The sequence below is a fragment of the Chiloscyllium plagiosum genome, unplaced genomic scaffold (assembly GCF_037043375.1).
Source record: "Chiloscyllium plagiosum isolate Xiang-an unplaced genomic scaffold, Cpla_swu_hap1 HiC_scaffold_45, whole genome shotgun sequence".
Lineage (NCBI taxonomy): Eukaryota > Metazoa > Chordata > Chondrichthyes > Orectolobiformes > Hemiscylliidae > Chiloscyllium > Chiloscyllium plagiosum.
In genome coordinates, this window is record NW_028270183.1 from 3,206,477 (window position 1) to 3,438,976 (window position 232,500).

At 49.8% G+C, this 232,500-nt stretch overlaps 2 protein-coding genes across 4 annotated transcripts in view; both read right to left on the reverse strand.

Annotated features, from left to right (window-relative positions):
• Positions 1-45,162: 45,162 nt before the first annotated feature.
• LOC122552298 (non-receptor tyrosine-protein kinase TYK2-like) lies at positions 45,163-193,196 on the reverse strand. Of its 3 annotated transcripts, none has more exons than XM_087983315.1 (24): positions 193,096-193,196; positions 138,709-138,907; positions 137,737-137,860; positions 135,781-135,922; positions 134,560-134,723; positions 133,565-133,943; positions 132,627-132,809; positions 129,413-129,570; positions 127,604-127,727; positions 124,739-124,943; positions 124,082-124,200; positions 116,893-117,069; positions 114,965-115,052; positions 64,747-64,874; positions 63,087-63,222; positions 58,607-58,758; positions 57,225-57,375; positions 56,438-56,532; positions 55,493-55,685; positions 53,225-53,343; positions 52,651-52,823; positions 51,273-51,390; positions 50,804-50,914; positions 45,163-49,823 (listed from the first exon to the last, which is right to left on the reverse strand). In XM_087983315.1, the coding sequence occupies exons 2-24, from the start codon at positions 138,884-138,886 to the stop codon at positions 49,686-49,688; spliced, it is 3,555 nt and encodes a 1,184-aa protein (XP_087839441.1). In that variant the 5' UTR covers positions 138,887-138,907; positions 193,096-193,196; the 3' UTR covers positions 45,163-49,685. The 3 variants fall into 3 exon arrangements, with proteins under 3 accessions (XP_087839441.1, XP_087839442.1, XP_087839443.1); XM_087983316.1 differs by lacking the exon at positions 193,096-193,196 and adding an exon at positions 166,768-166,966; XM_087983317.1 differs by lacking the exon at positions 193,096-193,196 and adding an exon at positions 149,448-149,468.
• A 22,662-nt stretch (positions 193,197-215,858) lies between these two features.
• The window catches only part of cdc37 (cell division cycle 37 homolog (S. cerevisiae)), a 20,594-nt gene continuing 3,952 nt past the window's right edge, over positions 215,859-232,500 (reverse strand). Inside the window, exons 2-8 of the mRNA XM_087983463.1 lie at positions 229,241-229,522; positions 226,560-226,668; positions 225,695-225,810; positions 221,783-221,905; positions 220,078-220,260; positions 219,116-219,187; positions 215,859-217,142 (exon numbers count right to left, since the gene is read on the reverse strand). Of these exons, the coding sequence (XP_087839589.1) occupies positions 216,996-217,142; positions 219,116-219,187; positions 220,078-220,260; positions 221,783-221,905; positions 225,695-225,810; positions 226,560-226,668; positions 229,241-229,522 (1,032 nt within the window). The 3' untranslated portion in view covers positions 215,859-216,995. The remainder of the gene's footprint in view (positions 217,143-219,115; positions 219,188-220,077; positions 220,261-221,782; positions 221,906-225,694; positions 225,811-226,559; positions 226,669-229,240; positions 229,523-232,500) is intronic.

Genomic DNA, 232,500 nt, shown 5'->3' on the forward strand with positions numbered 1-232,500 from the left:
GAAATGATGGAGGGGAGGGGGGAAATGATGAAGGGGGAATGATGGAGGGGGGAGGGGGTGAATGATGGAGGGGGGGAATGATGGACGGGGGAGGGGGGAAATGATGGAGTGAGGGAAAATGATGGAGTGGGAGGGGGGGAATGATGGGGGGGGGGAGAGGGGGAAATGATGGAGGGGGAGGGGGGAAATGATGGAGTGGGCGGAAATGAGTGAGGGGGAGGGGGGAAATGATGGAGGGGGAGGGGGGAAATGATGGAGGGGGGGAAATGATGGAGGGGGAGGGGGGGAAATGATGGAGGGGGAGGGGGAAATGATGGAGGGGGGAGGGGGGAAATGATGGAGGGGGAGGGGGGGAAATGATGGAGGGGGAGGGGGGAAATGATGGAGGGGGAAATGATGGAGGGGGGAGGGGGGAAATGATGGAGGGGGGAATAATGGGGGGGGATGATGGAGGGGGGGAATAATGGGGGGGGAATGATGGAGGAGGGGAATAATGGGTGGGGAATGATGGAGGGGGGATTGATGGAGGGGGGAAATGATGGAGGGGGAGGGGGAAATGATGGAGGTGGAGGGGGAAATGATGGAGGGGGGAAATGATGGAGGGGGGGGGGGAAAATGATGGGGAGGGAGAAGGGGAGAAATGATGGGGAGGGAGAAGGGGAGAAATGATGGGGAGGGAGGGGGGAGAAATGATGGGGAGGGAGGGGGGGAAATGATGGGGAGGGAGGGGGGGGGAATGATGGGGAGGGGGGAAATGAGGGGGAGGGGGGAAATGATGGGGAGGGAGGGGAGGGGAAATGATGAAGGGGGAATGATGGGGAGGGGAGGGGAAATGATGAAGGGGGGGAAATGATGGAGGGGGAGGGGAGGGGAAATGATGAAGGGGGGAATGATGGAGGGGGAAATGGGGAGGGGGGAATGATGGAGGGGGAGGGGGAAATGATGGAGGTGGAGGGGGGATCGGGGGAGAATGACGGAGGGGGAGGGGGGGAAATGATGGAGGGGGGAAATGATGGAGGGGGTGGGGTGAAATGATGGAGGGGGAGGGGGGAAATGATGGAGGGGAGGGGGGGAAATGATGGAGGGGAGGGGGGGAAATGATGGAGGGGGGAATGATGGAGGGGGGGAATGATGGAGGGGGAATGATGGAGGGGGTGGGGGGAAATGATGGAGGGGGAGGGGTGAAATGATGGAGGGGAGGGGGGAAATGATGGAGGGGGAAATGATAGAGGGGGAAATGATAGAGGGGGAAATGATGGAGGGGGGAAATGATGGAGGGGGGAGGGGGGAATGATGGAGGGGGAGGGGGGTAATGATGGAGGGGAGGGGGGGAAATGATGGAGGGGGGAATGATGGAGGGAGGGGGGAATGATGGAGGGGGAGGGGGTGAATGATGGAGGGGGGGAATGATGGACGGGGAGGGGGGAAATGATGGAGGGAGGGAAAATGATGGAGGGGGAGGGGGGAATGATGGGGGGGAGAGGGGGAAATGATGGAGGGAGAGGGGGGAAATGATGGAGGGGGAGGGGGGGAAATGATGGAGGGGGAGGGGGAAATGATGAAGGGGGGGAAATGATGGAGGGGGGGGGAAATGATGAAGGGGGAAATGATGAAGGGGGAAATGATGGGGAGGGGAGGGGAAATGATGAAGGGGGGGAAATGATGGAGGGGGAGGGGAGGGGAAATGATGAAGGGGGGGAAATGATGAAGGGGGGAAATGATGGAGAGGGAGGGGAGGGGAAATGATGAAGGGGGGAAATGATGAAGGGGGGGAAATGATGGAGGGGGGAAATGATGGAGGGGGAAAATGGGGGAGGGGGGAAATGGGGGAGGGAGAGGGGGAGAAATGATGGGGAGGGAGAAGGGGAGAAATGATGGGGAGGGAGGGGGGGGAATGATGGGGAGGGGGGAAATGAGGGGGAGGGGGGAAATGATGGGGAGGAAATGATGGGGGGGGGGAATGATGGGGAGGGAGAGGAGGGAATGATGGAAGGGGGAAATGATGGAGGGGGGAAATTATGGAGGGGGGAAATGATGGAGGGGGGGAAATGATGGAGGGGGGGGAAATGATGGAGGGGGAAATGGGGAGGGGGGAAATGATGGAGAGGGGAAATGGGGGAGGGGGGAAATGATGGAGGGGGGAAATGATGGAGGGGGAAATGATGGAGGGGGGAAAGATGGAGGGGGGAAAGATGGAGGGGGAGGGGGGAAAGATGGAGGTGGAGGGGGAGGGGGGGAAATGATGGAGGGGTGAGGGGGGAATGATGGAGGGGTGGAAATGATGGAGGGGGGAGGGGTGGAAATGATGGAGGGGGAGGAGGGGAAATGATGGAGGGGGAGGGGGAATGATGGAGGGGGGAATGATGGAGAGGGGAGGGGGGAATGATGGAGGGGGGAGGCAGAAAATGGAGGGGGGAGGTGGGAAATGATGTAGGGGGAGGGGGGAAATGATGGAGGGGGGTGGGGGGAAATGATGGAGGGGGGAGGGGGGAATGATGGTGGGGGAAGGGGGGGAAATGATGGAGGGGGAGGGGGGAAATGATGGAGGGGGGAAATGATGGAGGGGGGAGGGGGGAAATGTTGGAGGAGGGAGGGGGGGAAATGATGGAGGTGGAGGGGGGAAAAGATGGAGGGGGGAGGGGGGAATGATGGAGGGGGAGGGGGAAATGATGGAGGGAGGAATGATGGAGGGGGGAGGGGGGAAATGATGGAGGGGGAGGGGTGAAATGATGGAGGGGGGGAAATGATGGAGGGGGGATTGATGGAGGGGGGAAATGATGGAGGGGTGAAATGATGGAGGGGGGAGGGAGGAAATGATGGAGGGGGAGGGGTGAAATGATGGAGGGGGGGAAATGATGGAGGTGGAGGGGGGAGCAGGGGAGAATGACGGAGGGGGGAGGGGCGGGGGATTGATGGAGGGGGTGGGGTGAAATGATGGAGGGGGGAAATGATGGAGGGGGGAAATGATGGAGGGGAGGGGGGAAATGATGGAGGGGGGGAATGATGGAGTGGGAGGGGTGAAATGATGGAGGGGGAAATGATGGAGGGAGGGGGGAAATGATGGAGGGGGAAGGGGGGGAATGATGGAGGGTGGGGGGGGGAATGATGGAGGGAGACGGGGGAAATGATGGAGGGAGGGGTGAATGATGGAGGGGGGAGGGGGTGAATGATGGAGGTGGGGAATGATGGATGGGGGGAGGGGGGAAATGATGGAGGGAGGGAAAATGATGGAGGGGGAGGGGGGGAAATGATGGGGGGAGAGGGGGAAATGATGGAGGGGGGAAATGATGGAGGGGGGGGGGAAATGATGGGGGGAGAGGGGGAAATGATGGAGGGGGGGAAATGATGGAGGGAAAGGGGGGAAATGATGGAGGGGGAGGGGGGAAATGATGGATGGGTAGGGGAAATGATGGATAGGGAGGGGGAAATGATGGAGGGGGGAATGATGGGGGGAATGATGGAGGGGGGGAATGATGGAGGGGGGATTGATGGAGGGGGGAGGGGGAAATGATGGAGGGGTGAAATGATGGAGGGGGAGGGGCGAAATGATGGAGGGGTGGGGGGGGAAATGATGGAGGGGTGGGGGGGGAAATGATGGAGGGGTGAGGGGGGGAAATGATGGAGGAGGGAGGGGTGGAAATGATGGAGGGAGGAATGGGGGAGGGGGGAATGATGGAGGGGGGAGACAGAAAATGATGGAGGGGGAGGAGGGGGAAATGATGTAGGGTGGAGGGGGGAAATGATGGAGGGGGAGGGGGGAAATGATGGAGGGGGGTGGGGGGAAATGATGGAGGGGGGTGGGGGGGAAATGATGGGTGGGGGGAAATGATGGAGGGGGGTGGGGGGAAATGATGGAGAGAGGTGGGGAAATGATGGAGGGGGGTGGGGGAAATGATGGAGGGGGGAGGGGGGAATGATGGAGGGGGAGGGGGGGAAATGTTGGAGGGGGGAAATGATGGAGGGGGAGGGGGGAAATGATGGAGGGGGGAGGGGGGGAATGATGGAGGGGGGAGGGGGGAATGATGGAGGGGTGAGGGGGGAATGATGGAGGGGGAGGGGGGAAATGATGGAGGGAGGAATGATGGAGGGGGGGAGGGGGGGAAATGATGGAGGGGGAGGGGGGAAATGATGGATGGGGAGGGGGAAATGATGGATTGGGAGGGGGAAATGATGGAGGGGGGAATAATGGGGGGAATGATGGAGGGGGGGAATAATGGGGGGGGAATGATGGACGGGGGGAATAATGGGGGGGGGAATGATGGAGGGGGGAATAATGGGGGGGGGAATGATGGAGGGGGGATTGATGGAGGGAGGAAATGATGGAGGGGGGAGGGGGGAAATGATGGAGGGGGGAGGGGGGAAATGATGGAGGTGGAGGGGGGAAATGATGGAAGGGGGAGGGGGAAATGATGGAGGGGGGAAATGATGGAGGGGGGTGGGGGGAAATGATGGAGTGGGGAAATGATGGAGGGGGAGGGGGGAATGATGGATGGGGAGGGGGAAATGATGGATAGGGAGGGGGAAATGATGGATAGGGGAGGGGGGAAATGATGGAGGGGGAATAATGGGGGGGAATGATGGAGGGGGGAATAATGGGGGGGGGAATGATGGAGGGGGGATTGATGGAGGGAGGAAATGATGGAGGGGGGAGGGGGGAAATGATGGAGGGGGGAGGGGGGAAATGATAGAGGTGGAGGGGGGAAATGATGGAGGGGGGAAATGATGGAAGGGGGAGGGGGAATTGATGGAGGGGGGAAATGATGGAGGGGGGTGGGGGGAAATGATGGAGTGGGGAAATGATGGAGGGGGAGGGGGAAATGATGGAGGTGGAGGGGGGATCGGGGGAGAATGACGGAGGGGGAGGGGGGGAAATGATGGAGGGGGGAAATGATGGAGGGGTGGGGTGAAATGATGGAGGGGGAGGGGGGGAAATGATGGAGGGGAGGGGGGAATGATGGAGGGGGAGGGGGAAATGATGGAGGGGAGGGGGGAAATGATGGAGGGGAGGGGGGGAAATGATGGAGGGGAGGGGGGGAAATGATGGAGGGGGGAATGATGGAGAGGGGGGAATGATGGAGGGGGGGAATGATGGAGGGGGAGGGGTGAAATGATGGAGGGGAGGGGGGAAATGATGGAGGGGGAAATGATAGAGGGGGAAATGATGGAGGGGGGAAATGATGGAGGGGAGGGGGAATGATGGAGAGGGAGGGGGGAAATGATGGAGGGGAGGGGGGAAATGATGGAGGGGGGAATGATGGAGGGAGGGAAATGATGGGGGAGGAGGGGGTTAAATGATGGAGGGGGGGAATGATGGACGGGGAGGGGGGAAATGATGGAGGGAGGGAAAATGATGGAGGGGGAGGGGGGAATGATGGAGGGGGAGGGGGGAAATGATGGAGGGGGCGGAAATGATGGAAGGGGGAAATGATGGAGGGAGAGTGGGTAAATGATGGAGGGGGAGGGGGGTAAATGATGGAGGGGGAGGGGGGTAAATGATGGAGGGGGAGGAGGGGAAATGATGGGGGGGAGGGGGAAATGATGGAGGGGGAGGGGGAATGATGGAGGGGGAGGGGGGGAATGATGGAGGGGGGAATGATGGAGGGGAGAGGGGGGAATGATGGAGGGGGGAGGCAGAAAATGGAGGGGGGAGGAGGGGGAAATGATGTAGGGAGGAGGGGGAAATGATGTAGGGGGGAGGTGGGAAATGATGTAGGGGGAGGGGGGAAATGATGGAGGGGGGTGGGAGGAAATGATGGAGGGGGGGGGGGGAATGATGGTGGGGGAAGGGGGGGAAATGATGGAGGGTGAGGGGGGGAAATGATGGAGGGGGAGGGGGGGAAATGATGGAGGGGGGAAATGATGGAGGGGGAGGGGGGAAATGATGGAGGTGGAGGGGGGGAAATGATGGAGGTGGAGGGGGGAAATGATGGAGGGGGGAGGGGGGGAATGATGGAGGGGGAGGGGGGGAAATGATGGAGGGAGGAATGATGGAGGGGGAAGGGGGGGAATGATGGAGGGGGGAGGGGGTGAATGATGGAGGGGGGAATGATGGACGGGGGAGGGGGGAAATGATGGAGGGAGGGAAAATGATGGAGGGGAGGGGGGAAATGATGGGGGGGAGAGGGGGAAATGATGGAGGGGGAGGGGGGAAATGATGGAGGGGGCGGAAATGATGGAGGGGGGAAATGATGGAGGGGAAGGGGGGAAATGATGGATGGGTAGGGGGAAATGATGGATAGGGAGGGGGGAAATGATGGAGGGGGGGAATGATGGGGGGGAATGATGGAGGGGGGGAATGATGGAGGGGGGATTGATGGAGGGGGGAAATGATGGGGGGGGAGGGGGGAAATGATGGAGGGGGAGGGAGGAAATGATGGAGGGGAGGGGCAAAATGATGGAGGGGTGGGGGGGGGAAATGATGGAGGGGTGGGGGGGGAAATGATGGAGGGGTGAGGGGGGAAATGATGGAGGAGGGAGGGGTGGAAATGATGGAGGGAGGAATGGGGGAGGGGGGAATGATGGAGGGGTGAGACAGAAAATGATGGAGGGGGAGGAGGGGGAAATGATGTAGGGGGGAGGGGGGAAATGATGTAGGGGGAGGGGGGAAATGTTGGAGGGGGAGGGGGAAATGATGGAGGGGTGTGGGGGGAAATGATGGAGGGGGGTGGGGGGAAATGATGGGTGGGGGGAAATGATGGAGGGGGGTGGGGGGAAATGATGGAGGGGGAGGGGGGAATGATGGAGGGGGAGGGGGGGAAATGTTGGAGGGGGGAAATGATGGAGGGGGAGGGGGGAAATGATGGAGGGGGGAGGGGGGGAATGATGGAGGGGGGAGGGGGGCAATGATGGAGGGGGAGGGGGGAAATGATGGAGGGAGGAACGATGGAGGGGGGAGGGGGGGAAATGATGGAGGGGGAGGGGGGAAATGATGGATGGGGAGGGGGAAATGATGGATAGGGAGGGGGGAAATGATGGAGGGGGAATAATGGGGGGGGGAATGATGGAGGGGGGGAATAATGGGGGGGGGGAATGATGGAGGGGGGGAATAATGGGGGGGGAATGATGGAGGGGGGATTGATGGAGGGAGGAAATGATGGAGGGGGAGGGGGGAAATGATGGAGGGGGGAGGGGGAAATGATGGAGGGGGGAGGGGGAAATGATGGAGGTGGAGGGGGGAAATGATGGAGGGGGGAAATGATGGAAGGGGGAGGGGGAAATGATGGAGGGGGTGGGGGGAAATGATGGAGTGGGGAAATGATGGAGGGGGAGGGGGGAAATGATGGAGGTGGAGGGGGGATCGGGGGAGAATGACGGAGGGGGAGGGCGGGAAATGATGGAGGGGGGAAATGATGGAGGGGGTGGGGTGAAATGATGGAGGGGGAGGGGGGAAATGATGGAGGGGAGGGGGGGAAATGATGGAGGGGAGGGGGGGAAATGATGGAGGGGGGAATGATGGAGGGGGGGAATGATGGAGGGGGGAATGATGGAGGGGGGGAATGATGGAGGGGGGGAATGATGGAGGGGGAGGGGGAAATGATGGAGGGGGAGGGGTGAAATGATGGAGGGGAGGGGGGAAATGATGGAGGGGGAAATGATAGAGGGGGAAATGATGGAGGGGGGAAATGATGGAGGGGGGAGGGGGGAATGATGGAGGGGGAGGGGGGAAATGATGGAGGGGAGGGGGGAAATGATGGAGGGGGAATGATGGAGGGAGGGGGGAATGATGGAGGGGGGAGGGGGTGAATGATGGAGGGGGGGAATGATGGACGGGGAGGGGGGAAATGATGGAGGGAGGGAAAATGATGGAGGGGGAGGGGGGGAATGATGGGGGGGAGAGGGGGAAATGATGGAGGGGGAAGGGGGAAATGATGGAGGGGGCGGAAATGATGGAAGGGGGAAATGATTGAGGGAGAGGGGGGAAATGATGGAGGGGAGGGGGGGGAAATGATGGAGGGGGAGGGGGGAAATGATGGAGGGGGGAAATGATGGAGGGGGGAAATGATGGAGGGGGGAAATGATGGAGGGGGAGGGGGGGAAATGGGGGAGGGGGAAATGATGGAGGGGGGAGGGGAGGAAATGATGGAGGGGGGAGGGGGGAAATGATGGAGGGGGGAAATGATGGAGTGGGGAGGGGGGAAATGATGGAGGGGGAGGGGGGAAAATGATGGGGAGGGAGAGGGGGAAATGATGGGGAGGGGGAAATGATGGGGAGGGGGGAAATGAGGGGGAGGGGGGAAATGAGGGGGAGGGGGGGAAATGATGGGGAGGGAGGGGAGGGGAAATGATGAAGGGGGGAAATGATGGGGAGGGGAGGGGAAATGATGAAGGGGGGGAAATGATGGAGGGGGAGGGGAGGGGAAATGATGAAGGGGGGGAAATGATGGAGGGGGGAAATGGGGGAGGGGGAGGGGGGAAACGATGGGGAGGGAGAGGGGGGGAAAATGATGGGGAGGGAGAGGGGGAGAAATGATGGGGAGTGAGAAGGGGAGAAATGATGGGGAGGGAGAGGGGGGGGGAAATGATGGGGAGGGGGGAAATGAGGGGGAGGGGGGAAATGATGGGGAGGAAATGATGGGGGGGGAAATGATGGGGAGGGAGAGGAGGGAATGATGGAGGGGGGAAATGATGGAGGGGGGAAATTATGGGGGGGGAAATGATGGGGAGGGAGAGGAGGGAATGATGGAGGGGGGAAATGATGGAGGGGGGAAATTATGGATGGGGGAAATGATGGAGGGGGGAAATGATGGAGGGGAGAAATGATGGAGGGGGGGAAATGATGGAGGGGAGAAATGATGGAGGGGTGAAATGATGGAGGGGGGAAATGATGGAGGGGGGGAAATGATGGAGGGGGAAATGATGGAGGGGGAAATGATGGAGGGGGGAAATGGGGAGGGGGGGAAATGATGGAGGGGGGAAATGATGGAGAGGGGAAATGGGGGAGGGGGGAAATGATGGAGGGAGGGAGAAATGATGGGAGGGAGGGAGAAAGGATGGGGGGAGGGAAAAATGATGGGGGAGAGGGAAATGGGAGGGAGGGGGGAGGGGGGGAAATTATGGGGGGAGTGGGAGAAATGATGGGGGTGGGGAGAAATGATGGGGGGTGGGGAGAAATGATGAGCAGGGGGGGGGAAATGATGGGGAGGGACAAATGATGGGGGGGAGGGGGAAATGATGGGGGCAGAGGGGAAAATGATGGGGAGGGAGAAATGATGGGGGGGATGGGGGGAAATTATGGGGGTGTGGAGGGGGAAATTATGGGGGTGTGGAGGGGGAAATGATGGGGGTGGGAGGGGGAAATGATGGAAGGGGGAATGATGGGGGGAAATGATGGAGGGGGAGGGGGGAAATGAATGGGGGAGGGGGGAAATGATAGAGGGGGAGGGGTGGGCAATGATGGAGGGGGAGGGGGGAAAATGATGGAGGGGGGAAAGGGGGGAGATGGGAAATGATGGAGGGGGAGGGGGGAAATAATGGGGGGGGGAAAGGATGGAGGGGGGAATGATGGAGGGGGGAATGATGGAGGGGGAAGGGGGTGAATGATGGAGGGGGGAGGGGGAATGATGGAGGGGGGAGGGGGGAATGATGGAGGGGGAGGGGGGGAAATGATGGAGGGGGGGCGAAATGATGGGCAGAGGGGGAAATGATGGGGCGGAGGGGGGAAATGATGGAGGTGGGAGGGGGGAAATGATGGAGGGGGGAAATGATGGAGGGGGAGGGGGGGAATGATGGAGGGGGGAGGGGGGAAATGATGGAGGGGGAGGGGGGAAATGATAGGGGGGGAATGATGGAGGGGGAGGGGGGAAATGATGGAGGGGGGAGGGGGGGAAATGATGGAGGGGGGAAATGATGGAGGAGGGAAATGATGGAGGGGGGAAATGATGGAGTGGGGAGGGGGGAAATGATGGAGTGGGGAAATGATGGGGGGGGAAATGATGGAGGGGGAGGGGGGAAATGATGGAGGGGGGAGGGGGGAAATGATGGAGGGGGGATGGGGAAATGATGGAGGGGGAGGGGGAAATGATGGAGTGGGGAGGGGTGGAAATGATGGAGGTGAGGGGGGAAATGATGGAGGGGTACGGGGGAAATGATGGAGGGGGAGGGGGAAATGATGGAGGGGGAAATGATGAAGGGGGAAATGATGGAGGGGGAAATGATGGAGGGGGAAATGATGGAAGGGGGGGAAATGATGGAGGGGGGAATGATGAAGGGGGGGAATGATGGAGGGGGGAGGGGGGAAATGATGGAGGGGGTGGGGGGAATGATGTAGGGGGAGTGGGGGGAAATGATGGAGGGGGAGGGGGAAATGATGGAGGGGGGCAAATGATGGAGTGGGTAGGGGGGAAATGATGGAGGGTGGAGGGGGAGAAATGATGGATGGGGAGGGGGGAAATGATGGAGGGGGAGGGGGAAATGATGGAGGGGGAGGGGGGAAAATGATGGAGGAGAGGGGGGAAATGATGGAGGAGAGGGGGGAAATGATGGAGGGGGGAAATGATGGAGGGGAGGGGGGAAAATGATGGAGGGGGGAATGATGGAGGGGGAGGGGGTGGAAATGATGGAGGGGGGAATGATGGAGGTGGAGGGGGGAAATGATGGAGGGGGGAATGATGGAGGGGAGGGGGAAATGATGGAGGGGGGAAATGATGGAGGGGGCGAATGATGGAGGGGGAGGGGGGAATGATGGAGAGAGGAGGGGGAAATGGGGGGAGGGAGGAGGGTGAAATGATGGGGGGGAATGATGGGGTGAGGGGGGTAAATGATGGGGGTGGAGGAGGGGGAAATGATAGGTGGGAGGGGGAAATGATGGGGGGGAGGAGGGGAAAATGATGCGGGGAGGAGTGGGAACTGATGGGGGGGAGGAGGGGGAAATGATGGGGGGAGGAGGGGGAAATGATAGGGGTTGGGGAGAAATGATGGGGGGAGGGGAAAATGATGGGGGGGAGAGGGAAATGGGAGGGAGGGGGGGGGAAATGGGGGGAGGAGGAGGGGGGCGAGGAGGGGGGGAAAGGGAAATGATGTGGGGGAGGGAGGGAAAAAGGGCGAGGGAGATAAATGATGGGGGGAGCGGGAGAAATGATGGGGGTGGGGAGAAATGACGGGGGGTGGGGGGAAATGATGGGGGTGGGGAGAATTGATGGGGGGTGGGGAGAAATGATGGGGGGTGGGGAGAAATGATGGGGGGTGGGGAGAATTGATGGGGGGTGGGGAGAAATGATGGGGGGTGGGGAGAAATGATGGGGGGTGGGGAGAAATGATGGGGAGGGGAAAATGATGGGGAGGGAGAAATGATGGGGGGGAGGGGGAAATGATGGGGGAGGGGAAATGATGGGGAGGGATGGGAAAATGATGGGGGGAAGAGGGGGAAATGATGGGGGGAGGGGGAAATTATGGGGGTGTGGAGTGGGAAATGGGGGGAGGGAGGAGGGTGAAATGATGGGGGGAGGAGGGGGAAATGATGGGGGGGTGGAGGGGGAAATGGGGGGCGGAGGGGGAAATGAAGGGGGGGAGGTGGAGGGGGAAATGATGGGAGGAAGGGAGAAATGATGGGGGTGGGGAGAAATGATGGGGGTGGGGAGAAATGATGGGGTGTGGGGAGAAATGATGGGGGGTGGGGAGAAATGATGGGGAGAGGAAAATGATGGGGAGGGAGAAATGATGGTGGTGGAGGGGGAAATGATGGGGGTGGGGAGAAATGATGGGAGGTGGGGAGAAATGATGGGGAGGGGAAAATGATGGGGAGGGTGAAATGATGGGGGGGGGGAGGGGGAAATGATGGGGGGGAGGGGGAAATGATGGGGGGGAGGGGGAAATGATGGGGAGGGAGGGGAAAATGATGGGGGGAAGAGGGGGAAATGAATGGGGGGGAGGAGGGGGAAATTATGGGGGTGTGGAGTGGGAAATGGGGGGAGGGTGAAATGATGGGGGTGAGGAGGGGGAAATGATGGGGGGGTGGGAGGGGGAAATGATGGGGGGAAGGGAGAAATGATGGGGGGGAATGATGGGGGTGGAGGGGGGGGGAAATGATGGCGGGGAGGGGGAAATGATGGCGGGGAGGGGGAAATGGTGGGGGGGAGGAGGGGGAAATGATGGGGGGGGGGACGAGTGGGAAATGATGGGTGGGAGGAGGGGGAAATGATGGGGGGGCGAGGAGGGGGGAAATGATGGGGGGGTGAGGAGGGGGAAATGATGGGGGGGTGAGGAGGGGGAAATGAGGGGGGGGGAGGGGGAAATGGAGGGGAGGAGGAAATGATGGGGAGGGGGAAATTATGGGGGGGAGTGAATGTTGGGGGTGAGAGAATGATGGAGGTGAGAAAATGATGGGGGAGAGAATGATGGGGGGAGGGAGAAATGGGGGGAGGAGAGAATGATGGGGGGGAGGGAGAAATGGGGGGAGGGGTAAATGATGGGGGGAGAGAATGATGGGGGGAAGAGAGAAATGGGGGCGAGGGAAGGGGGAAATGATGGGAGGGTGGGGGAAATGATGGGGGAGGGGGAAATGATGGGGGGGAGGAAATGATGGGGGGGAGGGAATGATGGGGGGGAGGGAATGATGGGGGGGAGGGAATGATGGGGGGAGGGAATGATGGGGAGGAGGGAATGATGGGGAGGAGGGAATGATGGGGAGGGAATGATGGGGGGGGGGATGATGGGGGGAGGGAATGATGGGGAGGAGGGAATGATGGGGGGGGAATGATGGGGGGAGGGAAATGATGGGGGGGAGGGGAATGATGGGGGGAGGGAATGATGGGGGGGGAATGATGGGGGGAGGGAATGATGGGGGGAGGGAATGATGGGGGAGGGAATGATGGGGAGGAGGGAATGATGGGGAGGAGGGAATGATGGGGAGGGAATGATGGGGGGGGATGATGGGGGGAGGGAATGATGGGGAGGAGGGAATGATGGGGAGGGAATGATGGGGGGGGAATGATGGGGGGGGAATGATGGGGGGGGGAATGATGGGGGGGAATGGTGGGGGGGGAATGATGGGGGGGAGGGGAATGATGGGGGGAGGGGAATGATGGGGGGAAGGAGAACGATGGGGGGAGGGGAATGATGGGGGGAATGATGTGGGGGCGGAATGATGGGGGGAAATGATGTGGGGGAGGAATGATGTGTGGGAGGAATGATGGGGGGAATGATGGGGAGGAATGATGTGTGGGAGGAATGATGGGGGGAATGATGGGGAGGAATGATGGGGAGGAATGATGGGGAGGAATGATGGGGGAATGATGGGGGGAATGATGGGGGGTGAATGATGGGGTGGATGATGGGGGATGGATGGGGGGAATGGGGGGGGATAGGGGATGATGGGGGGATAGGGGATGATGGGGGGGATAGGGGATGATGGGGGGGATAGGGGATGATGGGGGGGATAGGGGATGATGGGGGATGGGGATGGTGGGGGGTGTGATGGGGTGGGGATGATGAGGTGGGAGATGGGGGGTGGGGGGGTGATGGGGAGGGGGATGGGGGATGATGGGGTGGGAGATGGGGGATGATTGGGGGAGATGGGGAAATGGGGGAGATAGGGGATAATGGGGGGGATAGGGGATAATGGGGGGGATAGAGGATAATGGGGGGATAGGGGATGATGGGGAGATGGGGGATAATGGGTGGGGGATGATGGGTGGGGGATGGTGGGGGATGATGGGTGGGGGATGATGGGGGGATGATGGGTGGGGGATGATGGGGGTGGGGATGATGGGGGGATGATGGGTGGGGGGTGATGGGTGGGGGGTGATGGGAGGGGGATGATGGGTGGGGGGTGATGGGTGGGGGGTGATGGGAGGGGGACGATGGGGGGGATGATGGGAGGGGGATGATGGGGGTGGGGATGATGGGGGTGGGGATGATGGGGGTGGGGATGATGGGGGTGGAGATGATGGGGGTGGGGATGATGGGGGATGATGGGTGGGGGATGATGGGGGGTGGATGAGGAGGGGGGTGGATGAGGGGGATGATGAGGGGGGATGATGGGGGGATGATGAGGGGGATGATGGGGGGATGATGAGGGGGGGTGATTGAGGTGGATGGGGGATGATGGGGTGGGGATGGGGGGGATAGGGGATGATGGGTGGGGGATGATTGGGGGATGATGGGTGAGGGGGGGTGTGGGATGATGGGGAGGTGGGGGATGATGGGGGGATGATGGGAGGGGGATGATGGGGGTGGGGATGATGGGGATGATGGGTGGGAGATGATGGGGGTGGATGATAGGCATGATGGGGGGTGGATGAGGGGGATGATGAGGGGTGAATGATGGGGGGATGATGAGGGGGATGATGGGGTGGGAGATGGAGGATGATTGGGGGGAGATGGAGGGGATGGTCATGATGGGGGGAATGGGGATGATGGGGGGGGGATGGGGGAGATAGTGGATGATGGGGGGGATAGGTGATAATGGAGGGGATGGGGATGATGGGAGGGATAGGGGATAATGGGGGGATGGGGATGATGGGGGGATGGGGATGATGGGGGGGATGGGGGATGATGGGGGGTTGGGGGTTGATTGGGGGGTGGGAGTTGATGGGGGGAGATGGGGAATGATGGGTGGGGAGATGGGGGATGATGGGGTGGGAGATGGGGGATGATGGGGTGGGAGATGGGGAATGATGGGGTGGGAGATGGGGGGTGATGGGGTGGGAGATGGGGGGTGATGGGGTGGGAGATGGGGGGTGATGGGGTGGGAGATGGGGGGTGATGGGGTGGGAGATGGGGGGTGATGGGGTGGGAGATGGGGGGTGATGGGGGGAGATGGGTGGGAGATGGGGGATGATGGGGGGAGATGGGGAGGGAGATGGGGGATGATTGGGGGGAGATGTGGGATGATGGGGGTGGGGGATGATGGGGGGATGGCGGATCTTGGGGGGATGGGGGATGATGTGGGATGATGGGGGGGTGGGGGATGATGGGTGGAGGATGATGGGGGGTGGATGATGGGGGGGTGGATGACGGGGGATGGATGATGGGGGGCATGATGAGGGGGGATGATGGGGGGAGATGGGGAAATGGGGGAGATAGGGGATAATGGGGGGGATAGGGGATAATGGGGGGGATAGAGGATAATGGGGGGATAGGGGATGATGGGGAGATGGGGGATAATGGGTGGGGGGTGATGGGTGGGGGATGGTGGGGGATGATGGGTGGGGGATGATGGGGGGATGATGGGTGGGGGATGATGGGGGTGGGGATGATGGGGGGATGATGGGTGGGGGGTGATGGGTGGGGGGTGATGGGAGGGGGATGATGGGTGGGGGGTGATGGGTGGGGGGTGATGGGAGGGGGACGATGGGGGGGATGATGGGAGGGGGATGATGGGGGTGGGGATGATGGGGGTGGGGATGATGGGGGTGGGGATGATGGGGGTGGAGATGATGGGGGTGGGGATGATGGGGGATGATGGGTGGGGGATGATGGGGGGTGGATGAGGAGGGGGGTGGATGAGGGGGATGATGAGGGGGGATGATGGGGGGATGATGAGGGGGATGATGGGGGGATGATGAGGGGGGGTGATTGAGGTGGATGGGGGATGATGGGGTGGGGATGGGGGGGATAGGGGATGATGGGTGGGGGATGATTGGGGGATGATGGGTGAGGGGGGGTGTGGGATGATGGGGAGGTGGGGGATGATGGGGGGATGATGGGAGGGGGATGATGGGGGTGGGGATGATGGGGATGATGGGTGGGAGATGATGGGGGTGGATGATAGGCATGATGGGGGGTGGATGAGGGGGATGATGAGGGGTGAATGATGGGGGGATGATGAGGGGGATGATGGGGTGGGAGATGGAGGATGATTGGGGGGAGATGGAGGGGATGGTCATGATGGGGGGAATGGGGATGATGGGGGGGGGATGGGGGAGATAGTGGATGATGGGGGGGATAGGTGATAATGGAGGGGATGGGGATGATGGGAGGGATAGGGGATAATGGGGGGATGGGGATGATGGGGGGATGGGGATGATGGGGGGGATGGGGGATGATGGGGGGTTGGGGGTTGATTGGGGGGTGGGAGTTGATGGGGGGAGATGGGGAATGATGGGTGGGGAGATGGGGGATGATGGGGTGGGAGATGGGGGATGATGGGGTGGGAGATGGGGAATGATGGGGTGGGAGATGGGGGGTGATGGGGTGGGAGATGGGGGGTGATGGGGTGGGAGATGGGGGGTGATGGGGTGGGAGATGGGGGGTGATGGGGTGGGAGATGGGGGGTGATGGGGTGGGAGATGGGGGGTGATGGGGGGAGATGGGTGGGAGATGGGGGATGATGGGGGGAGATGGGGAGGGAGATGGGGGATGATTGGGGGGAGATGTGGGATGATGGGGGTGGGGGATGATGGGGGGATGGCGGATCTTGGGGGGATGGGGGATGATGTGGGATGATGGGGGGGTGGGGGATGATGGGTGGAGGATGATGGGGGGTGGATGATGGGGGGGTGGATGACGGGGGATGGATGATGGGGGGCATGATGAGGGGGGATGATGGGGGGAGATGGGGAAATGGGGGAGATAGGGGATAATGGGGGGGATAGGGGATAATGGGGGGGATAGAGGATAATGGGGGGATAGGGGATGATGGGGAGATGGGGGATAATGGGTGGGGGGTGATGGGTGGGGGATGGTGGGGGATGATGGGTGGGGGATGATGGGGGGATGATGGGTGGGGGATGATGGGGGTGGGGATGATGGGGGGATGATGGGTGGGGGGTGATGGGTGGGGGGTGATGGGAGGGGGATGATGGGTGGGGGGTGATGGGTGGGGGGTGATGGGAGGGGGACGATGGGGGGGATGATGGGAGGGGGATGATGGGGGTGGGGATGATGGGGGTGGGGATGATGGGGGTGGGGATGATGGGGGTGGAGATGATGGGGGTGGGGATGATGGGGGATGATGGGTGGGGGATGATGGGGGGTGGATGAGGAGGGGGGTGGATGAGGGGGATGATGAGGGGGGATGATGGGGGGATGATGAGGGGGATGATGGGGGGATGATGAGGGGGGGTGATTGAGGTGGATGGGGGATGATGGGGTGGGGATGGGGGGGATAGGGGATGATGGGTGGGGGATGATTGGGGGATGATGGGTGAGGGGGGGTGTGGGATGATGGGGAGGTGGGGGATGATGGGGGGATGATGGGAGGGGGATGATGGGGGTGGGGATGATGGGGATGATGGGTGGGAGATGATGGGGGTGGATGATAGGCATGATGGGGGGTGGATGAGGGGGATGATGAGGGGTGAATGATGGGGGGATGATGAGGGGGATGATGGGGTGGGAGATGGAGGATGATTGGGGGGAGATGGAGGGGATGGTCATGATGGGGGGAATGGGGATGATGGGGGGGGGATGGGGGAGATAGTGGATGATGGGGGGGATAGGTGATAATGGAGGGGATGGGGATGATGGGAGGGATAGGGGATAATGGGGGGATGGGGATGATGGGGGGATGGGGATGATGGGGGGGATGGGGGATGATGGGGGGTTGGGGGTTGATTGGGGGGTGGGAGTTGATGGGGGGAGATGGGGAATGATGGGTGGGGAGATGGGGGATGATGGGGTGGGAGATGGGGGATGATGGGGTGGGAGATGGGGAATGATGGGGTGGGAGATGGGGGGTGATGGGGTGGGAGATGGGGGGTGATGGGGTGGGAGATGGGGGGTGATGGGGTGGGAGATGGGGGGTGATGGGGTGGGAGATGGGGGGTGATGGGGTGGGAGATGGGGGGTGATGGGGGGAGATGGGTGGGAGATGGGGGATGATGGGGGGAGATGGGGAGGGAGATGGGGGATGATTGGGGGGAGATGTGGGATGATGGGGGTGGGGGATGATGGGGGGATGGCGGATCTTGGGGGGATGGGGGATGATGTGGGATGATGGGGGGGTGGGGGATGATGGGTGGAGGATGATGGGGGGTGGATGATGGGGGGGTGGATGACGGGGGATGGATGATGGGGGGCATGATGAGGGGGGATGATGGGGGTGGATGATGAGGGGGGATGATGGGGGATGATGAGGGGGGATGATTGGGGGGGATGAAGGGGATGGGAATGATGGGGAGGGGATGAGGGGGATGGGGGATGATGGGGAGGTGATGAGGGGGATGGGGGATGATGTGGGGATGGGGGATGATGAGGGGGATGGGGGATGATGTGGGGATGGGGATGATGGGGGATAGGGGATGATGGGTGGGGATGACGGGGGGATGCGGATGATGGTGGGGGATGATAGGGGATGATGGTGGGGGGAGATGAAGGATGATGGGGGGGAGATGGAGGATGATGGAGTGGGAGATCGGGGATGATGGGGTGGGAGATGGGGGATGATGGGGTGGGAGATGGGGGATGATGGGGTGGGAGATGGGGGATGATGGGGTGGGAGATGGGGATGATGGGGTGGGAGATGGGGGATGATGGGGTGGGAGATGGGGGATGATGGGGTGGCAGATGGGGGATGATTGGGGGATGATGGGGGGGTGGGGGATCTTGGGGGTGATGGGGGGGATGTGGGATGATGGGGGCTGATGGGGGATAATGGGTGGGGGGTGATGGGTGGGGGATAATGGGTGGGGGATGATGGGTGGGGGATGATGGGTGGGGGTTGATGGGGGGGATGATGGGTGGTGGATGATGGGTGGTGGATGATGAGGGTGGGGATGATGGGTGGGGGATGATGGGGGTGGGGATGATGGGTGGGGGATGATGGGGGGTGGATGATGAGGGGGGATGATGAGGGGGGATGATGAGGGTGGATGATGGGGGGTGGATGTTGAGGGGGATGATTGGGGGGATGAAGGGGATGGGGGAATGAGGGATGATGGGGGGGAGATGGAGGATGATGGGGTGGGAGATCGGGGATGATGGGGTGGGAGATGGGGGATGATGGGGTGGGAGATGGGGGATGATGGTGTCGGAGATGGGGGATGATGGGTGGGAGATGGGGGATGATGGGGTGGGAGATGGGGGATGATGGGGTGGGAGATGGGGGATGATGGGGGGGGTGGGGGAGGATGGGGGGATGGCGGATTTTGGGGGTTTGGCGGATCTTGGGGGTGATGGGGGGATGTGGGATGATGGGGGATAATGGGTGGGGGATGATGGGTGGGGGATAATGGCTGGGGGATAATGGCTGGGGGATGATGGGTGGAGGATAATGGGTGGGGGATGATGGGTGGGGGATGATGGGTGGGGGATGATGGGTGGGGGATGATGGGTGGTGGATGATGGGGGTGGGGATGATGGGTGGGGGATGATGGGGGTGGGGGATGATGGGGGTGGGGGATGATGGGGGTGGGGATGATGGGTGGAGGATGATGGGGGGTGGATGAGGAGGGGGGTGGATGAGGGTGGATGATGGGGGGTGGATGTTGAGGGGTGATGATTGGGGGGGATGAAGGGGATGGGGGAATGAGGGATGGTGGGGGATAGGGGATGATGGGTGGGGGATGATGGCGGGGTGGGGGATGATGGGGTGGTGGGGGATGATGGGGTGGTGGGGGATGATGGGGGGGATGGGGATGATGGTGGGGGGATGGGGGATGATGGTGGGGGGATGGGGGATGATGGGGGGGGAATGGGGGATGATGGGGGGGTGGGGAAGATGGGGGGGTGGGGGATGATGGGGGGGTGGGGGATGATGGGGGGGAAGATGGCGGATGATGGGGGGGATGATGGGGTGAGAGATGGGGGATGATGGGGTGGGGGATGGGGGGTGATGGGGTGGGAGATGGGGGGGGATGGGGTGGGAGATGGGGGGAGATGGGGGATGATGGGTGGGAGATGGGGGATGATGGGTGGGAGATGGGGGATGATGGGGTGGGAGATGGGGGGTGATGGGGTGGGAGATGGGGGGAGATGGGGGATGATGGGTGGGAGATGGGGGATGATGGGTGGGAGATGGGGGATGATGGGGGGAGATGGGGGATGATGGGGTGGGAGATGGGGGATGATGGGGTGGGAGATGGGGGATGATGGGTGGGAGATGGGGGATGATGGGGAAAAGCACACACACACAAAAAGAGGGGGGACACACACACACACAATCATGGGGGATGATTGGGGGGGTGGGGGATGATGGGGGGATGGGGGATGATGGGGGGATGGCGGATCTTGGGGGGGATGGGGGATGATGGGTGGGGGGTGATGGGGGGTGGATGATGGGGGAGATGATGGGAGTGGGGATGATGGGGGGATGATGGGTGGGGGATGATGGGGGGATGATGGGTGGGTGGATGATGGGGGATGATGGGTGGGGGATGATGAGGGGATGATGGGGTGGGAGATGGGGGAGATGGGGGATGATGGGGTGGGAGATGGGGGATGATGGGGTGGGAGATGGGATTTGATAGGGGGGAAATGGGGGGGAGATGGGGGATGATGGGGTCGGAGATGGGGGATGATGGGGTGGGAGATGCGGGATGATTGGGGAGAGATGGGGGATGATTGGGGGTGATGGGGGATGATGGTGGGGATGGGGATGATGGTGGGGATGGTCATGATGGGGGGATGGGGATGATGGGGGGATGGGGATGATGGGGAGGGGATGGGGATGATGGGGGGGTGGGGGAGATAGAGGATGATGGGGGGTGTGGGTGGGGGGATGATGGGTGGAGGATGATGGGCGGATGATGGGTGGGGGATGATTGGGGTGGGGATGATGGGTGGGGGATGATGGGGGGGTGATTGAGGATGATGGGGAGGGGATGGGAGGATGAGGGGGATGGGGGGATGGGGGATGATGGGGGGAATAGGGGATGATTGGGGGATGATGGGAGGTGATTGGGGGATGATGGGTGAGGGGGGATGGGGGATCATGGAGTAGGGGATGATGGGGGTGTGGTGGATGATGGGGGGAATGGGGATGATGTGGGGAAAGGGGATTAATGGGGGATGGGGATGATGGGGGGGTGGGGGATGATGGGGAGGTTGGGGTTGATGGGGGGTAGATGGGGAATGATGGGTGGGGAGATGTGGAATGATGGGTGGGGAGATGTGGAATGATGGGTTGGGTGATGGGGGGAGATGGGGGATGATGGGGGTGGAGATGGCGGATGATGGGGGGAGATGGCGGATGATGGGGGGGAGATGGGGTGGGAGATGGGGGATGATGGGGTGGGAGATGGGGGATGATGGGGTGGGAGATGGGGGATGATGGGGGGGGAGATGGGGGATGATGGGTGAGAGATGGGGGATGATGGGGGAGATGGGGTAAGTTGGGGGGGAGATGGGGGATGATGGGTTGGGAGATGGGGGATGATGGGGTGGGAGATGGGGGTTGATGGGGTGGGAGATGGGGGATGATTGGGGGGGAGATGGGGGATGATTGGGGGGGAGATGGGGGATGATTGGGGGGGAGATGGGGGATGATTGGGGGGGAGATGGGGGATGATTGGGGGGGAGATGGGGGATGATTGGGGGGGAGATGGGGGATGATGGGGGGGATGGTCATGATGGGGGGGAGATGGGGGGGATGGGGATGATGGTGGGGGATGGGGATGATGGTGGGGATGGGGGAGATAGAGGGTAATGGGGTGTGTAGGGGATGATGGGGGATAATGGGTGGGAGGTGATGGGGGGATGATGGGTGGAGGATGATGGGGGGGATGATGGATGGGGGATGATGAGTGGGGATGATGGGGGGTGGATGATGAGGGGGGATGATGAGGGGGGGTGATTGTGGATGATGAGTGGGGATGATGGGGGGGTGATTGAGGATGATGGGGAGGGGATGGGGGGGATGAGGGGGATGGGGGATGATGGGGGTAGGGGATGATGGGGTGGTGGATGATGGGGGGGATGGTGGATGATGGGGGGAATGGGGATGATGGGGGTGGAGATGGCAGATGATGGGGGGGAGATGGGGGATGATGGGGGGGGGGGTATGGCGGATGATGGGGTGGAGATGGGGGATGATGGGGGGGAGATGGGGGATGATGGGGGGGAGATGGGGGATGATGGGGTGGGAGATGGGGGATGATGGGGTGGGAGATGGGTGATGATGGGGTGGGACCTGGGGATGATGGAGGGGAGATGGGGGATGATGGGGGATGATTGTGGGGGATGGGGATGATAGGGGGGATGGGGGAGATAGAGGATAATGGGGGGTGTAGGGGATGATTGGGGGATAATGGGTGGGGGGTGATGGGATGATGGGTGGAGGATGATGGGTGGGGGATGATGGAGGTGGGGATGATGGGTGGGGGATGATGGGGGTGGATGATGAGTGGGGATGATGGGGGGAGATGGGGGATGATGGGGTGGGACCTGGGGATGATGGGGGGGAGATTGGGGGATGATGGGGGGGGGGGGGAGATGGGGGATGATGGGTGGGAGATGGGGGATGATGGGGGGGGAGATGGGGGATGATGGGGGGGAGATTGGGGATGATGGGGGGGAGATGGGGATGATGGGGTGGGAGATGGGGGATGATCGGGTGGGAGATGGGGGTTGATTGGGGGCGTGATGGGGGGGTGGGGGATGATGGGGGGTTGGGTGATGATGGGGGAATGATGGGGGGGATGGGGGATGATTGGGGGGGATGGCGGATCTTGGGGGGGATAGCGGATCTTGGGGGGGGATGGGGGTTGATGGGGCAGATGTGGGATGATGGGGGATAATGGGTGGGGGATGATGGGGGTGTTGGGGGGTGGATGATGGGGGAGATGATGGGGTGGGGATAATTGGTGGGGGATGATGGAGGGATGATGGGGGGGATGATGAGGGGGAATGATGGGGGCTGGATGATGAGGGGGGATGATGAGGGGGTATGATTGGGGGGGATGGGGGGATGAGGGATGTTGTGGGGGATGAGGGGGATGGGGGTGATGGGGGAGATAGGGGATGATGGGGGGATAGGGGATGATGGGGGGGATAGGGGATGATGAGTGGGGGATGATGGCGGGGTGGGGGATGATGGGGTGGTGGGGGATGGTGGATGATGGGGGGATGGGGGATGATGGTGGAGGGATGATGGTGGGGGGATGGGGGATGATGGTGGGGTGGGGGATTATGGGGGGGTGGGGGATGATGGGGAATGATGAGTGGGGAGATGGGGAATGATGGGTGGGGAGATGGGGAATGATGGGTGGGGAGATGGGGGATGATGGGGGGGAGATGGGGAATGATGGTGGGGAGATGGGGAATGATGGTGGGGAGATGGGGGATGATGGGGGGAGATGGAGATGGCGGATGATGGGGGGGAGATGGGGGATGATGGGGTGGGAGATGGGGGATGATGGGGTGGGAGATGGGGGATGATGGGGTGGGAGATGGGGGGGTGATGGGGGGGAGAATGTGGATGATGGAGGGAGATGGGGGATGATGGCGGGAGATGGATGATGGGGGATGATGGGGTGGGAGATGGGGGATGATTGGGGGGAGATATGGGATGATGAAGGGGAGATGGGGGATGATGAGAGGGAAATGGGGATGATGGGGGGTGGGGGGGGGATGGGGGTTGGGGGATGATGGGGGGATGGGGGATGATGGGGGGTGTATGGGATGATGGGGGTGATGGGTATAATGGGTGGGGGATGATGGGGGGGATGATGGGGGGATGAGGGGATGGGTGATGGGGGGTATGAGGGGGAGGGGTGATGGGGGGATGGGGAATGATGGGGGAATGGGTGATGATAGGGGGATGGGGGATGATTGGGGGATGATGGGATGGGGGATGATGGTGGGGATGGGGGATGATGGGTAGGGGATGATATGTGGGGGATGATGGGGGTGGGGGATGATGGGGATGATTGGGGGATGATGGGGGGGATGGGTGATGTTGGGGGGGTGGGGGATGATGGGGGGGTGGGGGATGATGGGTGGGGGAGGATGGGGGATGATGGGGGAATGGGGATGATGGGGGGAACGGGGATGATGGGGGGGATGGGGAATGATGGGGGGGTGGGGGATGATGGGGGGGTGGGGGATGATTGGGGGCTGGGGGATGATGGGGGGAGAGATGGGGAATGATGGGTGGGGAAATGTGGAATGATGGGTGGGGAGATGGGGGAAGATGGGGGATGATGGTGGGGGGATGATGGTGGGGGGATGATGGGGGATGATGGTGGGGGGATGGGGATGATGGGGGGGGTGGGGGATGGGGGATGATGTGGGATGGGGGATGATGGGGGGGAAGGGGAATGATGGGTGGGGAGATTGGGATGATGGGGGGAGGGGGAATGATGGTGGGGAGATGGGGAATGATGGGGGGGCGATGGAGGGAGATGGCGGATGATGGGGGATGATGGGGGGGAGATGGGGGATGATGGGGGGGAGATGGGGGATGATGGGGGGAGATGGGGGATGATGGGGTGGGAGATGGGGATGATGGGGGGGAGATGGGAGATGATTGGGGGTGAGATGGAGGATGATTGGGGAGGGATGGGGGATGATTGGGGGAGATGGGGGATGATGGGGGGGGATAGGGGATGATGAGTGGGGGATGATGGGGGTGTGGGGGATGATGGGGGGATGGTGGATGATGGGGGGATGGGGGATGATGGTGGAGGGATGATGGTGGGGGATGATGGGGGGATGGTGGATGATGGGGGGATGGGGGATGATGGTGGAGGGATGATGGTGGGGGGATGGGGGATGGTGGGGGGATGGGGGATGGTGCGGGGATGGGGGATGATGGTGTGGTGGGGGATTATGGGGGGGTGGAGGATGATGGGGGGAGATGGGGAATGATGGGTGGGGAGATGGGGAATGATGGGTGGGGAGATGGGGGATGATGGGGGGGAGATGGGGAATGATGGGGGGGGGAGATGGGGAATGATGGTGGGGAGATGGGGGATGATGGGGGGAGATGGAGATGGCGGATGATGGGGGGGAGATGGGGGATGATGGGGTGGGAGATGGGGGATGATGGGGTGGGAGATGGGGGATGATGGGGTGGGAGATGGGGGGGTGATGGGGGGGAGAATGTGGATGATGGAGGGAGATGGGGGATGATGGGGGGAGATGGATGAAGGGGGGGGAGATGGGGGATGATGGGGTGGGAGATGGGGGATGATTGGGGGCGAGATATGGGATGATGGGGGGGAGATGGGGGATGATGAGAGGGAGATGGGGATGACGGGGGATTGGGGGTTGGGGGATGATGGGGGGATGGGGGATGATGGGGGGGTATGGGATGATGGGGGTGATGGGTATAATGGGTGGGGGATGATGGAGATGATGATGGGGGGATGATGGGGGGATGATGGGGTGATGATGGGGGGGATGATGGGGGAATGATGGGGGGATGGGGGGATGAGGGGATGGGTGATGGGGGGTATGAGGGGGAGGGGTGATGGGGGGATGGGGAATGATGGGGGAATGGGGGATGATAGGGGGATGGGGGATGATGGGATGGGGGTTGATGGTGGGGATGGGGGATGATGGGTAGGGGATGATATGTGGGGTATGATGGGGGTGGGGGATGATGGGGATGATTGGGGGATGATGGGGAATGGAGGAGGTGGGGGATGATGGGGGAGGTGGGGGATGTTGGGGGGGCGGGGGATGATGGGGGGGTGGGGGATGATGGGCGGGTGGGGGATGATGGGGGGAATGGGGATGATGGGGGGAACGGGGATGATGGGGGGGATGGGGAATGATGGGGGGGTGGGGGATGATGGGGGGGTGGGGGATGATGGGGGGGTGGGGGATGATGGGGGGAGAGATGGGGAATGATGGGTGGGGAGATGTGGAATGATGGGTGGGGAGATGGGGGAAGATGGGGGATGATGGTGGGGGGATGAGGGGGATGATGGTGGGGGGATGGGGATGATGGGGGATGATGGGGGGGTGGGGGATGATGGGGGTGAAGGGGAATGATGGGTGGGGAGATTGGGATGATGGGGGGGAAGGGGAATGATGGGTGGGGAGATTGGGATGATGGGGGGAGATGGGGAATGATGGTGGGGAGATGGGGAATGATGGGGGGGGGGCGATGGAGGGAGATGGCGGATGATGGGGGAAGATGGGGTGGGAGATGGGGGATGATGGGGGGGAGATGGGGGATGATGGGCGGGAGATGGGGGATGATGGGGGGGGAGATGGGGGATGATGGGCGGGAGATGGGGGATGATGGGGTGGGAGATGGGGATGATGGGGGGGAGATGGGAGATGATTGGGGGTGAGATGGAGGATGATTGGGGGGAGATGGGGGATGATTGGGGGAGATGGGGGATGATTGGGGGGAGATGGGGGATGATGGGGGGGATGGGGATGAAGGGGGGGATGGGGATGAAGGGGGGGATGGGGATGATGGTGGGGATGGGGGATGATGGGGGAATGGGGGAGATAGAGGATGATGGGGGGTGTAGGGGATGATGAAGGGGGTGATGGGGATGATGGTGGGGATGGGGGATGATGGTGGGGATGGGGGATAATGGGTGGGGGGTGATGGGGGGATGATGGGTGGGATGGGGGATGATGGTGGGGATGGGGGGTGATGGGTAGGGGATGATGGGGGGTGGGGGATGATGGGGGATGATTGGGGGATGGGGGATGATGCGGGAAGTGGGGGATGATGGGGGGTGGATGATGAGGGGGTGGGGGATGATGGGGGGTTGGGGGATAATGGGGGGGTGGGGGATGATTGGGGGATGGGGATGATGGGGGGATGGGGATGATGGGGGGATGGGGGATGATGGGGGGAATGGGGATGATGGGGGAGATGGGGGGGTGGGGGATGATGGGGGGAGATGGGGAATGATGGGTGGGGAGATGTGGAATGATGGGTGGGGAGATGGGGGATGATGGAGGGAGATGGGGGATGATGGTGGGGGGATGATGGGGGATGATGGTGGGGGGAAGGGGGATGATGGGGGGGTGGGGGATGATGGGGGGAGATGGGGGATGATGGGGGGGGAGATGGGGGATGATGGGGTGGGAGATGGGGGATGATGGAGGGGGAGATGGGGGATGATGGGTGGGAGATGGGGGATGATGGGTGGGGAGATGTGGAATGATGGGTGGGGAGATGGGGGATGATGGAGGGAGATGGGGGATGATGGTGGGGGGATGATGGGGGATGATGGTGGGGGGAAGGGGGATGATGGGGGAATGGGGGATGATGGGGGGGTGGGGGATGATGGGGGGAGATGGGGGATGATGGGGGGGGATAGGGGATGATGAGTGGGGGATGATGGGGGTGTGGGGGATGATGGGGGGATGGTGGATGATGGGGGGATGGGGGATGATGGTGGAGGGATGATGGTGGGGGATGATGGGGGGATGGTGGATGATGGGGGGATGGGGGATGATGGTGGAGGGATGATGGTGGGGGGATGGGGGATGGTGGGGGGATGGGGGATGGTGGGGGGATGGGGGATGGTGGGGGGATGGGGATGATGGTGTGGTGGGGGATTATGGGGGGGTGGGGGATGATGGGGGGAGATGGGGAATGATGGGTGGGGAGATGGGGAATGATGGGTGGGGAGATGGGGGTTGATGGGGGGGAGATGGGGAATGATGGGGGGGGGGAGATGGGGAATGATGGTGGGGAGATGGGGGATGATGGGGGGAGATGGAGATGGCGGATGATGGGGGGGAGATGGGGGATGATGGGGTGGGAGATGGGGGATGATGGGGTGGGAGATGGGGGATGATGGGGTGGGAGATGGGGGGGTGATGGGGGGGAGAATGTGGATGATGGAGGGAGATGGGGGATGATGGGGGGAGATGGATGATGGGGGGGAGATGGGGGATGATGGGGTGGGAGATGGGGGATGATTGGGGGGGAGATATGGGATGATGGGGGGGAGATGGGGGATGATGAGAGGGAGATGGGGATGATGGGGGATTGGGGGTTGGGGGATGATGGGGGGATGGGGGATGATGGGGGGGTATGGGATGATGGGGGTGATGGGTATAATGGGTGGGGGATGATGGGGATGATGATGAGGGGATGATGGGGTGATGATGGGGGGATGATGGGGGGATGGGGGGATGAGGGGATGGGTGATGGGGGGTATGAGGGGGAGGGGTGATGGGGGGATGGGGAATGATGGGGGAATGGGGGATGATGGGGGATGGGGGATGATGGGATGGGGGTTGATGGTGGGGATGGGGGATGATGGGTAGGGGATGATATGTGGGGTATGATGGGGGTGGGGGATGATGGGGATGATTGGGGGATGATGGGGGAATGGAGGAGGTGGGGGATGATGGGGGAGGTGGGGGATGTTGGGGGGGCGGGGGATGATGGGGGGGTGGGGGATGATGGGCGGAATGGGGATGATGGGGGGAACGGGGATGATGGGGGGGATGGGGAATGATGGGGGGTTGGGGGATGATGGGGGGGGTGGGGGATGATGGGGGGCTGGGGGATGATGGGGGGAGAGATGGGGAATGATGGGTGGGGAGATGTGGAATGATGGGTGGGGAGATGGGGGAAGATGGGGGATGATGGTGGGGGGATGAGGGGGATGATGGTGGGGGGATGGGGATGATGGGGGATGATGGGGGGGTGGGGGATGATGGGGGTGAAGGGGAATGATGGGTGGGGAGATTGGGATGATGGGGGGGAAGGGGAATGATGGGTGGGGAGATTGGGATGATGGGGGGAGATGGGGAATGATGGTGGGGAGATGGGGAATGATGGGGGGGGGCGATGGAGGGAGATGGCGGATGATGGGGGAAGATGGGGTGGGAGATGGGGGATGATGGGGGTGAAGGGGAATGATGGGTGGGGAGATTGGGATGATGGGGGGGAAGGGGAATGATGGGTGGGGAGATTGGGATGATGGGGGGAGATGGGGAATGATGGTGGGGAGATGGGGAATGATGGGGGGGGGCGATGGAGGGAGATGGCGGATGATGGGGGAAGATGGGGTGGGAGATGGGGGATGATGGGGGGGAGATGGGGGATGATGGGCGGGAGATGGGGGATGATGGGCGGGAGATGGGGGATGATGGGGGGGAGATGGGGGATGATGGGGTGGGAGATGGGGATGATGGGGGGGAGATGGGAGATGATTGGGGGTGAGATGGAGGATGATTGGGGGGAGATGGGGGATGATTGGGGGAGATGGGGGATGATTGGGGGGAGATGGGGGATGATGGGGGGGATGGGGATGAAGGGGGGGATGGGGATGAAGGGGGGGATGGGGATGATGGTGGGGATGGGGATGATGGTGGGGATGGGGGATGATGGGGGAATGGGGGATAATGGGTGGGGGGTGATGGGGGGATGATGGGTGGGATGGGGGATGATGGTGGGGATGGGGGGTGATGGGGGGATGGGGGATAATGGGTGGGGGGTGATGGGGGGATGATGGGTGGGATGGGGGATGATTGTGGGGATGGGGGGTGATGGGGGGATGGGGGATAATGGGTGGGGGGTGATGGGGGGATGATGGGTGGGATGGGGGATGATGGTGGGGATGGGGGGTGATGGGTAGGGGATGATGGGGGGTGGGGGATGATGGGGGATGATTGGGGGATGGGGGATGATGCGGGAAGTGGGGGATGATGGGGGGTGGATGATGAGGGGGTGGGGGATGATGGGGGGTTGGGGGATGATGGGGGGGTGGGGGATGATTGGGGGATGGGGATGATGGGGGGATGGGGATGATGGGGGGATGGGGATGATGGGGGGATGGGGATGATGGGGGGATGGGGGATGATGGGGGGAATGGGGATGATGGGGGAGATGGGGGGGTGGGGGATGATGGGGGGAGATGGGGAATGATGGGTGGGGAGATGTGGAATGATGGGTGGGGAGATGGGGGATGATGGAGGGAGATGGGGGATGATGGTGGGGGGATGATGGGGGATGATGGTGGGGGGAAGGGGGATGATGGGGGAATGGGGGATGATGGGGGGGTGGGGGATGATGGGGGGAGATGGGGAATGATGGGTGGGGAGATGGGGGATGATGGGGGGGGAGATGGGGAATGATGGTGGGGAGATGGGGATGATGGGGGATGATGGGGAGATGGGGGATGATGGCGGGAGATGGCGGATGATGGGGGGGGAGATGGGGGATGATGGGGTGGGAGATGGGGGATGATGGGGTGGGAGATGGGGGATGATGGGGTGGGAGATGGGGGATGATGGGGTGGGAGATGGGGGATGATGGAGGGGGAGATGGGGGATGATGGAGGGGGAGATGGGGGATGATGGGTGGGAGATGGGGGATGATGGAGGGGGAGATGGGGGATGATGGAGGGGGAGATGGGGGATGATGGAGGGGGAGATGGGGGATGATGGGTGGGAGATGGGGGATGATGGGTGGGAGATGGGGGATGATGGGGTGGGAGATGGGGGATGATGGGGTGGGAGATGGGGGATGATGTGGTGGGAGATGGGGGATGATGGGGTGGGAGATGGGGGATGATGGGGTGGGAGATGGGGGATGATGGGGTGGGAGATGGGGGATGATGGGGGGGAGATGGGGGATGATGGGGGAGATGGGGTTGATTGGGGGGAGATGGGGGATGATTGGGGGGAGATGGGTGATGATGGGGGGGATGGGGATGAAGGGGGTGATGGGGATGATGGTGGGGATGGGGGATGATGGTGGGGATGGGGGATGATGGGGGAATGGGGTAGATAGAGGATGATGGGGGGTGTAGGGGATGATGAAGGGGGTGATGGGGATGATGGTGGGGATGATGGTGGGGATGGGGGATGATGGGGGGATGGGGGATAATGGGTGGGGGGTGATGGGGGGCTGATGGGTGGAGGATGATGGGGGGATGATGGGTGGGATGGGGGATGATGGTGGGGATGGGGGGTGATGGGTAGGGGATGATGGGGGGTAGGGGATGATGGGGGTGGGGGATGATTGGGGGATGATGGGGGAGGTGGGGGATGATGGGGGGTGGATGATGGGGGAGGTGGGGGATGATGGGGGGTGGATGATGAGGGGGTGGGGGATGATGGGGGGATGGGGGATGATGGGGGGAGATGGGGGATGATTGGGGAGATGGGGAATGATGGGTGGGGAGATGTGGAATGATGGGTGGGGAGATGTGGAATGATGGGTGGGGAGATGGGGGATGATGGAGGGAGATGGGGGATGATGGTGGGGGGGTGGGGGATGATGGGGGAATGGGGGATGATGGGGGAATGGGGGATGATGGGGGGTGGGGGATGATGGGGGGGAGATGGGGAATGATGGGTGGGGAGATGGGGGATGATGGGTGGGAGATGGGGAATGATGGTGGGGAGATGGGGATGATGGGGGAGATGGGGGATGAGGGGGTGATGGGGGATGATGGGGGGAGATGGCGGATGATGGGTGGGAGATGGGGGATGATGGGTGGGAGATGGGGGATGATGGGTGGGAGATGAGGGATGATGGGGGGGAGATGGGGGATGATGGAGGGAGATGGGGGATGATGGTGGGGGGATGATGGGGGATGATGGTGGAGGGAAGGGGGATGATGGGGGAATGGGGGATGATGGGGGGGAGATGGGGAATGATGGGTGGGGAGATGGGGGATGATGGGTGGGAGATGAGGGATGATGGGGGGGGAGATGGATGATGGGGGGGAGATGGGGGATGATAGGGGGGAGATGGGGGATGATGGGGGGAGATGGGTGACGATGGGGTGGGAGATGGGGGACGATGGGGTGGGAGATGGGGGATGATGGGGTGGGAGATGGGGGATGATTGGGGGGGGAGATGGGGGATGATTGGGGGGGGAGATGGGGGATGATTGGGGGGGGAGATGGGGGATAATTGGGGGAGATGGGGAATGATGGGGTGGGAGATGGGTGATGATGGGGTGGGAGATTGGGGATGATGGGGGGGAGATGGGGGATGATGGGGGGGATGGTCATGATGGGGGGGAGATGGGGGATGATGGTGGGGATGGGGGATGATGGGGGAGATAGAGGATGATGGGGGGTGTAGGGGATGATGGGGATGGGGGATAATGGGTGGGGGGTGATGGGGGGATGATGGGTGGAGGATGATGGGGGATGATGAGTGGGGGATGATGGGGTTGGGGATGATGGGTGGGGGATGATGGGGGTGGATGATGGGGGGGGATGATGAGTGGGGATGATGGGGGGTGGATGATGAGGGGGGGTGATTGAGGATGATGGGGAGGGGATGAGGGGGATGGGGGATGATGGGGGAATAGGGGATGATGGGGGGGATGTGGGATGATGGGGGGAATGGGGATGATGGGGGGGAATGGGGATGATGGGGGGGAATGGGGATGATGGGGGGAATGGGAATGATGGGGGGAATGGGAATGATGGGGGGAATGGGAATGATGGGGGGATGGGGGATGGTGGGGGGATGATGGGTGAGGGGTGGGTGGGGGCTGATGGGGGAGGGGATGATGGGGGGAATGGGGATGATGGGGGGGAATGGGGATGATGGGGGGAATGGGAATGATGGGGGATGGGGATGATGGGGGGGATGGGGGATGGTGGGGGGAGATGGGGGATGATGGGGTGGGAGATGGGGGAATGATGGGGTGGGAGATGGGGGATGATGGGGTGGGAGATGGGGGATGATGGGGTGGGAGATGGGGGATGATGGGGTGGGAGATGGGGGATGATGGGGGGAGATGGGGGATGATGGTGGGGGGGTGGGGGATGATGGGGGAATGGGGGATGATGGGGGGTGGGGGATGATGGGGGGGAGATGGGGAATGATGGGTGGGGAGATGGGGGATGATGGGTGGGAGATGGGGAATGATGGTGGGGAGATGGGGATGATGGGGGAGATGGGGGATGAGGGGGTGATGGGGGATGATGGGGGGAGATGGCGGATGATGGGTGGGAGATGGGGGATGATGGGTGGGAGATGGGGGATGATGGGTGGGAGATGAGGGATGATGGGGGGGAGATGGGGGATGATGGAGGGAGATGGGGGATGATGGTGGGGGGATGATGGGGGATGATGGTGGAGGGAAGGGGGATGATGGGGGAATGGGGGATGATGGGGGGGAGATGGGGAATGATGGGTGGGGAGATGGGGGATGATGGGTGGGAGATGAGGGATGATGGGGGGGGGAGATGGATGATGGGGGGGAGATGGGGGATGATAGGGGGGAGATGGGGGATGATGGGGGGAGATGGGTGACGATGGGGTGGGAGATGGGGGACGATGGGGTGGGAGATGGGGGATGATGGGGTGGGAGATGGGGGATGATTGGGGGGGGAGATGGGGGATGATTGGGGGGGGAGATGGGGGATGATTGGGGGGGGAGATGGGGGATAATTGGGGGAGATGGGGAATGATGGGGTGGGAGATGGGTGATGATGGGGTGGGAGATTGGGGATGATGGGGGGGAGATGGGGGATGATGGGGGGGATGGTCATGATGGGGGGGAGATGGGGGATGATGGTGGGGATGGGGGATGATGGGGGAGATAGAGGATGATGGGGGGTGTAGGGGATGATGGGGATGGGGGATAATGGGTGGGGGGTGATGGGGGGATGATGGGTGGAGGATGATGGGGGATGATGAGTGGGGGATGATGGGGTTGGGGATGATGGGTGGGGGATGATGGGGGTGGATGATGGGGGGGGATGATGAGTGGGGATGATGGGGGGTGGATGATGAGGGGGGGTGATTGAGGATGATGGGGAGGGGATGAGGGGGATGGGGGATGATGGGGGAATAGGGGATGATGGGGGGGATGTGGGATGATGGGGGGAATGGGGATGATGGGGGGGAATGGGGATGATGGGGGGAATGGGAATGATGGGGGAATGGGAATGATGGGGGGAATGGGAATGATGGGGGATGGGGGATGGTGGGGGGATGATGGGTGAGGGGTGGGTGGGGGCTGATGGGGGAGGGGATGATGGGGGGAATGGGGATGATGGGGGGGAATGGGGATGATGGGGGGAATGGGAATGATGGGGGATGGGGATGATGGGGGGGATGGGGGATGGTGGGGGGAGATGGGGGATGATGGGGTGGGAGATGGGGGAATGATGGGGTGGGAGATGGGGGATGATGGGGTGGGAGATGGGGGATGATGGGGTGGGAGATGGGGGATGATGGGGTGGGAGATGGGGGATGATGGGGGGAGATGGGGGATGATGGGGGGAGATGGGGGATGATGGGTAGGAGATGCGGGATGATGGGGGGGGAGATGGGGGATGATGGGGTGGGAGATGGGGGATGATGGGGTGGGGAATGGGGGATGATTGGGGGGGGGAGATCGGGGATGATGGGGGGGAGATGGGGATGATGGGGGGATGATGGGGGGGATGGGGATGTTGGTGGGGATGGGGGATGATGGGGGGGAGATGGGGAATGATGGGTGGGGAGATGGGGGATAATGGGGGTGAGATGGGGAATGTTCGTGGGGAGATGGGGATGATGGGCGAGATGGGGGATGATGGGGAGATGGGGGATGATGGGGTGGGAGATGGGGGATGATGGGGTGGGAGATGGGGGATGATGGGGTGGGGAATGGGGGATGATTGGGGGGGGAGATCGGGGATGATGGGGGGGAGATGGGGGATGATGGGGGGGATGTGGATGATGGTGGGGATGGGGGATGATGGGGGGGAGATGGGGAATGATGGGTGGGGAGATGGGGGATAATGGGGGTGAGATGGGGAATGTTCGTGGGGAGATGGGGATGATGGGCGAGATGGGGGATGATGGGGAGATGGGGGATGATGGGGTGGGAGATGGGGGATGATGGGGTGGGAGATGGGGGATGATGGGGTGGGAGATGGGGGATGATGGGGTGGGAGATGGGGGATGATGGGGGGAGATGGGGGATGATGGGTGGGAGATGCGGGATGATGGGTGGGAGATGGGGGATGATGGGGGGGGAGATGGGGAATGATGGGGGGGGAGATGGGGGATGATGGGGGGAGATTGGGGATGATGGGGGGAGATGGGGGATGATGGGTGGGAGATGGGGGATGATGGGTAGGAGATGCGGGATGATGGGGTGGGAGATGGGGGATGATCGGAGGGAGATGGGGGATGATGGGGTGGGAGATGGGGGATGATGGGGTGGGGAATGGGGGATGATGGGGTGGGGAATGGGGGATGATTGGGGGGGAGATGGGGGATGATGGGGGGAGATGGGGGATGATGGGGGGATGATGGGGAGGATGGGAATGATGGTGGGGATGGGGGATGATGGGGGGATGGGGAGATAGAGGATGATGGGGGGTGTAGGGATGATGGGGGGATGGGGGATAATGGGTGGGGGGTGATGGGGGGGATGATGGGTGAAGGATGATGGGGGGATGATGAGTGGGGGATGATGGGGGTGGGGATGATGGGTGGGGGATGATGGGGTGGATGATGGGGGGGATGATGAGTGGGGATGATGGGGGGTTGGATGATGAGGGGGGATGATGAGGGGGGTGATTGAGGATGATGGGGAGGTGATGGGGGGGATGATGGGGGATGATGGTGGGGGGGATGGGGGATGATGGTGGGGGATGGGGAATGATGGGGGGGATGGGGGATGGCGGGGGGATGATGGGGGGATGGGGGATGGTGGGGGGGATGGGGGATGATGGGGGAATGGTGTGGGGGGGATGGGGATGATGGGGGTTGGTGGGGGGGGGAATGGGGGATGATGGGGGAAGGGGGATGATGGGGGATGATGGGGGAGATGGGGGATGATGGGGGATGATGGGGTGGGAGATGGGGGATGATGGAGGGGAGATGGGGGGGATGATGGGGTGGGAGATGGGGGATGATGGAGTGGGAGATGGGGAATGATGGGGTGGGAGATGGGGGATGATGGAGTGGGAGATGGGGAATGATGGGGTGGGAGATGGGGGATGATTGGGGGGAGATGGGGGATGATGGGGGGGTGGGGGATGATGGGGGAGATGGGGGATGGGGGATGATGGGGAGGATGGGGGGTTTGGGGGATGATGGGGGGATGGGGGATCTTGGGGGGGATGGGGGATGATGGGGGGGATGGGGGATGATGGGGGATAATGGGTGGGGGATGATGGTGTGGATGATGGGGTGGATGATGGGGGTGGGTATGATGGGTTGGAGATGATGGGGGGATGATGGGGGGTGGATGATGGGGGGGATGATGAGGGGGGATGATGGGGGATGGGGGGATGATGAGGGGGGGGATGATTGGGGTGGAATGAAGGGGATGCTGGATGATAGGGAGGGGATGGGGGGGATGAGGGATGATGGGGGGATAGGGGAGGATGGGGGGATAGGGGATGATGGTGAGGTGGGGGATGATGGGGGGTGGGGAATGATGGGGGGTGGGGGATGATGGGGAGGATGGGGATGATGGGGATGATGGTGGGGGGATGGGGGGATGTGGGAGATGGGAGATGATGGGGGAATGAGGGGCATGGGTGATGGGGGGGATGAACGGGATGGGGGGGAAGGGGGATGATGGGGGGATGGGGATGATGGGGGATAGGGGATGATGGGGGATGGGGGATGATGGTGGGGATGGGGGATGATGGTGGGGATGGGGGATGATTGGGGGATGGGGGATGATGGGGAATGGGGGATGATTGGGGGATGGGGATGAAGGGGGGATGGGGGATGATGGGGGGATGGGGATGAAGCGGGGGTGATGGTGGGGGGGATGGGGGATGATGGGGTGGGGATGATGGGGTGGGGATGGGGGGGATGGGGGGTAATGGTGGATGATGTGGGGGGAGATGGGGAATGATGGGGGAGAGATGGGGGATGATGGGGGGGAGATGGGGAATGATGGGGTGGGAGATGGGGGATGATGGGGGGAGATGGGGGATGATGGGGGGATGGGGATGATGGGGGGGATGGGGGATGATGGTGGGGGTGGGGGATGATGGTGGGGGTGGGGGATGATGGTGGGGATGGGGGATGATGGTGGGGATGGGGGATGATGGGTGGGGGATGATGGGGGGGATGGGGGATGATGGTGGGGGTGGGGGATGATGGGGGATAATGGGTGGAGGATAATGAGGGATATTGGTGGGGATGGCGGATGATGGGGGGGTGGGGGTGATGGTAGGGGGGATGATGGTGGGGGTGTGATGGTGGGGGGGATGGGGGATGATGGGGGGGATGGGGGATGGTGGGGATGATGGGGGTGAGATGGGGGGTGATGGGGGGAGATGGGGGATGATGTGGGGGGAGATGGGGAATGATGGGGGGGCGATGGGGAATGATGGGGGGCGAGATGGGGGATGATGGGGGGAGATGGTAGTTGATGGGGTGAGATGGGGGATGATGGGGTGAGATGGGGGGGAGATGGGGGATGATGTGGGGGGAGATGGGGGGGAGATGGGGAATGATGGGGGGAAGATGGGGAATGATGGGGGGGAGATGGGGGTTGATGGGGGGGAGATGGGGAATGATGGGGGAGATGGGGAATGATGGGGGGGAGATGGGGGATAATGGGGGGAGATGGGGGGTGATGGGGGGGATAGAGGATGATGTGGGGAACGATGCGGGGAGAGATGGGGGGATAGGGGATGATGGGGGGATGGGGAATGATGGATGGGGGATGATGGGTGGGGGATGATGGGGGGATGGGGGATGATGGGGGGATGGGGATGATGGGGGGATGGGGGATGATGGGGGGATGGGGGATGATGGGGGGATGGAGATGATGGGGGGATGGGGGATGATGGGGGGATGGGGGATGATGGGGGGATGGGGGATGATGGGGGGATGGGGGTTGATGTGGGGGATAGGGGATGATAGGGGATGATTTGGGGGGATGGTGGGATGGGGGGATTATGGGGGGGATGGGGATGATGTGGGGATGTGGGATGATGGGGGTTGGGGGATGATTGGGGGGGGGGGGGATGATGGGGCCAATGGGATGGGGGATGATGGGGGTGGGATGGGGGATGTGGGGGCCTGGGCGTGATCGGGGGGAGGGGGAGACTGGGGGGAAAGAAGACTGTGGGGGGGGGGGGGGTGGGGAGAAGAAGACTGTGGGGGAGGGGGGAGACTGTGGGGGAGGGGGGAGGACTGTGGGGGAGGGGGGAGACTGTGGGGGAGGGGGGAAGACTGGGTGGAATGGGGGAAGACTGTGGGGGGGGGAGTGGAGGTGAGAAGGAGGGGGGAAAGGGGGAGAGGGAGGGGGAGGGGAGGGGAGGGAAGGGAGAGGGAAGGGGAAGAGGGAAGGGGGAGGGGGAGATGGGACTGTGGGAGTGGGAGGGGGAGCGGGAGACTGCGGGAGGGGGAGGGGGAGACTGTGGGGAACAGGGGAGACTGTGGGGGAGGGGGGAGACTGTGTGGGGGGGGAGGGGAAGACTGTGTGTGGGGGGTGAGGGTTAGGGTTGGGGGGGGAGGGGGGAAGGGGGAGGGGAGACGGAGAGGGGGAGACGAGGGAGGGGGAGACGAGGGAGGGGGAGACGGAGAGGGGGAGGCTGTGGGAGAGGGAGGGGGAGGGAGGGGGAGGGAGAGGGGGAGGGGGAGGGAGGGGTAGGGAGAGGAGGAGGGGAGACTGGGCGAGGGGGAGACTGGGCGAGGGGGAGACGGGGGAGGGGGAGACTGTGGGAGAGGGAGGGGGAGGGAGGAGGAGGGAGAGGGGGAGGGGGAGGGAGGGGTAGGGAGAGGAGGAGGGGAGACTGGGGGAGGGGGAAGGGGAGGGAGAGGAGGAGGAGGGGGAGGGAGGGAGAGACAGGGGGGAGACGGGGGGAGGGAGGGGGAGACGGGGGAGGAGGAGGGAGAGGGAGTGTGAGGGGGAGAGTGGGGGTGGGAGGTGGAGACTGGGGGAGTGGGGGTGGGAGGGGGAGACTGGGAGACTGTGGGAGGGGGAGACTGGGGGAGGGGGAGACTGGGGGACGGGGAGACTGTGGGAGGGGGAGACTGGGGGGGGAGGGGAGACTGGGGGAGGGGGAGACTGGGGGACGGGGAGACTGTGGGAGGGGGAGACTGGGGGGGGAGGGGAGGGTGAGGCTGTGCGAGGGGGAGGGGGAGACTGTGGGGGGGAAGGGGAGGCTGTGGGGGGGGGAAGGGTGAGACTGTGGGGAAGGGGGGACTGTGGGGGGGGAGGGGTGACTGGGGGGAAGAGGGAGGGGAGCAGTGAAGGTTGAGAGGGGATCTGATAGAGGTGTGAAAAATCTTCACTAGTAGAAGGGGCATAGAGTTAAGGTAGAAAGGGAAGGCTAAGAGGGGAATTTGTTTCACCTCGGTGTAGTGCGAATCGAGAACACTTTGTCTGAAAGGTTGGCTGGGTGAAAAACATCCATAACATTTAAACAGCAGTTTAATTGTGTTGCCATCGCCTCCAGCTCTTTGAGCCAAGAATTGGAAAATGAAAATAGTGTAGTGAGATCATCAACATTTGAGCTACTATATTTGGCAAGATATGTGGAACCCCTCCTTTAGCTTTGAAACTTAAAGTTAGATTTTAAAAACTAAACTGTGTTTTGACTGTAGCTGGCTGGCCATGCAATCTCCATTGTGCCCTCTTGTAATAAAACAGCCAGTTTAAATTCCTTCCCTTAATTATGATGTGGACGTGCCGGTGTTGGACTGGAGTGGATAAAGTTAAAAATCACACACCAGGTCACAGTCCAACAGATTTATTTGGAAGCACTAGCTTTTAGAGCACTATTCCTTCATCAGGGAGGTTGGAGCAGGATCATAAGACAGAATGTATAGCAAAAGATTACAGTGTCAAGCAACTGAAATGATTGCTGTTCAGCCTTTCCTCTTTTAGAATGGATTGCAGGTTTCGGTTCATTAATACAAAAATCTGATAACTTCTTTTAAGTCACATTCTCGAGATAACAAGGTTTTATATTTAAAAAGTGACATCTCAGTTCAGACCATGCATTAAAGGTGAGAGGTTAGAGTTTATAAGATCCCAATCTTGAGATAGACTTGTTCTATTTCCAACGTAAGAATTTATAAAATGTTAAATGGACTGACTGGCTGCAGATTGTGCTCTTTGAGCAAAGTAGAATGTGTCTGCAAATACAAAATTCATCCCAGACTTCAATGTGTGTGCAACATTAGAGTACGCATGTGAGAGTATAAGCCTGTGAGAGGGGGTGTGTGTACAGGTAGGGGGTGGTGATGTATACATGTATGAGAGGGTCTGCATGTTTCCGTGTGCATGCTTGGTAGTGTGTGTGTGTTATGGAGTATGAGCCTGTGAAAGGGTGTGTGCATGGCTTCAATTATCTTGTTTGTTAAATGTTGAAAAGTTTTTCGTGAAAATTTTGAAAAGTTTTGGAATGAAAAAGCTTTTAGACTGAAATTAATTTGTGCAAATTGGCAAGAAAAACAGTTTTACTTATGTTGTGATAAAGTTTGTTTTATTCCCAAAGCATTCATTATTTCTTTGAAGATTTGTAACATAAATCTTGAACCTGAATATGATTTTTTGTTGTTTAGAAAATGTGGGCATCATTGAAAGGGCCAGCATTGCACTGATGATGTCGCCTAGCCAGGGGACGAAACGTTTGTAACAAAAACTTCCAGCTCGGCGAACAGAACCACAGCAACGAGCACCCGAGCTACAAATCTTCGCACAAACTTTGAATCCCTAACTGTCCTTGAGAAGATGGTGGGGTGTCTGGAATTGCTGTAGTCCTGAGCATGTAGCATTTCCCACAATGCTGTTGGGCAGGGAGTTCCAGAATTTTGACCCAGTGACAGTGGAGGCACAGCGATATATTTCCAAGTCAGGATGGTGGGTGACTTGGAGGGGTGGTGTTCCCATGTACTGTATCGGCTGCCCTTGTGCTTTTGAGTTGGTTGAGCTCACAGATTTGGAAGGTGCTATTGAAGGAGCCTGGGTGAGTTGCTGCAGTGCAGCTGGTAAATGGTACACATGGAGGGCACATATATTTCTGGATATGGTGCTAAACAGGTTGGCTGCTTTGTCCTGAATAGTGACAAGCTGCTTGAGTGTTGTTGGAGCTGCACCCACCAGGCAAGTAGGGAGTATTCCATCACACTCCTGCCTTATGGCTGTAGATGAGGGATAGGCTTCAGGGAGTTATTCACTGCTCTCATCATCACAATGTTTATGATTTTATTCGTACTTGGGCTATTCCAGTTCATGAAGAGAAAATGAGGTCTGCAGATGCTGGAGATCAGAGATGGAAATGTGTTGCTGGAGAAGCGCAGCAGGTCAGGCAGCATCTAGGGAACAGGAGAATCGACGTTCCTGAAGAAGGGCTAATGCCCGAAACGTCGATTCTCCTGTTCCCTAGATGCTGCCTGACCTGCTGCGCTTCTCCAGCAACACATTTCCATCTCTATTCCAGTTCATGTCATTTTCAATTTGCAAAAGTAAACTTTCTGTAAAAACACGATGTATGTGCAAAAGATACTAAAAGTATTCTGGACAGTCTTTGAAGAGGAAAATGTACAACCACATTGGAATGTGGCATTCCTCGGCTTTCCTGCAGTTGCAAACACTAGTCATGGAGGACATTAGTTACATTCATTTTGAGGCAATAGGAGCATATAACAACTGAATAGAACTTTGTTATACTTTGGTCAAAAGACCTCAGACAGAGGTCTTTTCCCATCGTGGCTGGGCAGCAGCTACCCCAAGCTTTGGTACATCCCTCAGCACGTAGTCCTGCAACCTTGAACTGTACCAGTCTACAACACTCCTGTTGGGGTCAACTCCTTGTTCTGGAAGGCAGTAATTTTAGGGCAGATCAAAGAGTGTCTTTTACAGAGCTGATGGTCCTCCAAGCACAGTCGATGTTTATCTCTGTGTGCATCTCAGAGAACAGACCATAAAGCACAGAGACCCATGTTGCAGACCTGCTCGGGACAAATCTCAACAAAAGACACTGCATCTCTCTCCAGACTTCCTTTCTGCAACCAATTTCACCCTGCCCTCCCACCAACTGCTTCGAGCACAGCATGTGGTGGTGTAGAGCATCTGGGGATACATGAAGCATCATGCATTTCTCACTAATGGCCAAGAGATGTCTTACTGGGAAAGTCCTGGTGATGAGATATTCTGCCATATGACAGTCTACTCAGCGAACATGACAGGATCCACTCTCTTTTTTCCCTCAGTGTTTTGAGGATGCTAGCCGACTTGGTACATTCTTCTCTCCCTTATCCAGAGTTCTGTACACTGAGATCCTGCAAGCATAGTCCATCTCAGACCTCCAGGCTTGGGGAATGGTCAGTTTTGCACCACACGCAGCAACGCCTAGAGTATCTCAGACACACTGACTAAGTTCTACTCTCCATGGAGAGAGCAGTGCTCCCATAAGCACCGTGTTGCCCTGGCAAACTTGCTGCACTCTTCATTGAACCAGGTTTGATGCCCTGACTACTTAGTAATAGGAGACTGAGGGATATGCCAGCATTGCAGATTGTGTTGGAGAACAATTCTGCTACTGCTGATGGCCCACAGTATCTCACGATTGAGGTAACCGTCACTGCTTTTCTAGGCATTTAGGGATGGGTAATAAATGCTGGCCTGCTCAGCAACACTCTAATAAGGAACAAAAAAGTACTGACATCTTCCTGTCCCAAACATGGATAATAAGGAAATACCATTCCCTTAGAAATAAAATGTTCAGACTATCTAGTAATTTATCAGTATTTAAGGAAGAACTGTTGACAGTCCTGAGCCATCTCTCCTTTCAGAAAGTTGAACAATCACATACTTACATAATTCCTGTTTGAATATCTATTTCCTTATCTGATGCACCCTTTCCTTAGAATTTTAGAGGCACTCCTCTTCCTGAAATTGGGCTGTTTAACTTCCAGCAATTAGCTTTTAGTATGTCTAGTCTTATTAAAATGGAAGCATGCTATTTTGTATACACCACTTTCAGGTTCTAGCCTTTCTCCTTATTGCTTTCCAGGATGTGGAGGTGACAGTATTGGACTGGGGTAGATAAAGTCTAAAGTCACAACACCAGGTTATAGTCCAACAGGTTTTATTTGGAAGCACTAGCTTTTGAAATGCTGCTTAATCAGGTGATTGTTGAGCTGAATCATAAGACATAGAATTTATAGCAACAGGATTGCAGTATCATGGAATGTAACATTAAACACATTTAGGTCAAGTCTTTTATCTTTTAGAATGATTGTGTTAGTTTTGGTTCCTTCATATGTAAATCCCAGAACTTTTTTAAAAAAGTTACATTCTCAAGATAGCTTTTAACACTAGCAGGTGGTACGGTGGTTCAATGGCTAGCACTGCTGCCTCACAGCACCAGGGTCCCAGGTTCAATTCTGGCTTTGGGTGACTGTCATGTGGAGTTTGTACATTCTCCCCAACTCTGCGTGGGTTTCCTCTGGGTGCTCTGGTTTCCTCCCGCAGTCCAAAGATGTGCCGGTCAGCTGAGTTCGCTATGCAAAATTGCCCGTAGCGTTATGTGCATTAATCAGAGGGAAATGGATCTGGGTGGGTTACTTCTGAGGGTCAGTGTGGACTTTCGACATTATGGGAAATCTAATCTAATCAATAGATGTCATCTCAGAGCAGATGATGCATTGAAGGTGTGAGGTTAAAGTCTGTCTGTTTCCCAATGTTAGGTCAAGACTGATTCTATTTCTAAAGTGGGATTTACAGAATCTTAGATGGATTTATGAGCAAAATAAAATGTAATTCTGCAAGTACAAATTCACCCCACAAACTTGTGCACACACACCAGGAACCCATAGGGATGGCCTCAACGTGGACCTTGGGTTCATGTCACACTACAGGTGACCCCACTACACACACACTCATTCTCTCTCACATAAGCACGTGCCTCACGCACACATCTCTCATATACACAAGCTCTCTCTCAAGACTTACACACTTTCCCCCCACACACACTCTCTATGTCCCCTGCACCCACACACAAGTTTGTGGGGTGAATTTGTACTTACAAAATTACATGTGAAATGTATTACACCTTCAATGCATTATCTGAGCTGAGATGACACCTATTAAAAGCTATCTTGAGAATGAAACTCTAAAAAACTGATTTATAGCTGTACCTATCAGAACATGAAGATGCAAATATGTTCAGCATCTTTCCAGCTACCTTTTCAAATGGGATGCAATACCTTTCAACCCCATCCTATAAATTTCAATACTAAACAAATGTCTTATTGAATCTGATCCCTCATTGGGATCAGAATCATCCTGAGCCCCTACTCATTCCTTCTTTCTTTATCCATGGTCACGTTGATCAAAATCCCCATCTTGTTGCAGTTCAAACTTTTTAAATCCCTCCTACTGCTCTTGTTTCGCTTTTCATTTCTCTAGCTTCCTAGTCAGGTGCTTTCATTTCCTCTTCCTAAGTTTTTTTTCCCAGTTTTAATTGAATTTTAGCACATTCAAGCAATGACACATCAGTTTCAGTTTTCTCTCCTTTCAAGTCTAATCTAAACCTTAGAAGATGTTTTTATTTGCCCAACTAGTCCGCTAACTTAATGTAGCCTTAGACAAAAATTTACAATAATCCACTGTTACACCTTAACCACACAGAAAAGCCTGAGCAACAGTTCAAGTAATTTTATAATTCCAACCCATATACTTCAAAACCTTCTTCTGTTTATGTCCAGTGCCTCCATGTAACTCATTTTATTCAATGTCACAGACTGCTCTTAAATTAACAGATTTCTATCACCCAAAGAGCTCCCACTTGGTTTTGGTTCCAGTTGAAGGTAATACTAGAGAAGGCATTTACATGATGGCCTTTATTGCTCAGTCTTCTGCATATAGGATTTGGGATGTTATGTTGAGGTTGTACAGATATTGATGAGGCCTATTTTGGAGGGCTATGTCCATTCCTGGTCACCCTGTTATGGGAAGGGTATTATTAAACTGGAGACGGTTCAGAACAGCTTGAGCAGGATATTGCCAGGAATGCAGTATTTGTATTATATGAGGGGCTGGGACTTCATTCACTGGAACATAGGAGGTTAAAGGGTGACCTTATGGAGAATTATAAAATAACGCAGGGTGCAGATAAGGTGAATGGCAGGTGTCTTTTCCCTCGGGTGGGGGGATTTCAAGGCAAGGGGGCATAGGTTGGAAGGGGAGAGGAGAAAGATTTAAAAATGACACGAGGAGCAGTTTTTTTTGTATACACAGTGGTTCGTGTGTAGAATGAGGAAGTGCTGGATGTAGGTACAGTTAGTGTTTAAAAGACATTTAGATAAGCACATGACCAAGACATATTTGGAGAGAAATGGGCCAAGCACAGGCAGGTGGAACTAGTTTGATTTAGAATTATGTTCAGCAGAGATTGGATGGACTGAAGGATCTGTTTCCATGCTCTATGACTAAGTCAGATTCCAGAGACACCTGGCTTGATAGACTAAGTTTTATTTTTGCAGCTTGGTTTCCGTGCTGGTCAGTCACTGAACATATTCATGAGGCTGTCAATGTACTTTTTAACAAAAGAAGATAAATTTATTACATCAAACAAAAAAAGTTATATATACACAACAGAATTCCAATTGGAAAGATCTTAAGTCAAAAATTTCCTTCTTTGTCCCTTAATACCCTTTCCAGATATTCAACCCAAGTGAAGTATCACTCAGCTGAAGTCTTGTAATTTCTTACACAACTGATGGAGTTGAACTCATTGAAGTATATTGATGGGTTTACTTCTCTCCCTCCTGCTAAAGGGGATTCTCTTCATTACAGTTTCTCCTCAACATTCACAGACATCACCTATTCCTATAGACTTCCTTAGCTGAAGCTGAAGAAAAGTCCTGTCTATTTGAATGGTTAGAACAGTTTGAGACTGCCTTCCAGCTCCAACAGAAGGGAGCCGGCCAAAGGCTCCAATGGCCTCGCGTGACAATCTTCTCAATGAAACCCAATTGTGGCTCGTGGCCAGGTGTTTTTCTGTTCACAAAATATTCAACATTGTGAACATTGCTTCAGTGAACTTCTCTGGTAGCTTGCTTTCTTGAAAAGACTGTTTTGAAATCTGTGCTCAAAAATTACTTTTTCCCTTTTATATAAAAAAATCCCTGATGCAGAACTAAAACTGAAAACCATTTACTTCTACTTCAGCACTCAATCCCAAATGATGAGAACATAGGTTAAAGTAATCAACAATAAAATTCATTTGTTCTTCAGAAGTATAAAGTCCACCCATGCGCTTGTGCAGATTGGGGGGAGAATAGCAACATGCTAATTTGAGGATGGATACGAACACATTCATCACTAAAAAGCTTTTCTATCGTGTTCTGACCTGACACATCATAATGTAGATATGAAGCTGACAAGAGTAATGCTCATGAACAGACACTCCTACAGCAGGACGAGAGATTTCTAAAGTTTGTCCCAACATGGCCAGAGGTGCTGATCCAGTCGATGTAACACCATGGGAAGAGAGTTTACAATTACACTTTCAGCTGCATTAAGATATGAATATTCTGATACAAAAGCAAAAATGGTGCTACTTTAATGTAATCCACTGTTAAATGAAGTTCGCTGTAATTCAGTTATAATAAATAAGTGGTCCAGGAAAATAGAGCTAAAACTTGAGTGTAAAACAGAAAGAATGAGGTTAATAGAGGACTCTGGACACCAGCAAAACATGCTAATTGGCATAATCACATAACATTTCAATCACATTCCTGGGAGAACAAATGGTCATCGATACTTTAAGATAAATGCTTTCAAGAGAGAAAGGTAAGGTAAGACCCTGGCAATCTTGCCTGATCTTTCCTAAAAAGTGCAAGTCTATTTGAGAAAATCTAGAGAGAGAGACACAGACAGACATACATATGTATTCCAAAGGCGGGTAATCTCCGTCCATCACTGAACATAAGAATGACACTGTTTCAACAATAAATTGGCCGTGTATTTAAGTGCAAATAATGTAATATGGGATACATGATGTCCATCATTCACAATCAGGTCAGGTAAATGAAAAGTAATTTTAAAAAGTCCCATAAGCGATTTGTGGTAATTTGTTTTGGTGTTTAAGATACATCTTGAGTCCAGTTCTAACCACTTATATACATTGCGATCCTTTTTAATTCAGGCGCTTCGCAGGAGGCTCCCAAGCACGATGATGTCGCCTAGCCAGGGGACGAAATGTTTGCAACAAAAACTTCCAGCTCGGCGAACAGAACCACAATAACGAGCACCCGAGCTACAAATCTTCGCACAAACTTTGATCAGGCCGCTGTGCCTGAATTGACCTGTTCAGCAACACAGTAATGCAAAGAATTTTCTGGAGACCTAAAACTCTCTCAATCTGAACAACGTCTTTCTGAAGAGATAAGTCACAGTTATTCACTCCTCCTCAACTCAGCAAACTCACCATGATGATGATGACGAGTGAGTCCTTGAGGGACCTCGCCCACACTTTGCTCCTTGAGGGTGGGAAGTTACTGTCTGCTCGACTAACTCAACTCCAAAGAGCAGTCACATAGCATTTGCTTCTTAGCATCTCAAAGCAGAAAACACAGTTTGGATAATACAGGTAAATATAAGCAGTTGAATGAATTGTTTAGAGATGCCTTCTTATGTCAGTTAATATTGTAAAACAATGAGCTATGAGGATCATACTCCAGTCCGTTAATTACACCCTCTTCTCATTGGTCTTTAGAATGAACACTGAATCAAACGAGAGACTGAGTGTCCGGGGAAGCAGGAACATATCACTCCTAGAGTGTGCTGTGCTGGAAAGTGATATACTTACCCCTGAGGCTGGCAGAGTCAGTGTTCATTCAAATTGTACGAAAAACCTAGCAACACACCCAAAATCAGAGCGATACGATTGGGACCTGCACCCCTCCATCAGCAGGGGCCACTTACTAAACAACTGAACCATCCAATGGGAAAACTGTCAGGTCAAGAGTCAGCGAGTCTGAAAGCCATTGTAATGGTGAGCAGAAGTACTTGGCACGCATCTCCCATTCCACCTGAAGATCATTTCAATTGTATTTCCATAATATTCCTGAGCTTAGTTCCACCTTGTGAGCAGTTTTCCTGGTGAGTTGGTCTTGGAGTGTTAAAGAGTGTTACATCATGCTAATTCCACAATTTGACATGTCTGACTGTCACTTCAGGACTGGCATCACCATTTTCATTGTCACATGGCATAAAAAGTCTGAATACCAACACAAAAAGATGCTGTGGGTCAGTATATACATGACCACATCTGTAAATAGTACAAATTACCGTGAAATTTAGGAAACGAGGGCTGATGTATCACTGCCTGGTGAAATCAGACTCAAGAACTTCTCCCCTCAACTCAGCCACTTTAGAGATATGGAAGCTCACATACAATTGGTCCTGTGCTTTTGATAATACTGGCAGCTATGGTTTGATACGATAACAAGATGCCTCCTGTGTGGTACCAGTTCAGGGAGAATGTATTAGTCCATCTCCCTGGCTTCAGTCAGCAATCCAACTCCAAACGTCCCATCAAGGACCAAGGTTACTGAGCTAATGTCTGAGTTGCTCTCATTTAAGTTAAAGCGGGACAAAAACTGACTTGGCAGTAAAGCACACTGACTGAAATCAATAAATCAGAAACATGCAAAATGTATAGGTCTACTGGCACTTAGTAACACGACCCAAAATACTGCAAAGCAAAAATAATTCAACAGCAAGCCAGCCGAGCATTACTGGATAGGATTCTCGCTGGATTCTCAGTGATCCCAGACGAGCCCTCATTTCTTGTCTTCACTTTTCAATGGTTATTGGATAGGCATATGGATGAGAATGGAATTGTGTAGGTTAGATGGGCTTCAGATTGGTTCCACGGGTCAGCGCAAGATCGAAGGCTGAAAGGCCTATACTGTGCTGTAACGTTCTATATTATTCTGAAGATAATGTGATTGTAACTTGAGCCATCATTGTACCAAACTAAATTTCAACAGTGTAAAACATCTGAGTTTCAACAAGAAATCAGAATCTCATCAGTACTGAGGCACCCATTACAGGGAAGAGTTGAAATATATTTCCATTCAGTGGCTTTAACAGCTGCTGCCATTCTGTGTAACTACATTACGGTAGATATGAAAAGCAAAGCGTTAGATGAATACCGATATCTGTATCTCTTAATTTCCATCTCAGATCTAATTCAAACTGGAGAGGTTCTGAGAGGGGGGGGGGGGGGGGGAAGGGATTAAAAACATGAACCTTCACCAACAATCCTTTTCACAGTTGGATCCTTCAGCTTCTTCCACTCCAACTCCTGACAGCACATTAACAATGCCGACGAGAGACCAAAGCTTTCAGCTGACATTAAACCAAAGTCACATTGATCATTTAGGCTGTAAAGTTCTGCAAGCCCAATAATCATTCCCTTGCCAAGAAATCTAAATGGTTCTCTTGGATTTGAGACAGCTTGCTGTGTACGAATCCACACAGCGACATCTCTTCACAACCGCTAATTAGCTGTGACGCTCTCCAACACATCCACAGGTTCAGGAAAGAGATGGAGGGGGAGGGGTTGGAACGAGACAGGAGTACAGCAAGAGGTGAAGACAGTACAGAAACAGAGAAGTTGGGGGGAATGGTCAGTGAGAAAGAGAGAGAGTGGAGAGCACAGAGAGAGGACAGCACAGAGAGTGAGTGAGGGAGAAGACAGCACAGGGAGAGAGAACAGTACAGAGACACAAGGGGAGCAGCACAGGGAGAGAGAGAGAACACAGCAGAGACATAGTGGGGGGAACAACAGCATTGTGAGAGAGGACAGCACAGCAACAGAGGGACACAAACAGAAAAGGAGGGAGGACAGCACAGAAAGACGGAGAGGGGTTCAAATTAAATATTCAGTTATCAGCTGCTGCCAATTAATTCTACAAAGTCAGACAAGGAATAGGATAGAAAGAGGTTGATCAGGGCAGTTGCTGTTTATAACTTCTGGAGAATGTTTGAAGTTTCAATCCTTTTGTATCTTTCATACAATTTCTGAAAGACTGGAATCAGCTCCTGAAATGGGGGACGTCGAACTGGATCAGATTCCCAACACTTGTTCATCAGCTGGTAAACCTGGGGGAGGGAAGAGAGGGGATTAAAAAAGGTGTGAATTTTACTCAGCGCGAAACAACTCCGGTCTGATGAGGAGCAACCTCTCACAAGACAAGTTTATGATTTGGATAAGGCCAAATGCAGCCCACTTTACAGCCTGTTCCCATCTCTCCTCATTACTCCCATGAGATTTGTTATAATCCATTATCATGGTGGCATTTCTCAGTACAAGCTGGCTTCAAGAAATCATCCTGATCCATCCCTGACCTCAGTCACTGTATGGCACAGAGAACCCTCCAATATGAACCTAACTACCATGACATCACAGCTGGCTGAGGAACTGAGGGTCACCCTTCATGGGACCTGCAGTTTAGCACTAGTTATTACCCACTGACATGGAGCAGAGGAATTGCCATGTGAAACATTCGAGTCACCTCGCTCTGAACTCTCCCACATGTACAGCAGCTACCTGCTGCACAGACACACTGCAGTTAACAGAACCCTGGGTTCGGGGAGATGGGTTCCTCGTGCAGTGAATTGTCTGCACCATTTAAAAAAACACAAACAGCAGTACCTGCTGCATCACCTGTGTTTTGGAATTTGCTGAAGCATTAGGTCCAGTTGCACACCTAAGGAAGGACTGACAGGCTGGACAATATTTACACAAGCCATTGAACTGGTTGTGATAGTCAGATAACAGGTTCCAGTCCTGTCACAAACACAAACCTCCTCCAACTGCCTGCAACCAACAAAAGCAGCTATCAGCTCCACAGAACGGTCTGTGGACTCAAAAGGTCAATTCTGTCACTTTCTCCACAGATGCTGGCAGAGCTGCTGAGCCTCCTGAGTATTTGCAGCACATCAATGACTCGAACTGGGAAGCTGAAAGGCTCTGGTCATTGACAGTTCAGACACTGAGTCGGCTCAGTGGGAACAGCCACCTCTTGCCAATATCAAAGGTATTGTTAAAACTAGTCACTTGCCCCATTTTCTGTTCTTACCTCCAAGGGACAAGACTTTGGACAAGGCAAACGCTGCCCCCTCTCCAGCAGTTCAATTAGTCGTACCACCGTCATCTGTCCGTGCGTCACTCCAATCATCTCGATGAATTTCTAGGAACAAGGTTTGAAAGTCAGTGACTGACATTATCTCTTACACACTCAAAATTAAAAAAGCCCTTTTGAAGGAATTTTGAACAGGAAAGAATCTCAGTGAAGGTGACAGTGGAACAGTGTGACAGAGAGTAGAGATACCATCCTCCATGGGTGATGGAGTCTGTGTTGTGCCGTGGTTAATGTGGGAAAAGTACAATGAGGATCAATGACAGCTCTGAGGAGAGAGATGGCTGTTCCATCATCTTTCAGAGTTTTCCCGGGCACAGCAATGGTCAGTGAATTGGGTTCAGACTGGGCTCAATCCAATTACACAGCACAAATGGGACCTGACCATATCTTGCAGGGTAAGACTTACTGCTGGTGGGCTCTGGCGGGTTTCACAGTACGTTAGAAGTTCATATAATGTGACTCCAAACGACCAAACGTCAGAAGCAAAGTTGAATTTTCCTTCCTTAAGACAATCAACTGCATACCTGGGATAAGACACAAGAGCAAAACATATATCTGAATAACTGCTGTACACAGGCCATATTTCATTTCCTCACATTGGCTTAAACACCAGCAAGGACCAAGGTTGCAGAAGTACTCTTAGCCAACAGGGTGACAGGTCCTGCTGACCAGTCTCAGCGTCTCTCGGAACAGCAATGAGGAAAAACTCCTGTCATTAAATAAACTGTCCCTCTCACTGAAACTCAGCAGCAGCCCCACCCCATAGGACTGACACCAGTCAAAGCAGCGAGAAGCTGAGGAAAGGATCATGAGGGCAAGGTTTGCAATGGAGTTTCACAGTATGCTGACATTTGTCTTTCTTTGTGAGGCTGCTCCTGGTCTCGCATCAGAAACAGCTGAATAGACTGAACATTCCCCAGTGGGACAGACAGGATAAATATCACTGGCTTCAATGCACATCACACTCAGTCGCCCTTGCTTCGACATCACAACCAAAGCAAAAGGCTGCAGACACTGGAAACCTGCCATTAAAAGGAGGTGATGCGAGAAACACTCAGCATGTCAACAGCATCCATCTGGCTGCCCACTAGCACCTCAGTGGCATCAGGGGATAGGCAAGTAACATCAGCCCAGTCTGTGACACGTGCATCCCCTGGATGAACAAACAAGAGAGAACACCAGAGGTTTAGGGGGGGGGGGGGGGGGGGGGAGGGGAAAGATATAAAGCATGTATGGAATGAGCTGCCAGAGGAAACGGTGAGGCTGGTATAATTACAACATTTAAAAGGCATTTGGAGGGATATATGAATAGGAAGGGTTTAGTGGGATATGGACCAACTGCTGGCAAATGAGGCTAGATTAATTTAGGATATCTGGTCGGCACGACAAGTGGACCGAAGGGTCTGTTTCCATGCTGTTCATCTGTGACTCTATAATCAGAATGAACATTTCACCAAAACTGGAGGGAAGTTGGTGATCTAATAGGTTTTAAACTTGACCCTCAAAAATGAGTTATTCAACCCCATCTGTTCCCAGTAGTAACCAGTTCCACATTCTCACCACTCACCGAGGAAAGGATTTTGCAGATTTTTCTAGATCAATATTGTATTTCTGGTCCTGAATTCAGGATTTGCACACATGCACAAAGCTGCAATCACTGAGGTGAACTGCCCTCCAGCTGCTGGCTGTGGAGAATGAGGAACCTGGATATCCGGCCGACAGACAGTGACACCGAATCCCCCTCCAGCTCCAAAAGCTGCCAATGTAACAAAGTAGGAACTCACCAGAACACAGGGCTGTCTCCATCGTCCTTTACTCGGTAATAGTCCTGGTGTTCAGGGATTGCTTTGGCCAACCCAAAGTCCCCAATCTTCACAACATTCTCATTTTCCACTAGGACATTCCTGGCAGCCAGATCACGGTGCACATACCGCTGCGACTGGAGATAGGACATGCCCTGAATCGAAGACACAAAGACCATGAGTCAGCGCCCTGAGCACTTCACATCAGAAGGGGAGGCTTAATGGAGGGGACTCCATTCCCTCACACCTATCTGTTGGGAGAGCTCTTCACAGTTCCTGCTGCTGCTACACTAGCAATGCTACCTGTGAAGGCTGACAGGCCAAGATTGAATGTTTGTAATGCAGGTTTTAATTATATATCATGGCATTTATACTGAGTCATCTATGGCAGGAAATGCCCTGGTATGGTCTCCAGGTGCCTGGATCAATGGAGGAGCAGGTTCAACTGGTTGACAGGGAAACAAAAGTATGACACATGAGCACTGCGACAGCACAAGTTAAGAGGAGATTTAATTACTTGCCTGAAAAAAGAAAACAAAGCTTGGTGTGTTTTTACCTGACAAATCTGTTTTGCGAATAAGAGAAGCTGTCCAAGTCCGACAGCGTGTTTTGGAAGGTAATCTCGCAGACTGCCAAGAGGCAGATACTCCATGATCAACTGTACAATCTGACCTCCTAAAGTGAAGGGAGACGACGAGTTTAAAGACAGCACTTGTCTGAATTAATGCATGGTCAGTGAACAATAGATTCCATCAAGACAGAGAAGTTTATGAAGCAAAGTATGTAAGGTCTTTCACAAATAGTTCAGCTAAAGGAACAGACAGTGCTCAGGAAAATCACAAACAGTTTCTCATCTTGTGATGACTGACTATTGTGCATCATCCTGTTTCAGGTAACTCCTCTAACCATCATCTCTTGGTCCGACCACTTTCTGACCAGCTCCACGTCAGCTATTTTTCAGATACTTGTCTCCCGGTATCCATTAACAGCTTTTTCAAACTTTCAGCAAACGCTGGGTCCAAGGCTCACTAGAGCCTGTGCACCAGGGAATCCACGAGATGCAGACACACCCACACTCACTCTGACACACGCACACACACACTCACTCTTGTGCGCTCTGTTCAATCTAAAGTCACAACTCTTTCCTTCTGATCTTTGGCCAGAGAGTTGCGGGGGCTCTTCACTCCTCAGTTCGGTCGCAAATCTTACACACACACACACACACACACACACACACACACACACACACAGTTGGAGGTAGTGCTGTCAGTCACTGGCCCTCCGTATGAAACCGATTTACCTTCAGTGCTTTTAATAGACTTCCCCTCACTTTGTTTTAGGTGCTGTTTAGCCTGTCACTTTTAGATATTGATGTATCTTTGTCCTGTCAAGCATGGACTACTTTCTGAACGGTGAGAAAATTCATAAAGCCGAAGTACAAAGGGATCTGGGAGTGCTAGTTGAGGATTCTCTAAAGGTAAACATGCAGATTGAGTCCGTGATTAAGAAAGCGAATGCAATGTTGTCAATTATCTCAAAACGGTTGGAATATAAAAGCACTGTTGTGCTACTGAGACTTTATAAAGCTCTGGTTCGGCCCCATTTGGAGTACTGTGTCCAGTTTTGGTCCCCACACCTCAGAAAGGACATACTGACACTGGAGCGTGTCCAGCGGAGATTCACACGGATGATCTGTGGAATGGTAGGTCTAACATATGAGGAACGGCTGAGGATCCTGGGATTGTATTCATTGGAGGTTAGAAGATTAAGGAGAGATCTAATAAAAACTTACAAGATGATAAATGGCTTGGAGAGGGTGGACTCTAGGAAATTGTTTCCGTTAGGCGAGGAGACTAGGACCCGTGGACACAGCCTTAGAATTAGAGGGGGTAAATTCAGAACAGAAATGCAGAGACATTTCTTCAGCCAGAGAGTGGTGGGCCTGTGGAATTCATTGCTACAGAGCGCAGTGGAGGCTGGGACGCTAAATGTCTTCAAGGCAGAAATTGATTAAATTCTTGATGTCACAAGGAATTAAGGGCTACGGGGAGAATGCGGGTAAGTGGAGTTGAAATGCCCATCAGCCATGATTGAATGGCGGAGTGGACTCGATGGGCCGAATGGCCTTACTTCCACTCCTATGTCTTATGGTCTTTTCCATCTCTCCCCTCCACCTGCTCTCTCTCCCAGGATCTGGATGGCATTCTTTTCTCACATCACCAAAACAAAAACTAACTCTTTATTCCACCCACTGTATCCGGGAGCTTGCTGGGTGGAACTAGCTGACTTTCCTGACTGAAGTAAGTTGAATTTAAACATCAGTGAAGCACCTTGGTGTGTTTTGAGTAATACTCTATGAGAGCAAGTTTGGTTATTTGAAGGAGTTGAGATGGTACAGCCGGAAGCCGGCACTGGCAACTCCAGCCCTTTTCTATACTGGCGGCTTTTCCTGGATCGATGGGCAATGTGGGATATAGGTAAAGCAGTGTTACTTCTGCAATCATAACTGCATATGCAAGGTAACTGAACTCTCACCAGTGTATAATTGTTTCAACCAAGAGCTGAGTTAACAAGAATGAAAACTATATGAAGGAAATATATAATTGCTTTTGTATTCGCTAAAATATGCCTTTGTAAACAGTAGACACCACATTTATTACCCTCTTGCAAGAGCGTAATAAATGATACTACTTCTTCAGATCTTGTCTCGGACTGAAATTATTGAAGTGAGTGAGCTTAGTTTCTCACAGCAGGGAGATGACTTGCTGACCAAGGCTCAATGGGATACAGGTTAATCCGCAGTGGGAACGCCTCCGACAGTTACCTTGCTCGCTACTGCTGCCTTTGTATTTGACAATGTTGTCGTGGTACAATGTTTTCAGAATCTCGATCTCCCGTGTCCAACTCGTGTGCAACTCCTCCCCACACTCGGACTTCAGCGATTTCACTGCCACAACTTCCCCCGTGCCATCATTAAATGGGTCATAAATGTACAGACCCACCTTACCAAAGTGACCCTACAGCAAAGCAAATTATCCAGGGTTAAAACATTGCTTCCACAATCCCAACTTCCCTCCTACTCCCGAGACATTTGTTAATTCCATACAGTCCAAATAAACGACATAAACTGGGCCTCCAAGGCAGGTGAGCTATGTCAGGCAAGGCCTGGGCTGGGTGTCCTATCTACATTCAACAGAGACAAGATACGGGAGAGTGAGAGGGAATTGAAACCTGTTCCTGTTTAGCCAGGAGCTCCCTGCAGTCTCAGGCCCCAAACAACAACATTGCTGAACACAGCAAGAGTGGTCATGTCCTGCAGACAGCTCTCGGAATGGCTGCTGTCAGAAACAGAACAGCTGATGCTGCTAAAGCTGGGGCACACAGAGGGAAAGAGACAAGGGAGATAAAAAGTGACTGAAACCACTCAATGCTGCAAGTTGACACTGCGAAGCCAAACTGGACAGTCATCCACTGTCCTCATTAACAACCTGTACTTCAGAAAGCATGAGATCACCAGAGTTCACTCAGTGCTGGTTTCTGATTTAAACAGAGTTGCAACTGTCTTCAGACCCATTCTGCTCTTTTACTGGACCCAGTGGGGAATAAATTTAACATTCAGATAGGCAGCACACCCATTTGGTCAGAACAAACTGCAAACATCTGCAGTCAGTTCCAGCAAGAATCATAACACCAGAGTTAGGATCCCCTCACAGCTGTTTGCAGGACATTTACCAAAAACTAGGAGGGTGCAAGGTGCAAAAAGGCTCACCTCTCCAAGATCTCGGACCTTCTTCAGGTAGCGTTTCAGGAAGACAGTGGGGTCGGAAACAGTAGGCACTGAATTTTCACAGGAAATGTCCGGATCTAGGAAGCAGGTCATCAAACATTAGAATTCAGAAACTGGATAAGGAAGACGGCTGAATACACACCAACAAATAAAATGTACCAGAACAACCAGTGCATTTAAAACAAAATCACTGCAACAAAAGGTCATGAACAGAAGTGGTAAAGCCAATGGTTTGACCAGCATTCACAAGTACCTTTTCCCGTTCTGAGCAAACCTCTCTCAATTCAGTCTCATTGTGATGACTCTGTTTTAGATTAACAAGTGCCGGTCACAGGTCACAACCTCGCACAGGCTGCTTTACAGCACAGTAACATTAAAATTAATTCCTAATGCTTCGTGTTCTTCTTTTAAAACACATCTTCAATGCACCCAGGAGAGAGCAACCCCCCCCTTTCCCCACCCCACCCCGGCAGTAGGTCACTGTTTTGTTAACAGTTTATCAGCATATCACCTGCACCACATCCCTCTTCAGTGGCCCTGATCAATGTCCCAATTTCAGCCATAAATTTTCCCAACTCTGGTCGGACAGAGTCCTGAGCAGGAGCTTGGCAGACAGCAGCTCGGTGCTGACCCTATATCGCTCAGAAAAGGAGATAGGGTGGTCCTGACTGATCCAGAGCAGGCCAGTGACAGAGAGAAAGAGCTAATTGAACTGCTTGCCCCCAACCCAGCCATATCAAAAGACACAGGCATGGGACCAGGGCCTTACTTTGCTGTTGCAGCATTGTGAGTTCACGCAGAATTGTCCGGAAAGATGGCCGTTGGTTTGCCTCGTAGCTGTGACATTGGCTATTCAGGTCAGCAAGCTCTTTACAGGATGGTTCTGGAAGCTTCCCTTTCATCTCATAGAATCTCTCTTTCTGTTTAAAATTAAAATCAGAAAAAGGCATTGCAGGTTGGAATTCTAATAGTAAGTTACATTGAGCTCTCAGGATGATGGCAGAGTGACCAGGTAAACAAGCTCAAACAGAGAGAGCGCGAGAGAGCCCTCCCCCCCCTCCCCCTCCCACACCCCCCAGTCCCAGGATATGGGGAGAGAGTGTGGTATCTAACAGCACAGCCTCCCTCCCCCTCCCTCTCATTCCCAGGATAGGGACTGTGTGTGTGTGTGTGTGTGTGTGTGTGTATCTAACAACACAGCCTCCCTGTCCCCTTCTCATCCCCAGGAGCTGAGCAGAAAGTTGACAGCGACACAGAGGGAGGTGTACAAACAAATGCCCCAGAACTAGATTGACATTGATGTGTGGAAAGGAGGGGGACTGAGAGGGTGCACAGAAATGCAGAAAAAAGCAAATGTGTTTTGAGTGCAAAGACACTAATGTGTTTGAATTCGGCTGGGTGATCTTTAATTTGCAGTTGGCAGCTGCTCAGCTTCTCAAAGGTTTTCACGCACAAACACATCAAGCTCAGTTTGCACTAACCACAGTCAGCCACGCCCAAATGTGAGGCCAAGGACTTGGGTTTGGAACTCCTGCCATCACTAAAAGCTGCTCAGGGTGCAGGGGCAGGCAAACTGAATATTTCACAACTGAAATTCACAGATTTGTCTTGCAGCTGCCTCTTCTCAAGATCCAGAACTTTCCTGGTCAACTCACTTCCTCAGCTTCTTCTTGCTCCTCTCATCTTTCTTTCCTTACCCAAACGTTTCCCACCAGTATTTCTGACATTTGAGCCACTTCAGCAGTTTCCTGGCCTGAGCTATCCTGCTTTCTTCATAAACCATGCACCCCCGCAGGCCCCCCGCCACCCTGCGGCAGCTGTGCGGGGAAACTGCTGCACCCAAACAGCAACTGGGGGACACTGACTGTCCCACAGGACAGGAAACACTGACCTGGGTGTACTGGAAGTAAACATGGGTTAAATCCTCAGGCTCACTCTCCTTTATAGCTGCCCAGCTCAGATCACTGAGCTGTCACCAGTGGATCAAGGTATGGGAAGAGACCATAGCTGTAACCCCTGGGCCCTCCTACCCCTGTGTCCCAGTCTGCCACTGTCCTGCATCCCAATGACTATGCCCTGCGATCAGCGGGAGTGCACTGTGGTCCTCTTGTTCAGATTGCCCAGCCCAGCATGGCTCAGAGTAGATGTTACCTCAGACAGTGTTCGCTCCTTCAGTGGGACCTCTCCATGACAGCAGATTTCCAGAACAGTTGTCCCAAAGCTCCATTTGTCAGCACCCAGGCTTAACTTGTTCACATTCTGGACACACTCTGGAGCGATCCAGGGAATCCGCTCCACACGTTCTGGGAGGACAACGATTTTCACAAGTCAGGGCTTCCACAAACTGCCCAAATCAAAATTTCACTTTCAACGCTCAGCCAAACAGTAAGTCTGAAGCAGGACAGAGAGGGTTGATATCACGCTTGGATTCTCAGTTACTGTATTTCATGTTTGCATTGTGCTGTGTTTCTGTCCCAAATTCAGGGCTCCCTCAACGCCTCGGACTCACAGCACTTGGATCGTCAGATATTGCCTCCAGCAATCCACAGACTCTCGACCGGGGACAGTTACTGGGACAGCTGACCACACACTTGGGCAAAGAGGCAGGTTCAAAGGAGCATCCTCAAGGAAGCAGCAAGGAGGAAGGGAAGTTTGCTGTTTAATGCCCCAGCAGCAAACAGCACACATCAAGGGGAGAGCGATTACAAACTGGGATTGCACAAGAGTTCAAACACATACAGTACTGTCGAGGGGACGTGGGGAGGGAGGGAGGAGACGGAGCTGTCGAGGGGACATGGGAGGGAGGGAGGAGACGGAGCTGTCGAGGGGACGTGGGGAGGGAGGGAGGAGACGGAGCTGTCGAGGGGACGTGGGGAGGGAGGGAGGGAGGAGACATGGAGAGGTGGAGGGGGAAGGGGGTAAAGAATATTGGGAGGAGTGTGGAGTAGGTTCACATTGGTAGGGTTCAGGAAAGGGGGGAATTGGTGTGGGGTGGGGGGGGGGGGGGGGGGAAAGAGGTGGTGACGTGGTTTTGGTGTGGGGGTGCCTGAGGAGAGCAGATCCCAATCCATCTGAGAACAAAACCAGCAAGACCAGCCATGTGGTTACATTCCTGCTTTGGGTACGGGGTGACTGGAGAGAATTAAAGACAAATTTCTTGGTTTTAGAAGGTGCATTACCTGGGGCTGTTCTCTCAAACCTCTAAGGGGCCGAATGGCCTACTCCAGTTCCATGGTATGTTTGTTGGGCTGGATTTCAGGAGGTTCAGGCCAACACGGAAGCTGGCGCCAATATTGAATCGGCCTCACCCATTGCTACCTAACTCTTGCCAGCTGGCGTAGGGCCAGAGCAAACAGCGCAATATCCAAATACTCCGCAACCTTCTTCTCCCCAACATCAATGGCTCTGGGCAGCTCAAACACTCAGTAAGCACTCCAGGTTTGGCCAGGATACTATAACTATCTGTGCTAATCCATTCAGCAGGTGGCTGAGCTGGTTTTACATATTCCCCAGCAAGTTTTAACCTGGCACATTGTCATTTCTGCTGCCGAACCCCTCAGCCCTGGCAGGTACATGCTGTAGTGAACTCCTGTGCAAAAATGTGAAGCATTTGACCATGAAGTTCTTCCTGGTTGAAGAAGTCAATCTGCCAGTGCTGAGCCATGGCCAATCAGGCACTGCTTTTCATCAGCACAAACATAACAGTCATTCTACTGTCCGTGCATGGGTTACATCCCATCTCATGTGCAGCAAAGAGGATCTGCATTTCTACTGGGCTTTGCTCTTTCTCAGAAGATGCTCCAGTACTCTATGAAATTAAGGCATTGTTGCACTATGGGAGTTCTGGCCACCTCCTAACGGGAGAAACCAGACCGAGCTGGGGAACAGCAGAGGTGGGCAATGAGGGTTGATCCAGCAATCAGTTATCAGGGAAATCAATGGGCAACAGGGGAGCTTGGGTTTTTTTCACTGAAGTAGATTTTGAAACAGTTTTGTATTGAAGTAGCTTTTCTCATGATCACCCCTTTTACAGCAAATGAAGCATTTTGGAAATGTCGTTCCAAGTGGAACGTAAGAATCAGCAGCTTATGGAGGCACTTCAAGTCCCCACTAGCAGCAGGATAACAATCAGTTCATTTGCTCCAGTGCACGTTAACTGAAGGGTAAATATTGATCAGAGAGGAAGAGGACCTCCAATATTTTGTCAAAATAGTCATGGGATCTTTCTTATCCACCAGAGAACATAGACGGAGCCTTGGTTTCACTGCCTCTGATAGTGCACTATTCCGTCAGTCCCACACTGGACTCTCAACATGGAGGTTTGTTCTCAAGATGTAGCATGGGAACGGAATCCAAACGTCTGACCCAGAGAGCACAGTGATACCAAATGGGTCACAGCTAACACAGATTCCAACCTGACAGAGCCAATGTGGACAAGCTGCTCATTCCAGGTCAAACACCCACCACGGCAGGAGGGCAGGCAGAGCTGACGACTGGACTAAGTTAACAGCCAGGATACCCTCCACACGTGATTACCTGATGGAGAAGTTAGTTGTAGAATATTTGGATATTGAGCTATCTGTAGGCCCAGGCTTTGTTAAGAGAAAGAGCATTTTGGGGAGGCATTATAGGCCTACATTCATGAAACTGGATCCCATATGGACGCAGGTGTTAAGGAGGAGAAAGTCAATTGGGAATGGAAGGGAGGACTGCCCCTGTCTTAATATAATAATTAAAAAGGTCGAAACAGTTCACTGCGCAGAGGAGGTCAAATAGCTCTCTCTCAATCACAACTCCTTGTCTTAATTTAAAATTTTTTCTGATCTTTGCCTTCTTTTATTAATAGAGGTATCTGGTATAGTGAGTTAAACCCTTATCACTATATTTTACTTTATAAAAGACACTATTCTATTCTTTTCCATATCAGCCATCTCCTTTGCAGAATCATTGCCAGAGCTTGCTTCCATTGGCACTGAGTACCGTTACACACCATACACACCACAAACTGAAGACAATGGAACTATTTGACTGCGTCAGTGGTGGGAGGGAAGCTGACCAAGTTGAGAAGAATCACACCTAGACATTTATGCAATCTTCCCAGCTGAGGTGACCAGGAGCAGAAATCCTGCTTGTGGGTTCCTCGTGTGCCATGTGATCATGAGCCCACCGAACCCAGCACAGCCTGACTCTGGATCTTGCTCTTCTCTGATTCGCATTGCTGGAGTTTCCATTGGTTAAAGATCCTCGAACCAGGGACTCAGCCTAAGAATTAGGCCACTCAGAACAGATGACAGAAAGCACACTCACATGCAAGGGGTCATGGAGGTAGAGAACTCTCTTCCACAAATGGCAGTTGACGCTAGTACAACTGTTAATTTTAAATCTGAGATAGACAAATTTTTATTTGGATATCAAAGGATATATTCCCTGGCTGTTCTCTGTCTGGCTTGCCCTATGATAGTAGAGTTGTCCCAGTCGAATTCATGTTGCTTGTTGTCTGCGTGTGTGGCTAATAAGGATAGCTGGTTGTGTCGTTTCGTGGCTAGTTGATGTTCATGTTTGCGGATTGTTAGCTGTCTTCCTGTTTGTCCTATATAGTGTTTTGTGCAGTCCTTGCATGGGATTTTGTACACTACATTAGTTTTGCTGATGTTGGGTATCGGGTCCTTCGTTCTGGTGAGTTGTTGTCTGAGCGTGGCTGTTGGTTTGTGTGGCGTTATGAGTCCTATCATAGGGCAAGCCAGACAGAACAGCCAGGGAATTCCTAGAGTCATGGCATTCATCCACAAACTCCATCAACAAACACATCGACCTGGACCCAATATACCAACCACTACAGCGGACAGCTGAAACTGACAACCGGAAGCGGCAGGGACAGACCACTATAAACACCGGAGGAAACATCAAAGAAGCGCTTCGCAGGAGGCTCCCAAGCACTGATGATGGCGCCTAGCCAGGGGACGAAACGTTTGCAACAAAAACTTCCAGCTCGGCGAACAGAACCACAACAAGCAGAGATCTTGAGCTGGTATGAACCTTCACTCTTCTCTCAGCTTCTGGATGACATTGTAGCATCACCACTGGTGAGTGGGTGCTATTAGTGTGACATATTTACATATAGATATTGATTTAATTTAGAATACAGAGAAACCTTGATTATCCAGCATTCAATTATCTGAATTTCAGATTATCTGAACAAGATTCCAATGCTTGGCTAAACTGTGTTCTCCAGCTTTTGATTATCCAAACAAAATACAGCCCGCCCATGTCGTTTGGACAATCGAGGTTCCTCTGTACACCTCCAGCAGCCACATCTTGAGTAGATGAGGTATGGTAAAGTGCTGCAGAGTGTAACCTTATCCACTTGCAGCTGAATGTGCAGAACACCCTTTCAATGTCCACAAAGATTGGAACAGCGACAATCAGAGAGCTGCCACCAGGAATGTGGAAATCACAGCGATTAACAACCTGGGAATCTGAGAGGAAGACATGGCAAGACTAACTTGGTGTGGAAGGACCCCAGAGATTTCACCAGGGTCTAACTGTGGGCTAGGTTTGCAATGTGGAGCAGTATTTTTCAAAGTGGAATACCCAGTGTCCTCAGTCCCCAACAGTAAAGGCACAAACTGACCTTCTCGAGTGAGCACAGTAAAACTGATGCCAGGATCACTGACTTTGATGAAAGGGCTGCTTCCCTCCTCCAGCCCCTTCCTCGCGACAAGCACGTTCTTGCAGCAAATGTTCCCATGCACCATATTTTTATCCTCCTGAGAGAAAAGAAAATTGCCAAATGTTCATTCTGGTCAGAGAGAGAAACAACAGGAACTAAATGCTGCTTCAGTGAGATTCCTGCTCAAAGGTCACTGACCAATCTCTTGATTGAGAAGCATTACCCAATGCACCATCCCTACCCTGAAGACACGGACTGTCTGGGGTTTGAATATCTTATTCATTCACCATTCTATATACATCAACCCAAAAAATGAGAGTTAATTTGACATGAATCCAGGATGACTTGTTGTTTAGACGCCAGCTCCCCTCACCTGGAGTACAAAGACGAAAAAAAAAAGTGGCCCACCCGCACCAGATGAACAGGTGGGCTAACTCAACCCAGTCAGAGCTTCTGCAATGGGGTATCCCAGGACCAGCCGGCGTACTTCCACACCGAGACACTGGGGGGAGCATTTGCACACCAACTTACCATCACCACACCTCCCCGCCCCACCTCAAATACCTCAAAGCTTTACCTTGCAGTCATTGTGTTGAAATACAGCAATTATATTTATGTAGACAAACATGCAACCGCGCAAATACATTCAATTATTTCAATTATATTTACAGAGACAAAAACTGATGTGTGCCCTGTCGAATACTCCATTCAATTCTGGGCTCCCTGCTCTAAGAAGGATGTTGCTGAACCTGCAAGGGTGCAGAAAAGATTTACAAGGATGTTGCCAGGGTTGGAAGGTTTGAGCTATAGGGAGAGGCTGAACAGGCTGGGGCTGTTTTCCCTGGAGCGTTCTAGGCTGAGGGGGTGACCTTATAGAGGTTTATAAAATCTTGAGGGGCATGGATAGGGTAAGTGGACAAGGTCTTTTCCCTGGGGTCAGAGTTCAGAATTACAGAGCATAGCTTTAGAGTGAGGGGGGAAAAATTTAAAAGGGGCAACTTTTTCATGCAGAAGCTGGTGCACAGATGGAATGAGCTGCCAGAGGAAGTGCTGGAGGGTTGTACAATTACAACATTCAAAAGATATTTGAATGGGTATATGAATAGGAAGGATTTAGAGGGAAATGGGCTGAGTGCTGGCAAATGGGACTAGATTAATGTAGGATATTCCAGTAGGCATTGACAAGTTGGACCAAAGGATCTGTTTCTGTGCTGTGTAATTCTGACTATTTCAAAAGGAATTATGGCAGCTGTGGCTCAGTGGTTAGTACTGCTGCCTCACAGCATCAGGAACCCAGGTTCGATTCCACCCTCAGGCGACTGTCTGTCTGTGTGAAGTTTGCACATTCTCTCCATGGCTGTGTGGGTTTCCTCCCACAGTCCTCAGATGTGCAGGTTAGGGTGCATGGGCCATGGGAAATTGCCCCATAGTATTTAAGCACATGCAGGCCAGGTGGGTTAGCCTTGGGAAATGGAGGGTAACAGGGATATGATAGCAGGCCTGGGTCTGAGTGGAAGCTATTTGGAGGTTCTGTGCAGACTCAAATGGGTTGAATGGCTTCTTTCCACATTGTAGGGATCCTGTGATTCTATGAAATGGCCCAAGACGTAGTGATGCGTACCAAATAGCTCAGAGCACTAGCAAGTTGCTTAATGACAGTCAGACTCCACTCTGGGCTCAGCTTTCCTTTCTCTTTTCGCAACAAGACATCCAGTGGTCCAAACTCGACATATTCTTCCACGATTATATCTGTAAAATGAGGACAGTGATTATTTTTCTGTAATACGGAAGAGAACACAAAGAGGGCAAAACAAAATCTATCAACATGCCTACAAGTTTTGTGATTAAGCTCCTCCTAAAAATCCTTTGGCAGGAAAGTTTCATTAGAACAGGAATTTAGATTAGATTACTTAGTGTGGAAACAGGCCCTTCGGCCCAACAAGTCCACACCGACCCGCCGAAGAGCAATCCACCCAGACCCATTCCCTTACATTTACTCTTTCACCGAACTCTACGGGCAATTTAACATGGTCAATTCACCTGACCTGCACATCTTTGGACTGTGGGAAGAAACCGGAGCACCCGGAGGAAACCCACGCAGACACAGGGACGATGTGCAAACTCCACACAGTCAGTCAGTCACCTGAGATGGGAATTGAACCCGGGTCCCTGGTGCGTGAGGCAGCAGTGCTAACCACTGTGCCACCGTGCCGCCTATGAGTTGCTTGCGAATCTGTGGTTTCGGTCTACCTTCACGGATGCGTCTGATTCTGCTGCATCTCAAAGGAACCGCACAAGGAATTACTCAAGAGTACAGTGAATGTTTTTCAAAATGAGGATACTTTATGAAGTGTCACCCAAATGGCAGCATCTTGTCTTCTAAATGGAGTCATGGGTTCAGCCTTTGGCTGGTTGTTCTGATAGCTCTACTTTGTTGTTGTATAAACAGAAGGAGAACACTATGGTCAGAATTGCAGCAATATGAACATAACAGTGGGCACTGCGGGACATGGGGCACCGTAACGGGCACTGCGGGACACGGGGCATTCAGCATGTTAAACATTGCAATGTATACTGTTATCCAGGTGACACAAAAAGATGAGGCAGAGGTGCATGAATGCATACAATTCTCAGGGATTTTCACTGGGGGAAGACCATGTGCTGGAACTTTGAAAGAATTCCTTGCTCTGAATCTTTAACTTGCACCTGAACAAGTAGACAAGGTCCAGGTTTACATCTCGTTCAGAGGATAAAACAGCTAACAGTGGTGTTTTTATGATATGACTGGAATAGCTACAGAGCATAAACAATGGAAGGATTAACCAAACAGGCAACTGAGCTGCCAAGAGAGGCAATCACTGCTCAACTTGAAAGTGATGATTCCAAAGGGAAAAACATTTCCCACCTCTTTGGAACATGACAACAACAGCTGGGTTAATCTTTGCTTTGTGGTTAAAGTAAATCGGAGCTGACCTGTGCCTTGACCTGGCTATGTCTCATATCCTTCAATCCCCTTAACCGCATAATACCCATTAATCCCAGTCTCAAAATATCCATCTGACCTTCTGCAGACACATGTATACATTCTTGACGGGAGAACAGCAGATGCCAATTTTTTGTCTCTCAATTTCACCACTGAAAGACTGAGGCTGAATTTCAAAACCCTTTTCTTGATTGCCTGATCAGGGGTAATAGTTATCTGTATCTACACTATCAAACAGTTTTAACACATGGATCAATCACCTCTCAAACTTCTAGAAGCAAGAGAAAACCTGGGTTGAGGCAAGTTGTCCTCATAACGCTAAGTCGCAGTATCATGATGGACAGTCTGCACAGTACTGCTTCCAAGGCCAGTCCACCCTTCCTGAGGTGTAGTGCCCGGATCTGAACAGAATGCTCCAGACGGAGTCTGTCTGATGTCCGAGACAATGAAAGGATTGCTTGCTTGCCACTGTAGTCTAGCCCCACTTGAAAGGAAGGCCAGCAATCTGACAGCTTTATGGATAGATTTTAAGACTATCATCTCAGGCAGTCTTATGTTCTAGCTTCTCTGAACAAACACTGCAGCTCATGTGGGTAACACGGGTTAACCAGGAAAACCGGGTTATATGTAACGATTTGGCTTTGGGTCAGAAAGGTTTGATGAACATGAACTGTCAGCCAAGCAGCTGACAATGTGCTGTGTACTCAATGGTCAGAGAGAAAAATAAATCTGTAAACAAGCTTCAAAACTAGCTAGCAAATCAGAGCAACAGAACTGGATCAGGAAGGCGATAGCCTCAGGACTGATTGTACTTTGTAGGCAGCTACACAGTGAGGTCAGGAGAGACTGGGCAAATTTTAAATGCTGTCTTGTCCAGGACAAATATGTTGTTTATAATAGGGTGGCCATTTCAACAACATGCCAGCCCCTTTTAACAATAAATATTTGAAATCTTCTCCCTCAGGCAAAAGGCCCGAGTTCATTTTGATTCTCTGATAAGTGCCGTGGACTAACAGAAGTCAAAGAGGAAGCCCCCTATTGCATCAGCAGTGAGGCAGACCGTCAACAATGGAAATTCGATAGGGCTCTGGGAGAGTATCAAGGAGTAAGATTGGTTCAGCTCCAAATTAACACTCACCACAGACACAGAGCGTAAAAGCCTCCTGCTTGGACTGGGTGTCAAACCAAATAAATCTGCTGCAATAGAATAATAAATTACCAAGGCAAGTGGCTGCAATTCTTGCCTGGCCAGGATATTACTGATCTGTAGCTCAGGATCAGGAATACGCTTCTGAAAACAATTTACGACAATAACTAGTGAAAAGAAATAAACATGCATCAGGGTTATTTCCTCGATTGCACCCAACCCACCAAAGCCTTGGAATGGCTCCTGGAAAGGCCCTGTATTGTCAACCACTGCTCCTTCCAACAGCACACCACAGACTGGGGAACTGAGCATTTACTGCTCCTTCCAACAGCACACCACAGACTGGGGAACTGAGCATTTACTGCTCCTTCCGACAGCACACCACAGACTGGGGAACTGAGCATTTACTGCTCCTTCCAACAGCACACCACAGACTGGGGAACTGAGCATTTACTGCTCCTTCCAACAGCACACCACAGACTGGGAACTGAGCATTTACTCCTCCAACAGCACACCATAGACTGGGGAACTGAGCATTTACTGCTCCTTCCGACAGCACACCACAGACTGGGGAACTGAGCATTTACTGCTCCTTCCAACAGCACACCACAGACTGGGGAACTGAGCATTTACTGCTCCTTCCGACAGCACACCACAGACTGGGGAACTGAGCATTTACTGCTCCTTCCAACAGCACACCACAGACTGGGAACTGAGCATTTACTCCTCCAACAGCACACCATAGACTGGGGAACTGAGCATTTACTGCTCCTTCCGACAGCACACCACAGACTGGGGAACTGAGCATTTACTGCTCCTTCCGACAGCACACCACAGACTGGGGAACTGAGCATTTACTGCTCCTTCCGACAGCACACCACAGACTGGGGAACTGAGCATTTACTGCTCCAACAGCACACCACAGACTGGGGAACTGAGCATTTACTGCTCCTTCCGACAGCACACCACAGACTGGGGAACTGAGCATTTACTGCTCCTTCCGACAGCACACCACAGACTGGGGAACTGAGCATTTACTGCTCCAACAGCACACCACAGACTGGGGAACTGAGCATTTACTGCTCCTTCCAACAGCACACCACAGACTGGGGAACTGAGCATTTACTGCTCCTTCCGACAGCACACCACAGACTGGGAACTGAGCATTTACTGCTCCTTCCAACAGCACACCACAGACTGGGGAACTGAGCATTTACTGCTCCTTCCGACAGCACACCACAGACTGGGGAACTGAGCATTTACTGCTCCTTCCAACAGCACACCACAGACTGGGGAACTGAGCATTTACTGCTCCTTCCGACAGCACACCACAGACTGGGAACTGAGCATTTACTGCTCCTTCGAACACCACACCACAGACTGGGAACTGAGCATTTACTGCTCCTTCGAACACCACACCACAGACTGGGAACTGAGCATTTACTGCTCCTTCCAACACCACACCACAGACTGGGAACTGAGCATTTACTGCTCCTTCCGACAGCACACCACAGACTGGGAACTGAGCATTTACTGCTCCTTCCAACACCACACCACAGACTGGGAACTGAGCATTTACTGCTCCTTCCGACAGTACACCTCAGACTGGGAACTGAGCATTTACTGCTCCTTCCAACAGCACACCACAGACTGGGGAACTGAGCATTTACTGCTCCTTCCGACAGCACACCACAGACTGGGGAACTGAGCATTTACTACTCCTTCCAACAGCACACCACAGACTGAGAACTGAGCATTTACTGCTCCAACAGCACACCACAGACTGGGAACTGAGCATTTCTTGCTCCAAAAGCACACCACAGACTGGGGAACTGAGCATTTACTGCTCCGTCCGAGAGCACACCACCGACTGGGGAACTGAGCATTTACTGCTCCGTCCGAGAGCACACCACAGACTGGGGAACTGAGCATTTACTGCTCCTTCCGACAGCACACCACAGACTGGGAACTGAGCATTTACTCCTCCAACAGCACACCATAGACTGGGAACTGAGCATTTACTGCTCCTTCCGACAGCACACCACAGACTGGGGAACTGAGCATTTACTGCTCCTTCCGACAGCACACCACAGACTGGGGAACTGAGCATTTACTGCTCCTTCCAACAGCACACCACAGACTGGGGAACTGAGCATTTACTGCTCCTTCCAACAGCACACCACAGTCTGGGGAACTGAGCATTTACTCCTCCAACAGCACACCACAGTCTGGGGAACTGAGCATTTACTCCTCCAACAGCACACCACAGACTGGGGAACTGAGCATTTACTGCTCCTTCCGACAGCACACCACAGACTGGGAACTGAGCATTTATTGCTCCTTCCAACAGCACACCACAGACTGGGGAACTGAGCATTTACTGCTCCAAACGCACACCACAGACTGGGGAACTGAGCATTTACTGCTCCAAAAGCACACCACAGACTGGGGAACTTAGCATTTACTGCTCCAAAAGCACACCACAGACTGGGGAACTGAGCATTTACTGCTCCAAAAGCACACCACAGACTGGGGAACTGAGCATTTACTACTCCTTCCAACAGCACACCACAGACTGAGAACTGAGCATTAACTGCTCCTTCCAACACCACACCACAGACTGAGAACTGAGCATTTACTGCTCCTTCCGACAGCACACCACATACTGGGGAACTGAGCATTTACTGGTCCGTCCAACACCACACCACAGACTGGGGAACTGAGCATTTACTGCTCCTTCCGACAGCACACCACAGACTGGGAACTGAGCATTTACTGCTCCAACACCACACCACAGACTGGGGAACTGAGCATTTACTGCTCCAAAAGCACACCACAGACTGGGGAACTGAGCATTTACTGCTCCTTCCAACACCACACCACAGACTGGGGAACTGAGCATTAACTGCTCCTTCCAACACCACACCACAGACTGAGAACTGAGCATTTACTGCTCCTTCCGACTGCACACCACAGACTGGGGAACTGAGCATTTACTGCTCCGTCCAACACCACACCACAGACTGGGGAACTGAGCATTTACTGCTCCTTCCGACAGCACACCACATACTGGGGAACTGAGCATTTACTGGTCCGTCCAACACCACACCACAGACTGGGGAACTGAGCATTTACTGCTCCTTCCGACACCACACCACAGACTGGGAACTGAGCATTTACTGCTCCTTCCGACAGCACACCACAGACTGGGGAACTGAGCATTTACTGCTCCTTCCGACAGCACACCACAGGCTAGGGATCTGAGCAGTTACTGGTCATTCCGACAGCACACCACAGACTGGGGAACTGAGCATTTACTTCTCCAACAGCACACCACAGACTGGGGAACTGAGCATTTACTGCTCCTTCCAACAGCACACCACAGACTGGGGAACTGAGCATTTACTGCTCCTTCCGACAGCACACCAAAGACTGGGAACTGAGCATTTACTGCTCCTTCCGACACCACACCACAGACTGGGAACTGAGCATTTACTGCTCCTTCCGACACCACACCACAGACTGGGGAACTGAGCATTTACTGCTCCTTCCGACAGCACACCACATACTGGGGAACTGAGCATTTACTGCTCCGTCCAACACCACACCACAGACTGGGGAACTGAGCATTGACTGCTCCTTTCAACAGCACACCACAGACTGGGAACTGAGCATTTACTGCTCCAACAGCACACCACAGACTGGGGAACTGAGCATTTACTGCTCCTTCCGACAGCACACCACAGACTGGGAACTGAGCATTTACTGCTCCTTCCGACAGCACACCACATGCTGGGGAACTGAGCATTTACTGCTCCTTCCAACAGCACACCACCGACTGGGGAACTGAGCATTTACTGCTCCTTCCAACAGCACACCACAGACTGGGGAACTGAGCATTTACTGCTCCTTCCAACACCACACCACCGACTGGGGAACTGAGCATTTACTGCTCCTTCCAACAGCACACCACCGACTGGGGAACTGAGCATTTACTGCTCCTTCCAACAGCACACCACCGACTGGGAACTGAGCATTTACTGCTCCTTCCAACAGCACACCACAGACTGGGGAACTGAGCATTTACTGCTCCAAAAGCACACCACCGACTGGGGAACAGCATTTACTGCTCCTTCCGACACCACACCACAGACTGGGGAACAGCATTTACTGCTCCTTCCAACAGCACACCACAGACTGGGGAACTGAGCATTTACTGCTCCTTCCGACAGCACACCACAGACTGGGGAACTGAGCATTTACTGCTCCTTCCAACAGCACACCACAGGCTGGGAACTGAGCATTTACTGCTCCAAAAGCATACCACAGACTGGGGAACTGAGCATTTACTGCTCCTTCCAACACCACACCACAGACTGGGAACTGAGCATTTATTGCTCCGTCCGAGAGCACACCACAGACTGGGGAACTGAGCATTTACTGCTCCTTCCAACAGCACACCACAGACTGGGGAACTGAGCATTTACTGCTCCTTCCGACAGCACACCACAGACTGGGGAACTGAGCATTTACTGCTCCAACAGCACACCACAGACTGGGGAACTGAGCATTTACTGCTCCTTCCAACAGCACAACACAGACTGGGGAACTGAGCATTTACTGCTCCTTCCAACACCACACCACAGACTGGGGAACTGAGCATTTACTGCTCCTTCCAACAGCACACCACAGACTGGGAACTGAGCATTTACTGCTCCTTCCAACAGCACACCACAGACTGGGGAACTGAGCATTTACTGCTCCAACAGCACACCACAGACTGGGGAACTGAGCATTTACTGCTCCTTCCAACAGCACACCACAGACTGGGGAAATGAGCATTTACTGCTCCTTCCGACAGCACACCACACACTGGGGAACTGAGCATTTACTGCTCCTTCCAACAGCACACCACAGACTGGGAACTGAGCATTTACTCCTCCAACAGCACACCACAGACTGGGGAACTGAGCATTTACTGCTCCTTCCGACAGCACACCACAGACTGGGAACTGAGCATTTACTCCTCCAACAGCACACCACATACTGGGGAACTGAGCATTTACTGCTCCTTCCGACAGCACACCACAGACTGGGGAACTGAGCATTTACTGCTCCTTCCAACAGCACACCACAGTCTGGGGAACTGAGCATTTACTCCTCCAACAGCACACCACAGACTGGGGAACTGAGCATTTACTGCTCCTTCCGACAGCACACCACAGACTGGGAACTGAGCATTTACTGCTCCTTCCAACAGCACACCACAGACTGGGGAACTGAGCATTTACTGCTCCAAAAGCACACCACAGACTGGGGAACTGAGCATTTACTGCTCCAAAAGCACACCACAGACTGGGGAACTGAGCATTTACTGCTCCTAAAGCACACCACAGACTGGGGAACTGAGCATTTACTGCTCCAAAAGCACACCACAGACTGGGGAACTGAGCATTTACTGCTCCTTCCAACAGCACACCACAGACTGGGGAACTGAGCATTAACTGCTCCTTCCAACACCACACCACAGACTGAGAACTGAGCATTTACTGCTCATTCCGACTGCACAACACAGACTGGGGAACTGAGCATTTACTGCTCCGTCCAACACCACACCACAGACTGGGAACTGAGCATTTACTGCTCCTTCCGACAGCACACCACATACTGGGGAACTGAGCATTTACTGGTCCGTCCAACACCACACCACAGACTGGGGAACTGAGCATTTACTGCTCCTTCCGACAGCACACCACAGACTGGGAACTGAGCATTTACTGCTCCTTCCGACAGCACACCACAGGCTAGGGATCTGAGCAGTTACTGGTCATTCCGACAGCACACCACAGACTGGGGAACTGAGCATTTACTTCTCCAACAGCACACCACAGACTGGGGAACTGAGCATTTACTGCTCCTTCCAACAGCACACCACAGACTGGGGAACTGAGCATTGACTGCTCCTTTCAACAGCACACCACAGACTGGGAACTGAGCATTTACTGCTCCTTCCAACAGCACACCACAGACTGGGGAACTGAGCATTTATTGCTCCTTCCAACAGCACACCACAGACTGGGAACTGAGCATTTACTGCTCCTTCCAACAGCACACCACAGACTGGGAACTGAGCATTTACTGCTCCTTCCAACAGCACACCACAGACTGGGGAACTGAGCATTTACTACTCCAACAGCACACCACAGACTGGGGAACTGAGCATTTACTGCTCCTTCCAACAGCACACCACAGACTGGGAACTGAGCATTTACTGCTCCTTCCAACAGCACACCACAGACTGGGAACTGAGAATTTACTGCTCCTTCCAACAGCACACCACCGACTGGGGAACTGAGCATTTACTGCTCCAACAGCAAACCACAGACTGGGGAACTGAGCATTTACTGATCCAAAATCACACCACAGACTGGGGAAATGAGCATTTACTGTTCCAAAAGCACACCACAGACTGGGGAACAGCATTTACTGCTCCATCCAACAGCACACCACAGACTGGGAACTGAGCATTTACTGCTCCTTCCGACAGCACACCACAGACTGGGGAACTGAGCATTTACTGCTCCTTCCAACAGCACACCACAGACTGGGGAACTGAGCATTTACTGCTCCTTCCGACAGCACACCACAGACTGGGGAACTGAGCATTTACTGCTCCAACAGCACACCACAGACTGGGGAACTGAGCATTTACTGCTCCAACAGCACACCACAGACTGGGGAACTGAGCATTTACTGCTCCTTCCAACAGCACACCACAGACTGGGGAACTGAGCATTTACTGCTCCTTCCAACAGCACACCACAGACTGGGGAACTGAGCATTTACTGCTCCAACAGCACACCACAGACTGGGGAACTGAGCATTTACTGCTCCTTCCAACAGCACACCACAGACTGGGGAACTGAGCATTTACTGCTCCTTCCGACAGCACACCACAGACTGGGGAACTGAGCATTTACTGCTCCTTCCAACAGCACACCACAGACTGGGAACTGAGCATTTACTCCTCCAACAGCACACCATAGACTGGGGAACTGAGCATTTACTGCTCCTTCCGACAGCACACCACAGACTGGGGAACTGAGCATTTACTGCTCCTTCCAACAGCACACCACAGACTGGGGAACTGAGCATTTACTGCTCCTTCCGACAGCACACCACAGACTGGGGAACTGAGCATTTACTGCTCCTTCCGACAGCACACCACAGACTGGGGAACTGAGCATTTACTGCTCCTTCCAACACCACACCACAGACTGGGGAACTGAGCATTTACTGCTCCTTCCAACAGCACACCACAGACTGGGGAACTGAGCATTTACTGCTCCTTCCGACAGCACACCACAGACTGGGGAACTGAGCATTTACTGCTCCAACAGCACACCACAGACTGGGGATCTGAGCATTTACTGCTCCTTCCGACAGCACACCACAGACTGGGGAACTGAGCATTTACTGCTCCTTCCAACAGCACACCACAGACTGGGGAACTGAGCATTTACTGCTCCTTCCGACAGCACACCACAGACTGGGAACTGAGCATTTACTGCTCCTTCCAACAGCACACCACAGACTGGGGAACTGAGCATTTACTGATCCTTCCGACAGCACACCACAGACTGGGGAACTGAGCATTTACTGCTCCTTCCAAAAGCACACCACACACTAGGGAACTGAGCATTTACTGCTCCTTCCAACAGCACACCACAGACTGGGAACTGAGCATTTACTGCTCCTTCGAACACCACACCACAGACTGGGAACTGAGCATTTACTGCTCCTTCCAACAGCACACCACCGACTGGGGAACTGAGCATTTACAGCTCCTTCCAACACCACACCACAGACTGGGAACTGAGCATTTACTGCTCCTTCCGACAGCACACCACACACTGGGAACTGAGTATTTACTGCTCCTTCCAACACCACACCACAGACTGGGAACTGAGCATTTACTGCTCCTTCCGACAGTACACCTCAGACTGGGAACTGAGCATTTACTGCTCCTTCCAACAGCACACCACAGACTGGGGAACTGAGCATTTACTGCTCCTTCCGACAGCACACCACAGACTGGGGAACTGAGCATTTACTGCTCCTTCCAACAGCACACCACAGACTGAGAACTGAGCATTTACTGCTCCAACAGCACACCACAGACTGGGAACTGAGCATTTCTTGCTCCAAAAGCACACCACAGACTGGGGAACTGAGCATTTACTGCTCCTTCCGACAGTACACCTCAGACTGGGAACTGAGCATTTACTGCTCCTTCCAACAGCACACCACAGACTGGGGAACTGAGCATTTACTGCTCCGTCCGAGAGCACACCACAGACTGGGGAACTGAGCATTTACTGCTCCTTCCAACAGCACACCACAGACTGGGGAACTGAGCATTTACTGCTCCTTCCAACACCACACCACAGACTGGGAACTGAGCATTTACTGCTCCGTCCGAGAGCACACCACAGACTGGGGAACTGAGCATTTACTGCTCCTTCCGACAGCACACCATAGACTGGGAACTGAGCATTTACTCCTCCAACAGCACACCATAGACTGGGGAACTGAGCATTTACTGCTCCTTCCGACAGCACACCACAGACTGGGGAACTGAGCATTTACTGCTCCTTCCGACAGCACACCACAGACTGGGGAACTGAGCATTTACTGCTCCTTCCAACAGCACACCACAGTCTGGGGAACTGAGCATTTACTCCTCCAACAGCACACCACAGACTGGGGAACTGAGCATTTACTGCTCCTTCCGACAGCACACCACAGACTGGGAACTGAGCATTTACTGCTCCTTCCAACAGCACACCACAGACTGGGGAACTGAGCATTTACTGCTCCAAAAGCACACCACAGACTGGGGAACTGAGCATTTACTGCTCCTTCCAACAGCACACCACAGACTGGGAACTGAGCATTTACTGCTCCTTCCAACAGCACACCACCGACTGGGGAACTGAGCATTTACTGCTCCAACAGCAAACCACAGACTGGGGAACTGAGCATTTACTGATCCAAAATCACACCACAGACTGGGGAAATGAGCATTTACTGTTCCAAAAGCACACCACAGACTGGGGAACAGCATTTACTGCTCCATCCAACAGCACACCACAGACTGGGAACTGAGCATTTACTGCTCCTTCCGACAGCACACCACAGACTGGGGAACTGAGCATTTACTGCTCCTTCCAACAGCACACCACAGACTGGGGAACTGAGCATTTACTGCTCCTTCCGACAGCACACCACAGACTGGGGAACTGAGCATTTACTGCTCCAACAGCACACCACAGACTGGGGAACTGAGCATTTACTGCTCCAACAGCACACCACAGACTGGGGAACTGAGCATTTACTGCTCCTTCCAACAGCACACCACAGACTGGGGAACTGAGCATTTACTGCTCCTTCCAACAGCACACCACAGACTGGGGAACTGAGCATTTACTGCTCCAACAGCACACCACAGACTGGGGAACTGAGCATTTACTGCTCCTTCCAACAGCACACCACAGACTGGGGAACTGAGCATTTACTGCTCCTTCCGACAGCACACCACAGACTGGGGAACTGAGCATTTACTGCTCCTTCCAACAGCACACCACAGACTGGGAACTGAGCATTTACTCCTCCAACAGCACACCATAGACTGGGGAACTGAGCATTTACTGCTCCTTCCGACAGCACACCACAGACTGGGGAACTGAGCATTTACTGCTCCTTCCAACAGCACACCACAGACTGGGGAACTGAGCATTTACTGCTCCTTCCGACAGCACACCACAGACTGGGGAACTGAGCATTTACTGCTCCTTCCGACAGCACACCACAGACTGGGGAACTGAGCATTTACTGCTCCTTCCAACACCACACCACAGACTGGGGAACTGAGCATTTACTGCTCCTTCCAACAGCACACCACAGACTGGGGAACTGAGCATTTACTGCTCCTTCCGACAGCACACCACAGACTGGGGAACTGAGCATTTACTGCTCCAACAGCACACCACAGACTGGGGATCTGAGCATTTACTGCTCCTTCCGACAGCACACCACAGACTGGGGAACTGAGCATTTACTGCTCCTTCCAACAGCACACCACAGACTGGGGAACTGAGCATTTACTGCTCCTTCCGACAGCACACCACAGACTGGGAACTGAGCATTTACTGCTCCTTCCAACAGCACACCACAGACTGGGGAACTGAGCATTTACTGATCCTTCCGACAGCACACCACAGACTGGGGAACTGAGCATTTACTGCTCCTTCCAAAAGCACACCACACACTAGGGAACTGAGCATTTACTGCTCCTTCCAACAGCACACCACAGACTGGGAACTGAGCATTTACTGCTCCTTCGAACACCACACCACAGACTGGGAACTGAGCATTTACTGCTCCTTCCAACAGCACACCACCGACTGGGGAACTGAGCATTTACAGCTCCTTCCAACACCACACCACAGACTGGGAACTGAGCATTTACTGCTCCTTCCGACAGCACACCACACACTGGGAACTGAGTATTTACTGCTCCTTCCAACACCACACCACAGACTGGGAACTGAGCATTTACTGCTCCTTCCGACAGTACACCTCAGACTGGGAACTGAGCATTTACTGCTCCTTCCAACAGCACACCACAGACTGGGGAACTGAGCATTTACTGCTCCTTCCGACAGCACACCACAGACTGGGGAACTGAGCATTTACTGCTCCTTCCAACAGCACACCACAGACTGAGAACTGAGCATTTACTGCTCCAACAGCACACCACAGACTGGGAACTGAGCATTTCTTGCTCCAAAAGCACACCACAGACTGGGGAACTGAGCATTTACTGCTCCTTCCGACAGTACACCTCAGACTGGGAACTGAGCATTTACTGCTCCTTCCAACAGCACACCACAGACTGGGGAACTGAGCATTTACTGCTCCGTCCGAGAGCACACCACAGACTGGGGAACTGAGCATTTACTGCTCCTTCCAACAGCACACCACAGACTGGGGAACTGAGCATTTACTGCTCCTTCCAACACCACACCACAGACTGGGAACTGAGCATTTACTGCTCCGTCCGAGAGCACACCACAGACTGGGGAACTGAGCATTTACTGCTCCTTCCGACAGCACACCATAGACTGGGAACTGAGCATTTACTCCTCCAACAGCACACCATAGACTGGGGAACTGAGCATTTACTGCTCCTTCCGACAGCACACCACAGACTGGGGAACTGAGCATTTACTGCTCCTTCCGACAGCACACCACAGACTGGGGAACTGAGCATTTACTGCTCCTTCCAACAGCACACCACAGTCTGGGGAACTGAGCATTTACTCCTCCAACAGCACACCACAGACTGGGGAACTGAGCATTTACTGCTCCTTCCGACAGCACACCACAGACTGGGAACTGAGCATTTACTGCTCCTTCCAACAGCACACCACAGACTGGGGAACTGAGCATTTACTGCTCCAAAAGCACACCACAGACTGGGGAACTGAGCATTTACTGCTCCTTCCAACAGCACACCACAGACTGGGAACTGAGCATTTACTGCTCCTTCCAACAGCACACCACCGACTGGGGAACTGAGCATTTACTGCTCCAACAGCAAACCACAGACTGGGGAACTGAGCATTTACTGATCCAAAATCACACCACAGACTGGGGAAATGAGCATTTACTGTTCCAAAAGCACACCACAGACTGGGGAACAGCATTTACTGCTCCATCCAACAGCACACCACAGACTGGGAACTGAGCATTTACTGCTCCTTCCGACAGCACACCACAGACTGGGGAACTGAGCATTTACTGCTCCTTCCAACAGCACACCACAGACTGGGGAACTGAGCATTTACTGCTCCTTCCGACAGCACACCACAGACTGGGGAACTGAGCATTTACTGCTCCAACAGCACACCACAGACTGGGGAACTGAGCATTTACTGCTCCAACAGCACACCACAGACTGGGGAACTGAGCATTTACTGCTCCTTCCAACAGCACACCACAGACTGGGGAACTGAGCATTTACTGCTCCTTCCAACAGCACACCACAGACTGGGGAACTGAGCATTTACTGCTCCAACAGCACACCACAGACTGGGGAACTGAGCATTTACTGCTCCTTCCAACAGCACACCACAGACTGGGGAACTGAGCATTTACTGCTCCTTCCGACAGCACACCACAGACTGGGGAACTGAGCATTTACTGCTCCTTCCAACAGCACACCACAGACTGGGAACTGAGCATTTACTCCTCCAACAGCACACCATAGACTGGGGAACTGAGCATTTACTGCTCCTTCCGACAGCACACCACAGACTGGGGAACTGAGCATTTACTGCTCCTTCCAACAGCACACCACAGACTGGGGAACTGAGCATTTACTGCTCCTTCCGACAGCACACCACAGACTGGGGAACTGAGCATTTACTGCTCCTTCCGACAGCACACCACAGACTGGGGAACTGAGCATTTACTGCTCCTTCCAACACCACACCACAGACTGGGGAACTGAGCATTTACTGCTCCTTCCAACAGCACACCACAGACTGGGGAACTGAGCATTTACTGCTCCTTCCGACAGCACACCACAGACTGGGGAACTGAGCATTTACTGCTCCAACAGCACACCACAGACTGGGGATCTGAGCATTTACTGCTCCTTCCGACAGCACACCACAGACTGGGGAACTGAGCATTTACTGCTCCTTCCAACAGCACACCACAGACTGGGGAACTGAGCATTTACTGCTCCTTCCGACAGCACACCACAGACTGGGAACTGAGCATTTACTGCTCCTTCCAACAGCACACCACAGACTGGGAACTGAGCATTTACTGCTCCTTCCAACAGCACACCACAGACTGGGGAACTGAGCATTTACTGCTCCTTCCAAAAGCACACCACACACTAGGGAACTGAGCATTTACTGCTCCTTCCAACAGCACACCACACACTAGGGAACTGAGCATTTACTGCTCCTTCGAACACCACACCACAGACTGGGAACTGAGCATTTACTGCTCCTTCCAACAGCACACCACCGACTGGGGAACTGAGCATTTACAGCTCCTTCCAACACCACACCACAGACTGGGAACTGAGCATTTACTGCTCCTTCCGACAGCACACCACACACTGGGAACTGAGTATTTACTGCTCCTTCCAACACCACACCACAGACTGGGAACTGAGCATTTACTGCTCCTTCCGACAGTACACCTCAGACTGGGAACTGAGCATTTACTGCTCCTTCCAACAGCACACCACAGACTGGGGAACTGAGCATTTACTGCTCCTTCCGACAGCACACCACAGACTGGGGAACTGAGCATTTACTGCTCCTTCCAACAGCACACCACAGACTGAGAACTGAGCATTTACTGCTCCAACAGCACACCACAGACTGGGAACTGAGCATTTCTTGCTCCAAAAGCACACCACAGACTGGGGAACTGAGCATTTACTGCTCCTTCCGACAGTACACCTCAGACTGGGAACTGAGCATTTACTGCTCCTTCCAACAGCACACCACAGACTGGGGAACTGAGCATTTACTGCTCCGTCCGAGAGCACACCACAGACTGGGGAACTGAGCATTTACTGCTCCTTCCAACAGCACACCACAGACTGGGGAACTGAGCATTTACTGCTCCTTCCAACACCACACCACAGACTGGGAACTGAGCATTTACTGCTCCGTCCGAGAGCACACCACAGACTGGGGAACTGAGCATTTACTGCTCCTTCCGACAGCACACCACAGACTGGGAACTGAGCATTTACTCCTCCAACAGCACACCATAGACTGGGGAACTGAGCATTTACTGCTCCTTCCGACAGCACACCACAGACTGGGGAACTGAGCATTTACTGCTCCTTCCGACAGCACACCACAGACTGGGGAACTGAGCATTTACTGCTCCTTCCAACAGCACACCACAGTCTGGGGAACTGAGCATTTACTCCTCCAACAGCACACCACAGACTGGGGAACTGAGCATTTACTGCTCCTTCCGACAGCACACCACAGACTGGGAACTGAGCATTTACTGCTCCTTCCAACAGCACACCACAGACTGGGGAACTGAGCATTTACTGCTCCAAAAGCACACCACAGACTGGGGAACTGAGCATTTACTGCTCCAAAAGCACACCACAGACTGGGGAACTGAGCATTTACTGCTCCAAAAGCACACCACAGACTGGGGAACTGAGCATTTACTGCTCCAAAAGCACACCACAGACTGGGGAACTGAGCATTTACTGCTCCTTCCAACAGCACACCACAGACTGGGGAACTGAGCATTAACTGCTCCTTCCAACATCACACCACAGACTGAGAACTGAGCATTTACTGCTCCTTCCGACTGCACACCACAGACTGGGGAACTGAGCATTTACTGCTCCGTCCAACACCACACCACAGACTGGGAACTGAGCATTTACTGCTCCTTCCGACACCACACCACATACTGGGGAACTGAGCATTTACTGCTCCTTCCGACAGCACACCACATACTGGGGAACTGAGCATTTACTGGTCCGTCCAACACCACACCACAGACTGGGGAACTGAGCATTTACTGCTCCTTCCGACAGCACACCACAGACTGGGAACTGAGCATTTACTGCTCCTTCCGACAGCACACCACAGGCTAGGGATCTGAGCAGTTACTGGTCATTCCGACAGCACACCACAGACTGGGGAACTGAGCATTTACTGCTCCGTCCAACACCACACCACAGACTGGGGAACTGAGCATTGACTGCTCCTTTCAACAGCACACCACAGACTGGGAACTGAGCATTTACTGCTCCAACAGCACACCACAGACTGGGGAACTGAGCATTTACTGCTCCTTCCGACAGCACACCACAGACTGGGAACTGAGCATTTACTGCTCCTTCCGACAGCACACCACATGCTGGGGAACTGAGCATTTACTGCTCCTTCCAACAGCACAGACTGGGGAACTGAGCATTTACTGCTCCTTCCAACAGCACACCACAGACTGGGAACTGAGCATTTACTGCTCCTTCCAACAGCACACCACTGACTGGGAACTGAGCATTTACGGCTCCTTCCAACAGCACACCACAGGCTGGGGATCTGAGCATTTACTGCTCCAAAATCACACCACAGACTGGGGAACTGAGCATTTACTGTTCCAAAAGCACACCACAGACTGGGGAACAGCATTTACTGCTCCATCCAACAGCACACCACAGACTGGGGAACTGAGCATTTACTGCTCCAAAAGCACACCACAGACTGGGGAACTGAGCATTTACTGTTCCAAAAGCACACCACAGACTGGGGAACAGCATTTACTGCTCCTTCCAACAGCACACCACAGACTGGGGAACTGAGCATTTACTGCTCCTTTCAACAGCACACCACAGACTGGGAACTGAGCATTTACTGCTCCTTCCAACAGCACACCACAGACTGGGGAACTGAGCATTTATTGCTCCTTCCAACAGCACACCACAGACTGGGGAACTGAGCATTTACTGCTCCTTCCGACAGCACACCACATGCTGGGGAACTGAGCATTTACTGCTCCTTCCAACAGCACACCACAGACTGGGGAACTGAGCATTTACTGCTCCTTCCAACAGCACACCACAGACTGGGAACTGAGCATTTAATGCTCCTTCCAACAGCACACCACAGACTGGGAACTGAGCATTTACTGCTCCTTCCAACAGCACACCACCGACTGGGGAACTGAGCATTTACTGCTCCAACAGCAAACCACAGACTGGGGAACAGCATTTACTGCTCCATCCAACAGCACACCACAGACTGGGGAACTGAGCATTTACTGCTCCGTCCGAGAGCACACCACAGACTGGGGAACTGAGCATTTACTGCTCCTTCCAACAGCACACCACAGACTGGGGAACTGAGCATTTACTGCTCCGTCCGAGAGCACACCACAGACTGGGGAACTGAGCATTTACTGCTCCTTCCGACAGCACACCACAGACTGGGGAACTGAGCATTTACTGCTCCAACAGCACACCACAGACTGGGGAACTGAGCATTTACTGCTCCTTCCAACAGCACACCAAAGACTGGGGAACTGAGCATTTACTGCTCCATCCAACAGCACACCACAGACTGGGGAACTGAGCATTTACTGCTCCAACAGCACACCACAGACTGGGAACTGAGCATTTACTGCTCCTTCCAACAGCACACCACAGACTGGGGAACTGAGCATTTACTGCACCTTCCAACACCACACCACAGACTGGGGAACTGAGCATTTACTGCTCCTTCCGACAGCACACCACAGACTGGGGAACTGAGCATTTACTGCTCCTTCCGACAGCACACCACAGACTGGGGAACTGAGCATTTACTGCTCCTTCCAACACCACACCACAGACTGGGGAACTGAGCATTTACTGCTCCTTCCAACAGCACACCACAGACTGGGGAACTGAGCATTTACTGCTCCTTCCGACAGCACACCACAGACTGGGGAACTGAGCATTTACTGCTCCAACAGCACACCACAGACTGGGGAACTGAGCATTTACTGCTCCAAAAGCATACCACAGACTGGGGAACTGAGCATTTACTGCTCCTTCCAACACCACACCACAGACTGGGAACTGAGCATTTATTGCTCCTTCCGACAGCACACCACATACTGGGGAACTGAGCATTTACTGCTCCTTCCGACAGCACACCACATACTGGGGAACTGAGCATTTACTGGTCCGTCCAACACCACACCACAGACTGGGGAACTGAGCATTTACTGCTCCTTCCGACAGCACACCACAGACTGGGAACTGAGCATTTACTGCTCCTTCCGACAGCACACCACAGGCTAGGGATCTGAGCAGTTACTGGTCATTCCGACAGCACACCACAGACTGGGGAACTGAGCATTTACTTCTCCAACAGCACACCACAGACTGGGGAACTGAGCATTTACTGCTCCTTCCAACAGCACACCACAGACTGGGGAACTGAGCATTGACTGCTCCTTTCAACAGCACACCACAGACTGGGAACTGAGCATTTACTGCTCCTTCCAACAGCACACCACAGACTGGGGAACTGAGCATTTATTGCTCCTTCCAACAGCACACCACAGACTGGGAACTGAGCATTTACTGCTCCTTCCAACAGCACACCACAGACTGGGGAACTGAGCATTTACTGCTCCGTCCGAGAGCACACCACAGACTGGGGAACTGAGCATTTACTGCTCCTTCCAACAGCACACCACAGGCTGGGGAACTGAGCATTTACTGCTCCTTCCAACAGCACACCACCGACTGGGGAACTGAGCATTTACTGCTCCGTCCGAGAGCACACCACAGACTGGGGAACTGAGCATTTACTGCTCCTTCCAACAGCACACCACAGACTGGGGAACTGAGCATTTACTGCTCCTTCCGACAGCACACCACAGACTGGGGAACTGAGCATTTACTGCTCCAACAGCACACCACAGACTGGGGAACTGAGCATTTACTGCTCCAACAGCACACCACAGACTGGGGAACTGAGCATTTACTGCTCCTTCCAACAGCACACCACAGACTGGGGAACTGAGCATTTACTGCTCCATCCAACAGCACACCACAGACTGGGGAACTGAGCATTTACTGCTCCAACAGCACACCACAGACTGGGGAACTGAGCATTTACTGCTCCTTCCAACAGCACACCACAGACTGGGGAACTGAGCATTTACTGCTCCTTCCGACAGCACACCACAGACTGGGGAACTGAGCATTTACTGCTCCTTCCGACAGCACACCACAGACTGGGGAACTGAGCATTTACTGCTCCTTCCAACACCACACCACAGACTGGGGAACTGAGCATTTACTGCTCCTTCCAACAGCACACCACAGACTGGGGAACTGAGCATTTACTGCTCCTTCCGACAGCACACCACAGACTGGGGAACTGAGCATTTACTGCTCCAACAGCACACCACAGACTGGGGAACTGAGCATTTACTGCTCCTTCGACAGCACACCACAGACTGGGGAACTGAGCATTTACTGCTCCTTCCAACAGCACACCACAGACTGAGGAACTGAGCATTTACTGCTCCTTCCGACAGCACACCACAGACTGGGAACTGAGCATTTACTGCTCCTTCCAACAGCACACCACAGACTGGGGAACTGAGCATTTACTGCTCCTTCCGACAGCACACCACAGACTGGGGAACTGAGCATTTACTGCTCCTTCCAACAGCACACCACAGACTGGGGAACTGAGCATTTACTGCTCCAAAAGCACACCACCGACTGGGGAACTGAGCATTTACTGCTCCTTCCAACACCACACCACAGACTGGGGAACTGAGCATTTACTGCTCCGTCCGAGAGCACACCACAGACTGGGGAACTGAGCATTTACTGCTCCAACAGCAAACCACAGACTGGGGAACAGCATTTACTGCTCCATCCAACAGCACACCACAGACTGGGGAACTGAGCATTTACTGCTCCGTCCGAGAGCACACCACAGACTGGGGAACTGAGCATTTACTGCTCCTTCCAACAGCACACCACAGACTGGGGAACTGAGCATTTACTGCTCCTTCCGACAGCACACCACAGACTGGGGAACTGAGCATTTACTGCTCCAACAGCACACCACAGACTGGGGAACTGAGCATTTACTGCTCCAACAGCACACCACAGACTGGGGAACTGAGCATTTACTGATCCTTCCAACACCACACCACAGACTGGGAACTGAGCATTTATTGCTCCTTCCGACAGCACACCACAGACTGGGGAACTGAGCATTTACAGCTCCAAAAGCACACCACAGACTGGGGAACTGAGCATTTATTGCTCCTTCCGACAGCACACCACCGACTGGGGAACTGAGCACTTACTGCTACGTCCGAGAGCACACCACAGACTGGGGAACTGAGCATTTACTGCTCCTTCCAACAGCACACCACAGACTGGGGAACTGAGCATTTACTGCTCCTTCCGACAGCACACCACAGACTGGGGAACTGAGCATTTACTGCTCCAACAGCACACCACAGACTGGGGAACTGAGCATTTACTGCTCCAACAGCACACCACAGACTGGGGAACTGAGCATTTACTGCTCCTTCCAACAGCACAACACAGACTGGGGAACTGAGCATTTACTGCTCCTTCCAACAGCACACCACAGACTGGGGATCTGAGCATTTACTGCTCCAAAAGCACACCACAGACTGGGGAACTGAGCATTTACTGCTCCTTCCAACAGCACACCACAGACTGGGAACTGAGCATTTACTGCTCCTTCCAACAGCACACCACAGACTGGGGAACTGAGCATTTACTGCTCCAACAGCACACCACAGACTGGGGAACTGAGCATTTACTGCTCCTTCCAACAGCACACCACAGACTGGGGAAATGAGCATTTACTGCTCCTTCCGACAGCACACCACAGACTGGGGAACTGAGCATTTACTGCTCCTTCCGACAGCACACCACAGACTGGGAACTGAGCATTTACTCCTCCAACAGCACACCACAGACTGGGGAACTGAGCATTTACTGCTCCTTCCGACAGCACACCACAGACTGGGGAACTGAGCATTTACTGCTCCTTCCAACAGCACACCACAGTCTGGGGAACTGAGCATTTACTCCTCCAACAGCACACCACAGACTGGGGAACTGAGCATTTACTGCTCCTTCCGACAGCACACCACAGACTGGGAACTGAGCATTTACTGCTCCTTCCAACAGCACACCACAGACTGGGGAACTGAGCATTTACTGCTCCAAAAGCACACCACAGACTGGGGAACTGAGCATTTACTGCTCCAAAAGCACACCACAGACTGGGGAACTGAGCATTTACTGCTCCTAAAGCACACCACAGACTGGGGAACTGAGCATTTACTGCTCCAAAAGCACACCACAGACTGGGGAACTGAGCATTTACTGCTCCTTCCAACAGCACACCACAGACTGGGGAACTGAGCATTAACTGCACCTTCCAACACCACACCACAGACTGAGAACTGAGCATTTACTGCTCCTTCCGACTGCACAACACAGACTGGGGAACTGAGCATTTACTGCTCCGTCCAACACCACACCACAGACTGGGAACTGAGCATTTACTGCTCCGTCCAACACCACACCACAGACTGGGGAACTGAGCATTTACTGCTCCGTCCAACACCACACCACAGACTGGGAACTGAGCATTTACTGCTCCTTCCGACACCACACCACATACTGGGGAACTGAGCATTTACTGCTCCTTCCGACAGCACACCACATACTGGGGAACTGAGCATTTACTGGTCCGTCCAACACCACACCACAGACTGGGGAACTGAGCATTTACTGCTCCTTCCGACAGCACACCACAGACTGGGAACTGAGCATTTACTGCTCCTTCCGACAGCACACCACAGGCTAGGGATCTGAGCAGTTACTGGTCATTCCGACAGCACACCACAGACTGGGGAACTGAGCATTTACTTCTCCAACAGCACACCACAGACTGGGGAACTGAGCATTTACTGCTCCTTCCAACAGCACACCACAGACTGGGGAACTGAGCATTGACTGCTCCTTTCAACAGCACACCACAGACTGGGAACTGAGCATTTACTGCTCCTTCCAACAGCACACCACAGACTGGGGAACTGAGCATTTACTGCTCCTTCCGACAGCACACCACAGACTGGGAACTGAGCATTTACTGCTCCTTCCAACAGCACACCACAGACTGGGGAACTGAGCATTTACTGCTCCTTCCAACAGCACACCACAGACTGGGAACTGAGCATTTACTGCTCCTTCCAACAGCACACCACAGACTGGGAACTGAGCATTTACTGCTCCAAAATCACACCACAGACTGGGGAACTGAGCATTTACTGTTCCAAAAGCACACCACAGACTGGGGAACAGCATTTACTGCTCCATCCAACAGCACACCACAGACTGGGGAACTGAGCATTTACTGCTCCGTCCGAGAGCACACCACAGACTGGGGAACTGAGCATTTACTGCTCCTTCCGACAGCACACCACACACTGGGGAACTGAGCATTTACTGCTCCAACAGCACACCACAGACTGGGGAACTGAGCATTTACTGCTCCAACAGCACACCACAGACTGGGGAACTGAGCATTTACTGCTCCTTCCAACAGCACACCACAGACTGGGGAACTGAGCATTTACTGCTCCTTCCGACAGCACACCACAGACTGGGGAACTGAGCATTTACTGCTCCTTCCAACAGCACACCACAGACTGGGAACTGAGCATTTACTCCTCCAACAGCACACCATAGACTGGGGAACTGAGCATTTACTGCTCCTTCCGACAGCACACCACAGACTGGGGAACTGAGCATTTACTGCTCCTTCCAACAGCACACCACAGACTGGGGAACAGAGCATTTACTGCTCCTTCCGACAGCACACCACAGACTGGGGAACTGAGCATTTACTGCTCCAACAGCACACCACAGACTGGGGAACTGAGCATTTACTGCTCCAACAGCACACCACAGACTAGGGAACTGAGCATTTACTGGTCATTCCGACAGCACACCACAGACTGGGGAACTGAGCATTTACTGCTCCAACAGCACACCACAGACTGGGGAACTGAGCATTTACTGCTCCTTCCAACAGCACACCACAGACTGGGAACTGAGCATTTATTGCTCCTTACAACAGCACACCGCAGACTGGGGAACTGAGCATTTACTGCTCCAAAAGCACACCACAGACTGGGGAACTGAGCATTTATTGCTCCTTCCGACAGCACACCACAGACTGGAGAACTGAGCATTTACTGCTCCAAAAGCACACCACAGACTGGGAACTGAGCATTTATTGCTCCTTCCAACAGCACACCACAGACTGGGGAACTGAGCATTTACTGGTCCTTCCAACACCACACCACAGACTGGGAACTGAGCATTTACTGCTCCAAAAGCACACCACAGACTGGGGAACTGAGCATTTACTGCTCCTTCCAACACCACACCACAGACTGGGAACTGAGCATTTACTGCTCCAAAAGCACACCACAGACTGGGGAACTGAGCATTTACTGCTCCTTCCAAGAGCACACCACAGGCTGGGGATCTGAGCAGTTACTGGTCATTCCGACAGCACACCACAGACTGGGGAACTGAGCATTTACTGCTCCAACAGCACACCACAGACTGGGGAACTGAGCATTTACTGCTCCAACAGCACACCACAGACTGGGGAACTGAGCATTTACTGCTCCTTCCAACAGCACACCACAGACTGGGAACGGAGCATTTACTGGTCCGTCCAACACCACACCACAGACTGGGGAACTGAGCATTTACTGCTCCTTCCGACAGCACACCACAGACTGGGAACTGAGCATTTACTGCTCCTTCCGACAGCACACCACAGGCTAGGGATCTGAGCAGTTACTGGTCATTCCGACAGCACACCACAGACTGGGGAACTGAGCATTTACTTTTCCAACAGCACACCACAGACTGGGGAACTGAGCATTTACTGCTCCTTCCAACAGCACACCACAGACTGGGAACTGAGAATTTACTGCTCCTTCCGACACCACACCACAGACTGGGGAACTGAGCATTTACTGCTCCTTCCAACACCACACCACAGACTGGGAACTGAGCATTCACTGCTCCTTCCGACACCACACCACAGACTGGGGAACTGAGCATTTACTGCTCCTTCCAACAGCACACCACAGACTGGGGAACTGAGCATTTACTGCTCCGTCCAACACCACACCACAGACTGGGGAACTGAGCATTGACTGCTCCTTCCAACTGCACACCACAGACTGGGAACTGAGCATTTACTGCTCCAACAGCACACCACTGACTGGGGAACTGAGCATTTACTGCTCCTTCCGACAGCACACCACAGACTGGGGAACTGAGCATTTACTGCTCCAACAGCACACCACAGACTGGGGAACTGAGCATTTACTGCTCCTTCCGACAGCACACCACAGACTGGGGAACTGAGCATTTACTGCTCCTTCCAACAGCACACCACAGACTAGGGAACTGAGCATTTACTGCTCCAACAGCACACCACAGACTGGGGAACTGAGCATTTACTGCTCCTTCCAACAGCACACCACAGGCTGGGGAACTGAGCATTTACTGCTCCTTCCAACAGCACAGACTGGGGAACTGAGCATTTACTGCTCCTTCCAACAGCACACCACCGACTGGGGAACTGAGCATTTACTGCTCCTTCCAACAGCACACCACAGACTGGGCACTGAGCATTTACTGCTCCTTCCAACAGCACACCACAGACTGGGGAACTGAGCATTTACTGCTCCTTCCAACAGCACACCACCGACTGGGGAACTGAGCATTTACTGCTCCAACAGCAAACCCCAGACTGGGGAACTGAGCATTTACTGCTCCAAAATCACACCACAGACTGGGGAACTGAGCATTTACTGTTCCAAAAGCACACCACAGACTGGGGAACAGCATTTACTGCTCCATCCAACAGCACACCACAGACTGGGGAACTCAGCATTTACTGCACCGTCCGAGAGCACACCACAGACTGAGGAACTGAGCATTTACTGCTCCAAAAGCACACCACAGACTGGGGAACTGAGCATTTACTGCTCCTTCCGACAGCACACCACAGACTGGGGAACTGAGCATTTACTGCTCGAACAGCACACCACAGACTGGGGAACTGAGCATGTACTGCTCCTTCCGAGAGCACACCACAGACTGGGAACTGAGCATTTACTGCTCCTTCCGAGAGCACATCACAGACTGGGAACTGAGCATTTACTGCTCCAACAGCACACCACAGACTGGGAACTGAGCATTTACTGCTCCTTCCGAGAGCACACCAGAGACTGGGGAACTGATCATTTACTGCTCCAACAGCACACCACAGACTGGGGAACTGAGCATTTACTGCTCCTTCCGAGAGCACACCACAGACTGGGAACTGAGCATTTACTGCTCCTTCCAACAGCACACCACCGACTGGGGAACTGAGCATTTACTGCTCCTTCCAACAGCACACCACAGACTGGGGAACTGAGCATTTACTGCTCCAACAGCACACCACAGACTGGGGAACTGAGCATTTACTGCTCCTTCCAACAGCACACCACAGACTGGGGAACTGAGCATTTACTGTTCCAAAAGCACACCACAGACTGGGGAACTGAGCATTTACTGCTCCATCCAACAGCACACCACAGACTGGGGAACTGAGCATTTACTGTTCCAAAAGCACACCACAGACTGGGGAACTGAGCATTTACTGCTCCTTCCGACAGCACACCACAGACTGGGGAACTGAGCATTTACTGCTCCTTCCGACAGCACACCACAGACTGGGAACTGAGCATTTACTGCTCCAAAAGCACACCACAGACTGGGGAACTGAGCATTTACTGCTCCTTCCAACACCACACCACAGACTGGGAACTGAGCATTTATTTCTCCTTCCGACAGCACACCACAGACTGGGAACTGAGCATTTACTGCTAAATCCGACAGCACACCACAGACTGGGGAACTGAGCATTTACTGCTCCAAAAGCACACCACAGACTGGGGAACTGAGCATTTACTGCTCCAAAAGCACACCACAGACTGGGGAACTGAGCATTTACTGCTAAATCCGACAGCACACCACAGACTGGGGAACTGAGCATTTACTGCTCCAAAAGCACACCACAGACTGGGAACTGAGCATTTATTGCTCCTTCCAACAGCACACCACAGACTGGGGAACTGAGCATTTACTGGTCCTTCCAACACCACACCACAGACTGGGAACTGAGCATTTACTGCTCCAAAAGCACACCACAGACTGGGGAACTGAGCATTTACTGCTCCTTCCAACACCACACCACAGACTGGGAACTGAGCATTTACTGCTCCTTCCGACACCACACCACATACTGGGGAACTGAGCATTTACTGCTCCTTCCGACAGCACACCACATACTGGGGAACTGAGCATTTACTGGTCCGTCCAACACCACACCACAGACTGGGGAACTGAGCATTTACTGCTCCTTCCGACAGCACACCACAGACTGGGAACTGAGCATTTACTGCTCCTTCCGACAGCACACCACAGGCTGGGGATCTGAGCAGTTACTGCTCCTTCCGACAGCACACCACATACTGGGGAACTGAGCATTTACTGCTCCTTCCAACAGCACACCACCGACTGGGGAACTGAGCATTTACTGCTCCTTCCAACAGCACACCACAGACTGGGCACTGAGCATTTACTGCTCCTTCCAACAGCACACCACAGACTGGGGAACTGAGCATTTACTGCTCCTTCCAACAGCACACCACCGACTGGGGAACTGAGCATTTACTGCTCCAACAGCAAACCCCAGACTGGGGAACTGAGCATTTACTGCTCCAAAATCACACCACAGACTGGGGAACTGAGCATTTACTGTTCCAAAAGCACACCACAGACTGGGGAACAGCATTTACTGCTCCATCCAACAGCACACCACAGACTGGGGAACTCAGCATTTACTGCACCGTCCGAGAGCACACCACAGACTGAGGAACTGAGCATTTACTGCTCCAAAAGCACACCACAGACTGGGGAACTGAGCATTTACTGCTCCTTCCGACAGCACACCACAGACTGGGGAACTGAGCATGTACTGCTCCTTCCGAGAGCACACCACAGACTGGGAACTGAGCATTTACTGCTCCTTCCGAGAGCACATCACAGACTGGGAACTGAGCATTTACTGCTCCAACAGCACACCACAGACTGGGAACTGAGCATTTACTGCTCCTTCCGAGAGCACACCAGAGACTGGGGAACTGATCATTTACTGCTCCAACAGCACACCACAGACTGGGGAACTGAGCATTTACTGCTCCTTCCGAGAGCACACCACAGACTGGGAACTGAGCATTTACTGCTCCTTCCAACAGCACACCACCGACTGGGGAACTGAGCATTTACTGTTCCAAAAGCACACCACAGACTGGGGAACTGAGCATTTACTGCTCCTTCCGACAGCACACCACAGACTGGGGAACTGAGCATTTACTGCTCCTTCCGACAGCACACCACAGACTGGGAACTGAGCATTTACTGCTCCAAAAGCACACCACAGACTGGGGAACTGAGCATTTACTGCTCCTTCCAACACCACACCACAGACTGGGAACTGAGCATTTATTTCTCCTTCCGACAGCACACCACAGACTGGGAACTGAGCATTTACTGCTCCAAAAGCACACCACAGACTGGGGAACTGAGCATTTACTGCTAAATCCGACAGCACACCACAGACTGGGGAACTGAGCATTTACTGCTCCAAAAGCACACCACAGACTGGGAACTGAGCATTTATTGCTCCTTCCAACAGCACACCACAGACTGGGGAACTGAGCATTTACTGCTCCTTCCGACAGCACACCACATACTGGGGAACTGAGCATTTACTGCTCCTTCCGACAGCACACCACATACTGGGGAACTGAGCATTTACTGGTCCGTCCAACACCACACCACAGACTGGGGAACTGAGCATTTACTGCTCCTTCCGACAGCACACCACAGACTGGGAACTGAGCATTTACTGCTCCTTCCGACAGCACACCACAGGCTGGGGATCTGAGCAGTTACTGCTCCTTCCGACAGCACACCACATACTGGGGAACTGAGCATTTACTGCTCCGTCCAACACCACACCACAGACTGGGGAACTGAGCATTGACTGCTCCTTTCAACAGCACACCACAGACTGGGAACTGAGCATTTACTGCTCCTTCCGACAGCACACCACAGGCTGGGGATCTGAGCAGATACTGGTCATTCCGACAGCACACCACAGACTGGGGAACTGAGCATTTACTGCTCCAACAGCACACCACAGACTGGGGAACTGAGCATTTACTGCTCCTTCCAACAGCACACCACAGACTGGGGAACTGAGCATTTACTGCTCCAACAGCACACCACAGACTGGGGAACTGAGCATTTACTGCTCCTTCCAACAGCACACCACAGACTGGGAACTGAGCATTTACTGCTCCTTCCGACAGCACACCACAGACTGGGGAACTGAGCATTTACTGCTCCTTCCAACAGCACACCACAGACTGGGGAACTGAGCATTTACTGCTCCGTCCAACACCACACCACAGACTGGGGAACTGAGCATTTACTGCTCCAACAGCACACCACAGACTGGGGAACTGAGCATTTACTGCTCCTTCCAACAGCACACCACAGACTGGGGAACTGAGCATTTACTGCTCCATCCAACAGCACACCACAGACTGGGGAACTGAGCATTTACTGCTCCAACAGCACACCACAGACTGGGGAACTGAGCATTTACTGCTCCTTCCGACAGCACACCACAGACTGGGAACTGAGCATATACTGCTCCTTCCGACAGCACACCACATGCTGGGGAACTGAGCATTTACTGCTCCTTCCAACAGCACAGACTGGGGAACTGAGCATTTACTGCTCCTTCCAACAGCACACCACAGACTGGGAACTGAGCATTTACTGCTCCTTCCAACAGCACACCACAGACTGGGAACTGAGCATTTACTGCTCCAACAGCACACCACAGACTGGGGAACTGAGCATTTACTGCTCCTTCCGACAGCACACCACAGACTGGGGAACTGAGCATTTACTGCTCCAACAGCACACCACAGACTGGGGAACTGAGCATTTACTGCTCCTTCCAACAGCACACCACAGACTGGGGAACTGAGCATTTACTGCTCCAACACCACACCACCGACTGGGGAACTGAGCATTTACTGCTCCTTCCAACAGCACACCACAGACTGGGGAACTGAGCATTTACTGCTCCTTCCAACAGCACACCACAGACTGGGAACTGAGCATTTACTGCTCCTTCCAACAGCACACCACAGACTGGGGAACTGAGCATTTACTGCTCCTTCCAACAGCACACCACAGACTGGGGAACTGAGCATTTACTGCTCCTTCCAACAGCACACCACAGACTGGGAACTGAGCATTTACTGCTCCTTCCAACAGCACACCACCGACTGGGGAACTGAGCATTTACTGCTCCAAAAGCACACCACCGACTGGGGAACAGCATTTACTGCTCCATCCAACAGCACACCACAGACTGGGGAACTGAGCATTTACTGCTCCGTCTGAGAGCACACCACAGACTGGGGAACAGCATTTACTGCTCCATCCAACAGCACACCACCGACTGGGGAACTGAGCATTTACTGCTCCATCCAACAGCACACCACAGACTGGGGAACTGAGCATTTACTGCTCCGTCCGAGAGCACACCACAGACTGAGGAACTGAGCATTTACTGCTCCTTCCAACAGCACACCACAGACTGGGAACTGAGCATTTACTGCTCCGTCCGAGAGCACACCACAGACTGGGGAACTGAGCATTTACTGCTCCTTCCAACAGCACACCACAGACTGGGGAACTGAGCATTTACTGCTCCAACAGCACACCACAGACTGGGGAATTGAGCATTTACTGCTCCAACAGCACACCACAGACTGGGGTACTGAGCATTTACTGCTCCTTCCGACAGCACACCACAGACTGGGAACTGAGCATTTATTGCTCCTTCCAACAGCACACCACAGACTGGGAACTGAGCATTTACTGCTCCAAAAGCACACCACAGACTGGGGAATTGAGCATTTACTGCTCCAACAGCACACCACAGACTGGGGTACTGAGCATTTACTGCTCCTTCCGACAGCACACCACAGACTGGGAACTGAGCATTTATTGCTCCTTCCGACAGCACACCACAGACTGGGGAACTGAGCATTTACTGCTCCAAAAGCACACCACAGACTGGGAACTGAGCATTTATTGCTCCTTCCAACAGCACACCACAGACTGGGGAACTGAGCATTTACTGGTCCTTTCAACACCACACCACAGACTGGGAACTGAGCATTTACTGCTCCAACAGCACACCACAGACTGGGGAACTGAGCATTTACTGCTCCAACAGCACACCACAGACTGGGGAACTGAGCATTTACTGCTCCTTCCGACACCACACCACAGACTGGGAACTGAGCATTTACTGCTCCTTCCGACAGCACACCACATACTGGGGAACTGAGCATTTACTGGTCCGTCCAACACCACACCACAGACTGGGAACTGATCATTTACTGCTCCTTCCGACAGCACACCACAGACTGGGGAACTGAGTATTTACTGCTCCTTCCAACACCACACCACAGACTGGGGAACTGAGCATTTACTGCTCCTTCCAACACCACACCACAGACTGGGGAACTGAGTACTTACTGCTCCTTCCAACAGCACACCACATACTGGGGAACTGAGTATTTACTGCTCCTTCCAACACCACACCACAGACTGGGGAACTGAGCATTTACTGCTCCTTCCAACACCACACCACAGACTGGGGAACTGAGCATTTACTGCTCCAACAGCACACCACAGACTGGGGAACTGAGCATTTACTGCTCCTTCCAACAGCACACCACAGACTGGGGAACTGAGCATTTACTGCTCCTTCCGAGAGCACACCACAGACTGGGAACTGAGCATTTACTGCTCCAACAGCACACCACAGACTGGGGAACTGAGCATTTACTGCTCCTTCCGAGAGCACACCACAGACTGGGAACTGAGCATTTACTGCTCCTTCCGAGAGCACACCACAGACTGGAAACTGAGCATTTACTGCTCCAACAGCAAACCACAGACTGGGAACTGAGCATTTACTGCTCCTTCCGAGAGCACACCACAGACTGGGGAACTGATCATTTACTGCTCCAACAGCACACCACACAGTCTGGGAACTGAGCATTTACTGCTCCTTCCGAGAGCACACCACAGACTGGGAACTGAGCATTTACTGCTCCAACAGCACACCACAGACTGGGGAACTGAGCATTTACTGCTCCTTCCGAGAGCACACCACAGACTGGGAACTGAGCATTTACTGCTCCTTCCGAGAGCACACCACAGACTGGGAAATGAGCATTTACTGCTCCAACAGCACACCACAGACTGGGAACTGAGCATTTACTGCTCCTTCCGAGAGCACACCACAGACTGGGGAACTGAGCATTTACTGCTCCAACAGCACACCACAGACTGGGGAACTGAGCATTTCCTGCTCCAACAGCACACCACAGACTGGGGAACTGAGCATTTACTGCTCCAACATCACACCACAGACTGGGAACTGAGAATTTACTGCTCCTTCCGACAGCACACCACAGACTGGGAACTGAGCATTTACTGCTCGAACAGCACACCACAGACTGGGGAACTGAGCATGTACTGCTCCTTCCGAGAGCACACCACAGACTGGGAACTGAGCATTTACTGCTCCTTCCGAGAGCACACCACAGACTGGGAACTGAGCATTTACTGCTCCAACAGCACACCACAGACTGGGAACTGAGCATTTACTGCTCCTTCCGAGAGCACACCAGAGACTGGGGAACTGATCATTTACTGCTCCAACAGCACACCACAGACTGGGAACTGAGCATTTACTGCTCCTTCCGAGAGCACACCACAGACTGGGAACTGAGCATTTACTGCTCCAACAGCACACCACAGACTGGGGAACTGAGCATTTACTGCTCCTTCCGAGAGCACACCACAGACTGGGGAACTGAGCATTTACTGCTCCTTCCAACAGCACACCACCGACTGGGGAACTGAGCATTTACTGTTCCAAAAGCACACCACAGACTGGGGAACTGAGCATTTACTGCTCCTTCCGACAGCACACCACAGACTGGGGATCTGAGCATTTACTGCTCCAACACCACACCACAGACTGGGGAACAGCATTTACTGCTCCATCCAACAGCACACCACAGACTGGGGAACTGAGCATTTACTGCTCCTTCCAACAGCACACCACAGACTGGGGAACAGCATTTACTGCTCCATCCAACAGCACACCACAGACTGGGGAACTGAGCATTTACTGCTCCGTCCGAGAGCACACCACAGACTGAGGAACTGAGCATTTACTGCTCCTTCCAACAGCACACCACAGACTGGGGAACTGAGCATTTACTGCTCCTTCCGACAGCACACCACAGACTGGGGAACTGAGCATTTACTGCTCCAACAGCACACCACAGACTGGGGAACTGAGCATTTACTGCTCCAACAGCACACCACAGACTGGGGAACTGAGCATTTACTGCTCCAACAGCACACCATAGACTGGGGAACTGAGCATTTACTGCTCCTTCCGACAGCACACCACAGACTAGGAACTGAGCATTTATTGCTCCTTCCAACAGCACACCACAGACTGGGAACTGAGCATTTACTGCTCCAAAAGCACACCACAGACTGGGGAACTGAGCATTTACTGCTCCTTCCAACACCACACCACAGACTGGGAACTGAGCATTTATTGCTCCTTCCGACAGCACACCACAGACTGGGGAACTGAGCATTTACTGTTCCAAAAGCACACCACAGACTGGGGAACTGAGCATTTATTGCTCCTTCCGACAGCACACCACAGACTGGGAACTGAGCATTTATTGCTCCTTCCAACAGCACACCACAGACTGGGGAACTGAGCATTTACTGGTCCTTCCAACACCAAACCACAGACTGGGAACTGAGCATTTACTGCTCCAACAGCACACCACAGACTGGGGAACTGAGCATTTACTGCTCCAACAGCACACCACAGACTGGGGAACTGAGCATTTACTGCTCCTTCCGACACCACACCACATACTGGGGAACTGAGCATTTACTGCTCCTTCCGACAGCACACCACATACTGGGGAACTGAGCATTTACTGGTCCGTCCAACACCACACCACAGACTGGGAACTGATCATTTACTGCTCCTTCCGACAGCACACCACAGACTGGGGAACTGAGCATTTACTGCTCCTTCCAACACCACACCACAGACTGGGGAACTGAGTACTTACTGCTCCTTCCAACAGCACACCACATACTGGGGAACTGAGTATTTACTGCTCCTTCCAACACCACACCACAGACTGGGGAACTGAGCATTTACTGCTCCTTCCAACACCACACCACAGACTGGGGAACTGAGCATTTACTGCTCCTTCCAACACCACACCACAGACTGGGGAACTGAGTACTTACTGCTCCTTCCAACAGCACACCACATACTGGGGAACTGAGTATTTACTGCTCCTTCCAACACCACACCACAGACTGGGGAACTGAGCATTTACTGCTCCTTCCAACACCACACCACAGACTGGGGAACTGAGCATTTACTGTTCCAACAGCACACCACAGACTGGGGAACTGAGCATTTACTGCTCCAACAGCACACCACAGACTGGGGAACTGAGCATTTACTGCTCCTTCCAACAGCACACCACAGACTGGGGAACTGAGCATTTACTGCTCCTTCCGAGAGCACACCACAGACTGGGAACTGAGCATTTACTGCTCCAACAGCACACCACAGACTGGGGAACTGAGCATTTACTGCTCCTTCCGAGAGCACACCACAGACTGGGAACTGAGCATTTACTGCTCCTTCCGAGAGCACACCACAGACTGGAAACTGAGCATTTACTGCTCCAACAGCAAACCACAGACTGGGAACTGAGCATTTACTGCTCCTTCCAACAGCACACCACAGACTGGGGAACTGAGCATTTACTGCTCCTTCCGAGAGCACACCACAGACTGGGGAACTGATCATTTACTGCTCCAACAGCACACCACACAGTCTGGGAACTGAGCATTTACTGCTCCTTCCGAGAGCACACCACAGACTGGGAACTGAGCATTTACTGCTCCAACAGCACACCACAGACTGGGGAACTGAGCATTTACTGCTCCTTCCGAGAGCACACCACAGACTGGGAACTGAGCATTTACTGCTCCTTCCGAGAGCACACCACAGACTGGGAAATGAGCATTTACTGCTCCAACAGCACACCACAGACTGGGAACTGAGCATTTACTGCTCCTTCCGAGAGCACACCACAGACTGGGGAACTGAGCATTTACTGCTCCAACAGCACACCACAGACTGGGGAACTGAGCATTTCCTGCTCCAACAGCACACCACAGACTGGGGAACTGAGCATTTACTGCTCCAACATCACACCACAGACTGGGAACTGAGAATTTACTGCTCCTTCCGACTGCACACCACAGACTGGGAACTGAGCATTTACTGCTCGAACAGCACACCACAGACTGGGGAACTGAGCATGTACTGCTCCTTCCGAGAGCACACCACAGACTGGGAACTGAGCATTTACTGCTCCTTCCGAGAGCACACCACAGACTGGGAACTGAGCATTTACTGCTCCAACAGCACACCACAGACTGGGAACTGAGCATTTACTGCTCCTTCCGAGAGCACACCAGAGACTGGGGAACTGATCATTTACTGCTCCAACAGCACACCACAGACTGGGAACTGAGCATTTACTGCTCCTTCCGAGAGCACACCACAGACTGGGAACTGAGCATTTACTGCTCCAACAGCACACCACAGACTGGGGAACTGAGCATTTACTGCTCCTTCCGAGAGCACACCACAGACTGGGAACTGAGCATTTACTGCTCCTTCCGAGAGCACACCACAGACTGGGAACTGAGCATTTACTGCTCCAACAGCACACCACAGACTGGGGAACTGAGCATTTACTGCTCCTTCCGAGAGCACACCACAGACTGGGAACTGAGCATTTACTGCTCCTTCCAACAGCACACCACAGACTGGGGAACTGAGCATTTACTGTTCCAAAAGCACACCACAGACTGGGGAACTGAGCATTTACTGCTCCATCCAACAGCACACCACAGACTGGGGAACTGAGCATTTACTGCTCCTTCCAACAGCACACCACAGACTGGGGAACTGAGCATTTACTGCTCCAACAGCACACCACAGACTGGGGAACTGAGCATTTACTGCTCCTTCCGACAGCACACCACAGACTGGGAACTGAGCATTTACTGCTCCAAAAGCACACCACAGACTGGGGAACTGAGCATTTACTGCTCCTTCCAACACCACACCACAGACTGGGAACTGAGCATTTATTTCTCCTTCCGACAGCACACCACAGACTGGGAACTGAGCATTTACTGCTCCAAAAGCACACCACAGACTGGGGAACTGAGCATTTACTGCTAAATCCGACAGCACACCACAGACTGGGGAACTGAGCATTTACTGCTCCAAAAGCACACCACAGACTGGGAACTGAGCATTTATTGCTCCTTCCAACAGCACACCACAGACTGGGGAACTGAGCATTTACTGGTCCTTCCAACACCACACCACAGACTGGGAACAGAGCATTTACTGCTCCAAAAGCACACCACAGACTGGGGAACTGAGCATTTACTGCTCCTTCCAACACCACACCACAGACTGGGGAACTGAGCATTTACTGCTCCTTCCGACAGCACACCACAGGCTGGGGATCTGAGCAGTTACTGCTCCTTCCGACAGCACACCACATACTGGGGAACTGAGCATTTACTGCTCCGTCCAACACCACACCACAGACTGGGGAACTGAGCATTGACTGCTCCTTTCAACAGCACACCACAGACTGGGAACTGAGCATTTACTGCTCCTTCCGACAGCACACCACAGGCTGGGGATCTGAGCAAATACTGGTCATTCCGACAGCACACCACAGACTGGGGAACTGAGCATTTACTGCTCCTTCCAACAGCACACCACAGACTGGGGAACTGAGCATTTACTGCTCCAACAGCACACCACAGACTGGGGAACTGAGCATTTACTGCTCCTTCCAACAGCACACCACAGACTGGGAACTGAGCATTTACTGCTCCTTCCGACAGCACACCACAGACTGGGGAACTGAGCATTTACTGCTCCTTCCAACAGCACACCACAGACTGGGAACTGAGCATTTACTGCTCCTTCCGACAGCACATCACAGACTGGGGAACTGAGCATTTACTGCTCCTTCCGACAGCACACCACAGACTGGGGAACTGAGCATTTACTGCTCCTTCCAACACCACACCACAGACTGGGGAACTGAGTATTTACTGCTCCTTCCAACACCACACCACAGACTGGGGAACTGAGTATTTACTGCTCCTTCCAACACCACACCACAGACTGGGGAACTGAGCATTTACTGCTCCTTCCAACACCACACCACAGACTGGGAACTGAGCATTTACTGCTCCAAAAGCACACCACAGACTGGGGAACTGAGCATTTACTGCTCCAACAGCACACCACAGACTGGAGAACTGAGCATTTACTGCTCCTTCCAACAGCACACCACAGACTGGGGAACTGAGCATTTACTGCTCCAACAGCACACCACAGACTGGGGAACTGACCATTTACTGCTCCTTCCAACACCACACCACAGACTGGGGAACTGAGCATTTACTGCTCCAACAGCACACCACAGACTGGGGAACTGAGCATTTACTGCTCCTTCCAACAGCACACCACAGACTGGGGAACTGAGCATTTACTGCTCCAAAATCACACCACAGACTGGGGAACAGAGCATTTACTGTTCCAAAAGCACACCACAGACTGGGGAACTGAGCATTTACTGCTCCATCCAACAGCACACCACAGACTGGGAACTGAGCATTAACTGCTCCAACAGCACACCACAGACTGGGAACTGAGCATTTACTGCTCCAACAGCACACCACAGACTGGGAACTGAGCATTTACTGCTCCTTCCAACAGCACACCACCGACTGGGGAACTGAGCATTTACTGCTCCTTCCAACAGCACACCACCGACTGGGGAAGTGAGCATTTACTGCTCCAACACCACACCACAGACAGGGAACTGAGCATTTATTGCTCCTTCCAACAGCACACCACAGACTGGGGAACTGAGCATTTACTGCTCCAAAACCACACCACAGACTGGGAACTGAGCATTTATTGCTCCTTCCAACAGCACACCACAGACTGGGGAACTGAGCATTTACTGGTCCTTCCAACACCACACCACAGACTGGGAACTGAGCATTTACTGCTCCAAAAGCACACCACAGACTGGGGAACTGAGCATTTACTGCTCCTTCCCAGAGCACACCACAGACTGGGAACTGAGCATTTATTGCTCCTTCCAACGGCACACCACAGACTGGGAACTGAGCATTTACTGCTCCTTCCGACAGCACACCACAGACTGGGAACTGAGCATTTACTGCTCCTTCCGACAGCACACCACAGGCTGGGGATCTGAGCAGTTACTGGTCATTCCGACAGCACACCACAGACTGGGGAACTGAGCATTTACTGCTCCAACAGCACACCACAGACTGGGGAACTGAGCATTTACTGCTCCTTCCAACAGCACACCACAGACTGGGAACTGAGCATTTACTGCTCCTTCCGACAGCACACCACAGGCTGGGGATCTGAGCATTTACTGCTCCTTCCAACACCACACCACATACTGGGGAACTCAGCATTTACTGCTCCAACAGCACACCACAGACTGGGGAACTGAGCATTTACTGCTCCAACAGCACACCACAGACTGGGGAACTGAGCATTTACTGCTCCTTCCGACAGCACACCACAGACTGGGGAACTGAGCATTTACTGCTCCTTCCGACAGCACACCAAAGACTGGGAACTGAGCATTCACTGCTCCTTCCGACAGCACACCACAGACTGGGAACTGAGCATTTACTGCTCCTTCCAACACCACACCACAGACTGGGGAACTGAGCATTTACTGCTCCTTCCGACAGCACACCACAGACTGGGAACTGAGCATTTCCTGCTCCAACAGCACACCACAGACTGGGGAACTGAGCATTTACTGCTCCTTCCAACAGCACACCACAGACTGGGGAACTGAGCATTTACTGCTCCAAAAGCACACCACAGACTGGGGAACTGAGCATTTACTGCTCCTTCCAACAGCACACCACAGGCTGGGGATCTGAGCAGTTACTGGTCATTCCGACAGCACACCACAGACTGGGGAACTGAGCATTTACTGCTCCAACAGCACACCACAGACTGGGGAACTGAGCATTTACTGCTCCAACAGCACACCACAGACTGGGGAACTGAGCATTTACTGCTCCATCCAACAGCACACCACAGACTGGGGAACTGAGCATTTACTGCTCCTTCCAACAGCACACCACAGACTGGGAACTGAGCATTTACTGCTCCTTCCGACACCACACCACATACTGGGGAACTGAGCATTTACTGCTCCAAAAGCACACCACAGACTGGGGAACTGAGCATTTACTGCTCCTTCCAACACCACACCACAGACTGGGATCTGAGCAGCTACTGGTCATTCCGACAGCACACCACAGACTGGGGAACTGAGCATTTACTGCTCCTTCCGACAGCACACCACAGGCTGGGGAACTGAGCATTTATTGCTCCTTCCAACAGCACACCACAGACTGGGGAACTGAGCATTTACTGCTCCTTCCGACAGCACACCACAGACTGGGAACTGAGCATTTCCTGCTCCTTCCGACAGCACATCACAGACTGGGGAACTGAGCATTTACTGCTCCTTCCAACAGCACACCACAGACTGGGGAACTGAGCATTTACTGCTCCAACAGCACACCACAGACTGGGGAACTGAGCATTTACTGCTCCTTCCGACAGCACACCACAGACTGGGAACTGAGCATTTCCTGCTCCTTCCGACAGCACACCACAGGCTGGGGAACTGAGCATTTATTGCTCCTTCCAACAGCACACCACAGACTGGGGAACTGAGCATTTACTGCTCCTTCCGACAGCACACCACAGACTGGGAACTGAGCATTTCCTGCTCCTTCCGACAGCACATCACAGACTGGGGAACTGAGCATTTACTGCTCCTTCCAACAGCACACCACAGACTGGGGAACTGAGCATTTACTGCTCCAACAGCACACCACAGACTGGGGAACTGAGCATTTACTGCTCCAAAATCACACCACAGACTGGGGAACTGAGCATTTACTGTTCCAAAAGCACACCACAGACTGGGGAACTGAGCATTTACTGCTCCTTCCGACAGCACACCACAGACTGGGAACTGAGCATTTCCTGCTCCTTCCGACAGCACATCACAGACTGGGGAACTGAGCATTTACTGCTCCTTCCAACAGCACACCACAGACTGGGGAACTGAGCATTTACTGCTCCAACAGCACACCACAGACTGGGGAACTGAGCATTTACTGCTCCAAAATCACACCACAGACTGGGGAACTGAGCATTTACTGTTCCAAAAGCACACCACAGACTGGGGAACTGAGCATTTACTGCTCCTTCCGACAGCACACCACAGACTGGGAACTGAGCATTTATTGCTCCTTCCAACAGCACACCACAGACTGGGAACTGAGCATTTACTGCTCCGAAAGCACACCACAGACTGGGGAACTGAGCATTTACTGCTCCTTCCAACACCACACCACAGACTGGGAACTGAGCATTTATTGCTCCTTCCGACAGCACACCACAGACTGGGGAACTGAGCATTTACTGCTCCAAAAGCACACCGCAGACTGGGGAACTGAGCATTTATTGCCCCTTCCGACAGCACACCACAGACTGGAGAACTGAGCATTTACTGCTCCGAAAGCACACCACAGACTGGGGAACTGAGCATTTACTGCTCCTTCCAACACCACACCACAGACTGGGAACTGAGCATTTATTGCTCCTTCCGACAGCACACCACAGACTGGGGAACTGAGCATTTACTGCTCCAAAACCACACCACAGACTGGGAACTGAGCATTTATTGCTCCTTCCAACAGCAAGCCACAGACTGGGGAACTGAGCATTTACTGCTCCTTCCAACACCACACCACAGACTGGGAACTGAGCATTTACTGCTCCAAAAGCACACCACAGACTGGGGAACTGAGCATTTACTGCTCCTTCCAACACCACACCACAGACTGGGAACTGAGCATTTACTGCTCCAAAAGCACACCACAGACTGGGGAACTGAGCATTTACTGCTCCTTTCAACAGCACACCACAGACTGGGAACTGAGCATTTACTGCTCCAACAGCACACCACAGACTGGGGAACTGAGCATTTACTGCTCCTTCCGACAGCACACCACAGACTGGGGAACTGAGCATTTACTGCTCCAACAGCACACCACAGACTGGGGAACTGAGCATTTACTGCTCCAACAGCACACCACAGACTGGGGAACTGAGCATTTACTGCTCCTTCCAACAGCACACCACAGACTGGGGAACTGAGCATTTACTGCTCCAACAGCACACCACAGACTGGGGAACTGAGCATTTACTGCTCCTTCCGACAGCACACCACAGACTGGGGAACTGAGCATTTACTGCTCCTTCCGACAGCACACCACAGACTGGGAACTGAGCATTTACTGCTCCTTCCGACAGCACACCACAGACTGGGGAACTGAGCATTTACTGCTCCTTCCGACAGCACACCACAGACTGGGGAACTGAGCATTCACTGCTCCTTCCGACAGCACACCACAGACTGGGAACTGAGCATTTACTGCTCCAAAAGCACACCACAGACTGGGAACTGAGCATTTACTGCTCCAAAAGCACAACACAGACTGGGGAACTGAGCATTTACTGCTCCTTCCGACAGCACACCACATACTGGGGAACTGAGCATTTACTGCTCCGTCCAACACCACACCACAGACTGGGGAACTGAGCATTGACTGCTCCTTTCAACAGCACACCATAGACTGGGAACTGAGCATTTACTGCTCCAACAGCACACCACAGACTGGGGAACTGAGCATTAACTGCTCCTTCCGACAGCACACCACAGACTGGGGAACTGAGCATTTACTGCTCCAACAGCACACCACAGACTGGGGAACTGAGCATTTACTGCTCCAACAGCACACCACAGACTGGGGAACTGAGCATTTACTGCTTCTTCCGACAGCACACCACAGACTGGGGAACTGAGCATTTACTGCTCCTTCCAACAGCACACCACAGACTGGGGAACTGAGCATTTACTGCTCCAACAGCACACCACAGACTGGGGAACTGAGCATTTACTGCTCCTTCCAACAGCACACCACAGACTGGGGAACTGAGCATTTACTGCTCCTTCCGACAGCACACCACATGCTGGGGAACTGAGCATTTACTGCTCCTTCCGACAGCACACCACAGACTGGGAACTGAGCATTTACTGCTCCTTCCGACAGCACACCACAGACTGGGAACTGAGCATTTACTGCTCCTTCCGACAGCACACCACAGACTGGGGAACTGAGCATTTACTGCTCCTTCCAACAGCACACCACAGACTGGGGAACTGAGCATTTACTGCTCCTTCCAACACCACACCACAGACTGGGGAACTGAGTATTTACTGCTCCTTCCAACACCACACCACAGACTGGGGAACTGAGCATTTACTGCTCCAACAGCACACCACAGACTGGGGAACTGAGCATTTACTGCTCCAACAGCACACCACAGACTGGGGAACTGAGCATTTACTGCTCCTTCCGACAGCACACCACAGACTGGGGAACTGAGCATTTACTGCTCCTTCCGACAGCACACCACAGACTGGGAACTGAGCATTTACTGCTCCTTCCGACAGCACACCAAAGACTGGGAACTGAGCATTCACTGCTCCTTCCGACAGCACACCACAGACTGGGAACTGAGCATTTTCTGCTCCAAAAGCACACCACAGACTGGGAACTGAGCATTTACTGCTCCAACAGCACACCACCGACTGGGGAACTGAGCATTTACTGCTCCTTCCGACAGCACACCACAGACTGGGAACTGAGCATTTACTGCTCCTTCCGACAGCACACCACAGACTGGGAACTGAGCATTTACTGCTACAACAGCACACCACAGACTGGGGAACTGAGCATTTACTGCTCCTTCCGAGAGCACACCACAGACTGGGAACTGAGCATTTACTGCTCCTTCCGAGAGCACACCACAGACTGGGAACTGAGCATTTACTGCTCCAACAGCACACCACAGACTGGGAACTGAGCATTTACTGCTCCTTCCGACAGCACACCACAGACTGGGGAACTGAGCATTTACTGCTCCAGCAGCACACCACAGACTGGGAACTGAGCATTTACTGCTCCTTCCGAGAGCACACCACAGACTGGGAACTGAGCATTTACTGCTCCAAAAGCACACCACAGACTGGGGAACTGAGCATTTACTGCTCCTTCCGAGAGCACACCACAGACTGGGAACTGAGCATTTACTGCTCCTTCCGAGAGCACACCACAGACTGGGAACTGAGCATTTACTGCTCCAACAGCACACCACAGACAGGGAACTGAGCATTTACTGCTCCTTCCGAGAGCACACCACAGACTGGGGAACTGAGCATTTACTGCTCCAACAGCACACCACAGACTGGGGAACTGAGCATTTACTGCTCCAACAGCACACCACAGACTGGGAACTGAGCATTTACTGCTCCTTCCAACAGCACAGACTGGGGAACTGAGCATTTACTGCTCCTTCCGACAGCACACCACAGACTGGGGATCTGAGCAGTTACTGGTCATTCCGACAGCACACCACAGACTGGGGAACTGAGCATTTACTGCTCCAACAGCACACCACAGACTGGGGAACTGAGCATTTACTGCTCCTTCCAACAGCACACCACAGACTGGGAACTGAGCATTTACTTCTCCTTCCGACACCACACCACATACTGGGGAACTGAGCATTTACTGCTCCTTCCGAGAGCACACCACATACTGGGGAACTCAGCATTTACTGCTCCGTCCAACACCACACCACAGACTGGGGAACTGAGCATTTACTGCTCCTTCCGACAGCACACCACAGACTGGGAACTGAGCATTTACTGCTCCTTCCGACAGCACACCACAGACTGGGGAACTGAGCATTTACTGCTCCTTCCAACACCACACCACAGACTGGGGAACTGAGCATTTACTGCTCCGTCCGAGAGCACACCACAGACTGGGGAACTGAGCATTTACTGCTCCAACAGCACACCACAGACTGGGGAACTGAGCATTTACTGCTCCAACAGCACACCACAGACTGGGAACTGAGCATTTACTGCTCCTTCCGACAGCACACCACAGACTGGGGAACTGAGCATTTACTGCTCCTTCCGACAGCACACCACATACTGGGGAACTGAGCATTTACTGCTCCGTCCAACACCACACCACAGACTGGGGAACTGAGCATTTACTGCTCCTTCCGACAGCACACCACAGACTGGGGAACTGAGCATTTACTGCTCCAACAGCACACCACAGACTGGGGAACTGAGCATTTACTGCTCCAACAGCACACCACAGACTGGGGAACTGAGCATTTACTGCTCCTTCCAACAGCACACCACAGACTGGGGAACTGAGCATTTACTGCTCCAACAGCACGCCACAGACTGGGGAACTGAGCATTCACTGCTCCTTCCAACAGCACACCACAGACTGGGAACTGAGCATTTACTGCTCCTTCCGACAGCACACCACAGACTGGGAACTGAGCATTTACTGCTCCTTCCGACAGCACACCACAGACTGGGGAACTGAGCATTTAATGCTCCTTCCAACAGCACAGACTGGGGAACTGAGCATTTACTGCTCCTTCCAACAGCACAGACTGGGGAACTGAGCATTTACTGCTCCTTCCGACAGCACACCACAGACTGGGGATCTGAGCAGTTACTGGTCATTCCGACAGCACACCACAGACTGGGGAACTGAGCATTTACTGCTCCAACAGCACACCACAGACTGGGGAACTGAGCATTTACTGCTCCTTCCAACAGCACACCACAGACTGGGAACTGAGCATTTACTTCTCCTTCCGACACCACACCACAGACTGGGGAACTGAGCATTTACTGCTCCTTCCAACAGCACACCAAAGACTGGGAACTGAGCATTTACTGCTCCTTTCAACAGCACACCACAGACTGGGAACTGAGCATTTACTGCTCCAACAGCACACCACATACTGGGGAACTGAGCATTTACTGCTCCTTCCGAGAGCACACCACATACTGGGGAACTGAGCATTTACTGCTCCTTCCAACAGCACACCAAAGACTGGGAACTGAGCATTTACTGCTCCTTTCAACAGCACACCACAGACTGGGAACTGAGCATTTACTGCTCCAACAGCACACCACAGACTGGGAACTGAGCATTTACTCCTCCAACAGCACACCACAGACTGGGGAACTGAGCATTTACTGCTCCTTCCGACAGCACACCACAGACTGGGAACTGAGCATTTACTGCTCCTTCCGACAGCACACCACAGACTGGGGAACTGAGCATTTACTGCTCCAACAGCACACCACAGACTGGGGAACTGAGCATTTACTGCTCCAACAGCACACCACAGACTGGGAACTGAGCATTTACTGCTCCTTCCGACAGCACACCACAGACTGGGGAACTGAGCATTTACTGCTCCTTCCGACAGCACACCACAGACTGGGGAACTGAGCATTTACTGCTCCGTCCAACACCACACCACAGACTGGGGAACTGAGCATTTACTGCTCCAACAGCACACCACAGACTGGGGAACTGAGCATTTACTGCTCCAACAGCACACCACAGACTGGGGAACTGAGCATTTACTGCTCCTTCCGACAGCACACCACAGACTGGGGAACTGAGCATTTACTGCTCCAACAGCACACCACAGACTGGGGAACTGAGCATTTACTGCTCCTTCCAACAGCACACCACAGACTGGGGAACTGAGCATTTACTGCTCCAACAGCACGCCACAGACTGGGGAACTGAGCATTTACTGCTCCTTCCAACAGCACACCACAGACTGGGAACTGAGCATTTACTGCTCCTTCCGACAGCACACCACAGACTGGGAACTGAGCATTTACTGCTCCTTCCGACAGCACACCACAGACTGGGGAACTGAGCATTTACTGCTCCTTCCAACAGCACACCAAAGACTGGGAACTGAGCATTTACTGCTCCTTCCAACACCACACCACAGACTGGGGAACTGAGTATTTACTGCTCCTTCCAACACCACACCACAGACTGGGGAACTGAGCATTTACTGCTCCTTCCGAGAGCACACCACTGACTGGGAACTGAGCATTTACTGCTCCTTCCGAGAGCACACCACAGACTGGGAACTGAGCATTTACTGCTCCAACAGCACACCACAGACTGGGAACTGAGCATTTACTGCTCCTTCCGAGAGCACACCACAGACTGGGGAACTGAGCATTTACTGCTCCAACAGCACACCACAGACTGGGAACTGAGCATTTACTGCTCCTTCCGAGAGCACACCACAGACTGGGAACTGAGCATTTACTGCTCCAACAGCACACCACAGACTGGGGAACTGAGCATTTACTGCTCCTTCCGAGAGCACACCACAGACTGGGAACTGAGCATTTACTGCTCCTTCCGAGAGCACACCACAGACTGGGAACTGAGCATTTACTGCTCCAACAGCACACCACAGACTGGGAACTGAGCATTTACTGCTCCTTCCGAGAGCACACCACAGACTGGGGAACTGAGCATTTACTGCTCCAACAGCACACCACAGACTGGGGAACTGAGCATTTACTGCTCCAACAGCACACCACAGACTGGGAACTGAGCATTTACTGCTCCTTCCAACAGCACAGACTGGGGAACTGAGCATTTACTGCTCCTTCCAACAGCACACCACAGACTGGGGAACTGAGCATTTACTGCTCCTTCCAACAGCACACCACAGACTGGGAACTGAGCATTTACTGCTCCTTCCAACAGCACACCACAGACTGGGGAACTGAGCATTTACTGCTCCTTCCAACAGCACACCACAGACTGGGGATCTGAGCAGTTACTGGTCATTCCGACAGCACACCACAGACTGGGGAACTGAGCATTTACTGCTCCAACAGCACACCACAGACTGGGGAACTGAGCATTTACTGCTCCTTCCAACAGCACACCACAGACTGGGAACTGAGCATTTACTTCTCCTTCCGACACCACACCACATACTGGGGAACTCAGCATTTACTGCTCCGTCCAACACCACACCACAGACTGGGGAACTGAGCATTGACTGCTCCTTTCAACAGCACACCACAGACTGGGAACTGAGCATTTACTGCTCCAACAGCACACCACAGACTGGGGAACTGAGCATTTACTGCTCCTTCCGACAGCACACCACAGACTGGCAACTGAGCATTTACTGCTCCTTCCGACAGCACACCACAGACTGGGGAACTGAGCATTTACTGCTCCTTCCAACAGCACACCACAGACTGGGGAACTGAGCATTTACTGCTCCGTCCGAGAGCACACCACAGACTGGGGAACTGAGCATTTACTGCTCCAACAGCACACCACAGACTGGGGAACTGAGCATTTACTGCTCCAACAGCACACCACAGACTGGGGAACTGAGCATTTACTGCTCCTTCCAACACCACACCACAGACTGGGGAACTGAGCATTTACTGCTCCTTCCAACACCACACCACAGACTGGGGAACTGAGCATTGACTGCTCCAACAACACACCACAGACTGGGGAACTGAGCATTTACTGCTCCAACAGCACACCACAGACTGGGGAACTGAGCATTTACTGCTCCTTCCGACAGCACACCACAGACTGGGGAACTGAGCATTTACTGCTCCTTCCAACAGCACACCACAGACTGGGGAACTGAGCATTTACTGCTCCGTCCGAGAGCACACCACAGACTGGGGAACTGAGCATTTACTGCTCCAACAGCACACCACAGACTGGGGAACTGAGCATTTACTGCTCCAACAGCACACCACAGACTGGGGAACTGAGCATTTACTGCTCCTTCCAACACCACACCACAGACTGGGGAACTGAGCATTGACTGCTCCAACAACACACCACAGACTGGGGAACTGAGCATTTACTGCTCCAACAGCACACCACAGACTGGGGAACTGAGCATTTACTGCTCCTTCCGACAGCACACCAAAGACTGGGAACTGAGCATTCACTGCTCCTTCCGACACACACCACAGACTGGGAACTGAGCATTTACTGCTCCAAAAGCACACCACAGACTGGGAACTGAGCATTTACTGCTCCTTCCAACAGCACACCACAGACTGGGAACTGAGCATTTACTGCTCCTTCCGACAGCACACCACAGACTGGGAACTGAGCATTTACTGCTCCTTCCGAGAGCACACCACAGACTGGGAACTGAGCATTTACTGCTCCTTCCAACAGCACACCACAGACTGGGAACTGAGCATTTCCTGCTCCTTCCAACAGCACACCACAGACTGGGGAACTGAGCATTTACTGCTCCTTCCAACAGCACAGCACAGACTGGGGAACTGAGCATTTACTGCTCCTTCCGACAGCACACCACAGACTGGGGAACTGAGCATTTACTGCTCCTTCCGAGAGCACACCACAGACTGGGAACTGAGCATTTACTGCTCCTTCCAACAGCACACCACAGACTGGGAACTGAGCATTTCCTGCTCCTTCCAACAGCACACCACAGACTGGGGAACTGAGCATTTACTGCTCCTTCCAACAGCACAGCACAGACTGGGGAATTGAGCATTTACTGCTCCTTCCAACAGCACACCACAGACTGGGGAACTGAGCATTTACTGCTCCTTCCGACAGCACACCAAAGACTGGGAACTGAGCATTCACTGCTCCTTCCGACACACACCACAGACTGGGAACTGAGCATTTACTGCTCCAAAAGCACACCACAGACTGGGGAACTGAGCATTTACTGCTCCTTCCGACAGCACACCACAGACTGGGAACTGAGCATTTACTGCTCCTTCCGACAGCACACCACAGACTGGGAACTGAGCATTTACTGCTCCAACAGCACACCACAGACTGGGGAACTGAGCATTTACTGCTCCTTCCGAGAGCACACCACAGACTGGGAACTGAGCATTTACTGCTCCTTCCAACAGCACACCACAGACTGGGAACTGAGCATTTCCTGCTCCTTCCAACAGCACACCACAGACTGGGGAACTGAGCATTTACTGCTCCTTCCAACAGCACACCACAGACTGGGGAACTGAGCATTTACTGCTCCTTCCAACAGCTCACCACAGACTGGGGAACTGAGCATTTACTGCTCCAACAGCACACCACAGACTGGGGAACTGAGCATTTACTGCTCCAACAGCACACCACAGACTGGGGAACTGAGCATTTACTGCTCCAACAGCACACCACAGACTGGGAACTGAGCATTTACTGCTCCTTCCAACAGCACACCACAGACTGGGAACTGAGCATTTACTGCTCCAACAGCACACCACAGACTGGGGAACTGAGCATTTACTGCTCCAACAGCACACCACAGACTGGGAACTGAGCATTTACTGCTCCTTCCGACAGCTCACCACAGACTGGGAACTGGAAATCTCAGGGAAGTGTGCTTGGAGAGGAAATAGGAATTCTGCAAGATCCATTTCTCAGGTTGACAATGATGGAGAAACTCAAAGGCTGTAAACCTCACCATATAAACAAATAAAGCATTGAACATCAGTTTTAAAAACTATGAAAAAGCTATGGATTACTTTCCGAGCCCCGCACACAGACTCCATGCACGAAGGCAAGGTGAGCATGAGATATTTGACTCATCAGACTGGCCAGTTCGAAGAATGCCTGAAAAATAAAAAGCAAAATTGAGGTTGAGGGGGTGACCTCATTACAGAGGTTTATAAAATCACGCGGGGCATAGATAAGGTGAATAGCAAAGCAGCTCAGTCAAAAGATACCAACAAAACAAACTGCACCTGCTGGAGGGTGACCTGGCATTATGTGAACAAGCTGCAACACTAGCACAGTGTACATACAAGAACCTGAACTCCTCTCATCAAGGGTAAAACTCGCTTGATTACAGTTGCTGCCAAACAAAGAAAACCATATACACACACAGGATTGTCAAAACCTCAATTATAAAACAAGGCAAGGTTAACACAAGAAATGCAGTCACACGCACACTGGTTAAATAGAAAAGGAAATAATTCAGCAGGTCATAGCTGTATCCCAACATCCATTTCCCTTATAAAGCAGCAATTCTTTCACACCTGTAAACTTGAAAACTTACTCGAAAACAACATGGCTCTGTAAATAAAGCAAGAAACAACACTTTCAATATGCTACTCCTTGACATTTCAGACTATAACAGTCCTTTTCAGAACCAGTGAAGCCCTACGGAGTGGAAGCAGGCCATTCGGCCCATTGAGTCGATATTGACCCTCTTAACAGCATCTCACCCAGACCCACCCTCCTACTGTATCCCTGTAACCCTACGTTTCCCACAGCTAACCCACCCAGCCTGCACATCCTTGCAATGTATGGGCAATTTCCCATGGCCAATTAACTCTAACCTGCACATCACTGGATTATGGGAGGAAACCGGATCACCCGGAGGAAACCCATGCAGACATGGGGAGAATGTGCAAACTCCACACTGACTGTCGCCCGAGGCTAGAATTGAACCTGGGTCCCTGGCGCTGTGAGGCAGCAGTGCGAATCACTGAGCCACCATGTACCCATATCGAACTTAATATCTTGACCTTGTTCCTTTTTAAATTCTCTGAATGATTTCACTATCTTAGCTGTACCATTTGGGGCTGTAGCCTATTAGACATGCTGGCGAATGAAAGTCACTCCTTCACAGCGGTGAACCTACCGAATTCACTACCACAAAGTTGTGGAGGCTGGATCATTCAGTATTTTGAACACAGAGATAGATAGGTTCTTGATTATCCAGGGATCAATGGTTATAGGGAGAATGGGGTTGACACAGTTATCAGCCATGATTGAATGGTGGACCAGACTCGATGGGCTGAATGGCCTAATTTCTGCTCTGATGTCTTATGTTTTTATAGAAGGCATAAAACAGCTCCTGTCCCTCCTATGTTCCTACATATTTGAGCTCCCAGACTGAAGTACAAACAAGATCCTAACTATTCAATCCTCTCCACCGTCCTCTCCTATTCTCTCTCCTGGAGAACACAAGCTCCCCATCAGTTTCTGGCCATCAACCCGACAGTTGCAACTCCTCTTCCCAGTTAACTAACTGGAAGCAGAAGGTTATTATTTTAAGTGCCCTCCTGGAACAAGAGCACATTGTATGGAAAGGATATTTCAGTGCAATACTGGGAGAATGCTGCACTGTCAGAGGTGGCTCCTTTCCAGGTGGAACACTAACCCAATGTCTGGCCCATTCCAGCAGAAGGAAAAGGTCCCAAGGCACAGTCAATGGAATTCGTGTCACATTGCTGTTTCTGGAAACTTGCTGCATGTAAATTTGTTCAAACATGGTCTCATTACAATAGTGTCGTGATTTGCGAGAAAACACTTTGGGATATTCTGCAGCTGGGAAGGGCACCAACAAAAGAAATATTTTCATTTCTTCAGTTATATGCAGGTGTAAGGACTGAGTTGAAGAAATTACTCCTGTTACTATGATCAGATTCCCTTCTGGCTTTCTCACCAATGCAATGTCTCGGTGACTAGGATCGAGTACTTTCAACACCACACGAAGATCTCGCGCTTCACTGCGGCCCACTCCACAGGGTGAGTCTATCTCTCCCTCCTCCTCCTCCTCGTCACCCTCAAAAAACCTCCCGGCGTAGATGTTCATCCTTGTTCCCCGTCCCAGATGGTGCTCCTGCAAACAGAAAACACTGTGGTTTGTGTTGGCGTTCTATTAAATCTTAATGCTCAGGGAGGAATCAGTGACACTGTGACTTGTGTGTTGGTGCATTGAGGCAATCATCTCTACACAATCCATGTAACCATTGCTCCCAACATTCCAGAGAGTCAAGAGTGATCCCATTGGGATAAACTGGTTCAATGGACCTCACGCAATATTCCAACAGTGGCCTAACCAATGTCCTGTACAGCCGCAACATGACCTCCCCACTCCTGTACTCAATACTCTGACCAATAAAGGAAAGCATACCAAATGCCTTCTTCACTATCCTATCTACCTGCGACTCCTATTTCAAGGAGCTATGAACCTGCACTCCAAGGTCTCTTTGTTCAGCAACACTCCCTGGGACCTTACCATTAAGTGTATAAGTCCTGCTAAGATTTGCTTTCCCAAAATGCAGCACCTCGCATTTATCTGAATTAAACTCCATCTGCCACTTCTCAGCCCATTGGCCCATCTGGTCCAGATCCTGTTATAATCCGAGGTAACCCTCTTCGCTGTCCACGACACCTCCAATTTCGGTGTCATCTGCAAACTTACTAACTGTACCTCTTATGCTCACATCCAAATCATGCCCTCTAGTGACAAAATTTAGAGGGCCCAGCACCGATCCTTGTGGCACTCCACTGGTCACAGGCCTCCAGTCTGAAAACAACCCTCCACCACCACCTCTGTCTACTACCTTTGAGCCAGTTCTGTATCCAAATGGCTAGTTCTCCCTGTATTCCAAGAGATCAACCCTTGCTAATCAGTCTCCCATGGGGAACCTTGTCGAATGCCTTACTGAAGTCCATATAGATCACATCTACTGCTCTGCCCTCATCAATCCTCTTTATTACTTCATCAAAAAACTCAATCAGTCTGGTATCCTTTCTATCGGAAAGATGTGAAACTTGAAAGGGTTCAGAAAAGATTTACAAGGATGTTGCCAGGGTTGGAGGATCTGAGCTACAGGGAGAGGCTGAACTGGCTGGGGCTGTTTTCCCTGGAGCGTCGGAGACTGAGGGGTGACCGTATAGAGATTTACAAAATTGAGGGGTATGGATAGGATAAATAGACAAAGTATTTTCCCTTGGATCGGGGAGTCCAGAACTAGAGGGCATAGGTTTAGGGTGAGGGGGGAAAGATATAAAAGAGACCTATGGGGCAACTTTTTCACGCAGAGGGTGGTACGTGTATGGAATGTGTTGCCAGAGGATGTGGTGGAGGCTGGTACAGTTACAACATTTAAGAGGCATTTGGATGGGGATATGAATAGGAAGGGTTTGGAGGGATATGGGCCGGGTGCTGGCAGGTGGGACTAGATTGGTTTGGAATATCTGGCCGGCATGGACGGGTTGGACCGAAGGGTCTGTTTCTGTGCTGTACATCTCTATGATTCTGACTTCCAGAATGGATCACATGATTTTGTTTTGGGGAACCAGCTGAAGAAACCCAGATGGCTATTGTTGGGATGTGACATTATGAATAGGGCCACAGAACAGAAAGCCAATTGGACCCAAGTTAATGATAACACTGAGAGACATTCAAGGCTAAAGAAGCACATCAACCTTTAAAAGTAAGGTAAATTGTTGGAGTTGTGGAAGAGCTCAGTTGAGGAAAACACCTCTCGAAAGCAGGGCCCTCCACCACATCACTCAATAAAACTGTTTGATGCAAAGTCAACTTGAACAGGATATAGGCTCCTGAACCAATTTTAAAACACCACCCAACACGGCCACATTCCTGACACAAAGCTGCTTTGACAACAAGGCCCCAAGGCATATTTCTATTGCCTCTGAAATGAAAGTTTCTGATACTCTGGCGCCATGCCCTCTTCCTTCCTACTATTGGTATAAACTGCATTACAAATGCCAGTTTCTTGCAGGGTAAAGAAAGCTTTCAAATGTGAAATATCTTCTCACCGTTAGTGTCAGAGTACAGTGGCATGGGAATAACGTCACCAGATTTATAATCCAGAACCCCAGTCTCACGTTCTGGGGATGTGGGTTTGAGCCCCACCAAGGCAGATAGTGAATTTAAAATTGAACTTTAAAGAACTCTGAAATTCAAGAGCCAGCTTAATGGAGATTATTACAGGCTGTGATAAAACCAACCGGTTCACTGCCTTTTAGGGAAGGAAATTTGCTGTCCTCACCTGGTCAGGACTAAATGTGACCCCAGATCCACAGCAATGTGGCTGACTATGAACTGGGATCTTACAAGCTGGTGTCAAGTAAGCTATGTAATTTATCTCATTGTAATATCACTGATTTTAATTCAAAGTTTGGGAGAAGATTTGTAGCTCGGGTGCTCGTTGTTGTGGTTCTGTTCGCCGAGCTGGGAATTTGTGTTGCAGACGTTTTGTCCCCTGTCTAGGTGACATCCTCAGTGCTTGGGAGCCTCCTGTGAAGCGCTTCTGTGATCTTTCCTCCGCCATTTATAGTGGTTTGTCTCTGCCGCTTCCGGTTGTCAGTTCCAGCTGTCCGCTGCAGTGGCCGGTATATTGGGTCCAGGTCGATGTGCTTATTGATTGAATCTGTGGATGAGTGCCATGCCTCTAGGAATTCCCTGGCTGTTCTCTGTTTGGCTTGTCCTATAATAGTAGTGCTGTCCCAGTCAAACTCATGTTGCTTGTCATCGGAGTGTGTGGCTACTAAGGATAGCTGGTCGTGTTGTTTCATGGCTAGTTGGTGTTCATGGATGCGGATCGTTAGCTGTCTTCCTGTTTGTCCTTGGAAGTGTTTTGTGCAGTCCTTGCATGGGATTTTGTACACTACATTGGTTTTGCTCATGCTGGGTATCGGGTCCTTCGTTCTGGTGAGTTGTTGTCTGAGAGTGGCTGTTGGTTTGTGTGCTGTTATGAGTCCTAGTGGTCACAGTAGTCTGACTGTCAGTTCGGAAATGCTCTTGATGTATGGTAGCGTGGCTAGTCCTTTGGGTGCAGCAGGTCCTCGTTCCGTTGTCTTTCCCTTCGGCATCTGCTGATGAAATTGCGGGGATATCTGTTTTTGGCGAATACATTGTCTCGGTGTTCTTCTTCCTCTTTTTGCAGTTCTGGTGTACTGCAGTGTGTTGTGGCCCTTTTGAATAGTGTCTTGATGCAACTTCTTTTGTGTGTGTTGGGGTGGTTGCTTTCGTAGTTCAGGACTTGGTCTGTGTGTGTGGCTTTCCTGTATACCTTTGTGGTGAATTCTTCATTCGGTGTTCTCTGTACCATCACATCTAGGAATGGGAGTCGGTTGTCCTTTTCTTCCTTTCTAGTGAATCGGATTCCTGTGAGTGTGGCGTTGATGATCCGGTGTGTGTTCTCTATTTCTGTGTTTTTAATGATTACAAAGGTGTCATCTACATATATGACCCAGAGTTTGGGTTGAATTTACGGTAAGACTGTTTGTTCTAATCTTTGCATTACCGCTTCTGCTAGGAGTCCAGAGATGGGTGAGCCCATGGGTGTGCCGTTGATTTGTTCATATATTTGGTTGTTGAATGTGAAGTGTGTTGTGAGGCACAGGTCCAGTAGTTTGAGTATGCAGTCTTTGTTAATAGGTTCCCCGTCTTGTTGTCTGTTCTGTATGTCCAGCTGGTTGGCTATTGTTTCTCTGGCTAGGGTTTTGTCGATAGAGGTGAACAGTGCCGTTACATCGAATGAGACCATGGTTTCTTCCTTGTCTATGTCTATATTTCTGATGATGTCCAAGAATTCCTGTGTTGACTGTATAGAGTATCTGGATCCGCTGATCAGGTGTTTCAGTTTCTGTTGTAGTTCTTTAGCCAGTTTGTGTGATGGTGTCCCTGGTAGTGACACTATGGGTCTGAGTGGGATGTCTGGTTTGTGCACTTTAGGTAGTCCACAGAATCTGGGGGTGTTGTTGCTTTCAGGTTTCATTCTCTGTAGGTCAGACCTGGTTATCTGTCCGTTTCTTTGTAGGTTCCTCAGTGTGTTGTTTATCCTATTGGTGAGCTGTGGGGTGGGGTCAAACTCCCTCTTTTGGTAGGTGTTGGTAACTGCAAGTAGTTGTTGCGCTTTTTGGATGTACTCTGCTTTGTCCAGGATGACCGTCATTCTGCCTTTGTCTGCTGGTAGTGTGATTATGTTCTTATCGTTTCTTAGTGATGTTAGTGCTCCCCTCTCCTTGGTGTTGAGGTTATGTGTTTGTCTTTTCCTTGTTATCAGAGGTATGATACTCTGTCTCACTGTTTGTTGTGTCTCTTTTGTCAGTCCACTGTTCCTGAGTGTGCATTCTAGTTCTGCCAGGAAGTCTGTTGTCTTGGCGTCCCTGTGATTGTCGTCGAGTCCCTTGGCCAGTATTGTTCTTTCCGTGTCTGTGAGCTGTCTGTGGGAGAGGTTTCTAATCCAGGTGTGTGTTGTGGTGTCCTCTCTGTTGTGTGTTAGTTTGGCCATTTTTTCTTTTAGTGCCGTTTTTTTGTGGTGTGTGGTCCTGTTCTGTCCTATGGTGACGGCCTGTTCTATGGTCCGGGTCCATTCCTGATTGGTGGTTTTTGAAATTAACGATTTTTGGCACGCAATTTCTTGTCTGTATCTGTGAAGTCTGTTGTGAGCGTCTGTAATCATTACCTGGATCATCCTGAATCCGTTCTGTCTGGCTGTGTCTCTGGCTTGTGGATTGTTGACTGGTGGTCTGTATCTGACACATGGTGGAAGGATTCGATTCTTTCGGCATTCATGCAGGAACCGGAGTTGTTCGTATGTGGCGCTAAGGCGGTTGGCACAGGATTCCCATTTCCTGGCTTGTCTTAGCGTCTTTCGCCCGTAGGTGTTCAAAGTTTGTGAGAAGATTTGTAGCTCGGGTGCTCGTTGTTGTGGTTCTGTTCGCCGAGCTGGAAATTTGTGTTGCAGACGTTTCGTCCCCTGTTGAGGTGACATCCTCAGTGCTTGGGAGCCTCCTGTGAAGCGCTTCTGTGATGTTTCCTCCGGCATTTATAGTGGTTTGAATCTGCCGCTTCCGGTTGTCAGTTCCAGCTGTCCGCTGCAGTGGCCGGTATATTGGGTCCAGGTCAATGTGTTTATTGATTGAATCTGTGGATGAGTGCCATGCCTCTAGGAATTCCCTGGCTGTTCTCTGTTTGGCTTGTTCTATAATAGTAGTGTTGTCCCAGTTGAATTCATGTTGCTTGTCATCTGCGTGTGGCTACTAAGGATAGCTGGTCGTGTCGTTTCGTGTCGGTCCTCAGTAGCCACACACGCAGATGACAAGCAACATGAATTCGACTGGGACAACACTACTATTATAGGACAAGCCAAACAGAGAACAGCCAGGGAATTCCTAGAGGCATGGCACTCATCCACAGATTCAATCAATAAGCACATCGACCTGGACCCAATATACCGGCCACCGCAGCGGACAGCTGGAACTGACAACCGGAAGCGGCAGATACAAACCACTATAAATGGCGGAGGAAACATCACAGACGCGCTTCACAGGAGGCTCCCAAGCACTGAGGATGTCACCTAGACAGGGGATGAAACGTCTGCAACACAAATTCCCAGCTCGGTGAACAGAACCACAACACTGATTTTAATGCTTGGATTTTGACTTAGTGGCATGGCAGATTTGGTCTGTATGTACGAGTTGGACCGAAAGTTCTGTTTCCATGCTGTACATCTCTCTGACTCCATGAAGGTAGTTAATAATGAATTGGTCAGCATTTCTGGAGCCATGAGTTTCCAAAGTGTACAATAAAATTAAAATGTACAACTATGTAAAGAGCTAGTACAAACTCTCAAATGTGTTAGCCTCAATCCTAAAGGAGGAGTAAAACAGGCCTGAGCTCTCGACAGATCAGGGAGCAGGAGCACACCAAGCACACGATATCCAATCATCCTGATCATATATTCGGAGAGAACAGGATTGAGTTCAGCTGTGGACAAACAGCTGTTGACACTCCACACTCTGGCTTACACGTGGACAACATGACCTTGCAGACAGTGGTCACAGGCTGACTGGTCCTGCACAACAAGGACCTGATAGCTGCAAGATGGGAGAAAAACAGAGCGATCATGAAGAAAATCAGAACCCAGTTTGGAGATGGCAGTGAACATGACCACCTTGGATTACGAAACAAAAGCATTCTATTCTAGTGTGCGTCCAATGATGAACCAGAATGTTTTTGTCACTGATCACATTAAACCAGAGGAGTTAAACCACAAAAATAACAGTACCTCATCAACAGTATTCTGGCCCTGCACTTGCCTGGGGGAAACCCAGTGTACAAAGCTAGTGCCTTTATCTCAAAATGCTTATCTCTATTTACTGAAACATCAAAACAAATGCACACAAACATCATTCAGCATTGATAAACTTGTAAACCCAGTATGACAATCTTTAAAAGGAACAATTCAGGGAACGAAAGGTTTATACTTTTGTCTCAGTGAGAGCTGTGAGATGAGGGAATAAAATGAGATGGGCTTTTCAACTTCTGAATGAAACACCTGAGCAGAAATCAAGATATAAATACTAAAACAGAAATAGATGGAAAATCTCAACAGCCCTGGCAGCATTTGTGGACAGAAAGCAGAGTTAACATTTCAGATCCAGTGACCCTTCTTCAGAACTCAAGATACAAGAGATTGTAAAGACAGAGTCAAAGTTAGCCAGCCTTACAATATTCTCAGTGTTGCACTTGGGAGAGGCCAGGCATCTCCTGCTTGCAGTCACAACAACATCCCAGCCAGGGATGAAAGAACTGGATACTCCAGTGGGAAGGATTAGGGACAATGTGGTTGGATCAAAGAAGATGGGTTGAATGATCTTTGCCAATCACCAATAATTTGCAACTTTTCAAGTCAATGATATGTGGGTCTTGTCACTCCCCTATGGTGTGAGATGTACAAGAGAGTGAGTCTTCATAGATCATGGAGGCAGTTTCCCACATCCATCCAGGTTGGTCACAACAGCCCAGACTCAGAGTAAGGAGTGGGAAGGCAAACGGAGCTTGGAAACACACTGCATGATAACAAACTCACCTGAATGATTTCCTCCTTCCTTATCTGATGGAAGCTGAGCTGGCTCAGATTTAACTGAGCTGTGAGTGGTCGCACATCACTGTCCTTCACATTCTTCGTGATGAGGAGATTGGAGAATTCTGAAAGGCAAAACAGAGTGCACACTGCCAAAAAATCTATAATCGGGTTTTTACAGCTTTCAAACTAAGAAGGGTGTTGAAGCACCATTTACAATCGGAGGGAGAGGGGAAACAGGGTGCAACAGTGTCTGCAATCTGAGGGGGAGTTGGGAGTATAGTCGAGTTTGAAACGGTAGGGACTGCGAAAGGGAATTGAGAATTTGCACATACCTACTCAGGATAAGAGTGCTCAGTGCAATCTAAAGGAAGCTGAGTGGAACCCTCTGACAGGGAATCAGATGGGAGGAGTGAGTGAATTGAGGAGCCCCGAGTTACAAGTGGTCCTCGGGGTGGGTATGATCTCAAAGAAATGACAGACATGCCTTTGGGAGACTGAGAGATGTTGTCAAACTCTTGTTCAAGGGAAAACAGGAGAATCATTAACTGCAATTCCACATCAGCTCTGGCAGTGCCCTCCCAGCTATGGGGGTGCATAACTGTAAAGAATACAAGAAGAGCACAAGGAGGAAAAGTACACAAGTCTGACGTTGCTGTTTACCATGAGGAAGAGGCGGGCAACACTTTTTGACCATGTAGCTCTCGTTGCCTGATTTCAGCAGGCAGCCCTTGAGGCTCTCGAGGAGCTCCTTCACACTGGGGAAAGACCGCTCCCATCCCTGCAGCACATAGGCATTTGGGGCCTTCCTCTCAATCTGAAACTGCTTCATGTCCTGAAAACTCCCAGAACCTTTCAATAATTCAAACTGCAAGTGAAACATAACAAGGTCAGTGCTGGACAGGAAAACTTGCATTCAATACTGAAAAACATTCTTCCTCTTCTAATAAGGAATCTGATAATCCTCTCCTGAGCTGCTTTGTCAGGCAAATCACTCTGAGCAGCAAAGATTCACAACTTACATCAGTATACTACAGCAATGAAGGGTAACAGGCCAGAAAGGCACTCACTCCTACAACAGGGAATGCAAGGTCATGGGCTGGGCTGGGGTGGGGTTTGACTGAACACAAGTAGCTAAGGGGATGCAGTGTGAACATCCACAAATTATTGAAAATTACACTTACCTCATTTTGCACATGTATTTTCATGGGAACACATGTGACTATCACAGATTACTGGCCCTTTCAGAGCCCAGTCTGAAATCATCTCAATTGATCAGAGTAATTATTAACCCAATTGTTTACACAACTGGTTTCATCCTGCTAAATTAAATGTTACTGGTTCGGTTTGGACTTGAAAGGCCAAATGGCCTGTTTCCACACTGGAAGGATTCTATATTTGTGGACAAGAGCAAGATAAACTGAGTGAAGTCTTGGAGCTCAGGGAGTGCTGAAATGACCTCACAGGTTCAGCTGTGAAAGAGAGGAACAGGAAGTGAGACCGGTTCCTCTGGGTCCGAGTCCAGCAGCAGAGAGCAAGCTGTGTTCTTGGGGAACTCACTGGTGGAGTTGGTGTGTTGCTGGTTGTGACTAATCCAGAGGTACCACTAAACAGACAGTTCTAATGGATGCCCCTCAGTCAACAGCAGCAGAAAGGAAAAGCGATAATTATTCATGACATTGGGAATGCCGCAGACCAAGGGCAGACAGAGTATTCCTGCACAGCACCAATCACTGCTCTCCATGGATACAAGTGCAAAAACGTGTAACTTTTCTCAGTATAAGTTCAGAGATTTACATTTAACATATGCCCCTTCTGGTATGGTAATTGAAATGCAAATCTATCCTCTTTCACACACACAAGTCATTGTTTACTTTCAGAGTTTTCTGTTATATAGAACCCAAGAGCAGTGAGGGAAAGCAGTATTTACTGTGCTTACAAAAGCCTGCATTGTGCAGCCTGATCCTATCATGCTGTTATCATTTACCTGAATGAAAACTAACCCACAACATATTAACCAAAGCCTTAATGCCATAAAATGAGCTCGTCTCAGTCATTTTATTTTCAAGCACGCAAGATAATCATACAAATTTAACCGAAAGTACTGGTTTACCAGTCGCCTCTGGCAGGCCTGAGATCTATACCGAACACAATATCAACTCTTCAAGATCCTTAACCTGAAATGTTAACACTGCTTCTCCTGTCACAACGATTTCCAGCAGATTCTCTCTCTATTCCAAAGCAATTCTTCCTGTTCACTTGCTAATGTGAGGAGCCTTACTAATAAATGGCATAACGTTTTCATGCTTCTTCAGGTTTCTGATATTTCCAAATGTAAGTAACCCAGAAGTACGGGTAATCAGAACCACAGCCAAAGATGACTCCGTTGTTTTGGCAAGGGCAGGGAGGGGTTGTGTGTCTGTCTCTCTCTGGGTGTGTGTGTCGGGGTGCACTGCGAAACACTAACGAGGCCAACTGATAAGCAATGCTTTTTTTTATATAACAGGAATTCGTGACCCTAATGTAACTCAGGGAAAGCTTTGGCCTTTTAACACCCTGCCACCCAATTCCTGCCTCCATTAATGTTGTGATTTTATTGTAAAAGAAAAGCTTTGTGGAACAATTTTGAAGAGGCCCCATTTCCATTAATGTTTAACAGCAAAGCCATTAGTACTTTCTGGCTCCGCTCCCACCATCGAGCATTCCTGTTTAGTTAGCACTCTTCAGCTGTGCTGTCTTCACCATTACACTGATACATTATTATGTGATTACACCATTATGTGCATATTGCCTTTTGAGGAGAAAGTCCTTTTAATGAGAAGCGGCATGAAGCTAAGTGAATTTATTAATTTAGCCTGTACTTGCGTTATATTGCACATAACGCAGTGTATATTCTTGAGGACAAGAAATTAGGGCGGGACAAATTGTATGTGGAACCCTGTGACGATCACATGTAAACGGCCAAGAACCACCATCCCTCAAGTTCTGAGCAATTGAGAAAGCAAGGCAGTTGTTGACCAATCTTATATGTTCAAACTTGCTGAGTCACTCGCAGTAAACGAAGATTCAGGAGATGACAACCATTCAGGTTCTTGAGCCTGTCCTGCCATTCAATAAGATCCTGTTTTTGCTTCAAATTCAATATTCCCATCTATCTGTGGTAACCTCAGACTCCTGCCTAACAGGAACCTAATGGTGATCCACTGCTTCATATCCATGGCCTGAGCAGCCGGATGAAACAGCAGGGTGGCTATCAGTGGTTTCTGTCCTCACCTTCCTGGTCCCCCTGCTGCATGATGATGGTCTGTACTGCTTCCCCAGCTGGGCAACAGCAGATGGCAAATAAATCATAACCCCCCCCCCATCCCAGTATATTCCACACAGACAGACACACCACTACCTCCCCACTCCACCCCACCCCCACCCCATTCCAACATTTACACTCCACAGAATCATGCCAATACAATCCCAAGTAGCTTATTACATTGCGGTTTATAAATTCGAGATTTGCACCAAGTGTTTACATACCTCAGGCTTTTCCTTACTGACAACTGTCATGATAATCTTACTGAAGTCTAAAGCACTCCACCGCAGCACATACAGCCCCTCCTTGTTATCCTCTCGACGGAGTTTATTAGTGACATAGTGTGGTCTGTGGGGAAACAATGAAGCAAAGGTTCAATGTCTCTTCCTTTTCCCACAGTTATTCCTTTACATCTCTCACACACAAGGAATTGAACTATAAATGGATTGCCAATTGTTCGCAATGTTAAAACCTCTGAGTAACGATACTAAAACACTGCGTAACGGTCTGTGGCATATTGTACCATATTGCACCATGTATCACAATGTATCCCATCACACAATGGCACACAATCACACTGTACCCTTACCAAGGGGAAGATGGGGAAAATAAAGTGGGAGAAGACCAAGCCCAAGGTAAACAATGCATTCTAACAAGCTGTACATGCAGTTATGCACAGAGTACCATTTCTCTGGATCAACTGCGTTTATTTCTCCAAGTCTGAGAGATCAATATGGGGCCAAAATTCTCTCTAAAGGAAGAGAATATAATTCTCTCCAAAACAAACTTGAGGTCCAATGCTGACAGAATTGTTTTTCCTACCCCTCAAATCTTGACTGGGATTTACAAAGTGAATAAACAGAGACATGTTAATTAGGGGGATGAGTGATACTGGCAAATGCTAGCCTTGAATTTCCTGGTGTATTATTGACATGGGTTATCAATAAGGAACACAAGTTACAAGAGGTGGCGTTATAGGAATGTTGCGTGGAGTAGGTGGTACAGTGGACAGAACTACAAACTGAACTGGGAGTAAGGGACTGGGACTTGGGAGATGCAGAGATCAGAAACACACCTTCTCACTTCAGGGTTCAGTGAAATCCAGAAGATCGCAGTTGGTGGAAATCATCCCAAGCTGACAAAGCCTCTGTCTGCTTCTGCAAGTACTGGCTCACACTGGTTATTGAAGTAAGGGCACATCTCAATGTGCTGGAGTTGACAGACCAGCTGAGCAATAATCCTGGTGATTTACAGGTTAGCACCAGAGTTGGCAGTGCATTGTCAAAAGGTATTTTTCAGGGAAGAGTGCAAGTCATCTTTACACTGACTGGCACATGTCACTTCAGTCTCACTACAATTCACTGCCGAGTAACTCATGAGGGCACTGTCCACATTCTGAAAAATCACTTCAAAACGATTTTGCAAAGTCTTCTGTCCTGATCAATTAAAACGACCATGGTGCAAGAATGCTCTTCTGTGGTTAATTACAAGGTATACGTTTCAGACCGAGTCGAGGGAACTTTACCCTATGTGTACATATCCTGGGAGGGTTTGATGGGGAAGGGATAGAGGTAGCTTTACTCTGTCTACATTAGTGAGGTGCTGGGAAAGCACAGCCAGTCAGGCAGCATCCGAGTGGGAAAACCAACGTTTTGGGCAAAAACCCATCAGGAATGAAGGGCCTTCATTCGATTTTCCTGCTCCTTGGATGCTACCTGACCAGCTGTGCTTTTCCAGCACCACTTTAATGTAGACTCTGATTTCCAGCATCTGCAGTCCACACTTTTGCCATAGTTTTACTCTGTACCTAACTCTGCATTGTACCTTGTTTGGAAGTGTTTGCTGGGGACAGTGGCAAAGGCACTGAACAATGCAACCAAACATATTTTCTATGTGTCCTGGGAGTGTCTGAAAAGGACAGTATACAGGCAGCATTACTGCGACCTTATGGAAAGGTTTCTGTTGTCCACACCAACAAACATGCTGAAAGAAAAAGAACAGATCAGGGTTAACTCTGCTCAGCTGAAACTTACTGCATTGGTCCATGGATGCCACTGGTGATGCTCAGCACAACACGTGGAGAAGCAACCTCATGACACAGGTAGTGGTGAGAATCAGTGGTCAGGCGAGAGTAGCCATCTATCAGTGCTGCAAAGGACAGTGCTTGCTTGTGTGAGGGCAATACAAGGTCCTACAGATTAAAAAAAATGAGCTTTAGTATTGCATCTGAAGACTGGATAGAAGGTGAATCTAACCTAGGAAGGTCGCAAATTTGTCCTGACGTCATCCTTTCAGGACACCATCTCTACAACTGTGTCCAACCTGTCTTATTCTGTTTTAGTTCAATTACCAGCTAGGTCTTCTAGCTAGTTGACGCGAAATATATTCTGCAATGGTATTACTGTTGGCCCTCAAGCAGGTAGGTATCTTTTGGATCGCCAAAGGATCAGCATTTGTGAGGGACTCCCAGAACCATTTCAGTATTGACTGGGGTTCCTGAACAACATGCTGTTAACAGCTTTCCCACATAGTTACATCTGAAAACTTGATTCAGACTCCATCACAACTGACAATATCTCTGAATTCTCCAAGTTGGGATTTTGAAAACACGTATCTAATTTTCAAAGGTTACGATGGAAAGGAGCTTGAAGGAGCCAGGAAATTGGATCGAGGTTAGTTTTGAGAAGATAATGTACAAATTAGGCCTGTTTTCTCTAGAATTTAGAAGGCTAAGGGGCAATTGGAACAAATCTTCAAGATATTAACAGGAAAAGACAGGGTAGATAAAATAAACTGTTCCCACTGGCTGGGGATTTTGGAACTGGGGAGCATTGTCTGAGAATTAGAGCCACACCATTCAGGAGAGATGTTAGGAAGCACTTCGACACACACAGGGTAGTGGACAGAGTCTGCATCATATCGAATGGAAACAGATCTCTTGACCCAACTCTCCCAAGCCAACCACATTCCCAAACTAATCTAGTCCCACTTGCTGGAGTTTAGCCCATATCCCTTCAAACCTTGACCAGCCATGTGCTGATCCAAATTTCTTTTAAATGTATAACTATACCTCCATCCATGGAAGTTCATTTCACCCAACCACTGAAAAGGTTGCCCTCCTGTCCTTTCTAAAAACTTTGTCCTCTCACCTTAAAAATACACCCCCTAGTTTTGAACTCTACCACCCAAGGGAAAAGATCTTTGGTCATTCATCTTATCTATTCCCCATAGAATTTCATACACTCCTCGAAGGTCACCTCTCAACCTCCTGTGCTCCGGGGGAAAAACTCCAGGTTATCCAGCTTACTTTTGATGTTTGGAACTCGCTTTCAAAAACAATAATGGTTGCAGGATCATTAACTTTAGATCTAAGAGTTTATTTGGTAAAAATGTTTATCTTCAAGAGCGGAGAGAGATTGGCGGATTTTTGAAGCCGTTCTGGAATTTTGGTTGAAGGCACTCTCACCATCAAATAAAAACAGGGATGCTCAAATCAGAGGAATGGAATATCATACTTTAAAGTTTTTATGTTCTGACCACCTGCAGCTCTGCTGTGAAGCAGCATCCACATCTCAGCTTGGTTTCTATGTATATTTCCCACAATGTCACAAACAGGAACTTGGGTTCATCATCTTCCCAAGTTAATTAGACTGCCTGACAAGCCCCAGTGAGAAAGACCAACCGAAGACAGGACAGGACTAAATCTGCAACCTTCAGATTGGAATCTTTATTTGTTCTGTGCATTCCCTCAGGTACACTCTGACTTGTTTAAGAAAATGCTTAAACATTTTCTTCAGGCTTCATAATGTGCGAGGACAAGTCTAATTGGACCAAATGGTTTTTGCAGAAGTGATCTTACGATCAGCAAACCAAGGGGCAGCATGAGAACCTTGCCAAGTCAGAAAGCTTTGTTGTGAGCAGAAATCTCTAACTGTAGCTCTAAAGCAGCACAAATTCAGGCATATAAAACAATAAAACCTGGTTTGTCTCTCCCTCCCACATTCCTTCTGTAATCAAGTGAAATGAAGCTCCTCTTGCCCTGTAATCATTTACCACCGGCATATCCAATCACAGGGATAACTGATAACTGCTCCAGTTTGTAAAACAAAAGGAGGCATTGATTTCAAACCAACCCTACAGGGCTTAGCTTCACGTCTACTTCAAAATGTTCAAAACAACAGTGATCTTTCACCAATAACTTTCATTTCAGAATGAATGGAAACTTTTCCAACAGAGAGAAAAACCTTACCTTTTCATTCTTTTCCTTTGGTCTCAAATAAGGACAAGGAAACTCACTCCATGGCTTCCATCCCAACCAGTCTCCAAGTTGCCCCCCCTCCTCAACACTGTCCTCTCTTCAATGTGGGAAGCACAGAACCACCCCCCCCCCCCAAAGACCAGGAACCACTGTCACTCTTCATTCAGTGGTCTTAATCAAGACAAGTTAAGCCAGGCAGACCAGCAAGGCCCCAGCTTTAATACCACAAGGTAACAATGTAGTCAATTGTTCTAATGGGGAAGTCAGAGGGCCAGCACAAGTTGCCAAATGTTATGACAATCCAGTGATGCCAGTGAGAATGGTGGGTGTGTACAGAGGAACCGCGATTATCCGAATATCAATTATCCAAATACCGGATTATCTGAAGGAGATCGCGCAATCCCAAAGATGTGTTTCGAACACTGATTGCGAGTTTTGTTTACGGTGATTAAACAGGCACTGTCTCCAAAAGACTGACCTCCCACCCTCCCTCTCTCCCCACACACTTTACCTGCAGTTTTACAGAGGGGCATACCCTAAACCCCCCCCCCCCCACTTCCCCAGATAATCTCTCCAACAGTGCCCTGTACGGGGCAAAATGTTGCAGTAAAACATTTTGTGCGTTCATGCGCGTGCAGCATCAGCAGTCTTGTTGGTGCCCAGTCCAGCTGTCCCAACACCCCCCTGTGCTCGTGTGCAGTGTGCTGGTCCCTCCCCTTGGACAGGGAGCCAACTTAAAAAAGCTCAGAGCTCCAGAGGAAAGGCATTTAATTGATTAACCAAATAATCAATTATGCGAACGAAATACTGCCCACTCATGTCACTCAGATAATCGAGGTTACTCTGTAATGTGAGAGCAGAACTGAGCTCACTCCAAAAAACCTTCCACATGCCCCAGGGCACTAAGCCAGTGGGTGACCAAAACAGTACGCGACAACAGACAGCAGCAAATGGACAAAGAGGAAGGTAGAGTGCAGAAGGTTACTCACCAGACACTTGTTATCCTGTCTGTGAACACTGACCCTGCAGTCAGAGATGACCAAGTGTGTAATCTCCTTGAAATCACAGAAGTGCGAATATGGCTTCTCAGTGAACTCAACCGCTTCACTCGACTTGCCACTGCCACTGTCTGCTGGTTTGCCCTTCCAGCCGGTCTTTTTGAGGGGTGCAGGCTAGTTAAAATAAAAGACCATCACAATTATTACGACATAATCCTTGAATTGTTTCGCCTGAACTTCGTCATCAGAATGGCCGGTACGTCAAAGGATGAAAGGACAAAATAACATCCATGGAAGAGGGAGAAGAAAACCAGAGCAACGTCACCCCATTCATCCCCACCAGCCCTTATACGTGCAAATATGCGATTCAACAAACGAGGTGGGAGGAACCTATCAAGGGCAGTGAGCAAACTCCTTATCAGTGCTATTGGAATATGAAGGTCAAGGTAGCTCTATTCTAAGGCTTGGACACCAATGCCCCACTGACCTCCTGAAAGTCTGTGAAGGGACAAACAAGTCATCAGATTTCAGTTTGTCTGGAGTTCTGTAGATAAAAACGATGACTGCAGATGCTGGAAAACAGATTCTGGATTAGATTGGTGCTGGGAAAGCACAGCAGTTCAGACAGCATCCAAGGAACAGGAAAATTTTCCTGTTCTGAACTGGAGTTCTGTAGAGCATACACTATTATTATTCAGTGCTCTATTGCTGAGAGAGACATGCTATCAATTTTATTTAGTATTTGCTGCAATGACAGTGTTGACCTTTCAGTAAAGACGACAGAAGAACAATAGCAGTACTTGCAAGGCCCCTGGGAGAAGGGGAGATGGGAGAGAGAAGCGTGGACAAGAGAAAGAGAAGAGCAGAGAGAGAAGGAGACAGAAGAGAAGGAAGAAGGTGTGGTGGTCAGATACAGTATCCATGTTCACCTTCTTGAGTATTCTCCACTGAATTCCCTCTGTCCCAGTCACCAGCACTTCATATTCCTGGGTAGGTAATGTGGGGCAGATGATATTCTCCGTGGGCTGCAGGTAATTCCGATTGTTTATGTATGGGGTCCTGCTACTTTCTGGAAGCACTTCCAAATACGAGACATGGAAGATCTCGCCTCCGAAGTTGGTGCAAAGGTTCTCCAGGGTAGAGAGGTATTTGAATATAATGTCGTGCTGGATCACCTTCCCTGAACCAACCACAGGCAAGTGGAAGCTCCTCACAAACTTCCGGAAGCCACGTTTCAGCCGGATCTTGGTCAGGGCATTGCACCTGTCTATTTTTGCACGGAATGTCTTTGGGATGCACCCCTTAAAGCTGACAAAGAGAAGGAGAGAGAAAAGCTGGTCAGTGTCAGCAAGCAGATAAAGGCATTACCACAAAATCCTCACCACTATGACAGCTGCTGCATCCTTCATTGGGCTTCCACAGACTGGCAAGCCTGGCAGATGCCTTTAAAAACCTCCTTATTTCTCTCTCCACCTTGCCCTCTCTGTGTCGGTAGGGAGCAGAAATAAAGATGAAAGGAGAATGCAAACTTATGAAAAGGACATGTGCAAGCACATTGTAAGCTATTTATTATCCCAGCACATAACATACAAATGTCCATGTCTGAACGGATTTCCAGATTTCTCAGCGGCCCCCAAACCCCTTCCTCCATGCTCATTCTGTATGGCAGCCTTTCACCACCCATGTGGAATCTCCACAGGGAAGGCTTTGTCCTGTTGTTCCCTTCCATCTCCCTCCTCCCAATGTAACAACATCACCCCAAAGATGGAAAACACACCACATCTTCATGTTGATATTTACAGCACACAAACACCTCAATCAATTTTCCAGCATCTGGGCTCTTCCAAATGCCTCCATGGAATAATGGGACGGCATTCTGCCATGTTATCAATTCAGACAGACTTACAGCTGCTGACTCACACACCTTATTTCCTTGGCCACTTCACTAAGTGAGCGTCCACTCAGGACCGCAATATACGAAAGATGCAGCACAGCCATTCCCAGACTCTCATTTTGGAAGACATGTAATTCCTGCTCATTCTGTGGCTCTTTGAGAGGAGCGATGCCATTAACAAAATCATATTTGCCCTGGAAACACAGGAACAGCATTGATCAGCCATCCTCCAATAAACAACCCCAGAGAGATTGCAATCAATTGCCAGTAGTTAAAACAAAATCTTAATCACAGCTCTCAAATAAATAACAAATACATCTCAGAAATTATTTTGAAGCCTGTTAACCTGTAGTTTTGTCAGCAAGTCAGTTTTAACATAGCAAGATCCCACAATTATAAATGATTGGTTCATCTATTTTTGGGGCTACTTGTTTGAAGGGCTAATTTGGGTCCAAACTGCTGCAGAATCCCCAGCTTTTTACCAAGTGTTGAACCATAGCCACACCTCTATCGAAAAGCACTACATCTCTGGCACTGGAGGGTGTGCATGATAATGTACTCAGTGGAACTGCATGGGCCAATTGAAAAGCAATCTTGACAATTCAATCAAAGAATGACAAGAGAACCACATCTTTTTATGACCAGCTTCAGTCAGTCACAATAGGGTGGTGCAGCATTAATGGGACAAATAGAATTTATACTTCGGGACCATTGGGGTAAAATCTCAATGGACAGTCACAGTGGAACCACGTTCCTGACAGGAGTCAGTGTTCTGCTGAAAATAAATTCTACATCTGTATCTGTATTGGGTCTCAGTAAAATGGACAACTTTCTCAGTAACCATGACAGCAAATCTGATTGTCTTTACTGTACAAGCTCACAGGTAAGCATTTTGCTAACTAATAAATGCACCATTCTTTGCAAACCAAGAATCACTTTTATTCAAGTTGTGATATTTTTCAGGGTTGATTGCTTACAGAACATAAACAGAAATTATATTCAGCTTGAAAAAACCTGTCTGGAATTAAAAAAATATCCAACAGTCAAGAAAATCTTCCAGAGTAAGATGTATGACAATGCTCTGCACACACAGATAGAGGTAAGGAAGGATTGAGAAAGCACAGATTTGAGGAGTTCATGTGCTGGTGCCAATACCTCACACAAAGCAAGTGTGCCACAGGGAAACAGACCTCTCCATGCACCCACAACTAAATTATGGATTGCAAAAACCTTAATGGAAACACTGCCCACCTGTGAGAAGATGTAATTGAGTGACATGTGGTCAAACAGAGGGCTGCCTTGGTCAAATTTCTCACAGTCATTCCTTTTCGGTGTCCACCGGTATACCCGAGGTTCCTTTTCCGACATGCCATGCCAGTTCTTAAAGTAAAACCTACAGGCAAAAGGCACAGTGATGAAGGAAACATGAGATTTGCTGCAGCCTAGACAGTGAGTGGACAGTGTCTGACTGCTTACCTCCCTGTGATTGGCTTCAGTCACAGGTGAAGCTGACAAGTATCCATGAGCAAGAGCTGTGCACATCGAGAATTAAAGCCCAAAATGGTAAACCATTCAGGCAACTGGTCAGGGAAAGATGGGATATTGTGGGGCTCTGCTTAAATGTCCAAAAGCAAAATCCTAACAATCTCCTACTCATTTCCAGCATTCATAGTTTTTTAAAATTCATTCACAAGATGTGGGCACAGCACTGGCTGGGTCAGCATTTATTGCCCACCCCTAATTGCCCAGAGGGTAATTAAGAGTCAACCGCGTTATGTGGGTCTGAAGTCACATGTAGGCCTGACCCAGTAACAACCCAGTTTGCTTCCCTAAAGCACATTAGTGAACCAGATGGATTTTTCCAACGATCAACAAGGGATTCATGGTCATCATTAGTTTCTTTACCTTCCGTTTTTTTTAAAAGGAATTCAAACTCCACTTGCCATGGCAGGATTTGAACCTAGATCCCCAGATCATTGCCTGGGTCTGTGGATTGACAGTCCAGCAATAATACCAACCCGTCAAATTATTTCAATGAGAATATAGAGGCATGGCTCACAGGTTAGCAGATGGCACCATGGTTAGTGCTATAGTGGACAGTAAAGCAGCTTATCGAAGATTACAGAGATCTTGATCAATTGGGTCAATGGCCTGAGGAGCAGCAGATGGAGTTTAATTTGGATAAATGTGAGGTAATGCATTTTGGTACAACAAACAAGGGCAGGACTTCTACAATTAGAAGTAGGGCCTTGGGCAGTGTTGTAGAACAGAGGCCTTGAGATTCAGGTACATAACTCTGAAGTTTGATCTTGTATAGATAGGGTGGTTAAGGTGTCATTTAGCACACTTGCCTTCATCGCTCAGACCTTTGGATGTGAGTTGGGAGGTTATGCGGAGGTCGGTGAGGTCTTCTTTGGAGCAGTGTCCAGTTCTGATCATCCTGCTACAGGAAGGATATTGGGTCGGAGGGGGTTGAGGAGAGATTGACCAGGCTGTTGACAGGAATGGAGAGTTTGACTTATAAGGAGAGACTGGATAGGCTGGGACTTTTTTTTTAAACTGGAGTGGAGGAGGTTGAGGGGTGACCTTATCGAGGTTTATAGAATTATGAGGGGAATAGACAAGATGAATAGTAGAGTCTTTTCCCTCGGATGGAGGATTTCAAGACTTGGGGGCATATTTTTAAGGAGAGAGGAGAAAGATTTAAAAAAAGACATGAGGGGCAATTTTTTTTTTTTAAAAACAGAGTGGCTCATGTGTGGTGTGAACTTCCAGAGAAAGTGGTGGATGCAGGTACAATGTTTAAAAGACTTTTGGATAAGTACATAAATGAGAAACTTTTGGAGAGATATGGGCCAAGGGCAGGCAGGGAGACTGTTTGGAATTATGGTCAGTATGGATTGGTTGGACTGAAGGGTCTGTTTGTATGCTGCATGGCTCTCTCTATAGGCCATCATCTCCCCTTGAGAGATGATTCATCATCATCTCTTGGTCAGGAGGGCATTGTAGGGGATATTTCCCCATTAATTTAAAGTTGGCCCATTCCCAATAAAATCCAGGAGAGAGATTTAGACAAAACTGCAGAAGGTTTTGAAATCACGGTGCTATGTCTCAACACTGCATTCCACGGTTTCAGAAAGCCCTGATTTTATTTGTCAGGATGTAGGAAGGAGCTGAACTGATGGTGCATGTGAGCAATCCACATACCTCATACGATAGTGCAGAGTCAAACACAGGTCCTTGTCAATCTTGAAGATATGATTCGGAGGATACCAAAGATTCTCTTTTAAGTCATAAAGTGCATACAAGTTGTGGCACAGTGGGGAAATGGCTTGGGAAAAAAAACACATACAAATTAAATTACTAGGGTCATAATTTCAACTTCTCTCAGGGTAATCAGTGCTAATTTGGAGTTGAAGCAGCACACCTGGTACAGAGTTTACTTTTTGTGGCAGGGTTAGTCTCGGCAACATCATAGGACCAAGGGTGAGTGACCAGCTTCTGACTGGAACTTGCATTGGCTAGCCCAGTGGGCTCCGCTATTGGTGATGAATAGATGTCACTCTGATTTGTTTCTTGCCTGCTGGGTTGGATGTTATGTTCTCTTCACCTGTTGATATTCCAGCCTTCCTGACAAGACAATTCCACTGGCTCAAACTGCTTAGCTGCACCCAGACATGAGAGCTTGCTCTGGCAGTACTTATGGGTAAATTGGGCAGTCTAGCCTAACCATGTTCTTAACCACTGTCTACACACATGCATTTCACAGCAGCAGGGACCAGCTGGTGTTCAGGCACTGCAACTGTGCAGTTTCTAATCCTTATTGCATACCAGATAAACATGCAAGCCAGCAATCCCATGAATCTGCCAATTCTCACCAAGGTATGGACTATTGCCGGGGCTCCATGGTGAACACATGGTCAGTTTACCTGATTGAACTGCAGCTGTATCCTCCACACATCAATGGGGGAACCCCTCATCTAATGCCTTGGTCTTCCCATTTCAGGGGTAACCACCCTATTCCTGCCCCAACTAGCATTAGCCAGCCCAGGTCTAGGTCAACAGCCTCCTATTCTGAATGTATACTCCAGGGGTGTATTGTACTGAGACAAAACTTTAACTCCGGTTTGGTAATAGACATGCCAGGAACATTGAAAAGAGAATTTAAATAGTCCTTACAGCATTTCTGTGCAGCCAGAATACATATGTCTTCTGCAACCATCTCCCCCTCGGTAAAAACAAGGTCCTGTGAACCTTCGCTTGACCAGTACAGGTGTACCCTCAAGCCTGACGCTGAAGAGTGGCATCCGTCCAGCTTGGTGTCAGAGTTCATCACAGTGCAGGGGCACAGTGCCATGTTTCCAATTCAAAATGTCGTCTGGAACAGAGAGGGATCACATCGGATTTAATAACATCACCAAGAACAGGTTTTCCCCAAATCATTGGCTCAATGCATCGCATGGACACTGCTTTGCAGAGATTGTGAATTCAATTTTTATCTGACGAGTTAAGCACACAACAGCAAAATGGTTTAGGTCAGGATAAATGTACGGTGAGCTGGGGATTCTCGAGGGAATGCTATATTACCACGGGAGGGTGGGAGTGAGGGAAGGGAGTTGGTAGTGTGGGTGGGGTCGGTAGGCAGGCAGGAGTGGTGGGGAGAAGAGAGAGACACAGAGAGAGAGAGACACAGAGAGAGAGAGAGAGAGACACAGAGGGAGAGAGAGGGAGAGAGAGAGAGAGAGAGAGAGAGAGAGAGAGAGAGAGAGAGAGAGACACACACACACATAGGGAGGGGGCCTGATGAGTGCCACACTGACATTGGGAGATTGGGTGGCTGCATGGGGATTCCGAGGACGTGCCGCACTCCTGAAGGGAACAGTTTGAGGGAGCCCAGCATTGGAAGACACGGTGCTTTAAGATCAGCACTGCCATTGGTTTTGAAGGATAAGGGGATTCCTCAGTTCAGTAAAGGTGCAGGTCACCACAGGGGACAATACCACTATTTGTGCACTAATAACTTGCATCAAGTAGTGTTTATTTAACATCAAACCAATATCTCAACAAACTACAGTAAACAAAACCAGTTTGAACAGTGTCTGTATAAACTATAGCAAACAGAACACAAGACTCAAAGTTCCTCAGTTAAAGCAGGACTGTGTGCCTGGCGCAATGCAGCGAGTGGCAGCCATTACAAATGAGCAGCATCAAATTGATCCATTGCAGCATGTCCAACTCCCAGGGGAAAAAAAAATCAATTTCCCATATTTCATCCAAAACTAGCATCTCCATGTGCAACCTGACAGGAATCCAAAGCTTTTAAGTGCTCCAGATATTAATTTCACCTGCAAGAACAGTGTTTCTGCTCACATACAAACCTGAAGAACCAAACAGAACCATGGGAGGTCTTGAATGTCCCAGGCATTACACAAAGGGAGGTTACTTCTGCTCCAATTGCGTTCATTCACTCTGCAGTTGAGCCTTCAGTCAACCGGTCTCTCTGGAATCGCTCTTGAATTTTCTCTCCTTCTAGACCCTACCCAAAAATAATCACTTCTCTGATCATCCCTATGGGGGGCACAGTGGCTCAGCATCTGCTTTTCATCAACCTCAGGAAAGCAATGGCAACTGGGATCTACACCAGTCTGTCACATCACTGAGTTTCATCAAGATTGAGATTTGATTGATGAAAATGAACAGCTGAAATTGCTTTTCTAAAGGCAAAGTGAAGAGTATGCCAACTGCACATATAAATTAACACAATAGAAGGTCATTAACTGCAATTAAAATTAGGCATTATCCTGCAAATTCTCATTAAGCAGTGGGTTTTGAAGGAAACTCCTGAGGGAAACAGTGCACGTGGAAGGCAAGACTTGAGCATTCAAATGAGGTTAAAAACTGAAAAACATCCAAAGCAGTGACCAACAACCTGTCACATCCAAAACCTCAAAATGATAGCTGAGCACAGAAGGAGTCTCACACACTCTCCAGAGCCTGAATCCTTAGAATTCACACAGTAAATGGACGCAAAAGAACAATGATGCTGGAAAATTATGACAATAGTGTTGGACAGACTCTGGCAGTGTTTGTGGAGGGAGAAGCAAATCTAACAGATACTGACAACTTTCCTTGGGAATAAATTAAAGCCAGAAATGACTGATAAGAGAACACCTCAACCTGGAACATGAGCTCAGCCTTGCTCCAAAAATGCTGCCTGACCTGCTGTGCACTTTCAGCACTGATCATTTGGAGCCTTGTATCACCTGTCACCATCCATGGTCCTGTGCACAAGTTAAGCAGCTATTTTACACCAATACAACGTACAAGGAAAAACATTTCTGCTTTATTATACCACACTGCTACTTGGTGCAAATGTTTCAAGTCTTGGACAGCACTGCTATACAATAATTTGAATTAATATAGTGCCTTCAATAGTAAACGTCCCAAATTTCAACACAGGAGTATTATCAAACAACAGCAATTTTAGGACAGCTGAACAAAACAGGTGGACTTTGAGCAGGTTCTCGAAACAGTCAGTGGTTGAGAATTTCAGTGATAAAGACCCAGTCAGCTGAAAACAGTTCTAGAGTAATTAACATCAGGCATGTACAAAAGGCAGAATCAGAGGAGCATCAGATTTCAAAGGGTTTCATAGCAATAGAAGCAGGAGTACACTATTTGGCTCATCCAGCTTGCTCTGCAATTCATTAAGATCATGGCTGATCTACGCATCATTTCAGCTCCTCCCACCTGCATTGTCCCCATAACCTTTAATTCCCCCACCATGAAACAACTGTAAGGCTGGAGGTGGTGAGAGAGATCTGGAGGAGAGATGACTTGGAGGACCTTGAAAACCAGCAACAGAATTTTATCTGGAGGCATGAGCTGCCAAATGCCTGTATTAGATGCGGTTACTTACAGACAGTACTTCAATTCAAAGGTTTGGAGGTACCGGTGTTGGACTGGGGTGTACAAAGTTAAAAATCACACATCACCAGGTTATAGTTACTGTGCTTCCAATTAAACCTGTTGGACTATAAGCTGGTGTTGTGTGAGTTTTAACTCAATTCAAAGGTGTGTTGACGTCAAGATAACTTGTAAACATGGAACAGGAACTGTCCATTTTGGGAAAAGGAAGGAATAGAGGAGAAGGGGAAGTGATGAACCCACAGAGCTTCAGATTTTAGCTGCACTTGAGTTTAGCTCGACAAGTTCTCCTTCACCAAGCTCCCACAATCATTTCCCCTGACAAACTCATTTCTACACAACGCACCCAAAGTAACCTTTGCATCGCTTCTGTCCTCCTGGAATACATTGGCACAGGAGCCAAGCCTTCCTCCCTTTACACTGCAGCACCTTCATGTGAGCCTGAACAGGAGGGCTCTCTGTCCGAGGCTCCCAGTCCTGTCTTAATTGTACATCCACTAAAGAGCAGAAACGGTTACTTTCTGTTAATTGATAACAGGGATACAGAGATCTGATATAATGCCTGATGTCCTGACAAAAGTCAGTGGTCTCAACACAAACTAAGGACTGATTCAGGGAAATGCCTTGCCTTTGGCTCAGTTTTGGCAAAATACATTTACTTACTTACTCACTGAGATGTAGACAAATTGTACAATTCAACCAAAATACTCCAGCAATAATCAGAATCATATGGCTTGTTGGAATACTGTGCTCACTGAAATTTATATCTGCAAAGCAACAGGGAAATCACCAAGCATTCCTTCTGCATTTAGGAGAAAGATGACATTATCACCTGCAGGGATCGAAATAAAGTTCAGCAAATTCCTCAATATTACTCCACTGTTTCTTTATCTACAATACCAGAACAGGAACATCCTCAGTGCTGTAATGCAAGTGGAAACATGGACAGTCTATGCATGGCTGATGCTCGAATGTTCTGGATAGTAACAATATTCTCTTGGGTCAAAGTGAGGACTGCAGATGCTGGAGATTAGAGTGGAGTGTGTAGTGCTGGAAAAGTACAGCAGGTCAGGCAGTATCTGAGGAGCAGGAGAGTCGATGTTTCAGGCAAAAGCCCTTCATCAGGTATCAGAAGGCCTGGTGACAGATTTTTGCCCAAAATGTCAACTCTCCTGCTTTTCAGATGCTGCCTGACCTGCTGTGCTTTTCCAGCACCACATTCTCAGCAATATTCTATTGGCCAGCTAAAACTAATGACACTTTCATTGGCTCTCTGAAGGAATAGGATCTCAATCAGCACATACTGAGTGCCATCAGAAGCTGGTATCCACTGAGTGGACATAAATAGGGATATTGCTTTGGATTTTGTTGAGGACGATGGCCTCTCAGGTCAAAGCAGCCAGATCAGACGCACCATGACTGGCTCTGTTGTACAGCAGGGTAAGCAGCAGTAATTGGGGACTCGATATAGTCAGTGACAGATGCATTTCTGTGGTCACAGGCAAGACTCCAGGATACCTCCTGGTTCCAGGGTCAAGGATGTCCTTGAGCAGGCAGAAGACATTCCACAAGGAGAGGGTGAGCAGCCAGAGATCATGGTCCACATTGGTACTAATGACACAGGCAGAAAGAGAGAGGGATGTAGTCTTGCAAAGGAAATTTAGGGTGTTAGGTAAGAAGCTGTAAAACAGGACCTTGAAGGTTTCATCTCAAGATTACACCCTATGCCATGTGCTAGTGAGGCCAGAGGTAGAAAAGTGGCAACACAAGTGGATAAGGTAGTAAAGGCAGCGGACAGCATGCTTCCCTTCATCGCTCAGGGCACAGAGTGTACAAGGTACAAGCCATTTTGTATAAACTTTAGTCAGTAGTGGGCACAATTCTGGTCACCATGCCATAGGAAGGAGTGGAGACTTTGGAGAGGGTGCAACAGAGGCTTACCAGGATGTTGCCTGGAATGGGTTGTATTAGCTAGAAGGAGAGATTGGACACACTTGGATTGTTTTCACAAGAGCATTGGAGGCTGAGGAGCAACCGGATAGAATTATATATAATGATGTCAGGCAACGGATAGGGTGGAGACACAGAACAGTCTTTTCCTGCCAGGGTGGAGATGTCAAATTTAAAGGAGATGTACGAGAAAAGATTTTGTTTTAAACAGAGGGTGTAAGGCACCTGAAATTCTCTGCCAAGAGAGATGGTAGAAGCAGATATGATACCAACATTCAGCAGGCATTTAGACAGACACTTAATCAGCCTATTCGCAGAATCAGAGAATCCCAACAGTGCAGAAAGCGGCCATCCGGATAGGTTCTGACATTCAGGCAGGTGGACCTTCTGGCTCAGAGATAGAGACTCTACCAATGCTCTACAAGAGTGCCTCCTTTAACTTGGTAGATGCATCCTTTACATGCTCTGAAGTGTGAATGAGTTATTAAACACTGAATAAGATTAGAGCTGAAGTACTTCTGAAAAGTGACTGATGTGATTGCGATCACCATGTTCAATCCCTTCCACAATATTTCCAGCCATTAAGCTCTGACCATTTCCATCATCTGCCTCTGCATTTTTCTCATCTCTATTGGAATATGGTACTAGAAATCAAGATATCAAGCTGATCTGCTGACTTGGACTTGGAAGTTAATGTTCTGAACAACGATGTGAAACTACTCTAAATCTGACAATCACCTATCAAATGGGCTCTCGTTTAGAAAGTTACTTCTGTGACCCTTGTTAAAACCACAAATGTTAAACTAAAGGTGAAATTACAGTGACCTTTCAGTTGTATACGGATGTTTAATGTGCCTTCTTCAATCCTTAATCAGCTAGACCTGCAAAAACAAAACGCAACAGCAGCATGAGTTGCATAATGTCATGCTGCAGTCACTGGTTTGAATAAATGGTTCATAAGTGGGGTGCTGCTGCTGCCTTGGAGCAAGAAAGGTGGAAAATGTGATGCTCAAGTAAATCTTATTTGTTGCATTACAAAAGCCTGCTCCACTATTTATACATCAACATTACTGATTGTCTTTTAGCACGTTCTAATTTGTTTTTAAAATCTAGAACTAGTTCCTTGTTGAAGGGCTCTCAGCTTTGTAAATACTTTGTTTTCTAAACTCTAATATAGCATCAGTTAGGCATTTACGCATTACACCGATATGCCACACATTCAGAATGATGCACAACTTTGGTGCCTCTCTTGCTTCTCAGAGCAAACACACCCAAAAGCAGCAGTGCTATTTTTTTGACAAGATAGTACCATTCTCTGGTGAGACATCAATGAATCATTGGTTTTTGATTAAAGTCCCACTTCAAAGACCTAAGCACATAATCTAGGCCGACACCCAAGTGCAGCACTGGGTACTTTCATACTGGAACTGATGTCTTTCAGATGACATGTGAAGTCAAGACTCCTTTTTGTCCTTCTAACTGGACACCAAAGAGGTCATGACCCTCGTAAGAACAACTACATCATGCAGTCAGAACCAACATCAAATGACATCAACTGATCACCTTGATGTTTGAGAGATCTTGCTGCACACAAACTAGTAGATGGGTTTCGCTACATTACAAACAAGACGACTTCACAACTCTTAGTAGCTGCAATACACTTTGGGGCATCAAGGGAATAGAGAAATGTCATGAATTGTTTTAACCCGATGTATTGAAGACAATTGGTAACTCCCAGTGTTCAGTTGCTCTTAAGATTATTTTGAGCTGATCAGAACTCTGTTTCCTTCTACACAGCACACAGTTCAGCATCGTGGTGCAGATGGACTTGAAGACAGCAGAACCAATTTCATGATATTCAAACAGCTCAAAACAAAATGTGGGAAACAAGTCTGTTTTCTACCTCATTCTTGTTTCACCTGTGTATCAGTATTTGTTACACTGAGTTGCAGTCCATGCCCTATTGGACATCACTCTCATCCCACCTCAAAACAAGAGGCAATTCAGCAAGTGTAATGCCATGTAAAGCTAAAGGACAATGGTTAGATTTGCTTTCATTTGAGATGATTATTGCTGAGCAATTAGCGGGCAATTTGCATTCATGGCAAATATCAGCAAAAGCCTAGATTTTCGTTTTGCACATGGGTATGGACTGCTTCAGTGTGAGGGGAATGGTGCTAAACATTGTACAGTTATCAGCAAACATCCCCACATCTGACCTCATAATGGCAGGGGTGGATTTATCAAAAAGACGACAGTTGGGCCTCAGGGACAATGTTGAGGAATTTCCACAGTGATGTACTGGTACAACTGACTTGGCTTGCAGTATATTCTGAGAGTCCATTTTAAACTTGATCATAACCATGTCTAAATATCGTGATTTGGACTTGAATGCCAGAGACTTTCATGAACTGAAAACAGCTTTGAAAAGAACACTGCTGACCTAAGATGGCTGATCATCTCAAGCCCAGAAAACTCTCGCTGAATGCATGAAACTGGCTGCCTCAGAATTACCATCGACAATCAAACTCAGGAAGCTATCAAGAAATTCACATCTCTTGTGTTCCTCACATTTGCATGATAACTTCACTGTGAGAGGTGACCAGTTACCTACAAAGAATTCAGTTTCAAAAAGCACGAGAAAAGCAATATTGACAAGAATAAGGAGGATACTGGGAATAACTTTACTTCCTCAATTGCACTCAATCTCCAAACTAGCTGATAAAAAGCAACTTGAAAACAATACACTGAGAATTGTAGAACATTTTTGTTTTTGTTATTACTAAAGAAACAAGATAGCAACTAAACACTGACTCAGGTCATGTCATTCACACAACCGAGGGAGTCCCGAGATCTGATGCTGTATTTGCCTTTGTCTTCCTGTCTGTTCTTGACACCCCCATCCACTCTCTCGGAGCACTCATTACCTGCAGGTGCGTGTGTTGAACGTTGTGTGCTACTATTATTTGGGGGTTGTAAGTAATAAAACTCGACTCTAACACTCAAGGAATTTCTTTGCATTGGCTGTCCTTCACTTTCAATCTGATTGGGTTTAATTCAAGTGTGATGACAGCTTCATGCTGGAAAATAAAAACAGATTTGTTGCAACTGACTGAGGGGTTTTTAACAACAGGAGCCATGATTCCATCTCCCTTTGGTGAAACAACATTGGTATTTCCCTTCCACAATGTTCACCTGTCTTGCAGCTGTTAACCTTTGACTCGATAGTCATCTGTAATATAGCATTCCTTGTTGGAACAGCCCCCTCCACACACAGATTCCCATCCCAACTCTTGGTGATAACCCTCATCTGTAGTCCATGGCACCGATTCACCAACCAGTGGGAACAACCTTATCCTAGTTACTCCTACATTGACCCAAAGAGACAAGTTGAAAAGCTCTCACTTCTCATATCCTTTTATCAAAGTCTTCTCCCTAAAGACCACCCCTACTTTTCAAATCCTTTGCCGGACTCTTCCTTAACTATGCTCCAGTGAATAAATATCCAGTTTTTCAGCACTTTTTCCTGACATTAATGTACTGCGATTCTGAACTTGTTCCCACATATGCTTAAGAGCTAAGTGGTTTGTGATACTAAGTTCATATATAAACTGCATAGAATCCCTACAATGTGAAAACAGGCCCTTCGGCCCAACAGGTCCACATGAACCCTCTGAAGAGTAACCCACTGAGACCCATTACCCATATCTTCTAAGGCAAAATATTGGCAATGGAAGGAATACTGCAGAATTTATGATGATTATTTTCCTGCAGATCTAGAGAATAACAGTTTGCCTTCAACTCTCCACTGAGGACAACTCACAAGCAGCATGAGGCAAATGGTCCAGAGGAATCAAAGATTGCAGCAACACTGATAAAATCAGACAGGACTGCAACAGACAAAAGAAATTTCTAAAAGGAACTAATCATATTTGTTTTAAAATCATGAGGGAAGATGACAAAATAAAGATAAGCATACCTTCTGTCCTGTCTACCTCACTGCAAAGTCAGTTTAAATCTCTACAAAAAGCCAAGCAAGTGGTTAATCCATTTTACAAACTGACTGCTTCCAATCTTTCAAACACTTTAGTTTGCTCGTGTCACTGAGCTCAGCAACCACTGAAACTGGAATGGTTCTGCTTGGAGACACATGTTCACCCCAGTCCTTTTACAATTCTCCAGCTTCCCCACTCAGCTCATTACTCAGCTGCCCTGGCGGTGCCAGAGCACAATGAGCAGGAAAAGAATGTGAACCTGAAGCTATGAACGCTTTTTATGCTGTACTTCAATGACCAGGGCGAAAGCATTTGTTGAGAAACTGTAGGGGAGGCATTGCTTTGTACCAACTCTCTACTCAGTTCAGGAAAGACTATTTGATACTGCTGTTGACAGTCCATTAAATGGAACAATATTTATATGATTCAAGACAAGTTGAGTACAATCAAATCTCTCTGATCTCCATCAATCTTGATCCATTGCTCGGTTTTCATTACTTCACACTATTCAAATTTGAGCAAAGATTAACTCTAAAGAAAACACTCATGGTGCTGGCACCATAATGAACAGCTCCACCTCCATATTCAGTGCTTTCTCGAAATGATTTCCTGAAGGCATCAGCTCAAAGACAATGGGTACTCTCAATTACCACACACCAGGTTATAGTCCAACAGGTTTAATTGATGTGCTTCCAATTAAACCTATTGGGCTATAACTTGGTGTTGTGAGATTTTTAACCCAGTCCATCTCCAAATCATGACTACTATCCACGCCAAGATAAGCACTCCACAACCACCTGATGACGGAGCAGCGCTCCAAAAGCCAGTGCTTCCAAATAAACCTGTTGGACTATAACCTGGTGTTGCGACATTTTTAACTTTGTATACCCCAGGCTAATACCACCACCTCCAAAATCATCACACCAAGATAGTAAGTGACTGTTGGCTATTGGTTCAAAGTTAAGCACCAGCACCAAATTCCTCCACTGCACAGACACTTTGCTGTGAAAAATCACTGTGAAAAAGACTACTGTCACAAAGAGACACCATCACCGATTCCACTTCTCCTCCTATTTAATTGCAATGTCCCAGTAGAGTTCAGCTCATCCCCAGACAGACAGTTCAGGAGCTGGAGGACCGTCTTGATTCTGTGACTGTGGCTTTGCAGCTGTCTCTCTCAATGATCCCATGCAGTCTTGGATTTAAGTTGGTTCCCTGTCTGATCAGAGTCACAGCACCTCTAGCCATGTGTAATTCTGCGAAAACTCCAGCTTTCACACATACTTCACTGACAGCTCAACCTCCCCACCACCTATCTTCATCTCACAACTTCTTGTGTGCTGTCTTGAATAATTCTGAAACTTGCTCCAACTAAACACTGGGAGAAACATCACAATTGTCTTCAGGTGCCAGTCATGTCATTCCCATGCCCAGGCAAGACTTCCAGCTCTGCTGAGACTGTTCATCCCCATTCAATCACCTTGAGCAACCTCAGCCATATTTCTTGCCAAAGGCTCAATTCTTCTGATGCTGGTGCTGACAACCTTGCGATTGTCTATTCACCATCATCTCCAGCTTGGCCCAGACTGCAGGTTATAGGCAGCACAAAGTTCAGCTTCCTCTTTACACTCATCCTTTTGGGCCCGACAAGCTCCTGATCTCCTGATTCCCCATTCCTCAACTTTACAATTCCATCCTCAACTTAAACATTCCTAAGTCACTTCACCATTTCATTTTTGCAACTTCTGGAAGCCCTACAGACTTCCTTCAAATGCTTCCTTCCTCTATCTCTGGCCACTAATAAATCTTCCTCACGTGGTTTCAGTCACTTTGACCCCAATCTCGAAAATGGCTCCTCTAAACCCATTAACAACCATTTTTGGTAAATACGTTCAGCTCAGTTGGAGTATTGAGGAACATTTTGCTACATTAGCTATGCTCCATTAAATTGCTGTAACCCAGTTACAGAACAGGTGTACTTGCGATGGTCTGATCGAACCCTCATGACTACATTCTGGCCCTTAAAAGATGAAAAATCAACATTACCTGGAGAACCTTCCAGAGGAGCCCTTCACTGTACAAGGTTACAGCAGTTATGTGGATTAAAACTGTCAAATGAGCCTTCAACACTGGCCACTCAACGTCCTACTTCCCTTCCAGCCATTATCTCTCAGCACCAGGCCCTGAAATGTGCACACTGGCTTGAGCACCACATAACCCACCAGTTTTACTGCTCACAGGTTTTTGTTTATTGTGAAAACATTAAAGCCAGAAGTCAAAATAGAGAAGTTGTGGGGAAACACACAGCACCACTGAGATGGAAAGATCAGCAGCGTCATCAGGGTGTGCAGAGCAGTCAGCAAAGGGTAAGGCAGTCCAGAGGCAATCTCTGTGGGTGAGCAATGAAATGTGACTAACATAGCCTTTTTTGGTTCTGGTCTCCAAAGTCTAGTGCACTAATCTAACTTCTGAACAAACCACAGAGCGTGCAAATCTGTTTAACACTATAAATGCCAATGAGGTGGCCTGTTATCTTGTTTGAGAAAATTTACGGTGAGGTAATGTTAATACGTCCTCATCAAGATTTTGCTGGTTTTGAAAACGTAAAAATCATACTGAATGAATCATGAAGCAGTATCATGGTTTACATTTTGCGAAGTGATGGTGGAGGAGTGGGAATTGCCAGGGGTCCCCCAGTGATTCACTGGACACAAAGCTCTCTTATCTTTCAAGGTCCCCAACACATCGTTACATGCACAGTTCCCAACAGATCACCATCAGGTTTGATTTTATTCCCCCAACTGCAGGGATGCTGATGGCAATCACAGAAATCCTCTCAAGACCAAAGCAGACCATAAGACACATGAGCAGAATTAGGCCATTCAGTCCATCTAGTCTGCTCCCCATTTGATCATAGTATGTTTCTCAACCCCAGACTCCAGCCTTCTCCCTTAACCTCTGACCCCCTTTCTAATCAAGAACCTCTCTCGGTCTTAAATCCACTCAATCACCTGGCCTTCACACATTTAAGTGGCAGAGTTCCACAGATTCACCATCCTCTGGCTCAAGAAATCCCTCTTTATCTCAGTTCTAAAAGACCACCTCTTCACTCTGAGGCTGTGACCCCAGGTTCTAGATTCTCCTACTGGTGGAAACATCTTCCCCATGTCCACTCTGTCCAGGTCTCTCAGTATTCTCAGAGTTTCCATAAGATCCACCCCCCCCCCCCATCCATCTTCCTCAACTGTCAAGTGCAAACCCAGAGACCTCAACTGCTCCTCAAACCCTTCATTCCTGGGATCATACCCGCTGTGGACCCTCCAAAGCCAGCACATCCATCCTTAGATACGAGGCCCAAAATGTTTCACAATATTCCAAATACCATCTGACGAGGGCCATATGTAATTGAAGTGTGGTGCTAGAAAAGCAGAGCCGGTCAGGCAACATCCGAGGAGCAGGAGAGTTTACACTTCAAGCATGACCTCTTCATCTCAACACATCAATTCTGCTGCTCCTCGGATGCTGCCTGACCGGCTGAGTTTTTCCAGTACCACACTTCCGACTCTGATCTCCAGCCCTCACTTTTTCCCAGGGCCCTATACAGCCTCAGGAGTAGAACATAGAACAATACAGGCCCTTCAGCCCTCCATATTGCACCAACCTGTGAAACCAAACTGAAGTCACTCTAATCTACATTATTCTATTATCATCCATATGTTTATCCAATGGCCACCGGGGAGGGCTCAGTGGTTAGCACTGCTGCCTCTCAGCACCAGGGACCCCGGGTGACTGCCTGTGTGCAGTTTGCACATTCTGAGTCTGCGTGGGTTTCCTCTGGGTGCTCCGGTTTCCTCCAACAATCCAAAGATGTGCTTGCCAGGTGAATTGGCCTTGCTAAATTGCCCACAGTTTTCGGTGCGTTAATAAGGGGTAAATATAAGATACAGGAATGGGTGGGTTACTCTTTGGACAGTCGGTGTGGACTTGTTGGGCCGAAGGGCCCGTTTCCACGCTGTAGGGAATCTAAATCAAATTTAAATGCCCTTAAAGATGGGCAATGTTAGCATTCACGAGAATGCTACTGTTGTATTCTTGCTCTCGTGAATGCTAACATTACATTTAGAGTCATGGAATCAGAGTCAAATAGCACAGAATCAGATCTTTTGGTCCTACCACACCACACAAACCATAATTCCAAACAAAAGTAATCCCACATGCCTGCATTTGACCCATATCCCTCCAAACATTTCTTATTCTTGTACTTATCCAAATGTCTTTTACAAGTTGTAACTGTACCTGCACCCACCACTTCCTCTGGAAGTGCATTCCACACATGGACCACACGCCATGTAAAAACATTACCCCATGTCCTTACTACACATTTCTCCTCTCACCTTAAAAATATGCCTAGTTTTGAAATCCCCTACACTGTACAGGGCATTGGTGAGGCCTCTCTGGAATACCATGCCCAGTTCTAGGAAGGATATTATCAAGTTGGAAAGGGTTTATAAGAGATTTACCAGATGTTACTGGGTATGGAAGCTCTGAATTATAAAGGAAGGTTGGATAAGCTGGGAACTTTTTCCATTGGAGCGGAGGAGGTTGAGGAATGACCTGATACAAGTTTATAAGATAATGAGAGGTATAGTTAAGATGAATGGCAGGTGTCTTTTCCCTAAGGTGGGGGATTTCAAGACTGGGGGCACATTAAGGTAGGATGAGAGGAGAAAGATTTAAAAAGACGCAACAGGCAAATTGTTTACACAGAGGGTGGTTCATGTGTGGATTGAACTTCCTGAGGAAGTGGTTGATGTGGGTACAATTACAATGTTTAAAAGACATTTAGTTAAGTACATGAATAGAAAAGTTTGGAGGGATATGGGCCAGCAGCAGGCAGGTGGGACTAGTTTAGTTTAGGAACATGGTCAGCATGGACTGGGTTGACTGTTTCTGTGCTGTATAACTATGACTCAAGAGACAACATCTGCCATTCACCTTACCACGATTTTATAAACCTCTAAGATCACCCTTCAATGTCCTACACTCAAATGAAAGTAGTCCTACCAGTCCAGCCTCTCCTCATAACCCAAACTCTCCATTCTGAAACCCTCCCCAGTTTAATATCATTCTGATAATAGGGTGACCAGAACTAAATACAGTACTCCAAAAGAGGCCTCACCAACATCCTGTACAACGTCAACATGTCGTCCCAACTCCTATACTCAAAGGTCTGAGCAATGAAGGCAAGAGTGGTAAATGCCTTCTCAACCACCCTGTCTATATGTGACACAGATGTCAAAAAATGTCAAAGTACATGACCCAAAGCTCTACTTTTAAGTGGATAAGTCCTGCCCTGGTTTGTTTTACCAAAACGCGATGCCTTGCATTTAACCAAATTAAACTCCACCTGCCACTCTTCAGCCCATTGAACCAACTGATCAAGATAGAGTCTAGAGATGTACAGCATGAAAACAGACCCTTCGGTCCAACCCGTCCTTGCCGACCAGACATCCCAACCCAATCTCGTCCCACCTGCCAGCATCCAGCCCATATCCCTCCAAACCCTTCCTACTCATATACCCATCCAAATGCCTCTTAAATGTTGCAATTGTACCAACCTCCACCACATCCTCTGGCAGCTCATTCCATACACGTACCACCCTCTGCGTGAAAAAGTTGCCCCTTAGGTCTCTTTTATATCTTTCCCCTCTCACCCTAAACCTATGCTCTCTAGTTCTGGATTCCCCAACCCCAGGGAAAAGACTTTGCCTGTTTATTGTATCCATGCTCCTCATAATTTTGTAAACCTCGATAAGGTCACCCCTCAGTCTCCGACGCTCCAGGGAAAACAGCCCCAGCCTGTTCAGCCTCTCCCTGTAGCTCAAACTCTCCAACCCTGGCAACATCCTTGTAAATCATTTCTGAACCCTTCTGTAGGAGACCAGAATTGCATGCAATATTCCAACAGTGGACTAACCAATGTCCTGTACAGCCGCAACATGACCTCCCAACTCCTGTACTCAATACTCTTACCAATAAAGGAAAGCATAACAAATGCCATCTTCACTATCCTATCTACCTGTGACTCCTATTTCAAGGAGCTATGAACCTGCACTCCAAGGTCTCTGTTCAGCAACACTCCCTAGGACCTTACCATTAAGTGTATAAGTTCTGCTAAGATTTGCTTTCCCAAAATGCAGCACCTCGCATTTATCTGAATTAAACTCCATCTGCCACTTCTCAGCCCATTGGCCCATCTGGTCCAGATCCTGTTATAATCTGAGGTAACCCTCTTCGCTGTCCACTACACCTCCAATTTTGGTGTCATCTGCAAACTTACTAACTGTACCTGTTATGCTCGCATCCAAATCATTTATGTAAATGACAAAAATTAGAGGGCCCAGCACCGATCCTTGTGGCAATCCACTGGTCACAGGCCTCCAGTCTGAAAAACAACCCTCCACCACCCACCCTCTGTCTTCTACCTTTGAGCCAGTTCTGTATCCAAACGGCTAGTTCTCCCTGTATTCCGTGAGATCTAACCTTGCTCATCAGTCTCCCATGGAGAACCTTGCCGAACGCCTTACTGAAGTCCATATAGATCACATCTACTGCTCTGCCCTCATCAATCCTCTTTGTTACTTCCTCAAAAAACTCAATCAAGTTTGTGAGACATGATTTCCCACACACAAAGCCATGTTGACTGTCCGAATCAGTCCTTGCCTTTCCAAATACATGTACATCCTGTCCCTCAGGGTTCCCTCCAACAAGTTGCCCACCACCGAGGTCAGGCTCACTGGTCTATAGTTCCCTGGCTTGTCTTTACCGCCCTTCTTAAACAGGGGCACCACATTTGCCAACCTCCAGTCTATGGCACCTCACCTGTGACTATCGATGATACAAATATCTCAGCAAGAGGCCCAGCAATCACCTCTCTAGCTTCCTACAGAGTTCTCGGGTACACCTGATCAGGTCCTGGGGATTTATCCACCTTTAACTGTTTCAAGGCATCCAGCACTTCCTCCTCTGTAATCTGGACATTTTGCAAGATGTCACCATCTATTTCCCTACAGTCTATATCTTCCATATCCTTTTTCACAGTAAATATTGATGCAAAATATTCATTTTGTATCTCCCCCATTTTCTGTGCCTCCACACAAAGGCCGCCTTGCTGATCTTTCAGGGGTCCTATTCTCTCCTTAGTTACCCTTTTGTCCTTAATATATTTGTAAAACCTCTTTGGATTCTCCTTAATTCTACTTGCCAAAGCTATGTCCCTGTTTTGCCCTCCTAATTTCCCTCTTAAGTATACTCCTACTTTCTTTATACTCTAAGGATTCACTCGATCTCTCCTGTCTGTACCGGACATATGCTTCCTTCTTTTTCTTAACCAAACGCTCAATTTCTTTAGTCATCCAGCATTCCCTATACCTACCAGCCTTCCCTTTCATCCTGACAGGAGCATACTTTCTTTGGATTCTTGTTATCTCATTTCTGAAGGCTTCCCATTTTCCAACCTGCAAACATCTGCCTTCAATCAGCTTTTGAAAGTTCTTGTCTAATACCGTCAAAATTTCTCCAATTTAGTACTTCAACGTTTCGATCTGGTCTATCCTGTTTGTATTCTTAAATAACTTTCTCCACAGTCCACTATACCACCAATTTTGGTGTCATCCACAAACTACATACTACTCATCTAAATCATTTATATCAATGACAAACCAAAGTAGATCCAGCACTGAACCCTGTGGAACAACATTCCAGCTGCAAACAAACTATGTTAATGACAGGAGTTCTAGTACGGGATTCTTGAGTCCCTTTGTGCTTCCGACTTCTGAAGCCTTCCCCCATCGAGAAAATAGTCCATGCTCCTTTCTTCCAATCACAGTGCATCCCCTCACACTACTCCACATTGTTTTCCATCTGCCACTGTGCCCATTCTCCTAGCCTGTCCAAGTTCTTCTACAGCCTCCAAACCTTCTCAACACTACCTGCCCCTCCACTTTGACTCATGTGTGAAATTAGCAACAACGCCCTCATCCTTTGGCTGGATTGTTCATGTATAATGAAAATAGTTGTGATCCCAACACTGAACCTTGCAGAACTCCACAAGCCACTGGCTGCCATGCTGATAAAGACCCCTTTATCCCTGCTCTCTGCCAGTCAGCCAATTCTCTATCCATGCCAATACCTTGCCCAAAACTATGGGCTCTTATTGAGTGGCACACATCAGAATATATCACGCTCACTGATTCTCTTTTGCCTAATTTGGTCATTATCTCTGCAAAGAATTGTAATAGATTTGTTAGGCATAACCTCGCCTTGATCAATGAGCCCTATTTTCCCATGTGAAATAACTCCACACAGGCCAGTGGCCCGTCAACAAATCACCCCTGGTTTACACACGAACAGTCCTTGACTTTCATACTGCCTCTTCACAGCCAGCTACTGGAGTGGCAGAATCTGACGCTCCCTTTTTATCTGTCAGCCAGGACTCCCCGATTGGGACTGTTAACCTAGTCAAAAATTCATTCTGTAAGATCCACCTGGCTGATCCTGTTACAACCACAACACAATACACTTCCAAGTATTCCACAGTTTCACCTTTAATAATCCTCACCAGCAATCAAGGTCAGGCTAACCACCTTCTGCCTCCTTCCCTTATTAAACAGGGGTGTTACGTTAGTCATTTTCCAGTCCTCTAGAATCCTCCCTGACTCCAACAATTCCTGAAAAATCACCAGTGCCTTTGTGATCTCAACTATCTCCTTCAGAACTCTAGCCTCTCCCTTATCTCTTTTCTATCTTCAAAACCAAACTCTTCCAATCTTCCTTCATAAAACAGCTTGCTGTCATATTTCATCTTGCCCATTAGTGATTTTGTAGTTATCCGCTGTTGGTTTTTAAAGGTTTCCCAAACCCATTGATCTTCACACATCATACGCTTTTTCCTTGTCCCTGGCTTCCTTTGTCAGCTATGGTTGCCTCATCCTCCCCCTTTGCATGTTTCTTCTTCCTTGGGATGGATTTCTGCTCTGCCACCCGAATTACCCCCAGAAACCCCTGCTATTGCTGCTCCACCATCTTGCCTATTAAGCAATTCTGGCCAGCTCCTCGCTCATGTCTTTGTAGTTACCTTTCCTCAATTGTAAAACTGTTACATCTGATTCCAGTTTTCTCCCTCAAACTACAGGGTGAACTCTATCATATCATGGCCTTCTTTCACCTTACACTCCCTGACCAAGTCTGCCTCATTACAATCACCAAATCGAGAATTCCTGTTCTTTCGTGGACTATACTATAAGTAGCTCTTAAAAAAAAAGAAACATCTTGTAGACATCCCATGAATTCTTTTTCTTAGGATCTGCTTATCAACTTGATTTTCCCAGTTCACCCGCATATTGAGGCCCCCATAATTATTCTTGTGTTGCCTTTGATACATGCCTTTTTTTACGTATTTCCTTTCCCACAGCCTGAGGCCCGTCCATAATCTCATCATGCCTTTTTCCCTTTGTGTTCCTCAACTCCACCCACATCGATTCTAAGCCTCCTGACCTTATATTAATTATTATTGATTCCATTTCATTTCTTACAACAACCCAACTCCTCTGCCGGTCCGCCGTCCTTTTGATAGGATGCTTACCTTTGGATAATTTACTTGACAGTCCTGATCCCCTGACAGCCACAACATCGCAATGGCCAATTTCAACTGACCTACAAGCTCATTAAACTTGTTTTATATACTGTGCATATTTAAATACAACACTCTGGGGCCTGTGTTGAGCAATCCCCTTCTCAGCTGTCCCCATATCTGTTGTTTCTGAAGGGAGATTCCCGATTCTCTCCATACTTCACCCTGTAATGTGTTCTGGAAAGCTCTCTCTCCTGAGCTCTTTTCTATAATATTCTAGGAAATTGAACCTGCCACTCCCACACCTACTTAGTTTAAACCTTGATTTACTGCTGTAGTTAAGCAATTTGCCAGGACTGTGCTCAGCAAGTCTGACAACGTCTGGGAAGAGAAATCAAAGTTCATGTTTCAGGTTGAGTGACCCTTCTTCAGAACTAGTTTATATTTGAGAGGATCAAGGATCATCCTGTTGCTTGCCTTCCACCTCAGACTTTCTGCTAAGATAGTGTTCTTCAGCTCCAACCAGTGCAGACTTGATCCTGTTCCATTCCATATAACTGATGCTCATTCCTGGAGAATGGCAAAGATGGCAGCACTTCTTCAAAACAATACCTAAAGATGTATTTAGTTAAGAGTACTCACCTCAACATCAGAGAAAAGGAAGGACAAATCAAGTCTAGCATGTTGGATGTTCTAACCTGGAGCTGAAATCGTCTGAGCAACTGCCAAATTGTACAACAGGTCTCAACATCAGCAAAACTGACACTGTATTGACCTATGATTTGTAACATATGATGATTTTTAAAGGGACAAGCCGCAATTCAGCTCTGCTTCATTTCAAGTTTATCCTTCGAGGCGAAAATGACTATGTTAATCACCTGGAGTGTTCTGTGGGGTTTTCATGGATGCATGATGTGGACCCAGGTCGTTCAGCTGTAAACAGGGTAAGATACCCAAGATGATAAAGTTTTCAATCAGTTGCCAGTTCAGGATTTCCTCTCTGTGCTTTTCCATTTCGATATAAGCTTGCTTTCAAAGAAGGCCACATCATTCTTGACTTCGTTCCACTCAGTGCTGCAAGTCTGGGTGCATTTCCTTTCGCTGTCATAATTGTGGAAAAAAAGGTGAAGAGGAACAAAAAGGAGCAAGTCTGCCAAACCAGCTGAAGTTGATGGAGCAATAGCCTGCCCATTCTGTTCTACACATGCAAGACTTGGACTGTGTGGCAGTCATAACATGAAACAAAGCTGAGATCATATTGTAGCACAAAATGTCAGACTGTGAGCTCCACATTTGATCTGACACAAATAGACACACCCAGACTGAACTGGTCACAAATGGATTGAATTGGTCCTCTTGCCGGAATGCCTGACATGCATTTACCAAGTAAATCATGGCCTGGTGAGTTCGATCATTTCAGGGTCTGAACTTTGCCCATGTCCCAGCCCCCTACCCCACACACCAGGCCTTCTTATCACAGTCTGCCACTACATACTACCTATTGTTAGCCACTGAAGTCTCCATTAACAACTATTCACCTGAAGCAGACAAGCAGGAGGCTGGAACAGCAGCAAGCCAGGCAGCATCAGGTGGTGGTGAAGTCACCACCACTCCTGTGCCTCCAACTATTCTTTTTTCTCTCTCTCTCTCTGGGTTCTATCCCCAGCAACATTTAGCCCTTCCTGCTGCCCCCCCCATCTTCTGCATATAAACTAACATTTTCCTGGCAAATTATCAGATCTGAGGAAGGGTCACCGGTCCCGAAACGTTTACTCTGATTGTTCTTTACAGATGCAGCCAGACCTGCTGAGCTTTCCCAGCAACTTCTGTTTCTGATTTACAGCATCTACAGTTCTTACATTGGACTGTCTGTCCACTTCACTGAGCTAACTTCATTTATCGGACCTATGAAGTCCACTTGGGTATCTTTTAAAAATACTTAATCCCTCAAGTTCTCATACTCAAAGATTTGTTCCAATGAAACTGGCTATTCTGGTTAAAAGCAGCAATGTTTTCAAGTGACACTCACTGCGCGCTCTCAGATTTGAAACTTGATGGCGCTTATTCATTTGATGAGCTTGCGAATCAAGTTGCTCAAGGCAGTGTCTGTCTCAAACATTCCTGACAGTTTTACCTCACAGTCGAACGTCCCTTATATTCCTTTCCACTTTTTGCTATCCAACTTTCAACTTGCTGCTGAAAAGAACAGGAATTTAGTTAGCCCATTTCTCAAGCTGAGCAGGCCTTGAAGTGCTCAACAGCCAATTCAGAGGTAGTCTATGAAACAACCAAGACAATGTGACAAGAGTACATAGACATCAAACTACTTTCAATACTTTTCTGTGGAAATGACAAAGTGCAGTCACTGTTCTTTTACAGACCAAAGCAGGAGCCAAGTTACAGATGGCAATAAGCTCCAGAACCAATTCATCTGTTTTGTTGACGGTTGCACAGGAAATAATTGTTAGCCAAGCTATCAAAGAAGATTTCTTGTTTAATTCCAACAGGGCCCTGGACCAGACTGCTGTTGAGCATTGAGTTCAATGGGCAGGGAAACCAGAGAAGGTATTGTCCATGCTCCCACTTCTCACGTAGCATTTTTGATCTTGAATTTTGGTAAAATTATCAACAATGTAGTACAGCCCAATCCCCAAATCCACCCAAGATCCATGCATGTATTTTCCACTTTGATAATGCTCATCAGGAGGAATCTTGGCCAATTGCCTCTTGAAATCTGGCACCCAAAGCAACAGTTGTGCCACAGCTGGGATCTGAAAAACAAGTTGAAATTTGGGAGTTTTTGGTCTGTAGGGCTCAATTGTTAACATTCATGTTCAAGTAAGGTGCTCATGAGTCCAAAGGTCTGGATCGAAGCTCCACTGCAGCAGGAAGTGTGTGCTGGGGAGGGGTTGTCATTCAAGTGAGGTGTGAAGATGATAGTATCTACCCTCACGTGAACAAGGATTTCATGGCACCATTTTGAAAAGTAGCTGAGTGCTCCATGGCATCCTTGTAATACACATCCCTCAACCAATATCACAAAAGTAATTCATTTCATCATAATAAGATTGCTGTTTGTGAGATCTAGTGCACATTAGTTGGCTACACCTTTTTTATGGAACAGAGCAACATTCCAAGTCATAGTCTGTGATGCTCTTTCATACATACCCAAGCTATGAAAGGCACAATGGAAATTCAAGTTGCCCTTTTGTACTGGTTCATGAAAGGAAAATAAAGCCCACTAGAAATAGCCTGCATTTTCCAGCACCAAAATGAGAGGTGAAGTGAAACATTTGACTCATTACCACACAGTCCACAAGCCACAGCCAAGTCCATGTTCAATAAGCACCCCTATCTGAGGAAGGGTGTTCTGGCTATGGAGACATTTGCCAAACTGATGCCTGGGATAGCAGGACTGACCTGTGAAGAGACTGGATTGGTTAGGTCTCTATTCAATGGAGTGAAGAAGAAAGAGGCATCTCAAACCTATCAAACTTTAGCAGAACTAGACAGACTAAATACAGGAACAATGATCCTAATGGCCAGGGAGTCCAGAACCATGGGTCACAGTTTAGCAATATAGGGTAGCCCAGTTAGGACTGAGATGAGGAAAAAATGCCTTCACCCAGAGAGTGGTGAGCTTGTGGGATCCTCTGCTACAGAAAGTGGTTGACACCAAAACAAAGAAGGTTTTCAAATCAATTGGATATCATTCTCAGAGACAAAAGGACCAAAGTAAGGAGCAGGGTTTTTGAGATTAATGGTCAGCTATCATATTGAATAGCAGAGTAGGCTTTAAGGGCTGAATGGACTTCCCTCTCCTCTCAGGGGGAGAAAGACACTTATGTGACACTGGGGAGTGTAGAGATATGAAATAATACCTTCAGACTATATTGGAATGTCAAGATACAACTTTCCAAACAGAGGGATACAATCCACAAGACACAACAAAGCAAAAGAATCTCAACCCACCAAGGGCAGGCTAGCCAAGTGATCAAAACACAAACCACTCATGTCAGATCCTTGGCATTCCAGCCCCTCACAAAAACAAAGGGAAAACATTCACTCTACAAACAGAAACAGAAGAGTAAACCAACGACCTTTATTTCGGGCTTTTGAGAAATATTTAATGAACTTGTGAGGAAACTGAAAGGTATACATTGGCTTTCGGTAGGCTGCAGATTCCTCCCCCACCTCTGAACTCTTCAAATGCTGAAACCACAACTTCCTCAAGACTTTACATGGCTGCTCCTAGTGACACTGCAAACCACAGATAACGTGACACCTATCACTGGAGTGTGGGGTAAAATTAAATCCTTTCAAGCTGATTCAGGTTAGGTTTCACATGGCAAATCAAGAATTAATCCCCTTTCACTTTATCCTATCAATTTCCAAGCCACAACATCATGGACTGATTGAGGATGGTCTCATTCCCCACAATCACTATGCTTTGATTTCACTGATATTGGAGAAGTTTGACACTTAGTACCTGCGCCCACTCAGAACTCAACTGTCACTGGGACTGTTTGACCACAACGTGAACAATTTTGGTTGCCTTAGCAAGGGAAAGATACAGTGGCATTGAGAGTAATCGAGACAAGGTTCACCTAGTTGATCCTACGTATGCAAGCATTTCCTTAAGAGTAAAGGTCAAAACAGGTTGGTTTGGTATTATTGGTGGAGTTTAGATTGACAGGGTTGATGCAGAGATGCACTTCCCAATGTGGAAGATTCTCTGACCAGAAGGCATAGTCTCACAGTAAGGGGTCACTTGTTTAAGACAAAAGAGGTCAAATTTCTTGTCTCAGACAAGATAATTTCTTTATCACAGAGCAGTCAAAGCTGAGACAATCAAAGTATTCAAGGCTCAGAAACAGCAATTTTTAAACATCCAGTGAATCCAGGGATATCAAGTAAATTGAGCGATGAGCAGATTGTTACTATTACCTCCTACCTTTGCCCACCTCTCACCATCCCATCTACCTTTCCCCTAGCCCCCCACAGCTGTCTTTATTTTTCAGCCCCCTCCTGCTCTCCAATCCTGATGGAGGGTTATGCCCGAAACATCAACTCTCTTGCTCCTCAGATGCTGCCTGACCTACTGTGCCTTTCCACTGCCACACGGATTATCAGATTAACCATGATCTTACGGAATGGTGGAACAAGCCATGATCTTACGGAATGGGATGACTGGCCTACTTCTGTTCATGGTTGTTAAATGAGGTTCCTGTGTTTTATGGTTTATGGTCTGATGGAACATCTTCAAACAAATAGCAGAAAGTCTTCCATCCCATCATTTTGTTCTGCATTAGAAATAAGTGGCCCAGACATAAAACATCACAGTCCAGTCCATTAAATATCAACTTTGTCATTTTCCTTCATCTAATAGTTTGCCCACTGCCAGGATTGTTCTGGCAGTGAACTGATTGGACTGATCATGTTCAGATTGTTCATAACCAGCTTTCCCTCATTTTCTTCACAATTCCTAAATGCTGCATGAAAATCACTACTGCAATTGGAAATGTGTCAAGAGGAGAGCAGAAATCCCTTGGCAACACAAGCATGCTAACGTACAGTTCAGTAGCATGACACACAAACTGGTTAAACATACTGCAATTACATATTAGGAATAAGCACTTAAAAATGTTATTATGCTTCTTTGCTTCTTCATTTTGCATTGTTGCAGCTTGATCCAAGCTTTGCAAACCATGGTAAAGTAATCAGCAAATGCCTTGCCAACAAAATGACAACAAATGTCTCAGAACAACTTGATTCGATCAAAGGTTCCGTGTCACTGTTTCAGCTTACGAGCCATTCCTCAAGTGGCCTCTGTTGCCAGACCCTGACAATTAAACACTTTAGTATCACTTCCATGGCCAGAACACGAAGGGGACCATTTCCAGTTTGATTACAACTGTTCCAACAGCTTTCCAAGTTTGTTTCTTTCCGATAAAATCAAGAAATGATAAAAACGTGACTTGTCATTTTCCAATCAATTTAACTGTCCTGACCATCAACAGGTTATTAAGGCAAATTAACTATTATTTAACTTCATTTAACAACCATGAACATAACTTTAATCTGGATAAAACATGCCCCAGAGTCAGAAGTTGTTTTTCACACTCAGCCCATATCAATGTCAATTATGTCATGACCACACACATGACCAGTTCGATCCATATCAATGCAGTGTCATGATGTAATACAAATTGGGATTGCAAAACTTGCAAAGCAGTTTTTTTCTTGCCCATGTGATACTCAGTCTATATAAACCAGAACAATCTCAGGCTCCAAATTACCGTCTGTTTGAGGACACTGTCTCTCTGCAATGCACAAGAGAATTAAGAAAAGGGAGAGACTGAGAAAAAAAGGAAATCAACCAAGACTCCTATTCCCTTCTGAAGGGATCAAATGGAAAGTCAATCGTCTATTTCAGCAAACAGAGCAATCCTGCGGTATGCAGAGGGAGGGCAAGGGATATTCCTCATGCAAAACTACAGGAGAAAGGTCAATGAGAACTATCCAATCTCTCAATGCAGAGCTTCACCACCTTTCAAAACAATTGTGTTTGCCTTTCCATTTTTTTTGTCCATCAATTGTTCATTTGCTCTGCACACCCTCTATGGGGCTGAATCCGAGCTTGGGATCCTTGACCTCATTTCAAACATCACTCATTGCCTCTTTGTGTTTTCCTCATGTAGCTGACAATGTTACAACATGACTCAACTATGAAGTACTGATCCAATCTGCTCCCCAACAATACAAAGGACCGTATTCCCCATTACAATGCCACCTAGGCCCTCTCACCAATTTAAATTGCTTCTGAAAAAAATCACTAAGTACTGATGTTTGCCTCAAAACATTTGGAAACAGGGAAAAAAAGTCAAGAGATCAGGTAGTACCTGTAGTATAACCTCAATACCTTAAATCTCACTGCTACACAAACTTACAATACTAAACTCTGTTTAAGAAGGGTGGTATGGAAAAGCCAGTGAACTATAGACCAGTGAGCCTGACGTCAGTGGTGGGCATGTTTTGGAGGGAATCCTGAGGGACAGGATATACATGTATTTGGAAAGACAAGGACTGATTCGGGATAGTTAACATGGCTTTGTGCGTGGGAAATCATGTCTCTCAAACTTGATTGAGTTTTTTGAAGAAGTAACAAAGATGATTGATGAGGGCAGAGCAGTAGATGTGATCTATATGGACTTCAGTAAGGTGTTCGACAAGGTTCCCCATGGGAGACTGATTAGCAAGGTTAGATCTCACGGAATACAGGGAGAACTAGCCATTTGGATACAGAACTGGCTCAAAGGTAGAAGACAGAGGGTGGTGGAGGGTTGTTTTTCAGACTGGAGGCCTGTGACCAGTGAAGTGCCACAAGGATCGGTGCTGGGTCCACTACTTTTCATCATTTTTAGAAATGATTTGGATATGAGCATAAGAGGTACAGTTAGCAAGTTTGCAGATGACACCAAAATTGAAGATGTAATGTATAGGTTACCTCAGATTACAATGGGAACTTGATCAGATGGGCCAATGGGCAGAGGAGTGACAGATGGAGTTTAATTTAATGAGAGGTGCTGCATTTTGGGAAAGCAAATCTTAGCAGGACTCATACACTTAATGGTAAGGTCCTCGGGAGTGGTGCTGAACAAAGGGACCTTGGAGTGCAGGTTCATAGGTCCTTGAAAGTGGAGTCGCAGGTAGACAGGATAGTGAAGGTGGCATTTGGTATGCTTTCCTTTATTGGTCAGAGTATTGAGTACAGGACGTTGGTTAGGCCACTGTTGGAATATTGCGTGCAATTCTGGTCTCCTTCCTATTGGAATGATGTTGTGAAACTTGAAAGGGTTCAGAAAAGATTTACAAGGATGTTTGAGCTATAGGGAGAGGCTGAACAGGCTGGGGCTGTTTTCCCTGGAGCATCAGAGGCTGAGGGTGACCTTGTAGAGGTTTACAAAATTATGAGAGGCATGGATAGGGGAAATAGGCAAAGTCTCTTCCCTGAGGTGGGGGAGTCCAGAACTAGAGGGCATAGGTTTAGGGTGTGAGGGGAAAGATATAAAAGGGACCTAAGGGGAAACATTTTCACACAGAGGGTGGAAGTGTATGAAATGAGCTGCCAGAGGAAGTGGAGGCGGCTGGTACAATTGCAACATTTAAAAAGTCGTCTGGATGGGCATACGAAAAGGAAGAGTTAGGAGGGATATGGGCCGGGTGCTGGCAGGTGGGAACTAGATTGGGTTGGGATATCTGGTCGGCATGGTCGGGTTGGACCGAAGGGTCTGTTTCCATGCTGTACATCTCTACGACTCTATGAGCTGACAAGTTCCATGCTGGTGGCATCAAAACAATATCAACATGTCAATAAATATCTGAGGATTCCGAATGAACTTACAACCCCAACTCCAAAGGAGCAAACATCCATTGTGACCAACCAAAGATGTTACTGTTGGATTAAAAGAAGTTGTCTACAATTTCACCGACACAGCATCAAGTCAAACTTTTGGAGAATTTTAGATAATGATGACCAAGGAACTGATAAGCATAAGGTGATACAATAAGTGTAAACTAACCCAAAATATAAGAATTATAATGAAAACTGAGGAGATTTAACTGATATAATTGAGATAAGGAAATAGTTGACATTAAACAGAAATGTTATAACCATCTTCAGAGCACAAGATAAAGAAACATGAGAAATAGCAGGGAATAAACATGGTGAGTGTGAGGAACTTAATGGAAAAGTATTGAACAAGAATGCTGTTGAAATCTCCTGAACCAGGTAGACTCTATTCTCAAGTTCTGAAAAGGCTGGCTGCAGAGTTTATGTCTGCGATCTTCCAAAGTTTCCTTCAGCGTGGAACAGTCACACTGGATTCAGAAAGAAATCACCCCACTTTTCAAGAAAGAAGTAGTTTCCTTAATTCTGGTGTTTCAGGTCAATTCAGAGATCATCCATTGTCACTCAGGTATCTCACTGTTGTCCAACTATTCACACACAAGTAATTCTGCAGTAAGCCTGACACTTTGACCAACTGCTCCATGCCCAGCAGCATCACCACAACATGAAGTCACAACAGCTCTGGAAATAACCAGCAAAACTCTCCCTCTCACATCCACCAAGCTCTTTAAAAAACAATTCCTCGAGAAAATGTCAAACCAACATATTCTTGCAGTACAGTTTTCACTTCTTGCTATACACAAATCGACAGTCTAAAACATAAGCAGCTCAGGCTCTAGCATCATTCACACCTCTCAGGCCACTGCCTACCACAGTTTAGGCTAAAGCAGTGCTATCCCCAAACACTACCACCATTACCCAGAGAAACGTTTCCATTTCTCAACGTCACTAGGCTACATCCTTGGGATTCCCACAATGGAAACTATGAACCCAGGAGGAGTTCAGCAGATTATAAAGGGCCATCACTCTTGGATAAAAGCACATAGGATCATCAACCTGCAACATTAACTTGGTTTCTCTGCCTGACCTGCTCAACATTGCCTGCATTTTTTGTTCTAATCCCATCTCAGCAGTGCTGGGGTTGGGTAATTAATACAACATTGCTCTGTGTTGCAACCAAAAAAAGCTGCAGAGAATGGGTTTTAGCAAACGAAGTCCAGCTAAATTCCCCTCTGGGCATGATACAGCAGCTCAAACAGCCCCCCAGTCAATTAACTCCACCTCTTAGCCCCCGCTCCATTTACTCAAAGCAAAACAATCTTTACCTGCTCTGCCTCAATCGAGACACCAGTGCTTCGGGTAGCCAAAGCTGTCACAAATGTATACAGCTCCCTTTGTTATCAACAATCCTCCCATCCTGGGTGAGGAGTTTCAAAAATATGACATCATCTTGCAGAATCTTCGATCAAATCAAACTAATCGTTTCTCAAATCCTTTAGCAATGAAAGGCAGTGAGTCAGAGTCTCTCCCACACTGAAACAAGACTCCCCCTCTGCCTCCTCAGTCACTGCTGCATCGACAAATATCTGAATCCAACACAGTCCAGGCAGCTGACAGACGTGAACTAACCAGTTCAGCAAGATTCAGGGAGAACTGAAATTCACTTTCACTGAATTTACACAAACAAAACCTTGCACAGAATTCATTGCAACTGCCAGCAATCCTTGTTACTCCCAAATTGGAATTTAATAAAACAGATGGAATTCTGGAATTTAAAAAATGCAAGAATGTACAGAAAATTCCTCACCCCGTAATACATTTCCAAGAATCATTTATCTCAATTCCCAGATTCAGGCTGAAGCCTTATCCAACTTTCCTTTTTAAAACCTCGCTGCTAAGATTTCTTCTCTCTCTCTCTCCTTACACAGAGGATACTTTGCGTGGAGATACACAGAATATTTGCAAGTCAAAACTTCAACGTGTGGCGGGTACAAAAGTGTAAACATATTCTGTTCATAATCTCACTCCAGGGTTTAAGGCTGATGTCTGTCAACAAGGCATACTCAGTAACAATGTACAAACCAAATGTCAACCAACCGCCAACTCAGACTCGTCTTCTCCACTCAAAAGAATTCAAACAAACTGAACCAATCTGAGCACAATGACCCTTTTGGTTCAATCCTATTAGGAGTCTGATGAAATGCTCTTGGAGCACCACTGCTGCAGAGTACTGGGGTATTCCATACCCTCAAGGACTGCTGCTGATTTTAAGTGCATCTTCCGTGGCCTTACAATTGAACAAACATTAAAGAAGCAGTCGTTTAACTTCCAGAGTGATAGGTTTGTAAAACTTAGCAGAGAAATCTGCCAAACATCAATATTCCCTCAACAATTATTGTTTAAAACTGCCGACAATGTAAGATGTTTATAGAGGAGTCACATGACTAGCAACTGGAAGATACAAAATATTTGGTACAAATCAAGTCAGAGGTGATAGAAGGAGAACTTATTCCTGAGTGAGGCTCTGGGATGTGTTTTGTTAAGGAGCAGTGGCAGCAGATTCAGGACTAAGTTTCAAGTGTCATCAAATGCATAATAAAGGAAATATTTTCAAGACAATTTGGAAAGAGCAGCTGTCAGTGATTCTCAAGTCTGACACTGCACAGCCACAGCCAACATTCTGTGCTGCTAAATTCTATCAGGGCCAACAAGATGGCCAAAAGGATCAGGAAATCCCACATTTGTATCAACTCAGTACATTGCCATGGAGTCGATGTTTTGTTCCAGACAGGAGAGTTTTCAGAAACCAACACCACAATCAGCCAATGGTCAGAGCCTCCCACCACACTGCCACAACTAGTGTGAACAAAACTGGAATAACAAAAACAGAATTATTGTGACAAAGGAAGATTGGTTTGTGGACAGGAAGTGCACATCCTGTGCAAGACTTTAAATATATTGGTCAAACAGATTGCTCACAATGCATGATATAAAAACACTTACCAGAAATTAAGACTCTTTAGTATGGCAAGGTGCCTATGCAATCATTTTAACTCATACATGAGAAAACATTAATGAATAACACAATAGCATCATCCCAGCGCCAAATTCTCAAAGGAATCAATCGAAAATTGAACTCTCTGGATTAAGTTCTCTGTTCAAAGTGAGAAACCCACATCCAAGGAAGCAGCATGAAGCTAACCTCTGCATGTTTCTCACAAATCCCAGACTTGCTGATATGCTCAAAATACTAAACTGGAACGAGGTCGACCAGAATGGGTTGGTAGGGAGGGAGAGAGAAAGAAAGCTGTGATGGGCCTTTCTTCAGAGAGGTCAGGCAGCATCAGAGGATCATAAGAGGTAATGTTTCAGACATAAGGAAGGCTTTCATCAGGAAATCAGCAGACCGGGGTTGTGGGGGGGGGGCACGGTTTGGCACACCAACCTTGACATCGCTAAGGCCCTGCCAACTCTCAAATATTCTACTCCTGAAAAGGATCCACACACAAACACTTGTTCTCCAGCTTATCAGACATCAAGGAACATAAGTACATCAAACTGTCACTTACTTAGCTCCAAACCCAGGATTCTCCAACCAATCCAGACACTTCCCCCCGGGAATATATATCGGGTATGAGCAGGTAGGGAAAGAGTTGACAATGCCCCAGCCTCCACAAAACCGCTACAGCCACCACTATGACCCTCACCACTAAACTGACCGAGACCACCATTGACCATACTGCCTCCTCAGTCACCATGAGTCCTGCTGCCGAAACCTCGACGAGCACAGCCCGTTACATCACTTTCACCCCGTGATCGCTGCCCCGACACCACTTCCAACCCCACTGATGTCACTCTCAGAATACCACCATGCCACTTCCATATGTGGCCCAATGTGCCACTTCCAGATATGACGTGTCGCGACATCAAACTTTCCTTCCACTGCCTCTGCCCCCATGCTTGCTTTTTCAACGTGACTCCCACCTACCTTCTGTGGACCACCTCTCCTGCCTCTAACATACACCATTCTCTTGGATGCTCTGTCCTGGGCGCTTACCCGTCCTTGACCTCTTCATCTCCAACTGCTGCTGTGGCATTGACTGCCTCAACCTCACCCTCATTGACTCCCTCACCCACTCCAACCTATCACCCTCGAAAAGTGCAGCCCTCCAGTCCCTCCGCTCCAACCCAACCTCACCATTACATCAGCGGACAAGGGGAGAGCACATGGTAGTTTGGCACATTGACCTCTACATCGCTGCAGCCACACATTCCTGATTAAGGACTTATGCCCAAAATGTTGACCCTCCTGCCTGACCTGCAGTACTTTTCCAGTGCCACACTTTTCAACTCTGACTCTCCAGCATCTGCAGTCCTCACTTTCTCTCATTTCTCCAGACAGCAAGACAAAGAATAATCAACTCAATCCAAAGCAACTTGGTGAACCACAAAGATATTGTTCAAGACCTTGAACTCAGCTACTGTCCCACTGTTCCAGTTCAAGTAGATGTAAGGTTGAAAGTAGGATCCCAAGAAAGGGAAGACCATTCAACCCCTCAAGCTTGTCCCAGCCTCAACTCACGTCTGCCAGACTCTAACGCTCTTGCTTATCAATCTTTCTTCATCGGACAATCCTTCATCCCAGTAATCAACTCACTGAATCTTCTGACTACTGCCAAAGCATAACCTGCTTAAGGAAGGACACCAAAACTGTATAATAAAAGTAATTGCACACAGAAAAGGGTAGATATCTACAATCCACACAAAGAACAGTGACTAGGTGCAATAATTTTTTTTTTAAGGAAGTAATAAGGTTGGGCTGTGGTGTTGGGTAATCTAGAAAATGAATGCAGGATCTGCTGCAAAGGATTGAATTCTGACGGTCAATGGGCAGACTCTCAGTTTAAACAATTTTTACAGCTACTCAGTCTTCTTCATGGAGCATGTCACAGGATAAAAGTAACACTCAGTGCCTCACTCACACAAATGCTAACTTTATGCACATACTGTGGCAGATCTCAGCCTTGCTATGACCTTGAAGTACACTCAGTAGTCACAACCAGCCGTGGGCTCACCTCCTGAACCTAAGGTTCCTCAGGTCAATGGCAGCATTTCAACTCCTCTCAGCATTCTGAGACAATGAAACAAAGGGGTTTCCTTTCGAGTCCGACTGCTTTATTTGTACATCAACTTTTGCCATCGAAGAAATCTTGTCTTTGTTTCGGAGACAAAGGCCCACTGTTCCTATCGGCTACCTATTTCTCACTCAAAAACGCTCTGTGCATGAATGTCATCACATCTGTGGTGCGCTGAGCTCATTCATGGTTTCTGATTTTACCACAAATACACATTTTGTGCTGGGCGAAAAACACAGTACAACTTGAAACATGGCTTTAAGGATCTCATCGACCTATCGGATAATATTTTTGTAAAGAATTAGGGCAGTGTCCTCAGCACTTGGCATCAACCTCCTCAGAATGACCCATTTGATAGTCTTTGTACCAATAAAACAGGCCCACAAAGAAATCTGCTTCCTCTCTACCTACTCAAGGCTTGAAACTCAAGACCTCCAAAACCTCAAACCAAACCTCCAAATCATCCTTTAATTTTCCAGTCATCGGTATTTCTTGATTGTCCTCATCATTCCTTCTCTTTTCAACCTTGGTACTATCAACATTGTCCTCAGCTTCTCAACTGATGGTACGCCCAGGTAATAATGATGGAAGACTTTTCCATTCTCCACCTCAAGTGATAATATTTCACCACTTTTCCTTCCAAGTTGCAGTCAGCTGCAAGGCAATTCAATAAAACAAGGAACCAGTGTTCAAATATTTCTGTTACAATAACCAAAAACTCACCCAGTGTCTAATAACCGATTCCCAAAAATACAGGTACTGGAACCTCTTTGAAGAACTATTTCATCCAGTTTTTCTTCTCAGCTGGTGTGCCTCTGCTTGAAGGTTGGTGTTTGATTCACAGCAGTCTTTCTATACCTTCCAATCGCATGCCATCCTTTCCATTTACCAAGAACATCCTTCAATTTCTAAGCCATCAAGCATGGATACTCTCTTCCTTACTCTGATTCTTTGAAATCTCCCCACCATGACGTCTTTTACACGTCTAGTTCATCTTAAAAATGCCCTACCAAGACCCTCTGCATTTTTATGACTAGGCCAACAGGTTTTTGTTTATTCTTTCTCTACGACACTATTACTTTCTCTGTGCTGATTGATTCCAATCTCCTCCAAACCCACATTTCGAAACTAGCCTGATCACAAAATTACAGAGAATTTGTCCCCTCTAACTTCAGATTCTTGGAGTAACCTGAGAGACAGAGGCAGAAGGCAGCCATTCAGCCCATCAAGTCTGGTTCACCATGCATTAAGACTAAGGCTGCTGTCTCAGTCCTCAACTCAACTTTTTGCCTTTTCCCCTTAATCCTTGATTCCCTTACTGATGACAAATCTGTCTTGTCTCAGTCTTGACTATAGTAAATGACTCAGCCTCAACAGCCCTTTGTGCTAAAGAATTCTACAGATTCACTACCCGAGAAGAAATTCCTCCTCATCTCTCTTAAAATGGACAATCCCTTACTGAGATTATGCCCAGTGATCCAAGACTCTCCCACAAGGGAGAAACAACCTCTGTATCTGCCTTGTCAAGCCACAAAGATCTCTCTTTTATTAAGGTCTCCTCTCAATTTTCTGAACCCCATTAAGCACAAGCCCAATTTACTCAACCTCAAAAAACAAAACGTTCCATACCTGGAGATAAAACCAAAGAACATTCTTCAGCCTGCTTCAAACGCCAGTATATTTGTTCTCAGTTAAGGGAACTACAACTGCTCACACAGTATTCCAGCTGTGCACTGACCAGTGTTTATCCAGTTTCAACAAGACAGTGCAGGAGAGAGAGAGAGAGAGAGAGAGAGAGAGAGAGAGAGAGAGAGAGAACCTGCACAGTTATTGCCTTTGCTGTTTGAATTTGTGTATCACTGGACATCAGAGTGCATCCGGGAAAATTAACAAACACTGAAATTCACAACTAATCTTGGAGGAACTGTTGGGCGAAGTTCACAGCACAGAATCAGATAAGTTAATTGTTGTTTTAAGTGTGTCCAAGAGAAAGGCTGCAGTAGTGAGTACAGTGGATTTGTTCTTGATTATATGTTTTTGGAGATAAGTCTTTTGATTAAACTTAAAATGTAAGTCATAGCTATTAATTTAACCTGGGACAGTGTTTGTCGAGGAATAAGAAAGTTATTTTCTGGGTCTGTAGATTGTGAAGGAGCAAAAATGGCCTTTGCAGTGATATGTACTTCTTGTCAGATGTGGGAGTTTAAAGAGAGTTTAAGGCTTACTGTGGATTATATCTGCCATAAATGCTGTTGGATGCGAATCTTATCAGATCGAGTGGATTGGTTGGAGAGACAGATAGAAGCGATGAGGAATTTGCAACAGCAACAGTATGTGATGGATGGCAGTTAGAGGAAGGGGAGGGTGGGGGGGGGGGGGGGGGTAGTCTCAGATGGGTTAACTCCAGGAAGGGTGAGAGGGGTAGGCAGGAGTCTTTCGTGGATATACCGATTTCAAACAGTTATGCTGTTTTGGAAAATGTAGGGGGTGATGGATTCTCAGGGGAACGTAGCACGAACAGCTAAGTTTCTGGTATTGAGATTGGTTCTAATGCAACAAGGGGTACGTCAGCTTCTAAGAGATCAATTGTGTTAGGGGATTCTGTAGTCAGAGGTACAGACGGACATTTCTGTGGCCAGCAGAGAAAAAGCAGACTGGTGTGTTCTCTGCCTGGTGCTAGGAGAAAGTGAGGACTGCAGATGCTGGAGATCAGAGCTGAAAATGTGTTGCTGGAAAAGCGCAGGTCAGGCAGCATCCAAGGAGCAGGAGAATCCACGTTTCGGGCATAAGCCCTTCTTCAGGCTCATGCCCAAAATGTCGATTCTCCTGCTCCTTGGATGCTGCCTGACCTGCTGCCTGACCTGATGTCTCAGAGAGGGTGCTGAATATTCTGACGGGGGAGAGGGGCCAGCAGGAGGTCATTGTCCACATTGGAACCAACGACACTGAAAGGGAAAAGATTGAGATTTTGAAGGGAGATTACAGAGAGTTCGGCAGAAATTTAAAAAGGAAGTCCTCAAGGGTAGTAATATCTGGATTACTCCCAGTGATACAAGCTCGTGAGGGCAGGAATAGGAGGATAGAGCAGATGAATGCATGGCTGAGGAGCTGGTGTATGGGAGAAGGATTCACATTTTTGGATCATTGGAATCTCTTTTGGGGTAGAAGTGACCTGTACAAGAAGGACGGATTGCACCCAAATTGGAAGGGGACTAATATACTGGCAGGGAAATTTGCTAGAACTGCTTGGGAGGATTTAAACTGGTAAGATGGGGAGAATGGGACCCAGGGACATAGCGAGGAAAGAGATCGATCTGAGACTGGTACAGTTGAGAGCAGAAGTGAGTCAAACAGTCAGGGCAGGCAGGGACAAGGTAGGACTAATAAATTAAACTGCATTTATTTCAATGCAAGGGGCCTAACAGGGAAGGCAGATGAATTCAGGGCATGGTTAGGAACATGGGACTGGGATATCATAGCAATTACAGAAACATGACTCAGGGATGGGCAGGACTGGCAGCTTAATGTTCCAGGATACAAATGCTACAGGAAGGATAGAAAGGGAGGCAAGAGAGAAGAGGGAGTGGCATTTTTGATAAGGGAGAGCATTACAGTTGTGCTGAGGGAGGATATTCCCAGAAATACATCCAGGGAAGTTATTTGGGTGGAACCGAGAAATAAGAAAGGGATGATCACCTTATTGGGATTGTATTATAGACCCCCCCAATAGTCAGAGGGAAATTGAGAAACAAACTTGTAAGGAGATCTCAGCTATCTGTAAGAATAATAGGGTAGTTATGGTAGGGAATTTTAACTTTCCAAACATCGACTGGGACTGCCAGAGTGTTAAAGGTTTAGATGGAGAGGAATTTCTTCAGTGTGTACAAGACAATTTTCTGATTCAGTATGTGGATGTACCTACTGGAGAAGGTGCAAAACTTGACCTACTCTTGGGAAATAAGGCAGGGCAGGTGACTGAGGTGTCAGTGGGGGAGCACTTTGGGGCCAGTGACCATAATTCTATTCATTTTAAAATAGTATATGGAAAAGGATAGACCAGATCTAAAAGTTGAAGTTCTAAATTGGAGAAAGGCCAATTTTGACGGTATTAGATAAGAACTTTCGAAAGCTGATTGGAGGCAGATGTTCGCAGATAAAGGGACAGCTGGAAAATGGGAAGCCTTCAGAAATGAGATAACAAGAATCCAGAGAAAGTATATTCCTGTCAGGGTGAAAGGGAAGGCTGGTAGGTATAGGGAATGATGAATGACTAAAGACATTGAGGGTTTGGTTAAGAAAAAGAAGGAAGCATATGTCAGGTATAGACAGGATAGAGCGAGTGAATCCTTAGAAGAATATAAAGGATGGAGGAGCATACATAAGAGGGAAATCAGGAGGGCAAAAAGGGGACATGAGATAGCTTTGGCAAATAGAATTAAGGAGAATCCAAAGGGTTTTTACAAACATATTAAGGACAAAGGGTAACTAGGGAGAGAATAGGCCCCTCAAAGATCAGCAAGGCAGCCCTTGTGTGGAGCCACAGAAAATGGGGGAGATACTAAATGAATATTTTGCATCAGCATTTACTGTGGAAAAGGATATGGAAGATATAGACTGTAGGGAAATAGATGGCGACATCTTGAAAAATGTCCAGGTTACAGAGGAGGAAGTGCTGGATGCCTTGAAACGGTTAAAGGTGGATAAATCCCCAGGACCTAATCAGGTGTACCCGAGAACTCTGTGGGAAGCTAGAGAAGTGATTGCTGGGCCTCTTACTGAGATATTTATATCATCAATAGTCACAGGTGAGGTGCCGGAACACTGGAGGTTGGCAAACGTGGTGCCCCTGTTTACGAAGGGCAGTATAGACAAGCCAGGGAACTATAGACCGGTGAGCCTGACCTCGCTGGTGGGCAGTTGTTGGAGGGAATCCTGAGGGACAGGAAGTACACGTATTTGGAAAGGCAAAGACTGATTAGGGATAGTCAACATGGCTTTATGCGTGGGAAATCATGTCTCACAAACTTGATTTGAGTTTTTTGAAGAAGTAACAAAGAGGATTGATGAGGGCAGAGCAGTAGATGTGATCTATATGGTCTTCAGTAAGGCATTCTCATTGACTACAGGGAGAACTAGCCATTTGGATACAGAACTGGCTCAAAGGTAGTAGACAGAGGATGGTGGTGGAGGATTGTTTTTCAGACTGGAGGCCTGTGACCAGTGGAGTGCCACAAGGATCGGTGCTGGGCCCTCTACTTTTTGTCATTTACATAAATGATTTGGACCCGAGCATAAGAGGTACAGTTAGTAAGTTTGCAGATGACACCAAAATTGGAGGTGTAGTGGACAGCGAAGAGGGTTACCTCAGATTACAACAGGATCTGGACCAGATGGGCCAATGGGCCGAGAACTGGCAGATGGAGTTTAATTCAGATAAATGCGAGGTGCTGCATTTTGGGAAAGCAAATCTTAGCAGGACTTATACACTTAATGGTAAGGTCCTAGGGAGTGTTGCTGAACAAAGAGACCTTGGAGTGCAGGTTCATAGCTCCTTGAAAGTGAAAGCAGCATTTGGTATTGAGTACAGGAGTTGGGAGGTCATGTTGCGGCTGTACAGGACATTGGTTAGTCCACTGTTGGAATATTGCATGCAATTCTGGTCTCCTTCCTATTGGAAAGATGTTGTGAAACTTGAAAGGGTTCAGAAAAGATTTAAGGATGTTGCCAGGGTTGGAGGATCTGAGCTACAGGGAGAGGCTGAACAGGCTGGGGCTGTTTTCCCTGGAGCGTCGGAGGTTGAGGGGTGACGTTATAGAGGTTTACAAAATTATGAGGGGCATGGATAGATAAATAGGCAAAGTCTTTTCCCTGGGGTTGGGGAGTCCAGAACTAGAGGGCATAGGTTTAGGGTGAGAGGGGAAAGATATAAGAGAGACCTAAGGGGCAACGTTTTCACGCAGAGGGTGGTACGTGTATGGAATGAGTTGCCAGAGGATGTGGTGGAGGCTGTAACAATTGCAACATTTAAGAGGCATTTGGATGGGTTTGGAGGGATATGGGCCGGGTGCTGGCAGGTGGGACTAGATTGGGTTGGGATATGTGGTTGGCATGGACAGGTTGGACCGAAGGGTCTGTTTCTATGCTGTGCATCTCCATGACTCTAAGACCTTCCTTTTGGACACTCCATTTCATGTGAAATGAAGGCAAACATCCCATTTGCCCACTGGTCACTAAAACACTGCTCAAGTTTCCTATGTATTTCAATTCATACCAAAGGTGAAGTGACAGCCCCTGACATCAAGGATGCATTTGACTGGGTGTTGCATCAACAAGCCCTAGCACAACTGGAATCAATGGGTGTCAGGGGACAAGCTCTCTGCTGGTTAGAATCATAACTGGCACACAGCAAGGTGGCCATAGTTGTTGGGAGTCAGACATCTCTGCTCCAGGACATCTCTGCAGGAGTTCCTCAGGGGAGTATCCTGGGCCCAACCACCTTCAGCTCCTTCATCATTGGCCTTCTCTCCATAAGGTCAGAAGTGGAGATGCTCGCTGATGATTGCACGATGTTCAGCTAACCCATGTTCATTGTGGACCTTGTTCAAATGACTTGGTTTCTGTTCCACTAACATGGCCTGTCGTCAACACTGATCAGAATGTGGATCAGCTCCAATTTCTCAAGTTCAAAAACTCTTTCTCCTGCTGGGGGCTTCCTTTCATCTCTGCTTTTCATGATAATTCAAACTGTTTAATTTCCTTTTCACTTGCAGCTGAATTTTAGCCATGGCCAATTATGCTGATTGCATTCCTGGCAATTGTCAATGCAGAGCTATTCCTGCAAACATCTCCCCATTCCTCACAGACACAAAATACCCCCAACTCCAGCTTGTTTGCCAATTCTGAAAGCTTTACCTTGCTCACTTTCGATAAAACTCCCAAAGTGACTTCTTCCATCCCCACGAAGACCTGAGCAACTGAAAGCCATTATTACACATGGTTACACTGTTTAAACCAACCGAATGCAATGCCCAAAATAAAAACACCAACACTCACCCTTTGAGTCCAGTAATCCTAAACCCAACCTGGAATTAGAGATTTTGATCCCGACAAGAGTCTGCAATTTTTATGGACTAGACCAAACCCCCGCAAAACATATTTCGAAAATAGTCTAGACCCTAAAGTTGGCTTATTTTAAAGGTAAGTGCAAGATGATGTGTTTCAGATGCAATTTGATTGGCCAAACTACCAGGCTTGAAGCAAAACACACCATTCATACACTATAGCTAAAATACAGGAAAATAAAGAAAGAATTGGCTTAAATAAAACTATCAAAATTCTAACAAAATGATATATTAGCTATTACTAATTAACTATTCTAAGACAGTAACATCCCATAAACACACCCTTGGCAAAGGCAAATTCAATTTAACAGCTGGTCTCACATGCAATTCCAGCAGCAGGCAGACAACCCCAGCTTTAAGTTGGAACAGAGAGAAATAAGAGCTCCCACATCCAGCTTCAAGACTCCAGCAACAGGCACTCAAAACCAATCCTGGCTTGGTGGGTGTTTGACCTCACCCATTTAGCTGCTTCTGTTGTTCCCACCTTTATAACTAAAACCCCATGGCCTCACAAGCTGTTCGCTTTACAGCAGATGGCTCAGTCCCTGTCCCAACCCTACTTCACAAAAAAAGGACAACACCAACTTCTTAAAGCCATTGTATTGTCACACAAATAATTGACCTCCTGACTCCCCAAAGCATGTCCATCATCTACTCGCACTCCGCTATATTGCGGAGACAGGAGGCCTACTTGCACAGCGCTTCAGAGCTCCACTACATTGGGGAGACAGGAGGCTGACTCGCACAGCGCTTCAGAGCTCTGCTACATTGGGGAGACAGAGGGCCTACTCACACAGCGCGTCAGAGCTCCTCTACACGGGGGAGACAGGAGGCCTACTTGCACAGCACTTCAAAGAACATCTCCGGGACACCCGCACCAACCAACCCCACCGCCCTGTGGTGAAACACTTCAAGTCCCCCTCCCACTCCACCGAGGACATGCAGGTCCTGGGCCTCCTCCCTCGACATACCCTTACCACCCGACAACTGAGGGAGGGAAGGCCTCACCTTCCGCCTCGGGATCCTCCAACCCCATGGCATCAATGTGGATTTCACCAGTTTCCTCAATTCCCTTCCCTCCACCTTATCCCAGTTCCAACCTTCCACCTCAGCACCACCCTCATGACCTAACCCACCTGTCCATCTTCCTTCTCACCAATCTGCTCCACCCTCCCCTCTGACCTACCACCATTACCCCCACCTCCATCCACCTATTACACTCTCAGCTACCTACTCCCTAGCCTCACCTCTCTTCTATTTATATCTCCACCCCCCGCCCCGAGGCTCCCAGTCTCGTTCCTAATGAAGGGCTTATGCCCGAAATATCAATTCTCCTGCTCCTCGGATGCTGTCTGACCTGTCGTGCTTTTCCAACACAACATCCTTGACTATAATCTCCAGCAACTGCAGTCCTCACTTTCGCCATCTATAAGTGACAAGTCAGGAGTGAGATGGAATACTCCCCACTTGCCTGGGTGCATGCAGCTCCAACATTCGAAAAGCTTGACACCATCCAGGACAATGCAGCCCACTTGACTGGCACATGCACAAACAACCTCTACCATTGATGCTCAGTAGCAGCAGCATGTACTATCTACAAGATGCACTGCAGAAACTCACCCAAGATCCTCAGAGAGCACCTTCCAAACACATCTGATACTTGACACGAGCTGCTACAACTGAATGAGCCAAATAAAACTCAGCTGCCGCTTTATTGATCTATTACCTCCGGGACCGATGTGGGGCTTTTAGTGAGAAGCTGAAATCAAAGGGTCAAATGTGAAGATATTACCATGAGAACAGAGAATAGAAGAAACAGCTGTCAGTCAGCAATATCAAGCTTGGGATTAAAGGCAATGGTGACAAGATGGTGGGATAGGAGCTGTTGGAATCAAATGAGTCGGAGCAAGAAACAACCACCTGATTTGAACACAGCAGCGATGGTAGAAGGAAATGCGTTATGCTGAGGAAAAAAACACATGGAAAGTTGAGACAACCTTTGATAAAGAAAGCAGTTCAAGTGGTAGTGAGTTTAAGAGATCGGAATTGGAAGAGAGGAGTCAAATGACTTTTTTAATACGAAGATAATTTCAGGATCAAAGTTTGCTCACCAGTATTCACCAATAATCACCATTGGAACAAACAAACATTGTTGCGTTTTACGCAAAACAACATAAGCTTTTTTCCACCAGCATGGAGACTCAGGCCCATCAGCCCAGAACCAAGGATTTTTTAAAGGCTACCCCAGCTGACTGATTCAAATTGTGAAATAAAACAGACTCTCACAGGAGGATGTGCTACACAAGCAGGTAACAGTGGTTCCATACCATGACAGTAAGCACTTACAGGGCAACTGGATACAGGTTGCCTAGCTGATGCAGAGTTTGAGTACAGTTCCTTACTAATCCATGTTCAATATGGACTACAGGCCATGTTAATGGAACAGAAGCAGATTTATTGCTTACAGTGAACCATGGAGCTGCATTGGACGGAGACTGTGGTAGACAGTGACTCACAGTTGATGAACTTGGCTTTGCAAGAAATGGAATTGATTGATCCTTAATCCAGTGACAGTAGAGGAATGCTGTACCTGCACAATAAGTTTGTGTTATTCATTCAATTATGACCTTTGTCGCAAAGGGGCTGGAACACAAGAAAAAAGATTTACTACAATCGCACAGGGCTCTGATATAATCACACAGTATAACAGTGAGCAATTTCCATTTCCATATTCAAGCAAGGATAGATTCACACGGGAGACTACACGCACGTTTCACTCAACTGGTCTCTGGAATGAGAGCGCTGTCCTGTGGTGAGAGGCCAAGTAAAATATTCTCTGCAGTTTTGAAGAACGAGAGGCGATCTGATTGAAACATTAAAGACGTGAAGGGGCTTCATAGGGCTGACAGGGAGGTGTCTTCTTCCCTGGCTGGAGAACTTAGAATTTAGAACAAGGAAGCATAAGTGGTTACGTGCAGTGAAGCCTGAAATCAGCCACAATCAGAGGATGGTGGAGCAAGCTTTTTGGGCTGAACCATCTACTCAAGCTCATATTCCTTAAGTTCTTACAAACTGGTCCAGCTAAAACATGGACTGAAAGACAGCCATGGGATTGGAGGAAATTAAATCTAAGTCTTCAACCACTGCATCAGTTCTGGTGACAAGTTGGAGTCCTGACTGTCCTCTTATGTAAATCAATAACTTCAATTAAGAAAAACGCTTTCAGGCACATATCCAAATGGCTTTCTCTGACTCAATTTCACTGTGCTATGAAACCAACGAGAATGCAGCAAGACAATAAAATGTCTCTCAGACCAAGGAGCAAGAGGGCGGTTCAATGCACTGTTGACTAAATGGATATGCACTCACTTTCCTGTCCATGTCAAGGGTTCTGGCATTTGGGATTTGGGGGGGAGAGAAGAGATGGGAAGAATGGGGGTGGGTGTGAACAGAGCAGAGAACGAGGGGGCCATCACTTCGCAATCCTAACAGCTGGCTGCAGATGCTGATCTGAGAATGAGTATCTCTAGCAAACTGGGGCAGAAATACAAGCCTTGTATGCCTACAGTAGTGTGTGTATATCCTAAAGAATTTCACAGTTTATAAAGTGATGCTTTGTAAAGAAACGAGGCAGCCAAGAATTAAATAAAAACAGCAGCATCAGGCTTTGATGTTGCTGGACGATGGAGGACTGTTTGCTCAAACTCAAGGCAAGGCAAACTCCTCCTCTCTTTTCTCAATTATATCTGTAGGATGCTTTGCATGATTCCAACACGGGGCCACTGCAGTACTCTCCAACATGGCACTGGGAGTGTTCAGCACAGATTACCCTCCTCACATTCCTGGAGTGCTATTTAAGTAAAGACTTGAGCTATAAATGGCACCATAAAAGACCCAAGTTCAGAAAAACAAACTACTAAAAGAACACATTAAAAACAAGACAGAAGTCAAAGATCTCAGCATGATAAAAATGTACCGGGTCTAACTTCCCCTTTAAAAGACAGAGGAGATATTCCTGTTTTTAAAAACAGCAATTTTTTTCAAAAATCCATTTATAGAATGTGCAAGTCATTACGATACCAGACCCGACCCTAATTGCTCTGGAGAAGGTGATGGGGAGCTGCCCACTTGAACTGTGTTCATGTGTTTTCCAGGAACATCAAAAGTGTGGTGCAGAGCCAATGACACTGAACAAAGATTTTGAGCCAATGACACTGAACAAAGATACAGTTTCAATTTAGGATCTTGCAGCGATTGGAGAGGAATTTGTCAGTGTTGGTGTTCATGTGTGTTACCCTTGCCTTTCAAAGTTGTACAGGTCAGGAGTTAAGAAGGTGTTGGCAAAGGAGTCTTGGTGAATTTCTGCAGTGCAACTTGTAGATGGCACACACTGCTGCTGACTATTGATGATGGAGGGAGCACATGTTTATGCATGAGGTGCCAATCAAATGGACTACCTTGTCCAGATCGTGTCAAGCTTCTTGTGTAGATGTAGGAACTGCACCATCCAGGCAACTCAGTGGTCTTCCAATATACTCCTGGCTTGTGAAGTCAGATGAGGGAAATCAGAAATAAAAACAGAAAATGCTGGAAATAATTTAACATGCCCAGCAGCATCGTTACAGAGAGTGCATAAGCGAGAGTGGCTGTAAGTTTGCTTGCTGAACTGGAAGGTTTCTCTTCAGACATTTCATCACCAGGCTAGATAACATCATCAGTGAGCCTCAGTTGAAGCGCTGGTGTTCTGTCCCACTTTCTATTTACGTGTCTGGGTCTGTTGTGGTGGGTGATATCATTTCCAGATCTTTTTCTGAGGGGTTGGTGAATGGGGTCCAAATTGATATGGTGCCCAAATAGTGTCCCTCTTCACCTGTAAGGATATCAGTGACAGTTGGTCATTCTTTTTTTGTTAGAAGACCAACTATCACCAGTATCCTTACACAGATGAAGAGGGACACCAGAATTGGAAATGTTATCACCCATCACAACAGACCAAGTTAAAAATCGCACAACACCAGGTTCTTGTCCAACAGGTTTATTTGGAAGCACTAGCTTTCAGAGAACCACAACTACCTGACGAAGGAGCAGCGCTCCGAATGCTAGTGCTTCCAAATAAACCTGTTGGATTATAACCTGGGGTTGTGTGATTTTTTAAACTTTGTCCTCCCCAGTCCAACATCAGCATTGCCAAATCACAACAGACCAAGACATGCAAATAGAAAGCGGGACAGAACACCACCTCTTCACCGAAGGCTCACTGATGATTTTACCGAGCATGGTGATGAAACGTCAGAATCTCCCACTTCAGTGAGCAAACATACAACCTAAACCACAATCTGAGCTACAAATCTTGACTAAAATTGCAAGAGAGTGCAAGAAAAACAGAGTGAGCAGGCACCAGAGAATATCAGATCTGCCATAATCTTGTTAAATGCTGGAGCACACAAATTAAGATTCCCTACAGTATGAAAACAGGCCCTTCTGCCCAAGTCCACACTGACCCTCTGAACAGCAACCCACCCAGACCCATTCCCCAACCTTCTATTTACCCCTGACTAATGCACCTAACACTGTGGACAATTTAGTCTGGCCAATTCACCTGACCTGCACATCTTTGGATTATGAGGGGAAATTGGAGCACCCAGAGGAAACCCACACAGACACACGGAGAATGTGCAAACTCCACACAGTCACCTGAGGCAGGAATCGAACCCGGGGTCCCTGGTCACTGAGCCACCGTACCGCCCACTTGATGGGCTGAACAGCCTACTGCTGCTCTGCATCTTATGAACTCCAGAATGAAAGCAAGGTTTGCTTTCTCCTTCTTGCATCTGACCAACCTGTCAAAAATCTATCCAGAAACTTCACACAGGGAGAGCAGAAAGAGTAAACAGTGCTTGAGTGATTTGAATGATTGAGTAAATATGATTAAGATCAATGAAGACAGGCTTTAAATAATAAAAGCAAATCTTTAAAATACGTGAGTTGCCAGGATCAGGGTTGAATACAGAACAGGTATTCAATTCAAAAGAAGCAAAATGGAAGACAGCTGTAAACATACTCACCCTGACCAAGAGCATTCACACTCTTTAACCTATTGGCAGCTGCTCTTTTTTGGAAACTCTACATTTAAGGGATACTGCAGGAGATAAGGAAGGATAGGTACTGCACAGGTAGAATTAGAGTCATAGAGATGCACTGCACGGAAACAGACCCTACAGTCCAAATCGTCCATGCCAATGAGCTAGCCTCAATTAATCAAGTTCTGCTTGCCAGCATTTGGCCCATATCCTTCTAAACCCTTCCTATTCATTTACCCAACCAGATACTTTTAAACACTAATTGTACCAGCCTTCACCACTTCCTCCGGCAGCTCATTCCATGCATGCATCACCCTCTGTAAAAAAAAAGTTGCCCCATAGGTCCCTTTTAAATCCTTGCCCGCTCTTCCTAATCCTTTACCCTCTCATTCTGGACTCCCTCAAACCAGAGAAAAGATCTTGTCTATTTATCCTATCCATGTCATTAACGAGTTCATGAAAAACAGCCCTCGCCTATTCAGCCTCTCCCTATAGCTCAAATCTTCCAACCCTGGCAACATCCTGATAAATCTTTTCTGAACCCTTTCAAGTTTCACTACAATAGGAGGGAGACCAAAATTGCACACAATATTCCAAAAGTAGCCTAACTAATGCCCTGTACAGCCGCAACATGACTTCCCAACTCTTGTACTCAATACTCTGACCAAAGCAAAGCATCCCAAATTAACTGGTAGAGCTGACAGGAGGGGTAGAATGAGGAGTCAGGATTAAACCCAGTGGGAAGTCAAACTATGGCAGCAAAACTGGAGTGGTTGAAATGCATGAGTCACTTGATGAATGAGCTGCGAATGTTTTGATCTGCATCCTGCATGTCAAGTCATGGAACACTTGAGAAAAAGATACGTAGTTTTTGCACCTGGCAGCACAATGATCGCTTGCACTAGTTTTGCAAGTAACAGCTCGAATCTACATGAACATCTGTGACCTGGTTTTATATTTTTAGAATTTCTTAAAATGTTAATATGAAGCCAAACTGTGAACAAGTTTAAAACAACACTTGACAGCACAACGCTCAGCACCATTTGCAACTGCTCAGACACCAAAGCAATCTGGGCCCATACACAGCAAGACCTGAACAATAACTAGGCTTGCGCTGTTAAGTGGCAAGTAACATTAAGTAACATACAAGTGCCAAGAAATGACCATCTCCAACAAGATAGAATCTAAATATCTGCCCTTGGCATTCAATGGCATCTCCATCACCGAATCCCATCCTAGGAATTACAACTGACCAGAAACTGAACTGGACGAGCCATAAAAAAGCTACAAAAACAGGTCAGAGGCAAGGAATCCTGTAGCAAGTAACTCACCTCCTCACTCCTGGAAACCACTGCAACATCGACAAGGTACAACTCAGGAGTGTGACGGAACTCTCCCCTCTTGCTCTGGTTCCTCCCCTCTTGTTCCAACAACATTCAAGAAGCTCGACACCATCCAAGACAAAGCAGCCTGCTTGATCAGATTCCCATTCACCACCTTCAACATCCAGTCGCTTAACCATCGACGCTCAATAATACCAATGCGTACTAGCTACGGGATGCACTGCAGAAATTCACCAAAGCTCCTCAGACAACACCTGCCAAACTGATGACCATGTCCATCTACAAGGTCAAGGAACACCACTTGCAAATTCAAGCCACGTACCATCCTGACTTGGAAGTACATCATAGTTCCTTCAGTGTCACTGAATCAAAATCTTGAAATCCTGCCCTAATGGTGGATGTCCCAAATAAACTGCAGTGGTTTAAGGCAGCAGCTCACCACCATCTTCTGCACAGCAATTCGAGGAAGGCATCATATTAAAAACCCTTCCACTTATTACAAATAATGGAGGTTAATCACTAGGAACTACACAGGGATTAATCATAAACCTGACAGACCGGATGATCTACATTTGATACACAGTACAAATCACAACACTATCAAAAGCGTAACGCCCTTGGTTGGAGTTCAAGACTTGGTGAAGTGGAAGTAAAGACAACCTTGGTATTGAAAATTCATCTCTGACAACTCTTGTACGTGCAGTGACAAAAATGAGAAAAACAACTAGTTGTTTATTGAAATTAAGACTGAAAACAGAGTGGCAAACTCCAAAAAGCAACAGTACAAAGAAAAATGCAAACGGTACACAGACTGTCTAACTTCAGTTTGGCACATATTTTCTCAACTCGGAGTTGGCTTAGCTCAATTGGTTGAAAGACTAGTTTATGATGCAGGGTGATGCCAACAGTGTGGGTTCAATTCCCACACAGGTTGAAGTTACCATGAAGGACTCTCCTTCTCAACTTCTCCCCTCACCTCAGGCATACTGACCATCAAGCTAAACCACCATTAGTCATTTTGCTCTGGTGAGAGAGCAGCCAATGGCCTGTTAAGACTATGGCAACTTTACAATGAATAACACAGCACAAAGCTAATACTGAGATATTAACAACTTTAATGTACCTTAAATGGAGCAAAACATAAGAGCATGAACAAAGAAAATCTGACAACAAATCATGAGATATGAGGTCAGTGAACTTAAAGTTTGGTCAAAGAGGAGCATTTTCAAAAGATGTTTTTTTTCAGGACAGAGATGGAGGTGTTTAGCAAGGAAGTTCCAGGGCTTCAGTACAGAATCCTGAAGACAACAACAAATGTTAGTGTTTGAATGATGAAAATAGAGAATTATGCAAGAATTATCATTTCTTAATGACAGATTATTTCACTGGAGAGGTCTTCAGGACAAACTGGACAACATTGGTTATTCACTATTATACATTACAGTTGTTTCAAGAGAAAAACAATGGAATCAAATATTAAAATTCAAAGTTTTCCGCATTCTCATGGAACTATGGAAATGCAGACAAACTTACAATGAATTGGTCAGAACCTCAATTCTGCTATTAGGCAATGTATATCCTTATATTATGTCCTGACAAAAACACATGCACCAACCTATCAAATTAGCATTCACACAACTTACATTGCACATAGACATCTGCTTGGTTGTAACTTCACAATTTTCTGTATGCAGGACATGCATATTTTATCTCCTCGCTTCCAAATGTGCAATTACAACATTTTGAAGCATCAATTAACGAGGAATTCCACCTTTTTACACTCGGTCAAGAATGAATCCCTTCTTGCAGTTACTAAAGAGGAGCGGACACAACTCCACCTTCCTTTGCTCCCAACAGAGTAGCAGCCGTTTGTGACACGTGACTTACCCTTCACAAAACCATGTTGACTATCCCTAATCAACTTATTCCTTTCTTGATGATTCTAAGTCCTATCTCTTATAATCTTTTCAACACTTTATCCACAATCAAACGAAGGCTGTGGTCAATAATTACTGGGGTTGTCTCTTCTCCCCTTCTTGAACAAGGGGACATTTGCTATCCTCCGGTCTTCTGGCACTATTCCTGTTGACAATGATTACAAAGATCAAAGCCAAAGGCTCTGCAATCTCTTCCCTGGTTTTCCAGAGAATTCTAGGATAAATCCCACCTGCCCAGGGACTGAGCAATACTGGAAAGTGAGAAAACAGCTAACAGTAGTGTGTATCTCGGTATTCTCCTTGACAACACTGTCTTTTTCCAGTGTGAATATTGACAACTTCCCACTACTATCCTTGACTGGCCCTCGTTATTCTTTTATTCCTGATGTACTTACAGAAAATTTTAATTCCAGATTTTTTTTTTGAAAAATCTCAAATCCCAATACGTTGCAGCAAAATTCAAATGCAGGTCAACAGACGATTAGCTGTCTGCTTGGGTTAATAATCTCGCGATATTAGCACTGGTGACACGTGACTTACCCCCCTCCCCCCGCACACCCCCCTCCCCCCCCCTCCCCCCGCACACCCCCCTCCCCCCGCACACCCCCCTACCCCCTCACCCCGCACACCCCCCTACCCCGCACACCCCCCTACCCCGCACACCCCCCTCCCCCCTCACCCCGCACACCCCCCTCACCCCGCACACCCCCCTCACCCCGCACACCCCCCTCACCCCGCACACCCCCCTACCCCGCACACCCCCCTACCCCGCACACCCCGCACACCCCCCTCACCCCGCACACCCCCCTCACCCCGCACACCCCCCTACCCCGCACACCCCCCTACCCCGCACACCCCCCTACCCCCTCACCCCGCACACCCCCCTACCCCCTCACCCCGCACACCCCCCTACCCCCTCACCCCGCACACCCCCCTACCCCCTCACCCCGCACACCCCCCTACCCCCTCACCCCGCACACCCCCCTACCCCCTCACCCCGCACACCCCCTACCCCCTCACCCCGCACACCCCCTACCCCCTCACCCCGCACACCCCCCTACCCCCTCACCCCGCACACCCCCTACCCCCTCACCCCGCACACCCCCCTACCCCCTCACCCCGCACACCCCCCTACCCCCTCACCCCGCACACCCCCCTACCCCCTCACCCCCCTACCCTCTCACCCCGCACACCCCCCCTACCCCCTCACCCCCCACACCCCCCTACCCCCTCACCCCGCACACCCCCCTACCCCCTCACCCCGCACACCCCCCTACCCCCTCACCCCGCACACCCCCCTACCCCCTCACCCCGCACACCCCCCTACCCCCTCACCCCGCACACCCCCCTACCCCCTCACCCCGCACACCCCCCTACCCCCTCACCCCGCACACCCCCCTACCCCCTCACCCCGCACACCCCCCTACCCCCTCACCCCGCACACCCCCCTACCCCCTCACCCCGCACACCCCCTACCCCCTCACCCCGCTCACCCCCCTACCCCCTCACCCCCCTACACCCTCACCCCCCTCCCCCCTCACCCCCCTCCCCCCTCACCCCCCTCACCCCGCACACCCCCCTACCCCGCACACCCCCCTACCCCGCACACCCCCCTACCCCCTCACCCCACACACCCCCCTACCCCCTCACCCCGCACACCCCCTCACCCCGCACACCCCCTCACCCCGCACACCCCCTCACCCCGCACACCCCCTCACCCCGCACACCCCCTCACCCCGCACACCCCCTCACCCCCTCACCCCCCTACCCCCTCACCCCGCACACCCCCCTACCCCGCACACCCCCCTACCCCCTCACCCCGCACACCCCCCTACCCCGCACACCCCCCTACCCCCTCACCCCGCACACCCCCCTACCCCCTCACCCCCCTACCCCCCGACCCCCTCAACTCGCACACCCCTCTACCCCCGCACCCCGCACACCCCTCTACCCCCTCACCCCGCACACCCCTCTGCCCCCTCACCTACCCCCACCCCGCACCCCGCTACCCCCACCCCGCGCACCCCCCTACCGCCACCCCGCGCACCCCCCACCCCTCACCCCCCTACCCCCAACCCTCACCCCCCTACCCCCATCCCTCACCCCCCTACCCCCATCCCTCTACCCCTCACCCCCCTACCCCCACCCCTCACCCCCCTACCCCCACCCCTCACCCCCCTACCCCCACCCCACACCCCCCTACCCCCACCCCTCACCCCCCTACCCCCACCCCTCACCCCCCTACCCCCACCCCTCACCCCACACACACCCCCTCACCCCCACCCCTCACCCCCACCCCCATCCCTCTACCCCTCACCCCCCTACCCCCACCCCTCACCCCAAACCCCCTACCCCTCACCCCACTACCCCCACCCCTCACCCCCACCCCACTACCCCCACCCCTCACCCCCCTACCCCCACCCCTCACCCCCCTACCCCCACCCCTCACCCCCCTACCCCCACCCCTCACCCCCCTACCCCCACGCCTCACCCCCTACCCCCACCCCTCACCCCCCACCCCTCACCCCCCTACCCCCACCCCTCACCCCCCCACCCCTCACCCCCCTACCCCTCACCCCCCTACCCCCACTCCTCACCCCTCACCCCCCACCCCTCACCCCCCTACCCCCACCCCTCACCCCCCCACCCCCACCCCTCACCCCCCCCACCCCCACCCCTCACCCCCCTACCCCCACCCCTCACCCCCCTACCCCCACCCCTCACCCCCCTACCCCCACCCCACACCCCCCTACCCCCACCCCTCACCCCCCTACCCCCACCCCACACCCCCCTACCCCCACCCCTCACCCCCCTACCCCCACCCCTCACCCCCCTACCCCCACCCCTCACCCCACACACACCCCCTACCCCCACCCCACACACACCCCCTACCCCCACCCCACACACACCCCCTACCCCCACCCCTCACCCCCCTACCCCTCACCCCACACCCCCCTACCCCCACCCCACACACACCCCCTACCCCCACCCCACACACACCCCCTACCCCCACCCCACACACACCCCCTACCCCCACCCCACACACACCCCCTACCCCTCACCCCACACCCCCCCTACCCCTCACCCCACACCCCCCCTACCCCTCACCCCACACCCCCCCTACTCCTCACCCCACACCCCCCCTACCCCTCACCCCACGCCCCCCCTACCCCTCACCCCACGCCCCCCCTACCCCTCACCCCACGCCCCCCCTACCCCTCACCCCACACCCCCCGACCCCCTACCCCTCACCCCACACCCCCCGACCCCCACCCCTCACCCCACACCCCCCTACCCCCACCCCTCACCCCACACACCCCCCCCTACCCCCACCCCACACACCCCCCCTACCCCCACCCCACACACCCCCCCTACCCCCACCCCACACACCCCCCCTACCCCCACCCCACACACCCCCCCTACCCCCACCCCACACACCCCCCCTACCCCCACCCCACACACCCCCCCTACCCCCACCCCACACACCCCCCCTACCCCCACCCCACACCCCCCCTACCCCTCACCCCACACCCCCCTACCCCCACCCCTCACCCCACACCTCCCTACCCCTCACCCCACACCCCCCTACCCCCACCCCTCACCCCACACCTCCCTACCCCTCACCCCACACCCCCCTACCCCCACCCCTCACCCCCCTACCCCTCACCCCACACCCCCTACCCCCACCCCACACCCCCCCTACCCCTCACCCCACACCCCCCCTACCCCTCACCCCACACCCCCCCTACCCCCACCCCTCACCCCACACCCCCCTACCCCCACCCCTCACCCCACACCCCCCTACCCCCACCCCTCACCCCACACCCCCCTACCCCCACCCCTCACCCCACACCCCCCTACCCCCACCCCTCACCCCACACACCCCCCCTACCCCCACCTCACACACCTCCCCTACCCCCACCCCTCACCCCCCTACCCCTCACCCCACACCCCCCTACCCCTCACCCCACACCCCCCTACCCCTCACCCCACACCCCCCTACCCCCACCCCTCACCCCCCCACCCCTCACCCCACACACACCCCCTACCCCCACCCCACACCCCCCCACCCCTCACCCCACACACACCCCCTACCCCCACCCCACACCCCCCCTACCCCTCACCCCACACACACCCCCTACCCCTCACCCCACACCCCCCCTACCCCTCACCCCACACCCCCCGACCCCCACCCCTCACCCCACACCCCCCGACCCCCACCCCTCACCCCACACCCCCCGACCCCCACCCCTCACCCCACACCCCCCGACCCCCACCCCTCACCCCACACCCCCCTACCCCCACCCCTCACCCCCCCTACCCCTCACCCCCCTACCCCTCACCCCACACCCCCTACCCCTCACCCCCTACCCCTCACCCCCTACCCCTCACCCCACACCCCCCTACCCCCCACCCCACACCCCCCTACCCCCACCCCACACACCCCCTACCCCCACCCCACACCCCCTACCCCTCACCCCCTACCCCCCACCCCACACCCCCCCTACCCCTCACCCCACACCCCCTACCCCTCACCCCTCACCCCCTACCCCCTACCCCTCACCCCCCTACCCCTCACCCCACACCCCCTACCCCTCACCCCACACCCCCTACCCCTCACCCCCTACCCCTCACCCCCCTACCCCTCACCCCACACCCCCTACCCCTCACCCCACACCCCCTACCCCTCACCCCTCACCCCCTACCCCCTACCCCTCACCCCCCTACCCCTCACCCCACACCCCCTACCCCCTACCCCTCACCCCCCTACCCCTCACCCCACACCCCCTACCCCACACCCCCTACCCCTCACCCCTCACCCCCTACCCCCTACCCCTCACCCCCCTACCCCTCACCCCACACCCCCTACCCCCTACCCCTCACCCCCCTACCCCTCACCCCACACCCCCCTACCCCCCACCCCACACCCCCCTACCCCCACCCCACACACCCCCTACCCCCACCCCACACCCCCTACCCCTCACCCCCTACCCCCCACCCCACACCCCCCCTACCCCTCACCCCACACCCCCTACCCCTCACCCCCTACCCCCTACCCCACACCCCCCCTACCCCTCACCCCACACCCCCTACCCCTCACCCCCTACCCCCTACCCCTCACCCCCCTACCCCTCACCCCACACCCCCTACCCCTCACCCCACACCCCCTACCCCTCACCCCTCACCCCCTACCCCTCACCCCTCACCCCCTACCCCTCACCCCACACCCCCTACCCCTCACCCCTCACCCCCTACCCCCTACCCCTCACCCCCCTACCCCTCACCCCACACCCCCTACCCCACACCCCCTACCCCTCACCCCTCACCCCCTACCCCTCACCCCACACCCCCTACCCCCTACCCCTCACCCCCCTACCCCTCACCCCACACCCCCCTACCCCCCACCCCACACCCCCCTACCCCCACCCCACACACCCCCTACCCCCACCCCACACCCCCTACCCCTCCCCCCCACCCCACACCCCCCCTACCCCTCACCCCACACCCCCTACCCCTCACCCCACACCCCCTACCCCTCACCCCTCACCCCCTACCCCCTACCCCTCACACCCCTACCCCTCACCCCACACCCCCTACCCCCTACCCCTCACCCCCCTACCCCTCACCCCCTACCCCCTACCCCCTACCCCTCACCCCCCTACCCCTCACCCCACACCCCCCTACCCCCACCCCACACACCCCCTACCCCCACCCCACACCCCCTACCCCTCACCCCCTACCCCCTACCCCTCACCCCCCTACCCCCACCCCACACACCCCCTACCCCCTACCCCTCACCCCCCTACCCCTCACCCCCTACCCCCTACCCCCTACCCCTCACCCCCCTACCCCTCACCCCACACCCCCCTACCCCCACCCCACACCCCCCCTACCCCTCACCCCACACCCCCTACCCCTCACCCCTCACCCCTCACCCCCTACCCCCTACCCCTCACCCCCCTACCCCTCACCCCTCACCCCACACCCCACACACCCCCCTACCCCCACCCCCACCGGGAAGGCCTGTCCCTCCTACCTGATCCCCGGGCCGGTCTCCCTCACTCTCCCCGCCGCTCCATGCCGTTTCCCGGGGGGGGGCTCACGCTCTGCCTCTCGCTCCTTCTGTCGCCGTCTGCCGCTCCTCGCCGGAACTGACGACACAGCCTCCACCCACCAAGCTCCGCGCATGCTCGGCGAGCCTGCTGCATTCTGGGGGCTGTAGTCCCAGGGAGCCTTGCTTGAAGCTGTGGGGTCAGAGTTCAGTCCCTGGCTGAGCATCACTTGCCCAAAGCACATGCCCTGTCACTGCCCACTGCCCTCACTGAGAAACTCCTGCTTCAAGGCACGTCAGGCCCAGCTAAGCAAACTTGCTACCCTGCTGCTGTGGGAGAACAGCAGGATCTGCTGGGTCACTGTGCTGGTCTGTGGGAGATCAGCAGGATCTGCTGGGTCACTGTGCTGGTCTGTGGGAGATCAACAGGATCTGCTGGGTCACTGTGCTGGTCTGTGGGAGATCAACAGGATCTGCTGGGTCACTGTGCTGGTCTGTGGGAGATCAGCAGGATCTGCTGGGTCACTGTGCTGGTCTGTGGGAGATCAACAGGATCTGCTGGGTCACTGTGCTGGTCTGTGGGAGAACAGCAGGATCTGCTGGGTCACTGTGCTGGCTGTGGGAGAACAGCAGGATCTGCTGGTTCACTGTGCTGGCTGTGGGAGAACAGCAGGATCTGCTGGGTCACTGTGCTGCTCTGTGGGAGATCAGCAGGATCTGCTGGGTCACTGTGCTGGCTGTGGGAGAACAGCAGGATCTGCTGGGTCACTGTGCTGGTCTGTGGGAGATCAGCAGGATCTGCTGGGTCACTGTGCTGGTCTGTGGGAGATCAGCAGGATCTGCTGGGTCACTGTGCTGGTCTGTGGGAGATCAGCAGGATCTGCTGGGTCACTGTGCTGGCTGTGGAATGGTGCCCCTCAACTTAATGTCTCTGCCAACAAACACCCAGCTGTAAGAACTGACAGAAACTGGGCCTTACTGTGTGTCAGCAGAAGAAAGAGACACTAGTGGTTTTACTAATTTGTCACCATTTTTCATGATTTGTGGATTTTTATTTCGTTTCATTGCTGTTTAATATGTTTGCTCATTTTCTTCACAGAATGCAAACTTTACACTTTGATGTTTACATTGATTTGCCAATTTTAGAGTCAGTCAGCACCCTTCAGTCCCACTCTTCCATGCTAATCAGCCATCCCAATCTGACCTAGTCCCATTTCCCAGCATTTGGCCCATATCCTTCTAAACCCTTCCCATTCATATACCCATCCAGATGCCTTTTAAATGCTATAATTGTCCCAGCCTCCACCACTTCCTCTTGCAGCTCATTCCATACCCACATCACTCTCCATGGGAAAAAGCTCCCTTTCAGGTTTGTTATAAATCTTTCCCCTCTCACCTTAAACCTATGCCGTCGAGTTTTGGACTCCCCACCCCATGGAAAAGACCTTGTCAATTCACCCTATCTGTGCCCCTCATGATTGTATAAACCTCTCTAAGGTCACCCCTCAGCTTCTTGCCACTCCAGGGAAAACAGCCCCAGCCTATTCAGCCTCTCCCGATAGCTCTAACTTTCCTACCCTGGCAACATCCTTGTAAATCTTTTCTGCACTATCTAAAGTTTAGCAACATCTTTCCTATAGCAGGGAGACCAGAATTGTATGCAGTATTTTAAAATTGGCTGCACCAATGTCCTGTACAGCCACAACGATATGCTAATTCAGCCAACCTCTGCTCAAAGAGGTACTTCAACTGCTCTGGGGTGGCACGGTGGCTCAGTGTTTAGCACTGCTACCTCACAGCACCAGGGACCTGGGTTCAATTCCCGCCTCAGGTGACTGTCTGGATAGAATTCGCACATTCTCCCCGTGTCTGCATGGGTTTCACAGAACATAGAACAGTACAGCACAGAACAGGCCCTTCAGCCCACGATGTTGTGCCGACCACTGATCCTCATGTACGTACCCTCAAATTTCTGTGACCATATGCATGTCCAGTAGTCTCTTAAATGTCCCCAATGACCCTGCTTCCACAACTGCTGCTAGCAACAAATTCCATGCTCACACAACTCTCTGTGTAAAGAACCCGCCTCTGACATCCCCTCTATACTTTCCTCCAACCAGCTTAAACTCTGACCCCTCGTGTTAGTCATTTCTGCCCTGGGAAATAGTCTCTGGCTATCGACTCTATCTATGCCTCTCATGATCTTGTATATCTCAATTAGGTCCCCTCTCCTCCTCCTTTTCTCCAATGAAAAAAGTCCGAGGTCAGTCAACCTCTCTTCATAAGATAAGCCCTCCAGTCCAGGCAGCATCCTGGTAAACCTCCTCTGAACCCTCTCCAAAGCATCCACATCTTTCCTTTAATAGGGCGACCAGAACTGGACGCAGTATTCCAAGTGCGGAGTAACCAAAGTTTTATAGAGCTGCAACAGGATCTCACGGCTCTTAAACTCCATCCCCCTGTTAATGAAAGCCAAAACACCATATGCTTTCTTAACATCCCTCCGGGTTTCCTCCGGGGGCTCCTGTTTCCTCCCACAATCAAAGATGTGCAGGTCAGGTGAATTGGCCATGCTAAATTGCCCAATCAGGGGAATGGGCCTGGCTCTTTGGAGGGCCTGTTTCCATGCTCTTGGGAATCTAATCTAATCTAATCTAATCTTTTAAAAAAATCTGAAATCCTTTATCTGTCAAACCATTCAAATGAAGAACCTCTGTACTATCTTCAACACATTCACATCTTCCCCAGAGTGTGCTGCCAGGAACAGGGCACACTACTTTAGTTGGGGCTGGACTGATATCTTATTCAGGTTTAGCAGATTCACTATATATCCACGAGGAGTTTGTGTTTGATGCAAGGTTCCATGTGTTTCATTAATCTGCCTTGCACCTTCAGGTTTGGACACATGCTCTCCAGGTCTCTCTGTTCTGGCAACCTCCTTAAAACTGCTACCCTAAATTGTCTCCTAATCCTTCTCAAACCTTTTATATGTAATCTCAAATATTCACCATTTCTCTCTTCACAGTAATGTTTTGGCCAATCAGAGCCGATTTCCCAACCAATCAGCAACCTTTCCTCCTGCAGTATGAAGTGTTGGATTGATTTGAAATTGGGGAATAATTGTTTGATGCTGATGAGTGGAGGATGGAAAGTTAAGGCAACATCTCCCTTTTCAGGAATATTCAAACCTTGGATCACCAAACCACAAGTTTGTGTTTATTCTGGTCAGCATCCACAAATATCTTACAGGTCACTTTGACTTTTCACTCGCCAACCTTTAAATGTAGGAAACTTTTATGTGGAAAGCTTTTTTTAAAAAATCAATGTTACCACTTTTGATTATCCCAACAACAATGTGCATTTATATAACACCTTTGATGTGAGGAATGTCCCAAAGTACTTCCCAGGTCTGACTAAATCAGAAGTCACACAACACCAGTTTATAGTCTTGATAAAAGAGCAGCGCTCTGAAAGTTTGTGATTTCAAATAAACCTGTTGGACTATAACCTGGTGTTGTGTGACTTCTGACTTTGACCAGCCCAGTCTAACACCGGCACCTCCACATCATGTCTAATTATGAAGTGCCAGTGGGGCACTCTGGGGCAGTGATGCCGTATGAGGAAAGGTGATGAAATGGCTCAGACAGCAGAGATTCAGCAGGGTCTGATAGAGTGGATGGAAGGCTTCATGGACTCAGACATTGGAGAAAGGACAGAGAGATCAACAAGAGGTCAGTGCTGGAGGGGCAGAAGACTGGAGAGGATTGTGTGCACCAGGAGGTTCCAGCGATGGGGAACAGTGACATGGTGGGAAGGTCTGTAATTGAAACCCACTGACTGGATTTGGTTGGAATGCCCTGCTAAAAGGGGGTAACACTCAGCTCAGAATGACAAATTCCATGGATTTGGAGGTATCTGAGAGCCAAATTTGAGCAAGATGAAAAATGTTGCAACAAGAACTAAATCACAGACCACTGAAGAATTTTTTTCTACCTATTATTCTTCACATCTTTTCAAGAACTTTCAACAATTAAACAAAGGTTAAGCAGCTGCAGCATTCAGAAACGGAACCAGCTGGATGGTAGAAATAGAGATCAAAAAGAAATTGCCATGACTGCAATGTGGCTGCAGTGAAGGTGGAGACTCCTGTCTCAGCCACTGCACATTGCAACAGACAGCAGTGACTTTGACCAACTCTGTGTGGGAAAGAAAGCAGTTTGTTCAGAGGGAGAGCGGTTGGATAGCAGTTACATGGATTCACAGAACTTAATGCTTTGATGAGTGGAAACTGAAAGTTGATATTCAAGTTAATGCTTGAAACCATTAAAATTAGTCATTCACAGCATAGTCTGAAACAAAATCGACAAAAGCAGAAGCTGGAAACTGAGATTGTGAAAACAGTCTTGACAGCATCTACTGAGCTGGAATATGAACCCAGTCAGAAGGTGACTGTGTGAGGATATTGATGAAGTGGAGAAGGAGTGGAGAGTTATTTGTTTACCCCATGGGCTGATGAGAAATTATATCCAAAGCAGTGGCAACAATACGGTCCAGACACAAATGCAACTGTTCACACAGGAAAGGAGTAGGCCATTCAGCCCATCCAGCCTGGCTAAACAAATACTTTGCCTTTTATCCTCCTCATCGAGTACAGGCAGTCCCCAGGTTGTGAACGGGTTCTGTTCCAGACTGCGTTCTCAAATTGCTTTGCTGCAGGTCAGAACATGATGCAGGATAATATAGAACAGCTTGTAAATATGAGGAAATGTCTGTCTGCTAGATCAGTAAAGATTACACCCCTGACTGGTCTCACATTTCATAACTTCGAGCATCGTAAGACAACTCTTCAAAATTGGGACCTCCTCCCCCCTGCACCCTCCCCGCAGCTGTACAGCAGGGGGGGTCAGAAATCTACCCATCTCTACCTGAAGCAGATCAGAGACTGAGCTTCCACAGCTCTTCTTGGGATAGCATTCCTATCAATCATAATGCTCTGAGTAAAAACATCTCTGCTCATCTCACTCCAGTTGTTAGCAATGCTACCTCACAGCACCAGGGACCCGGGTTCAATTCCACTCTCAGGTGACTGTCTGTGTGGAGTTTGCACATCCTCTCTGTGTCTGTGTGGGGTTTCCTCCAGGTGCTCTGGTTTCCTCCCACAGTCCAAAGATGTGCAGGTTAGGGTGGATTGGCCATGCTAAATTGCCCGTAGTGTCCAGAGATGTACAGGCTAGGCAGTTTAGCCATGGGAAATGCAGGGTTATGGGGTTAGGGTAGGGGGGTGAATTTGGGTAGAACACTCTTCAGAGACTCAGTGTGGACTTGTTGGGCTGAATGCCCAGTTTCCACACTGTAGGGATTCTGTGGAAGTGGCACCCTCTGTAGCTTTGTATTTTTTCCCCCAGCTCTTGGCCTCCCAACATCTTCCCTTCAGTATTTTCTCAGTTTCAACTCTCAATGGGATCACCTCTCATTCTTTGCAACTCTAGAGATCACACACCCAGTTTGTCCAAACTCTCTTCAGCGGACAGTCCCACTATCCCAGGAACACGTCTGGTGGAATGTAGTTGCACCCTGTCTATAGTAATGATATAGGGAAGGAAACCAAAACTACAGACTCACCAAGCTCCGATACAATTAAAGCAAGACTTCACTACTCATGTACACAAATCTCCTTGCAATAAAGACTACCATTCCATTAGCCTTTCTAACAGCTTGCTACTCCTGTAGGTTGGCCTTCAGTGACTTATTGATAAGGACACCTAGGTGCCTTTGTCTATCTACACTTTCCAATCTCTTAGCTTTCTCAAAATACTCTGCACATCTGTTTCTCCCGCCAAAGTGGATAACCTTATATTTTCCAATTACATTCCATCTGCCATGTTCTTGACCAATCAGGACACCTGTCCAAATCTTCCAGAAGCTGCTTTACACCTTCATCCCAACACACATTCCCGCTTTGTTTTGGATCAATATTACATTTCCTCTTCCCCTTGAAATCATTGGTCAAGATTGTGAGCAGCTGGGGCCAAGTTCTGGTCCTTGTGGTTACCCATCCATCCCAGCTGCCAACATGAGAATGACCCATTTATACCGACTCTCTGTTTCCTGTCTGTTTGCCAATCGGTAATCCTTCCCTCCTATCCCATGCATTTTAATCTTTCTAACCAGACTCTTGTAGGGAACCTCATCATAAGTCTTCTGAAAATCTAAATGTATTATGTCTTTTAACTCTCCATTATCAATTGTGTTCATAATATCTTTAAAGTTTCCCATTCGCAAATCCATGTTGATCATATCCAAACAAATTATTATCATCCAGGTGTCTATTTATCCCATTGTTTATAACAGATTGTGGCATTTTCCTGATTATTGATGTCAGACTAACAGCTGTGTGAGTTCCCTGTTTCCTTTATCTCTCCCTTCTTCAATCATGGGATGCCATTTGCCAACTTCCGAATCACAGGAATGATTTCAGAATCTACAGAATCACTGAAGTAACTGGGTTGACTATCTCCACAGCTCCCTCCTACAACCCTCTGGATGTAGATGGCCATGACCTGGGGATTGACTCAGCACCATTAATTTCTCTTGTACAATCTTCTTCCTGATACTAATTTGCATCCACTCCTCATTCTCCCGAGCCATTTGGATCCTGAGTTTGGAGTGATTTCTGGTATCTTCCTGAGTGAAAACAGACAGACAGTAATCATTTAGCTTCTCTGCTATTTCTCTATTTCCCTGACCCTGCCTTTAATCCAGACCCATTCATTTCACCAAATGCTTCCTTGTTACATATCTATCAAAGCTTTCTCAGGACTTTGTTGCTTTTTGCTTGGTTACACTCAAAATCTGTTCTCCTTTCCTTACTTGGTTCCTATTGCCCTGACAAATTTTCAGTTTCAATTGATTGCTCCCCCCCCCCCCCAAACAACACCAGCAATTTTCCCTGTGAGGATATTAGTCCCAGTTCCCTTAAAGTGTAATCTCTCCAACTTGTACAGGTCCTACTTACCACAGAACTGCTCCCAATTCTTCAGAAACCTCCTACACTCGATCCTCAGCCAGCCGTTCGAACGATCAAGCCTTGTGTTCAGGTGGCACTAGGAGTAATCCTGAGATTGATACTTTGGAGATCCTGCTTTTTAATTTTCACCTTAAATCCATGAAATCTGTCTTCAGGACCCCATTACTTTTTCCTGACAATGTCATGGGCACCAATGTGGATCAGGCATCCTGGTTGAACCCCTCCCCTCACCGCTCAGAGACATCCTTGACCTTGGCACCAGAAAGGGAACACATCAGCCTGGGGTCACGTTTCCTGCCTGATGCACGGCCCCTGAACCCCCCTGGCATTATTGCTCTTCCAGTCTTCCTCCTTCCCCCGCCCCCCCCCCCCCCCCCCCGATGGGACTCACTCTCGGCCGTGCTACAAAAGCACGACCGAGACATCAAGGAAATTGAGCGCCAAGTTGGATGGGCAGAGCTAAAGGCCGCGACCTCCGAGGCCATCTCAGAATCGGCCGTGGATCGGGTCCGGACTCTCGAACAGCAAGTCTGGACCTTTGAGAATCACATTGACAACCTCGAGAATCGAGGTCATCGAAAAATTATTTGTTTGCTGGGCCTTCCCGAACGGGAAGAGGAAGGCCAGTTTACAGCCTTTCTCGAGCAGTGGCTTCCACAGCTTTTAAATCTGGAGGCTGGATCAGGCCAGGTAAGGGTGGAATGGGCCTACCGGGTTGCAGTGCACGGGCCCGGCTCGAACCAGCGCCCATGCCCGGTCCTGTTCCGGCTGCAGAGCTACAAGGAGAGGCAGATGCTCTTAAAAGCTTCCAGAAATCTTGGGAAAGGTCCCCAAACCATGATTTATAAAGGATCCAAGATTATGTTATTTCAGGACTTTTCCCCAGCTCTGGTCTGAAAGAGGAAGGCGTTTGATGAAGCGAAGAAGTGTTTAAGGGACGTAAATAATCAGTACTCCTTGCGCTACCCAGCAACGCTACGCTTTAACCATGAAGGGTCCGTGTATAACTTCGGATCGCTGGAAAAGGCCAAGGAATTTTTGGACTCTCTTAGATAAATTGTAAGAGATAATTGATGTTGTTTTGCTCTCCCCCCACTCAGGTTTACATCCTTTTTTTTATATTAATCCCTTTTTTACCTTACTGTTTAATATTATCTTTGGGGTTGGAGAGAGGGATTTACGTATTTGTTCTCTACTTAGCGATTTTCTGCCCTTTTTTTACATATATATCGGCCAGGGGGTCGAGTTAATGTTGGTGGGGGGAGGTGGTTACCTTATCCTGTTTTATTTCTGTCTTTAGGAGTGGGGTTGTTTTCCCCTGTTATTTTTAATTATTATAGTTAATTATTACTTGTTGAGGCTGTAATTTTATAGTTATATATGTTTACACATGGTATTAACATTACCAAATATATCCAGGTGTTGGTATGGGTGGTGGGGGGGGGGGGTAGGGTGCTCACTGTTAACTCTAGCACTGCAGTATATTTGAATTTTCTTCATCCTATTGTGGGGTACCTGGGTCAAGGGTGGGGCACTGGTTGGGAGAGGATATGATGGGCTTTTGGAAAGGAAGTGATGCCCCCGGGAACAAGGAGGAAAATCTCCATTTAAATACGTTTTTTTTATTTCGATATAGTTTTTTATTATATCGATGTGAGACTTTATTTTTGTGAATTTTATATGCTCTGTGCTCGGGATGTTCTGGATAGGGTTTCCCCTCCTGAGGGGTCTCGGATTTGCCTGGACGGTTATGGTTGATCAGTCGGTTAAGTGGTGCACCTGGAATGTCAAGGGGAGTAATTCACCAGTCAAAAGGAAGAAAATATTATCAAACCTCAAGAAAGAAAGGGTTGATATAGCTCTCCTACAGGAGACACACTTATTGGATAAAGAACACTTGAAATTACAACAGGGTGGATTTGATCAGGCCTTTTTTTACTTCTTTTAGCTCAAAAAGCAGGGGAGATGTTATTCTTATTCAGAAGAATTTCCCTTTCAAAATCCTAAATCAGATAAAAGACGAATCTGAATGATATATTCTGATTAAAGCCCTTATAAATGGAGAGGAATATGGGATCTTAAATTTGTATTGCCACCCGGCACATCCTTTTAAATTTATAACGGAAGCCTTCTCCAAATTGGTGCCAATGGGTGGCCTTGCTAGTATATCCTATCTATTGGACAAATCCCTCTTTCCCTTTTGGTGGTCCCTGGAGGGTTTCTTATTGCCCCAGTATTTGGTCAGTTATACAAGGCTAACTTTGTGCATTTACTGGAAAGGATAAGGCAGGACCTCCAGCAATGGGGAGACCTTCCAATTTCCTGGCTGGGTAGAATAGCACTAATTAAAATGAATGTCCTGCCCCATCTCCTATATCCTATGAGAATGCTTCCCGTGATGCTGCCGAGGCTGGCACTACGTAAATTATATGGCTGGTTGAGTTCCTTTATCTGGAATCATAGACGGCCCCTCATTAAGCTGAAGAAGCTAACGCTTCCACAAGCAAAGGGAGGATTGGATTTCCCAGATTTTAGGAAATATCAGTTAAGTTCCCTATTAAGTTACATAGCTGATTGGGTCTTGTCTGACCCGCAATCAATCTGGCTGGACATGGAGGCTTCTCAAGTAAAATACCCACTTATTAACCTTTTATTTTCAGACAAGAGGAAAATCATTACGGATCACTGTAAAAACCCTATAATACTAAACACAATTAAAGCTTGGAATATAATGCGGCAAAATGAGGACAACTCACATAAAACATCCCCCTATGCACCGATAATGGGAGCATGGGGATTTCAACCGGGGCTTACAGATGTCACTTTCAAACTCTGGAGATCCAGGGGCATCTCATGTTTAGGGGATCTGTTTAAAGAAGGAATCCTGATGTCTTTTGAACAGCTGCGCAGAAATTTGGATTACCTAATGGAGACCTCTTTCAATACTTCCAAATTCGAGACTACATACAGAAGAAGACTATGTTATTCAATAGTCTTTATAAATCAGACAGAGAACGTAGAGTGCTACAGCCAATGGGGGTATCTTCCGTCAGTACTATTTATCATTTACCACATGAAGAAGTATCAGGAGATATGGACAATCTGCTTAAAACATGGGATCAGGATTAGGGACTGGAAATCTCTACAGAAATGTGGAATGACTTTTGGGAAAATGCCAGAAGAATCACCAACTGTAACAGAACTCAGGCTATCCAGCTGAAGATACTTCATAGGGCCCATATAGCACCCGATCGATTGGCAAAATTTAAGGCAGGAGCATCTCCAATGTGTCCCAAAAGTAAAATAGAGATGGGCACTCTTGTACATTGCTTATGGACCTGTCATAAGATCTGCAGATATTGAACTAAGGTAGCAAGTGCTCTGACTGAAATCTTAGGAACGGAAATTAGAGTGGACCCTGTATCTTTCCTTTTGAACTTTTCGAACTAACCCTCCCTGGATATGCACAGGAAGAGATTATTTTCTATTCTCTCTTTCTGTACAAGGGAAAACACTTTGGTGAACTGGGTGGCTGAGGGCCCCCCTGGACTTTCGAATTGGCACAGATTAATCATGGAATGTATTCCCCTTGACTTCCTTACAAATATGGTGCACCAAAAGATCGAATTATTCCATAAAATATGGCAACCCTTCTTGAATTGCATAAATACAGATATTTTGGTCATCCTAACAAGGGCTTTTATTTAATTGAGATGGCAAACCTGGCTGGTCCGGGGCCCCTTGGGAGAGGAATCCTGCACAAATACGGGTTTTGTTACGATTTGATGTTAATACATTCCGAGCATGCATCTCACAACCCAATTTCTGTGTTATCCGTCGGGGTTTTTTCTCTTCTTTGAATAATGTAAGAGACTTAATTAAACACTCTGGTTAGTTGTAGGTTAGATTAGTAGTTAGTTAAGTTTTGTTTTTTTTTCTCGGTTTTTTTTGTTTGATAAATTTTGGTTATTATTTATTTAAGATTTAATTGTATATCAATGTTTATACTTGGGTTTTTTTGTAAACTTGTAAAAATGTTAAATTTTCAATAAAAATATCTGTTAAAAAAAATTCCTTTTCCTCAATGCCATAAATTCTGATATTGACACAAATTCCCAGTCACTCGCTGTGCCTCAGCCTCACTCCATGCGTGTGCAGTCTGGAATCCTACCCGAACTATTGGGCCATGGCACCGCTCTGGGCCGCAGCAGGACCTTGGGACCTGACGGAGAGGTGTTGGTGTGTGTGCGTGAAGACTTGGGCTCCTGATCATTCGCAGACTGAGGGATATTCTTTGTTTTTCTGGTGACGAAAACTCATGGCAGAGGCGGGGGGGGGGGGGGGGGGGGGGGGGGGGGGAGTGATCTGAACATTTGCTTTTCCTTTAGTTGTTTCTTTTATTTCTGCTTCTGTTTTTAATCCTGTCTCTTGTACACTAACATCACACTGGAGAATGGCGACTTTGTGCACTTTTCATTGTATTCCTCTACTTGAGTAAATGTGACGATAAAATCTGAATCTATAATTAATTTCAGTATACCCAAAATCCAAACGTTAGACCACTGTGAATGTACAAACATTACATCAGGACATGTACCAAAAGGAGTTCTACTACCAGGAAATTAACTTCTGCAGTGGCCTTTAATTTTACAGTAACACATCAAACATTGGGATTTGAGGGATTTGATCACTATCACACTGCTCCATCTAGTGGCTGAACCAACATCTGTCCAACTTCAAAACAGCCAGGCGACCATATTATCAAATCAGAAAGGCAGCTTTTTGACAGGAACTGCCCCATGAATGTCCACCCTTAAATCAGAAGGCCCAACTCGACTGGCATTGGCAAGTTCGAGGATGACACAAAAATAGACGAGCGAAAGTTGTGAGAATGGCCCAGAGAAGATATTGACAAATGAGTCAGCAAAACAAAACTTGGCAGATGGAAAATACAAGGATCCCACGAATTGGCAGGAAGAATAGAAGACCTCAATATTGCTAAAATGGAAAAAGACAGCAGGAAGCTGCAAAGCAGAGGGATTTAGGGGTCCTTGTGCATTAATCAGAAAAAAAGTGTCCAAATTATTTTTGTTTATTTGTGGGATGTGGGTGTCGCTGGCTGGGACAGCATTTATTGCCCATCCCTAGTTGCCCTGCCTCTTGAACCGCTGCCTCTTGAACCGCTGGAGCCCACCTGCTGGAGGTTGACCCACAATGCCTTGAGGGAGGGAATTCCAGGATTTTGACCCAGTGACACAGAAGGAATGGCGATATATTTCCAATTCAGGATGGTGAGTAGCTTGGAGGGTAACTTGCAGGGGGTGGTGTTCCCATGTATCTGCTGCCCTTGTCCTTCTAGATGGAAGCAGTTGTGGGTTTGGAAGGTGCTGTCTAAGAATCTTTGATGAATTTTTGCAGTGCATCGTATAGATAGTGCACACTGCAGCTGATGGTGATGAAGGGATTGGGTGTTTGTGGATATGGTGCCAATTAAGCAGACTGCTTTGTCCTGGATGATGTCAAGCTTCCTAAGTGTTGTTGGAGCTGGCCCGATCGTGGCATGTGGGCAATATTTAGCAGGCAATAGGGAGGGGAGATGGACTGTCAGCTTTGATTTCAAATTGGAAAGTCTTGTTAAAACCATACAAAGCATGAGTCAGACCATAGCTAGAATGCTGTAAACAGTTTTGGTCTCCTTATCTCAGGAAAGATGGCAGTCCAAGGAAGGTCCATGTCTTGTGCAGAGACTCCAGCTTGTACTCATGGAGTTTAGAAAAAAAAACCCAGAGGTGACCTTATTAAAACATTTAAGATTCTTCAGTGTCTTGACTGTGAAGATATAGATCGTTTCCCCTTGTGTGAAACTCTGGTACCAGAGTGGCATAATCTTAGAGTGAAAGGTCACCTGTATAAAACAAAGATAGGAGGAATTCCAGATTCACCATAATCTCATTAATGGCAAAAGATCCTCAGTGGGTCGAATGGTCTACTTCTGTTCCTACATCTTATGGTTTTAGGTACTTCTTAATCAACCTGTTCAGAAATGTTATTACACAGTCTGGAGCAGATGAGCTTGGACCCGGACCTCCTGGATCAGAGGTAGAGACACAAGAGCCTTCATCTTAATAGTTTTATGGTCTGCACCTCAAACAGCAGCCATGCTGCTGCAGTCATATAGACAACTGTGTAACAGAACAGACAAGGACCATGGCCAAGTGCAGTGAAAGGTGACACGATTTATTTTGGGATTTTCGCCAAAATAGCCCCAGGCATCTATGTTACAAACCAACTAACTGAGAAAGAGAACCCACAATAAAGAATAAGCTTGGTTTTTTTTTTAAACAAGTAGAGCAAAATTAAGCTTCAGAAAGTGATTGATTATTCAGAAGTGCTCCTGGAGCACATCCTGCAGGAAGGTTTGATACAAGACAATAAGACACAGTCTGTTCCACATGGTCAAGCCTGCAATTAAAGCAAAGAGCAAATCATTTGTCAGGAATAGGCCAATTTTTCTCTAAGAAAATATTAACTTTCCGGGGCCACTCAATAAGAGTCATCACTAGTTTGGAATAAGAAAGCATTTCAACAGATTTGTAGTGACTGAAGTTTAGTGACAGCAATGAGACAACAGAGAAAACACAAGATTCATGAAGCTTGGTGTATGTCTTAAAAATAATAAGGATCATCAGTTTGAGCACAGAAAGGATAATACAGGTATTAAATGGGGCGGTATGGTGGCTCAGTGGTTATCACTGCTGCCTCACAGCACCAAAGACCCAGGTTTGATTCAGCCTTGGGCAACTGTCTGTGCGGAGTTTACACATTCTGTGTGGGTTTCCTCCAGGTGCTCCGGTTTCCTCCACATTCCAAAGATGTGCAGGTTAGGCGAGTTGGCTGTGCTAAATTGCCCGTAGTGTTCGAGGATGTATAGGTTAGGTGCAGGGCTCAGGGGCAAACAGAGTGGTAACAGAATGGGTCTGGGCAGGATACTCTGCCGAAGGTCAAAGTGGACTTGCTTGGCCGAAGGGCCTGTTTCTACACTCTAGGAATTTTATCTATAAAAAAAGGTCAGTTAGCCTTCTTGATATTTGAAAGAAAGAGCAATTCATTGATGGAGTAGGTGCAAGGAAATGAGAACAGGTGGTGAGGGGAGCTCCCCCTACAGCTTGAAATTACAGGAACAATTGAACGGAAAGGAGGAAATTGCAGTGAAGAGAGTTATATGTCTGCCTTTCCTTCTGGGGAACTCACCTGTAAGGACTCTGAATGTATGCAGTGTTGAGACTCTGCCTGGCAGTCAGTCCACAATGGATTTGCAACGAGACACAGTTTATTGTTTTATCGTCTGCTGCATATCAGTTATTACTTAAATCTCCAAGCCTACAGTGTTATTCAAACCTGGAGGAGCGATTATTAGACAAAAACAGTACTATGAGATCGAGGAGGGTTAGAGACAGCAGTGTAAGTAAAAGAGCAGGTGACAGATGAAGTGATAATCAGAAGTGGGAGCTGATGATAATGCATTATGATGGGGTTGTAGCAGTTGCTACAGTGACGATCCGAAACCTGAATACAGGCTGAAGTGACTAGTCGTTGTCAGGGTAACCACTTAACAGATGCTCTTAATAACCTTGGTGGGAACAAGATGGCTTCACGATGCAAATAACATGACAAAATGGCTTCTGGGCTGCAAACTGACAATTCTGCTAAAGCTGCATAAAATGGCTTTTAAGTTACTAATTGCTAATTCTGCTTTAGCTGCATAAGTAACAAACCACACTCTGCTTCAATAGACATTAGCAGACAATGCATCCTTTAAAGCATAGAAATAACATGACGAGATACGATATGACTGGCCATTCTAACTGACTTTCAGGTTCTGGTACAGTGGCTCCGTTAGTGAAGGAAGGGTGGCCTCAGTGCTGGAAAATAAAGCTGGTTCCCGGAAATATCACTGGACTAAGTAACTGTCAAAGCAGTATGGTGTATTGATTGGTAATTGTTTGAATATACTCTGTGATCAAGGCCTGTGCCCTTAAGAAACGTATAAAAATGTTTTTGTTTTAAGCCACACGCACAGCTCCTCCAAGGAACATGTAAGTGCATAACCCCTGTTTCTGGACGCTCTGTGCCCGGCTTTATGGAAAAATAAAGAGTGAAGTCTTAACAGCCAGATCGACTGTTTATTAACTGATCGCAGAACCGAGAGAGCACACCGGGAGTCCAGAGCTTCATCAGCAAGGCTTGGAAAGGGAGGGGAAGAGGGAAGAGATACGATCCACATTCAGATAGTGAAAAGATGTCCACGATACTAGCTGGCACAGGCCTTGTGCTAATACAAGGCACTTTGCAGCTTGTTGAAACAATCAAGTAAACCCCAAGCAATGAGTAGAATTCAACCAACAGCCAATACAAAGGAGGGCATTAACATGAAAATGATCAGGGCAATAGGGTTCAGTCAAATTTGACTTTGAAACCAGAGCAGCCTGGAAAGAGGTTTCACGACAGAAATTATCGGACTCTTTCCTATTCTTCGCTTGGGCCATGACAACATTGCAATCGTCCCTGAGTCACTGCAGGCTCTTCATCCTGCTCTTCATCCAGACACACTGAAATCCTGGACGTTACCTGCTATTTGAAAGTATATTTCACAGCAAGCATTAAAAGGGTTAAAGATTGTATTATTGAACACAAGCAAGGATTGGACAACCTTTCAATTACATCAATGGCGCCCAAAGGTAAAAGTGGAAAATAAAACCTGGTGGTGTAAAGGGGTAACATCTCGGCATGGACAACAGGAACCAGTGAGTCGGCATGAATGTACAAGTTGGGTGTCACAGGCGTTGGTGTAGGGACCTCAACAACACGTGAAATGGCTTGGATAAAGGAAGGTCAGGTATAGTTGCCAAAGGGATGAAGCGAGGCACAGTTTAGTTGAAGGGAGGCACGGTTTAGATGAAGGGAGGCACGGTTTAGATGAAGGGAGGCACGGTATAGATGAAGGGAGGCACGGTATAGTTGAAGGGAGGCACGGTATAGATGAAGGGAGGCACGGTATAGATGAAGGGAGGCACGGTATAGATGAAGGGAGGCACGGTATAGATGAAGGGAGGCACGGTATAGTTGAAGGGAGGCACGGTATAGTTGAAGGGAGGCACGGTATAGATGAAGGGAGGCACGGTATAGATGAAGGGAGGCACGGTATAGATGAAGGGAGGCACGGTATAGATGAAGGGAGGCACGGTATAGATGAAGGGAGGCACGGTATAGATGAAGGGAGGTACGGTTTAGTTGAAGGGAGGCACGGTATAGATGAAGGGAGGTACGGTTTAGTTGAAGGGAGGCACGGTATAGATGAAGGGAGGTATAGTTTCGATGAAGGGAGGCACGGTATAGATGAAGGGAGGCACGGTATAGATGAAGGGAGGCACGGTATAGATGAAGGGAGGCACGGTATAGATGAAGGGAGGCACGGTATAGATGAAGGGAGGCACGGTATAGATGAAGGGAGGCACGGTATAGATGAAGGGAGGCACGGTATAGATGAAGGGAGGCACGGTATAGATGAAGGGAGGCACGGTATAGATGAAGGGAGGCACGGTATAGATGAGGGGGGGAGGTAGGGTATAGATGAAGGGAGGCACGGTATAGATGAAGGGAGGTATAGTTTCGTTGAAGGGAGGCACGGTATAGATGAAGGGAGGCACGGTTTAGATGAAGGGAGGCACGGTATAGATGAAGGGAGGCACGGTATAGTTGAAGGGAGGCACGGTATAGATGAAGGGAGGCACGGTATAGATGAAGGGAGGCACGGTATAGATGAAGGGAGGCACGGTTTAGATGAAGGGAGGCACGGTTTAGATGAAGGGAGGCACGGTTTAGATGAAGGGAGGCACGGTTTAGATGAAGGGAGGCACGGTTTAGATGAAGGGAGGCACGGTTTAGATGAAGGGAGGCACGGTTTAGATGAAGGGAGGCACGGTATAGTTGAAGGGAGGCACGGTATAGTTGAAGGGAGGCACGGTATAGTTGAAGGGAGGCACGGTATAGTTGAAGGGAGGCACGGTATAGATGAAGGGAGGCACGGTATAGATGAAGGGAGGCACGGTATAGTTGAAGGGAGGCACGGTATAGTTGAAGGGAGGCACGGTATAGATGAAGGGAGGCACGGTATAGATGAAGGGAGGCACGGTATAGATGAAGGGAGGCACGGTATAGATGAAGGGAGGCACGGTATAGTTGAAGGGAGGCACGGTATAGATGAAGGGAGGCACGGTATAGATGAAGGGAGGCACGGTATAGATGAAGGGAGGCACGGTATAGATGAAGGGAGGCACGGTATAGATGAAGGGAGGCACGGTATAGATGAAGGGAGGCACGGTATAGATGAAGGGAGGCACGGTTTAGATGAAGGGAGGCACGGTTTAGATGAAGGGAGGCACGGTTTAGATGAAGGGAGGCACGGTTTAGATGAAGGGAGGCACGGTTTAGATGAAGGGAGGCACGGTTTAGATGAAGGGAGGCACGGTTTAGATGAAGGGAGGCACGGTTTAGATGAAGGGAGGCACGGTTTAGATGAAGGGAGGCACGGTTTAGATGAAGGGAGGCACGGTTTAGATGAAGGGAGGCACGGTTTAGATGAAGGGAGGCACGGTTTAGATGAAGGGAGGCACGGTTTAGATGAAGGGAGGCACGGTTTAGATGAAGGGAGGCACGGTTTAGATGAAGGGAGGCACGGTTTAGATGAAGGGAGGCACGGTTTAGATGAAGGGAGGCACGGTTTAGATGAAGGGAGGCACGGTTTAGATGAAGGGAGGCACGGTTTAGATGAAGGGAGGCACGGTATAGATGAAGGGAGGTAGGGTATAGATGAAGGGAGGTATAGTTTCGTTGAAGGGAGGCACGGTATAGATGAAGGGAGGCACGGTATAGATGAAGGGAGGCACGGTATAGATGAAGGGAGGCACGGTATAGATGAAGGGAGGCACGGTTTAGATGAAGGGAGGCACGGTTTAGATGAAGGGAGGTATAGTTTCGTTGAAGGGAGGCACGGTATAGATGAAGGGAGGCACGGTTTAGATGAAGGGAGGCACGGTTTAGATGAAGGGAGGCACGGTTTAGATGAAGGGAGGCACGGTTTAGATGAAGGGAGGCACGGTTTAGATGAAGGGAGGCACGGTTTAGATGAAGGGAGGCACGGTATAGATGAAGGGAGGCACGGTATAGATGAAGGGAGGTAGGGTATAGATGAAGGGAGGTATAGTTTCGTTGAAGGGAGGCACGGTATAGATGAAGGGAGGCACGGTATAGATGAAGGGAGGCACGGTATAGATGAAGGGAGGCACGGTATAGATGAAGGGAGGTATGGTTTAGTTGAAGGGAGGCACGGTATAGATGAAGGGAGGCACGGTATAGATGAAGGGAGGCACGGTATAGATGAAGGGAGGCACGGTATAGATGAAGGGAGGCACGGTATAGATGAAGGGAGGCACGGTATAGATGAAGGGAGGCACGGTATAGATGAAGGGAGGCACGGTATAGTTGAAGGGAGGCACGGTATAGTTGAAGGGAGGCACGGTATAGATGAAGGGAGGCACGGTATAGATGAAGGGAGGCACGGTATAGATGAAGGGAGGCACGGTATAGATGAAGGGAGGCACGGTTTAGATGAAGGGAGGCACGGTTTAGATGAAGGGAGGCACGGTTTAGATGAAGGGAGGCACGGTATAGATGAAGGGAGGCACGGTTTAGATGAAGGGAGGCACGGTTTAGATGAAGGGAGGCACGGTATAGTTGAAGGGAGGCACGGTATAGATGAAGGGAGGCACGGTATAGATGAAGGGAGGTAGGGTATAGATGAAGGGAGGTATAGTTTCGTTGAAGGGAGGCACGGTATAGATGAAGGGAGGCACGGTATAGATGAAGGGAGGCACGGTATAGTTGAAGGGAGGCACGGTATAGTTGAAGGGAGGCACGGTATAGTTGAAGGGAGGCACGGTATAGATGAAGGGAGGCACGGTATAGATGAAGGGAGGCACGGTATAGATGAAGGGAGGCACGGTATAGATGAAGGGAGGCACGGTTTAGATGAAGGGAGGCACGGTTTAGATGAAGGGAGGCACGGTTTAGATGAAGGGAGGCACGGTTTAGATGAAGGGAGGCACGGTTTAGATGAAGGGAGGCACGGTTTAGATGAAGGGAGGCACGGTTTAGATGAAGGGAGGCACGGTATAGTTGAAGGGAGGCACGGTATAGTTGAAGGGAGGCACGGTATAGTTGAAGGGAGGCACGGTTTAGTTGAAGGGAGGCACGGTATAGATGAAGGGAGGCACGGTATAGATGAAGGGAGGCACGGTATAGATGAAGGGAGGCACGGTATAGATGAAGGGAGGCACGGTATAGATGAAGGGAGGCACGGTATAGATGAAGGGAGGCACGGTATAGATGAAGGGAGGCACGGTATAGATGAAGGGAGGCACGGTATAGATGAAGGGAGGCACGGTATAGATGAAGGGAGGCACGGTATAGATGAAGGGAGGCACGGTATAGATGAAGGGAGGTACGGTTTAGTTGAAGGGAGGCACGGTTTAGTTGAAGGGAGGCACGGTTTAGTTGAAGGGAGGCACGGTATAGATGAAGGGAGGTATAGTTTCGTTGAAGGGAGGCACGGTATAGATGAAGGGAGGCACGGTATAGATGAAGGGAGGCACGGTATAGATGAAGGGAGGCACGGTATAGATGAAGGGAGGCACGGTATAGATGAAGGGAGGCACGGTATAGATGAAGGGAGGCACGGTATAGATGAAGGGAGGCACGGTATAGTTGAAGGGAGGCACGGTATAGTTGAAGGGAGGCACGGTATAGTTGAAGGGAGGCACGGTATAGATGAAGGGAGGCACGGTATAGATGAAGGGAGGCACGGTTTAGATGAAGGGAGGCACGGTTTAGATGAAGGGAGGCACGGTTTAGATGAAGGGAGGCACGGTTTAGATGAAGGGAGGCACGGTTTAGATGAAGGGAGGCACGGTTTAGATGAAGGGAGGCACGGTTTAGATGAAGGGAGGCACGGTTTAGATGAAGGGAGGCACGGTTTAGATGAAGGGAGGCACGGTTTAGATGAAGGGAGGCACGGTTTAGATGAAGGGAGGCACGGTATAGTTGAAGGGAGGCACGGTATAGTTGAAGGGAGGCACGGTATAGTTGAAGGGAGGCACGGTATAGTTGAAGGGAGGCACGGTATAGTTGAAGGGAGGCACGGTATAGATGAAGGGAGGCACGGTATAGATGAAGGGAGGCACGGTATAGATGAAGGGAGGTATAGTTTCGTTGAAGGGAGGCACGGTATAGATGAAGGGAGGCACGGTATAGATGAAGGGAGGCACGGTTTAGATGAAGGGAGGCACGGTATAGATGAAGGGAGGCACGGTATAGATGAAGGGAGGCACGGTATAGTTGAAGGGAGGCACGGTATAGTTGAAGGGAGGCACGGTATAGTTGAAGGGAGGCACGGTTTAGTTGAAGGGAGGCACGGTTTAGTTGAAGGGAGGCACGGTTTAGTTGAAGGGAGGCACGGTTTAGTTGAAGGGAGGCACGGTATAGATGAAGGGAGGCACGGTATAGATGAAGGGAGGCACGGTATCGATGAAGGGAGGCACGGTATCGATGAAGGGAGGCACGGTATCGATGAAGGGAGGCACGGTATCGATGAAGGGAGGCACGGTATCGATGAAGGGAGGCACGGTATAGATGAAGGGACATATGGTATAGATGAAAGGAGGTACGGTTTAGATGAAGGGACATACGGTATAGATGAAGGGAGGCACGGTATCGATGAAGGGAGGCACGGTATAGTTGAAGGGAGGCACGGTATAGTTGAAGGGAGGCACGGTATAGTTGAAGGGAGGTACGGTATAGTTGAAGGGAGGCACGGTATAGATGAAGGGAGGCACGGTATAGATGAAGGGAGGCACGGTATAGATGAAGGGAGGCACGGTTTAGATGAAGGGAGGCACGGTATAGATGAAGGGAGGCACGGTATAGATGAAGGGAGGCACGGTATAGATGAAGGGAGGCACGGTATAGTTGAAGGGAGGCACGGTATAGTTGAAGGGAGGCACGGTATAGATGAAGGGAGGCACGGTTTAGTTGAAGGGAGGCACGGTTTAGTTGAAGGGAGGCACGGTTTAGTTGAAGGGAGGCACGGTATAGATGAAGGGAGGCACGGTATAGTTGAAGGGAGGCACGGTATAGTTGAAGGGAGGCACGGTATAGTTGAAGGGAGGCACGGTATCGATGAAGGGAGGCACGGTATCGATGAAGGGAGGCACGGTATCGATGAAGGGAGGAACGGTATCGATGAAGGGAGGAACGGTATCGATGAAGGGAGGCACGGTATCGATGAAGGGAGGCACGGTATCGATGAAGGGAGGCACGGTATCGATGAAGGGAGGCACGGTATCGATGAAGGGAGGCACGGTATCGATGAAGGGAGGCACGGTATCGATGAAGGGAGGCACAGTTTAGATGAAGGGAGGCACGGTTTAGATGAAGGGAGGCACGGTTTAGATGAAGGGAGGCACGGTTTAGATGAAGGGAGGCACGGTTTAGATGAAGGGAGGCACGGTTTAGATGAAGGGAGGCACGGTTTAGATGAAGGGAGGCACGGTTTAGATGAAGGGAGGTATGGTATAGATGAAGGGAGGTATGGTATAGTTGCCAAATTTGGCTGAAACAAAAAGGTAGGAAACAAAGTTGCAAAGGCAGCATAAGGAGGAAAGGATGTGGCAAATGGAGTATAATGTCAGAAAATGTAACAAGATCAAAAACGCATATTACCCACATGGTGAGAGATTTGCATAGCTCAGAGATGCATTAGAGTGCATGGATTGTAAAAGGTCTGTCTGCAGGAACAAAAATTAGGGAAGATCATATAACATTTTGATTTATTGTGAGGAGAACTGAATACATAAATAAGGAGGTTGTGGTTCAGTTGGACAAGGGACTGAAGAGACTGTCCACAGTATTATCCTTTGTTATGGGAGGTCCCAGCTACAGTGGAGACAGCTCAGCCGTTTTGCAGACTACATCCTGCAAGGGGCAGGTTCTCTCGGAGGAAAGCTTAGCCAGACTGACCTTGTATCCACTGGAGTTTAAAGTTTAAGGGGGGCAGGGGGCACAGGGTATAATAACTGAAGCAGACAAAATCCTGAGAAGTCTTGACAGAATCAATGTGCAGAGGATATTTCCTCTTGTGGGAGAATCTGGAACCAGAGATCACTTTTAAAACAAAATCAAGGTTAGCCCATTGAAGTCAGAGTAGGTCGGTATCCCCCACCCTGCCTTGCATCAAGGAGTCTTTCAAACCCTGTTCCTAAAATCCAACTGTCCAAGTCAATATTTTTAAGACACAGGTGACTAGGTTCTCATTAAACAAGGGAGTGGCAGAAATGCAGATTTGAAGTTCCAATCAAAGCAGCCATGGTTTTGGATGGCCAAGCAGGCTTGAGGGGCTGAATGGCCTACTCCTCATGAACTGGATGGTTCTAAGCACCTTGCAATCAAACTGTTGCTTCCATCTTGGAGGGCTTCAAAACTGCAACGGAGGGCTTCAAAACTGCAACATTGATATGAGTGCAGTGTACTGTTAACAAAGACAGAAACTATGACTTCACATTTCAAGTGTTCCCTAAATAATTTGATATCCATGACACTAAGACAGTAATTTACTGCATCATATTTTATTTGCATTCATGGTGACCAATAACAAGAAACTTAAGGTTACGTTTACTACCTCACTCACTAGCAGCAACCAGCCCAGATTAAACAGGTCATACTATCAGGTAGTATCAGCAACATTGGCCCCAACAGAACAAGTGTCCCCAATCTAATCGGTGCAGTACATAGGATTCATGAAAAGTTGAGACACAAAGGGAAGGAGTTAAACTCAACGTAGAGAACACTATTGTGGTTTCAGCACAGTATTTCACAAGAACTGAATATAAAAGCCCATGTTGAAATTGATGCAAATCCCTCGCCCAAACTCAAACTGAAAACCTATGAAAAACTCAGCAATCTGCATACATCTCCCTCACCTCAAGAAATGGGTTCAGATTGCAGCAACTAAACATTTGGCTCTGGAGTCATACAGAAAGAACACTCAAATATGAAGTTACAGCTCATCAAGGTTTAAAAAGAAACACAATAAGTATCAGCAATAATTCTAGTTAGGGTCTCGACTTGTTATTTTCGTATTCCTGTTCCAATTTTACAAAGATATGAACAAAGTCAATCCTACAGACGCCTCTCACCCCATCATTTTGTAGAATTTCCAACAAACCATGTTCCAAATTCTCTCTTCCCCAAGTTTTGTGTCGGGTCCAGTTCCATAGGCAGTAGTAGCTCACTCACTCTCAATAGGCCCTCTCCCATAAAACCAATCTTAGTACACAGGCCTCAGCTGAGATCATCAGGAAGCTGCTCATGAGGACATCACTGCAGTGTCCCACTTGGGTAACTTGGCACCTTCCCAGCTGTATGGCTCAGCACCACATGGAATGATGCACATGGACTCAAGGAAGCAATGGGGGAGGTCAGCTCACAGTCTGACAATGGAGGTGGTTTCACTGGCACAGATGCCAGCTGATCCAGTTACTGCACAGGAGTAAGGCAACCTGCATGCTCTCAAATCTTGTGTATGTTTTCATACAAAAAGCAGTTGATTCATATAGGACTTTAATCTTCCATTCAATAGATCGGGATATTGAACTTACATGGACCCCCTATGGGTCAGTGAACAGGATGCAGTCTGTAACCCAACACAGCACTTAAAACTAGCAGATATTGAAAACAAAACACAAGTTTATTTTTCCTCACTGCTTTCCTTTTTAACTTCTTCATACACAGGATCCTCATCTTCCTTGCTCTTCTCTCCTTCCTCCTCTGCAGCCTTTGCATTTGGAATCCACAGCCCAGAGTCAATGCAGCGTTGCATGTGGTACTTGGCTTCCTGAAATCAGAGGTCACTTAGTTTCCAGTATATTTGAAATAGCCCATCATTGAAGGTCATGACAGAAATGATTTGGATGTGAGCAAAAGAGGAATAGTTAGTAAGTTTGCATATGACACCAAAATTGGAGGTGTAGTGGACAGCGAAGAGGGTTACCTCAGATTACAACAGGATCTGGACCAGACGGGCCAATGGGCTGAGAAGTGGCAGATGGAGTTTAATTTAGATAAATGTGAGATGCTGCATTTTGGGAAAGCAAATCTTAGCAGGTCTTATACACTTAATGGTAAGGTCCTAGGGAGTGTTGCTGAACAAAGAGACCTTGGAATGCAGGTTCATAGCTCCTTGAAAGTGGAATTGCAGGTAGATAGGATAGTAAAGGCAGCGTTTGGTATGCTTTCCTTTATTGGTCAGAGTATTGAGTACAGGAGTTGGGAGGTCATGTTGCAGCTGTACAGGACATTGGTTAGGCCACTGTTGGAATATTGCGTGCAGTTCTGGTCTCCTTCCTATCGGAAGGATGTTGTGAAACTTGAAAGGGTTCAGAAAAGATTTACAAGGATGTTGCCAGGGTTGGAGGGTTTGAGCCTGGGGGGAGAGGCTGAACAGGCTGGGGCTGTTTTTTCTGGAGAGTCGGAGGCTGAGGGGTGACCTTATAGAGGTTTATAAAATCATGAGGTGCATGGACAGGATAAACAGACAAGATCTTTTCCCAGGGGCGGGGGACTCCAAAGCTAGAGGGCATAGGTTTAGAGTGAGGGGGGAAAGATATAAAAACGGAACCAAGGGGCAACATTTACATGCAGAGGGTGGTACGTGTATGGAATGAACTGCCAGAGGAAGTGGTGCAGGCTGGTACAATTACAGCACTTAAAAGGCATATGGATGGGTATATGAATAGGAAGGGTTTGGAGGAACATGAGCCAAATGGGACGAGATTAAGTTAGAATATCTGGTCAGCATGGACGAATTGACCAAGGTGTTCCACACTGCAAATCTCTATGACCAGGAAACTCTCAACTATCTCTAAACTGTACTTTCATATGAGTGCCTGGAGCAACACGAGGTCAGAGTCCAATCAAGAACAGCAAAGTCTGATCATCATCCAGTATCCAGATATACCCAACCTTCAGCTGTGGTCAACAGATAGTCAGGATTACTTCAAATCTTTGCCATCAGTTTACAGTATAGAAAACATGGAAATCAATGGTTTTGGGTTACATACAGGAAAGTCAAGGCTACAATTAAATCAATATGACTTTAGTGAATGGTGGAGCAGGGTTAAGGGACAAAATGATGTATTTCTGCTCTCATCTTTTTTGCTTAAATGCCAATTTACTTCTGTTGGTTTCAGAGTGTCAGAAGACTGGGTCTAAACCCGACACCAGGAGTTGAACAGGTTATCTAAAGTAACATGACGACGAGGGTATCATTTACAGTTCCTTCTGTTTCCATTACATTGAGGGGTGCTGGATAGTTAATGATTGTTACAAATCCCACACCCCAATTCAATTCCTATGAATCCAACATAGAAATCTCATATCTCTTAGCTGCTGTATTTAACTGTCCTTTTACCTCTGATTGTCCCCCCCTGGTTCTACAGTCTGCCCTCACATCTCATGTTCCAAGGCAGGATTGCTGCTATAAAACAGGAGCCAATATAACCAGGCAGAGATCAGGGATTCAGTAAGGGCGAAAGCCAGTTCCATGCCCATCATGTACCACCCAATGTGGCATTTCATTGGTTTTTCCTCCCCTTTCCAAGTCACCATTCTCTCAGAGGGACCCTCCTAGCTGTTAGGATTGGCTCTAATATTTGACCATCTCTGGGAGATGCCAAAAAGTGATGCCAACATGACATCAATTCTTTCACATTGAAGCAACTTTCTAAAGGAGAAGCTGGCATATGAACAGAACAAATGGCTCCAGGTTAATCAGGAAGCCAACCTATACACAGTGCAGGAAATACTCACCGTTGGGTCCATTTTGCTAATGACATCCTGTAAAAGTTGGATATCTTTTGAATCAAAGCAATTCTTCATCTCCTGCAAAGACAGAGGGCCAAAGACATCGGAAGCAATCTTCAAGAAGTCTTACAAGCAGAAAAACAAACCAGAATCTTACTGAGAACCAAATGCTAATCATTTAGGGAGTGGGGAGTAACTTGGTTAACCATTCAATGATTGCTAATCCTGAAACTCATGATACACAGCTGCTCAGTTACCCTGAATTATCAACAGCAGATTTCAAACTTCTAAACGTAAACAGAAAATGCTGCAAATCTGTGGAGATCAACTTAATGTTACAAGCATGTGATGTGAATTGCTTTACGTGATTAGTGGAATGAGCAAGTCACTGGCTTGGCCAACATTTAGTGCCCATCCCTAACTGCCCAGTTACAAGTCAGCCATGTTGCAGTCAGGCTAGTGCCAGAGTAAGTAAGGGTAACATTCCTCTCCCAAAAGGACATTCAAGAACAAAGTGGATTGTTACCCAATCAGTAACCTAAAGCCTTATAAATCTGGGGGAGAAGGGGAAAGGGGAAAGGAGAAACTCGTTTGGAATGAGATTCCACTCTGTACAAGGGTGCAGAAAACCTGTTAATTACGAGAGCATCAAGAAAAGGTGAAACCAGATGCTGCTTCTGCTGAGAATTTCTGGTACCCTCCTTTACCCAGCACCAATTATCTGGTGACCAGCTTCACATTGTTGACGTTTAGCAATTGAACAGGATTGATCTGGAAAGGTAGAGTTACTTAACGCAATAGAGTCAAGCTCTCCACCCTATGCAGATATCGGGTGTGGGAGGGAGGTCAACATCCCTGAACAGCAAAGAGGCAAACAACAAAAGCATAAAGGAGGAACCATCTAATGGGTCTTTGGTACGACTCCACTGTCAACTCTTTAAGATGGAGGCATGAGAAAATCTACTCACGTCAGGAAGGTTTTCGTAGACCTCCACAGGATCAAGCCCACCAGGTCCCAGCCGCTTCTGTCGTTCCTCCTCTTCATATTCCTTCATCGCTTTCTCGATTCTTGCCTGAGCTCGACCTTTAACCCTCTCCTTGAACGCTCCCAGCTCATCGTTAAATGCCTCAATGTATTGTTTATCTGCTGTCTGGAAAATTGAATTGGAAAACAAGTCAACATGGCCAGCTCAAACACCAATTTTCAAATCCAGTCCAAGTGCCCCCTCTTCTCCAGTCAGTACATCAATTCCTGCTGGGTCAGAGTTCGACAGACTATCAGCAAAGTAACCATTCTTCACTCACAGCTGATCAGAGAAAGGTCAGCACGACCTATACCAATCAATAAGGCCAAGACATGTGAACCGCTACATTAATGGGATTGGAATATTAGGAGGAGGAAATGGGGAAGATAATGGTGCAGTTAATGTCACTGAACTAGCAATCCAGAACCCTATGGCAATAAGCTGGCAAACCCATCATGAGCAATGGTGAAATTGGAATACGTTAAATTCCACATCAAACAGATGGCCTAAAAACTACCATCTCACCACTGCGGATTGTCTTGAAACTCTCCTGCTTTTCTAATACTCTTCAAAAGGAAATCTACTATCCTTACCTGATCTGACCTACATGTGATTCTAATCCCACAGCAATGTGTTTGACTATTAACTGTGCTGGGCAATTACGGATGGGCAATAAATCTTAGTTTGAGAGCTTGGCCAATCAGTTCCCCGTAAACGGCTTGCTCATGCCAGACGTAATGGAACTGACCTCCCCCCTCACCACCTCCCCACGTCCTCTTAGAAGGATCTCAAGTGTTCAAGACCAAGATCTACAGGTTTCTTGAAGGCTTTTATGGGATATGCATTAACAGCGGAACACAGTTGACATAGATCACTAAGATCTTATTTAATAGGCAGAAGAGACTGGAGGGAATTAAATGACTTCCTGTTCTGATCTTAATAAGCACGACTGCTGACTTGTTTCCCCTTGAATATAGTACATCTCACAATGAGAACCATTGAATGAAATGAAATCCGTGGAGCTGTTTCAGATTGAAGTGAACAGTGTCACTGGAACAAGTGAATACATTTGTTCAAGTCAAATCATAACAGAATGTGACAGAGGTTAGGAGGAGGAAAGAGTTAGCCAGAAGTAATTTGGTGAAGGTGGTGAATATAAAGAAACGCCAAGCTTCTAACAGGGAAACAAATAGCAAATGTCTTCCTTCCTGTCTGCAACAAAGGAACAGCGCTCCAAAAGCTCGTGATTTTACATCAACGTGTTGGACAATAACCTTGTGCCACAAGACCTCTGATTTAGTCCACCCCAATCCAACACCAGCATCTCCACATCATGATTAAATGCATCAGAATAGTATGGATAGAATTAAATGCAAATCCATTGTGTTAAAGCAAGGAGCACTTTACCAATTCAAAATTCCTGGCAAACACAAAAGAAATTAACCTGATAAAAAGATAGAAAACCTGCCAAGTCAGTTATTCAATTCAACAGAGCACCAAAATTCACATCTGACTAATACCTTCAAGTAACTAACTGCAAGAGCCCAAAATTGGATAGGAATTCATAGCACACAAGGATCAACTTATTCAGCATGTGGAGTAAATATCAATTGTTTGAAATGCAAGAGATTTCCAGCTATTTCCATACCTTGATTTTGGTGAAGAACTGCCGGAAACAAGCTCTGGGATCCACCTTAAGGCTCTTGGCTAATTCCAGGATAAACTGCATCACGATGGTCTGGTGAGCTACCTGCTCCATCAGGGCATGCTTCTGCAAGTGGAACCCATAAACATCGTTTGAAGAATGCAAGCAAATCCTCTTGCCATACGTAATACAACCACATCCCTGTTAGGGTGTACTGCAAACAACCCCACTCCCCAACCAGAAGTGTCCATTTCTCCACATGTTGGAAGCTCGTTACAATGACAGTGCATTCACTGAACATCAAGCAACAATGCTGCCCCTTTAACAAGGTTGCTCTGTCCTTGGTTTTTCTCAAGAGGGGTCGTAAAGGCAGAGGTTCCAATTTGTCTGGAAATGGTTACTTTGAACAATGACAGGGGAGTGGCCAGTTCTCCCAGCTCAGGTTGTTTTCTTGTTTGGTTTACTTTTAGCAGCCAGTCAAAACCTGCTGGGGACCGAGCGAAGCAGCTACAGTGAAACGAGGTCTTGGCTGAACTTTCTCTGTACAAACTCCTGCCTGTAAGAACCTGTGTTTGAATGTACCTCTTGCTAAGGGGTGTGTTTTTGGCATGTTGCAGGGTTTGGAACGATTTCGTTATGGTCCAACATCATGGGTTATCAAACAAATTATTTGAAATTCCGTTTTCTTTTGTTGATGTTTCATCTGTAATGTTAAATAAATTCTGTTTTGTTTAAAGCTGAGTGGTTTGACCAGCTGCCTTCATAAAATGTTTTGGGGGTGGGGGAGGTGGGGGGGTCCAGCCTGTTCCACAGCACTCAGAAACAAACAGACACTGATATGTCACACCACATACAGCATGAAATAACAGAGGCTGAAGTTATCAAACTTCACATCCACACTGGCTACGAGACATTGACATCACATTGTCTGTTCTGAGTAGTTTTTCAAAACTATACGACTGTGAACCACGAGGACCAAGGGATTACCAAGTGAGTGCACCTGCAGCACACATTTACAGAGCAACATTATCTCACTGGCCAGAATTGTTAATACATTCTGCAATGTATCAGAACTGATTCACCTGCTTGGACAATAAACCCAAGCCCATTCCACATGTAAAAACAGGACTGATTCAGAACAAAGCAGCAGCTTTACACACAAAAGCATAAGCCTAGCCAAGGTACCAAATGATTACTTTGCATCTGACTCCTTGTGAAAGAAACCAAAGTGGAGACAGTGAATGGTAGAAACTAATAAAAAGGCTTAAAAAGGATGAATATACATCAAGTTGATGAGGATTGATATGTAGAGCTGATCTATGAAAGAAAATACACTGAGTGGTCTCACTAACAATTCCAGTAAAAGTACCCAGTTGCAAACAGGTTTGTTCAAATTCAGTCACAAATCAATGTATAGACAAGTTGGAATACAACACCAGACAGCCTCAAGTACAGGAAACATGCTAGATCTTTAAAATTACATCCCTGTATGTGATCCCATGCCTAAGTTGGACACTTGTGAATCAGCGACACCCTGTATACTGGAACCATATTCTCAAATTACAGGAGTGACAGTGACAGTTATTTCTCAATCGTTTTTCCCAAACAAGCCAGGACCCCAAAATAAATCCCCTCACTGAATGGGAGTAGTGCAAGAGCAGTAATCAGGATCAAATATAGATCCGAGAGGGAAACTGCAAAGGCATTGATCAGAACGTAGGAAGTCTCCTTAGGTACAAAGATGATGCCAGCGGATGGGAGACCTGCCAATGTTAAACTCTTTTGGAGCAAACAGGACAAGGATAAACCCAGCAACTGCAAACCAGACAGCTTCACCTCCATAATGACAGCTTTGAAAAACCAAAAACACAGTCCAAGATTTAATTGTGACTTGGACAAATGGGGCTTAATTAAGAAAGCCAGCACACAATTGTTACAGGCAAATTGTATTTCATGAATCCACTTTTTCAATCAGGTGAAGAAGATTTACAAAGATAATGTTGATGTTGCCCATATGGATTTCCCAAAGCCATTTGAAAAGAAGATTTTCACATGAAATGTGAGCATTTCAGGCTTGGATGGCATTTCCTGACCATTCCCAATTGCTCACCAAGGTCTGAATGAAGCACCTTGTTTAAGCGCTGTCATCTGTGGTGGGATAGGTACACCCACAATCCTGTCAGGGATGGAGTTCCCGGATTCTGACCAAGTAACAATGAAGGAATGGCAATCTATTTCCTAAGTGCAGATAGTGAATGGCTTGTAGGTCATTATGCTCCCATTTATGTGCTGCCCTTGTCCTTCCATATGGTTAAGGGAGTCTTGTGTTTCTGCAGTGCATCTTGTAGATGGTACACTGCTGCCAGTGTGGTGGGAGTCAGCGTTTAGGTAGCGGGTGGGCTGCCAGTCAAACTGGCGGCTTTGTCCTTGATGGTGTCAAGCATCTCCAATGTTGGTGGGGCTGCATCTGTCCAGGATAGACACAACATGAAATTACCAAGGTGGCTGAGGGGCAGGAGCTGCAACATAGTGGTAACCAGTTGGTTTCAGAATGGAACCACATTTTTGACAGGATTCCCCTAGAGTTGCTTTTCTGCTTCCTCCTTTAATGACCAAGACACAGATGTCCAGGGAATAATGTTAACAATTGCAATGGACAGAGGACTTAGAAGGATTGTGAACTCCCCAGGAGGACGGTGATGGACTTGAACATGGCCCAGAGAAGCTGATGGAATGGTAAATACATGACCGAGGCAGGTGCGGTAGTGTGAACAAGGAGAGATACTCTAAGAGGTACAATTTTAAACGGGGTGGAGGAACAGAGGTTCATGGACATACGTACAGAAACTGTCGAAGGTGGCAGGGCAAGCTGTGATTTAAGCACAGAATCCTTGAGTTGATAAGTATAGTGGAGGGTACATAAACAAGGATATTTTGATAAACCTGGACTTAACACTTTTGATCTCAAATGTAAAATTGCGTACAACTCAGGAAGGATGAGATGGTGTTATAGATGGGTACAGAAGACATTGACAAGAATGGCTCCTGATGAAGCTCAAGCCACTCCCTTTAGAAAAGAAAGAGTTGGCAGAACATTTGACAGAGCTGCTTAAAACAGGACACAGCGCAGACAAAAGTGGAAATGGAGAAACTACTCCCATAGAACAATCTCACAAGGATTGGGAACAAAAGCTGATTTAAGTTGACGGACTAAAGACAAATCTACACTATAACCTGGAATACAGAGTCTGTATCTCGAGAAGGGTCCACGTTAACTGTGGCTTTTGAAAGGTAATTGACAGCTATGGGAACAAAGGACATGGATAAACCAAGGAGTTTTTACAGAGAGTCAGCATTCACACTCTTTGCCTAATAACCTTGTGCTGTTCTATGGTCATTCTGGTTCTCGGATTCTATATTTTGAATTTCAGTAGGAGCTTGGTTAATCTGAAATCGAGATTTGTTCCTTGGTTCAGCTTTCTCAAGCTCAGACACTTGAACTTCCCAAGCAATGCAAAGCACTGGCTTCAGGTCAGCAATTATTGTCCATCTCTAAACAGTCCTGGTGTTAGTCAGCTGCCTCCTGGAGAACAACCATTTCACACCAACAGCAAATCAGGTTCCCTCAACGCACATCTAGGCCATTCCTGCTAAGAATGACAGATTTATTATCCTGAAGGACATCATGTACCAAATGCGTCACGTGGTAGTTAGAAGTGTGCCATTACTAAGATTAGTTTTTAAGTTCTTGATTTAACTAATTAAATTTAAAATTCCCCAACTGCCATTGTGGGATTTGAACTCATGTCGCCGGATTTGTAATCAAGTACAGAATTACTCTGCTGTCACACCTTCATTCTCATGGCACTTACGTAACGAATACAAAAGTCAAGACAACAGTGTAACTCACTGTACCTCTTCAACTTCTAAATCAATGCACCAGATGACAAGGTAGTTGGCAGTCTCCTCACACACAAGGTGCGGGTTATCAGATAGGTACTTCTGGCTGTCATCCCAACGACTTAACATGCCTGTGAACAGACAAGCAAGAAGTTAGTCAATTTTCACCTGCTTTGATCCTGACCAAGATTCAGTTCCACCAGACCCTGCAACACCTGAGCTAATTTGTCACTATTCACACAAGCAGCTATTGCAAACTGTGCACGAGAGGAATCACTGTTCAGCTGATCTGGTCTTGATCTCAACCTCCAGAAACACACAGAAAGGACTGTCACCATCCAGACTGAATTATTTTGTTCTCACTGTCTGTGCTTGCATTCAACTAATTTGCAAAGTTTGTGGCACTTAAGTATGCAATGCCAAAATCACAAAGGCCAGAATGAATTTGGAGTCTGTGGAATGACAATCAGTAACAAATAGAGTGGAAAACGCATTAGCTGACTTTCATATTGGAAACAACATCAACAGCAAAGAATAGCAATCACGTTGATCATTCAAAGGGAAGATGTTTAGTTGGCTGCCTTGAACTTACGAACTGGTGCCATGCACCAAATCCAGAATGGAAAGAAAACTAACACATTCAGAAGAGAATAAATAATCCACTAATAGCTGGGCAAATCGAGTAACCCTGGTGTTGATTCCATGGGAGAACAGCAGGCTAAGCTGGAACTGATTGATAGGAACTGAATTTATTAATCTGAGATTTCCCATCATGTGAACAGAGTATCTGTTATATCACATGGGCTAGTCAACTCGTTAGTAAATATTATCCAGACAGCTCTGGAAAGCCCAGTTATTAATACTCTCTATTTTCACTTACCAAAGTGCTTGATCTGTTTCTCATATTTTTCAACAAATGTCTTATGTTTTTTTTCTTTGTCTTCCTCTGTTTCGACCTTGCTCGATTCTGGAGTTATATTGATAACACTCTGAGGGACAGGAAAAAGACAAAAATCAGTGCTCACATCAAGCCTAATTTTTGTCTGTTGCAGTTTGCAAACCAACATCAGGAAGTCTTTGCCTATTATAGTATAATGATAGATACATGAGGGACATTTAAAGGAGTCTTGGATAGGGACATGGAAGATAGTACAACGACGGATATGTCGGTTAGTCTGATCTAAAAAGCTGGGACAACATCGAGGGCCGAAGGGCCTGTGCTGTGCTGTGCTGACCTATGTTCTTGTTCTATGTACAATGACAGACAGTAGACAGATTCACACAAAACAAAGACACTAGGTAGCTTGGTCTGGCCTAGATCGCACAGTCCTGTTAGAATAGGTCACCAGAGAGGTTCTCCCTTGTTTCCTGACCAATATTTACTCAACTATCACAAATGCGCATTAATGTTTTTGGGAACTTGCTTTAAATTAGCTGCTGTGTTTGCAACATCACAACAGTGTTTTCTTCTCCAAGTAACCAACTCACAAGTGCTTGTCTACACTGGAAATGCTTCATGGGATAACAACACAGAACATCCAGGGCAGGAATTAAGTACCATCACCATCAGTGGACAGGCAGAATTAAACAAACTCAAGGAGGCCGAAGGCAGGTAGGTCCCCTGGCCCTGATGGCTTGCACTCTTGGATCCAAAAGGCAGTAGTGACAGAGATTGGGGATGTTTTGGGTGTAATCTTCCAGAAATGCTTGGATCCTGGACAAGTATTACAAGTTTGGAAAACTGCTGTAGTGACATGTCTACTCAAAATGCCAGGGAGGCAAAAAGCAGGTAACTGGATGATTAGCCTCATGTCTACAGTCGAAGAAACACTGGAATCAAATACTGCACTAAATATTTGGAAAATCATAATCTAATCAAGTAAACTCACTGTGGCTTCATGAAAGGGAAGGTGTTTCTGACTGATTCATAAAAGCTTTTTTGAGGAATTCTCAACCAGAGTAGATAGAGAGGAAGCATTTGACGTGCTGTATTTGGACTTTCAGAAGTTGTTCAACAAAGTTAAGACAGAGGTTAAGACCCCACAGTCTTCGAGGTAATGTACTGGCATGGAGGGAGAAATGGCTAATGATCAGGAAACAGCAAGTCCAGAAAAGGGGTCCTTTTTAAGGTTCTAGGAGAAAGTGAGGACTGCAGATGCTGGAGATCAGGGCTGAAAATGTGTTGCTGGAAAAGCGCAGCAGGTCAGGCAGCATCCAAGGAGCAGGAGCAGGAGAATCGACGTTTCGGGCATGTGCCCTTCATCCTGAAGAAGGGCTCATGCCCGAAACGTCGATTCTCCTGCTCCTTGGATGCTGCCTGACCCGCTGCGCTTTTCCAGCAACACATTTTCAGCTCCTTTTTAAGGTTGGCTACCTATAACCAGTGGGGTTCCAGAGGGATCAGTGCTGAGGTCACAGCTATTTACAATATTTGATTTAAAAATATACTTGTAGGATAGGAGTAAATGTACTGTAGCCAAATTTGCAGATGACAAAAATATGCAGAAAGACAAGTTACAAGAAGGATGCAAACAGTTTAGAGACAGATATGGTTGGTTACGTAAGGCGGCAAAAAATTATCTTCATTGAGTACAATCTGGGAAAATATCAAGTTCTTCATTGTGGATGGGACAAAAGAACAGAACATCGCTTCAGAGGTCAAATTGCAACACAAAGGGACTGGGGGATACTTGCACATGAAACACAAAGCTAGCACACAGGCGCAGCAGGTCATCAGGCAGGGTAATGGAATACTAGCTCTTATTTCAAGAGGATTGGAGTTGAAGAGTAGGGAGACCTTACATGCAAAGGATTCCTGTTGCACAGTGATCGCACCCATACCTCTGAGCCAGAAGGTCTAGTTTCAAGACCCTCCTGCTGCAGAGATGGTAATGTCGATGAGAAAACAAAATCTGACTGCAACTTTACAAAGGTGAGACCACATCCGGAGTACAGAGAAACTTTACTCACCTCATTTGAGGAAAACTATATTTCATTGGAGAAGCTTGACTACAATGCTTCCTGCTGTTGAATGATTGTCTGAGGAGGAAAGGTTAAGCAGGTTGGGACTCTACTCATTGGAGAGAAGGAGGAGAGCTGATCTTATGGAAACAGAGGACAGGAGCAGAAGCTCTCTGGCCTGCTTCGTGATCCAATACAATCATGGCTGAACAACCGAGCTCAATCCTCTCATTCTGCCCTCCCACCAATCTCACCAAGACATGTCAGATCCTTATGGGGTTTGACATGGTAAATGCTGAGGATGTTTTGTCTCATGGGGAAGTCTAGGACCAAACAGCACTGTCTAAGAATGAAGGGGCACCAATTAGAGTGAAATGAAGAGGAATTTTTCTCAAGGTGGAGACACTTTGGAACTCACTGCCAGAGAGCACTGTAGGGGTAGAGTGCCCATGCATATTACAAAGATTCCTGATCATTCTGTGGGGGCAGGAATATGAAGGGGGGGAAATCAGCCATGCTCCTATTGAATGGCATTGGTGGCTAGATGGGACGAACAGCCTACTCCTATTTCTTACAGCTTCAGATTTCAACCTGACCAACCTTGCTGAATCCCTCTTTACTCAGTGTATCTACATTCCAGGGCATTGCTTTTTCTTTCTTCTTCAGCGATGTCCCTTTCTTATCCCATTCCTTCTCCTCCTTTTTCAGTTGTTTGAGTTCAGCTTGTAACTTTTCAATCTCTTTCTTTGCATCATCTGTTTCCAGCAGCTGCAAATCCTTCAACTTCTTCTGGCACTCACTGAGTTTACGCTTACAATCCCCGCATGCCTTCTCATATTCCTCTCGCTCTTTCTGCGCTTCCTCCATCCGCTCAATCCGAGCCTGAAACAAGCAAGTACGGGTTCTTTAAGTAATTTTAAAAACCAAAACTATTTGCAACAAAAGGATATGGTGCAGCATTGTACAACATATAAAGTATATGAATATTTATTCAAATAACAGTATTATTGTGATGCATACAATTACTCAAATTCACAGTACAGCTGTACATGATACAACATGGAATCACTGCTACAAATCCAGGCCCAAATCAAGGACAGAGACAGAGACAATACACTGTCACATTCTTGGGTCATTTGGTCATTAAAGCAGGATTTGTTTGCCTCAGGCTTCACAGACACCTGACAGTCCAAAAATGTTTTTTTTTGTAAGTGAGTAAATTACAGCAAACGTGCAGATACTTTGCTTCTGCCAAAAATCAGAAGTTATGAGACCAATCATTATTTCAGAATGCATCAATACATTTGCACTACAGTGCAGTCTGAAGCAATGATCTGTTTCCCGAGATGTGGATATTAAAATGAAGCAAGAAAGCCCTGTTCAGGTGAATACTTGGACTCTCACACCAGGACTGGGACAGAAGACAAAAATGGTCAACCTACATGCAATTCACTCGATTGCTCTTGTGGGAAATCTGCTATTGCAAATTAACTTGCATATTTCTGTTCTTGTGTTATACAAATAACTCTCAAGCAACCGAACTCTTTACACAGTTTGCACAGAGCTCCAAATATTATCATACACAACACATTTGGAGAAAACACAAAGTGTTCCATAGGGTGGGTGGACAGAGAAATTCACATCTCAACAACAATTTCACTAGAATCAGAGTGGCAGCTTCAGTTTATCTGCAGTATGCTCAGCACAAAATTATTAGAGTATTATTCTATAAGAAATAGTTCCCAATTTCAACAGTTAAAAATCAAAACACCAGGTTATCGTCCAACAGGTTGATTTGGAAGCACTGGCTTTCAGAGTGTTGCTCCTGCATCTGGTAGTTGTGGGTCGACTTGAGTGGGTTCGTGATCGGTAATCCTTTTGGGATCTTTGCTACATTTCTGTAGAAACTGGATGCCTGTGTTGATATGTGCGACCTTCTTGGAGATTCTCTCCACTTTGAGCTAGCAGTTAGTGGTGTCAATGGTAATCATGATTTGGAGGTGCCAGTGTTGGACTGGGGTGGACAAAGCTCAAAATCAGAACACCAGGTTAGAGTCTAACAGGTTTATTTGGAAGCACTAGCTTACAGAGCGCTGCTCCTTCACAACCACCTGATGAAGGAGCAGCGCTCTGAAAGCTAGTGCTTCCAAATAAACCTGTTGGACTCTAACCTGGTGTCGTGTAATTTTGAACTTTGTCCACCCCAGTCCAACACCGGCGTCTCCAAATCAATTTAAACAATTTCCCTGCTTCCACCCCAGCTGAGAATGCCCCCTCAAGTCTCAAATCAAGACTCAAGGTTCTGTAGCCAAGCGTATAGTGAACATGATGTTACCAAAGAGCGATGGGGAAAGAGGCTTCCTTACCTTATAAACAATTCTGTAACCACAATATGCAAATACATACCAGATGAATATAACAGCAGAGAAGCTGACAGTTTGGAGGAACTGTGCAATAACTGATAAGCTCTGAACTACACAGACATCCTCTTGACGAGCCCAAATACCCTGCTCCATCTCTGTACAGATTGTTTTTCAATTTTAAGTTCAAGGAATCATCTCTCAAAGCTTTGAAATGGCCTAATTCAGTCTACTGCTGGGATGTAGACATGACACTATTCTGAGATTCTATATCCAGTGGATACAACACACAACAGCAAAGCCTTATTGCTGAATGTGATAGATATAGTAACATCTGGAGAGCAAATAATCCCAAATACTGATCTGAATGGTTCAGCATGACACGGCACAGTTGACAAATCCACTTAGGAAAGGAACTCTATAAAACTGTGTGTGTGTGTGGGGAGAGGGGATGGGGGGGGGGTGCGCTCGGGGAGGGGTGCGTGGGGAGGGGTGCGTGGGGAGGGGTGCGTGGGGAGGGGTGCGTGGGGAGGGGTGCGTGGGGAGGGCGTGCGGGGGGGGCGTGCGGGGGGGGGCGCGTGCGGGGGTGGCGCGTGCGGGGGGGGGCGCGTGCGGGGGGGGGCGCGTGCGGGGGGGGGCGCGTGCGGGGGGGGGCGCGTGCGGGGGGGGGCGCGTGCGGGGGGGGGCGCGTGCGGGGGGGGGGCGCGTGCGGGGGGGGGCGCGTGCGGGGGGGGGGGCGTGCGGGGGGGGGGCGTGCGGGGGGGTGCGTGCGGGGGGGGTGCGTGCGGGGGGGTGCGTGCGGGGGGGTGCGTGCGGGGGGGTGCGTGCGGGGGGGTGCGTGCGGGGGGGTGCGTGCGGGGGGGTGCGTGCGGGGGGGTGCGTGTGTGTGGGGGTGTGTGTGTGGGGGGGGTGTGTGTGTGGGTGTGTGCGGGGGTGTGTGTGTGTGGGTGTGTGTGTGCGGGGGGAGTGTGTGGGGGTGTGTGTGTGTGGGGGTGTGTGTGTGCGGGGGGAGTGTGTGGGGGTGTGTGTGTGCGGGGGGGGTGTGCGGGGGGGGTTTGCGGGGGGGGGTGCGGGGGGGGTGTGTGGGGGTGTGTGTGTGCGGGGGGAGTGTGTGGGGGTGTGTGTGTGCGGGGGGAGTGTGTGGGGGTGTGTGTGTGCGGGGGGAGTGTGTGGGGGTGTGTGTGTGCGGGGGGGGTGTGCGGGGGGGGTGTGCGGGGGGGGTGTGCGGGGGGGGTGTGCGGGGGGGGTGTGCGGGGGGGTGTGCGGGGGGGGTGTGCGGGGGGGGTGTGCGGGGGTGTGTGTGTGCGGGGGGAGTGTGTGGGGGTGTGTGTGTGCGGGGGGAGTGTGTGGGGGTGTGTGTGTGCGGGGGGGGGGGTGTGCGGGGGGGGGTGTGCGGGGGGGGGGGTGTGCGGGGGGGGGTGTGCGGGGGGGGTGTGCGGGGGGGGTGTGCGGGGGGGGTGTGCGGGGGGGGTGTGCGGGGGGGGTGTGCGGGGGGGGTGT

Coding starts and splice junctions, on each gene's coding strand:
- LOC122552298 (XM_087983315.1), bottom strand. CDS start 138,886: ATGGCACTGTGCCCCTGCACTGTGATGAACTCTGACACCAAGCTGGAC. Junction 132,810..133,564: donor AGTGGAGAATACTCAAGAAG/GTGAACATGGAT, acceptor TATTTTAACTAG/CCTGCACCCCTCAAAAAGAC. Junction 58,759..63,086: donor TACTGTGCTCACTCGAGAAG/GTCAGTTTGTGC, acceptor TTGTCCTCCCAG/AACGTGTGGAGCGGATTCCC.